This window comes from Homo sapiens, chromosome 1 (genome assembly GCF_000001405.40).
Source record: "Homo sapiens chromosome 1, GRCh38.p14 Primary Assembly".
Classification (NCBI taxonomy): domain Eukaryota; kingdom Metazoa; phylum Chordata; class Mammalia; order Primates; family Hominidae; genus Homo; species Homo sapiens.
In genome coordinates, this window is record NC_000001.11 from 165,606,513 (window position 1) to 165,893,522 (window position 287,010).

General features: G+C 41.3%; 4 protein-coding genes, 1 long non-coding RNA gene and 4 pseudogenes across 12 annotated transcripts in view, besides 27 other annotated features; 7 read left to right on the top strand and 2 right to left on the bottom strand.

Annotated features, from left to right (window-relative positions):
- Window positions 23,643–24,173: an enhancer, noted in NCBI's record as "NANOG-H3K27ac-H3K4me1 hESC enhancer chr1:165599392-165599922 (GRCh37/hg19 assembly coordinates)". NCBI's record gives its function as "activates a minimal SCP1, AML or CMV promoter by ChIP-STARR-seq in naive H9 embryonic stem cells {active_cell/tissue: H9 hESC(naive)}" and the evidence as "EXISTENCE:reporter gene assay evidence [ECO:0000049][PMID:30033119]".
- Window positions 24,557–24,796: a silencer, noted in NCBI's record as "silent region_1500". NCBI's record gives its function as "represses an Ori minimal core promoter by ATAC-STARR-seq in GM12878 lymphoblastoid cells {active_cell/tissue: GM12878}" and the evidence as "EXISTENCE:reporter gene assay evidence [ECO:0000049][PMID:35858748]".
- On the top strand, window positions 24,722–49,624 carry MGST3 (microsomal glutathione S-transferase 3). Of its 2 annotated transcripts, XM_047421030.1 has the most exons (7): window positions 24,722–24,781; window positions 25,719–25,762; window positions 43,329–43,452; window positions 44,502–44,575; window positions 45,466–45,523; window positions 47,767–47,839; window positions 48,856–49,624. In XM_047421030.1, exons 2-7 carry the CDS (start codon window positions 25,728–25,730, stop codon window positions 48,990–48,992), a joined length of 501 nt encoding a protein of 166 aa, XP_047276986.1. In that variant the 5' UTR covers window positions 24,722–24,781; window positions 25,719–25,727; the 3' UTR covers window positions 48,993–49,624. The 2 variants fall into 2 exon arrangements, with proteins under 2 accessions (XP_047276986.1, NP_004519.1); NM_004528.4 differs by lacking the exon at window positions 25,719–25,762.
- Window positions 25,227–25,396: an enhancer, noted in NCBI's record as "active region_2016". NCBI's record gives its function as "activates an Ori minimal core promoter by ATAC-STARR-seq in GM12878 lymphoblastoid cells {active_cell/tissue: GM12878}" and the evidence as "EXISTENCE:reporter gene assay evidence [ECO:0000049][PMID:35858748]".
- Window positions 29,060–29,109: an enhancer, noted in NCBI's record as "active region_2017". NCBI's record gives its function as "activates an Ori minimal core promoter by ATAC-STARR-seq in GM12878 lymphoblastoid cells {active_cell/tissue: GM12878}" and the evidence as "EXISTENCE:reporter gene assay evidence [ECO:0000049][PMID:35858748]".
- Window positions 29,690–29,779: an enhancer, noted in NCBI's record as "active region_2018". NCBI's record gives its function as "activates an Ori minimal core promoter by ATAC-STARR-seq in GM12878 lymphoblastoid cells {active_cell/tissue: GM12878}" and the evidence as "EXISTENCE:reporter gene assay evidence [ECO:0000049][PMID:35858748]".
- Window positions 43,902–45,101: an enhancer, noted in NCBI's record as "MED14-independent group 3 enhancer chr1:165619651-165620850 (GRCh37/hg19 assembly coordinates)". NCBI's record gives its function as "activates an origin of replication core promoter dependent on BRD2, BRD4, P300/CBP and CDK7 cofactors, and independent of MED14, by STARR-seq in HCT116 cells {active_cell/tissue: HCT116}" and the evidence as "EXISTENCE:reporter gene assay evidence [ECO:0000049][PMID:35650434]".
- Window positions 50,554–50,720: a silencer, noted in NCBI's record as "fragment chr1:165626303-165626469 (GRCh37/hg19 assembly coordinates)". NCBI's record gives its function as "represses an EF-1alpha promoter that drives an FKBP-Casp9 reporter gene in an ReSE screen in phorbol 12-myristate 13-acetate-treated (for megakaryocytic differentiation) K562 erythroleukemia cells {active_cell/tissue: K562(+PMA)}" and the evidence as "EXISTENCE:reporter gene assay evidence [ECO:0000049][PMID:32094911]".
- Window positions 55,704–92,050, bottom strand: ALDH9A1 (aldehyde dehydrogenase 9 family member A1). 2 transcript variants are annotated; one of them, NM_000696.4, is made up of 11 exons: window positions 91,866–92,050; window positions 88,740–88,885; window positions 76,469–76,598; window positions 75,595–75,729; window positions 73,975–74,171; window positions 72,930–73,070; window positions 62,750–62,938; window positions 62,414–62,501; window positions 60,797–60,938; window positions 58,506–58,618; window positions 55,704–56,632 (listed from the first exon to the last, which is right to left on the bottom strand). In NM_000696.4, exons 1-11 carry the CDS (start codon window positions 92,044–92,046, stop codon window positions 56,538–56,540), a joined length of 1,557 nt encoding a protein of 518 aa, NP_000687.3. In that variant the 5' UTR covers window positions 92,047–92,050; the 3' UTR covers window positions 55,704–56,537. The 2 variants fall into 2 exon arrangements, with proteins under 2 accessions (NP_000687.3, NP_001352703.1); NM_001365774.2 differs by having other exon boundaries at window positions 91,738–92,050.
- On the top strand, window positions 64,744–65,219 carry RPS13P1 (ribosomal protein S13 pseudogene 1; annotated as a pseudogene).
- Window positions 69,760–70,304, top strand: RPL21P27 (ribosomal protein L21 pseudogene 27; annotated as a pseudogene).
- Window positions 91,786–92,015: an enhancer, noted in NCBI's record as "active region_2019". NCBI's record gives its function as "activates an Ori minimal core promoter by ATAC-STARR-seq in GM12878 lymphoblastoid cells {active_cell/tissue: GM12878}" and the evidence as "EXISTENCE:reporter gene assay evidence [ECO:0000049][PMID:35858748]".
- Window positions 91,786–92,485: a biological region, named in NCBI's record as "H3K27ac hESC enhancer GRCh37_chr1:165667608-165668190".
- Window positions 91,859–92,441: an enhancer, noted in NCBI's record as "H3K27ac hESC enhancer chr1:165667608-165668190 (GRCh37/hg19 assembly coordinates)". NCBI's record gives its function as "activates a minimal SCP1, AML or CMV promoter by ChIP-STARR-seq in naive and primed H9 embryonic stem cells {active_cell/tissue: H9 hESC(naive and primed)}" and the evidence as "EXISTENCE:reporter gene assay evidence [ECO:0000049][PMID:30033119]".
- Window positions 92,046–92,235: a silencer, noted in NCBI's record as "silent region_1501". NCBI's record gives its function as "represses an Ori minimal core promoter by ATAC-STARR-seq in GM12878 lymphoblastoid cells {active_cell/tissue: GM12878}" and the evidence as "EXISTENCE:reporter gene assay evidence [ECO:0000049][PMID:35858748]".
- Window positions 92,238–103,456, top strand: CA14P1 (CA14 pseudogene 1; annotated as a pseudogene). The gene is made up of 4 exons (NR_036683.1): window positions 92,238–92,333; window positions 95,169–95,479; window positions 102,063–102,267; window positions 102,853–103,456. The product of NR_036683.1 is annotated as a CA14 pseudogene 1 (transcript).
- Window positions 92,306–92,485: an enhancer, noted in NCBI's record as "active region_2020". NCBI's record gives its function as "activates an Ori minimal core promoter by ATAC-STARR-seq in GM12878 lymphoblastoid cells {active_cell/tissue: GM12878}" and the evidence as "EXISTENCE:reporter gene assay evidence [ECO:0000049][PMID:35858748]".
- Window positions 108,506–108,706: a silencer, noted in NCBI's record as "peak437 fragment used in MPRA reporter construct". NCBI's record gives its function as "represses an SCP1 promoter by STARR-seq MPRAs in K562 erythroleukemia cells {active_cell/tissue: K562}" and the evidence as "EXISTENCE:reporter gene assay evidence [ECO:0000049][PMID:32103011]".
- Window positions 111,597–111,646: an enhancer, noted in NCBI's record as "active region_2021". NCBI's record gives its function as "activates an Ori minimal core promoter by ATAC-STARR-seq in GM12878 lymphoblastoid cells {active_cell/tissue: GM12878}" and the evidence as "EXISTENCE:reporter gene assay evidence [ECO:0000049][PMID:35858748]".
- Window positions 117,779–162,410, bottom strand: TMCO1 (transmembrane and coiled-coil domains 1). 4 transcript variants are annotated; one of them, NR_045818.1, is made up of 7 exons: window positions 162,247–162,410; window positions 161,680–161,757; window positions 153,013–153,072; window positions 147,716–147,762; window positions 145,590–145,657; window positions 136,655–136,799; window positions 117,779–121,609 (listed from the first exon to the last, which is right to left on the bottom strand). NR_045818.1 is itself a non-coding variant. In NM_001256164.1 (7 exons), exons 1-7 carry the CDS (start codon window positions 162,390–162,392, stop codon window positions 121,511–121,513), a joined length of 618 nt encoding a protein of 205 aa, NP_001243093.1. In that variant the 5' UTR covers window positions 162,393–162,410; the 3' UTR covers window positions 117,779–121,510. The 4 variants fall into 4 exon arrangements, 3 of the variants coding, with proteins under 3 accessions (NP_001243093.1, NP_001243094.1, NP_061899.3); NM_001256164.1 differs by having other exon boundaries at window positions 161,680–161,732; NM_001256165.1 differs by having other exon boundaries at window positions 161,970–162,410.
- Window positions 161,967–162,643: an enhancer, noted in NCBI's record as "H3K27ac hESC enhancer chr1:165737716-165738392 (GRCh37/hg19 assembly coordinates)". NCBI's record gives its function as "activates a minimal SCP1, AML or CMV promoter by ChIP-STARR-seq in primed H9 embryonic stem cells {active_cell/tissue: H9 hESC(primed)}" and the evidence as "EXISTENCE:reporter gene assay evidence [ECO:0000049][PMID:30033119]".
- On the top strand, window positions 162,417–168,937 carry TMCO1-AS1 (TMCO1 antisense RNA 1). The gene is made up of 3 exons (NR_125374.1): window positions 162,417–162,863; window positions 166,962–167,921; window positions 168,197–168,937. It is a non-coding gene; the product is annotated as a TMCO1 antisense RNA 1 (long non-coding RNA).
- Window positions 162,644–163,319: an enhancer, noted in NCBI's record as "H3K27ac hESC enhancer chr1:165738393-165739068 (GRCh37/hg19 assembly coordinates)". NCBI's record gives its function as "activates a minimal SCP1, AML or CMV promoter by ChIP-STARR-seq in primed H9 embryonic stem cells {active_cell/tissue: H9 hESC(primed)}" and the evidence as "EXISTENCE:reporter gene assay evidence [ECO:0000049][PMID:30033119]".
- Window positions 212,830–213,319, top strand: RPL26P12 (ribosomal protein L26 pseudogene 12; annotated as a pseudogene).
- Window positions 220,891–221,140: a silencer, noted in NCBI's record as "silent region_1502". NCBI's record gives its function as "represses an Ori minimal core promoter by ATAC-STARR-seq in GM12878 lymphoblastoid cells {active_cell/tissue: GM12878}" and the evidence as "EXISTENCE:reporter gene assay evidence [ECO:0000049][PMID:35858748]".
- Window positions 221,102–287,010, top strand: part of UCK2 (uridine-cytidine kinase 2) — an 84,005-nt gene continuing 18,096 nt past the window's right edge. Inside the window, exons 1-4 of one of the 2 annotated variants that reach the window (NM_001363568.2) lie at window positions 221,102–221,420; window positions 278,630–278,867; window positions 283,692–283,851; window positions 284,714–284,810. In NM_001363568.2, coding sequence (NP_001350497.1) covers window positions 278,832–278,867; window positions 283,692–283,851; window positions 284,714–284,810 — 293 coding nt within the window. In that variant the 5' untranslated portion in view covers window positions 221,102–221,420; window positions 278,630–278,831. The remainder of the gene's footprint in view (window positions 221,421–278,629; window positions 278,868–283,691; window positions 283,852–284,713; window positions 284,811–287,010) is intronic. The other variant, NM_012474.5, reaches the window with a different exon arrangement.
- Window positions 221,221–221,700: a silencer, noted in NCBI's record as "silent region_1503". NCBI's record gives its function as "represses an Ori minimal core promoter by ATAC-STARR-seq in GM12878 lymphoblastoid cells {active_cell/tissue: GM12878}" and the evidence as "EXISTENCE:reporter gene assay evidence [ECO:0000049][PMID:35858748]".
- Window positions 221,221–222,009: a biological region, named in NCBI's record as "H3K27ac hESC enhancer GRCh37_chr1:165797205-165797758".
- Window positions 221,456–222,009: an enhancer, noted in NCBI's record as "H3K27ac hESC enhancer chr1:165797205-165797758 (GRCh37/hg19 assembly coordinates)". NCBI's record gives its function as "activates a minimal SCP1, AML or CMV promoter by ChIP-STARR-seq in primed H9 embryonic stem cells {active_cell/tissue: H9 hESC(primed)}" and the evidence as "EXISTENCE:reporter gene assay evidence [ECO:0000049][PMID:30033119]".
- Window positions 221,761–221,990: a silencer, noted in NCBI's record as "silent region_1504". NCBI's record gives its function as "represses an Ori minimal core promoter by ATAC-STARR-seq in GM12878 lymphoblastoid cells {active_cell/tissue: GM12878}" and the evidence as "EXISTENCE:reporter gene assay evidence [ECO:0000049][PMID:35858748]".
- Window positions 236,357–236,543: a silencer, noted in NCBI's record as "fragment chr1:165812106-165812292 (GRCh37/hg19 assembly coordinates)". NCBI's record gives its function as "represses an EF-1alpha promoter that drives an FKBP-Casp9 reporter gene in an ReSE screen in K562 erythroleukemia cells {active_cell/tissue: K562}" and the evidence as "EXISTENCE:reporter gene assay evidence [ECO:0000049][PMID:32094911]".
- Window positions 244,086–244,300: a silencer, noted in NCBI's record as "fragment chr1:165819835-165820049 (GRCh37/hg19 assembly coordinates)". NCBI's record gives its function as "represses an EF-1alpha promoter that drives an FKBP-Casp9 reporter gene in an ReSE screen in K562 erythroleukemia cells {active_cell/tissue: K562}" and the evidence as "EXISTENCE:reporter gene assay evidence [ECO:0000049][PMID:32094911]".
- Window positions 250,500–250,794: a silencer, noted in NCBI's record as "tiled region #1747; K562 Repressive non-DNase unmatched - State 8:EnhW". NCBI's record gives its function as "represses a minimal TATA promoter and a strong SV40 promoter by Sharpr-MPRA in K562 cells {active_cell/tissue: K562}" and the evidence as "EXISTENCE:reporter gene assay evidence [ECO:0000049][PMID:27701403]".
- Window positions 254,401–254,901: an enhancer, noted in NCBI's record as "H3K4me1 hESC enhancer chr1:165830150-165830650 (GRCh37/hg19 assembly coordinates)". NCBI's record gives its function as "activates a minimal SCP1, AML or CMV promoter by ChIP-STARR-seq in naive H9 embryonic stem cells {active_cell/tissue: H9 hESC(naive)}" and the evidence as "EXISTENCE:reporter gene assay evidence [ECO:0000049][PMID:30033119]".
- Window positions 254,902–255,402: an enhancer, noted in NCBI's record as "H3K4me1 hESC enhancer chr1:165830651-165831151 (GRCh37/hg19 assembly coordinates)". NCBI's record gives its function as "activates a minimal SCP1, AML or CMV promoter by ChIP-STARR-seq in naive H9 embryonic stem cells {active_cell/tissue: H9 hESC(naive)}" and the evidence as "EXISTENCE:reporter gene assay evidence [ECO:0000049][PMID:30033119]".
- Window positions 275,810–275,909: an enhancer, noted in NCBI's record as "active region_2022". NCBI's record gives its function as "activates an Ori minimal core promoter by ATAC-STARR-seq in GM12878 lymphoblastoid cells {active_cell/tissue: GM12878}" and the evidence as "EXISTENCE:reporter gene assay evidence [ECO:0000049][PMID:35858748]".

Genomic DNA, 287,010 nt, shown 5'->3' on the forward strand with positions numbered 1-287,010 from the left:
AGATAAAGAGAAAACAGCTGGGCCCGGGGGACCACTACCACCAAGACACAGAGACCGGTAGTGGCCCTTCCCTTTTAGGTAGCCGAAGCAAAGAGGGAAGGCAGTATATGTCAGCGTTTTCTTCCATGCACTTATAAGAAAGATCAAAGACTTTAAGACTTTCACTATTTCTTCTACCGCTATCTACTATGAACTTCAAAGAGGAACCAGGAGTATGGGAGGAACATGAAAGCGGACAAGAAGCGTGACCATTGAAGCACAGCACCACAGGGAGGGGTTTAGTCCTCCGGATGACTGTGGGCAGGCCTGGATAATATCCAGCCTCCCACAAGAAGCTGGTGGAGCAGAGTGTTCCCTGACTCCTCCAAGGAAAGGGAGATTCCCTTTCGCGGTCTGCTAAGTAACGGGCGCCTTCCCAGGCACTGGCATTACCGCTTGACCAAGGAGCCCTCAAGCAGCCCTTATGCGGGCGTGACAGAGGGCTCACCTCTTGCCTTCTAGGTCACTTCTCACAATGTCCCTTCAGTACCTGACCCTATACCTGCCGGTTATTCCTAGGTTATATTAGTAATGCAACAAAGAGTAATATTAAAAGCTAATGATTAATAACATTTATACCAATGATTGATAATTGTCCACGATCATCTCTATATCTAATTTGTATTTTTTTATTCCAACTATTTTCTTTATTATACTGCTACAGCTTGTGCCTTTGGTCTCCTGCCTCGGCACCTGGGTAATCCTTCACCCACAATTAGGGCCATGTTAAAGGAATTCAGGAGTCACTTATTAGCAAAGACAGAATAATTGGAGCACAAGCATCAAGAAGAATAAAAACTGAAATCATTTGAAATGCACCAAATTATGTTTGAATCCATGGGTTTAAAATGTTACCTTTTTAAAAAACTCTATTTGATCACCTGTGGAGTATGATTAGGAAGCAACTTAACTATTTTGAGAACTTTTAAATAAAGGGAAAGAATCAGACACTTGTTCTGCCTTTCGTATATGAACTGAATTATTAGGTAGCCAAATAGTCAGGGGAGGGGTCTTTTAATAGACATTAAAGCTAATAAATTAAGAAACAGTGATTGAATTCAAATATCATTTGAAACCCTTAATATGTTAATAGAACTAGGCAATTAGCATCAATGGCTGCTAACATACACACACACACACACACACATACCCACACACACACATCACACACACATACATGACATTATGTGCTATTTGGTAAAAGGACACAACACAGTATCATCTCCAAAGTAGTCTTGCCAAAAAAAATCAAACCTATCTAATCAAATCTCTAAATCCAACTACTAATTTACAGAAAATACAAGTGAGAGGGAACATGCTAAACTACACCATACAATGTAATTAACAAAATTCATACTGTAGGAATCTATTAATGAAGCAATTTAGTTTATTCAACAAATAAAGTGCAAGGTGAAAGAAGAATATGGCGAATTATAGATTAAAAGAGATTTAAAAGACATCATTTTTTAAACTGATAAAACTTAACTATAGTGTTTAGGGATGCACCCTGGAGTGATAAAGCATTTTTAAAAAGCAAAGAAGCCTAGTGCATTACAAGAATTACTAAAGGACTGGAAGAGTCTGGGTTTTTATTTTGTAATATTTCTAAAACTGAGTCCCTTGAATGCAAATCCCCCCCAAAAAAAATAGAAGGGATTTTTTTTTTTTTTTTTTAGAAGGAGTTTTGCTCTTGTTGCCCAGGCTGGAGTCCAATGGCACGATCTTAACTCACTGCAACCTCTGCCTCCCGGGTTCAAGTGATTCTCTTGCCTCAGCCTCCCAAGTAGCTGGGATTACAGGCACCTGCCACCATCCCAGACTAATTTTTTATATTTTTAGTAGAGTAGCTGGGATTACAGGCACCCGCCACCACACCCAGCTAATTTATATTTTTAGTAGAGATGGGGCTTCATCATGTTGGCCAGGCTGGTCTCGAACTCCTGACCTTCAGGTGATCCACCCATCTAGGCCTCCCAAAGTGCTGAGATTACAGGCATGAGCCACTATGCCCAGCCAGAAGAGATCTTGACAGAAGAGATTTTAACAATGACAACACAAGCAAATTTCAACGTTTATAATATGGCCTAGTAATTTGTTTTTCAAATTTAATTTAAAGTGATCATTGTAAAATATGCCTCTTATATCATGACTCAGTATACATGTTTGTAGTCTAGCTCAGGATTTTCCAAACTATGGGTCTAAAATAAATTTGGTGGGTTGTTATCAGCATTAAAAAATATCAAATAGGCAGCTTAGGAGGCTGAGGTGGACAGATCGCTTTGAGTTCAGGAGTTCAAGACCAGCCTGGGCAACATAGCAAAACCCCATCTCTACAAAAAATATAAAAATTATCCAGGCCTAGTGGTTTATGCCTATACTCCTAGCTACTCGAGAGGCTGAGGCTGGAAGATTGGTTGAGCCCAGGAAGGAGAGGTTGTAGTGAGAGGTTGCACGCCTGCCTGTGTGACAGAGTGAGATCCTGTTTCAAAAAATAAAATCAAATACGATGAATAAGTACTGGAGACTCAATGAATAGCGTAGTGACTATAGTTAATAACAATGTATTGCATACTTGAACTGTGCTAGGTGAGTATATCTCAAGTGTCCTCACCACAAAAAAGAAATGGTAACTGTGTGAGGAGAGGGATATGTTAATCGGCTTGATTGTGGGAGTCATTTCACAATACATACATACATACAACATCACATCATACAGCCTAAATATATGCAATTTTAAATTGTCAATCCGACCCTTCCAGTTCATAAAGCTGAAAAAAAATCAAGTCAGAAAGAACTGAAGAGAAAATTGAGAGCCAGGCAGGCATTGTGGCCCAAGCCAGCACTTCAGGACGCTGAGTTGGGAGGATCGCTTGAGCCCAGGAGTTTGAGACCACCCTGGGCAACATAATGAGACCTCCTCTCTATAAAAAAGTAAATAAAACAAAATTAGCTGGGTGTGGTGGTGCACACCTGTAGTCCCACCTACTCAGGAGGCTGAGGTGGGAGGATCACCTGAGTCCAAGGAGGTCGAGTCTGCAGTGAGCCAAGAATGCACCACTGCACTCCAGTCTGGGCAACAGAGCAAGACCCTGTCTCAAAAAATAAAAAATAATCACGCCTGTAGTTCCAGCTACTAGGGAGGCTGAGGTGGGAGGATTGCTTGAGCCCAAGAGGTCAAGGCTGCAGTGAGCCGTGTTTGCACCATTGCACTCCAACCTGGACAAGATTGAGATCCTGTCTCAAAAAATAAAAATAAACATAAAAATATAAAAATATGGCCAGGTTTATGCCTGTAATCCCAGCACTTTGGGAGGCCGAGAGAGGCAGATCCCTGGCACCCAGAAGTTTGAGACCCCATATCAAAATTAGCAAGGCGTGATGGTGCCTTTCTGTAGTCCCAGCTATTTGGGAAGCTGAGGTGGGAGGATTCCTTGATCCTGGGAGGTCGAGGTTACAGTGAACCAAGATCACACCACTGCATTCCAGCCTGGGTGATGGCATGAGACCCTGTCTCAAAAAAAAAAAAAAAGAAAAGGAAAAAAAATATATATATATATATATAATAACAGTAAAAAATAAAGAAAATTGAGTCCATCTCATGTGATTAAAGAAAGTATTATTTTTTGGAAAAATGGAAGTATTATTATTTTAAGTAATTATTATTTAAAGGAAGTATTATTTCCAATGTATATATGAATGTGTGAGTTTTTATGAATGTATATACTGGCTTGCAACGTGAAATCAATTTCTTACTGTGATACAATGCCCGCCCTCCATTTGGAAAACATAGCCCTCACTGATTTCACGAATTGAGCTTCATTAGTCTTGATTACATATATGACTGCGAAGTTGGGACCTGGAGCAAGAAACAGCCTGGATTGCCTTCAGAGCAGGGTGGACCTGCCACACTGCAGACCGCTCTTCTTGAAACACAGCCAGTTGTACCTTTCCCAGCTTGTCTACATTGCAACCTCTGGTGTAAAAAATGTTAGTTATGAAAACTAGATACTGTCGCTGGGTGAGAAGAGTTTCAAATTTTAAAGTCTGTTCTTAGAAGGGGCGTCCCGTGGACCTTCAATATACACGTGAAAATAGTGTGAGCTCCTTTCATCTAGCTGGCTTTTCACCTCAGGACGTGTTTGTACCGGAAGATGCGTGTTTTCCTCGGGAGTCCTGCAAGGCACCCAGACTCTTTTTTAATTCAGCTCTCCCTTGGTGCTGTCGTTCTGAAGTCCTCAAACTGACATGTCAGAAAATGTTTTTGGTAATTCTTGGCTATATTTTTAAATTTATATTTATGGGAGGTAATAGAGGCTTAGAATTCAAGACATACAAAAGTGGGAAGCTTCCTCTTTCACTCCTGTCTTTGCACCACTCAGTTTCCTCTCCAGAGACAATAAACATTACTAGTTTTTTGTTTGGTTGGTTTTTGTTTTGTTTTGTTCAGATGACAAATTCTAAGTGCCAACCACCACCGTAATTTGAAGCAGAGCCTGGAAACAAGGTTCCTGAAAACTGGTTTTGCAACCTTTGCACTTTCACCACCTGAAGGATGAAAATTTTAGAGAGAGAGTTGGAGATGCATAGATTAGGAGGGAGCTGCTAGAGTGCTTGGAGTCCCACTGCACTCTAAAAGCATCTTTATAGAACATTTAATACTTGTATTGCCCTTATTTGTTTTGTGTATGTGGTTTTCTTGGTTTGCTTGTTTTTTGTTTTTGAGACAGGGTCTTGCTCTGTTGCCCAGGCTAGAGTGCAGTGGTCCAATCTTGGCTCATTGCATCCTCGACCTTCTGGGCTCAGATGATTCTCCTGCCTCAGCCTCCCTCCCGGGTAACTGGGACTATGCCCGTCACACCACCCAACTAATTTTTTTTATTTTTTATTATCATTATTATTTTATTTTTTTTGTAGAGAGGGGGTTTCACCATGTTACTCAGGCTGGTCTCGAACCCCTGGGCTCAAACAATCCTCCCGCCTCAGCCTCCCAAAGTGCTGGGACTACAGGCATGAGCCATGGCACCCAGCCTGTTATTTGTTTACATGTCTTTCTCCTCTCCTAAACTGTAAGCCCCTTGAAGGCGGTGTGGGTGCTACCTCTGGCCCTATGACAGCATCACCTTCTTCTGACCCTCATAACTGAACAAATCTTTGGAGTGTTAACTGTGTTCTTAGAACAGAGAACAGATGTTATCAACCTTGATAATGTAAAAGTAAAAACATAGTTGAAAAATGTAGAGAAATGGAAAGGAGAAGAAAGGGGAGAATGAGCTGTAAGCACAAAGGACAAAAATGGGAGAGTCAAGGGATGGTGCCTTGAGCCCATGGAAAAAGCAATAGAGGGCCGGGCGCAGTGGCTCTACCCTGTAATCTCAGCACTTTGGGAGGCAGAGGCGGGTGGATCGCCTGAGGTCAGGAGTTCAAGACCAGCCTGGTCAATATGGCGAAACCTCGTTTCTACTAAAAATACAAAAAATTAGCCAGGCATGGTGGCAGGCACCTGTAATCCCAGCTGTTCAGGAGGCTGAGGCAGGAGAATCGCTTGAACCCTGGAGGCAGAGGTTGCGGTGAGCCAAGATCATGCCATTGCACTCCAGCCTGGGCAACAAGAGTGAAACCCCATCTCAAATAAAAAAAAAAAGAAAAGAAAAAGCAATAGAGGCATGAGTAATTGACATGCATGGGCAATCATGAAAGAAGAGAGGAAGGTGATGTAACTGCATAGGCTGGGGTAGGTGTGGGTACAGGGCAGCAAACACCAACTATCATAGCATACAGGCAAAATAGAATGTCTAAAGATGACATATCAAGAAGTAGTATGCAGAAGACATATAGAAGTAAGGAGGAAACCACCAGAAAAATCAAATGTAGAAAGAGATAAAACGTAGTTGCTCCAGTATACCAGGAGTATGTAAGACTGAGGAGTGTTGCGTTTCTGTGCTACCTGATTTATTCACAACTGTGCCTGATCTATATTAACAAAAATTTTAGAAATATGAGAGGGATGGTTGTGATGCATCTGAGAAACTTACCCATTCAAAATAGTAAATATAAAGTATATTGTATTATTTAAAGGCGTTTGTCTTTTTAGAAAACTGAGCCATTTCTTGGGGATATAAGACAGCCAGAAATTTACTATACTGGTTCTCCTTCCTCTCTGAAGTAGACCACTTTTCATCTCCTGTCTATAGCCACTAAACACCAGCTTGATTGCACTGTAACTCCTTAAATAAAGAACTAGTTACTTAAATAATCAACTAGTTACTAGGTACACTACTATTTTGAATGAAACTAGAATTTGCCCCAAGATATTGGCCCTAATATATATTGCTTGCCTAACTTTCCATTGCTATGTTTATACAGATCATTTCTTCCCATCAAGAATCCACAAGAATATTATACCTATGTACCCCTGGCCCCAACAACCCATTATCGTGTGTACCAGATGGCCACACATTAATCCATCTCCCACAGTCCCTTGCTAAGGTGTGCTTCCGGTGCTTGCATTCTTTGTGCCTATGTGTGGCTTTGACTTTATGATTAAGGAAAAAAGATGTTTTTGCTTTTTTAAGTCCAAGCAGTGAGCAAAATGTAAAACAGTTCCTATAGAAAAAAATAGACATCAGTAAAACAAAGTGGAGAGTCCAAAATTAAACCAAATGCCTAGAGCATTTTAGTTCATGGTAAAGGCTACATTTTAAACAAAGAGGATAAACATGAATTCATTGACAAATTGTTAAGGGGAAAGGCTAGATTCCTCCTGCATTCTGTCCTTTTGGTGCCTCAAAAACTAAACATATGCCAGGTGTGGGAGCTCAGGCTTTGTAATCCCAGCTCTTTGGGAGGCTAAGGATTGCTTGAGCCCAGGAGCAACATAGCAAGACCCCATCCCTAAAAAAATTGCTTTTAATTAGTCAAGTGTGGTGGTGTGCACCTGTAGTCCCAGCTACTCTGGAGGCTAAGGCAGGAGGATCACTTGAGCCCAGGAATTTGAGGCTGCAGTGAGTGAGCTATAATACCATCACTGCATTCCAGCTTGGGCAACAGAGTGAGACCCTGTGTCTAAAAAGACCCAAAGATTTAAACTTAAATTATCAAAGATTTAACATATATTAAGGAGTTGAACATAAAATAAACCATAAAATTTCAAAAAGAAAGCATGAGTGAAGATGAAAACCTTACCAAGAAGGATATAAAATCTAAAGATCATAAAGTAAAAAACTGGTAAATGTGAATACATAAAATTTTTTAAGTATGAAATAAAAGTAGCCTAAACAAAGTCTAAAAACCAGTGTCAAATTAAAAAAAGATATTTGCAATATATATGATAGCAAAAGCCTAATTTCTTTAATTTATAAAAAGTCTATATAAGTTAATAAGAAAAAATGACAACCCAATATAAAAATGGGCAAAAGATAAGAACTGGCAGTTTTCAAAAAAAGTTACAGTCATGAAAAACAAATAAATAAACTTAGATAAGTACAAATCAAGACAAAAAGTGAAATATCTGTGAGATTAGCAAACATTTTTAAGTTTGATTATAGCCAATGTTGTTGATGACATGAGGAAGCAGGCTTTTGGGAAATAAACTGATGGAATCTTGGGGAAGAATATTTGGCAGCAGCTATCATATTTACAGCCCCTTTGGTCCAGCTTTCCCACTAAAAGAGAGATATACTATGGATAGATTCACAGAAGTTTGCCAAGCAGCCATAAAAAAGAACAAGATTATGTCCTTTGCAGCAACATGGATGGAGCTGAAGGTCATTATCCTAAGTGAACTAATAATGCAGGAATAGAAAATAAAATACCACATGTTCTCACTTGTAAGCAGGAACTAAACAATGGGTACACATGGACAAAAAGATGGAAATAATAGACACTGAGGATTCCAAAAGAGGGAAGGGGGAGCGGGGGAGAGGGTTGAGAAATTTCCTATTGGATACGATGTTCCCTATTTGGGTCATGGGTACACTAGAAGCCCACCAGTATGCAGTATATTCATGTAATAAACATGCACATGTACTCCACGAATCTAAAATAAAATGTTTAAAAAAATTTAAGTTTGCCAAGATAATCTATGAGGTTAGTTTCATTACAGTTTTTGTAATTGCAAAAAAATTTTAAGAAAGACAGAAAAAACTCTAAACTGACCATTAGCAGGAAACTTATAAAATATATATTTTTTATTTCAATAGGTTTTGGGAGAACAGGTGGTGTTTGGTTACCTGAATGTGTACTTCAGTGATGATTTCTGGGATTTTAGTGCACCCATCACCTGAGCAGTGTACACTGTACCCAATGTGTAATCTTTTATCCCTCACCCCCCTCCTATGCTTCCCCTCAAGTCCCCAAAGTCCATTGTATTACATTATTCTTATGCGTTTTTGGCCTACTAGCTTAGTTCCTGCTTATAAGTGAGAACATACGATGTTTGGTTTTCCATTTCTGAGTTACTTCACTTAGAATTAACAGTCTGCAACTCCATCCAGGTTGCTGCGAATGCCATTATTTTTTTCCTTTTTATGGCTGAGTAGTATTCCATGGTATATATATACCACATTTTCTTTATTCACTTGTTGATTGATGGGCATTTGGGCTGGTTTCATATTTTTGCAATTGTGAATTGTGCTGCTATAAACATGCATGTTCAAGTGTCTTTTTCATAATATGACTTCTATTCCTCTTGGTAGATACTCAGTAGTGGGATTGCTGGATCAAACAATAGATCTACTTTTAATTCTTTAAAAAAACTCCACACTGTTTTCCATAGTGGTTGTACTAGTTTACATTCCCACCAGTAGCGTAAAAGTGTTGCCTTTTCACTACATCCACACTAACATCTATTTTTTTTTATTTTTTAAATTATGGCCATTCTTGCAGGAGTAAGATAATATCGCATTGTGGCTTTGATTTGCATTTTTCTGATAATTAATGATGGTGAGCATTTTTTCATGTTTTTGGCCATTTGTATATAAAATAAATTTGTATATAACTATTTTGAGAATTATCTATTCATGTCTTTTAGCCCACTTTTGGAAGAAATTTTTTTTTCTTGCTAATTTGTTTGAATTTCTTGTAGATTCTAGATATTAGTCCTCTGTCAGATGAATAAATCGTGAAAATTTTCTCCTACTCTTGGGTTGTCTGTTTACTCTGCTGATTTTTTTTTTCTATGCAGAAGCTTTTTCGTTTAATTAAGTTCCATCTATTTATCTTTGTTTTAGTTGCATTGCTTTTGGGTTCTTGGTCATGAAGTCTTTGCCTAAGCCAATGTCTAGAAGGGTTTTTCAGATGTTATCTCCTAGAATCTTTATGGTTTCAGGTCTTAGATTTTAAGTCTTTGATCCATCTTGAGTTGGTTTTTATATAAGGTTAGAGGTGAGGATCCAGGCTAAAGCACAAGAATCACTTGAACCCGGGAGTCAGAGGTTGCAGTGAGCCAAGATTGTGCCACTGCACTCCAGCCTGGGGGACAGAGTGATACTCTGTCTAAAAAAAAAAAAAGGTGAAAAGATATATCTCTTAAATTAGAATATAAATAAAGCACAGCCATACTTGACTTAGAAAAATAATAGAGCACAGGCAGTCATTGTTCTCTTTTAATTTACAACTTTTAACCTGAAGTGCTTAAACAGGGAGGTCCTAGAGAGCTTTTTATCTGAAAAGCTGTGTGAAGTGTTTGGCCCTGCCATACCATTCCCTTGCCCTCCATGTCTTTTGCTCAGGGACCAGGGAATTTGACAGGAGAATGTCAGTGAATGGGCAGAGTCAGAGCTGAGGCGAGCAGATCTTTGCTGAGGAGACATTGGACATAAGGTGTGCTCATAACACTACCTGAGCAAACAGCTCAGCTGTTGCAAAACAGCTCAGCATCAGAGGAGGCAGAAGTGATGCTAAGACTCCACTCATTCACAAAGGAGAAGCCAAATCAAACAGCTTGGCAAATCACAGCAGCTTGCTCAGATACTTGTTCTTTCCTTTATTAAACAAATATTTATTTGACACTTATCAGATGTTAAATTTGCCATAGGCCCTGGGAAAATAAAGGTGAAGTTTTTTTCCTGGAGGGATATTACTTTATAATGGAGGAGTGACACAGTAAGTGAATACATTATAACAAAAGATTAGATAGTAAGTGGTCTGAAGAGAAATAAAGCAAGGGAAGGAGATAGTGACCAATTGCTTGCCTATTTTAGAAGGACTGATCAGGAAAGGCCTTTCTGAGATGGTGGCATTTGGGCAGAGACTTGCATGGAGAGAGGCAACAGAGATGCAAGGTAGAAAAAGCAATCATGAAGACCCTGAGGTCAGAGCAAGTTTGGTGTGTTCAAGGATCAGCCTGAGATCCACTGTGGCCAGAGCAAAATAATAAAGGGAAGATGAAGTTAGAGAGGCCAGCAGTGGTCAAATCCAGTAGGATCTTGTGAGCTATGGATTTTATTCTCTGTGTGCCACTGGAGTGTCAGCCAGGCTCTAACTTGCTTAATAATGTTGAGAACTGTTGTCAGCTCTCTGGGCTTTCCAGGTATTTGATGCAGACTCATTCTCTGCTGAAGTACTTCGAGAAGTTCTTTCGAGGCACCCCGCTATGCACCACACCTTCCCCCAACTGGAGACACCTTTGCCTGTGTCTCCCTTGGTGTAGGTTAGTACTCCTGACTGCTCCCTTCTGCCAGAGCTTCCCTCCAGTCTCTTTCACCTGAGCTCACCTCTCCATGCAGTGCTCCCTCAATCTCTCTCTGTTCTTTCTCTTTCTCTCTCTTTCTCACGCGTGCGCGCGTCTGCACACACACACACACACACACACACTCTCTCACTCACCAACCTTATCTGGGCCACAGCAATTGTTCAGCATCCTCTATCAGGAGATGGAGATGACTCCCCATTCAGCACTTTTGCCTCTCCCCTCCACTAGCACAGAGAGCCAGCCCCAGCCTCTAAACATGGGTCCCCTGCATCCACCAACTGCAAAAGACATTTAACCAGTTCACAGAGGGACTAAAGAAGCCCCTTTCCTTAGGCCAGTGTTTCTCAGCCTCAATGATATTGACATTTGGGGCATGTATTTTGTTATTGCAGGGGACTATCATATGCATTTGAGGATGTTTAGCAGCACTGTGTTCTGAATGTTGGTGTCCTCCCAAAATTCGTATGTTGGAACCTAATACCCAAGGTATAGTACTAAGAGGTGGGGTTTTTGGGAAGTGATTAGGTCATGAGGGCTCTACCCTTGTGAATGGGATTCATGCCCTTATAAAAGAGGCTTGAGGGAGCATGCTTGTCCCTTCCACCACATAAGAATGCAGCAGCAAGGCATCAACTCTGAAGCACAGAGGAGTCCTCAACAGACAGCAAACCTGCCAGCACCTTGATCTTGGACTTTCCAGCCTCCAGAACTGTGAGCAGTAAATTTCTGGTTTTTAGAAATTACCCATTTCAAGATATTTTGTTGCAGCAGCCTAAACAGACTAAGACAAGCAGGATTTCTGGCCACTAGCCAATAGATGCCAGCAGCAGCCCCCGAGCTGGGACAACCCAAAATGTCTCCAGACATTGCCAAATGTCCCCTGTGAGGCAAAATCACCTTAATGGACAAGCCACTTCAGCCCTGGGCTGAAAGTGAGGGAAATCCTGCTTCCCTGTGGGTATGGGGTATGGAGCTCAAAGTTCAAGTCAACAGCTTCCTCCTCATCAATCTCTAATTCCACCTTGGGCTTTCCAACCTCTTTTATATCCTCACGTGGCAAAGGCTCAAGGGTTGCAATACCCGTTTTCAAAAACCCTTTTTCCAAGTACTACAACACACACCTGCCATCTCCTTGGGAAACATGAGAGTATTTGGAACCTGGAATTCTGGCACCTCAGTCAAAACTGAGACATAAATCTTCCCATTCTCACATCCTATTATGCTATAATTTTTTATGAAAGAAAAACAGGGGCATACACACACATCACATATGTATTTGCTAGTACAGTCTCTGCATAGAGCATCTTTGGGAAGACTCACAAGAGTCTTGAACGATAATATTTGTTTTTTTCCAAGGTATTTTTTTCTAGGTGGCTGGACAAGCAAAGATAGAGACTTTTCACTTTTATAATTTTTGAATTTGAAACCATTTCACCTATAAAATTACCTTTAAAAGACAAAAAGATACAAGAAAAAAACAAACAACCCCATCAAAAAGTGGGCGAAGGATATGAACAGACACTTCTGAAAAGAAGACATTTATGCAGCCAAAAGACACATGAAAAAATGCTTATCATCACCGGCCATCAGAGAAATGCAAATCAAAACCACAACGAGATACCATCTCACACCAGTTAGAATGGCGATCATTAAAAAGTCAGGAAACAACTGGTGCTGGAGAGGATGTGGAGAAATAGGAACACTTTTACACTGTTGGTGGGACTGTAAACTAGTTCAACCATTGTGGAAGTCAGTGTGGCGATTCCTCAGGGATCTAGAACTAGAAATACCATTTGACCCAGCCATCTCATTACTGGGTATATACCCAAAGGATTATAAAGCATGCTGCTATAAAGACACATGCACACGTATGTTTATTGCGGCACTATTCACAATAGTAAAGACTTGGAACCAACCTAAATGCCCAACAATGATAGACTGGATTAAGAAAATGTGGCACATATACACCATGGAATACTATGCAGCCATAACAAATGATGAGTTCATGTCCTTTGTAGGGACATGGATGAAGCTGGAAACCATCATTCTCAGCAAACTATCGCAAGGTTAAAAAACCAAACACCACATGTTCTCACTCACAGGTGGGAATTGAACAATGAGAACACATGGACACAGGAAGGGGAACATCACACACCGGGGCCTGTTGTGGGGTGGGGGGAGGGGGGAAGGATAGCATTAGGAGATATACCTAATGTTAAATGACGAGTTAATGGGTGCAGCACACCAACATGGCACATGTATACATATGTAACAAACCTGCATGTTGTGCACATGTACCCTAAAACTTAAAGTATAATAAAAAAAAAAGATAAAAAGAGCCAATAATTCAAAAAAATAAAAGAAAGAAAGAAACCCCCAGTTTTAGGACCTAATAAGGAGAGGCAGGATTGCATAAGAAAAGCCCATATGGAGAGACTGTATTTATTATTAGAAGGCAAGAAGGTCCAGCTGCTCTGTGGCCCAAGTGTGTCCTGGGGTAAAAACTGAAGCAGATAAAAGAATTCGTGTAATTTTTATACAGATACTTCAGGTCTGTGAGACTCTGCCTCTGAAGAATGGATTTAAAAATTGATTATTCCTACCTGACAGCTAAAAAATCAATGTATTCTCTTTCCTTTCTTCCTTTTTTCCTTCCTTCCTTCCTTCCTTCCCTTCCTCCCTCCTTCCCTCTTTCCCTCTCTCCCTGCCTCTGTCTCTCTCTTTCCCTCCCTCCTTCCCTCCCTTCATTCCTTCCTTCCTTTCTCTCTCTCTCTCTCTGTCTCTCTCTCTCTTTATTTCTTCAAGTATTCAAGTGCTCACTATGTGCCAAGCAGTGTCCCAGGAGCTGAAGATACAGCAGTGACCAAAACAAAACCCCTGGCCTTCATATATCCTAATGCAGGGAGAGGACAGAAAATGTGGAATAAGTAAGTTAAACAGTGAGTTAAGAGAGTGAGAAATGCTAAATAGAAAAAGAAAATAAGAAGAAGAATAAAAAATAAGAAGTTGACTGTTGAACAAACTCCTGAAGGTGCTGAGGACTTTCGGACTTGCATACAGGGCCTCATACTCAGAAGAGACCTACACTTGGTTTGATTCTCTGCTGTCACCACCTTGACATTCCTAATGGTTTTTTAACAAGAAGCTCCACATTTTCACTATACACTGGGCCCAAATATTCTGTAGCTGGTCCTGATTTCAGATAACTCGGGGATGAGCGTTTCAGACAAAAGGAACAGCAATGAACATACCTGGAGTTTTCAAGGAGCAAGGAGGTCAGAGGGACTGTTGGAGGGGTTAGGGCAGTAAGGGGGGTGATGTGCACACAGCATGAGGCCATCCTCAGGCTGGGCTTCCCTGGGTGAGATGGAAAACAAGCTGTGAAAACAGGAGTGACCCTACATATGTTTTAAAAGGACCACTCTGGATTTTTCTTGAGAATAGGCTCTAGGTGGGGAAGAATGAAATCAAGGAAATCAATTAAGAGGCTGATGAAATAATCCAAATGAGACCTGGCTCAGCCCCAGGTGTTGTTTGAGTGAAGGCAATGAGAGGTGGTCAAATTCTGGATGCAATCCAAAGGCATAGTTGACAGGATTTGCCAGACTTTTCTATAGGCTGAGAGAGTAAAAGAAGAGTCAAGGATGGCTCTAATGTTGGCCTGAACAACTGATAGGATGGAGTTGCTATTCTGAAATGCAGAAGACTGTGAGAGAAGGAAGTTTCTCAGGGAAGATGAGAAATTTATTTTTGAATATTTTAAGTTTAAGATAAACTATTTCACCTCTAAGAGGAGATATCCAATAAGTAATTGAGTATCTGTGTCATAAGTTTGTGGGGGATGTCTGTATTGACAATATGTATTTAGGGGTCATTAGCTCACACAGATGATATCTAAAGTCATGGCAGTAAATAAATCATCATGCAAGTATGCAGACAGAAAAGAAGTTCAAGGTCTGAGTTCTGAGATACACCATAGTAGAGGATGAATATGGGGGGCACCAGCAAGGGAAGGCTCCAAAGGTATGCTTTGTATAGAAAAGTTACCATCCTAATATAGACTAATTGAGAAGAACATTTTTTGATATATTGAAAAATAAGAGACATACAGCACTACAAACGCATACAGTTTTGACATCAGCCCAGGCTTTGGTTAGAGCTCCCAATTCAAATAATTCATTAGCAAATCTTGTAACTGGCTAGCAGACGAGCAATGAAGCCCAAGCCATGAAAATTGTGATGATGATGATGATGATGATTAATTTTTTTTAAACAGAGAGAAAGGCTAGACTTACAGGGTGACCAATAATGCTGGTTTATCCAAGAAGGGGATTCCCAAGACACAGGGCTGTCAGTGCTAAACCAGGTAAGTCATAGGCAAACTGGAATGAGTTGGTCAATCCAACTTAGTGTCAGTCCTTCACTCAAATCTAGCCCTCTCAGTTAATTAACTTGTATTTTCTCATCTGTAAAAGTAGGAGTGACAAAGCGTTGTTATTAAAATAAAATAAAATAAAATAAGAAAATTGCCCATCAGATTGCCTGACACTTACCTAGTAGGTGCTCAATAAATTATGGCTATTATTAGTAGAAGAAAAGCACTCTGTGTACCCCAGTACACCCTATTGACACCATTGGATTATGGCAAGCAAAATATTGGCCTGGCACAGTGGCTCACGCCTGTAATCCCAGCATAGGCTAGGAGGCCAAGGCAGGCAGATCATTGGAGGTCAGGAGTTCGACACCAGCCTGGCCAACATGGCGAAACCCCATCTCCACTAAAAATACAAAAATTAGCCAGGCATGGTAGCACGCGCCTGTAGTTCCAGCTACTCAGGAGCCTGAGGCAGGAGAATTGCTTGAACCCAGGAGGCAGAGGTTGCAGTAAGCCTAGATGATGGCGCCACTGCACTCCAGTTTGGGCAACAGAGTGAGACTCCATCTCAAAAAAAAAAAAATTAGCGTTCACAATTATGATCCTGAGTTACTAAAGAACATTAAACTATGATCATTATATTCCTGTATAGCAACATTATCCATTAAGATGTGTGGGGGTCATGATATTAGGCATGAAATAAGGAGAGGAAGCTCAACACAATATTTGGTCCTACTGTAGATAGTATTTACACTGCTGTAATAATATCTACACTAGTTATTGAATTACAACTTATAGAATTGAATTATAGACAAATTATGGAGAAATTAACGATAGTTTCAGATCATAGTGTAAATATTATTAATCTGTGTATTGTCAAAGTACAGCTATAGTTGACAGAGGTAGCAAAGTGGTAATGGGTTAAAGAGGGACAAAAACAGCAGGAGCATCAAGACCCAACATGGGGAATTAAGAAATGCAGTCTCTTGTTTGTGGAATAAGAAGTTGAAGTTGAATTGTGTTGCTTAAAGATGCCTTAATTCCAAATGGAAAAACTGAGAAGGATAATAGAACCATTCTGGAGGGTGGGAAAATCAGATGAGAGAGACAGAGAGAGAGAGAGAGAGAGAGAGAAAGGGGAGAAAGGGAGGGAGTGGGAGGGATGGAGACACATCACATCTTCTCCCTCCCTTTCTCCCTCCTTCTCTCTCTCTCATCTGATTTTAAACATATGCATTAATTCTATTTATGAAATTTTAAAAATAAAAACAGAAAGGATGTGAAAATGACTTCCAATCCAAAATAACTTAAAGAAAGAATATTTGGATGCATAAAGGCATTCGGCTTTTTCGAAAACGGAGCTATTACATACCCATTCCTTGAGTATGTAAGAATACCAAGATCTTAATCCACCCAGTTCCCCTTTCACTCTGAAGCTGAACCAGTCTTTATAGACACTGAAAATTGGATTCCTGTACCTCAGTTGCACTTTATTTAGATAAAGAGTAGGTACACAATCAACCCCTAAGTACACCACCATTTTTTATGAAATCAGGCCTCCACCTTGGATAATAGCTCTAAAATATTCATTGCCTAACTTTCAAAGCTGTGCATTATTCTATACACAGGGTGTTCCTGTCCAACTTGGCTTCCATAAGAACTTCAATCAAATTCACAGACCACATTCAAATTTGTCAATTGTCCTAATAATAGCTATTATAGGTTCAGGATCATACATAATGTGTAGTTGTCATCTCTCTTTAGTTTTCTTCAACCTGGACCAGTTCCTGAGTCTTACCTTATTTTTATGATCTTGACATTTTTAAAAAGAGCAGGTTACTCACTTTGTAGAAAGTCCATCAATTTGGGTTTGTTTAGTATTTCTTCATAATTACATGTAAGTTATACAATTTTTGGCCGAATTGTATAAAAAGTGATGCTATGTTCTAATGGCATCCTATCAGGACATATACAATATCCATTTATCCTATGCTGTTTTAACTTTTATAAGATAATGTCTGACTCCTCTATTGTAAAATTAACTATTAAATATTTGGTATTAATATGTAGTCTGTGGAGATAACTTTGGAATTATGTAAATATTCTATTCCTTATCAAATGTTCACTTACTAGTTTTAGGATCCAGTGATGAGTCTTCCTTGAATCAGTTTTTATGATAATGATTGCACAATGATCCTAACTCTATCATTTCTTCTATGCTTATTAGTTGGCATCTTACTACAAGGTAGAGTTTTCCATTCTGCCCCAGTTATTTATTTATTCATGCATTTATTCATGCATTTATTCATATCAGCACAGACTTGTGAATTTCTATTTTATTCAGTGGATTATATCTGTTATTAGCATTATTTGTTTTGATGCTTAAATTATCCCAGATTTGGTCAGTGGAAACTTTATTAAGTTGGTTTCTGTGTTCTTATGAATAAAAGGAATAATAATACTGCTTATTATTCTTCAAGCAAATTTTACTTTCTGGCACTAAAAATATCCTTCAGTCTCATCTTGTACTTGTTTGTTCCATATTTGGAATCAGCAATTTATTCAAGGAGCTTGACTCCTTTTAGTGGAAAATAGTATTTAGAAACCAAGATCTGGGCACTACACATACTCATTGCTACTGAGATATTATTGTTTCTAGGCCTTCACAAGAGACGGAGCTAGAAATATATGAACACACACACACACACACACACACACACACACACACAGCCTAGATATTTTTTTATGCCAGTCTGTAAAAGCCATACTCAAAACCATGAGTTCACACCAATATTTCCAATCCTTAACTAACACTCCAGAGTTTTTTCCAACCTTTGCTTTTCCATGTTCGTAATCCCTTTCTCAGACAGTGAGAAACCTGGATTCCATTTAGTCTCAATATATCTACTTTTTCAGTCAATCCTCTAGTATGTAACTAACCTCTTGGCCTCTCAGCGTGTCCCCTTGGCCAACCCCAATCACACTGGCTGAACCATCAGCCCCAATCCCACCAAACACGCTAACTCAGCAGTTCAATCCTCAGCCCAGCCGTCCTGGCCACACTGGCTGATTCTGTGGCACTGGAGCCACCAATCATGCCAGCTGAAGCCTCAGCCCCAACTCTGCTGACCATGTTGACTGCACCAATCCAAAAACTAAGTTTTTAAAACCCAAATAGTCTTGCCATAATTAAAATAATCTATTACAGAAGAAGAAAAAGACATCAGTGGAACAGAATCCAGAATCCAGAAATAGACCTAAATACGCATGGCATTTTAGTTCATAATAAAGGCACCATTTCCAACCAGTGGATTTATATGTAACCTAGTTGGTGGGGTAAATAAAATAGTGTGGGGTTACCTGTAAGATTGTTAGGAAAAGAAAAGATGAATTTGTAGCACTATTTACACTGAAATTAATTATAATTGTATCAAAGATTTTGCATTAAATAAATCCATACAATTTCTGAATAAAGCATGAATTAATTTAGTTAAGATTCTGGAACGAAAAAGGCCTTTCGAAGGAGAACACCAAGACAGAAATTTGATAAATTGAATCACACAAAATTTATTTTCTCTTTGACCAAAAATAAATCAATAAAGCCAAAAAATAATTGACAAATTGGAGAAAGACATTTTCAGTACAGGAAAGCAAACAACTAATGTCCTTAATTTACACAAAGTTTTATACAGGTAAACAAAGTAACAAATGATAAACTCAAATAACAAATGCAAAATGCCAATAAACTTCTGTTCCTTATAAATTACACAGTCTGGTTGGGCGCGGTGGCTCATGCCTGTAATCCCAGCACTTTGGGAGGCCGAGGCAGGCAGATCACTTGAGGCCAGGAGTTTGAGACCAGCCTGGCCAACATAGTGAAATCCCGTCTCTACTAAAAACACAAAAATTAGCCAGGTGTGGTGGCTCATGCCTGTAGTCCCAGCTACTCAGGAGGCTGAGGCAGGAGACTCGCTTAAGCCCAGGAGGCAGAGGTTGCAGTAAGCCAAGATCGCACCACTGAACTCCAGCCTGGGTGATGGAGTGAGGCTGTCTCAACAATAACAAAAATAAATAAAATTTAAAAATAAATTAAACAGTCTAAGGTATTCCATTATAGCAGCACAAAACAGGCTGAAAGAGTCATAATCTGTGATAATCTTATTGTTTTTATTGACAGGCTCTCTTATTAAAATACAAGTTATATTAGTACCTGGCACCCAACAGGCATTAACAAATGTTTATTAAATTAAGTTAAATGAGAGGATTCTGGAAAAGTAGTTTGAGGCTAAACTAGTAAGGATCTTGAAATGCCATATTTGAGAGTTTGGACTTCATGCTAAAGGCATTGGTCACAGTCATCAAAGAAGATATCTGCTCTAGAAAAATAACTGTAATGGTGGTTGGTGATGAATTTTAAAGGGAGAGCCAGTTAAAAGGTTACTGTGGCCAGGCATGGTGGCTCATGTCTGTTGTCCCAGCACTTTGGGAGGCTGAGGCAAGCGGATTGCTTGAGCCCCGGAGTTAAGAGACCAGCCTGCCCAACATGGTAAGACCCAATCTCTACAAAAATTAAAATTTAAAAAAATTAGCCAAATGTGGTGGCACACAACTATAGTCCCAGCTACTCAGGAAGCTGATGCAGGAGGATTGCTTCAGCCTAGGAGGTCAAAGCTTCAGTGAGCCATGATCACATCACTGCACTCCAACTTGGGCAACAGAGCAAGACCCTGTCTCAAAAAAAAAGAGTTCTGGTAATTGCTCAGGTCAGAGGAGACTGAAGCCTGAACTAGGGCAAAGGGACTAGAAGAGAAACTGTTTTGAGGTGCCATCAACACAAATTGGTAATAACTAAAACCTCTATTTATTAAGTGACTATAGTAGGCCCAAACTCTGTACTATCTTCACAACAGCCAAGTAAGATTGGTGTTAGTATACCAATTTTGCAAATAAAAAGGCAAAACAAGTTGCAGAGAACTTAGATAATTTCCCCCAAAGTCACACAGCTAAATAAGGGGCTCTTCTGGATTCTGCTGCAGGGCTATCTCATTCCCACCTCCAAGGAATGAAGGAAAAGGAGCGATGCTAAGTTTCCAGCTGATGTAATTACTCAGATTATTTCCTTTGCTGAAATATGTAAAGGTTTTATTGGAATGGTAATGAATGTGGCTTTGGACATGCTGTGTATGAGAATCCTGTAATATAGTAGGTGATTCTGCATGAAACAGAAACTGACTCTGGCTACCTTGCTGAATAGGATAATTCTTGGAAGGCTATCAGGGCTCACACAGTCACAGTTAGGCTGGAGGTACAGGCTTCATAAAAAGGCCAAGAAGTCAGAGAGTTCCAGATGGCTAGGCAACGGAAAGAAGTCACATATGTATTCATTTCACAAATAGCTACCGAGTGTCTGTGATGGTTAATACTGAGTGTCAACTTGACTGGATTGAAGGATGCAATATTGATCCTGGGTGTGCCTGTGAGGGTGTTGCCAAAGGAGATTAACATTTGAGTCAGTGGGCTGGGGAACGCAGACCCACCCTTAATTGGGTGGGCACCATCTAACCAGCTGCCAGTGAATATGAAGCAGGCAGAAAAATGTGAAGAGACGAGACAGGCCTAGCCGCCCAGTCTACATCTTTCTCCCCTGCTGGATGTTTCCTGCCCTTGAACATCGGACTCCAAGTTCTTCAGTTTTGGGACTCAGACTGGGTCTCCTCTCCTTGCTCCTCAGCTTGCAGCCAGCCTATTGTTGGACCTTGTGATCGTGTAAGTTAATACTTAATAAACTCCCCTAGTTCTGTCCCTCTAAGAGAACCCTGACTAATACAGTGTCTACTGTATGCCAGGCATTTAAGAGCAATAGGGATACAGCAATAAACAGACTATATCTCCATTTTCATGTAACTTACTACTGAGTAGGAAAGCCAGATAATAAAACAAATGTTAATTAAATCAAAAATACAAAAGGGTAGTAAATTTTACTTATTACCAAAAATGGTAGTAAATAAAACAAGGAAGGGGAATAAGGAGTTCCTTGAGAAGAGGGAGGCTGTAATTTTTAACGGAGTAATCAGAAAAGACTGAGAGAGATCTGGTCTTCCCACTGCTGCCACCATAATGAATGGAGATCTCCAAATGTCCCCATGTTGTTGTTAATTTCCTCAAGAATCGGAGGCCTGGGAGCAAGCATCTGATTGGCAAAGCTGAAGGCACATGCCCACCCCCTTAGTTCCTCTGAAGTGAGGGAGAGGGAGAATTGGCCTTTTAACTTTTTTACAGTAGGTACCTACTTTCAAACAACATATTTTAAAATAAGGGATTTTCCTTAAAAAAAGAAGGGCATTTTGACTCTAGACAACCAAAATATTCACAGAAACGGGGGAAATTGTTAAGGGAGAGTCAAAGAAACGACTCATAGAAGAATGAGGGGGAAAAATAGAGGCTAGCACTCTGGAGAGCCTTGAACACATTTTAAGAGGTAGGGAGACAAAAAGGGACCAGGAAAGGAGGCAACAAAGAAAACAATCATGACATAGCAATGTCTGAGAATCCAAGGATAGAGAGCGTTTACAAGGCAAATGGTGACCTTTGAGAGAGCAGTGTGAGATGACGTTTGGAAGCAGAAGCCAGATTGTAAATGGAGAAGGAATTAATGGTGACTGAAGTTAAGTACAGACTAACTTCTGAGCAAGTGTTACATATCCATAATTTATATTGTTGTAATAGTGTTGTGGAATCAGGAGGACCAGAGAGAGGCCTTGGGGTATATACATAAGGATATCTTTATTGAGTGCACTCAGACCCAGCAGACTTAACATCCAAAGACCGGGCCCAGAACAAAGACAGCACTTGACTTTTATACACACCTCAAAAAGGGGTGTGGACCAGCCTGAAGCCGGCTTACAGTGGCATGAAAGCAGGGATACAGAGGCAGGACAAAGACAGTTAATTAAACTGTAACAGGTTCATAACTCAGGATTACACATGACCATTGCTATGCAACCCAGATGTCCATTATCTAGGTTTGCCTAGTGCCTAGCACGGCTTATTCCATGACCTTCACTATAGCGTCCAGGTGGCCTGCTCAGACAGTTTATGACCTTCACTCTACTGCTTAGATAAAACAGAATACCTGAAGTCACCAGTTACAGAGAACAGGAATTTTCATAAACTCATACCATAAAACAAAGGAAAATTTGTTTTTCTTCTCCCTATGTGGAGGGAGTGCTGGGAGAGTCTCCAGAGCACATTCCTTTGTGTCCTGGCTCCTTAGATAGTATTATCAAGACTTTCCCTGGGTCTGGGCTGTGCCCATTGCTGCCTCTGGAACAAGTCAGCCTAATACAGGAAAACTTACTTCTCTTTTTAATTTTTTCTTTAACTTCCCACCTCAATAGGACTTGCAAAATATATTATCCTGAGACAAAAGGGCAGGACTTTTGTGTAGCACTTTGTCCTCACTTCACTTGAACTTCACAATAACTTTGTGAGAAAGGTCTTATTCCCCTTTAGAGAGATGGAAGAAAATGATATCCAATATCCAGTGTGGGAGAGGACTGTAACTCTCTTCCTGGAGTGCATCTTATTGACAGAGATCAAAACCTAGAAATTCCTCTGCAAAGGAATTCAGTGAAAAAAAGAAATCATAAGCACGTACACAGATTTATCTACAAGATTGTACACTGCAATAGGAAAGAAGTGAAAGCAAGCTAACTCCAGCAAGAGGATTGGTACATCCATGCTATGAAAAGACATGCACTGATTGCCAAATAATGTTGCAGCATGAACCGTTCAAGAAATGAAAAGCGTCCTACATGAAAAAAATACACTGAGTGCATGACAGGAGTTTTCTAGTCCACAACATACTTAGGTTCCCAGTTGCAAATCAATAAAGTGACACTCTGGTTTATGTATCAAAAGAAAAGAAAAAGAAATGAAAAGCAAAAAAAGGGTTTACATTTTATGAAGTGAACAGAGCAGACCACAAAACAGAATATACAGTATGATTCTATTGTGTGTGTATGTAATTTTTTTGTGGGCTTTTCTGTATCTCCGAAAATTCTAATATAAAGGAATACTGCTTTTGTAATAAGATTTTTAAAAGAAGGTCCTCAGTGGTTAAGTACTTGTCTGTGGTCAGAGATAACTGGCAAAGAAGAGGCCAAATTTTTTTTGAGACTGCAGTCTCCGGTGTAAAATGAGGGTGCAAGGTGCATCCCCGCTCCTGATTTTTGAATCATCCCTTCCACCACCTTGGAATGACTTCTTACGTAGAACAGCCAGCAAGTGGAGAAACTTGCCTCAATAATGCAAAACTGTCTCCCTAACTTACTTCCTTTCAATGTTCAAGCAAAACAAAGCCCTCTCTACATCCAACATGACAGAAACCCAACATGACAGAAAGTATGAGAATGGTTGGAAATTGCTGAAACAGCAACAGTAAAGATTTAATGAGCTCTCAAAGTACCTCTAGATGTGCAAATATGACAACCCAATAAAAAGAAACACACACATAACCTAGAGCCTTCAAAAATCTAGATTTCTGCCTTTCCACACCTTAACTTGGAATCATTCAGGTGGGTTCCTAAGCATTCTCTCGGAGGTGAGGAATCCTCCAAAGAGGAGACTCTAGGAGGGGCCCAGGTGTGGCAATCTTCAAAAGGATGAGGGATGTCCAGAGGAGAGGTGGCGGGAGGGTGCACTTAAAACACGCGAAAATTGGAAACGTGCCTTCTGCAGTCAGTTCCTTCGGATTTTCCGGCATTTAGAAGCCAGTTCTACTCCTTCAGCCCGACCGTATCTGCAGGTCTCACCCAAGACCAAGACCCCCGCCCCCACCCCTCCTCCACCCGGCCTCGAGCCCCGCCCCGGACGCTGGACCCGAGCGTAACGGGAGCAGGTGTTCACATCAAAGGTCTGGGTCGCGAAGGCAGAGACTCCATGTGCCGCAAAAAAAACTCCACGGACAATTGGGAGACTCCTTTCAAAAAAACAAAACTCCGGAGCCACGCGACTCCGCGCTCAGGGGGCGTGGGTACGGCCCACCACGAGGGCAGGGCTCGGCGCCAGCTCTCGGCAAAACTAACAATATTTGTTAGGCCCTAAACAAAAAGGCCCTAACAGCGATAAATCCATTCACTTCGGGAGTGTAGCAACCTGGGACACCAAGCGCCGCCCACGCCCCAGCTACGCGCCTCAGGGACACATCGATTGAGGCGCGGCTACTTTCGCGCACGCGCCTTGCATGCCCGTGCTTCGCCCTTACAGCAGAGCGCCTAAAACCGCTACGGTGGCTCTGCTGGGGACAAATTATTCACGTCCCACTGTTCTGCAAACCCAATCCGGGAGGTATGACCTGGCTGGGACAGTTTAGGAAGATGGCCACGAAGGCACCTGGGGGAGTAGATATATGTTTTTGAGAATGAGAGGAGTAAATCGCTGGACGACCATGAGCAGGAAGAAAATTAGGCCTCCACCTCCCAACCAGTGGCCCTGAGTTGGCAACTTAGACAGCGCGCGCCAGCGCCAGGAGCCCCGCCTTGGGGGCGTGGCCGCGCGCTGGTCGGCTGGGGCGGGGCCTGCTTCTGGCCTCATCTAGCCCCGCCCCAGGCGAGGGCGCCGCACCCACACCGCGCTGCGCAGTTTTGTTCTGCTCCAGCTGTTCGAAGGTGATCCAGGTGAGTGCTAGCACCTGCGGGCAGCCACGAGCACCGGGCCGCCGGGGGCACTTCAGCCTTTGCGCAGGGCACTCCCATATTTCAGCCTATGCGAGCTGAATAGAGACCCGCTGTCTCTAACCTCCCCCCACCCTTATCAGTAAATTAGCGATCTGAATTTCCACCCTCTCTGCTCTCCCCTTGCCTTGCATCTTTTCCCTGGTGGAGTGGGTTGGGAGCGTCTAAGCGAGGCCCGACCTATTTATGTGTAACTCAGGAAAATTCTCAAGGTCAACCCTTCCTCCATTCCTTCCTTTCCTCTCCTGCTGTCCCCGGGCTCTGCAGTCTGGGGGCACCTTTCTGCCTTCCGGAGACCACCCGACCTTGCCCTCTGCTGTTCCGGCGCAGAGGATGGCGAGCCGGACACTGCCGGGGGAGTGGTTGTGCAGGCCTGATCAGTAACACTGGTTTCAGAAGTGGCCTGTGAGCAATGCACCCGCTGCGGTGGGGATGTGTTGCTAGGGACGGTCGGGAGAGCCTCTGAAGGAATTGTGTTTGTTTTCCTCCTGCCTCTTAGAATCGTTTGTCCATTTGTACTGGGAAGGTGGTCATTTCCTACCGCTGACTTAGAGCAAGAGACGCCTCTAGGCGGGTGGGGGACTCTTCAGGTTCTTCCTTGGATTTCAGAAAATGCCCCTTCTTTATGTGGGGTGGCAGCACGGAGCCGTAGGGCTACAGTAGTGGGGCAGTTGCAGGGCGGTGGAAGGCGCTGGAGACTCCTTAGTGAGTCATTCCCCGAAGTTGTGGCTTCTGCTGATACTTTCCTTGAGAGTCACGAGTTTACAAGCTACATAATAGCGTCGGGGGCAAGTAAGTGTGGAAGACGAGGTAAAGGAAAAGCAGATACTAGGATGGGTAGAAGGAGAGGCAGGGGTTAGAACTTTAATTCCTTCCCTGGGGACAGGAGATGCCCTGGAGGGGAAGGCGCTTCCGGCTCTGCAGGTATGTGCTGTTGGGCCTAGGTGTGGTCCTGCGGAATTGCTGCAGATTTTAGATTGCTGGTGGGTAGGAGCTGCAGCGCTTCTCTTGGGAAATCTGTAGATCACCTGGAGCCAGCAGTTCTGGGAGGCACCCCAGGTTATTGGTCAGAGTTACAGGCTATATTTTATTTCAGTGAATTCAGAGAGCACATTGAGTCAGATCAAGAATGTTTATTCTCATAGGAGATGAATTTAAGGAGTTAAAACTAACATATAAAATAGAAACAAATACTTTCATCCCTGGGAAGACTTTCCGTTAAGCTTCCCTCCTGACACAATGTTACGGAAATAGAAAACTTTGTCAAGTGATTTTTTTTAACCAATGTTACTATATATAAATCTGCAGGGAGACTGTCGCCAACTATAGAAACTGCGCTACAGGGGCCTCCTTAGATTAAGGAACAAAACTGGAGAAGGGCAGCCTTCCGCTTTATTTAGATTTCTTCCTGTTGGCTTAGAGTTCTGAAAAGACACAATCCTGGAAGAGATCCTCCTCGCCTGGAGATTAGCACCGAGAAGGAACATACAGGAAAGAAGGGCTTTACCCACTATTCAGAGAAATGCTAAAAAGCCCCTGGAGCAGTCTGGAATGAGGTGGATGTCAAATCAATCTGTCAAAAGCAATTCAGTGCCTACTGCACATCTATCTGTATTTAAACATATTGTGCCCTATGTTTATACTTAAATCTTCTGAATCTATATTTAGAACACCATTACCGACCACAATTGACCATGAACCATCTAGCATTTTAAAGCAATATTTGTTTCGAAGAATATACTGCTACGGTTTTTGCAGCTCAATTTATTAATGCTACTGTAAGCTTACCATCTTCCTGAACAAAAAATTTAGCAGTTAGCAGCAAGTAGATTATCGCTATGTAAAATAAAATTCCTGAGTTTCTGTCACTCGCTCTTACAGTACCTACCTGCCTACCTGCCTCTGAGGAGAAACGCTGTAATTAGGCAACAGGAAAATTGTACTATCTTTCAAATGCATTTGCAAATGCCTTTAAGGATTTTATCCTTTAGAATCATAGATCTTGCTGTTACCTTCTGAGTTATTTCTAGAGTTGATCTGTTCATTAACTGGAACTTGCGTTCTACGATTTAGTTGCCTTATTTCCACCCTTCATTTTTTTTTATTTTTTTAAAGCAAAAATTAATTTTTTTATTTTTTTATTCCACCCTTTAAAAATAAGTAAGTGATATTTTATTTTATAAATAAATGAGCAAGCAATGGGAGCGGTTGTACCACAGCTTCATTCTAAGTGTAGACAGGCATGAAAAGGTCGAACCCCTGTTTCAGGCAAAAGCCAGCAGCCTAGGTGGTTCCTTCCTTTGGGGTGGTTGGTACCCTAACGGGCATTCAGCAGCTGCTACAAATTAACTACAGTCTGCCTGCATTTCTTGTAATAGAAAATTACCAAGTGGTGTCAATGTGACTCATTCGAGATTTTTTTTTTTCCTTCTGGAAGTCATAGCTTAGTTTCTCAATGACTCTTGGTTCCTATGTAATGCCAGTTAAGGGACAGCTATATGACATGATATATAAATGAAGTGCCAGTTTCTGTGTTACTTTGCTCCTTGCAAACCTATATGCCTGAAAGATTGGAGGAAGTTTTTTCCTTCTCGTAATCTCTACTTCTTTTGTCATACTGCAGTGCTGACACTCATTAAAAAGAAAACATTCCTTGTTTGGAACTTTCCCAAAGTTTTTTTTTTTTTTTTTTCTCCTTCCAATTTGAAACATCTCAGGCTTTAGTCAGTGGCAAAATTGAAGTTAATTGTTTGCTCTCTCTTCTTGTTAATGTATTTTGTACTCAGGAGAGGGTCTGGGGACATAGAAATGTTTCAAAAGATGTCAGGTGTGGTCAAACTTGCTTTTCAACCTCATTGAGAGACAATATAGCAAAAGGCTGAGAGCACAAACTGGAGCCAGACTGCTTGGGGGTGTGGGGATCTGGCTGTGCTCTGTGATCGCTGTGTGACCTTGGGCAGGTCACTTAACCTTTCTGGTACTGCGTTTCTTCATCTGCAAAATGGGAGTAATATCATAGGGATGCTGTGAGGATCTAAATGAGTTAATACTGATGAACTAACTGCTTAGAACAAGGTTTGCCCCTTACTAAATACTGTGCACGGTGGTAATAAGTAATAATAATTGATTTCTCCTACTTTTCTTCCTCTAGTCTATATCACTACCCTTCAGACACACTGGACTCTTTTCTCTCCTTCATACAAGTCAAGCCTTTTTCTGTCTCCAAGTCTCTGCTCTTGCTGTTTTCTTTACCTGTGTTCTCTCTCACATATCACTTTATGCTCTTCAGATCCTTTGTCGCAATGTCACCCTTATGTTTTATGGTATGGTCCTGCTGTGTTTTTGTCTTCCCTGACTGCATGCTCACTCGTGCTCTCTCTCAATCATGCGCTCTCTCTCTCTCTCCCTCCCTCCCTCTCTCTCCCTCCCTCTCCCTCCCTCCCTCCCCCCCACTCTCAACTGTGTATTCTAGAGAGTCAGGACCTTCCTTCTCATTCTTGATCATTCTCATAGTAGCCCTGCCCCTTGAGTGGAACATGGCATTTAGTAAAGGATGAATAAGGGAAGGAATCATTCTGAGAAAATACTGAAGATGATAGCTATGGACTTGAGGCAAGCATCCCATTTAGGTAAAATGCTTTGTCCGACATTGAATTTATCATATCAGCTTCATTTAATGCATTATGAGATGTTGTCTTTATTTTTCCTTCTGTATCCCATGGCTTCTCACCATTCCCCTCCCCCTCCACCCCGCCCTCTGAGGTTGCTGCCTGCAGACCATGGGAAACATCCAGTGGGTTGTCCCTGGGATCACATCTCTTGGGAAGCTCAGCTCCAAAGGGTCTAGCAAAGCCCAGGGCTTCTAGGTTAGGTATCTCCCACAGAACCTTCTGTGTCAAGAATCTGGGAAAGTTTGTCCTTATACCTGCAGGGGAACCTGGAATTTATTCTGTCTTGTTATAAATCTAGTATTCTTAGATTCCTGAAGAACAGAATTACCAGTTTTTTCTCAGAGGAGATTTCATCAGGCATGTGTGTTTAGTGCCTTATTACACAGAAGGCACACTCCAGAGAAGAAGAAAGCAGGTAATTTGCTTATTTGGCTTTAACAGAGTTTCAACAGAGTTCGTGTGAGTGCAAGCTTGTGCTCTATAACCAAGAACCATTCACTGGAACTTGAGCATCCTGCTGATCTTCCCTCCCCCACTCCCAGCCAGTGCAGCCATGTATTAAGCAATTGTTTTCAGTACCAACAGTTTACCAAAGTGTTGGAATAAAAACGACATCTAAAACTTGAATATTTTATATGGCCAAACTATGGCTATTTAACTATACAGTTGAATATATTTGGATTATAACATATTTATCTCTTAAAGGGACAGATCTTCCATCCTCCTAACATATAGTTAGCTTCCACTCTCCAAATATTCCACCAGCAACATTGATGAATATTGAAGACTATGGACTGTGAGGTACTGTGAAAGACCCACTCTAGGACCTGCTTGCTGCTATTTGCCTTACTTGAACCAGTAATCAAGTGCTGGATAAATAATATGATTTCTATTCAACTTTTTGTTTTTAGCCCTTAGGGAACAATCTACTGAATATGCAATGCAATTGTCGGGGGATAGTTACTTTTCATTACCTAGGTTTCTGTTCCTTCTTTTAAGTGTAATTTAAATCTGGCTGTCATGAAGGTTTGGCGCTCAAACAGATTTTAGCATCTGTTTAATGTAGAAGTGGACTGGAACTAGCATTCTGAAAATGTAGTCTGAACCCAAAGAAATCCCATGACTCTCCTTTTCTGTCCTATCATAGAAACAGATAATTACATTTTTAAAGTTTTTGTGTGTGGGTGTGTGTGTTGTCATTTTGAGGTGGGGTTTCACCATGTTGCCCAGGCTAGACTCAAACTCCTAGGCTGAAGCAGTCCTCCCACCTCAGCCTCCCAAGTAGCAGGGATTACAGGTGTGCACTACTGCACCCAGCTTAAGTTTTACTTTGTTTCTAATAGATATATAATATTGGATATATTTATGAGATACAGTGTGATGTTTTAGTACGTATATACATTGTGTAATGAGCAAGAGGATTGCGTTTATGGGCCAGGCACGGTGGCTCATGCCTGTAACCCCAGCACTTTGGGAAGCCAAGGTGGGTGGATCACCTGAGGTCAGGAGTTCGAGACCAGTCTGATCAACATGGTAAAAACCCATCTCTACTAAAAATACAAAAATTAACCGGGGCGTGGTAGCACACACCTGTAGTCCCAGCTACTTAGGAGGCTGAGGCAGAAGAATCACTTGAACCTGGGAGGCAGAGGTTGCAGTGAGCTGAGATGGCACCACTGCACTCCACCCTGGCAACACAGTGAGACTCCGTCTCAAAAAAAAAAAAAATTGTTTTTATGTTACTTCCCTCTAGGCTCTTTAATTTCTCCATTGAGCATTGTGTGAGCTCCGCTGAGCATTGTATGGAGGGTCAGCTGCCCTGGCTGGAGATGGTTTTGAGGCTTGTTCCTTCGTGGAAACATCTGGATGCAGAAGTTAGGCTGTACAACTATCCAGGGGAGCTTTAAGTGAGCCAAGTGGACCCTCAGCACCACCTCAGAGTGTTCTAAGCTACCGTCTGGTGTTTGGGACTCAGGGAAGTCCTTTTGGTATGATCAGACTAGCCCTTTATGTGACTATCCTTGTGTGTTACTCTCATTAAAATATTGATTTTTGCCATGTAAGGAAGATTGGAATAGCACAGGCAGCCGAATAAGGATTTTAATGAAACATTGGAGAATGGCTTCAAGTTAATCTGTGAATGCTTTGTCATTGTCCCATCCCTGGACACATTAAAAAGAAAAAAAAGAGCAGTTGAGAAATTGCAGTACAATTTGAGGAGAGCAATATCATACACAGAAGTAGGGACTACTTTTGTCAAAGCTGGATTTTATTTATTTGGGAGCAAAGAGAGAGAGCTGAAAGACATAATCTTCTCTCCCTTAAGAATCTCATTGTCATTTAGTAAAATAAAAGGTAGTGTCACTTCATGGCTCAGAAGTGGTAAATTATTTGAGGCAGGTACCCAAATCCATAAAGCCTGCCTTTTGCTTTGTTTGTGGAATGCTGATTGTGTGCTGGGGAATTTCTGATGGGCAGCCAAGAGGAATTTGGGAAGTAGTGAAGGAGACCTTTACCCCAGGAGTGTTCTATTGGATGTAGTTCAGGAAGCTTTCTGGGTAAGCCTTGCAACCAAAGGAACCCTGCCCCAGTAAGATACGTCAAATGGTGGCAGAAGCAAGAATTAGAGGAAAGGTTGAGCAACATTTTGGTATTTGAATAGCTGTGTTCCCAGGAAACTCTGTCAGTAAAATTTCTAGAGGTTAAGTACCTTAGCCAGATGTCATAATGAACCCCTGTGTTGCTAACTCAAATGCTGGAATGGAGCATGTGTTTTAGGAGTTAGACCAACACTGCCTCATCTTAAGCCCAAGTCTGATCACTCCTAAACTGAAACTTTGCAAATGTGTGTGTTGTAGCTTACTTAAAACCCATTGGGTGTCTGCTAACTCTGGCTACACTGAAAAGTTTTTGCTATTCTACCACCCACGGACGTCAGAGCCCTGCTGCTTACCAGGGCATGTTAGTCTCCTAATCTACCCCTGAAAACCTACCATGGCCCGGGGCTTTTCTGCTACCCCCCACGTCCTATACCCTGCTTGCTTCAAAATACTGTTCCTAGTTTTCTTCCCCTAACTTGATAATGTACTCCAAAACAATCATGTTTGGCAAGTAATACACTGATAAATGTAAAAGTTACAAATAGAAGTGCTGCTGTGTTTTTAAAACATTATAGGGCCAGGAGCAGTGGTTCATGCCTCTTATCCCAGCACTTTGGGAGGCTGAGAGAGGCAAATTGCTTGAGCTCAGGAGTTCGAGACCAGCCTGGCCAACATAGCGAAACCCCGTCTGTACTAAAAATACAAAAAATTAGCTGGGCATGGTGGCACACACCTGTAATATCAGCTACTTTGAGGCAGAAGGATTGCTTGAGTCCAGAGGTCAAGCCTGCAGTGAGCCCTGATTGTGCCACTTCCACTCCAGCCCGGATGACAGAGGGGGACCCTGTCTCAAAACAAAAACAAAACAAAACAAAAACCCAGCCAGGTACGGTGGCTCACACCTGTAATCCCAGCACTTTCGGAGGCCAAGGAGGGTGGATCACTTGAGGTCAGGAGTTCAAGACCAGCCTGGCCAACATGGCGAAACCCTGTCTCTACTAAAATACAACAATTAGCTGGGCATGGTGGTGCATGTCTGTAATCTCAGCTACTTAGGAGGCTGAGGCAGGAGAATCACTTGAACCCAGGAGGTGGAGGTTGCAGTGAGCCAAGATCGTGCCACTGCACTCTGCCACTCACTCTAGCCTGTGGGACAGAGAGAGACTCCGTCTTAAAAAAAAAAAAAAACCCACATTCTAGAAATAATTAGGTTTCTAAAGTATTCTTAAAAGGGGCATCTGTGGAAACCAGCCACTAATAACATATTTAAAGGAGAGAGACTGAATGCTTCCCCCTAAGATGAGGAAAGAGGCAAGGATGTCGGCACTTGCCACTGGTATTCAACATTGCATTGCCCCTAACCAGGACAATCAGTCAAGAAAAAAAAATAAATAAAAGACATCCACATTGGAAAGGAAGAAGTAAAACTGTCTCTCTTTGCAGATGGTATGATCCTCTATGTAAAGTATTCCAACGATCGTGGATCTGTCTCTCCCTCCCCTATGCTCTTGGGCCCTGGCTCTGTTTCTCTCCTGGAGTAGAAGCCTGTGGTGCAGCAGGATTCAATTGCCTTCAATTGAACGTTGCAGAGGACTTTCCCCTCGGTGCTTCCCGTACTGGGGGAAGAGGTGATTTAACTTCTGAGTAAGGGACAAACCCAGTAGTGTGTTAGTAGCAAAAAGCATGGACACTGGCATCAGTCTGCCTGTATTCAGACACCAGCTGTGCACTCATCAGCTGTGGGACCTTAGGCAAATTGTTGAATTTCTCTTTGCCTCCATTTCCTCATCCATAGAATGGGGATAATAATAGTAACTATCATATGGGATTGTTGTAAGGATGGAAAGTGTTAAAATATCTAAACTCTGTTACAGTGCCTGCCATAAAAGAAGCACTCTAGGCCTGGCGCGGTGGCCCATGCTTGTAATCCCAGCACTTTGGGAGGCTGAGGCAGGTGGACTGCTTGAGGTCAGGAGTTCGAGACCAGCCTGGCCAACATGGCGAAACCCCATCTCTACTAAAAATACAAAAATTAGCTGGGTGTAGTGACATGTGCCTGTGATCCCAGCTACTCTGGAGGTTGAGGCATGAGAATTGCTTGAACCCGGGAGGCAGAGGCTGCAGTGAGCTGAGATAGCACCCCTACACTCCAGCCTTGGTGACAGAGCAAGACCCTGTCTCAAAACAAAACAAAACAAAAGAAGCACTCTATGGGACCAGGTCTTATAGTTAGGTATTATATATGTAGTAGTGATATTTTCAGTTTTGCTGTTTCTGCCAGATGGGATGAAAAATTCCATGAGAAGTTGGCTGGAAGTCCTACTGATTCATTAAATAGGCCTTTCATTTGAAGTCATGTTTCTAATCATTCAGAAGTTGAGGTATGCCTGATCCATGGTATTAGAAGGGATGATCCCAGAGAGGTCATTCTGTAGCATAATGAGCATTACTTTTGAAGGATGGAGAACCTAGAACTCTGACTCATTTGACTATGGGAAAATCTGATCTGGTGAGTGACCATGACCATGAAGTGAGATCTGGTAACCCAATGGTGGTCACAGGATAGAGACTCTGAAGATACTGAGCTGGCTTACACACTTGCTTTGTTGTCTCGAACCTCTGTTAAAGCTGAAAGAAGAAGTCAGTCTTCTGCTGGGCACACTGTTAGTGTGTAATTGTGAAGAGCTTAGCTGGAGCTTGCTCTTCACAACAGTCTCTGATCTCATCAGCCCCATTCTGTTTTCAGGGGTGGTACAGAAGGAGCACCTCAGGAGCCTCCAAAGATAGTAGTAGAATATAACCACCAAGACAAGACTGTGACTGTGGTTTTGAATCAGATAGAATCACCACCTCCTGCAAATTTTGTTTTTGCTCAGAACAGTGGTTCTTAAAATGTGGTCCTTGACCAACATCATCAGCATTACCTAGGAACTAGTTAGATATGATAATACTCAGGCCCCACCTAACATGACTGAACCAGAAACTCTGGGACTGAGGTATGTTTTAACAAACTCTCCAGGTGATTTTAATGCCACCAAAGTTTGAGAACCACTGATCTAGGATATAGAACAGCAGCATTCTACTGAGTTTCTGTCTTCATGCAAGTTGCTATAAAAAATATAAGCAAGGAGACACGCTCTCTGTCCTCAAAGAGCACATAGTCCATCTAGAGAGGTATACTATATTCAATGCCACACAAAGGAGGCCTTCCCAGCCGGGATCCTGATGCAACAGCCCTGCCCAGTCTCTATGCCATTGCCGTGTGTTTTCCCCAGAAGAGTTCCCATTCTTGGCCAGGTGCCTGTAATCCTAGCACTCTGGGAGGCTGAGGCAGGTGGATCACCTGAGGTCAGGAGTTCGAGACCAGCCTGGCCTACGTGGTGAAACCCCGTCTCTACTAAAAATACAAAAATGAGCCTGGTGTGATGGTGGGCACCTATAATCCCTGCTACTCGGGAGGCTGAGGAAGGAGAATCACTTGAACCCAGGGGGCGGAGGTTGCAGTGAGCCTAGATCGTGCCACTTCACTCTAGCCTGGGGGGAAGAGCAAAACTTTGTCTCAAAACAAAAAAAGAGTTCCCACTCCCTGAAGCTGTTTTTTGTTTGCATGTTTGTTGTCAGTCTCCTGTCATCATTCGAAGGTCAGGGCCTTGAGGGCAGGACCCTTTCTTGTTCACTGCTGCATCCCCACCCCTCAGCAGTTCCTGGCATAGACAGCAAGTGCTTTATATATTCTGGTTGAATAAATGAATTAAGTGTTCTTTGATTCATTATGCTGTCTACGGTAGGAAACTCTATTTTGCAATCTAATTAGACCAGCCTTTTGCCAAATTTGAATTATTTTAAACAAAATCAGAACTATTGTGTAAGAGCATACAACTGATTTGTAGAAAAACCAGTATATCCTCATTTAGGAACTGTTGCATATGTGGACAGACATGTACAGTTACCAGTATTTATTTCTTCATATTTGGACCAACATTTATTGTTTATACCAGGTACATATCTAGTTTATCTAATTTAATTCTTCAAACCACACTGTGATATAAATGGGTAGTATTTTCCCTGTTTTGTAGAGAAATTAGATACATCCTAAAGCTTGCAGGGGCTATGTATGAATACAGGTCTGTCTGACTCCTCAATTCCTGCTATCTCTAGTCTTGTAGATTTCCCACAGGAAAAGATGAATCATAAAACAGTATTGAAGTCCACTAGGAGTAAAAACATTTAGGATCTCTACCCTTAAATAAGTGACAAAAACTTTCTAATTTAAAAAAATAGATAATTCAAATTTCTTTTAAACCTTTAATGTTCTCTTGACTGATCTATTTTGACTTAAGACTGCCAACAAACAGTTAACTAGGAGCAGCTACCTCTGCAATTGCTAATAAGGAAAGTAAGAATAGAAACTCTTTCATCCTATTTCTGTCTTTCCCTACCCATTTATTTTGTTTTTGTTTTATTGTGTTATACCTAGTTTGTGATTATTGCTAGGAAGGGAAAAATCTGGAATTGGGTACTTGTTTACTTATTTGCCTGTGTCCCCTGCTAGAAAATGAGTTTCATAAAGAACCAACCTCTGGCTGTTCCCTGTTCGTCTCCAGCACTAGCCCAGTGAGTGGCACATAGTGGGCACTCAGTAAGCCTGAATAAGTAAATGAATGCACGATCACCCTCATGCAGTGCTGAGCAGTGTCTGGCTGCAGCAAGAGTTTGAATGACTGCAGCTTCCGGATGTCCATAGTCAGTGCTAAAATCCTGCTTCCTTCTGGCTGCTTCTGCCTTTCACATGATAGCATATATTTTAACATGGCTGGCTGCTGAGAGTTCAGAAAAGGAAGAGGATATATGTGGTTCTAAACTTTGCTATTTTAAAATGGCAGTTATAAATTCTAAAATGTATATTCATTATCATTTAGCCAAACATCCCCGTTGAGTCAGGTCAAGGACAGTTAACCAAACATTAGCATATGTAACGTAACATAATATATAACATTTACTGAGTCCTTCCTATGTGTCAGGCATCATGATGAATGTTTATAGACAGTATGTCCATCTAATCCTCTCAACAACCTTCCAAGGTTATATTAGTATCTCCATTTAACAAGTGAGGAAACTGAGGTGCTGAAAGGTGTTAAGTAATATTCCCAAGGACACTCAACTAGGAAATATGAGAACCAGGTTCTGAATGCAGACAATTTGATTCCAAAACTGCATTCAACTGCAAAGCTGTCTCGTGAACTGCACTTAGCAGATAAGTGGTGGTACTCAAGCCAGAAGTCAGGTCTGATCTTTCGGTTCCATCATTCCATACTGCCTGTTCCTCTGTCTTCTCAATGAATAATGATTGTCAAGCCACTCTAAGTTTTTTTAGATATGTATTTGCTCATTTTGGAAATTACAGAAAATTACAAAGAAAAATCTATAATCTAGCCATCTAGAAATAACTATGCTTATGATTTTAATACTTTCTTAATTTTTTTCTATTATTAAGAAAACCAAGATTATTCTACATATACTTTTATTTTCTTTTTTCCCCACTCAACCTGCTGTATATTGAGCCTGTTTTAACCTCTTTAATATTTGTACACACCATTTTTAACAGTTGTATAATGTTCTATTTAACGGGTATATTATTTATTTAACTGGCCCTCTATTATTGGACATATGTAGTATTTCTGGTTTTGCCATCATAAATATTGCTGAAGTAAATATCTTTGAACCAAATTTGTTTGCATTTCTGATTGTTACCTCAGGATAGATTTCTAGTAGGATTAATGAGCCAAAGAATATTAATATTAAAAAGAATATTACTGGCCAGGTGCTGTGGCTCATGCTTGTATTCCCAGCATTTTGGGAGGCTGAGATGGGAGGATCACTAGAGCCCAGGAGTTCGAGACCAGCCTAAGAAACATAGGAAGATCCTATCTCTTAAAAAAAAAAAAAAGAAAAAATATACATAGGCTGGGCGTGATGGCTAACACCTGTAATCCCAGTACTTTGAGAGGCTGAGGCAGCCGTATCAGTTGAGGCCAGGAGTTTGAGACCAGCCTGGCCAACATGGCAAAACCCCCATCTCTACTAAAAAATAAAAAAATTAGCCGGGTGTTGTGGCGGGCGCCTGTGATCCCAGCTATTTGGGAGGATGAGGCATGAGAATTGATTGAATCTGGGAGGCAGAGGTTGCAGTTAGCTGAGATTGTGCCACTGCAGTCCAGCCTGGGCGACAGAGCGAGACTGTCTCAAAATAAATAAAATAAAATAAAAAAATTTTAAAAATACAGAAATTAGCTGGGCATGTCAATGTGTGCCTGCAGCCCCAGCTACTTGGGAGGCTGAGTTGGGAGGATCACCTGAGCCCAGAAGGTCAAGGCTGCAGTGAGCTGTGATAGCACCACCATACTCCAGCCTTGGCAACAGAGACCCTGTGTTAAAAAAAAAAAAAAAAAATTACCTATTGCCAGGCTGTCCTCTAGATGGTTCTATCTTATACTTCCCTCAACAGTGTAGAAGAGGGAAAACTAGGTACTTTTAACTACAGTTATGTGTTCACTCATGATGGAGATATGTTCTGAGAAATGTGTTAGGTGATTTTGTCATTGTGAGAATATCGTACAGTGTACTTACACAAACCTAGACAGTATAACCTACTACACACCCAGGCTATATAGTCTAGCCTATTGCTTCTAGGCTGCAAACATGTACAGCATGTTACTGTACTGAATACCATAGGCAATTGTAACATAGTGGTATGTATTTGTGTGTCTAAAGATATCTAAAAACTTAGAAAAGATCCAGTAACAATATGGTATAAAAGACAAAAAATGGTACACCTGTAGAAGGCACTTACCATGAATGGAGCCTGCAGGACTGGAAGTTGCTCTGGATGAGTCAGTGAGTGAGTGGTGAGTGTGAAGGCCTAGGGCATTTCTGTACACTGCTGCAGACCTTACGTACACTGTATACTTAGGCTACACTACATTCATTTTTTAATATTTTATCTTCAATAATAAGTTAAACTAGATTACTGAAGCTTTTTTACTATAATTTTTAAACTTTTGAATCTTTTGTGACAATACTTAGCTTAAAACACTAATACATTGTAACTGCATAAAAATTGTTTCTTTGTTTTTTGTTTTCTTTTGTTTTTTTCTTGAGACAGAGTCTTGCTGGGTCTCCCAGCCTGGAGTGCAGTGGTGCAATCTCGGCTCACTGCAACCTCCACCTCCCGGATTCAAGCAGTTCTCCTGCCTCAGCCTCCCGAGCAGCTGGGATTACAGGCACTCATCACCTCGCCCAGCTAATTTTTTTATATTTTTAGTAGAAACAGGGTTTCACCATGTTGGCCAGGCTGGTTTTGAACTCCTGACCTCAAGTGATCTGCTTGCCCTGGCGTCCCAAAGTGCTGGGATTACAGGTGTGAGCCACCATGCCCGGCCAAAAATTGTTTCTTCATATCCTTATTCTATAAGATTTTTTTTTCTATGTTTTAAATACTTTTTTTATTTTTAAAGAAGCAACACCATTCAGTTCAGAACACCCATACTGACTTTGAGCTGATGGCCTTTGTAGGTTTCTAACTGGAAGTGAAATTTTTTCTATTTTTAAAACTTTCTTTTTATTTCATAGTTACTTTTTAAGCTTTTTTTGTTAAAAATTAAGACACAAACACACACCTTATCCTAGGCCTATACAGGGTCAGGATCATCAGTATCCGTCTTCTGCCTCCACATCTTGCCCCAGTGGAAGGTCACATGGACACACCTGCCATGTGTGGAGCTGTCCTCTCCTATGGTAACAAGGCCTTCTGGAATACCTCAGGGAGGACCTGCTTGCACCTGTTTTACAGTTAACATTTTTTTTTAATAAGTAGAAGGAATACACTATAATGCTAAAAAGTATAGTATAGTAACTACATAAACCAGTAACTGTCACTTATGATCATTATCAAGTGTTATGTGCTGTACATAATTATACATGCTATACTTTTATATGACTGGCAGCGCAGTAGGTTTGTTTACACCAGCATCACCACAAACATGTGGATGATACAGTGTACTACGATGTTACAATGGCACAGTGGCTATGATGTCACTAAGCAATAGGAATGTTTCAGCTCCATTACAGTCTTATGGGGCCATTGTTAAATATGCAGTCCATCACTGAAACGCATGGCTGCATGTGGTAGAAGGTTTCAATTCATAAATATTAATTTATACTGCTGGTTTATGACTAACCCAGGAAACTGCATAATGATTAACAAATGCTACGATATAACCAAGTGAATTGCAAAGTCATCTACACCTGTATTAAAGTTCAGCTCAGAAAGGACTGTTTGGACTGTGTGTATCTAGCACTACGTAGAAGAGAAAGTCAAGGGCAAAGTTCCCACTCTCAAGAACTTTATCTTGTTGGGTTCATGAAAGGGTTTCTGGTGACACAGAGTAGGTATATAATCAGCAAAATGTGGTCTGCGGTTCAAATGAGTGCTCATGCCAGAGATTGGTTGGGTGCCAGCTATCAGTTCTTCCACCCTGTCCCTGGAAGCTATCTGCTACCTCTGGGGCTGGCACAACCCAGGGTGTGGCTGCGACTGCCTAGGGTGTGGCCACTGTGAACTGAGCTGCATCCCCTTCCTGGTGCACACCCGCACACACAAAAGTCACTCTCTAAGGAGTGGGAATATCTATCTCTTCGCCTTGGAATCTTCAGAAAATAATGATGTAGCAAATGATAGTTTTTTTGAATGTTGATTTAATTAAGCTGATTCTTTCTTTGAAAGAGAAGATTTAATGATTTTTCACTCCCTATTGCATTTATGTTTTCCACAACTACGACAAGAGTTTTCTCTGTGTTCTGAATTCTTCTTTCTTAAGATTTCTCTTTCTGGATTAGTCATAAACCAGTCTTTCTTAAATACATTCAGTTTCTTCCCTGGTTTCAATAGATATTGAGGGAAGAAACGGAAACCTGAATTGGTTAGATGCATACTTTATACCAGACACTGTGCCAGATGATAGAGATTATTTCAGGTGTGTATTCAGGGGACGGGGTGCGTGGTGGTGGTCATTCTGAAAGACACCTGCAGTTGCAGCTCAAATCATTTATTCCGTAAGTATCTATGAGCGTGCACACTGTGCTTGACATGGAAGATGCCAGACAAACGTGGTCCTGCTCTGTTTTAAGTGAAGGTTGTTATGGTGTATAAAGCAGGACACCTCACTTGGTAGGAGTGCAAGGAGGTATCAGGGAGGGCTGTTCTGCTGCCCTTCTCGCAGGCAGCTTTTCAGGCATTGCTCCTGCACCTATGCAGACGTGTCCATGGCTCGTGCGGGGGACCCTCAGGGAGAACAGTCACGCTGCTGCCCCAGGCACTTGCACTGTCCCTATGACTGAGTATGCATCCTCTGCAAACCACTGCTGTAGCATCAGACTCTGGGTACCCTTACTGTGAATTCACTGCCTTTCCAAGGTCCTAACTGTTGCTGGCTCTGCTTGTCATCATCCAGATTCATAACGCCATACATACCTTAACAAAGTGTGAGGAGAGTAACTTTCACTAGGGTGCAAATGCCCATCAAGTTTAACCTCACAGATTGCATTTATACTTTAAAAGAGGAGCTCAGTAGTAAATATTAATTTGTAATTATAGATTCTAACTGTGGATTGTAGAGCAGTTGCTTTGCTGTGACAGGCATCTATGCAAGAGGCACTTCTCTTATCTTGCCATCTACCTACCCTAGCCTCTTAAAATTAAGAAAAATAGAAGTCAGTGACTAAGCCACCAAATTTGAATGTGTTACCTGGGCTAGCTGGAGTGTTTTGGGGGAGAATTCTAAAACCTGCTCTGGTCTTAGCTCTGCCCTCATTTACTGAGCCTCTATTTCCTTTTCTATAAAGTGGAGCTAATAGGAGTTTTGTGAAGAGTAAAAGTGAGCTGAAAAGTGCTGGGCTGACACAAGGTAGCCCTGCACATAGCCAGGGAGCCCAGCATCCTGTCCAAAGATTAGAGTCTGAAAGCTCACTCTACTGATTTGCAAACTTTAACCTAAAGCAAATATGCTTAATTTTATTGTCCTTACATTTATTGCTTCTGAGAGACACCTTTTTTTTTTTTTAAGGCAAGGTCTTGCTCTGTTGCCCCATGCTGCAGTGAGGTGGTGCAATCATAGCTCACTACAGCCTCAGCCTCCTGGGCTCAGGTGATCCTCCCACTTCAGCCTCCTGAGTAGACATGAGAGTCTCCCTGTGTGGCCCAGGCTGCCTGGCCTCAAGTGTTCCTTCCACCTTGGCCTCCCAAATTGTTGGGACTGTAGGTGTGAGCCACCATGCTTAGGTGGCAGCTTTATTTTAAATGACCTGTTTGCCCCAGATGTGTTGAATTTAAGGATAGGCTGGAGGTTCAGTCATTTTTATTTATTTTCAAAGAGGTGTTCAGAATTCACACTCTGTTTTTCTTTTAATAACTACTGTGGCTTCCTCCTCATGCTGACTTTCTACACTTGGGAAGAGAATGTGGGCAAGGAAGCTTGGAGGGAAGCCAGAGACTCCTTGCTCTCTGCAGCTGCACAGACAGGCCAGGATCTGCTGACCTGTGGAACCAGCCCGCTGCAGTGTGTGCCCCCCAGCCCCCGGAGGGGCAGCGGGCATGCCTCAGAGAGCAGCTCAGAGTGAAGACGGTAGAAGGGGAAAACTGATGAGAATTATTGTGAATCATGGTGGGGAGGAGGGGTTTTAAGAAGTTAGGCCTGTTAGGCTGGGTGCGGTGGCTCACACCTGTAATCCCAGCACTTTGGGAGGCCGAGGTGGGTGGATCATCTGAGCTCAGGAGTTCAAGAATAGCCTGGCCAACATGGCAAAACCTCGTTTCTACTAAAAATACAAAAATTAGCTGGGTGTGGTGGTGCGCATCTGTAATCCCAGCTACTTGGGAGGCTGAGGCAGGAGAATCACTTGAACCCGGGAGATGGAGGTTGCAGTGAGCCGAGATCGTGCCACTGCACTCCAGCCCGGGCGACAAGAGTGAAACTCCATCTCAAAAAAAAAAAAGCAGTTAGGCCTATTTTGCTGTGCTAAGAGAAACTTACTTTTAATGAACTGAGCTGCATGCCTATCCCAAATTCTGTTTTAAGGAAGATGCTCTGACCACAGTGTCAGTTTGGCTCTAAAGTTTCAAGGGATACTGAAAGGGAATATTGGAACCAAATGAATCTGAATGGGAATCCCAGGTCTGTCACTGTCTGTTTTAGACCTTGGAAACATTACTTAACCTCTTTTGAAAATAAGGATTTACCATCTTGTTGGTTGGTTTGTTAGGATGATTAGATACATTCCAGATCAGGGTAACTCTCCTAGGTTAAAAGCAGGGACTGAAGCCAGGCAATTACCAGGGATGGAAATTTTAAAGCTGACGGCAGAACACACACCAGAGCTGCTGGCTCGTGGAAGCCTTTGAAGTGATGATTTGATGGGCAATCTGAGTTCCTCAGGAGCTGCCCAAAGCCTCATAGGCTCAGGAGCCATGCTCTGCTTTCAGAGTACTCAACCTGGGCCTTCCCCTACCTGTGTGAGATGTCTGCTGCTGCACCCGCACGTGCCCCAGGATCGAAGGGAGGCCTCAGAGTCCTGCCCTCACAGTGTCCCCCATGTCTGAAGGCAAAAAACTTGGAATCACTGTGCATATACTATTTTGGATGCTCGCTTTCTTGCTTTCTCACTTTCTTGCTTTCTCTCTCTCTCTCTCTCCCTCTCCTCCCTCCCCACTCCCTCTCTCTCCCTCTCCATCCCTCTCCCCACCATGTCCTGCTCCTCTCACTCCCTCCCTCCCCCTCCCTATGTAATGTATACTTTAGCATTTTACCATGTTAAATATTTTTTCAATAATGTGATTTTTGTTGGCTATATTATTCTACAGCAACGACTACTGCAGTGGTGTAGATAAATCTCATAATGTTGATCAGAATCTCCCAGGCACAAAAGAGAAAAAAAGATACATGACTGTATACTTTTCTGTGTATAGACTGCATAGTTGAGTAATTTTTAAATTATTTTATATGGTACTGTCTTTGATGACTTCTCAGAAACATCAGATTGATTCATACCTTTTTTTGGTCTCTATTTACTCATTTGCCAGTAATAAAGCATCTTGCTCCCTAAGGCTTCACACCATGAAATAGCCACAGTGCTGGGGGCCGTCCCAACGTGTTCTTTCTTCCACAGACGCAAGATGGCTGTCCTCTCTAAGGAATATGGTTTTGTGCTTCTAACTGGTGCTGCCAGCTTTATAATGGTGGCCCACCTAGCCATCAATGTTTCCAAGGCCCGCAAGAAGTACAAAGTGGAGGTAAGTGGGAACACAAGCTGGTGCCCTTGTAGGCTTGTCTGGGGGCCACAGGCTTAGCCAAGAACTTATTTTCAGCCATGGAGGGAGAGGCAAGGAGCTAGTTGTGAGAAGTGGCAGTTTCAGGACTGTGTTAGCGATTCTGCTTCTTCATGGTAGGAAAGAGGCAAGAAATACAGGGCCCTGCTAGGGAGTAGTTTCCATCTTGTTTGACTTTGTCTCTTCGGTAGAAAGACCAGGAATGCTGGGATTCCAATAGTACACTTCTGCTTGGAGCTATTTGCTAGGAAGAGAGTTACTGTATTTTCCACAGAGGGTTAAATAGCAATATTGTTTCATGGTGTGCCACTTTAAAAATGATGTCTTATGGTGATTTTCCTGTTTTCCAAGTAGAAAAGAGGTATGTGGTGTTGAGATTAGCCTGGACTTAGACATAGGAAGGTGGTCTATTAAACACTTCCTTTAGTTTTAGGTGATCTAGAAGGGATAATTACCAAAGTTGTCCCTGGTGAGTGGTTTTAAATGTCTGTTTCTGTTTAGCAACTTAATAATTAAACTCCCTTACTAGAGCTTCTTTTAAGTTTTTATATTTAGTTTCTTCTTTTTTTTCCCTTCCAGTGGACACTTCCATTAAGATTCTCACACACTCAATTTCTGTTCTTCTATTAAGGGAAATCTTAAAAGGATGTGGTATTTGATGACTCTTAGGAAGGCTCTATTTCCCTACAGTATCTTTGTAATGCATCTGAAATCCACCATTGATGCTTAACGTCAATGAAAAGCACGGAGTTTGGCGCAAAGCTGCCTCTTTCCCTTGTGCAACTACAGCGCAGACATACATTCTTATTCCTGGATATTTAATAGAAACATTGACTCTGCTTCTGAGAATTGAGACCCTTGTCACCATAAATATTTAAGCAGAAATTGAATGGTCATCTATCAAGGGTGTGAAAGAAGATACTTTGGAATATATTGTTTTTAAGGTTCATTTTAACTTTCAACACTGAATGCTCCTCTTGACCATCTGATCAGTATGTGCTTTGTTGTGACAGTATCCTATCATGTACAGCACGGACCCTGAAAATGGGCACATCTTCAACTGCATTCAGCGAGCCCACCAGAACACGTGAGTGTCGGCCCTGCCGGGCACCAAAGACATCTGCAGAGTGGGTGTTTTCTGTCTAACACCTCAGCCCTTAGTGCGCTGTATTTGCTGAGTCATAGTGATGGTGACAATCATGGGCACCTCATTAAAAGTATTCAAAAATTATGTATGTGAACACATTGACTATTAAGCAAACTTAAGAGTGGTTGGAATGGTGGGATTTCGGGATATTCTTTTCAAAAAATGTCTTCATGGTTGCATTACCTACTACAGTTTTGCAGCATGACCCATCTAAACCGATGTTGACTCTCCCAGGCCTAGGGAGTGAAGAGGTTTTGAATGCTGTAAGGAAACCCACTCTGACTCACCAGGACCTTCCACTTCCATTTGTTAGATGTGAGGTCCTTTTACTCAGCATGTTCCAAGTGACCTCTAATCCCATGCAGAGCAAAGGAGGGTGGATGATAGTGACCAGGTCTTCTCCCTGCGGTGAATGTTTATTTTTACCCCCAAGCTTCTAACTTGGCAAGGAAGATGTAAAGATTCATAGTGCTGGCTGGGTGAGGTGGGCTCACACCTGTAATCCCAGCACTTTGGGAGGCCGAGGTGGGTGGATCACTTGAGGTCAGGAGTTGGAGACAAGCTTGGTCAACATGGCAAAACCCCATCTCTACAAAACTTAGCCAGGCATGGTGGCACGCACCTGTAATCCCAGCTACTCAGGAAGCTGAGGCATGAGAATTACTTGAACCCGGGAGGCGGAGGTTGCAGTGAGCTGAGATCATGCCACTGCATTCCAGCCTGGGTGACAGAGACACTCCGTCTCAAAAAAAAAAAAAAAAAAATTCATAATTCTACACAGGCATACTTAAAAAGGGCACTTTTTAAAAGTTTCTTTCTGTCAATTCCAGGTTGGAAGTGTATCCTCCCTTCTTATTTTTTCTAGCTGTTGGAGGTGTTTACCACCCGGTAAGTTTTCCAGGAGGTGTTCATCTATTTGGATAGTAGTTCACTGAGCTATTATCAGGGACAGAAGAAGGAAATAAACATTTAATGAATATCTTCAGTGTCTAGGCACTGCATATTTAAAAGGATTTTATTCAATTATTTCTTACAGAGTTCTTTAAAGGAGATGGGATTTTCCTCATATTTTACAGATAAGGAAAAGCCTCTCATATACTATTTAAACTTCACAAGGTCAAATAGCTACAGAGTAGAAGGATTAGAATTTGAACTCAGGTCTGTCTGGTTCTAAGTTTCATGTCTATAAGAGTTCATTTGTTATAGTAATTCATTCACACAACAAACTTTCACTCACCACCTGGGGTAAAGCAGTGATCAAAGCAGACAAAGACCCCTGGTTTCATAGAGCTTGCCTTTTTGTTGTGGGGTGTGGGGTGGTCACAGAGAAGAAGCAACCTAAGTAAATTACATCATGTGTTAGGAGGTGGTGAGTGCAGAGAAGAAAACAAAGTGGGGAAGGTGGAAAGGGGATGTGGAGTGGGATAATTTTGAATAGGGTGGTCAGGGAGGGGGGCTTTGCTGAGATGATAGTTAAGCAAGTATAAAAGGAGGTGAGGGAGCAGGTGCTGCACGAGTTTCCCCAACCTCCAGCCAGAAGACAAGCAAGGCCTGAGGCAGGCACCTGTCTGGTTTGTTTGGTGAGCAGTGAGAAGCCAATGGAGCCAGGAGAGGGGCAGCAACAGAGGGCAGAGGGGTGATGAGGCAGGTCACTGGGGACTTGCAGGCCTCTGCAGTATAGATAGCCCTGTGGGATGGAGATTTAGTCTGCACTTAAACATATCTAAATAAAGCAAGTTTATCAGCCTCTAATTAATTGCCATTTGGGTCTTGTCTTAGACAGAAGTGTTCCCCTTTTCTGAGGACAGATTATCTCCTGAAACCAAGTTCTGACCAGAGTGGCCCTTCAGACTTCTGGTTCTAAGCCTTTCCTAACCATCTGGTTCATCCTGAATGCCTTGTACTTTTGTTAAAAAGCTGCCAGAATGGCATATCTACTGCTTATGACCTTGAAGGCCTGCATTTTTTTCAAAGAAACATCTACTGCTCTTGTATCTCTTAGAAAATGTATCTTTCTGGTGCCTCTAAAGATCCCCATTCCTAGCAAGTGACTAGACTAGCTGATCTGAATAGCTCAGGTCTCTAGATTAGTCCTCATTTGGTGTCCCCACTCCATCCCCATTCCTATCACACATCCCTGGATCCCATTCCTTATGGGTAGTTCTGAAAAATAAGAGCTAGTTTGGGGACAAGCACCTAACAATTGTTCCTAGGTTGCCAGTCATTAGGCAACATTATAGTAAAGAAGGGCCTGGCAGAGACTAGAGCTGCTATATCGTGACTTGAGGGACTGGTGTTATTTTCATTTGTTTCACCCTCCTGTTGACATTTAATGTTACCCAAAATCAACTCAAACAAACAAAAACCCTGATGCAGTAACCTTATCCCTAACAGTAGCACTGCTGAGTGGGAAAGACACTGGGGAAGGCGGCCTTCTCACATGCTGTCTTCTGTGTTCTCTCCTTGCTTATTTTAACCAAGGAAGTCACCCCAGCATGACAGCCAAAGGGATGGATTTTTCATCTAAGTTTTTATTCTCTCTTCTCAAGGACATTGGGAACAGGGAGACTTTTCCCTCGAAGACCATGTATTCTGGGAGAAGCGCTCCCCTTCTTTCTAGTGGAGCTACACCCCCAGTGTAGCCTGCAGAACCACCTGAGCCCAGCCCTGCCAGTGACTGACTTCACATAGAACAGCAGCTGAGTCTTCAGTCAATCTCATGCTCAGAGGCCCATTTGAGAAAACGGCATTTCCCCTAGTCCTGACTTTGGGGCAGTTCTCTTTTCTGGCCTGCCCTGAGACCGGCTGGCCCACATGTCCTTCTCTTGAGCTCTGACACAAGTTCCCCAAGATGCCCAGGGCAAGTGGGGGGATTCCTTCTATCCCACCTGTCTAGGAGAAGGCCAATACTCATCTCCCAGGTCCACAAGCCAAGCCATTCATAGAAGAATCACAGATATTTTATTTTCCCGCTGAAACTAACTTAATTCTACCTAATTTGCGTGGGGAGTAGTTGGCCAAATCATCAAATTGTTAACTTTTTGCTAACATATTGTGTAATCAACCCTAGGTGTTAAAAAAGGTTTGCTTGTTTCTTTCATGCAAATACTAATGTAGCCCTTTTTTCTTAGCGTATAGCTTCTGGCCTGGGCTTGGCCTGGATTGTTGGACGAGTTCTTTATGCTTATGGCTATTACACGGGAGGTTAGTATATATTGACATTTGCCAAGGAAACAACTTTAAAATTTTAAATCCTATGCTGGCCAGGCACAGTGGCTTACACCTGTAATCCCAGCACTTTGGGAGGCGAAGGCAGGCAGATTGCTTGAGCTCAGGAGTTGGATACCAGCCTGGGCAACATGGTGAAACCCTGTCTCTACAAAAAATACAAAAATTAGCCGGATGTGGTGGTGCACACCTGTAGTCCCAGCTACTTGGGAGGCTGAGGCGGGAGGATTGCTTCAGCCCAGAAGTTTCAGGCTGCTGTGAACCATGATTACACTACTACACTCCAGCCTGGGAGACAGAGCAAGATCCTATCTCAAAAAAAAATAAAATCTTATGCTACTATATTTTTTTTCTTGGGAATTTGAGAAAAGGGGAAGTCACCTGATATTTAGGTGAAAGGTCTGTTTTCTTTTTATTAATCTTTCAATTGTAACGAAACTTATTTTTATTGAGCATTTTCTATGTGCCAACCACTACTCTAAGAACTTTGCATATGTTATTTAACCTTACAACAATTCTGTAATACAGATATTATTGCATTTTACAAATTAGGAAACTGGGACTCAGCATGATTAAAGCTGTAGGTCACAGAGCTACTAAGCGTAAACTAGTAAACTAGGAATCAAACCCATGCAGTCCGACTCCAGAGCCTCACCATTACTATACCTCCTATATCTGAGTAAGGAGGAGGAAAAGCCATTTTTAGCTGTACTTCTTTGAAACAGAGGGAACTCCTTCCAAAGGTCCTAGAGCAAAGTTGCTGTAATTATTATCCCATAATTTTCTAAGATCCAAGCAATACTACTGTGGCACGTTACTTGGCATGTGGTATCTGACTTGCCAACAGCTTCAGGCTAAAGAGTTAGTTAACCTCCTAAGGCCAGTTTGTCTAATGTACAACCTCAGATGCGATGATAGAATGGCTTGCGAATGTTGAAAGCATCATAATTCTGGAGCACTCCTGGTAACTTCTGTTCTTTCTTCTTTTTCAGAACCCAGCAAGCGTAGTCGAGGAGCCCTGGGGTCCATCGCCCTCCTGGGCTTGGTGGGCACAACTGTGTGCTCTGCTTTCCAGCATCTTGGTTGGGTTAAAAGTGGCTTGGGCAGTGGACCCAAATGCTGCCATTAAAGAATTATAGGGGTTTAAAAACTCTCATTCATTTTAAATGACTTACCTTTATTTCCAGTTACATTTTTTTTCTAAATATAATAAAAACTTACCTGGCATCAGCCTCATACCTAAAACTCCTGACTCTTACCACTCATTTCCGTTTGAGTCTGTATCTGAAATCAGTAGCCTAGTCCTACTAGATGAGAAAGGAGCCACAAGTATTGTGCCCTCTCCTCACCCTTCCAGCAGATGCTTCTGTAGTATGTGAGGTTGAGAAAAAGTCTGATTGTGGTGATGTAGGTATAGTCATGCCACAGTGATGAAAAATTAAAGAAAAATCTTCTAGCTCTCAGGATATGCATTATCACTTGCTACAGATACTCCAAGGCCAAAGGAATGCTTGAGCCTAAAAGTTCAAGACCAGCCTGGGCAACATAGCAAAACCCCATCTCTACAAAAAAATATACAACAGTTAGCCAGGCATGATGGCACATGTCTGCAGTCCCAGCTACTTGGGAGGCTAAGGTGGGAGGATCACTTGAGCCCAGGGTGTCAAGGCTGCAGTGAGTTATGATCACACTGCTGCACTCCAGCGTGGGTGACAGAGCAAGACCCTGTCTCAAATAAATAAAAATTAAGTTTCTATTAAAGATTGTTTCTGTTGCTTAAAAACTGAAGCAATAGACTAAATGTAAGATGAAGGTTAACAGAGATGAATGTAACTTGCTACATTTAGAAACAAAGATCTGATTGCCTACGTACAAATGAGGAAGACTTAGAAGATTTCAGTTGGTTTAGAGAACACTGCCAAGTTGGCAGAATGAGATAGTTACTCCAAAACACTGATGTGGCCATAAACTACCTTAATAGGAAATATAGTGTCTAGACCTGCGCTGCCCAATTGGCCACATGTGGCCATCTAAATTTAAATTAATTTAAATAAAAAAGCAGTTCTTCAGTTGCACTACCCATTTTTCAAATGCTCAATAGCCTGTGAGGATGAGAGACAGTATTTGAACCCAGTCCTGACTCTAAAATCCATGCATTTTCCATTGTACCAGTTTATTGCTTAAGCTCCGAAGATGAAGCATTTAAGGATAGAATGCCATGGCCAGCCATTGAAGATGGTCAGCCTTGGCCAAATGGCCACCTGGAGCCCTTGGGGCATTTGATGAGGAGGCTGGACCAGTTTAGCACACACTCCAGTGTTAGTTCATGAGAAAGTTTCACCAGTGGAGAGCAAAATAAGGAAAATGAGGGACTGTTTTTCATAAAGCTTTGACTTGTACTTTTTACATTAAAATGTTCTTTATGAAATGATGGTGACGATGAATGGTAGGGATTTTTGGTCCTGGCTTGAAAAAATGATATAATTGAGAATTTACAATAAGACAGGGTTTTGGTTTTTGCTTCATAAGAAACACATCTAGAGAGGCCAGAGAACTTGCCGAGGTTTCCTTTCTCACTGCAGAGAACAGCAGGCATCAGTGAAGCAGGGCAGGGAAGACCTGGAGATGAAGCTGGCTTTTCACCTTTAAAAGTCTTAACAGGGTGTACTTTTCAAACTACAGATGGTCCCCAACTTATGACAGTTCAACTTAACAATTTTTCAACATTACGATGGTGCAAAAGCAAGACTCAGGCTGAGCATGGTGGCTCATGGCTGTAATCCCAGCTCTTTGGGAGGCTGAGGCGGGCAGATCACCTGAGGTCAGGAGTTCGAGACTAACCTGGCCAAAATGATGAAACCCCATCTCTACTAAAGATACAAAAATTAGCTGGGTATGGTGGTGCATGCCTGTAATCCCAGCTACTTGGGAGGCTGAGTCAGGGGAATCGCTTGAACCCAGGAGGCGGAACATGTAGTGAGCCGAGATCACACCACTGCACTCCAGTGTGAGTGACAGAGCAAGACTGTCTCAAAAAAAAAAAAAAAAAAAAGCAATATTCATTCAGTAGAAATCGTACTTTGAGTACCAATACAATCATTCTGTTTTTGACTTTCAGTATTCAATAAGTCATATGAGATATTCAACACTTCATTATAAAAGAGGCTTTGTGTCAGATGGTTTTGCTCAACTGTCGGCTAATGTAAGTGTTCGGAGCATGTTTAAGGTCACTAGGCTAAGCTATGATGTTCAGTAGGTTAGGTGTATGAAATGCAATTTCAACTTACAATATTTTCAACGTGTGCTGGGTTTCTCAGGATGTAGCCCCATCATAAGTTGAGCATCCGTAATGTGATCCCAGTTTGTCATTTTGCTATTGCGCACTGGGTTCAGATGGAGTTTTGTAAGGAAGCTCGGTACATAAAGGGCGCTGTGGTTGAAGTGCAGAACCGAGAGCTCTGCCTTTCAGTGCCCTACTTCCCCACTCACTGCACTTCCAGGGAACCCTAGGGCTTGGCAGAATCCAGTTGGTAAAGACTGCTTAGAGAATAACTCTTACAAGCTAGTCCCTTGTCTTGTGGAGAAAAACTTGGCATAAGTATTTCTACCATTAACTATTTAATACTAATCTGTTGGCAGTGTACATTCCAAAGAGTCCATTTATTTGTATAAGGGAAACACATTCTGAATTTTGCTAGATGAAAATCAGACAGCCATACCAGCCTATAAATGCCTAATTGATCCATAGTGAACCTTAAGTATTCCCACCTTCAGGTGCCTGTGTGCCCTTGGGCAAGCTTATTAGCCTCCCTAAGCCTCAGCTTACACAGCTGTAAGTTGGGAATATGAAAATACTTTTATCATATAAAGTTCATGAGGATCAAACAATAATGCATGCACAGTGCCTACCAGGGGTCTTGTAGCCACACAAATTGTGGTAGGAAGCACGAGAGCCAACTGCTGATGTAGCTTGTTCAGCAAAAGTCAGCAACCGGGTTATCTTCTTTATGTTCTAAGGACCCACAGAGTTTGCCCAGCTTTCTATTTCATCCCTAATAGCACTCGCCTCCAAAGGTGCTCTCCTAACTTAATAAAAAACTGAGTAGTCTCAGTTCCTTCCCTCTTAAGCAGCACTATCCAACAGAACCTTCTGACATGATGGAAATATTCTGTCTGCACTGTCCAATAAAGTATAACCCCTACCCATGTGTGGCTGAGCTGAATGTGGCTACAGCAACTGATGAGTTGAATTTTTAATTAATTTAAATGTAAGTATATACATATGGCTAAGGCTACTATACTTGGATAGCACAGCTCTTAAAGCAGCAGTTTTCAACCTTGGCTGTCTGTTAAGCTCATCTGGGTGCCTTTTAGGAGTCCAGGCCGGGTGCGGTGGTTCATGCCTGTAATCTCAGCACTTTGGGAGGCTGAGGCAGGTGGATCACCTGAGGTCAGGAGTTCCAGACCAGCCTGACGAACATAGAAAAACCTTGTCTCTACTAAAAATACAAAATATACAAAATTAGCTGGGTGTGGGGGCGCATGCCTGTAATCCCAGCTACTCGGGAGGCTGAGACAGGAAAATCGCTTGAATCCAGGAGGCGGAGGTTGCAGTGAGCCGCCAATGTGCCATTGCACTCCAGCCTGGGCAACAAGAGGGAAAAGAGAGAAACTCCATCTCAAAAAAAAAAAAAAAAAAAAAAAATCCAGATGCCCAGATCAATTAAATGAGAATCTTGGTATTTTTAAAGCTCTCACTGGGCAATTCTAATGTGCAGTGAAAGTGGAGAACCATTGCTGTAAAAGCAGTGCTTGAGAGACTCTTGTGCTTATGAGTCACCTGAGGATCTTATTAAAATGCAGATTCAGATTCATAGGTCTGAGGAGGGAATTGAGAGTCTTCATTTCTGTTTTTGGAGACAAGGTCTCACCCTGTTGCCCAAGCTGAGTGCAGTGGCATGATCCTAGCTCACTACAACTCAAACTCCTGGGCTCAAGTGTTCCTCCTGCCTCAGCCTCCCGAGTAGCTGGGACTACACATGGGCCGCCACACTCCTTTTTTTTTATTTGTAGAGATGGGGTCTTACTATGTTGCCCAGGCTGGTCTCAAACTCCTAGCCTCAAGCAATTCTCCCACCTTGGCCTCCCAAACTGCTGAGATTATAGGTGTGGGCCCTAAATGTCCTTTAAGTGTTCTTCTAAGAGGGAGGCAAAGGGAAGTTTGACTACACAGAGAAGAAGGCAGCAGGGCAGGGAGAGATTCTGAAGATGCTAAGCTGCTGGCATCTAAGAGGAAGGGGACACGAGCGAAAGAATGCAAGGAATGCCGCTCTAGAAGCTGGAAAAGGATTCTCTCCTACAGCCTCTTCAAGGAGTGTGGCCCTGACAACTTCTTGGTTTTGGCCAAGTGAAACCATTTTGGGACTTCTGACTTCCAGAACTGTAAGATAATAAGTTTGTGTTGTTTTAAGCTGCTAAGTTGGTGGTAATTTGTTACAGCAAGCATAGGAAACTAATATACTGGGTTCAGTTCTAGGAAACAGAGAGGGTAGCAGAAAGCACAGGAATTGGAGACTCACACCTGGCTTGAAGTTGCCAGTCAACTTATAGACTTGCTGATGTGGAAGACAAACTGTTTTTCCTCTGCTCTCATACAACAATCAACACAGAAGACTTCTGTGACCAAATGTTGGAGTTTTCTGTTCACACACCAAGCAGGCAAATCAGTTCTGCAGTGGACACCAGCTGGGCATCCTCCAGTTCAATTCTGACACTATCTACCTGGAGATAGCATCAGATCCCACAGGTTGAGGGCTCAGTCCCACAAGACTGCCCGTGACCCCAACCAACTGCAAGTCCAGGCTTCTGGAACTTGATCAACTGGCTTCAAGTTGAGGGTCGGTTAATTCGCTACAGTGACTCACAGAACTGAGACATGCATTTACTAGTTTATTAAAAAGAATATCCTAGGCCAGGTGCAGTGGCTCATGCCTGTAATCCCAGTGCTTTGGGAGGCTGAGGTTGGAGGATCACTTGAGCCCAGGAGTTCAAGACTAGCCTGGGCAAAATGGTGAAACCCTTTCTCTACAGAAAACACAAAAATTAGCTAGGCCTGGTGGCACATGCCTGTAGTCCCAGCTACTGGGGAGGCTGAGAGGTGGGAGGTTCACTCGAACCCAGGAAGGTCGAGGCTGCAGTGAGCTATGATCACACCACTCTACTTTAGTTCAGTGACATGACAGAGCGAGACCCCAGATGATGGAGTGAGACCCTGTTTCTGGGGAAAAAAAAAAAGAGTATTTTAAAGGACACAAATAAACAACTAAATGAAGGGATACATACGGCCAGGTCTGCAAGGGTCCCAAGCACAGGAGCCTCTGTTCCCGTGGAGTTGGGGTGCACCACCTTCCTGGCACATGCACATGTTCTTATTCACCCTCCTATAAACCTCCACATGTTCAGCTCTCCAGGAGCTCCCTGAAGCCCGTCCTCTTGGGCCTCTTAGACTTCATTAGAGAGGCATGACTGAAGCACAGACACCATGTAGAAATGTGACTGGACTAAAGGGGTATGATCTAATACAAAGGAGGCTGAGCGGGGAAACCCAGCAAGGGTCTTCAGATTCCTGGCTTGTGCAGCATTTTTCCTGCAGGGCAGCAGGCAGGACCCCTTCTGAAATGAAGGTCTTATGACCCATAATCAGAAAAGTGGTGGAAGATTAGAGCCCAGCCTTGGGCAGGTAAAAAGGAGGGCAGAAGGTCAGAGAGGGACATTCTGTTTTCTGAGGCCTAAAGTGCCCCAACATTGTAACAAAAAACCGTACCAAGGGACTTATGAGCCAGGAACCATGGATGAAAAGATACATAATTTTATATATAGGCATAAAATATCACACTTGCCTGGGACCAAGATGTCTCCAAATCTGTTTCTTCATTTGAAAATCAGAGATAATCCCTTTCTTAGGCTTAGTGTATTAAATGAGAAGGAATGTAGCAGTAGGAACAGTGAGTACTTAAATGTTGCTTCCCTTTCCCCTGCTGTTTTCTCTTGCAGAGGTGTCCAATCGTTTGGCTTCCCTGGGCCACACTGGAAGAAGAAGAATTGTCTTGGGCCACACATAAAATACACTAACATTAACGACAGTCGATGAGCTAAAAGAAAAAAATATTGCCAAAAAAAAAAAAAACCCACGTTTTAAGAAAGTTTACAAATTTGTGTTTGGCTGCATTCAAAGCTGTCCTGGGCTGCATATGGACTGTGGGCTGCGGATTGGACAAGCTTGCTTTAGAGGGACTATCAGAAACTTATCTTCTCCCAGGCAGCTCCTACTGCTTAAGGTGCATAGGATCCCCTTGGACACAGGGTAACGCTATTGGCTTTGTCCAGTATCACATATGTGTCCTCTGTGCAAAGAAATACCAAGAAAGGCTGATTTGGTTGTTCTTATGCTCTAAAACTACAGTACTTGCTCATCATAATACATAATTAGATCCAGGCCCAGTGACAACAAACATCCCTTATCTCTGACTACTAAATTAGCTATGATTTATAAACTCTTCTCCTGAAAGGAAGAGAAGGAGGCAGAGTGAGGCATGACTGCAATAGTCTGAAAAGCCACAGTGACCTGACAACTCTTCAGGGACAGGCACTGCTTATCCGGGTGAGAATGAACATGGAGCCTAAATGCTTACCTGGACCATAAAGTTCATCACTGCAACCAAACCTGTTCTTTTGTTCTTACTACAAGATCAAATCCCCCTGCTTTGTGCTTCTAACATCAGCCCTATCCTCTGTCCTCCCATAACCTCAAGATACGTTTAGTTTCAAAACACGATAGGAAAACAATTAACAGTGTGATTTATTTTAATTTCACCATATTACATTAGCATACAAATAATTTGTACATTTAAAGGGTAGCTCCACTGGTGTAAGACAGCAGGCTGTAGTTCAAGGACCCAAGATAGGGAGATAGATTTCCTCTATCGCAGTAGTGAACAGAGACAAAGTGCTTACTAGGCAAGTTCACATTCACACAGAATTTGACCCCATCTATTATCTAATCCCCTCCCTATCCCAGTTGTCAGCTTTCTCAATGGAATGACAAGGGGATATAGCTTAAAAAAATGTCAATGAGCTGAAATCATCTCTACTGATTCTACCAGGAACCTATAAAGGAACAAGGTTTTTTTTTGTTTTTTGTTTTTTTTCTTCAAGACTAGGCAAGTGAAGCAGTGGGAATGGAGAAGGAACAAAGAAATCTACAAACTGGTTGTGATCAATTAGTTGTAAATACCACTGCACTTGGATCAGCCAGGAACAAGTTCTTTGAAATACGCCAGAGAATTAACATTATCAGTGGGCCAAATGTGTGGAAGATGTATTATCCTAGTCTCTTTTCCTGTTCTCTAGAAGTATGTTACTGGCTCTTAAAAGATTTCACAAAAATACGCTTTGAGGAGAATCACAGCTTTCTTGATTAGTATCTACAAGGCACTTAATGCACATTTTCAGTGAGGAAGCTGATGGAGAGAGAAAGAGTAACATGAACCATTCTCTTATACTGAACGCCAAAATTCTGGATGTAAAATAACATTCAGTTGTACTGCCTCTGTAAACAGGGCCAATTCACATCATTCCACAGCGTGGCCATGTCAATAGGTTTCACTGCAGGTTTTCAAAAAGCAGATTCCACATCACCCATCTCCACACACACAGTCTTCAGCTGTGAATAATATTCGATTGTCACACGGCCGTTCTCTCTGCCAAATCCTGAAAGGAGGAGAAGGGGTCAGGTTGAGCCATCACTACAATAGTCTGAAAAGTCACAATGATCTTCAAAGATGAGCACTGCTAATCAGGGCTAGGGAAGAATATAGAACCTAAATGTTTTGGAATAAAGCCTCAATCCACATATTAGCTGTGAATGGAGCTAGGCATGGGGAAAATGACCCACTGGCATTTGGGGATAGGGATAGGGAAATATACAGATCTTGTTTCTCACCAATAGGAATCTTAATTTCAGGTATCTACTATTCTGGGTTGAGGTCTGAAAAATGCTTGGATTTTATATCAAGTGTTAAAGGCAATCTCTACAATAATCAACCTGACACCCTTGAAAGCTGATGCTAATTTAAAACTTTACACAATAGGCTTATTCACCATTTCTTAAACACCTATAAGAGCAACCTAGTAACTTAACCTACCCACTCATGTTGGTGAGGGGTCACTGAAGGTCCCTCTGATTACTCAGAGTTCAAGACACTGCCCAATTACTAGTGGGTGAGGTTACTGTGCTAAAAGGGTAGTATCCCACCCTTGGCCCTGCCTGTACACCCTGTGCTAGACTTAGGTAGGCTCTGCCTTCCAAGGGCAAGGCCGAGGTCCCAAATATGTGCATTTCCAGGGAGCACCACTCAAATGGTATCACACACAAAGGTCCTGGGAAAACCTCACTCTGTCTTTTGTTCCTTTCCAAATCCCCTAAGCACACAGCTGGTCAGGCCTGTTAGGCCAGGTGTTGCTCTGCACGTCTGGCCATCTTTCTCGCTCTCTCATTCCACATAGCATGGTCTGGTCCAAAGGAAAGGGAAAGTTAGGAGGCCCTCCAAAGGCCTAAGCTGCTGATTCCAAACAAATAATTCCCTGCACTGAGGGACTATCAGAAACTTAACATGTAATGTTATATGTTACATGTTAATAAGATGGCACCTTGGTTCCCACCTGCACTTGTGTCTGTGTGTACGACTCCTCTGAGTACCCCACCGGGACAAATAAGACTGTCAAATTAACACCCACCATCTCATCAGTGTTCATCAGAGTTTATATATTTGCCAACACTGTGATGGCTGTAAATATTTGCCACAGAAACTAGAGGTCAGACTCTTAGAATGGTGCCTCGACAAAGTCCAAACCAATTTTCACTCTAGAAGAACAGCATGAGAAATATGTAAATGAATATTTACAGGCAACAAACTCCAAAGAAAGAACCTCAAGGTTCTGGCTATACTCCTGATGCCTCAAACCTTCTCCTGATATACCAGACTTACAAATTTATATGTTGTGGTAACATATGTCTGACTATAAAATGAATGAAATGAATGAGCAGTGGCTAAGGAAACACACTCCTATATGCCATCAAGGGTAATGAAAACGATTATAATTGATTGCTTAATGATAAATTTAAAGATTTTGTTAATTTGACATAACAGAGGAAACAAAGTTACTGAGCTATTACTTGAAAGACACTTTACCTAAATGGAATCTAAAAACTCCACAGTGGATGATGATGGACATCCCTGATACAGAACCCCTAAGGGAGTGATTTTATGCTTACAGAAGTCACAGGCTGTGAAGAAAAAGTATTCTACCCACAAGATAAACCTTTTTGAGATATCTATCAGCAGTTCACAAGCCAGGCTATACATCAGAACCCTCCAGAAAGATTTAGGGAGTGTTGGGTAGGGGAAGATGCTTGACTTCCATTCCCAGAGACTGCTACAGTGGATCTGGGGAAGGACCAGGAACCTGTATTTCCCCAGGTAATTCAGATATGCAGACAGGTTTAGGAATACTGGTTTATAAGGTCTGAATTACGACCTAGCTCTAGAGACCTAGTTTGCATTCACACCTCCCAGCTCCTCACCTGACTTCTTATATCCACCAAAGGGCAACTCCACTGGGCTGACGTTATAGTTGTTAATGAAGCACGTCCCAGCCTGAAGCTCAGCTACCACTCTATGAGCCCGTTGGATGTCCCTATGAAGAAAAAAAAAATGTGTGCATTATTGAGAGTTTCTTAGGCTACTACTTTAACAGGAAAAGTTACACTGCCAGTTCTAGGGTTCTCAAATCTTACTAAATTCTCATTTCTTCAAAATGTTTTAAAATCTTTTATCATCCAGGCAAAACAGATATGGATTGGGTTTTATAGTCCCATGCACATGGTATCTTTAAAATAAGTAACAGCAATAAGGGTACCAAAATTCAATGGAGGAAAAACAGTCTTTTTAACAAATGGTGCTGAAACAAGTGGATATCTACATGCAAAAAATAAAGGTGGAGCCCTTTCTTACACCATACACAAAAATTAACTTAAACGCATCACAGACCTAAAAATGTCAGACTGAGAACTATAAAACTCTTTGAAGAAAACAGAGGAATAAATCTTCATGACCGTGGGTCAGGGAAAGATTTCTTAGACTATGACACCAAAAGTAACAGATAAAAAAAACAGAATTAGAATTGGTCAAAATTTAAAATTTTGTGCTACAAATAAGACTATCAAGAAAGTGAAAAGAAAACCCACAGAAATGCAAATAAAAACCACAATGAGATACTACTTCACACCCACAAGGATGGCTAAAACCAGAAGGACAGACAATAACAAGGGCTGGTGAGGATGTGGACAAATTAGAACCTTCATACGTTGTTCGGAGGAATGTAAAATGGTGCTGCGAATTTGGAAGAGTTTAGCAGTTCCTCAAAAAGTTAAACATAAAGTTACCATGTTACCCAGCAATTCACTACTAGATATACACCCAACAGAAACGAAAATATATGTCCACACAAAGGCCTGTACACATATGTTCATAGCATCATTATTCATAATAGCCAAAAATGAAAACAACCCAAATGCCTGTAACAGATGAATGGACGAACAAAAAGTGGTACATATCCATACCACGGAATATTATTTGGGAATAAAGTACTGATAAATGCCACAACACAAATGAACCTTGAAAACATTATGCTAAGTGAAAGAAGCCAGTCACAAAAGAATATATACTGTATGATTCCATTTATATAAAATGTTCAGAATGGGCAAATCCATGGAGATAGAAAGTAGTTTAGTGGATGCCAGGGGCTGGGGGTGGGGAGTGGGAATGAAGAGCAACAGTTAATGGGCACAAGGTTTCTTCTTGAGATGATGAAAGTGTCCTAAAAATAGATTATGGTGATGGTTGCACAACTCCATGAATAAACTAAAACCACTGAATTGTACACTTTAAGTGGGTGAATTGTACAGTATGTGCATTATCCCAGTAAAGCTGGTAAGAAAAAAAGAATAGCACATTGGAGTTACCCGCCTTTGTAACCGGACTTTGTCTGTACGAGGGTGGCAAAGTAAAGTAAGAGCACTTAACCTGCTCACTCCCCAAATCAAAAGAGCAGCTCCTCAATCTTTTCTTCGGAGCTCAAAGAGAAGCAATTACATCAGGTCCTCAAGTGAGACTTGGGCTTTCTTCCCAAGCTCTTGACCATGAAGTTATAAAAAAAAAAATGTGAACTTTATGTATCACCAAAGAAACAGCATAATCCCAAGTGTAAAGCCGCTTTAGCAAACTGCCTTCCACTGCCAAAGACTAATCAAAGTTTGTATAAAACCAAGCAATCTGCAATTGGTTTCAAAGAAATTGTACTCCCAAATCATTTTTACTTGTAATAGTAAAGTTTATGCACAAAGATATTAATCATATTACTATAATATTTAAAATAGAAACAATATCCCAAATATCCAACCACAGAAAAAATGGCTACATGAGTTATAATGCATTCCAATTAGGAACTACTATAATGCCACTAAAAATCATGTTTTTGAAGAATACTGCCCACAATTTATATACTTACAGGTTTCTAAATTCCTTGACATGTGTGTTTTCAAAAGACATCTAACCCAATGCTTTACATAGATCAGAATCTTAAGTGTTTATTAAACGAGCTCAATTTAAAACTCAATAGCAGGGTTCTCTGGCCATTTACAGCAAACTGCAAAATGCTGCTTTGGTGTCTTCTGACTTAACCTGAAGCAAACAGAAAGTGCTGATGGCTCCTATGAGGGCAAACTAAAGTGAGAGAATAGGATCAATTAAATATCTAAGCAGATACTGCAGCCCCGCTCCTTCAAAACTGCTCTCAGTGTCCCACTCCACATACCTGGTAAAGACGCCAGCTGCTAGTCCAAAAGTGGTATCATTGGCTCTTTCTAGAACCTCAGCTTCAGTGTCAAATGATAAAATGGACATAACAGGCCCAAAGATCTCTTCCTTCACACAGGTCATGTCGTCTCTGCAATTAGCTGCAAACATTAAAATAAAACCTCCTGAGCAGCTGGGACCACAGTGTGCACCACCACCCCCAGCTAATTTTTTGAAGATCGGGTCTCACTATGTTGCCCAGTCTGGTCTCAAACACCTGGGCTCCAGCGATCCTCCTGCCTCAGCCTCCCAAAGTGCTGGGGGTGTTCCACTGCACCTAGCCCCAATATTTTTAATTTAACAATGTATTGTAAGCTTTTCCTATTTATTAAATATTCATGTAATAACTGCAACCTAATTCATGGGGGATGGACATTAGGTTTTCAGCTTTTAAATGTCAATGGTTCTTTCTAGTGAGGATTAAAGGTTATATACTGCATCAAATATGAAGTTGTTAAAAACTGACACCACTATTAACCTTAGGGGCAAAAACCAGCTTAATTTATCTCCAAATAAGATGTAAGGAATTATACAACATGGTTCAACCTACATATAATTGTTTAAAGCCTACAAAACTATCAACATTTTTGTAGGGGATACTAACATACACTATAAAATGATAGAGAAAAGCATAAGAATGATAAAAACAACACTGAGAATAGTAGTTACCTCTGAAGTAGGAGGGAAGTAGATGGGTGGGAGTAGGATGCCCATATACACCTTGACTGTCAAAACTAGATTTTTAAGACTGAATGGAGGTGCTAAAAATTATTAAATTATGTAATTTCTAAAAAGATTAGTATATTATCTGACATACTGGTTTTATTATATTGATGACTGATATGGTCTGGATGCCTTTCTCCTCCAAATCTCATGTTGAAGTATGATCCCCATTGTTGGAGGTAGAGCCTAGTGGGAGGTGTTTGGGTCACGGGGCAAATCCCTCATGAACGGTTTGATGTCCTCCCCATGGTAATGAGTGCATTCTCACTCTGTGAGTTCACACAGAGCTGGCTGTTTAAAAGAGCCTGGTGCCTCTCTTGCTCTCTCTTTCACCATGTGACTCGTCTGCTCCCCTTTCACCTTCCACCATGACTGAAATCTTCCTGAGGCCTCAACAGGAGGAGATGATGGTGCCATGCTTCCTGTACAGTCTGCAGAACCATGAGCCAAATAAACATCTTTTCTACTTACCCAGTCTTAGATATTCCTTCATAGCAATGCAAAATGTCTAATACAATGATCTACAGGTCACATGAAAAACATTCTTTATTTTCTCAAGGAATTAAATTTATTAATTTTTTTAATCAAATATGCACTTTCATATTTTTGAGCTCCTTGCTTCCAGAACAATAGTTGTGGTCCTGGATAAACTAATACATATGGGTGCCCTAAAGGAGGGGCACACAGAAGGCTTCAAAGATAATGGAGCAGTTCTACTTCTTAAACTTGGGTAGTAGGACCACATAATTTGCCAGCCCTTGCTTTATATCATGTACATATTTTATAAATATTCATCTCTATCTATTCAGTATTTAATTCAAATCATCTAAAAGCAAACAAAAAGAGGACATACTTAATACACAAGGTCTCATGTAATATCCATCCTTTAATTTGGGATCTTCAGGTACATATATATCTCCACCACATAACACTTTAGCACCCTGCCGAAAAGGAAAAAAGATATGTTGTATTAAAAATATAACCCCAAAATGCATTCCTGAAATGTTAATTGTATCCCGAACAAACACATAGTCTTCCCAGTGCAGGTACAAAGCAGAACACAGCCAGGGATGCTAATAGTCCAATGAATAATAGTCATACGAATATTAACATGAAAAGGGCACAAAGCATGTGATTTAGGAGTAGTATAATCTTCCCCAACCCCACCCTACTGCCAATTATTTCTTACCTGCTCCTTTGCCACTTTGACAAACCCAAGGACTCGCTCCAGGTGTGGTCGGTTGATGAGTGGACCCATCCTTGTATCTTCCAGAAGGGGATCTCCAATTTTAATCCTTTGGGTCTGTTTCACCACTTCCTCTGTAAATTTATCAAGAATTTCTTTCTGCACAAATACTCTTGTGCCATTACAGCAAACCTAAAGGACAAACACAAGACATCAATTTCTATGTGTGTAAGGAGAAAAAAGGGAAAAGGAAAAATGAACACAATCTAAAAACTTTAAACTGAAAAGAGACACTATACATTTTTTAAAAGGATATTTCCATTTCTAAAAATTGTCTCCATACTGAATAAGAAGGATCACACACGTAATTGTGGACATACCACTCCACAAGCAAAATCTGCCCTTTGAGGTAAAAGTTAGTTCTTATTTTGCTTGTTTAAATTTTTTAAAGGCCATTACTAGATCCATATAACCCACAGCACCTCTCCTACTTCCTCATATCAGGGCTCAATCTGGCTGTATATTTTAAGAATGGAAGGGAACTTAACAGTAAACCTATATCAAGAACTGTGGTCTTAAATCTAATTGTTAAAAAATTTGTCTCTGAAATCACTAATAATCACTATTTAGACCCTCCTATAGAAAGGAACATAAAAACTGTTCAAATGCTGTAAGAACACAGAACAGAAAAGTCCAAAAACACAGCCAAGTGCTCATGGAAATCTAGTCTATGATAAAAGTGAAAGCTAAACTATTAGGACAGAGATGAACTAAATAAATGGTGCTAGAACAAATCATCAGTAATGTGGAAAACATAAAATAAGATACATATCTTACATCACATATAAAAATAAACTCCAAATGTATCAGGAATCAAAATATAAAATAAGAAATCAGGGCGCAGTGGCTCACATCTGTAATCCCAGCACTTTGGGAGGACAAGGTGGGCGGATCACTTGAGCTCAGGAGTCCAAAATCAGCTGGGGCAACATGATGAAACCCCATCTCTACAAAAAACATAAAAATTAGTTGGGTGTGGTGACACGCACCTGTAGTCCCAGCTACTTGGGAGGCTAAGGTGGGAGGGTCACTTGAGCCTAAGAGGTCAAGGATACACACAGTGAACCCTGACTGCGTCACTGCACTCCAGCCTGCATGAGAGAGCGAGACTTTTTTTTTTTTAAAAAAAGAGACAATACTGGTAATTCCTCTAAAACCTAGGTGTAGAAAAAGGTTTTCTATTACCCAAAATCTAGACACAATTAAAGAAAAAAAATTGATAAATTTGACTATAGAAAAATAAAAATTTTATGCATGGCAAATACCTTAAACTAAGCCAAGACCATTAAAAAATTGGAATAAAATTATTTGCAACATTTACCTCAGATAAAAGGCTATCATCACTAATTTTAAAAAACTCTTAACAATTAATGGAAAATCATATCTCATAATATAACATACCAAAAATGTGAATTTTATTATATGTGAGTTTTGAAAAAGACGTTCAATGTCATTCATAATTGTAAAACAAGGTTGGGCATAGTGGCTCAGGCCTGTAATCCCAGCACCTTGGGAGGCTGAGGCAGGTGGATCACTAGAGGTCAGTAGTTCAAAACCAACCTGGCCAACATGGCAAGACGTCATCTCTACTAAAAATACAAAAAATTGGCTGGGTGTGGTGGTGCACACCTATAGTCCCAGCTATAGGAGGCTAAGGTGGGAGAACTAGTTCAACGTGGGAGATGGAGGTTGCAGTGAGCCGAGATCGTCCCATTGCACCCCAGCCTGGGCGACAGAGCGAGACTCCGTCTCAAAGATAATAAATAAATAAACAAACAAACAAACTGAAATTAAAACTATACTGAAATACCACTTCTCATCTATCTGATAAAAATTTAAAATTGTGACTATATATGCTGTTAAGAAAGGCTATGAAGAAATAGGTACTCATGCATCGTTAGTAAGAATGTTCCTTTTGCTGCCTGACAGCTGCCATCATGGGTCACATGCACGCTTCTGGGAAGGGTCTGTCTCAGTCAGCTTTGCTCTATCGCTGCAGCATCCCCACTGAAGTGGGGTTGCTGAAGTAGGGGCTGAAGTTGACATCTGACGACATGAAGGAGCAGATTTAAAAACTGGCCAAGAAGGGCCTGACTCCTTCACAAATCGGTGGGATCCTGAGAGATTCACATGATGCTGCACAAGTACGATTTGTGACAGGCAATAAAATCTTAAGAATTCTTAAGTCTAAGGGACCGCTCCTAATCTCCCTGAAGATCTCTACCATTTAATTAAGGCAGCAGTTGCTGTTCAAAAGCTTCTTGAGAGGAAGAGAAAGGATGAGGATGCTAAATTCTGTCTGATTCTGATAGAGAGCCGGATTCACTGTTTGGCTCGATATTATAAGACCAAGTGAGTCCTCTCTCCCAACTGGAAATATGAATCATATACAGCCTCTGCCCTGGTTGCATAAATTTGTCTATGTACTTGAGCAATAAAATAATTGCTTAACTAACAAACAAAAAAAAAAGAATGCAACATTTCCTTTTAGAGAGGGATTTGGCAATATCTTATAAAATTACATATGCAGTCAATATCACTAATAATCAGGGAAATGCAAATCAAAACCACAATGAGATACCACTTCATACCCAATAGGATGACTATTATCAAAAACAGAGAAAGCAAGAAAATAAGAAAATAACATGTGTTGGCAAGGATGTAGAGAAATTGGAAACTTTGTGCATTGCTTGTAGAAATGTAAAATGGTGCTGCCATTGTAGGGCACAGTACAGTGGTTCCTCAAAAAATTAAACACTGAATTATCATATGATCCACTTATTCCACTTCTGGATATATACCCAAAAGAACTGAAAGCAGATACTTCTACTATAGATATCTGTACATCAATGTTCATAGCAACATTATTCACAACAGCCAAAAGTGGAAACCACCTAAGTGTTCACAAATAAAAAAATGGATAAACAAAATGTGGTATGTGTGTGCTGTGTGTGTGTGTATGTGTGCTGTGTGTGTATACATACATACAATGGAATATTATTTAGCCTTAAAAAGGAAAGAAATTTTGACACATGCTACAACATGGATGAACCTGAAGATATTATACTAAGTGAAACGAGCCAGACATAAAATAATAAATATTGTATGATTGCATTTATAAAAGGTACGTAGAATAGTCAAATTCATAGAGACGGGAATTAGACTAGTGGTTACCAGAGGCTGAGGGGAGAGAGAAACAGAGTTATTATTTAATGGGGTACACAGTTTTCAATGTGGGGTGATGAAAAAGTTCTAGAGATGAATAATGATGATAGTTGTACACAACGTGAATGTATTAAATGTCACTGAACTCTACACTTAAAAATGGTTCAAAAAGGCCAGGTGTGGTGGCTCACGCCTGTAGTTCCAGCACCTTGGGAGGCTGAAGCAGGAGAATTGCTTGAGCTCAGGAGTTCAAGACCAGCATGGGCAACATGGCGAAATCTCATCTCTACAAAAAATACAAAAATTAGCCAGGCATGGTGCCACATGCCTATAGTCCCAGCTACCCAGGAGGCTGAAGTGGGAATATCACTTGAGCTTGGGAGGTTGAGGCTGCAGTGAGCTGGGATGATGTCACTGTACTCCAGCCTGAGCAACAGAGTAAGATCCTGTCTCCAAAAAATAAAAAAATAAAAAATAAAAAAAATACAAACACACACACACACACACACACACACACACACACACACACACGGTTAAATTGGTAAATTTTACATTAGGCTTTACCATACACACAAAAAAATCATCACAATATATAAGGAACTCACACTATTCAATTGCAAAAAAAAAAAAAAAAAACCTCTGATTACGAATGGGCAAAAGACCTGGATAGACATATTTCCAGAAACATACAAATGGCCAACAAGTTTATGAAAAGATGCTCCACATCACTAATCATCAGGAAAATGCAAATCAAAATCACAATGAGGTATCACTTCATATCTGTTAGCATGGTTATTATCAAAAAGATAAAAGATAACAAGTGTTGGTGAGGATGCGGAGAAAAGGAAATCTTGGTATACTGCTGGTGAGAATATAAATTAGTATAGGCTGCTCTGCCTATGGAGTAGCCATTCTTTATTCCTTTACTTTCTTAATAAACTTACTTTCACTTTATGGACTTGTCCTGAATTCTTTCTTGCACAAGATCCAAGAACCCTCTCTTGGGGTCTGGATCAGGGCCCCTTTGCAGTAACATCTTTCTGGCAAACCATGGAAGGGACAATACTGAGGAGATCCTCCCGACCCAAAAGAAATAGACTGCAGCACTGATTGGCCAACTCTGGATATCACCTTTTGTCGGAACTCAGAGTTATAAGCGACCCTCACCCTGACGCTTTCTGACTGAGCTCCTCTCTATCCTGAATACAAGAGACCCTAATAATTAGACAGGAATATCATTGCCCCTATTCAGCATGAAAAAGTTTACAGAAGATGGATCTTTGTCCCTCTGCAACCCTTAGGATTAAGGGTTCTTTTATAAAAGGGAGAGGGGAAATGTCACAGGTGTTTGAACTAGAGCAACTTCATCTTAAGTAGGGGCTGGGTAAAATAAGGCTGGGACGTACTGGACTGCATTCCCAAGAAGTTAGACATTCTAAGTCACAGGATAAGATAGGAGATCAGCACAAGATACAGGTCATAAAGACCTTGCTGATAAAACAAGCTGTGGTAAAGAAGCCAGCTAAGACCCACCAAAACCAAGATGGTGATGAGTGACCGCTGGTCGTCATTGCTGCTCATTATATGCTAATTATAATGCATCAACATGCTAAAAGACATACCCATCAGCACCATGACAGTTTACAAATGCCATGGCAACGTCATTTTACCCTATATGGTCTAAAATGAGGAGGCATGAATAACCCACCCCTTGTTTAGCATACGATCAAGAAATAACCACAAAAAGGGGCAACCAGCAGCCCCTGGGGCAGCTCTGCCTATGGAGTAGGCATTCTTTATTCCTTTACTTTCTTAATAAACTTCCTTTCACTAAAAAAAAAAAAAAAAAAAAAAAAAAGAATGTAAGTTAGTATAGCCATGAAGGAAAACAGGATAGGGGCTCTTTAAAAAATTAAAAATTGGCAGGGAACAGCGGCTCATGCCTGCAATCCCAGCACTTTGGGAGGCCGAGGTGGGCAGATCACCTGAGGTCAGGAGTTCGAGACCAGCCTGGCCAACATGGAGAAACCCCGTCTCTACTAAAAATACAAAATTAGTCAGGCGTGGTGGCACATGCCTGTAATCCCAGCTACTCAGGAGGCTAAGGCAGGAAAATCACTTGAACCCAGGAGGCGGAAGTTGCAGTGAGCTGAGATCGTGCCATTGCACTCCAGCCTGGGCAACTAAGTGAGACTCCGAATCAAAAAAAAAAAAAAAAAAAATTAAAAATAGAACCATCCTATGATTCAGCAATTCCTCTTCTGGGTATATACCAAAGGAAATGAAATCAGTAGCTTAAAGACATATCTGCACTCCCATGCTCAGTGCAGCATTATTCACAATAACCAAGATAAGGAAATAACCCCATTGCCAGATGAACGGATAAATTGTGATACATATTTAAAATCACACTGGGCATGGTGGCTCATGCCAGGCGTGGTGGCTCACGCCTATAATCCCACACTTTGGAAGGCTGAGGCGGGTGGATCGCCTGAGCTCAGGAGTTCAAGACCAGCCTGGCCAACATGGTGAAACCCTGTCTCTACTAAAAATACAAAAAAATTAACTGGGTGTGGTAGCGCATGCCTCTAGTCCCAGCTACTTGGGAGGGTGAGGCAGGAGAATCGCTTGAGCTCCAGGGGCGAAGGTTGCAGTGAACCAAGATCGTGTCACTGCACTCCAACTTGGGCTACAGAGTGAGACTCCATCTCGAAAAAATAATAATAATAAAATAAATTCACATTACGTCACAATTATTTTTAGTGCTCTCTCTCTCTCTCTATATATATATAAAGTATACATAGTACAGATTATGTAGAATATTCTATATATTTATTCTATATATTCTATACTATATGTATTCTTTGTGTGTGTATATTCATCCACACACACACATAGCAAAGAAAGCAAAGTACAAAAGAGTACCTCTAATGTGCTACCTTTTGTGTATGAAAGAAGAATAAGAAATATACAAGTACCTATTCATTTGTGGAAAAAGAAACACAGGAAGCAAAAACCAGAAACAAATCAGACTGGCTACCCACAGGAGATGGACAAAACTGGGTGGGAAGGAGGCACTGGAAACAGAGTACACAGGATGGGGAGCAGTAACACTTCTGAGTATCTGTTTTTGTAAAATTCTGATGTTTAGAACCATGTTTGTGTTTTGCCTAATCAAAATAAAATTTTAAAATCAGCAAGGATGGGGGAAATAAAACCCAAATGAATACAAACACAAACAAATGAATCTGTTATTTTAAATGAGTATCATAACCACACTGAAGGAGGGTGAAGGAAAGGTAGAACTGACCCAAGTAACTTTTGAACACAGTATTCTGACTATACTCTCACGCTGAATATAAAAACAACTGTAAAAAAATTCTGAGCTCTAATTAGAAGGTTTATTTTCCACAGAGGTATGGATTTACAAATCTGAAACTACTATTATTAGAATACTAAGTGTATTCTATGATGAGCAATTAGATAAACATTGTGGATAATGGGAGTCAAATTTCTTACTGTCAGAGAACAAATACAAATATGGAAAGGGAGAAGGCAGAAATGAACCCTGTGGTATTAGACTATAATTAAAGTATCTGGATGAACTTATTATTATGTAGACAGACAGATACAGAACTAGATATGTGCACAGACATATATACAAACATGTATTTCCCAGCACTGGCCTCTGAGAGGGCCTAGAAGCAATGATACACCAGTAGCAACAAGCACACCTGGCACTCAGATCTTGGTTTCTAAATACCATTTACCACTAAATGGAACCAGGGCTTTTGGTTGGTACTGCCGTCTTCCAGTAATTCACCAAAACGACAAACACAGGGAAAGAGAAGAATTACCCAATATATGTTCTCTAGGCCTTTTAGAAAACATGGAGTTGTTCCTTGGGCCACGTGCATGCAAATCTATAAGAAAGGCAATACTGTAGACATCAAGCGAACGGGTACTATTCAAAAAGGAATGCCCAAAAGCATTACCTGGGAAAAACTGGAAGAGTCTACAATGTTACCCAGCATGTTGTTGGCACTGCTGTAAACAAATTAAGGGCAAAATTCTTGCCAAGAGAATTAACGTGCACATTGAGCACATTAAGCGCTCTAAGACCCAAGATAGCTTCTGAAATGCATGAAAGAAGATGATCAGAAAAAGAAGGAAGCCAAAGAGAAAGGTACCTGGTTTCAGCTGAAGCACCAGCCTACTCCACCCAGGGAATCCCACTGTGTGAGAACCAACGGGAAGGAGCCTGAGCTGCTGGAACCTATTCCCTATGAATTCATGGCATGATAGGTATAAAAAAATAAAAGACCTCTGGACTGCAAAATTGTTTCTCTTTATTTAGTAGAGAAGTGTGGTGTCCTCTCCCCCAAAAAAATATTTAAAGCAGATTTTAATTGTGTCCTAACTCATTGTGTAATGTCTTTACTGTTCAGACTTAGTATTTTTCTTGCTGAAAGATGTGAGGTGGCTTATCGTGCAACAAATTACTCAACTGGTTAGAAAACAATCAGATATTATTTATGAAATACTTGTACTGGTTTGAAGATAGTCCTTCTAAATCATAAAAAAAAGTTTACAAAAAATAAAAAACAGGCCGGGCACGGTGGCACATGCCTGCAATCCCAGCACTTTGGGAGGCCGAGGCATTTGGATCACTTGAGCCCAGGAGTTCAAGACCAGCCTGGCCAACACAGTGAAACCCCGTCTCTACAAAAAATACAAAAATTAGCTGAATGTGGTGGTGTGCTACACTGGAGACTGAGGTGGGAGGATTGTTTGACCTTGGAGGGGCCGAGATTGCAGTGAGCCAAGAAAGCACCACTGCACTCCGGCCTGGGCAACAGAGCAGGACCCTGTCTCAAAAATTAATAATAAACAGATAAACAATAATGGAACCAGGCCTCCTTCAGAGAAATGGCTGGTTCCAGAGCACAGCCAGGGGAAGTATGAGTCTGGAACACTTTGCTATGCCAGAAAGTAATGAAGTATTCAAAGAATAATGAGGGCATATCAAAAGGTCACGGAAAGGGATTCCCACCAGCCATCTGCAATTATTTTAGCATCAAAATAAATAATGAGGCTGGGTACAATGGCTCATGCCTGTAATCCCAGCACTTTGGGAGGCCAAGGCAGGTGTATCATGAGGTCAGGAGATCCAGACCATCCTGGCTAACATGGTAAAACCTCATCTCTACTAAAAACACAAAAAATTAGCCAGGCGTGGTGGCGGGTGCCTGTAGTCTCAGCTACTTGGGAGGCTGAGGCAGAAGAATGGCATGAACCCAGGAGACAGAGCTTGCAGTGAGCCGAGATCGCACCACTGTACTCCAGCCTGGGCGACAGAGCAAGACTCTGTCTCAAAAAAAAAAAAAAAAAAAAAATTAGCCAGCCGTGGTGGCACACACCTGTAGTCCCAGCTATTTGGGAGGCTGAAACAGGAGAATCACTTGAACCCGAACCCAGGTGGTGGAGGTTGCAGTGAGCTGAGATCGTGCCACTGCACTCCAGCCTGGGTGACAGAGTGAGACTCCGTCTCAATAAAAAAATAAAATAAAGGCCGGGTACAGTGGCTCACACTTGTAATCCCAGCACTTTGGGAGGCCAACGTGGGTGGATTGTGAAGTCAGGAGTTTGAGACCAGCCTGGCCAACACAGTGAAACTCTGTCTCTACTAAAAATACAAAAATTAGCTGGGCATGGTGGCGGGCACCTGTAATCCCAGCTACTCAGGAGGCTGAGGCGGGGGAATCGCTTAAACCTGGGAGGCAGAGGATGCAGTGAGCCGAGATCGTGCCACTGCACTACCGTCTGGGGGACAGAGCTAGACTCCGTCTCAAAAAATAAGTAAGTAAATAAATAAAAATAAAAAATAAATAAATAATGATAGTATTGGATTATAACACATAGAATGAAATAAGAATCCATGGGTCCATACTGATATAAATAAATGAATGGAAAACAAACAGGGGTGAAGGGCAAGTTCTTTCTTACAGTAGAAGGTGAACAAATATAGAAGAAATGATGGAATTGGAAAATCACCATTTGCAACCCCATAATAAAAATTGTTTTCAGCAAGAATCGTCAGTGGTGATAGAAGTATTTACTGCATGAAAGTTTGATGAGGAACAGGATAGTCTCAAAATACCTCCTACAAGATCTTATTAACCACAAAGTAAAAAACAGTAACTTTACAGTGAGGACTTACCTTAAAGCAAGTGATCAAAGTTAAATCACCACTGAGTAGGATATGACATCATGTTTGTGGTATTTTTGCCAAAAATTCATAATATGAATCTAACAGAAAACATCAGACAGACCCAAACTAAGGAACATTCTACAAAATGAATGGCCTGTTCTCCCAAAATGTCAACGTCCTGAAAGACAAGAATAACTGAAGAACTGTTCTCAGCTAAAGGAGATTAAAGACAAGACAACTAAAGGCAATGCATCATCCTTGACTGGATCCTAGACCGGAAAAAAAACCATTTTTGTTCTATTTTACTATGAGGACATTAGTCAAACAAGTGGCAAAATTTGAATAAGGGCTATAGATTGAGTAAGGGCTATAGATTCAGTAACAGTACTATATCAATGTTAATTTTTTAATTTTACTAAGTGTACCGTGCTTATGTAAAAGAATGCACTTGTTTTTAGGAACTTTATATTTAGAGGTTAGGGGCCTTATGTCTACAATTTACTCTCAAGGTTCAGAAAAACTTAATATGCCTACGTATGTACAGGCAGATAAAGAAGATGATAAAGTGAATCTGTTAAAATGTTAATATTTGAGAAATCTGGTTCAAAGGTACATGGGAATTCTTTGTACTATTTGTGCAACTTTTCTGTAAGTCTGAAAGTATTGTAAAACAAAAAGCTTTAAAACACACTGTTGGATGAGGGGGTAGAGATTCCTTTTACACCTCTTCCAGGGACAGGTACATACCTGGCCTTGTGTGAGGAAGTTGGCCATCAGCGCCCCCTTTACAGCATTGTTCATATCACAGTCTGAGAAGATGATGAGTGGAGATTTGCCTCCAAGTTCCAAGGTAACAGGTTTGATTCCTTTAGCTGACATCTCCATGATCTTGCAGAACAAGGACAAGGTATTCAGAACTTTAACACAAATTATATTGCATGCTAAGTCAACTAGGCCCTGAACCTACAAAATCATCTTGAACTGTTTGTGACCTGTAGCCTTATTCTTGTCAATATCCTTTGCCTTTTGGCTATTAAAATATTCTATTCCAGAAAACTGAAGAGAATCCACAGAGTTGCACTGACATTAGAAGAGGGAGTTCATTTAAAAAATATTGTCCCAGCCTGGGCAACATAGCAAGACCCTATCTCTACAGAAAAATAAGAAACTTAGCCAGGCACAGTGGCACATGACTGTAGTCTCAGCTTCTTAGGAGGCTGAAGCAGGAGGACTGCCTGAGCCCAGGAGTTGAAGGCTGCAGTAAGCTGTGACTACACCACTATAATCCAGCCTGGGCAACAGGGTGAGACCCTGTCTCAAAAAAATAAAAATAAAAAATATTGTCAATTCACAGGATTGTCATAGCCAGAAATTCTTTTGTGTTATTGTTACTGTGTTTAAGGCTGACAGAGTTCAGAACACAAATTAATGTCAAAATAATGGATCTGAAATAGCCTGAGTAAAAATCCTTTCTTCTATACAAGAAATTAAGTCACTAAACAATACAAGTGGCAGCCCAGGCCCCTGTCCACTAAGACACATCCTCTCCTTAGGCTGGGGCTGTTAATTTCCACCCCTACCTGGCCTAACACAAATCACCCCATGTGTACTCCCTTTCCCCCTTCATACTTTTACAGGAAATTTCACACCTCTGCCTAATAAAATCTCCTTCCCATTCCCAATTCAGGCTAGGTAAAATCAAAAGAGAAGCCTCCAAAATATACTCTGGGTAGGACCGGATTTGCCACATCCAAATGCCATGTGTGTTGACCAATACTGGTTTTGTCCTCACCTTCATGCCAGTGGGCACACTTCCAGTGAAGGAGACTTTGGCCACATCGGGATGCTGACACAGAAACTGGCCTGTGGCAGCCCCTCCCTGCACCACATTGAAGAGCCCAGGAGGTACACCAGCCTCACTGTAGATTTCAGCCAGTAGCAATGCAGAAACAGGTGTAAAGGGAGAAGGTTTAAAGACCATGGCATTACCTGCATAAACCCAAGACACAAACATAAAAAGACTTTCTAAGACCAGTGATCCCCTGAAAACAGGACTAGAGGACAATTCAAAAATGATTCCAATTGTTTCCTCTTCCCCAACCAAATCCTACATCAAAAATGTTATTAATAACCATATTAGTTTGTTTTCATGCTGCTGATAAAGACATACCCGAAACTGGGAACAGAAAGAGGCTTAATTGGATTTACAGTTCCACATGGCTAGGGAGGCCTCAGAATCATGGCGGGAGGTGAAAGTCACTTCTTACATTGGCGGCAGGAGAAAAATGAAGCAGCAGCAAAAGCGGAAACCCCTGATAAACCCATCAGATCTCATGAGACTTATTCACTATCAGGAGAATAGCATGAGAAAGACCAGCCCCCATGATTCAATTACCTCCCCCTGGGTCCCTCCCACAACACATGGGAATTCTGGGTGATACAATTCAAGTTGAGATTTGGGTGGGGACACAGCCAAACCATATCAATAAGTAAACAACTCTTGTCCTTTTCATCTTGGTTTCTCTCATTAAACAGATCCCAAACCCTACAGTTGCCCAGTCTCACATTTGCATATCTAGGCCTTTTCACATATATTATCTCATTTAACACTTTCAACAGCAGTATGAAGTAGGTATCATTAGCTCCATTTTATAAAAGTTGACATTGAAGACCAGAATGGTTCACTTGATGAGAGTCCCCAAAGCTAGTGACTTAATTCTGGTGACTATTAAAGCTAGTGACTATTTTTCCTCTTTCACAGCTGTATCTCAAAGAGAAATAGGCTAAAACAAGAACATGCAATGGCAACAGGACAAAAGCTGCATTTCAATATAATGTCCTAACAGTAATGCTTTCTAACATTACAATTTTTTCTAAGATAAAATTAGTCTTCTTTCCTCAAAGATTCTTCTCTTTAAATACTGTAAGAAAACTATTTTATGTCAATCAGCCAAAGCTCCTCTTTGATAAGAAGCTTATCAAAGCCTTGCTTATCATTTCTCTTAAGACCCAAATGAAGAAAGGAGTTTATCTTCTGCTTCGTAAATGAAGTCAAACTCCTAAGTGCTAACTCCTACCTTAAAATTCTTGTCCAGAAAGGAAGAGAACTTATAAGTAGCACAAATCTAATTCAATTTAATAAGAAAAAATTAAATTTCTTTTCATATACAAAATTAAATAAATAAAACCTGAGAATATCTAGACATGATTGTGTACAACCTTAACTATAAGCTCCTTGAGGGGCAAGACAGGGCAGGAACGAGCCATGTCCTCTGAGGCTTTGAATATCCCAGAGCAGGCCCCTTCCGATTTAAAGTGTGTGTTTATAGAGAGGTGAAAGGTAGAGAATGGGGAGAGAACGAACGAGAGAATGAACGAATGGCTCTCAAATGGAGGGATAATTCATTCTTACCACAGGCTAATGCTGGAGCCGACTTCCAAGAGGCAATCTGAAAGGGGTAGTTCCATGCTCCTATTCCCACACATACCCCAAGTGGTTCTCTTCTGGTATAACCAAACGATCCACCTGGGAGCTGGATGTGTTCACCTATGGGGAAAACAGGAGTAAAGGAGGATGCAGGTCTGTGCTCCCCAAGATTTCACCAACATCTGTACCAGTCTGACTTGTACTCCAGTCAACGCAGCCTCCCCACTTCTCCCAATACACCAGGCTCACCCTGTCTCCATTCTTCTATTTGTTCCAGGCAGTCTTCCACTGGCTTCCACGTATTCTCTCCACATAGAGAACCCTGCCTATCCTTCAAACACATGTTCATCTAACTTGATTTTACAACTCTCTAAGAATTTACTGAGCCTCTATTAGATAGCTTAGATGAAACAAAATGGAAATGAGAGGAACACTCAACAGCAGGGGAAGCATGTAAGTTCCTTGCAACCTTCCTAGGCCCTACCAACCTTCCAATATCAATTGTTGAAAACTTTATACACTGTCAAAAAAAAGTTTGCTAAATAGATAAAACTGGTAAATATGACAAACCGATTCTTATGAAAACTGGTTTTTCAGCAATTTGGTCTAAAGCTCAGGTATCATGCTAGGTGCTTTACATGCACTATCTCATTTAATCCTTAACCCAAGAAGGTAGGAATTATTATCTCCAGTTTAGATTAGGAAAGATAAAGTAATTCCCAGGCCACCCAGGTAGAAAGTGACAAACCCAAGACTTTCACCCAGGTTTGTCTTAATTCCAAAATCTTTGCCCTTCACCACTAGGCCCTGCTCTTCTGCCTCATTATCAGCTGGTCACAGACACCAGGTGAGGACTTACCAGCCATGGATGCAGCCAAGCCCGCATAATACTCCAGGCACTGCCAGGAAATGTCAATGTCCAAGCGGGCCTCAAAGATGGACTTGCCATTGTTGATGCACTCCATAGTAGCAATTTCATCCTCCCGTTCCTTTGGGTAAAGCAGAAGACTAGATTTAAGACATATTCCAATATGTCTTGATGTAATTAATGCTTAAATAGAACACACTGCTCAATTTTTAAAACTAAAAATAGCTTTCACTTTAAATGAAAAGAAATGGCAGTGTTACATTTAGAAGAGAGATAAAGGCTTATAGCTGAACAGCAGCCCTGTTCTTCCCTCGTTAATTAATCGACAAAGATTTAAGACCACTACTTTATTTCAAGATCAGTTAGTAAAAGAAGGGGCAAGACCGGGCAGGAATGAACCCATGCCCTCTGAGGCTCTGAAAGTCACAGGGCAGGCCCATTCTGATTTGAAGTGTATATTTATTGAAGAGGTGAGGGGTAGAGAATGGAGAGAAAATGGATGGCTCACAAGTGGAAGAATAATTCATTTTGGAAAATGAATGTAATACGTACATGTACGTAAATATGTATGTTTGCTCATATATGGTAAGAGAAAACAGTTCTTAGGGAAATTATACAAAATATTCTAACACACAATTGCATTTAAGAGGTTGTAATATGCGTCACTTTAAGTCACCCAAAGAATTGCAGCATATTCTCTTCTAATATTTTCTAATACTTAGCATTCAATCAATACTATTTTCAAATACTGTTTCTAGTTCTGGGCTCCACAACTTACTAAGGATAAAGAAATTCAATAGATGGTCCAATGATGAGCTTAAAGGTTTAGGAAATTAGACCTAAGAAAGAAAGCTAAATAATGCCTTTCTTTGGTCTAAAGGACATAAAAGAATTGAATATGTAAGAAGTAGGCAGTTGCTATTATGGGTCCAATTTAAAATAAATAATAGGGTGACTATCAGAACATACATAAAAGATTAAGCAACTGACAAGAAGGAACATTCTGTTTATAAAACTGATAAGCAGTAAGGCTGGCCAGAAGCAAAATGGAGTGCAACAGAAACTAACTCAAGCATCTATCCACAGTACAAAGCTCAGAAAAGATGAAAGTAGGAATATGAAAACCAATATGAAATACAAGAAAGGACAGTTGGATAGTGAGATTTGGACACGCTGTATTTCTTATAAAGGCCAGAGGTATAAAGTGCTTTGACTCATTCATTCTACATTCATTACTAGGGAAAAGAGTATCAGTCCTGTCTACCCCTTTAAGAGCTTACTTCTAAAAGGGCAAGTCAGCACATTTTAAATCAATATTGCAATTTTTGAATAGACATTTTCCTTCAGAAAGGATAATCTGTTCACATTCAAACCTGGTCTAAATTAAACTCTCTTTTAAACCAACAATTTACCTTCTCCCTTCCTGACTCTACACTCAACAAAACAACCTTTTGACAATTAACTTGTTTCCCAGTATGCTGACCCTAGAAAGAGGGTACCCTAAGAGGAAAACATACATCAATTCTTACACCAAGCATAAATTATTCCCCATTCTTAAGTTTGTTGAGTATAATTAACACAAAATAGTTTTCCAAAGGTATAATCAACCATAAGTAGCTTAAATTTTGTTTCTTGAATTCAAGAGGAAACTAGGCCCTAGAGAGGCTAGTGCATTAATCGGTTGAATAAAGTGATGAATCAGTACAGAACATTTCAAATACAGGGAAGAGATATTACACTGGCAATAGTGAAACACGGTTCTGCTTACACTTTAGTGTAAGAGTGAACAAATAGGAAGTAATCTGTGATTCTATCGCTGCTAAGCCCTGGAACATTTACTAAGAGAATAGAAACTTTTACTCTGGAGATTTTTTTCTCTTTTAAAATAATGGATAGGCAAGTGGTTTTGGGGGCTGTTTTGGGGTTTCAACTCTCAGAGAAAATTCAGTTAATTAGATGGCCTTGGGAAATTTTTTCTGTGTTATTCTATTATTCTCCATCCTTACAAAAAAAAAGTTATCTACTAAGAGCATTAGGAGATCTTCTGATATAGTACGTAAGGATCATCAAAGATGTCTCTGACAAAAATTTCTGCCTGCTACTATTGCAAGAGTAACCATAAGATAAAATTGTTCACCATAACAACATACTGCTACAAGTATTTCTTAGGAAATACATGTGTTGTTCCCAACCCTGTTCCTCCTCTATATCACCCTGCTTTACAATATGACTTGACCAGGTGTTCACTGGGATGAAAGATTAGAAGCCAAGAGTAGGTCCCTCACTTCTCCCTTTCACTTCGAACCCCTCAGCAGGGCTTAATGTCTAGCTTTGAAGCCCAACAGACTAGCTCTTATACTTACTAGTTATATGATCTAAGACAAGCTATTTAACCTTTTTGAGCATTTTCTCATTTCTCAAATAGGTAAAATAGCTATATACATCTCAAGATGCTTTTGCTAATACAATTATGTACAACAATCACCTTGTCCAGAAGGAAAAAATGGAGGGAGGGAGGGATAAATTACAGTACAGACCACTAAATGCTAAACATGTAAGCACAAGAGGCAAGAAAAACAAAAGAACAGCACCAAACTCAGCGTCATGGCATTGTAAAAGCATGAGGTGTGACAGTATACACATGGTAAACGAGGAAGGACCAGTAGTGCAGGAGAGCTGGGTCTTATGGTGTGTGAAGAGAAAAGACGAGGCTGGAGAAACAGGGCCTGAGGGCCATGTTAAGGAGGGGGACCATGGCCAGTTTTACCCAAGGATGTACCATGATCAAATGTGCTTCTGTAGGAGGACCACTCTGGTGGCACTGTACAAGACAAACCAACCTGGGCCAGGGCTGGAGGCAAGAAGATAACCTACATACACAATCTCTTCTTTATTTAGATAGTTTTGTCATTGTTTTAAGTAACATTCTCCCTCCCCTTTTAATCCAAATGATAGCTACTTCACAAGGGGTCTCCAACTGAAAAATGACTGGGTCTCACAGACAAGATCTATACAATCTGGTATAAGTACCAAAGGATTCAAAGTAAAAATGAGAAAATATGGAAAAAAATGTTCATTTCCACTAGGAATCAATGAGCTTCTAGCCAAGATGGATTAACAGGGACCAGATTCATTCTCCCACCTTAAACAACTAAAAACACCAGATAAAATACATGAACCATTTTCAGACATCAGACATTAAGCAACTCAAGGCAGTGGTCCCTGGAGGAGGGAACCAATGAGGTGAGCCCTACAATTGCTGGAGTCTACTGCCTAGAGAAAGTTTTCAGGCCACAGAGCAGGGAGGAGGAAGCTAGGTGGCGCCCAGCAGACACATGAGTTGAGAAGATAGGGTGGGAGTTTAGGGAACTTTGAGTGGCTACAGTTCTTCAAGACTGAGTGTGGAAGGGAAAAGAGCTGCACAGATAGAGAACCCCAGAAATCTGCAGATTCCCCTTTGAGTACCAGTGTGAGAAAACTACCCAAGACTGGGAAAAGGACTACCCAAGAAGAAAATGTTTTTTTTTTTAAAAAAAAAAGCCCCAGAACTCACACAGGGCCAGGTATAGTTCATGTTCCCACCAGCCATGGTGAGAAAACCTCATTAACACCCGGATCACAGGGTTAAGCAGTCAGAAGGGTATTGAATAACATGGCGAAATTTGCTGATCTAAAAGCAAATCTTCCAAGGATCAAACTGATTCCAAGTAACTTCACTGTGTCCCAGAACAAAGCTTAAGAATATTTTTTAAAGTACAAGACTATCCAGCACCCAGCAATATAATGTGCCCTAGTGATTCACTAGAGATCATATGTCTAGTGATCAAAAACTACCAGGCATGCAAAAAGTAGAAAACCGTAACATTTAACCAGGAAGCGAAACTAACCAATAAAAACACATTCAGAAATAACACAACAGAACTAGTAGACAAGAACATTAAGTTATGATAGCTATACTCCGTATGTTCAAGAAGGCACAGAAAAACATAAGCATGTTAAGGAGAGCCACAGAACACATATATAAAAGACCCAAATTAATCTAGAGATGAAAATACACTAGATGAGATTAACAGCAGATAAAACACTATAGAAGACCGATGAACTTGAGTCATAACAATAGAAATTACCTGAAAACAAAACACACACACACAGGGGGTGGGAGGGAAGGCTCAGAAGGAGAAAAAAACCCATAAACACACCCAAAAACTGGAAAATGAACTGAGCATCAGTGACGTGGGATAGCTTCAGGCAGCCCAATATATGTGTAATTGGAGGCCCTGAAGGAGAAGTGATGGAAGAGGGGGCAAAAAAAAAAACTAAAGAAATCATGGCCAAATTTTTTTTCCAAATGAAACAAATTTACAGATCCAAGAAGATCAATAAACCTCAGGAAAAATACATATGAAGAAAACTGCACCAAAAGACATCATAATCAAATTGCTTAAAACCAGTGATAAGGAGAAAAATATTAAAACAGCCAGGGGTGGGGGGTAGAGGGAGTACATTACATACAAAGATACAAAAATAAAAATGACAGTAAATTTCTCTTCTGAAACAATACAAATCAGAAGACAGTGGAGCAACATCTTTAAAGTACTGAAAGAAAAAACTATTTACCTACAATTCATTCAAAAATTAATGCAAAAGAAAGACTTTTTTAGACATACAGAATCTGAAAGAGTACCAACAGACCTGCACTATAAGAAATGCTAGCCTGGCGGGGTGCAGTGGCTCACACCTGTAATCCCAGCACTTTGGGAAGCCGAGGTGGGCGGATCACTGGAGGTCAGCAGTTTGAGACCAGCCTGGCCAACATGGTGAAACCCCATCTCTACTAAAAATACAAAAATTAGCCAGGCATGGTGGCACACATTTGTAATCCCAGCTACTCGGGAGGCTGAGGCAGGAGAATCACTTGAACCCGGGAGGCGGAGGTTGCAGTGAGCCGAGATCATGCCACTGTACTCCAGCCTGGGTGAGAGAGAGAGACTCCTCTCAAAAAAAAAAGAGAAAGAAAAGAAAAGAAAAGAAATTAATTAATTCTAGGCTGGGTACAGTGGCACACACGTACAGTCCCAGCACTTTGGGAAGCTGAGGCAGGAGGATGACTTGAGCCCAGGAGATCAAGACCATCCTGGGCAACATGAATAAACCCGCTCTCTACAAAAAATACAAAAATTAGCCAAGTGTGGTGACATGAGTCTGTAGTCCCAGCTACTCAGGACGCTGAGGTGGGAGGATCGTTTGAGCCCAGAAGGTCAAGGCCATAGTGAGCTATGATTCCACTACTGTGCTTCAGCTGGGGAGACAGAGCGAGACCTTGTCTCAAAAAACAAAACAAAACAGAAAAGAAATGCTGAAGAAATTCCTTCTAGCAGAAGAGAAAATGACAGCAGACAGATATCTGGGTCTACACAAATGACTTATGAGCACCAGAAATGGTAAATATGTGGACAAATGTGAAATATTTTACCTTATTCTTAAAATATTTTAAAAAATAATTGTTTACAGCAATACTTTTTTTTAAATTCCAGCCTGGGAAACATGGCGTAACCCCATCTCTACAAAAAATACAAACAAAAATTAGCCAGGTATGGTGGTGCACATATACGGGAAGCTGAGGCAAGAGGATCCCTTGAGCCCAGGAGGTTGAGGCTGTAGTGAGCCATGATTGTGCCACTGCACTCCAGCCTGGGTGACAGAGCAAGACCCTGTCAAAAAAGAACAAAGAACTGCAGATCTTGATTAACTAGAAAAATCACTTAAAAGAAAACTGAGGGCTAATATGATTGTAGGTGTGGTCACAGAGTGGGATCTATTCAGTTATGGAATAAATTGGGGTGAAGGCAGGTTCAGAGCACGATCATCAGACAAGTGTTTTTGATTAATAAACACTTAATAATAAGCAGTGGGTTTTTGATTAATAAAACACCACACAGGTATCAAAGGAAAAGTAAAGGGGAGGGTAAAGTAAAAAGAAATGAAATTTAGTATCAGACAACAGATTTCAGAGCAAAAAATATTATTAGATATTACCCAGGATCAATAAAAGTCATTTCCTAACAATAAAGGAGCCAATTCTTAACAGCCCTACAATGCTGCTCATTCACAGGAAAAAAAATGGGCAAATGAAAATAATAAATTATCTGCTTTGAGTTATCTTTGGTTTATCGAATTAAAAATAAATTTTTAATAACGGGGAAAATACTTCGTTGGGAGAAAATTCTATATGAATATTTTGATATTTCTGCATGGTCAGGGCTTTCCAAGCAAAGGACACTGACGAGTTGATTGAATAGCAAAGGCCTTGAAAGGCAGAGACAGTATCTCCCTAAAGATAAAGAAATCTGGAGAAATTTAGAAATGTAAACCTCTTTACTTCCTGTTCCTGAAACATGTGCTTATACTCCAGGATAATAAACTTAGTGATACCTTCCCTCTCAACCCTGGAGATTTGCTTAATAAGTAATCTCAATCTCTCTCACTCTCTCCCCAGAGAAGAGGATGGGCAGATGTGCCAGTAATTTCTATTTAAATGAATCTCAGAAGTTTAGGGTTCTTCTCCTTTGGTGCAACTTCCTGCATGCACAGGGATCTCACCTGGTTCTCATCCCATCCCCTCACTCACCGTGGTGACCGGTGCTTTGAAAACAAAAAAACTAGGCCGGATGCAGTGGCTCATGCCTGTAATCCCAGCACTTTGGAAGGCCAAGGCAGGCGGATCACCTAAGGTCAGGAGTTTGAGACGAGCCTGGCCAACATGGGGAAACTCTGTCTCTACTAAAAATACAAAAAATAGCCAGGCGTGGTGTCATGTGCCTGTAATCCCAGCTATTCAGGAGTCTGAGGCAGGAGAATCGCTTGAACCCAGGAGGCGGAGGTTGCAGTGAGCCAAGATTGTGCCATTGCACTCCAGCCTGGGTGACAGAGTGAGACTCCATCACAAAAAAAAAATAATAATAAATAAACAGAAATTAGTGCTAAGGTATTGCTATGGCTGCTGCATTTTGCTGTAATAAACCATCCTTCTCTGTGATCCAAAAAGCCTCATGTCTCTTGCTAGAATATATATATGTATAAAATATACATATATTACACATAATTGTGTAATTTACAACTATAATATAGAATATATGTATATTATATAGATTATATATTATTCTATGTGTATAACATAGCTTATATGTGTATAATTATGTATATGTATATTATATGTGTTTTATATGTATATGTATGTAATATATACACATATACACACACACTCTTGAAAGCAGGGAAACTCTCAGACCCGTCACAGTTTCTGACGTAACATACTTATGACAAAAAGTCACCACAGACCTACCACTCAGCTATCCATGATTCTTATTTTGATGTATTCTCTTCTGAATTTTCTTTCTATAATGAACATCTGGTACTTCTGATCTTTAAGACTATAAAAAGTTTAACTATCAGAGTCCAGAATCAAGATGGCCGAATAGGAGCAGCTCCGATCTGCATCTCCCAGCGTGATCAATGCAGAAGACGGTGATTTCTGCATTTCCAACAGAGGTACTGGGTTCATCTCATTAGGACTGGTTCACCTGGGAAGCACAAGGGGTCAGGGAATTCCCTTTCCTAGCCAAGGGAAGCCGTGACAGATGGTACCTGGGAAATCGGGACACTCCCACCCTAATACTGCGCTTTTCCAACAGTCTTAGCAAACGGCACACCAGGAGATTATATCCTGCAGCTGGCTCGGCGGGTCCCCCACCCATGGAGCTTTGCTCACTGCTATAACAGCAGTCCAAGATGGAACTGCGAAGGTGGCAGTGAAGCTGGGGGAGGGGCGTCTGCCATTCCTGAGGCTTGACTAGGTAAACAAAGCAGCCAGGAAGCTCGAACCGAGTGGAGCCCACCACAGCTCAAGGAGGCCTGCCTGCCTCTGTAAACTGCACCTCTGGCGGCAGGGCATAGCTGAACAAAAGGCAGCGGAAACTTCTGCAGACTTAAACGTCCCTGTCTGACAGCTTTGAAAAGAGTAGTGGTTCTTCCAGCATGGAGTTTGAGATCTGAGAATGGACAGACTGCCTCCTCAAGTGGGTCCCTGACCCCCAAGTAGCCTAACTGGGAGACACCTCCCAGTCGAGGCCGACTGACACCTCATACAGGTGGGTGCCCTTCTGGGACAAAGCTTCTAGAGGAAGGATCAGGCAGCAACATTTGCTGTTCTGCAATATTTGCTGTTCTACAGCCTCCGCTGGTGATACCCAGGCAAACAGGGTCTGGAGTGGACCTCCAGCAAACTCCAACAGACCTGCAGCTGAGGGTCCTGACTATTAGAAGGAAAACTAACAGAAAGGAATAGCATCAACATCAACAAAAAGGACATCCACACCAAAACCCCATATGTAGGTCAGCATCATCAAAAACCAAAGGTAGATAAAACCACAAAGATGGGGAGAAACCAGAACAGAAAAGCTGAAAATTCTCAAAACCAGAGTGCCTCTTCTCCTCCAAAGGATCGCAGCTCCTCACCAGCAATGGAACAAAGCTGCACGGAGAATGACTTAGACAAGTGACAGAAGTAAGCTTCAGAAGATCGGTAATAACAAACTTCTCTGAGGTAAAGGATGATGTTTGAACCCATCACAAAGAAGCTAAAAACCCTGAATTCTACCAGAGATACAAAGATGAGCTGGTACTATTCCTTCTGAAACTATTCCAATCATTAGAAAAAGAGGGAACCTCCCTAACTCATTTTATGAGGCCAGCATCAGCCTGATACCAAGACATAACAAAAAAAGAGAATTTTAGACCAATATCCCTGATGAACATCGATGCAAAAATCCTCAATAAAATACTGGCAAACAGAATCCAGTAGCACATCAAAAAGCTTATCCACCATGATCAAGTTGGCTTCATCCCTGGGATGCAAGGCTGGTTCAACATACACAAATCAATAAACGTAATCCATCATATAAACAGAACCAAAGACAAAAACCACGACTATCTCAACAGACGCAGAAAAGGCCTTCGACAAATTTCAACAGCCCTTCATGCTAAAAACTCTCAATATACTAGGTATTGATGGGACATATCTCAAAATAATAAGAGCTATTTATGACAAACCCACAGCCAATATCATACTGAATGGGCAAAAACTGGAAGCATTCCCTTTGAAAACTGGCACAAGACATGAATGCCCTCTCTCACCACTCCTATTCAACATAGTGTTGGAAGTTCTGGCCAAGGCAATCAGGCAGGAGAAAAAAATAAAGTGTATTCAATTAGGAGGAAGTCAAATTGTCCCTGTTTGCAGATGACATGATTGTATATTTAGAAAACCCCATTGTCTCAGCCCAAAATCTCCTTAAGGTGATAAGCTACTTCAGCAAAGTCTCAAGATACAAAATCAATGTGCAAAAATCACAAGCATTCCTATACACCAATAACAGACAAACACAGAGCCAAATCATGAGTGAACTCCCATTCACAATTGCTTCAAAGAGAATAAAATACCCAGGAATCCAACTTACAAGGGATGTGAAGGACCTCTTCAAGGAGAACTACAAACCACTGCTCAATGAAATAAAAGAGGACACAAACAAATGAAAGAACATTCCATGCTCATGGATAGGAAGAATCAATATCGCAAAAATGGCCATACTGCCCAAGGTAATTTATAGATTTAATGCCATCCCCATCAAGCTACCAATGACTTTCTTCACAGAATTGGAAAAAACTATTTTAAAGTTCATATGGAACCAAAAAAGAGCCTGCATTGCCAAGACAATCCTAAGCCAAAAGAACACAGCTGGAGGCATCATGCTACCTGACTTCAAACTATACTACAAGGCTACAGTAACCAAAACAGCATGGTACTGGTACCAAAACAGAGATATAGAACAATGGAACAGAACGGAGCCCTCAGAAATAATACCACACATCTACAACCATCTGATCTTTGACAAACCTGAGAAAAACAAGAAATGAGGAAAGGATTCCCTATTTAATAAATGGTGCTGGGAAAACTGGCTAGCCATATGTAGAAAGCTGAAACTGGATCCCTTCCTTACACCTTATACAAAAATTAATTCAAGATGGATTAAAGACTTAAATGTTAGACCTAAAACCATAAAAACCCTAGAAGAAAACCTAGGCAATACCATTCAGGACACAGGCATGGGCAAGGACTTCATGACTAAAACACCAAAAGCAATGGCAACAAAAGCCAAAATAGACAAATGGGATCTAAGTAAACTAAAGAGCTTCTGCACAGCAAAAGAAACTACCATCAGAGTGAACAGGCAACCTACAGAATGGGAGAAAATTTTTGTAATCTACCCATCTGACAGAGGGTTAATATCCAGAATCTACAATGAACTTAAACAAATTTACAAGAAAAAACAAACAACCCCATCAACAAGTGGGCAAAGGATATGAACAGACACTTCTCAAAAAAAGACATTTATGCAGCCAAAAGACACATGAAAAAATGCTCATCATCACTGGCCATCAGAGAAATGCAAATCAAACCCACAATGAGATACCATCTCACACCAGTTAGAATGGCAATCATTAAAAAGTCAGGAAACAACAGGTGCTGGAGATGATGTGGAGAAATAGGAACACTTTTACACTGTTGGTGGGACTGTAAACTAGTTCAACCATTGTGGAAGACAGTGTGGCGATTCCTCAAATATCTAGAACTAGAAATACCATTTGACCCAGCCATCCCATTACTGGGTATATACTCAAAGGATTATAAATCATGCTACTATAAAGACACATGCACACGTATGTTTATTGCAGCACTATTCACAAGAGCAAAGACTTGGAACCAACCCAAATGCCCATCAATGATAGACTGGATTAAGAAAATGTGGCACATATATACCATGGAATACTATGCAGCCATTAAAAAGGATGAGTTCATGTCCTTTGCAGGGACATGGATGAAGCTGGAAACCATCATTCTGAGCAAACTATCACAAGGACAGAAAACCAAACACTGCATGTTCTCATTCATAGGTGGGAATTGAACAATGAGATCACTTGGACACAGGGTGGGGAACATCACACACCGGGGCCGTAGGGGGTGGGGGGCTGGGGGAGGGATAGCATTAGGAGAAATACCTAATGTAAATGGTGAGTTGATGGGTGCAGCAAACCAACATGGCACTTGTATACCTATGTATCAAACCTGCACATTGTGTACATGTACCCTAGAACTTAAGTATAAAAAAAAAAAAAAAAGGAGGCAGGATTATCACTTGTTCCTCGCAGCTCTGGACTCCCAGGAAGAGGCAGCCTGGTCAGATTCTGGGAAACAAAAGAAACCTTTTGTTTCCGTCAAGTTTCAAACAGAGGACCTTCCGTGTGTTAGGCCAGCGTGGTAACTACTACACCACAGAAACCCTTTGCATTGCAGGCTTTTTATGTTTTGCGATGAGTATTAAATACTTGTTTTTACAATTTTTTTTAGTTGACAAATAAAAATTGTATATATTTATGATGTAAAAAAAAAGTTTAACTCTCTTTTTTTTAAAGGGAACATCTACAAATCTATGAAATCTTCCCAATTAAAGTAACGATACTTAAAACCCTATCTGAAAACAAATCTGAAAAAGAAAGGTAGACTTGAGAATCATCAAAATAAAGAATAAAAAGGAAACAAGTAAACCACATGGTTTAAAAAGAAAGAAAGGCTGGGCACAGTGGCTCACGCCTGTAATCCCAGCATTTTGTGAGGCCGATGTGGGTGGATCACTTGAGGTCAGGAGTTCAAGACCAGCCTGGCCAACATGGTGAAATCCATCTCTACGAAAAATACAAAAATTAGCCAGGCATGGTGGCACACACCTGTAGTCCCAGCTACTTGGGAAGCTGAGGCAGGAGAATTGCTTGAGCCCGGGAGGCGAAGGTTGCAGTGAGCCGAGATCACTCCACTGCACTCCAGCCTGGGCGACAGAGCAAGATTCCGTCTCAAAAAAAAAAAAAAATAAAAATAAAAAAAGGACGATGAGCTATAAAGAGTGCATTATAATTCAAAACAAAGCTTTACAAACATGAAAACCTGCCAAAGGAGATGTCCAAGAGCCAACATCCAGATGGGAAGTATTGAACAAAAACTTGTTTTATATACTAAGGTGAGCATGTGGAAATGTTTTTCCATTTTATAAAAACGTTACGGCCTAATGTTGCAACAAAGTCGAACTGCAAACATCACAAAGAAACCTCAGAGCAATGTCTGAGTTCTGGAAGGAAATAAATTGGAACATACCCTTATTATCCTGGCAGCCTCCAAAAGGATTCGGCAACGCTCCATGCCAGATTTTTGACTCCATATTTTAAAAGCAGCCTTTGCATTTTGAACAGCCAAATTTACTTCCTTTTCTCCTGAACATGTGAAAGTAGCTATCACTCGGCCTATAAAGAGCGGAAACATCAGTTTTAACTCAAATTGTTGCCACATATTTAAATAAAATATTATCTATCAATATTCTCTTAGTAGTAGTCTTTTTTTTTTTTTTTTTTTTTTTCTTGAGATGGAGTCTTGCTCTGTCACCCAGGCTGGAGTGCAGTGGCGCGATCTCGGCTCACTGCAACCTCTGCCTCCTGAGTTCAAGCGATTCCCCTGCCTCAGCCTCCTGAGTAGCTGGGACTACCAGTGCACGCCACTACGCCCAGCTAATTTTTTGTATTTTTTAGTAGAGACCGGGTTTCACCATGTTGACCAGGATGGTCTTGATCTCCTGACCTTGTGACCCACCCGCCTCAGCCTCCCGAAGTGCCGGAATTACAGGCGTGGGCTACCGTAACTTCTTGTTTTTATGTATGGTTTGATTTAGTGACCATCTCTATACTAGCAGGTTTTTTTGTTTTGTTTTTTTGTTTTTTAAGACGGAGTCTCGCTCTTGTTACCCAGGCTGGAGTGCAATGGCACGATCTTGACTCACTGCAACTTTTGCCTCCTGGGTTCCAGCAATTCTCCTGCCTCAGCCTCCCGAGTAGCTGGGATTACAGGCGCCTGCCACCACACACAGCTAATTTTTGTATTTTTAGTAGAGACGGGATTTCATCATGTTGGCCAGGCTGGTCTTACATTCCTGACCTCAAGTGATTCACCCACCTCTGCCTCCCCAAGTGCTGGGATTACAGCCATGAGCCACCACACCCGGCCTAGCAGTTCTTAACTGTATTTTGCGGTCATTGACATTAGGAGTCTGATAAAAGTTGCAGACCTCTCTCCAGAAAAATCTACTTAAACATATAACAGAATTACAGGAATGTCATGTCCCCTGCCCTAAACTCATCAAGGATTTAGAGTTAAGAACCCCTGCCCTCTACTATTTTACAGTTGAGTTTACTAACATTAACTTCTGATTAAGTTTTGCAACACTCCTAAACATTATCTCAGAATCTCAGGGGTCTTGTAAAATGAAAGTCAAAAGTAATCAGTCTATTGGGTTATAAACTCTGACTGTAAATCCCTTGTCTATATTCTATGTAGGTTATATCATACTACTTGATACTTGATAAATATAGTTAATAAGCAGTAATATCAGGATAAGGCAACCCTAAAGGAACATTTTTTTTTTCTCAAAAATTCCCAGATTTCCTTTTCTTATTCCACCTTTATTCCCTCTCCCTATTCTGGTGCAAATTATGAAACAATCAGTTTTTCTAGGCCCATAGCCCAAGGACTGTACTGCCTCTACCAACAAGAATTCTTTAAGTTTGCCAACTCAGCAAATCCTCTTCACAAGAACTCCTGGGACTCTTTCCAGGGAGATTTCACAAATCTGCAATTTCTGTTACAAACTTGAATAGCCAGCTGGTAAAGGCGGTGGCTGAGGATCACACACACTGTAGGCAATTAAAGCAAAGAGCAATTTTTCTTTCTTTTGTATCAGGATTAAGTCGGGGTAGAGAAGCTGTTTCCTCCTATATAAAGAAGAGATGTGATAATGCCTTCTGGCTCTGCCAAGTCACTGCTCTGTGGTTTAGTGTGGATGGTCAAATACTAAATTCTCCAGTCCCCTGCAAATCAGTTTTATTGCTCTGGCTACATTTTACACAAAATATTTACATTTTTCTCCCCACATATATTCCATAAAACCCAGCAAAATAAACACAACACAAAACCAAAACAAAAAGCCCCTTCTTCCTTATCTCTGTGACCTTCAGAGTTCCCAGAGTAAATCCAGTGCCTAGCACAGTGCTTAGCACACATTAAGCACTGGATTAAAAAGTTTTATTTCAGCAAGATGAATAAATTGTGGAGAGCTCACGTAGACCATGGTGACTATGGTTACCAATACTGCATCATATACTTGAAATTTGCTAAAAGAATAGATCTTAAATATTTCACTATCCAAAAAAAGCCATTAACTATGCAGAAGCAATGGATAATTAGATTGACCGTGGTAACCATTTTGCAAGGTATACATACATTACAACACGTTTTACACCTTAAGTATATACAATTTTTATTTGTTAATTATACTTCAATAAAGCTGGGGAAGAAAGTACTGAATAAAGGTGGGGTTTTTTCCTTTCCCAATTCTGATTAATGTGCAGAAATATTTTAATATTAGAATGTGGAGACAAAGTCCTCATTCGTAGTCATTAGAAACTATCTGTGAGCGTTCCTTCATTCCCAGCACAAATGATTATCTTCCCCACAACCCCGCCCCGTTCTTTTAGAATTCCTCTCCTATGCACACATTTGAAGACAATAATACATCAGTCCTGGTTTTAAAAGGGGGAACAGTTGGCTGGGCTTGGTGGCTCACGGCTGTAATCCCAGCACTTTGGGAGGCTGAGGCGGGAGGATCACCTAAGCTCAGGAGTTCGAGACCAGCCTGAGTAACATGCTGAAAACCCGTCTCTACTAAAAATACAAAAATTAGCCGGACATGGTGGTGGGAGCCTGTAATCCCAGCTACCAGGGAGGCTGAGGCGGGAGAAGCACTTGAGCCCGTAAGGTAGAGGGCGCAGTGAGCTCTGAGATGGTGCCCCTGCACTCCAGCCTGGGCGACAGAGTGAGACCCTGTCTCAAAACAAACAAAAAACAAACAAACAAACAAAACAAACAAAAAAGGAAGTTAACAGAGGCACGACTTCCCCCACCAGTACTTTGCGAACTCTGTTCTGGCCCGGGTAAAACAACTCACGATCCTACCACGCAACTCATCAGCTTTGCTTTTCCTCCCTACCCATCCCTGCCCGGAGGCACTCGCGTTGCCCCAGAATCGCTAGTTGCCTACACACACAACCTTAGACTCTCCACTGTCACTGTCTTGTGCTCAAGTCAACGCTGCAGAACACAGGAAACGGGGGCTGGCCGGGAAATCCGCGCATCCGGCCCCAGGGCGCCCCAGCCTCCCCGGCTCGTTGCAGTTACCGGTTGCTGGCTCGAAAGCTTTCTCGGTACCGGAGGCGTCCGCCGGCTCCACGCGGGCCCCGCCGCGGTAATTGAGCGGCTGCGACACGACGAAGGTGCCAGTGCTCATGGCGGCGACAGGAGAGGGCCGAAGACTGCGAAGAAGCGGGGAGAGCGCGGCCAGGCCTGCTCGGAGAAACATGAGTGGCGGACGCAGCTCCGCGGCAGAGGCTGACGGGCCGCGGGAGGGGCGGGGCCGCGGGAGGGGCGGGGCCGCGGGATCGGTTCTAGGAGATTTTAGGGGCAGTCACTCGATTCCTCTGCGGTCCAGGCCAGGCCCTCCCCTCGCCAGGAGGGTGGAGCAAGACACCACATTCTCCCCACCACCCCGCCATACCCCACACAGTCTCCAGGCGGGAAGAGGACTTCCTTCTTCGTGATCAATATTTGCGTAGCACTTTGCAAGTGTTTTCGGGTTCATCATTGCATGTAAGCATCCTAGGATCCCATTCTTAATCCTATCGCCTGAAGAAGGCAGAGGATTGGAGTGCCAAGAGTCTTTGGTGGTTACTTCACTGCTAAACCACCGTTTCTGTAATTGTATAATGCTTTTTAAAGGGTGACAGTAAAAAGCAAGGGGACTGTGAACGAGATAGATGATATTGTGATCTGAAACTGCTTTTTAAATTCTTAAAGAGAGACTGGGCGCTGTGGCTCTCACCAAGGCTGGAGGATCGCTTGAGCCCAGGAGTTTGCGGGCAACAGAGAGAGATCCCGTGTCTATAAAAAAATAAAATAAAAATAATAAAAATTGGGCCGGGCGCGGTGGCTCACGCCTGTAATCCTAGCACTTTGGGAGGCCAAGGCGGGCAGATCACCTGAGGTCAGGAGTTCGAGACCAGCCTGACCAAAATGGTAAAACCCCGTCTCTACTAAAAATACAAAAATTAGCTGGGTGTGGTGGCGGGCGCCTGTAATCCCAGCTACTTGGGAGGCTGAGGTGGGAAAATCGCTTGAACCCGGGAGACGGGTTGCAGTGAGCCGAGACTATGCCATTGCACTCCAGTCTGGGTGACAAGAGTGAAACTCAGAAAAAAAAAAAATTATCCAGGTGTGGTGGCACACGCCTGTGGCCCCAGGTACTTGGGCGGCTAAGGTGGGAGGATCCCCTGAGCCCCGGGGGTCCAAGCTTGCAGTGAGCTATAATCGTGCCACTGCACTCAGGCCTGGGCAACAGAGCGAGACCCTGTCTCAAAATAAATAAATTCTGAAGGAGCAATGTAAATGCTATTAATGACAAATATTGATAGAAACAGAAGCCTAACATACAGAATACGAAGAGCAAAGGCCACAGGAAAAAGTGTCAGGAAACAAAATGCCTTCTGTAAGACAAAGCAGCCACCCAGAGGCACTCACAGGTCTGTCAGCTGAGGGATCTTGCACAAAGGTTCATTCTTCTCACCAAACTTCCATGCACCTCCAGTAGAGACTTTGACAAACAGAAAGTAATTGGCAATTTGGACATTTCTTTTAGGATTGTTTCTCTTCTGGGGGCTGCTGTCTTTCTCAATGTTTTTTCCTTTACCTGCCAGCTCACCAGCGCAATATTAGGGAGTGTGGTTTTCAGGTTTAGAGTATATATAATGTATTCTGATCAAGTTTTCTGGCACTCTATACCAGTTTGTTCACTTTTTCAGTGCTACTGAGATGTGTAGGTCTTGGTCCTCAGATGGAAACAGCAGTGCCCAAACTCAGAATACCTGAGGCCACACTCACATATTATTTTATTATTGTCCATTGCAAACAGAATTGAAACATATCAGGAGTTGGTGACGAGCAGCACTATAGATTTCCAAGATCACTGAATGGTCATTTAGGTACAGAAACTATACGTCTCAAATTTTATGGGACAATTTCTATTTAAAAGATTCTGTCCCCAACCAATGCATTTTGACTTGTCACATCATAATTCCTGATGTTTGTTTTGGAAATGTGGTCGTGATGTCTATTGAATTAATTCATAGATGATAAGACTGACAAACCTCTGGCCAGGCACAGGACTCACACCTGTAATCTCAACACTTTGGGAGACCGTGGCAGGAGGATCGCTTGAGGCCAGGAGTTCAAGACCAGCCTGGGCAACATAGTGAGACTCTGTCTCTACAAAATATTTTTAAAAATTAGCCGAGCATGGTGGCACAAGCGTGTAGTCCTGACTACTCAAGAGACTGAGGTGGAGGATTGCTTGAGGCCAGGAGTTCAAGACTGGAGTGAGCGATCATGGCACCACTGCTCCAGCCTGGGCAACAGAGTAAGACCCTTCCCCAAAGAAAACAGATCTCCTCCAAAATATCTACCTTTTAAATATCTAGCTGTTCCTCTTACCTATCTGTGCTTTTATTATTAAATTATTATTTTTAACTTTTAGGTTCAGGGGTACATGTAAAGATTTGTTACATAGGTAAACTTGTGTCATGGGGGTGTGTTGTATAGATTATTTCATTACCCAGGTATTAAGCCTAGTACCCATGAGTTATTTTTCCTGATCCTCTCCCTCCTTCCACCCTTATTATTAGATTATTAATGTATTATTTTTCATTAGCAAAATCCAACATGTAGAAAGAGCTTTATAGGTTACAGAGCCCTTTCACATTTACTTTCTCACATGAAGCTCATAATAACCCTACAAAAGAAAAGGAAACTAACAGAGATTGAGCTAGGAGGTAGTATGTGGCACTTTGTCAAATATCTCAGTGACAATCATGCAAGATAGGTTTTATCATCCCCATTGTACAGATGAGGAAACTAATAGAAAGGTCGTAGAGCTTCCCCATAAAGGAGCTAAGGCTGGAGTCCAGCTCTGTGCAAGTCCAAAGTAAATTTCTTCTTACTACACCAGGTCGAGATGTTGACCCCATGAAGGTTGCTATCAAAATTCACTCTTATGTTGGTGGATATTTATCAGAAACCCAGAAATCTGGTTCTAGGGAGATTTAAAGGACATGTAAACTTCTTAGGATATTTGTCAGCACTACCCAGTAAGCAGCCCAGAAGTCACAGAGGATGCTGGCCAGTTTACAAGTTCAGGGTGAAATTCAAAGGGACAAAGATGCCACAAGGAGCAGAAGGAATGCCAAAAGAGAAACACCTCTTAGATGGGTGTGTGTTGGAGGGCAGATTTGGGGGTAAAAAGAGATAGAAAAGGAGTGGAATCATTGCTAAAGGGGTAGAAGATCCAAGGAGAAACTGCCTGCCTCACAACTTGCTTAAAGCCAAACTTGGGTGCCACTAAAGCCCCCTCCTTTTCCACATTTCCTTCCCCAGACAACCAGAGGAGGAAAAGAAAAGCAACTGGATCCCCTTCTGCCACCTCCAGGTCTCCTAAAGGAAGAAGTCCTTGGGAACCCATACTGTGTGATCCAGGGTCCTTCACTGGCCTCTCCCTCAGGTCATCCAGTTGTCAATTTGTTGCTTTGGCTTAGTTTCACCATTAGCAGTACTCTTCTTGGACACAACCTCCAGAGTAAAAGCAAATGCCGGATGCGGTGGCTCACACCTGTAATCCCAGCACTTTGGGAGGCGGAGGTGGGTGGATTGCCTGAGCTCAGGAGTTCCAGACCAGCCTGGACAACATGGTGAGACCCCTGTCTCTACTAAAAATACAAAAAAAAAAAAAAAAAAAAGCCAAGTGTGGTGGCGCACACCTCTAGTCCCAGCTGCTGGGGGGTTGAAGCGCGAGGATCGCTTGAACCTGGAGGCAGAGGCTGCAGTGAGCCAAGATTGCAACATTGCACTCCAGCCTGGGCGACAGAGCAAGACTCGCTCTCCAAAAACAAAAAAAAAAAAAAAAAAAGAAAGAAAAGATCTTTAGGGAGTACTAGCTCTTAGTCTGTCCTCTAGAACTATTAATACATCAAACACACACACACCACATTTATTTTTATTTCCTGAACAATAGTATGTTTACTACTGTTGCAACTCCTTCAGTGGGGAGCCAGAAAACCATCCACACAAAAAGAAAGGAAAAAATTACTCAGAATCCTGTTCCTGCCCATTTTAACAGGGCCTTTCACTTAACAATAATTTACAGATTGAATTTTATTTTAAGCCTGAGTGTCCTCACATTCTTCATATACAGAATGTAATTTTCTCACTGAAGACCTAACAGGTTTCCTAATCTAGGCAGCCTGACACTAGGATTAGGTCCTTAATGAATATTTGTTGAATGAACACATCAGTCAGGTGTTACAAACCAGGACTTTGAAATCACTGCGCTGATGAGGATGTCCCCTAATGCTACTTAGGCATCTCTGCTTGGATAATCTAGTCTTTTTCATTTTTAACAGCTTTTTAGGCTATAATACTCATATTTTCAAAAATAGGTTTAATTTATAAACCTGAGGTAATATGAAACAGTATGTGAAAGTGGTCTAAAAATTAGAAAGCACTATACAATTGCTATTATAATAACAATGTTCATAGTTTGCAGTGCCTTCGTGTTTTTCTCAAATGAAATTCAGGGTCATTGACTTTGGAATTTGTTCTTGGAGTTGATAATCAGCTAGAGGCTAAAGGCTACTGAGCTTACAGAAAAATTTAGAATCTGTCTGTTATCTAAGACAGTAGCATTATATAGAAATTATTCCAACTCTTCCAAATGTATAAGATATAAAAATGAGAGATTCAGAAGGTTTTTTTAAAAAAAGGATATGATTTTTGTTTTCTGGGAAAGGATCTCACTCTGTCATCCAGGCTGGAGTGCAGTGGTGTGATAACTTCTCACTGCAGCCTCAATATCCTGGGATCAATCAATCCTCCCGCTTCAGCCTCCTGAGTACCTGGGAAGACAGGTATGTACCAGGATGCCTAATTTTTCTTATTTTATTTTATTTTTTTAGAGACAGGGTCTCATCATCTTGCCCAGGTTGGTCTCGAACTTCTGAGCTTAAGCAATCCTCCTGCTTCAGCCTCCCAAAGTGTTGAGATTACAGGTGTGAGCCATCACCTGTATATACTGATATGTATATCAGTGGTTTTTTCTGGGCACACACCTGTCAGTGTTTTTTCTGGGCACACACCTGTAGTCCCAGCTACTCAGGAGGCTGAGGTGAGAGGATCTGAGGGGGAAGGATTGCTTGAGCTTAGGAATTTGAGACCAGCCTGGGCAACACAATGAGACCCCAATTCTAAAAAAAAACCCAAAACTTTAAAAACTCAAACAAAGAGGCCAGGTGCAGTGGCTTACACCCGTAATCCCAGCACTTTGGGAGGCCAAGGCGGGAGGCTCACTTGAGGCCAGGAGTTTGAAATCAGCCTGGGCAAAATAACAAAACTCTGTCTCTACACAAAGTAAACAATAAAAAATTACCCAGGTGTGGTGGTACATAACTGGGGTTCCAGCTACTCAGGAGGCTGAGATGGAAGGATGGTTTGAGCCTGGGAGGTCAAGGCTGCAGTGAGTCATGATCACACCACTGTACTCCAGCTTGGATGACAGAGCAAGACACTGGCTCAAAAACAAACAAACGAAAAACCAAGCCATTCTGGCATACCATTTAAGTTAAAGGCATTTGAAAAATAGCAGGGATGCTGAGGTGAGAGTATCACTTGAGCTCAGGAGGTTGAGGCTACAGTGAGCCATGATCGTGCCACTGCACTCCAGCCTGAGCAATAGAGTGAGGCCCTGACTCAAAAAAAAAAGAAAAAAAAGAAAAACAGCAGGTGCAAAAAGATCACTGTAACCTTTGTGCTGTTTCTTCTTCTTTTTTTTTTTTTTTTTTTTTTTTTTGAGACAGGATCTTACTCTTTTGCCCAGGCTGGAGTGCAGTGGCACTGTCATGGCTCACTGCAGCCTCAACCTTCTGGACTCAAGCGATCCTCCCACCTCAGCCTCCCAAGTAGCTGGGACTACAGGCATGTGCCATCACACCCAGCTAATTTTTGTATTTTTTGTAGAGACAGGATCTTGCCATGTTGCCTAGGCTGGTCTTGAACACCTGGGCTCAAATCATCTGCCCACATCGGCCTCCCAAAGTGCTGGGATTACAGGCATGAGCCATTGTGCCCGGCCTTGTGCTGTTCCTTTAAAGCTAAAGATGAAATTCCCATGTGAAAGAAGCAATATCCTTATCTTTAAGGACAAGAAATCAAGACCAAGAGAATTCTGTACAGACCTTGTTAAAATAACTCTTACCTTTTAAGTCCTTCCACATAATTTAGTTGCTTCATCATAACTTACCACTCTTTGTCCAATTCAGTATATAAGGAACTGACTCAAACTGCTTCTTTTCTTGTGTGCCACCTAAAACCTGCATTAAATATATTCGTGCTGGGCACGGTGGCTCATGCCTGTAATCCCAGAACTTTGGGAGGCCCAGGCTGGTGGATCACCTGAGGTCAGGTGTTCAAGACCAGCCTGGTCAACATGGTGAAATCCCGTCTCTACTAAAAATACAAAAATTAGCCAGGCGTGGTGGTGTGCACCTGTAATTGCAGCTACTTGGGAGGCTGAGGCAGGAGAATCGCTTGAACCCAGGAGGCAGAGGTTGCAGTGAGCCGAGATCGAGCCACTGCACTCCAGCCTGGGTGACAGAGTAAGACTCTGTACCAAAAAAAAAAAAAAGAAAAAAGAAAAGAAAAGAAACAGCACACACAGACACACACAAAATTTGGATGCTTTCTCCTGTTAATCTGTTTTATGTCATTTTAATTCTCCAGCCCAATCAGGAGTCTAAGAGAACAGAGGTGGAGTTTTGCCGCCCCTACAAGCTGCATTTGCCCATATGGCTTGTTTTCTTAGGACAGAATCCTAGAAGTGGAATTGCTAGGTCTAAAGACATAATTGTTTTTAAACTTTTTGATACCAATTTGCAAGTAGCCTTAAAAAAAAAAAAAAGACCGGGTGCGGTGGCTCATGCCTGTAATCCCAGCACACTGGGAAGCCGAAGCGGGTGGATCACCTGAGATTGGGAGTTGGAGACAAGCCTGGCCAATATGGTAAAACCCCGTCTCTACTAAAAATACAATAAATTAGCCGAGCGTGGTGGTGGGCGCCTGTAATCCCAGCTTCTTGGGAGGCTGAGGCAGGAGAATTGCTTGAACCCGGGAGGTGGAGTTTGCAGTGAGCTGAAGTCGCGCCACTGCATTCCAGCCTGGGCACGACAGAGTGAGAGACTCTATCTCTAAAAAAAAAAAAAAAAAAAAAAAAGTCTTGTCCAACAGAGCAGGCAGCCTTTTTTTGGCTAGAGGTCTTGAGGTATAGTTTACAATTAATAAAATGCACTCATATCAAGGGGACAGTACAACAAATTTTGACAGAGGTATGTAATTACTTCATTCATGATATGCAGGGAGTTTTTTTATTATATGACTGTAAATATTAATCACCATTAAGCCAAGTAGTCTATTTTAATTATATTTTCTTTTTTGCATAATTTTTTATTTTTCCAGTTCACAATTGCTTCTAATTTTCTTATGAATACTTGACTAAGTCTTTCCACACCCTCTGACAGCTCTGTAAAACAAAGTCAATATATAATTTCTATATGGTCAAACCTATGAGATAATTTGTGTGGCTTTTTGTTTTGTTTTCCTTGGAGATACCTGTACGGGAGTTTTCCAACCTCCTCATCTACTCTGGATTGCTTGTTCTCTCCACCTGCTCCCCCACTCTTGCCCTGGGACTTGTCTTTGCTGTCATCCCAAGCATTCCCTTTGCCCCTGCCTGCCAATATCCTCTGTTTCCATGTCTTCCTCTTTCTTCGTATACTCCCTTATTTTAACAGAGACATCTTCTAGTAGTAGCTTCTTGAGAAAGGGCACAAGGAAGGTAAATCATTTGAGACTGCCCAAATGAAAAATATTCATTCTCTCACATATGATTGATGATCTAGCTGTGCATAGATAAGTATAGTATTCAAGTTGAAAACAACATTCTTTTAGAATTTTAAATGTAAATTCCATTATCTTCTAGTTTAGAATTGCTATTGAGAAATCTAATTTGTAGGCAGTTTTTCATCTGCCTTTCCAATGTTTTTTGAGAACCCATTCTGCACCAGGCACTGAATTAGATGTTAGGAGTATACAAACCTGAATACACAGGCACATGGTAAGAACTTAATAAGTAGCTGTTGTATTATGTAGCCAGTTTCCTTAGGTTCCTTATTTTTTCTTTACCTTGAGTCATAGAAAAACACAATAGAGAAATCAGAAGTTTAATGAAAGTGCTTTGGACAATTTCTAACATAAATTACAATTCAGAACGTTTAAAAAATCCCAACCTATCCAATCTCTAAATGCCACATATCCAATCCATTATCAAGTGTTAACATTTTTGCCTTTAAAATATATCTTGATTCAGCTAAGCTATGAGGATGCAAAGACATACAGAGTGATATAATGGACTTTGAGGACCCAGAGGGAAGGTTGGGAGAGGGATGAGGGATAAAAGACTACATATTGGGTACAGTGTACACTGCTTGGGTAATGGGTACACTAAAATCTCAGAATTCACTGCTACAGACCTCATCCATGTAACCAAAAACCACTTGTACCTCAAAAGATATTGAAATTTAAAAAGAGAAAAAAAGAAGAAAGACCTTATCTTTTTACCTTAAATAGGAAGACATCACAACAGAGAAATCCATGCTTTTTAATAAAGAACAGAACAGAGACTATTCACCATGATTAGTCAGAACGTACGTTCTCTTTTTATCTCTGAATTAATTAGTTTTCAGATCAGCTGCATTATCGAAGGCAAAAATAGCAATGGCAAATACAGGAAATAAATTTATTTCTCTATTATATAACGGTCCATGCTAAGCAGTCCAGGGATAATATGGTGGCCCCCAAAGTATTAGGGACCAAGGGACCCTCTGTGTTCTTGTTCTGACATCCTCACGTTAACTTCTCCATGTTCCTTGAAAGGCTATTCTCTTTCAGCTTCTGGTAGAAGAGCTTCTGACATAACAAGACGTGGCGATGATTTTTTGTATCAATAATCAGCATCCACAGTGATTCTGATGCAAGCGTCCTTGGACCACATTCAAAACAATTAAGCATTGTTTCCCATGTTATGACTCTCAGAACACTAATTTTGCAAGATGCTCCATATAAAAAGGATTCTGTTGATAAATAAGTTTGGAAAACTGTACTTAACACATTCCCATTTTGGAAATCACAATGATTATTACCATATTTTGAACTTAAATAAGTGCTGCAGTAAAGAAATCTGCTCAATGTTATACAATCTGATGTTTCTCAATCTTATTTGAGCTCAGCATTGTTTTTTCAGGTGACTTACTAAACTCTGTAGGAAATGCTGTTTAAGAATCAGATTGGGTAAAATGGGGAAGAGATCATTAAAGTTAGCAAGTAAGGGATCTTTAGTATCTTTAAATAGAGCAATTTCAGTTGAAGGGCGAGAAGAAGCCAGGCTATAATAAGTTATGGAATGAACCAGAGGTGCAATGTGTACATTGAACATACAACTACATTTTCCAAAAGGATAGTGAAAGAAAGAAAGGTGCAATACAGTTTCAGGAAGAAAAAAGGAGTCAGGAAGAGGGAGAACTTGCAAATCCAAGAGGAATAAGAAATAACTGGGTCATCAAGTGGAATGGAGACTGCCGAGGAGGTGAAGAGAGAGGGCTGAGAGAAGCAGCAAGAGATTTGTTCTGGGGACCCAGAAACCCACGGTACCCTACTGAAAATCAAATCCCTTGGAAACCCACAGAGACAGCAGCAAAAAAAGGGATAAAGACACTCAACACCAGGAACTCACCTCTCTCTCTGCCTCTCTCCCCGTCTCTCTCTCTCTGCCTCTCTCCCCGTCTCTCTCTCTCTGCCTCTCTCCCCGTCTCTCTCTCTGCCTGCCCTAGTCATCTAGTCTCCAAACTCCCAGTCCCCTGTGCCCCTTCCTGGGATACCATGTTGTTCTTCATCCTCCTGCTAGAGGTGATTTGGATCCTGGCTGCAGACGAGGGTCAACACTGGACATATGAGTGCCCACATAGTCAGGACCACTGTGGCCAGCCTTTTACCCTGAGTGTGGAAACAATACACAGTCCCCCTTCGATATCCGGACAGACAGTGTGACAATTGACCCTTAGATGACTGCTCTACAGCCCCATGGATATGACCGGCCTGGCACTGAGCCTTTAGACCTGCACAAGAATAGCTACACAGTACAACTGTCTCTGCCCTCTACCCTGTATCTAGGTGGACTTTCCAGAAAATATGTAGCTACCCAGCTACACCTGCACTGGGGTCAGGATGATCCCCAGGGGGCTCAGAACACCAGATCAACAGTGAAGCCACAGTTGCCGAGCTCCACATCATACGTTATGGCTGTGATTCCTGTGATAGCTTGAGTGAGGCCGCTCAGAGGCCTCAGGGCCTGACTGTCCTGGGCATCCTAATTGAGGTGAGTGAGACTAAGAATATAGCTTATGCCAGCCTGGCCAACATGGTGAAACCCCGTCTCTATTAAAAATACAAAAATTAGCTGGGTGTGGTAGTGGGCACCTGTAATCCCAGCTTACCCGGGAGACTGAGGTAGGAGAAGAATCACTTGAACCTGGGAGGTGGAGGTTGCAGTGAGCTGAGATTGCACCACTGTACTCCAGCCTGGGCAACAGAGCGAGACTTAAAAAAAAAAAAAAAAAAAAAAAAAGAATGTAGCTTATGAACACATTCTGGGTCACTTGCATGAAATCAAGCATAAAGATCAGAAGACCTCAGTGAGAGAGCTGCTCCCCCGACAGCTAGGGCAGTTCTTCCTTTACAATAGCTCGCTCACAACTTCCCCTTGTTAGTAGAGGGTGCCCTGGACAGTTTTCAGTCCAAGGGCCCAGATTTCAATGGAACGGCTGGAAAAGCTTCAGGAGACATTGTTCTCCACAGAAGAGGGGCCCTCCAAGTCCTGATACAGAACTACTGATCCCCTCAGCCTCTCAACCAGCAATGACCTTTGCTTTTTTCATCCAGATGGGATCCTTGTATCCTACAGGTGAAATGCTGAGCCTTGGTGTAGGAATCTTGGTTGGCTCTCTCTGACTTCTGCTGGCCATTTTCTTCATGGCTAGAAGGCTTCAGAACAAGAGGCTGGAAAATCAGAAGAGCGTGGTCATCACCTCAGCATGAGCCACCACTGAGGCATAAACTCCCTCTTAGATACCTTGGATATGGATGCCTTCCCCTCGTGCCTCCAGAGGTGCTTTCCCCTCATGTCTCACCACCCCTCAGGGAACCTCTAAAATGGGGTGCAGGGACTGGCCGGAATTACTGTAGGAGTAGTAGGCGCTTCTCCTCTGGACATCCCCTGCAGAGAGGTATGGACCCAGGCTCTCATTCAAGGAAGAACAGCAGAGCCTTCAGCCCCTCAAAACATGTAGGAGGAGATCAGGGCATCCCTGTGTTGTTAGTGCAGAGGACAAACTGTGTTTAGTTTTAGGGGAAGTTTGGGATGTACCCCAAAGTCCTCCACCATCTCACCTTTATGTCCCTTTCCCTAGATATATTGCAGGATCTCCCCTTAGGAGAAAGAGTTGCTGTTGGGGTTATATATTTTTGCTCAACATATTTGGAAACTAAAGTTTCTGGAGGAAAAAAAAGGAAATAAGAAATAATTGATGCAAAGTCCCAAAGGCAGCAAGAAAGAGTGGAGCCAAGAGGACAAGTAAAAATGTAAAGAGAAGAAATACTGTTTTTCTTTCCTCAAAAAAGAGAAAAGGTGAAAAGATGAGTACAGATATATGTTTGGAAGTGAAGGAGCATGGCTGGAAGAGAGCTGGTTTTCTCTGTGAAGTAGGAAGAAAAATCACCTGCTGAAAATAAGGAGAAAAGAAAAAGGAAGATAAAGTTTTGGAACAGCACTTCTGGGAGATAACAAACTTCGCTAACTAAGAATTAGTAAAACGGTTGTTGAGCAGTACTCAGTGCTGAGTTGAATATTGAATAGATTTTTTTTCCATCCTCACTCAGTGGTCCAGGAGGAGAACAAGCAGGTGCTCGGATTCATCTAGGGTTGAGGATTAATGGGGTAATGCGGCAGAAAAAGAGGAACAAAGGACCTGAAGGCCCTTGTGACAATGAATGATAACTTCTTTTTCAATAAAAGAAAAAAAGGCCGGGGGCGGTGCCTCATGCATGTAATCCCAGCACTTTGGGAGGCCCAGGTGGGTGGATCACCTGAGGTCAGGAGTTCGAGACCAGTGTGACCAACGTGGTGAAATCCTGTCTCTACTAAATACAAAAAATTAGCCAGATGTGGTGGCACATGCCTGTAATCCCAGCTACTTGGGAGGCTGAGGCAGGAGAATCATTTGAACCCGGGAGGTGGAGGTTGCAGTGAGCCGAGATTGTGCCACTGCACGCCAGCCTGGGCAACAAGAGCAAAACTCCATCTCAAAAAGAAAGAAAAAGAGAAGAATGGGGAAAAGTTAAGGTTGTGGAAGCATCTAAGATATGTGTGTTCAAAGAGATTTCTCTGTTCAGTATTTCAGAGCTTTAGGTGGTGATTACATTAATTCATGGGAATGAATTGTTGGAGTGAAGTGGAGGGGAAGTCTGCTGCAGTAAAGGATGTCTAGGAATTGCAAAGCTAGTTAACAAGGTATATGATGAGCAATGGCTACTTTTAAATCTTGGCTCTGTCCCTTAACAACAAATGAATTTGAACAAGTTGCTTAACCTTCTCAGTGTCTGTTTTCTTATTTTTTTTTTTAAAAGGAGAAAATTATAACTAACGGTAGGAGCAATGTAAGAAGACAACATATGTAGGCCGGGCATGGTGGCTCATGCTTGTTATCCAAGCACTTTGGGAGGCTGAGGCAGATGGATCACTTGAGGTCAGGAGTTTGAGACCAGCCTGGCCAACATGGTGAAACCCTGGCTCTACTAAAAATACAAAAATTAGCTGGGGGTGGTGGCGGGTGCCTGTAATCCCAGCTACCCCAGAGGCCGAGGCAGGAGAATTGATTGAACCTGGAAGGTGGTGGTTGCAGTGAGCCAAGATTGCCTCACTGTACTCCAGCCCAGGTGACAGAGCAAGACTCCATCTCAAAAAAAAAAAAAAAAAAAAAAAAGACAACATAAGTAAAATATCTGCCACAGTGGGCTCAATAAGTAGAAGCTGCTACTACTGGATTGGTCAACTATAAGGATGTCATAGACACCTGGAATTATGGCAGAAAAGAGAATAGAAAGGAGCTGGGCATGGTTACATGCACCAGTAATCCCAGCTGCTCAGGGGGCTAAGGCAGGAGGATCACCAGAGCCCAGGAGTTTGATGCCAGCCTTGGCAACATAGTGAGGCCCTGTCTCAAAAAAAAATAAATAATTTTTTTAAAAGAAAAAAGGATATAAAGGAAAAGATTAAGCTGTGTGTTTAAGTCCTCAACAAATCTGAGGGTGTGACTTGTAAGTTGCTAAAGGAGAGTATCGAGATTTGAGAAAACCCAGATGATGTTAAGTCCCTGGCAGTGCCTTCTGGGAGGTATTCTCTTCTCTGTCCTCCATATGCTCATCTTAAGTGGATATTGAAACTTCTGCTTCCAACCATGATGAAATAACTGGAACCAGACTTTCCTTCCTGCCTTAAACAACTAGAAAACTGGACAAAATATAGGAAACAATGATTTATAAACATTGGACAACAGGTAGCATAGGCGGTCATCTCTGAGAGAAGGGAAACAAAGTCAGCTCTTCCAAGTTTCCCAGCTCTCCACCTAAAAACAGGAAAAACAAATAGAACACAGGTGTTTCCCTAAACTGAGAATTCAGAGTTTAGGAAGATAAAAGCAGCTAGAATTTGTGGGGCAGTGCCAGAAAGAAGGGAACTATTAAAAAGAGAATTATGGATATTTGAAGAGATTCCTCCCTCTATTTCCCCCCAGCTTTATTGAAGTATAACTGACAAGTAAAAACTGTATGTATGTAAGGTGTACATTGTGATGTTTTGATATACATATATATAATGTAAAATGATTACCATGATCAAGCTAATTAACATATCGATTACCTCACATGGTTACCATTTTCTTGTGTGTGTGGTAAGAACATTTAAGATCTACTCTCCTAGCAAATGTCAAGTATACAATACTGTATTATTAACTATGGGAACCATACTATACAATTAGATCTCCAGAATTTATTCATCCTGCATAACTGGAACTTTGTTCTTTATGACCAACATCTCCCCATTTCTCTCCCTCTCAGCTCCTGGAAACATCATTCTACTTGCAGAGTCCCCTTGATTTGAAGGCTGAGTACTGATCTGCAGTATTCAGCAATGAGGAAACTACCCAGGGCCAGGGGAAAAACCACCAGAAAGGAGGAGGCAGGAAAAATCCCTTGACCTCATATAGGACTGGGAATAGTTTGGGTTCCCAGCAGCCAGCGTGGAAAGATCTTATAGGGCATTGTGTAGGGTCCTCAGAAGGCTATTGCCTCAATAATGGGCTCAAATTAGCCCTAGGCTAGTGGCTGTTCTGGGCCTGCCATAACAAAGCTTAAAAGGAAGCCTCTCACGCCTCTGCGCTCCAGCCTGGGCGACAGAGGGGAACTCCGTCTCAAAATAAATAAATAAATAAATAAATAAATAAATAAATAAATAAATAAATAAATAAAAGCCTCGGAAGAATCAAACCAATTCCAAATAACTTATCTTGTCCCAGAATAAAACTCTTGAAATATTCAAAGTAATACAAGAAAGTCTATCACCTAATAAAGTAAAATCCACAATGTCCAGGAGCCAATAAAAAATTATCAGGCATGCAAAGAAGCAGGAAGAGATAACTCATGATCAGGAGGAAAACCAGTCAAAAGAAACAGACCCAGAAAACACACAGATGATGGAATTATTAGACAAAGATGTTAAAACAGTTATTACACATATACTTCCTATGCTTAAAAAGTAAAGTATAAACATGATGAATAGGAAAATGGAAGATATATAAAAGACCCATATCGAGATGGGTCTAGAGATGAAAAATTCAGTACTGGAAATTAAAAATAAACTGAATGACATGAACAGGTAGATACTACAGAAGAAAATATCAGTGGATTTGAAGGCACAGCAATCATTTTTTAGAAACTACGAATGAAACACAGAGAAAAAGAGACTGAGAAAAAGTGAATTAGTGAGCTGTGGGGTAATATCTAGTGACTGAACATGTATGTAATTAGAGTCTCAAAAGATACAGCAATTGGGAGGTAGAAAGAAAAAATGCTGGAAGAAATAATGATCAAAAATTTTTCCACATTCGGCCAGGCATTGTGGCTGATGACTATAATTCCAGCACTTTGTGAGGCCGAGGCAAGAAGATCGCTTGAACCCAGGAGTTTGTTACCAGCCTGGGTAACATAGTGAGAACTCCTGTCTCTAAAAATAAAAACAAATTAAAAAATTTAAAATAAATTTTCCAAATTTGATTGAAACTACAAGCTTACTGGCCCAAGAAGTTCAATGAACTTCAAGCAAAAGAAATGTTAAGGAAATGACACTGGGCCGGGCACAGTGGCTCACGCCTGTAATCCCAGCACTTTGAGAAGCCAAGGCAGGCTGATCACCAGAGGTCAGGGGTTCGAGACCAGCCTGGCCAACATGTTGAAACCCCATCTCTACCAAAAAGACAAAAATTAGTCAAGTGTGGTGGCACGTGCTTGTAATCCCAGATACTACTCGGGAGCCTGAGACAGGAGAATCGCTTGAACCTGGGAGGCGGAGGTTGCAGTGAGCCAAAACTGTGCCACTGCACTCCAGCTTGGGTGACAGAGTGAGACTACATCTAAAAAAAAAAAAAAAAAAAAAAGAACACATCCTAATCAAAAGACCCAAAAGCTGTGCAAATAAAAAATTCTAAAGGAGGTGGTGAGGAATATGCCTTCTTCAAGGATTATTCAACTTTTGCAGCCTGATTTCTGCAAGTTTGGGAGCACAAGACTTGCTTTATTTTAACAAAAACTTTTTAGGCCAGGCTTCCTGAGGTTTCTCCAGCAATAGTTATGCTTCAAAGGCTTACAAGATGGCTGGGCGCCATGGCTCACGCCTGTAATCCCAGCACTTTGGAAGGCCGAGGTGGGTGGATCACAAGGTCAGGAGTTTGAGACCAGCCTGGCCAATATAGTGAAACCCCGTCTCCACTAAAAATACAAAAAGTAGCCGAGCCTGATGGCAGGCGCCTGTAATTCCAGCTACTTGGGAGGCTGAGACAGGAGAATTGCTTGAACCCAGGAGGCGGAGATTGCAGTGAGCTGAGACTGTGCCACTGCACTCCAGCCTGGGCAACAGAGTGAAATTCTGTCTCAAAAAAAAAAAGCTTACAAGACAGGCTGGGTGCGGTGGCTCACGCCTATAATCCCAGCACTTTGGGAGGCTGAGGTGGGTGGATCACCTGAGGTCAGGAGTTTGAGACCAGCCTGGCCAAAATGGCAAAACCCTGTCTCTACTAAAAATACGAAAAAATAGCCGGGTGTGGTGGCGGGCACCCGTAGTCCCAGTCACTTGGGAGGCTGAGGCTGGAGAATGGCTTGAACCTGGGAGGCGGACGTTGCAGTGAGCTGAGATAGCCCCACTGCACTCCAGCTTGGGTGACAGAGCAAGAATACATCTTAAAAAAACAAAAGCTTACAAGACATTTAATCTGTTTGCTTCTTCTATTCAGTACCATGTGCCAATAGCCACAGCCAGGATTCTTTTCTAGACAGAGTCCTTAAGCCTATTTTATCTCTTTTCTTCCCTACCCCAAACCCTCTTTTCTCAATTTAGTGTCAGTTGTCTTGAAACTATCTGAAACAATTGGGCAAGATTGAAAGAAGATCTTTGTCTGACTGAAATGTCTCAATGACAGTCCTCTGAGCTACAAGTCTTGTCTCGGCTATTACGGTATTGAAGCAGTTGGCTTTTAGAAATCTTTAAGTCCTCAAGCTTCTGGACTCTATTCCCTTCTTTCACTTGCAAACCAGTAGATTCTAGTCTGAGCTCATCTCTTTTTTGAACATACCTAGCCAAAAACAGCCAGCAGCAGCCAACTCACAGTTACATTCTGGCTCATTCCATCTACCTTCCCTAGAAGTACCAGTACCATAAGAGTTGTGTCTGCCTGTCAAGTTATCACAGCAACAGTTTTACCAAATATTTTGCCATGGCATAGGAAGAGGCTCCGTCTTTCAGTCAGTGATATCAGTTCCTAACCTCCTGCTGTGCATCTACTAAGCCAATCCCTCTGTTTTAGGTGTTGGATTTCTAAATTAGGGTATGTTAAGCTAGTTTATTAAACAGATCCAAAATGTAATAGTTTACACCCAATATAAATTTTTTTGCAATTTACCTAACAGTCCAGAGGCATCTAAGTAAAATGTTCAAAATCTGTAGGAGCAGGGTTGGAGAAGAGGTGACTCAGCTCCACATGGTAACTGAAGGACTCAGGATGCCATCTTCAACACATGGTTTCCAAGGACACTCTCAGCATGAACCTCCCAGTCATCCAGAGAAGAAAACAGCAAGAAGTCTTCACTGGTAAGGCATGAAGTGGTTCACATCACTTCTTTTCCCATGCAAGTGGAGAGAACTTAGTTGAATGACCACAATGAACTGCAAGGGAAACTAACTATGAGAGTGAAGAATGGATTTGGCGAGACAGAGGTCCATCTCCATCATTAATACAAGCACTGTATCAGTCAGAGTTCTCCAGAGAAAAAGAAATAATAGGATAAAAAGACAGGGAGAGAGATTTTAAGGATCTGGCTCATGTGACTGTGGGGGCTGGCAAGTCTGAAATTAGTAGGGCAGGCTAGCAGGCTGGAGATTCAGGATAAGAGTTAAGTTGCAGTCTTGAGTTGAATTCCACAGGGCAGCAATTTGGAAACTAAGTTACGGTTTCTACATTGCAACCTTGAGAATTTCTTCTTCTTTAGGAGACCTCAGTCTTTGCTTGTGAGGCCTTCAGTTGATTGGATGAGGCCTATACATGTTATGGAATGTAATATGTGTTACTCAAAGTCTACTGATTGTTAAGTGTTTATCACATCTAAAAAATAACAGCACAGCAACATCTGGGCTGGTGTTTGACCAAATAACTAGGTCCCATAGCCTAGCCAAGTTGACACAAAGTTGACCATCACAGATAACCAAATATTGACAATGGTTACCTTTTGGAATCTGAAGTAAGGGAAGGTGCATGAGGACGGCATAGGGAAGAGAGGCACAGATTTTTGCTTTTCATTTTATACCTTCACAGATATTTGTATTTGTACCAAATGTGTATATTGCTTTTTTACAATTGTTATTTTTAATAAGAAAGACAGAACTTTGTGGATTGAACATGTGAGCCTGAAAAGAAAAAAGGCCCTTTTTTTTCTTTTTTCTTTTTTTTGTGACAGAGTCTCACTCTGTTGCTCAGGCTGGAGTGCAGTGGTGCAATCTCAGCTCACTGCAACCTCCGCCTCCTGGGTTCAAGCGATTCTCCTGTCTCAGCCTCCCAAGTAGCTGGGATTACAGGCGCACGCCACCACACCCAGCTGATTTTTATATTTTTAGTAGAGATAGGGTTTCGCCATGTTGGCCAGGCTAGTCTCAAACTCCTGACCTCAGGTGATCTACCCGCCTTGGCTTCTCAAAGTGCTGAGATTATAGGCATGAGCCACCGCACCCAGCCAAAAAAAGGCTTTTTGAAAAAGAGGATGAGGCAGTGGGTAGCTAGGAGCACATCGACCCTGCCTCTTGGTCCTCAGACAAGAGAAGAGAAACAGCAGCGTCTGCTCAAAAGGGTTGTGAATTATCATGGATTATCAGATATATTTGTGTAATTACATTGACATTTCCCTCATAAGAAAGTTAGGTTTTTAGTTCAAGTGGTAGGAGTATTCTATGATAAAATTGAGAATCTAGCAAAGTCTCAGCAAAGAACAGGGGCTGCAGAGGACACATTGAAAATTAAATACAGAGCAAAGGTGAGCCAGGATGGAGGAAGGCCTCGGCAGACTGGAGACATGCGATAAGAAAGACAATGGTCCCAGGAGAAGAGGGACAAGGGGGTCAAAAGGCATGCCAGAGAGACCCTCCCAGATCTACCTGCTCTCTTTCTCTCCTATTTTTAAGATTTCTCACCTTGTCGAGGGGGAAACAAAGCCTTTTATTGTTTTTTGTTGTTTTGTTTTTACATGGAAGTTTATTGAGAAGCTTGAGGAGTGGCAGGAGAGTCCAGGAATAAAAAAATGTAATAATACTTGCTGTGCATTTACCAGGTCTATGTCTTCATGTTCAACCACAGGGAGCCTCTCGTTGGCCCCATTAGAGGACCCATTCTTATTTATTTATTTTTGAGACAGGTTCTCATTCTGTCTACCAGGCTGGAGTGTAGTGGCGTGGTCTTGGCTCACTGCAGCCTCGACCTCCCTGGGCTCAGGTGATCCTCCCACCTCAGCCTCCTGAGTAGGTGGAACTATAGGCACCTACCACCATACCCGGCTAATTGTTGTATTTTTTTATAGAGACGGGGTTTCACCATATTGCCCAGGCTGGTCTCAAACTCCTGGGCTCAAGCAATCTGCCCACCTCAGCCTCCCAAAGTTCTAGGATTATAGGTGTGAGCTACCGCACTTAGCCCAGGGGACCCATTCTAAAGTTTCCTCAGTGTGTAATCTACTCTACCTGTCTCCCTTCCCCTAAACAGTGGATACAAAACACTTCATCTCCCTAAAAAGCAGGCAGGGCCAATTTTTGTCACTAGGTGGCATGCACATATAAGCAGTGAGTTGAGTTGCAGAAAAGATGAAGGAAAACTAGAAAAAGCAAACCCATTCAACAACAAAGAAGGAACTTCAAGAATGAGGTAAACATATTTAAATTGCCTTTTTGAAATCGTTATCACCAACTTGCTTTTTTTCGTGCCCCACAACTTCAGGCTGAGTACTTGGTAGTGATAGAAAGAACTATCCCTGAACCAGGTGGCAGCAAAAAGCAAAACATGGACTAAGAGAAGCCAACAAGCCAAAGGAACTAAGGGCTTAATCACCCTTTTGGGCAGCCCACTTCTATCTCGAATGGCCTCTCTAAATCATTGTGCATATTATTTAGTATTTTTATATTATCCAAAAGTCATTCCCCCCCACCCCACAGTTTTTTTTTTTCTTTTTGAGACAGAGTTTTGCTCTGTCACCCAGGCTGAAGTGCCAGGATCACCTTAAATTATCCAGTGGGATCACCTTAAATTATCCAGTGAACATGAAGCACAGCCAAGACTAGAGGAAAATGAAATGTGTTCATCCACAAGTCTAGTGCTTAATCAGCAAGATTTTACTTGATAAAGTTAAAGCTTTCAGACAAATGAAAATAATCTTAAGAAAAATAATCTAACTCCAATCTAGAGTCATTATAAATTAATGATTACAGGGGAAAAGAGAAAAACAAATTGTCAAATGATTTCTTAGTGTATATAGAAACAATATGAATCTAAATTTTTTGAACACTTCACTATTCAACTGCTTTTAGTAATGTTCCCTTATAATTTACAAAGGAACTTTACATATATTATTCTCATTTCATTTTTGTAACAATTTTATGAGTATGCAGGCCATTGCAGGAATTATTGTCCTCTTTTTTTAGACAAGGAAACTGACGCTTACAGTAGCTACCAGTTGTAAGATTTCTGAGCAGATTTCTACTCAACTCACCTTTGTGTCCACAATGCCCGTAGCACAGGGTCTTGCACAGAGGTCGTGCTTTAAATGTGCTTGGTAAATGGGTGAACGAATGTATGCAATTATAGCATGATACAAATGTCAGGTTCTTGCCCTTTCTGATCCTCCAGAAAGTATATCTGAGAAAAGAAGTCACACTCTTGGCTAATGTCTTTCTGGAAAATTGGTTGTTCTTGATTATTTTCACCGAGTTATTCATTGCTATAATATAGTCAAAATCTTAGATAAGTCCACCACATCTAATTTAAAGTGGTCTTTAGTGTTCCAAACTTGACTTCACTCAAATTTCCTTATTCTTCAAGTTCCAGAGAGAACTTTATTTATTTTTTTCCAATGGCTTGCTGCCTGATGCAACCCATTAGTCAGTGGTAAAATTAATGGATTATGACCACATTTTTCGAAGAATGAAATAAAATACCAAAGTGCATAAAAGAGGTATTGTTTCATGGGACTTCTATAACTGGGATGCAATAATAAAAATGTGTTTCTTACTGTGGGGTTGTGGTCAAAAAAGTTTGAAGACCACTGCACTAAAGTATTGCCCCAGTTTGATTAAAAATGTAAAATGTTCTCTAGAATGGAAAAATCTGTCACCAGATCAAGCTTTCAGACTTTTTCTACTTTCTTGATATGTATGACCTCTGTTTAAGATCCAATTGACTGTTCAGCAAATGGCTGAAATAGCTATAAACCCCAAAATCACTTTTGTATTAACAAAAATTATATTGGCTGGGCGCGGTGGCTAACGCCTGTAATCTCAGCACATTGGGAGGCCAAAGCAGGCGGATCACGAGGTCAGGAGATCAAGACCATCCTGGCTAACACGGTGAAACCCTGTCTCTACTAAAAATACAAAAAATTAGCCGGGTTTTGTGGCAGGCGCCTGTAGTCCCAGCTACTCAGGAGGCTGAGGCAGGAGAATGGCATGAACCTAGGAGGCGGAGCTTGCAGTGAGCCGAGATCGCGCCACTGCACTCCAGCCTGGGTGACAGAGCAAGACTCCGTCTCAAAAAAAAAAAAAAAAAAAGGAAAGAAAAAAAATTATATTGAAGGATTCCTGAGCAGCCAGATGAATTCTGGAGCCAAATATAAGTTTCTGGGTTTTAAAATGTGCTTAGCCTCCAACTGCAGAAGGCCATTTGAAACTTGAAATATCATCTCTTAGTAGGCTTAAGTAGACTTAGGTTTATCCTCTTCCTCACTCATCTGGTGATGGTGGAATAATTTTTAAATTTCTTCTAATATTCAAAAAGTCTTGTTAAAATATACTATTTAGACAATGAGAGTAATGTGGGAAAGCTTTGTAAAAAAATGGAATAGAGACAGTGATAATCATCTAAATGATACTCTGAAGACCCCAACTTGTCTTATGTAAAGACATTTTGAAGATCTTTTGCATGTAGGGTAACAGGTCCAGATGGGATTCAAGTTAAGCAGTTTTATATTGTAGCCCCAATGGAGACAGCCCTACTGGGTGCTGCAGTAGAAAGAGCGTGGACCCTGAAAACTAAGGATCTGGGTTCTTCCTGGTTCTGTTACTTACTCGTGTAGGATCTTGGATAAATCATGATTTGTCACCTGTAAAATGGAAATAATAAAAAGATACCCTATCTCCCTCATAGGATTCCTGTGTTTGAAAAACAAATGCCTTTAATATGCCAGGCATAGTATCAATTGCTTTACAGAATCCATCAAGAACACTATGAGGTAAAAACCTATTTATCTGATATGACTAGAACCAGTAATTTATAGGTTAATCTAAAAATTTAATTACAGTTATGAAAAAATACATATATACATACTTTAGACATGTTTAACTTAAAACATACAAATATATACTTGTTCACTTTTTATGTAGGGCCAAGGCCTTTTCCTTGAGTATGAGTCTACTGATTGCAATACCGTTTTTTTTTCTGCATAAACCAAACCCATCACCTCTGATTTCCAGTTTTGGTTTCTTTAAAGTGGAGCATGAATTAAAACACTAAGAAATAATGCTGAATCTTTCTAAATTTTTTGTTACTTTTTTAGTCTTTGTTATTTCACCAACAGCAATTATTTTTAGCAACTTTTTTTATTGTTATTCCAAGTCATTCAGTTTAATTTTCACAGAAGTAATCCTTCTTTTGTATTCATATTTCATAATTTAACATATTTAGTCCATGCATTTAATTACAATAACAAGTAAGATAAATTATGTTACACAATTGACTGGCAAGAGTTGTGCACAAGCATGGTTGAGAGCATTCAGCGTGATGTGGATGCTGGTCATCAAGCTTTTCACAGGGAACTGGGAGGATCCATCTGAAGACTCAGGTAAGTGGAAATCAGATAAGGGAGCTTTGACTGAGTTATTAACTCCATTTTCCAGACGAGGCTATTGAAGCTTAGAAAGTTAATTGTCCATTTTTAAATGAATGACTCATATAAGAAAGGCTCTAACAGAAATACAGGAAAGAGAAATCTAACTCAACCATGTAAAAGGTGATGCTAAGTAGGAAAAGTAAGAGAAGAAAAATCAGGCAAATAAGACAAAGAACATTCTAGGCCGAGAAAACAAAGGTAGTAAAGTCCAAAAAGAACATGAAAGGCTGAGCACTGTAGCTCATGCCTGTAATCCTAGCACTTTGGGAGGCTGAGGTGGGAGGATCACTTCAGCCCAGGAGTTCAAGACCAACCTGGGCAACATAGTGAGACCTCATCTCTAGCTTAATAAAAATAAAAAAGAACATGAAAAATGCAGAATTTGTTTAAGAAATCTGCTTAGCTAGAGGACAAGATATAGTGGGGTAGGTGGGCGTGGTGGCTTACACCTGTAATCCCAGAACTTTGGGAGGCTGAGGCAGGCAGATCATGAGGTCAGGAGATCGAGACCATCCTGGCCATCATGATGAAACCCCGTCTCTACTAAAAATACAAAAATTAGCTGCGCGTGGTGGTGGGCACCTGTAGTCTCAGCTACTCGGGAGGCTGAGGCAGGAGAATCACTTGAACCAAGGAGGCGGAGGTTGCAGTGAGCCGAAATCACGCCACTGTACTCCAGCCTGAGCGACAGAGCAAGACTCTGTCTCAAAAAAAAAAAAAAAAAAAAAAGATATGGTGGGATATAGAGATAAGAAAAGGCTGGAGATCCAGGTTGGGATGGTTTTGTGTGCTAACTAGTTTAAATTTACTTAAAAGCTACTGGGAGCCATTGAACAACTTTCCTTTGAGGAGCAACACAATCAGATTTATTATTATTTTTTTTTTATTTTTGAGATGGAGTTTCGCTCTTGTTGCCCAGGCTGGAGTGCAATGGCATGATTTCGGCTCACTGCAACCTCTGCTGCCCGGGTTCAGGTGATTCTCCTGCCTCAGCCTCTCTAGTAGCTGGGATCACAGGCATGTGCCACCACGCCGAGCTTATTTTTTGTATTTTTGGTAGAGATGGGGTTTCACTATGTTGGCCAGGCTTGTCTTGAACCCCTGACCTCCAGTGATCCACCTGCCTCAGCCTCCCAAAGTGCTGGGATTACAGGCGTGAGCCACTGTGCCCGGCTTCAGATTTATATTATATTTTACGAAGATCATTGCCAGGCCGGGCGCAGTGGCTCACGCCTGTAATCCCAGCAATTTGGAAGGCCGAGGCAGGTGGATCACCTGTGGTCAGGAGTTTGAGACCAGCCTGGCCAACATGGTGAAACCCTGTATGTACTAAAATACAAAAATTAGCCAGGCGTGGTGGTGCATGCCTGTAATCCCAGCTACTCGGGAGGCTGAGGCAGGAGAATCACTTGAACCTGGGAGGCGGAGGTTGCAGTGAGTCGAGATAATGCCACACTGCACTCCAGCCTGGGCGACAGGGTAAGACTCCATCTCAAAAAAAAAAAAAAAAAAAAAATCATCCCACAGCAAGATGGAGGGTGAACTGGAGTCAGGGAAACTAGAATAAAGGAAACTACCTGGTAGGCTATTGCAGAAAAATTAAGGGGACAGTGATAAGGATCTGAGTCAGTGTTGGTGACATCCCCACATGGTATTCTCTTCACAATAGGTCTCCTCCCTTTAGTCAACAAGTGTGAAGTGTTAAGGGGGCAATGTCACTGCAGAGAGTGTCCCTGCCAGCCCCACTATTAGGTAAAAATTAAATTGTTTCTGGTAAGAATTTTACCTGCCCATCTTTTCACACATTATGGGGCTTATGAGTGGGCTTAAACCCATAAGAGAAGTGTGATAATGGGTACCCATCTCTATGTAGCTTAAATATGCTTTTTTGTGCAAACCCCTCAAAACACTATATAAAGTAAAATTAAAGAGAAATCTCTAAAGTTGGAAACAAAATCAAACAAATGTAAATTGTATTCTGTTGGCAATAACCTTAAAGAAATAATTCCAGATAACTTGAAATCTCAGTATTTGGACTGTGAACTCATAGTGTGATATACCTTACACAATCCTCCCTGTCCTTTACTCCACAAAAAACAAAACTTGAACTATTTTCATTAACTATATTGTTGGTAATGTTTATGTTAATATCTGAGACTTCTGAGTGTATATTCTTAGCTTGTACTAATGAATAATTATGTAATATTCTAATTATATCAGCCGGCTGCTGCAAATTGGAATTCTTAGTATGGTTTGATAAACGAGACACAGACCAAAGAAATTAAGTAAAAATTCTGTAGCCCTGAGTATCAGTATAACTTCATGTTGTATTTTGTATTAAAACAACAACAAATAATACCAATGTTAGTCCACAGAAAGGCCTAGAAACCTAAAAACCCAGTCTCACCATTCCTAGTGCTCTGATCACAATCTCCAAATGCCATTTTCCAGTAAAGATGAAACAAGCCTCTTTGGAGAAATTGTTGTTTTCAAGTCATGCAGGAAATACACAAGATGAGCCTTAGAACATCTTGTTATATCACTTAGCAAGGATGCTACCAATGACAACGAGGGTCATGCAAATAGACTCAGGAGCCAAATGAAAGAGGCTCTCGCTGGCCAAAAATGGGACAATTTGAGCATTCATAAGAGAAATAGCTTCAGTGGACTGAAGTACATCAAATATGTTTAAATGCATGAATTGCTAATGACATACACATTAATTATTCACTATTGGAGGATGTTAATAAACAGCTCATTATTTTGAAGACCAAGGAGTTAGGCATTTATTCTTAACTTCCCCCAAAAAGTAGATGAGAGGAAGTTCCTATTTAGAGGTATTTTAGATCATAAATGAAGGAATACTACAATTAGAATACCATCACTTTTAATATCTCATTAATTAATAGATCAAAAGCTGCTCGCATTACAGAGACAACCAATAGTATGAAAAAACCAGCATGCTATCACCAAAATCCAAACTAAGAAAAACTCTACAAGGTAAACAACACAACTTCTTCAACAAATATATTGTAAGAGGGCAGAGAGATGCTGATGAACCAATAGGTGAGTGAACCCCAAACCTGCAGCTTCAGCATCACCTGGGAATTTGTTAGAGATGCAAATTCCCAGACTCCACAGCAGACTTACAGATCACCAGCTCTGGGGTGGGGCCCAGCAGTTTGTGTTCTAACAAGGCTCTAGTGATTCTGATACACTCTAGTTTGAGGACCACAACAATTGAAGAAATTTAGGATGTGTATCAGCTAACTGCAATATTCAGTACCTTACTTGGTTCCTGATTCCAAAAAACTGCAAAAATTTTTGACATCTATAGACAACACATTATATTAAGGAATTGTCCATTTTCTTAGGTGTAAAAATGGTATTCAGATTACACATATTTTTTAAAGTCCTGAAATATTTACAGATAAATGATAAGATTTGCTTCAAAATAATACAGAAAGGGCAGAAGCAGGTGGGGTTACAGATGACACAAATTAGCTAGGAGCTGATAATTGTCGAAGGTGGAGGATGGGTTACCTAGGTGTTCTTTATTCTCTCTTTCTCTCTCTCTCTCTCTCTCTCTCTCTCTCTCTCTCTCTATATATATATATATATATATATAAAATAGTGTATATACATAATAGTATATTTTTGAGATTTTTCATTCTAAAATTTTTTAAAAACTCAAACTAGAATAAATTAAAAGACTGACTTAAGCAGAATTAATCTAAAAAAAGAGAAAGTATATAGTACTTTTACTTAAAGGGCAGTATTGAAATACATAAAATAAGTATAAATAGTCTGAAAAAAACCTACTCCATCCTAGTTTGTGGCAAAATGCTTTTGTTTTAGAAGGGGGATCTAGAAGCTCTATCAATTGTCTGATGTAATTTTAAGTAACTGGCCCCATTGGAGAGAATGACTTACCTGGGAAGAGAAAGGCCCAGTCTGGTCAAGGACATATGAATATCTACACACATTTGCTTTCCAATTTCCAAACTAGCTTAGCTTTTAGAATGTAACCTGTTAATAAACTCAGGTTTACTGTCATTTTTAAAAGTTTACTACTTTAGCATATTATGATTGCAACCTGAGTAGACTAATGCAGATATTAGTAATGGCTGTTTTTCTTCCCTAGACAGGAGACAATCCATCTTACATAGGGAAAATAACCAAATTATGTGTTATGAGAGATGTTCAGAGGCCTGTCTTGAAATGTCATCTCCAATGATCTGGTGATGCTGTGGACCTAGAGTGTCATCCAAATAACTAGTCTTGAAATTTCTTCAGGACAAGAAATTTTAAAAAACTAATTGTGAGGCTGCAGTAGCCCTTAATAACTCCTTGAATTTAATTCTTGTGATAGTTTTATTTCCTCTGTAATATATCTTTGTTATTGTGCTTTTAAGAATAGAGTGAATATACATAAGCAGAACATATTTGGAAAAAAATTTAAAAAAATTTTAATGAATAGGGTGAATAGATGTAATCTCTCCTTTTTAACTTCTCCCTCTTATTTATTCCTTACCATGGAAACATAATTTGTATATGAAAACCTGGTCCATAAGAAGTCTGATTAGAAAGCACCAACTTCAAAGCCTCAGGGTATGAGTGATAGAGTGTGCTATATATTCTCACTTTAAAAAGGTGATGGCAGAATTTTGAGGATGGTTTCATGTTTTATTTTAGCCATTTCATATTTGTCATTATTGTTATCATGGGCATCATTTTCTTCATTATCATTCGAATTATTATTTTGCTTAGAGTGGTCAATGATATGGAGAAAAGACCATTAAAAGTCATTACCATCCATTATCAGACATCCTTCTGATAAAACTAGTCTCAGAATAGGGACTTCTGTTCCCTTTCATCTGCTTTTATTGAGCTCCTGCTGTGTTTCCACCCACGTTGACTACTTTGTAATAAGGAGAACAAAAAAAAAGACAAAGTCCAACTTTAGAGAGCTCACACACTCTAGTTGAGGAGATGGGATGAGAAGAGAATCACCACATACCCATGAGGAGGCTGTAATATAGAGCTTGACAGCCTGGACTATTAGGCTTTACACTGGTTGAATTCAAATCCTGACTGCCACTCAATAGCTCTGTGATGCAGAGCAAGTTACTAACCTCCCCTGCCCCAGTTTCCTCATCTGTTAAATGAAGGTAAGAACAGTAATTACCTTGTAGGGCTGTCTTGGGATAATCCTTAAATTAGATAATCCATAAAACACTCAAATTTATCCATATATTCATCCATATATTTTATTTCTCTGTTGACCATTGTTTCTTGTATGCCATACCTTCACCTTGGGCAGATCCTCTTTTTTGTCCTTGGAATATAACCTTTAATAATTCAACTCTCTTAGTTTTGTATGTCTAAACATGTCTTTATTTTGCCTCCAATATTGTACATAAAATTCTAAGTTGATACTTATTTTCCTCAGCACTTTGAAGATACTTTTCTACTGTCTTCTGGACTTTATGGTGCTGATAAGAAAGAAGTTTGCTGTTGGTTTAACAATGATTACCTTGAAAATTATGTGTTTTTTCTCACTGGTAGAATACTCACATTTAAGTAGACATTTGATGAATGTGCATATTTATTGATAAGACTCCACACAGGACTCCTAATTCCATAGATTATGCGGGGAGGATCATGGTACAAACATCCTTCTCCCTTATGAAGGGGCATGGCAGAAAATGAAGGCTATTGTGACTAAAAGGAAGCTCTGCGAGATTAACAACATATAACTATAACCTTGTCTCCAAGGGAGATCTAAGAGTGCCCCCACAAGAATCTGAGAGACTGTAATAGGATATGAAGAGAACAGCTGAGGACCCTCATTTTTATTTATTTATTTATATTTAATTTTTTTTCAGACATCAGTGTTACTTGCCAAGACCCTCATTTTTAAACTCCAACGAGTTATTACGTTCCTTTCCACTCTTGCTTTCCAATTCCTACACCAAGACAACTCTGTATTTTGAGTATATGAGTCAAGTATGGCAAAAAGTACAGTACCTTAAAAACTTTTATTTTAGTCCTTCCTGGCCCATGCTAAAACTTATATCTAGAAATACGGCAAAACAAAATGAAACAGATCTCTCCTTGTACATAAAACAGCTAAAAATTTGGCCTCTTTATTGATCTTATGTCATGTATTTGGCTTGAAAAAAAAACAACAACAAAACAAACAGTTACAAGGGTTAAACAAACTAAATTTTTCTTCTAAATCTCTAAATGCTCATAGACAGCCAACTTGCAGGGCATACACAGTGCCTTGAGAGTCGGTCCCACAGAAAATACTTATGTAAATGAAACAAGAAGGATGCTATTTGTTTTTCATTACATAAACATTACCTGAACTTAACTAATCAATCCACTTATTTGATAAAAATCATCTAGGACCAAAAGCACTATCAAGTTTGCTGGCTGCCATTTTCACTCTAATCATACCCAAAAGGCTTAGAAATAATTCAAAACTAGAAAGAGGCCCAAGTAGTAAGGCTACCTATGGCTCTTGCTACAAAACAGTTGCCAGTCTGATGTGTGTGTGTCTAGAAAGAATGATAGAAAATAAAGAGTTCTTGAGTTCAAGAGAACTTCCCAGAAGGAGGTGGTGGGCCAAGAAATCCACCTGCCTGCTTGGTGGCGGCTCGTGAAGGGGCAAGGCCGAGAATCTTCTGAATGTTCTGTGAAGAAAGCACAGTAAGGATTGGGTTTTAATATCAAATATACAGAAGATGTGTTTTATGTAGCTCTCAGGCAAAGGGAACTCATACTCATATAGATTAAAGGAACCATTATGACCTGCAATAGGATGATTATCACTTTTTTTTTTTTTTGAGATGGAGTCTCGCTCTGTCACCCAGGCTGGAGTGCAGTGGAGCAATCTTGGCTCACTGCAAGCTCTGCCTCCCAGGTTCACGTCATTCTCCTGCCTCAGCCTCCCGAGTAGCTGGGACTACAGGTGCCCGCCACCACACCCGGCTAATTTTCTGTATATTTAGTAGAGACAGGGTTTCATCATGTTAGCCAGGATGGTCTCGATCTCCTGACCTCATGATCTGCCCACCTCGGCCTCCCAAAGTGCTGGGATTACAGGAGGGAGTCACCGCACCTGGCAATCACTATGTTATTTTTTAAAAAGGCCTACAATGTAATGAAAATCATAGAACAGTAAAAGCCTTCCTTACCTGATGAGACCTTGGTCTACTAATGAAAGTGGTTGATTTTTTTCGAGTAGAGAATCATAAAAGGAGATAATTTTTTTAACAAGAAGCATATGAAGAATATTCATTAGCTATTTCTTATGGGCATTTTCTTTGAGTACGGGTCTGCTGGCTGGATTTGTCATTACTGCACTGTCTATAATTTTCAGTTTCGGCCGGGTGTGGTGGCTCACGCCTGTAATCCCAGCACTTTGGGAGGCTGAGGTGGGTAGATCACTTGAGGCTAGGAGTTCAAGACGAGCTTGGACAACATGGTAAAACCCCATCTCTACTTTTTAGTAGAAAAATACAAAAATTAGCTGGGCATTGTGGCATACACCTGTAGTCCTAGCTACTCGGGAGGGTGAGGCATGAGAGTCCCTTGAACCTAGGAGGCAGAGGCTGCGTGAGCCAAGACTGCACCACTGCATTCCAGCCTGGGCAACAGAGTGAGATTCTGTCTAAAAAAAAAAAAAAAAAAAAAAAACCAGTTTCAATTTCTTTACAGTGTTGAAAGTACTCAGAAACCTGCAAAGCACTCTGAGTTCAGAATTCTCCTAAATTTTCAGGACCCTGTCATCTTTTTCCATTGTTTCACCTACATCTAATGCAATTTTTTAAGAAACTCACTTTTATACTTTTATTCAGTTTTTAAAAACATACTTTGTTCTCATAATTCTTTTTTTTTTTTTTTGAGATGGAGTCTCACTCTGTCATCCAAGCTAGAGTACAGTGGCACGATGTCGGCTCACAGTAACCTCTGCCTCCTGGGTCAAGCGATTCTGCCTGCCTCAGCCTCCTAAGTAGCTGAGATTACAGGTGCCTGCTATCACACCCAGCTAATTTTTGTATTTTTTTTAGTAGAGAAGGGGTTTCACCATGTTGGCCAGGCTGGTCTTGAACTCCTGACCTCAGGTGATCCGCCTGCCTCAGCCTCCCAAAGTGCTGGGATTACAGGCATGAGCCACTGCGCCCAGCCAATGTAGCATTTTATAAGAGGAAAAAAACCTTAGAGATCCTGATTATTCTTGCCCAGTTCCTTCATTTTATATTTGAAGAAACTAAAACTCAGAAAGGTATGATGGATGGCTTATCCAGAATTACAAAGCTAAATTAAGAGCACAGTTAGAATTTAAACCTGTTGTGTTTCGACCCTTAATCTAATGGATTCTCTTACACAGTAGTTTCTGTGTTAAAGTTCTGCTCTTCAGAACAAACTCCATTCTGTGGTAGGCAGGTTTGCATGCATTAAACTATTCATCCAGTAGTTACTGAGTACCTACTAGATATAAGATACTGTGAGAATATCCATAACCAGGCTTCTCTACAAGCATACACACCCTCAATCCTTCATCATGAAGAATGATGACTACTATGGATAAGAATGTGTATTGAGGACGGCCGGGCGCGGTGGCTCACGCCTGTAATCCCAGCACTTTGGGAGGCCGAGGCGGGCGGATCACGAGGTCAGGAGATCGAGATCATCCTGGCTAACACGGTGAAACCCCGTCTGTACTAAAAATACACACACACAAAAAAAAAAAAATTAGCCGGGAGAGGTGGCGGGCGCCTGTAGTCCCAGCTACTCAGGAGGCTGAGGCAGGAGAATGGCACGAACCCCAGGGGGCGGAGCCTGCAGTGAGCCGAGATCGCGCCACTGCACTCCAGCCTGGGCGACGGCGAGACTCCGTCTCAAAACAAAAACAAAACAAAACAAAAAAAAAAAAAGAATGTGTATTGAGGTAACACTGTTAGAATACAACAGAATGTTTAAATATGGAGGACATAACTTTAAGGACTCATCTAAATTATATTTACCATAAAATATTTCAGTACATACATTCAACAATACTATAGCTCATTCTTTAAGAAGACATCTGAAATGAGTGAAGAAAAAAATCAATCGTTAGTACATTAGGATACCTCTCCTTAGTAAAGATGGAGAATGATCAGACTTTGTATTTCTTTTTCTGAGACGTGGTCTTGCTCTGTCACTGAGGCTGGAGTGCAGTGGTGTGATCACAGCTCACTGCAACCTCCACTTCCCGGGCTCAAGCATTCTTCCCACCTCAGCCTCCCGAGGAGCTGGGACTAACAGGCATGCCACCATGCCCAGCTAATTTTTGCATTTTTAATAGAGTTGGGGTTTTGCCATGTTGGCCACGCTGGTCTCAAACTCTTGGGCTCCAGTGATCTGCTCACCTCAGCCTCCCAGGTGCTGGCATTATAGGGGTGAGCCACTATGCCCGGCCTACTTTGCAATACTTTTTTTTTTTTTGAGACAGAGTCTCGCTCTGTCGCCAGGCTGGAGTGCAGTGGTGCGATCTTGGCTCACTGCAACCTCCGCCTCCCAGGTTCAAGCGATCCTCCTGCCTCAACCTCCCGAGTAGCAGGGAATACAGGGGCACATCATCATGCCCAGCTAATTTTTTGTATTTTTAGTAGAGACGGGGTATCACCATGTTGGCCAGGATGGTCTCGATCTCTTGACTTCGTGATCCGCCTGTCTCAGCCTCCCAAAGTGCTGGAATTACAGGCATGAGCCACCGTACCTGGCCTGCATTACTTTTATAATAAAAATAGCTCCTTAAAGCTCACCTCTAAAAAACCCATTACACAAAGCAGTAAAAAGACCAAATGATGTCACTAGTTTGCAATTTCTTTATTTAATTAATATTTCCTGAGCACCTACAATGTATTTAGCACTAAGCTAGGCATTAAGGGAAATTGCTTTAAAGATAAAATTTGAAACAGTAAGACATACAGAATTAGCTGCTGATAAACATATTTGTCTAGTTAACAAATACAGTAATATAGCCTAGACAAAATACACAAGGGATTCTTGCTCAGTTATTCTGAAGGGTCAAATAGATGAGTCCTTATCATTTTAGAGATTAAAAACCAATGTAAAAATGTTGGATGCCCTTTATAGGTTTACCGTGATTTAAAGAAGATGATTGAAAAAATAAAAAATAATATTTTGAAGAAACAAGAAACTGAACTGGTAGTCTGTTGAATTTCATTTACTAACTCAAAATATTTAAATGACTACTGAGGGTAAGCCACTGCTCTAGACGGGAATATCTCAAATAGCAATAGCAGCAACAAAAAAGTGTTAAAAATGAGACACTTCAGTAGCCACAGCCAAAGTACATGGAAATCCAGGCAACTCTATACTTTCCTTTACTCTATACTTTCCTTTCCTTGTGGCTCTTGCCACAGACCCGTTTTGGGAACACTAAATTAAATGTATCGGTGTTACATTACACAGGTATTTGTATTTTAACACAAACATTCTGCATTTACTGCATGCAATTTTATCCTTTCGTGAAATTCTAAACTAATCTGTTTAAATTCCTATAGTCTCACAGGTGAAACCTAGGTCTTCCATTTTTCTCAGACAGATTTCCCCTGCTTTTCCATCAGTGAAATCTTTTCCCCTAAAACCCATGTAGGAACTAAGTGATGGTCTCAAGATGCAAGAGCCACAGGTAAAAGGACCAGACGTCACTAATATCTCTACAGTAGTAACATCCTACATTTCTACACACTTTAAAGTTTGCAAACAGTTCTAAGGACTAGATAGTAGTCCTTAGTTATCCCTGCTGTTGAGATGAGAAAGTTGATGTAGGGAGAGGTTACAAGTCAGAAAGTGAACTGATATAACTCAAAGTGCAGTTTTCCTTTATTAAGCCACCTCTCTGTAACAGACTGTTATCTTAGGAATAAAAAAATCACATAAAGAAGCAAAAAAAAAAAAAAAAAGGAATAAAAAATCGTGTAACAGGCCTATTTTTTTAAAAAATCACAATTATGCTGTTAAATGAGCAAATGGTTTCTCTCTCTCTCTCTCTCTCTCTCTCTCTATATATATATATATAAACATACACATATAAAATATAGTTGCTATGCAAAAAACCCATAGAATGTACAATGCAAAGAATGGACCCTAACATAAACTATGGATTTGGGGGTAATAATTATATGTCAGTGTAGATTAATCAATTGTAACAAATGTACCACTCTGGTGGAGAAAGTTGATAGAGGGGTGTGCTATGCATATGTGGGGGCAAGGCATATATATGAAATCTCTGTACCTTCCACTCAATTTTGCTGTGAACCTAAAACTGTTCTAAAAAATAAGGTCTATAAAAGGGAATATAAAGTATTTAAGAATATATAGTAAGATAACAGTTGTATTAATAATAGTTGTATACTTTTTCTCATATCTTGCCTTCCCCAACTTTTTGAAATACTGCTAAATGGAATACTTTTAAAATAAAGAAAAATATTCCTGTGGGTGCTATTTTAAAGTGAAGGTCATAGTATGAAGCTAAAAAAAAGAATAACAACAATAATAATGGTTAACAGTTACTGAGTACTTACACTCTGCAAGGCATTGTTCTAAGACCTTTATATGTATGTCCTCATTTAAATCCTCACAACTTAATGAGGTGGACATCATTATCCTTGCATGTAGATAAGAAAAATAAGATACCAATGGTCAGGCTGTAATTCAATAAATACTCACTGAATACCACACTGTACAGCAGGCACTTTTGTATATATTATCTCATTACATCTTTCAACAATCTCATCCATTAAACTTAACCTGACTGCTTTCCTATAATCTCTCAATTTTTCTTTCTTCTTGAGGTCAAGTTTTCAGGCCTTGTTAATTAGCAAGATTTAGTTTAGAAATATGCATTTAGGCCAGGAGTGGTGGCTCACACCTGTAATCCCAGCACCTTGGGAGGCCGAGGTGGGTGGATCATCTGAGATCAGGAGTTTGAGACCAGCCTGGCCAACATGGTGAAACCCGTCTCCACATGCGCCTGTAATCCTAGCTACTTGGGAGGCTGAGGCAGGAGAATCATTTGAAACCCGGGAGGCAGAGGTTGTAGGAGATCGTGCAGCTGCACTCCAACCTGGGTGACAGAGCAAGACTCCATCTCAAAAAAAACAAAAAAAAAGAAAGAAATATGCATTTAGCTAAAAGATAGGAGTTTTAATATATAATAAAGATGCTATGAAAGAAAATAGAAATGCAAAATATAGTAAGATGCAATCAAGTTTTGGAAAAATGTAAAACAATTATTTTGAATTCCTGTCCAGTCCTGTATAACAGGGTAACAAATGAAGAATGTATACCCAGAAGAGAAAAACAAAGGAAAAACATTTTCCCATAATTGTGTCTTCTACTGGCAGGAAAACCTGAAAAATACAAACACAGGATTTGTGTTCTTTCCTCTTTACCATGATTAAGAACCAGTGATCAAGAAACGGAAGTTGTTGGTTGCTAACTGGATATTTTGGGAAGACCCAGGTCAATGGCAATAAACACATTCTGCTGAATTTTATTCCTTAGTCATTTAGCTAAAATAACACACCTATGGCAATCCTCAGTTCACTCTGTTAGTTTCTCTGACATCTGGCAACCAGTCTTCACTTCCAATTAATCGCAATATCTCATTAATTCCCACAATGTAATCTTTACTCTATCAACAAAGCTGTATATAAAATCTAATCACTTCAAAACGACCCTTTCCAATATTACCAGGGCTCTCACATTATATCTGACTAGACTATTTGGGAAAAATAATGTAGAGATTAAATATTTACTAAAAAAACCTTATCGTACAAGCTTGATATCGCTGAAATATTATTGGGTTAGCAATCAGAAAACTTGGGTTACAGTGCTGACAAACTAGACAATAAAACAATAGGAGTATCTTTTCATTTTACCAAATCTCAATGTCCTTACTGTTAGAAAAAAGAGGGTTGACTAGATCAATCATTTTCAGACCCTTAAAGCCTTTAATAACTCTTTTATTTTTTAATTTTTAAAATAAATTTCTATTCTTTTTTATTTTTATTTTTTGAGACGGAGTCTTACTCTGTCGTCCAGGCTGGAGTGCAGTGGTGTGATCTCAGCTCACTGCAACCTCCACCACCTCCTGAGTTCAAGCAATTCTCTTCCTTAGCCTCCCAAGTAGCTGGGATTACAGGCGCCTGCCACCATGCCCGGCTAATTTTGTATTTTTAGTAGAGACAGGGTTTCACCATCTTGGCCAGGCTGGTCTTGAACTTCTGACCTCGTGATCCACCTGCCTTGGCCTCCCAAAGTGCTAGGATTACAGGTGTGAGCCACCGCGCTCGGCCCATCGTTTTTTGTTTTGTTTTGTTTTGTTTTGTTTTTTTGCACACAATTCACAGAGATTAACAGAAGCCTTTTGAAAAATAAAATGTGATGTATAAAAGCCCAATACAGAAAACAAATAAAATAGGGTAGAAAACGGAAGCTCCCTTCTGGGACCTTCTTAACACATATCTTATAAAGTGGAAATAAAAATTCTGAAAGATAAGCACATCAAATCTGCACTAGAGTAATGTCACTTCCTTTGTAATGATGAATGAATATTTTCTGTCTTAGGTTGATCAAAGGCCCTCTTTGTAATAAAGGTCTTTTCTGCTGCGGTCAGGAGATTAAGTGACAATCTCTTTCTCTCCCTCTCACTTCCTCCTTCCTTTCCTCTTTCTCCCGTATCTTTCCAATGAAAATGTCCCTAGATCTCTTTTAGCTCCTTCTTTGAGGATCAGTCAAGGAGAATATTCTGAATTTTAGCTTAGTGCAGAAAGACAAAATGTTTTATTTTTTGAAAATCTCATAATGGAGGGCATAACCCCAGTTGGCACTGTGAAGAGTGTCTAAAACTCAGAATAAACTATAATCTTACTGGTTTGAAGAATCAAAAAGCTACTGGAAAACCACAGCTACTGGAAATAGAGAAAGAATCCTGGAAAACAGAGAGACAACAAAAAAGGAGCCTCAAATTTTGCATATAAACTCTGCCCCCAAATCTCTGCTTAATTTTTTTTTTTTTTTTTTTTGGAGACAGAATCTTGCCCTGTCACCCAGGCTGGAATGCGGTGGCGCAGTCTCAGCTCACTGCAACCTCTGCCTCCCAGGTTCAAGCGATTCTCATGCCTCAGCCTCCTGAGTATCTGGGATTACAGACATGCACCACCATGCCTGGCTAATTTTTGTATTTTTAGTAGAGACGGGGTTTCAACATGTTGGCAAGGTTGGTCTGGAACTCCTGACCTCAAGTGATCTACCCGCCCTGGCCTCCCAAAATGCTGGGATTACAGGCATGAGCCACCACGCCTGGGTCTGCTTAATTCTTAAACTATGTACAAGGCAGCCAATAAGCAGCCCAGTTAAGACTAAAATAACTGACCTGAGACTTCAGCTGCCATCTACCACAAAGGAGAGTTTGGAGTTTGAGTGCTGCTATGGTCTGAATGTTTGTTTCCCTTACAAATTCATATGTTGAATCCAAACTACCAAGGTGTTAGAAGGTGGGAACTTTTGGAGGTGATTAGGTTATGAGGGCTCTGCCCTCTTTAATGGGATTGTCCTTTCAAAAAAAAGGTCCCGAAGAGCTGCCCTGTGCCTTCCACCATGTGAGGATGCAGACAGAAGGCACTCTCTATGAACCAGGCAGGAAACAGGACCTCACCAGACACCGAATTTGCCTTGATTTTGGACTTCTCAGCCTCTAGAAGAGTAAGAAATAAATTTCTATTGTATATGGTATTTTGTTATAGTAGCCCTAATGGACTAAGACAAATGCCAGGTTAACTGCCTGCCTATACAAAAATATCAACACTTCTTCCAAAGAATAAAAGAATCCAGAATATCTTCAACCTATCGTTTACATTATCCAGGATATGATCCAAAATTACTAGATATATCAAGAAACTGGAAAATATACTGTTACTTAAGAGAACAGGCCGGGCGCGGGGGCTCACGCCTGTAATCCCAACACTTTGGGAGGCCGAGGCAGGTGGATCACCCGAGGTCAGGTGTTTGAGACTAGCCAGCCTGACCAACATGGTGAAACCCGCTCTCTCCTAAAAATACAAAATTAGCCGGGCATGGTAGCGGGTGCCTGTAATCTCAGCTACTCAGGAGGCTGAGACAGGAGAATCACTTGAACTGGGAGATGGAGGTTGCAGTGAACCGAGATCATGCCACTGCACTACAGCTTGGGCAATAAGAGCAAGACTCCATCTCAAAAAAAAAAAAAACAAAAAACAAAAAAAAGAGAACAGGGAATGGAGTCCAAATTCCAAATGTTGGAATTAGCACACAAGGTTTTTTTGTTTTGTTTTTGAGACAGAGTCTTGCTCTGCCGCCCAGGCATGAATGCAAAGGCGCGATCACAGCTTACCACAAACCCGATCTCCAGGGCTAAAGCAATCCTCCCACTTAAGTCCCCATAACCCAGCAGCTGGGATTACAGGTACATGCCACTGTGCCCAGCTAATTTTTGTATTTTTTGTAGAGATGAGATTTTGCTCTGTTATCCAGGCTGGTCTTGAACTCTTGGGCTCTTGGTCTTGAACTCCTGCCTCAGCTTCCTAAATGCTGAACAGGCATGAGCCACCACACCAGCCCAGCAGACAAGGTTTTTAAAGCAGCTAAATAATTATGGACATAAAATATGGCTCATAATATATTAACAAACAAGAAATCTCAGGAAGGATGCCAAATAAAGCAAAAATTCTGAAACTGAAAAATATTACCTAAAATTCAAAAATCATTGGGTAGGCTTAGGGTTAACACAGATTAGAGGAGTCTGTGAACTTGAAGACAGATCAACAGAAATTATCCCATCTGAAGAACAGAAAAAAAAAAAGATTTAAAAAAATTCAACATAGCTTCAGTGTCCTGTTGGACAATACCCAAAATGACTAATATATAAGCAACTGGTGTTCCAGAAGAAGAAGAGAGAGAGAATGAGGCAGAAAACAGTTAAAGAAATAATGATTGAAATTTCCCTACATTTAATGAAAACCATAAGTCCTAGCAGGAAAAACTTTAAATAAAAATACTCTAGGCACATCACAGTCAAATTTCTGAGAACCAATCTCAAAGAGAAAATCTGAAAGTAGCTAGAGAAAAGTGACATTACTTACGAGGACACAAAGACATGAAGAACTTTTCAGAAACAATGGAGGCCAGAAAACAGTGGAAAGGCATTTAAAATGCTTAAAGGTTAAAACGAACAAAAAAGCCAAACCAGAATTCTATGTCCAATGAAAATATCCTTCAAGAATGAAGATAAAATAAAGATATTTTCAGATAAATGAAGATTAAGAGAATTTGTCACCAGCAGACTTGCACTATAAGAAGCACAAGAAAGAAAAATGAAATTCCTTAATGCTATACCATGAGGTGAAGATTCAGGCAATCCTTCTCAGTGACAAGCTTCACTTCCTGTTACAGCCCACCAACAGCTCTAGATTCAGTAGTCCCTATATCCATTACAAACGTTCATGCCTCCATGTTTCCTATGCCAAGAACACTTAAGATTGGAAAGCTGCCAGGCGTTCAGCACTTTGGGAGGCCACAGCAGGCAGATCACTTAAGGCCAGGAGTTTGAGACAAGCCTGGCCGACATGGTGAAACCCTGTCTCTACTAAAAATACAAAAATTAGCTGGGTGTGGTGGCATGCACCTGTAATCCCAGCTACTCAGGAAACTGAGATGGGAGAATTGCTTGAACCTGGGAGGTGAAGGTTGCAGTGAGCTGTGATTGCGTCACTGCACTCTAGCCGGAGCAACAGAACGAGACTCTGTCTCCAAAACAAACAAACAACAACAAAACAACCGAAAAACCAGGCCTATTTCTTTGCCAATGGCATTCATGGGAAAATCACGGTACAGTCTACAATTTGAGTTTCTGAAATCCTCATATTCTGACTATTCATTTCGCAGGCAACCATAGAGTCAATTCTTATGTAACCTAAGATCTTAAAAAGCAAATAAAACAACAACATGTAACCTAAGATCTTAAAAAGCAAATAAAACATGTGGAAATAGCAGGCTAATAAGGATTTTAGTTCAAAGGAAGAAGCATATATTCCATGATAACACTTCAAATGCTGTTAAGGCATTTCAGACTGGATATATTAATATGTTCATAATTCTCTTGTGCATAAGCTAACAGTGAGTAATAGGTAGAGAAACAATTTATAATTAATAAAACAAAAAGTATAAAGGTAGGTGACTTCTGTGATTTTTCCAAGCTTTAAGTATTTCAGACTATTTTTGTTTTTAGAATTTAAGTAATAAAATTATCTGCAAGATGACTATCACTGAGGATGCTGCAATAAGTAGTTAGAATTCAGCTGGGATCTTGGGGAAGACAACTATATACCAAAAGAACAGATCCTTCAAATACAACAGTTTTACATTAGCTATGCAATACTATAGTCCTTATAGACTTTTTTTCTCATGCGTGTCATGCAGAGAGAAGGCACTCTCTATGAACCAGGCAGGAAACAGGCCCTCACTAGACACTGAATTTGCATACACCTGGACAAGTGGAAATAAAAAGTGTTAGTATATATCCTCCTTAACTGAAAACAAACATATGAAAATTTTTTGTGTTTTTTGCTGCCCACCTCCCCCTCTTTTTTGTATTCAGCAAGCATGTTTCAGTAGGCTGTACCAGTCTAGGATCTGCAGATTTTCTTATTTTAACTTAATAGCATATACCGTACACTTCAGTTCTCCACAAAGCCTAAAATATTTGCTATCTAGACCTTTACAGAAACAGTTTGCCGATCCGCACTGAAAATGAGCTTTGCATTCCTGATAAAATAACTGACACACAACTCATCACATTTTTAGAAATAATTAAAAGGAGTGTAAAGACCAGCTTGAGTTGAACTTCCTAAATAATTTTTTTTTGAGACAGGGTCTGGCTCTGTTGCCCAGGCTGGAGTGCAGTGATGCAATCTCGGCTCACTGCAACCTCCACCTCCCGGGCTCAAGCAATCTTCCCACCTCAGACTCCCAAGTAGCTGGGAGTAGAGGCATGCACCACTATACCCAGTTAAATTTTTGCATTTTTTGTAGAGATGGGGTCTCACCATGTTTCCCAGGCTGGTCTTGAACTCCTGGGCTCAAGCTACCTGCTCGCCTTGGCCTCCCAAAGTGCTGGGATTACAGGTGTGAGCCACTGTGCCTGGCTCTAAATGATAATTCTTAACAACATTTATTTCATTTTGAAAACTCTACAGTTTTAGATGGTGACTTTTTGGTGCATCTAAGATTACTATTGATCCATCACAAGTAAAGTAACAAAATCTGCCTGAAATTAAAACAGAATGGGGCCGGGCACAGTGGCTCACGCCTGTAATCCCAGAAATTTGGGAGGCCCAGGTGGGTGGATCACCTGAGGTCAGGAATTCGAGACCAGCCTGGCCAACATGGCGAAACCCTGTCTCTACTAAAAATATAAAGGGTTAGCCAGGCATGGTGGTGGGTGCCTATAATCCCAGCTTCTTGGGAGGCTGAGGCAGGAGAATCACTTGAACCAGGGAGGCGGAGGTTGCAGTGAGCCGAGATCGAGCTATTGCACTCCAGCCTGGGTGATGGAGTGAGATTCTGTCTCAAAATAATAACAACAACAACAACAACAAACTCAGAATTGCTCTTTGTTGCTTAAAGTGAAATATATACATCGTGTGTTTTTATGTTTTACTTATTTATTTATTTTTTTGAGACAGAGTCTTGCTCTGTTGCCCAGGCTGGAGTGCAGTGGCGTGATCTTGGCTCCCTGCAATCTCCGCCTCCAGGTTCACACCATTCTCCTGCCTCAGTCGCCCGAGTAGCTGGGACTACGGGTGACCACCACCACGCCCAGCTAATTTTCTTTGTATTTTTTTTAGTAGAGATGGAGTTTCACTGTGTTAGCCAGGATGGTCTCGATCTCCTGACCTCATGATCCGCCCGCCTCGACCTCCCAAAGTGCTGGGATTACAGGCGTGAGCCACCGCGCCTGGCCCATCATATTGTGTTTTATTAAGATGTCAACCCAAGCCACAATTTTAAAATTTCAGACTTAACAAATTAAAGACCAATATTCCACAGAGATCAAAGGATCTGTGCTAAACCAAAAGAGATCTGTGTTGTCATTACCTTAGCTTTCACAATAAACTCCTGCTATGGTTTGAATGTGTCCCCGAAAAGTTCATGTGGTGGAAATGTAATCCCTCTGCCCTCATGAATAGATTAATGTCATTATCACTGGAGTGGGTTCCTTATCACGAGTGGCTTTGCTATAAAAGTGAGTTCTCTCTGGTTCTCGCTCTTGCCTTCTCACCATGTGATGTCCTCCACCATCTTATGATGTAGCAGGAAGGCCCTCAGTAGATGCCAGCACCATGCTCTTGGCCTTCCTGCAGAACTGTGAGCTAAATTGTCTTTATAAATTAGCCAGGCTGTGGTATACTGTTACAGCAACAGAAAATGGGCTAGGGCAGCTCTATTACAGAGACCATTTCAAAAATTTAAGTATATACCTCAGCTAAGCAAGAGTACAACTTATTGGTGGACATAATCATTTAGCTATTCAACAAACACCTCAAACTCAGCGTGTCTTCTAACCAACATACTCTTCTTTCTTCTATTCCCAGTCTCTTAGTGAAACTAGTCCCCATTTGGTCACCAAAATAAAAAACCTGAAAGTCCTCTTAGTTTTTCCTTTCTCCTTCACATTAAATCAATAACTAAGTTCAGCTGGTTTCCCCTTCTATTTATTTCTCAATCTTTTCCCATTCTTTTCATCCCTCTTTTCACTGTTATAGTTTATAACATAATGATTTTTTGCTACACTATTATAATAGTCTTTTGATATTTCTGTATTTTAGTCATGCTCCTCTTATAGCTAACCTTCACAATGCAGTAAGTGCCAGAAAATATGTGCCAGAAAAGGAAGCCTTAAAACTTGATTGTGTTTAAAAGGAAGAAGAGGGAGGCATTCAGAAATAAGGAAAAACAGAAGCAAAAAGTACATCTGAGTGAGTGTAACATGAAAACTATTAAGCAAGCCAGAATGGGCAAAGTGCTGTATTTGTGGGGATGTGATGGGATATGAATTGGGAAAAAATATTAAGCAATACAATGACAAAGATCTTGGTGAGCCATGAACTATAATTTGATTTCCCATTGATTCTCACATTCCAGGGTGATAATGGTTTGAATCTGTGTCCCCATCCAAATCTCATGTCAAATTGTGTGGTTTAGCACCATCCCCCTTGGTACTGTTCTTGTGATAGTGAGTGAGTTCTCACGAGATCTGGTTGTTTAAAAGTGTGTAATACCTCCCACCTCTCTCTCTTGTTCCTACTCTTGCCATGTGACATGCCTGCTTCCCTTCTGCATTCCGCCATGATTCTAAGTTTCCTGAGGACTTCCCAGAAGTTGAGCAGATGCTAGCATCATGCTTCCTGTACAATCTACAGAGCCATAAGCCAATTAAACCTCTTTTCTTTATAAATTACCCAGTCTCAGGTATTTCTTTATAGCAATGCAAGAACAAACTAATACACAGGGCAACCAAAAATCTTCTGCCACAGACAGTATTCAGAAGGAGGGGAGAAAAAGAGAATCACTTGTGTAAGTGTAAGGAAAATTTTATGTTCCTATTTACTGCATGTGCAAACCTTTCCACTACAAAGCCTGCCGAACGGCAATATGTTCAGAAACTGAATAATGCCCTAAAATAAAGAATTGTTCAGCCAGAGACCTTAATTATCGGCTCCCCCCCTTTTCTTTTTTTGAGACAGGGTCCCGCTCTGCTGCCCAGGCTAAAGTCCAGTGATGTAATCAAGTCTCACTTCAAGCTCAAATTCCCAGGCTTTTGTGACCTTCCGACCTCGGCCTCTAGGGTAGCTGGGACTACAGGCACATGCCACCATACCCAGCTAATTTTTAAATTTTTTGTAGAGATGGAATCTCACAATGTTGCCTAGGCTGGTCTCAAATTCCCGAGCTCAGGTGATTCTCACGCCTCAGCCTACCAAATTGCTGGAATTACAGGCATGAGCCACGGCACCTGGCCACCTTTTCACTTCCATAGGCCCATCTCGAAAGCCACTTCATTCTCTAAACCTTTCTGCCTGAACCTTTCCCCACTAATCGAATGTTATAGCTCTCTTCCGGGCCTTCATAACCCTTTTACTCCTTAGTTCTCACTCTTTTTCACTACGAATGTCAAATCACCAAGTTGGCCAAATGTAAATTCTATAACCTAAACTTTATCTCAACTGTGAATAACCTAAAATTACCACATTGTTAAACTTACTTGTGCTCCTGAGCCGCTAAATGGTGCTGGTATATAATGAAGAAATGGTACTGGGAAGACCAAACCCACTCTCTACTTTTGCAGCTTTAGGCAGTTGTAATAAAGAAGGAGCCTGAGAGCTCTAAGAATGGGATGTGGAATCCATGTTTGGTTTTATCACTACTTCTCATCCCTAAGGATCAGTCATCTAGACCTACAGCCATTTAAAATGGCTTTTGGAAGATACACTGAAATTCTAAAATGAGCAACTGAAAGAACTCAGGAACAATGGGTAAACATTTCTAGTATTATAAAAGTAAAAGCTAATTGGTATGACAGCAAGGAAAAATATACATATTAAATGGTAGATGTGATCACTCACCTGTCGAATCGACATAGTACAGAGAATATACAGGAAAATGAAGGAACAGTCTGTGGTGTCATCTCCCAGCAGATTTCGATGAGACAGTCCTTGGATGTAAGAAAGAGGGGTAAAAGGAAGCTTTGCCACCACTCTACCATCAAATCTAAAAGAAAAAAAAAAAAAAAGAATTGTTATCTTTGGAAGACTGACAACTTTCTTACTTCCAAAGAAGAATCTGGGACAGAAATAGAGCTTTAAGTCTCTGATCTCTGAAAAACAAAGAGAGGGTGACATGCTAAAAATACACATGAACCTGATGTACGGTGATGTAAAGAAGAGCCTAGATTATTCTCATCAATCTTTTCCTAAATTAGTCATTCTCAATTCTTTTGGTATCAAGACCCCTTTATATACTGACAAATTATTTAGGACCCTAAAAACTTTGTGTTTCTGTAGCTTATAGTTATTAATATTTACTGTATTAGAAATTAAAAATGAGAAATGTTTAATATTTATTTTTTTTGAGACGGAGTCTTGCCGTGTCGGTCAGGCTGGAGTGCAGTGGCACAATCTCGGCTCATTGCAACCTTCGCCTCCCGGGTTCAAGCGATATAAAATCTTTTATATCTTTATATATAAGTTATTTAATTATATGAAGTTGAACATGCATGAGACTTTAAACCAGCAACAAATCTGAAAAATCTTCTGATAATTCCTTTTTTTTTTTTTTGAGATGGAGTCTCGCTCTGTCACTCAGGCCAGAGTGCAGTGTCGCCGTCTCAGCTCACTGCAACCTCCACCTCCTGCTTCAAGCGATTCTCCTGCCTCAGCCTCCCGAGTAGCTGGGATTACAGATGTGCACCACCACACCCAGCTAATTTTTGTATTTTTAGTAGAGACAGGGTTTCACGATGTTGGCCTTGATGGTCTCGATCTCTTGACCTCATGATCCGCCTGCCTCAGCCTCTCAAAGTCCTACAGGAATAGAAGCTTGTTATAAGGAACAGAAATTGGTGTCTAGCACAATAAAGAAAAAAACTGGGAAGAGAAGAAGGAAGGTGCAAAGAGAGAGATGATTTACAATAGGTGGATTATTTCTTTAAGTGCACTTACTCTATGACTCCAGAGGGCAGGATCACTGCTCACAAGTACAGATATAGGGAGGCATATTTTGGCCCAGTAAAACGAATTATTTTCAAACTCTAAAAACTACTCAATAAAAGTACTAGTTATCTCAGAAACCACTAAGCTCCTCATTGTTGGAAATAAAGGATGACAAATTATCTGTTAGAGACATTAGTGATGAGCTTTCTGTATTAGGAGAGAAGTTATGTGTTAAATGACTTTTAAGATCTCTTTCAGGCTGGGCACGGTGGCTCACACCTGTAATTCCAGCACTTTGGGAGGCCAAGGCAGGCGGATCACCTGAGGTTGGGAGTTCGAGACCAGCTGACCAACATGGAGAAACCCCGTGTCTACTAAAAATACAAAATTAGCCGGGCATGGTGGCGCATGCCTGTAATCCCAGCTACTCAGGAGGCTGAGGCAGGAGAATCACTTGAACCCGCGAGGCAGAGGTTGTGGTGAGCCGAGATCATGCCATTGCATTCTATCCTGGGCAACAAGAGCAAAACTCCATCTCAAAAAAAAAAAAAAAAAAAAAATTTCAATTCTAAAATCCTGTTATTTCAACTTTATGTAAATGATTCAGGAAGAGATGCCAAAAAGTAGATACAGCTACTAAATAAGTAGCTATATCTAGTCCTTTTTCTGGCAGTCTGGGAGTTCAAGTCCTTCCCTTCTTAGTCTAACCATAGATTTTTTTCCTTAAAGCATCTGCCAGCTGTTAACAAATTTTAAGAGTGTAAGGGATATTATTTTTGTTTGCTTCACACAGGGTCTCGCTCTGTCATTCAGGCTGGAATGCAGTGGTGCAATCATGGCTCACTGCAGCCTTGACCTCCTGGGCTCAAAGAATCCTCCTGCCTCAGCCTCCCAGGAAGGTGAGATTACAGAGGTATAGCACCATGTCTGGCTAATTTTTTTTTTTTTTTTGTAGAGCTGTGGTCTTCCTATGTTGCTCAGGCTGGTCTCAAACTCCTGGCTTCAAGTGATCCTCCTGCCTCAGCCTCCCAAATTGCTGGGATTATAGGAATGAGCCACCACTCTTGGCTTACATAATCTTTTAGTATCCCTTATAGTCTTGGCCAGGCGTGGTGGCTCATGTCTCATAATCCCAGCACTTTGAGAGGCCGAGGCAGGAGGATCACTTGAAGCCATGAGTTCGAGACCAGCCCGGGCAACATGGCGAAACCCTATCTCTACCAAAAAAAAAAAAAAAAAAAAAAATTAGCCACGTGTCATGGTGCATGTCTGTAGTCCCAGCTACTCAGGAGGCTAAGGTAGGGGGATCACTTGAGCCCAGCAGGTTGAGGCTGCAGTGAATAGTGATCACACCACTGCACTCCAGCCTGGGTGACAGAGCAAGATCTGGTCTCAAAAACAGATGATCAAAGTTAAACTTGGAGAAATTATGTTAAAGACTGAATAACTTTTGTCCAATATAATCAAAACATGTATTAGACTTTTAATTTCATATGCCAGTTTATAAAAATAGATGTACAGCCTTTAACTTCTAGGTGCTGACAATCTAAGACACAATATTTTTTTTAAATGTACAGGGTACAAAGACCAGAACAAAAACATGAATACAGCACTAATATTGGTAAAATATATTATGCGAACCTCCACTAGTTTGGGAAAACAAAACAAGCAAATAAAAAGCTATTGTTTGCCAGTGTTCTGAATAAGAAAGTTGCTGAAAATAATATACATAAAAACAAAAAAAGAAGGCCAGGAGCGGTGGCTCACGCCTGTAATCCCAGCACTTTGGGAGGCTGAGGCGGGTGGATCACGAGGTCAGGAGTTTGAGACCAGCCTGGCCAATATGGTGGAACCCCCTCTGTACTAACAATACAAAACAGAGTAGGTAGTAGGCAATGATAAGAAAATTAGCCAGGCATGGTGGTGCATGCCTGTAGTCCCAGCTACTTGGGAGGCTGAGGCAGAAGAATTGCTTGAATGCAGGAGGCGGAGGTCGTAGTGAGCCGAGATTGTGCCACTGCACTCCAGCCTGGGCGACAGAGCTAGACTCCATCTCAAAAAAAAAAAAAAAAAATAGCCTTCTTTCCTGCCAACATATCCTTTTATAAGAAACCTGATTATAATGAAGCTTTCATATAATTTTCCTCCTTGAAGATACTCTACTTGACTTCTTTGACTTCTATAGCTTGGAAGACCTATATCACACACACACACACACACACACACACACACACACAGCATCTAGTATTTTATATTGATGAACTGCAAAAATAATCTGGCATTTCAATACTGGTCCAAGGTCTAATAACTTAATCACCAAATATTTGATAAGTGCTTATTATATTATTAACTCTATTAAGGATAACATATCACATATGCTTGCATATAGCTTTGAAAACCTCCATTCTTTAAAAATTTCATAAATATCATAGCAGTGATATGGGCATTCTCTTCATCTTGTTCCCATCTTTACTGCAGTATCGTTGGTATTTTACCTTTGAGTATTTAACCCTCTTCTGGTTGTTCTAATTCATTGCACAATAGAACTAGAGAACAGTGATGGAGAGAAAGGAAGGGATGGAGGGAAAAGAGAATTTGGAAAAGATGACAATATTATTTGTCTGATCATATGATTATCTATCTAGAAAACTAGAGAATCAAATTAAAAGCTAGGAGAGTTCAGGAAGATGTCCAATTAGAAAATAAAATCACAAAAATTGATAACCTGCTGGGCATGGTGGCTCACGCCTGTAATCCCAGCATTTTGGGAGGCTGAGGCAGGTGGATCACTTGAGGTCAGGAGCTCAAGACTAGCCTGGCCAACATGGTGAAACCCCATCTCTACTAAAAATACAAAAATAAGCCAGGCGTAGTGATGCCTGCCTGTAATCCCACCTACTCGGGAGGATGAGGCAGGAGAATCACTTGAACCCGGGAGGTAGAGGCTGCAATGAGCCAAGATCGTGCCACTGCACTCTAGCCTGGGCAACAGAGAACAGTGTGAGGCTCTGTCTCAAAAAAAAAAAAAAAAAAAAAAAAAATTGATAAGCTACTTATAGACAGTAGTAGCAAACTAGAAAATATGAAATATTACTTATACTTATTTGGAAAGAAACTACAGAAAGTATATAAAATAGACTTGGCAGAAATACCATGTTTCTGGATGGGAATACTAAAAATTATAAAGGTATTTAATACCTCAAAATTAATGTACAAATTTAATAAAATTTCAGACAAAACTCAGAAGGGATTATTTTAGAGGAAGCTGACACTTGATTGATTCTAAAATTCATTTGAAAGAATAAGTGCCCCAGGAACAGTGAACAATACAGTTAAAACAGAGTACGTAGTAGGCAATGATAAGAAAATAGTTTGAAAAACAGGCTGGGGCCAAAGCATGGAATGTCATGAGAGCCAGGGTAAGGAGTCTGACTAAAATCAATAGTCAGGGTTGCATGGTGATAAGTGTGGACTTTAGAGTCTGAGAGACAGGGTTAAACCCCAGCTCAACATTTACTAGCTTGGAGACCTTGAGCAAGTTAAGTGACTTAGAGTCTCACGTCCTCATCTGTAAAATAAAGATTAGAATTCTTATCTTAGAAGACTGTTAAAAGTAAAAGGGAAGGCAGGGCGTGGTGGCTCACACCTGTAATACCAGCACTCTGGGAGGCCGAGGCAGGCAGATCACCTGAGGTCAGGAATTCAAGACCAGCCTTGCCAACATGGTGAAACCCCATGTCTACTAAAAATACAAAAATTAGCTTGGTGTGGGGGCGAGTCCCTGTAATCTCAGCTACTCAGGAAGCTGAGGCAGGAGAATCGCTTGAACCCGGGAGGTGGAGGTTACGGTGAGCCCAGATCACGCCACTGCACTTCAGCCTGGGTGACACAGCAAGACTCCATTTCAAAAAAAAAAAAACCAGTAAAAGGGTAACATATATAAAAAGTTCACTACAGTCCCCAACATGGGTTACTATTTAATCAGTAGCAGATAATGTTATTAGGCAATGAGTAACAGGCTTCTGAGGATGGCTAACTTAACAATGTTGGATAGAGAGGAGACACCTGAGGGAGCGAAAGCAGGCTATTGTGATACCAAGCAAAAAGTAATAGCAAAGGAGAAAAAAGGAAATAATCATTGAAACTAGGATGGGAGCTGGTGCTAGGATGAATGAGAAGAGAGGGAGGGATGAATGAATGACTACACAGACAGAAAACAGGGGCTGTTAACTGAGAGGAAGAGAAAGTTGAAAGGGTCAGATTTAATCCAGTACATATCATTAAATTTGGGACAGGACAGATATGGAGTAATGTCTAATGAAAAGAAGAGGGAGAGGAAGGGAAACAAAAAAGGTTTGAATTCCTGGTGATGAGAATTGAGTACCACTAAAACATATGGATGAGAATGCTGCTTTCACAGGGAACACAATTGGTTCCAAGTGAGTTTCAAAGTCCATGGTTGACATTAGGGTTCATTCTTGGTGTTGTACATTCTATGGGTTTGGACAAATATATAATAACATGTTATCTACCATTATAGTATCATAAAGAATAATCTCATTGCCCTAAAGAATCCTCTGTGCTCTGCCTAGTCATCCTTCCCTTCCTCCTAACTCCTGGCAACCATTGATCTTTTTACTGTCTCCATAGTTTTGCCTTTTTCATACAGCAGGAATCGTACAGTATACAGCCTTTTTGGAAGAGCTTATTCACTTAAAATTATGCATTTAAGATTTCTCCATGTCTTTTCATGGCTTACCAGCTCACTTCTTTTTAGCACTGAATAATATTTCATTGTCTAGTTGTACCACAGTTTGTTTATCCTTTCACCTACCGAAAGACATCTTGATTCCTTCCAACTTCTGGCAATTATGAATAAACCTGCTATAAACATCTGTGTACAGGTTTTTGTGTGGATCTAAGTTTTCAATCTATTTGGGTTCACTTTCACTTTTTATTCTATATAAGTGTTTGAATTTTTTAGAAATAAGTTTTATATATTACTCATATAAGAAAATTATTTTATAAAACTCCATATATGATTTTTTCCCCCGTATATGATTCTGATGCACATTCCTGGTTAAGATCCACTGCCTAAGTTTTGGGAAGCTACTGATACGTAATAAACAAGTCATTTCAAATCATCAGGGAAAAGATGATTTATTCAACTACGTGATATTGACAATGGTTAAAAACTTAGTAAAGTTGGAAACCAAATACCAAAATAAATTGTAGACGAAACAAATATTTAAATATAACAAGTAGGCTAGGTGCAGTGGCTCATGCCTGTAACCCCAACACTCTGGGAGGCCAGAGGTAGGGATCACTGGGGCCCAGGAGTTCAAGGATGCAGTGGGCAATGACTGCACCACTGCACTCCGGCCTGGGTAATGGAGTGAAAACCTGTCTTTAAATAAATAAATAAGAAAATAGAAAAAAACAGGAAAAAAATTTTTCTATAATCTGATATGACGAATGGCATTACTTACCTAATGGAAAAGAGTAACAGCTTTAACAACAAAAAATATTTTCCAAAAAAAGAGTTTAATAGCCTCTATATGTAAAAAACTCTTGTAAATAAAAACATAAAAAATAAACGTCAAAAAAAAGAAGGCAGGGAGCAAGTGGAGGGAATGAACTAGGAACTTAAAACTGGAAAAACATAGTAAGTATATGAAAAGATGTTAAATCTCACACAAATTATCAAAAAAATGAAAAAATTTGAAAGAAATATTATTTTTCAACTATTCAATTGGCAAATTTTAAGCAGATACATCATAATTTCCAGTGATGATAAGTATAAGGAGAAAGATCCATTCACAAGTACTGATGGCAATAATCTAAAGATATAAATTAATAAAATCTAAGGAACAATATATACCAAAGTTTAACTCACGAAATACTAGGATATACCCTAAGGGAATAATAAGTATACATTGGTATACATACTATCTAAAAATTCTTTATGATGATTAATAAAAAATTAGTTAAACAGAGTACATCCTGGCCAGGCGCAATGGCTCACACCTGTAATCCCAGCACTTTGGGAGGCCAAGGTGAGCAAATCACCTGAGGTCATGAGTTCGAGACCAGCCTGGCCAACATGGTGAAAACCCATCTCTACTAAAAATACAAAAAATTAGCTGGGTGTGGTGGTTCGCACCTGTAATCCCAGCTACTCGGGAGGCTGAGGCAGGAGAATGGCTTCAACCCAAGAGGCGGAGATAGCAGTGTGTTGAGACCAGGCCATTGCACTCCAGCCTGGGCATAAAGAGCAAAACTCCGTCTCAAAAAAAAAAAGAAAAAAAAAAAAAAGTACATCCATTCAATGGAACATTATAAAGACATTTCAAAAAAGAGTAAGTTACAGAAATTAATACATATATCATGTTTTAAAAATTGCCCACAGACTTTTGTGTGGACAAAAATTATAGCAGGTTACAAAACAACCATTCTTCTGTATTAAAGTTTATATTCAGCCTGGGCAACACAGTGACACCTTGTCTGTACAAAAAACTTTTTAAAAATTAGCCTGGGCCAGGCGTGGTGGCTCACGCCTGTAATCCCAGCACTTTGGGAGGCCTGGGTGGGAGGATCACTTGAGGTCAGGAATTTGAGACCAGCCTGGCCAACATGGTGAAACCCCGTCTCTACCAAAAATACAAAAAGTAGCCAGGCATGGTGGCACACACCTGTAGTCCCAGCTACTCGGGAGGCTGAGGCAGGAGAATCACTTGAACCCAGGAGGCAGAAGTTGCAGTGAGCTGAGATCGCGCCACTGCACTCCCGCCTGGTGACAGAGAGAGACTCTGTCCCGAACAACAACAACAAAAAGATAATAAATTACTATCATCGTTGGATATTTTCTGTCAAACTCAGTTCCATAATTACTCTGGTCTGCTATATGCTGGTTTAGACAACAGTAATTTACCTTATCATTAAACAAGATTATAGTTATTAAGACTCTATTTTAAGAAGCAAAAGATCTTTTTATGACTACCTTCATTTTGAAGCAGCATGTTAGTAAGCAACTGAAAAAGAGGGAACATATTAAATTCTCTATAGAGAACCCATAATGCCTACGCCTTATGTCTTATACATAAAACACCCTCAATATTAAAAGGGTAAAAAAGTTATTGTGTAATTGTATTTTATAAAAATTAAATTCTGGCTGGGCGTGGTGGCTCACGCCTGTAATCCCAGCACTTTGGGAGGCCGAGGCAGGTGAATCACCTGAGGTTAGGAGTTTGAGACCAGCCTGACCAACATGGCAAAACCCCGTCTCTACTAAAAATACAAAAATTAGCTGGGCATGGTGGTGCATGCCTGTAGTACCAGCTACTCGGGAGGCTGAGATAGGAGAATCGCTTGAACGCAGGAAGACAGAGGTTGCAGTGAGCCAAGATTGCGCCACTGCACTCCAGCCTGGGTGACAGAGCAAGACTCCGTCTCAAAAAAAAAAAAGACCCAAAAAACAAAAATTCCCTTGATTTTGATAATTGTTTTGAAGTTATATAAGAAAATGTCCTTAGGAAATATACAGAGAAGTAGTTATGGGAAACGGGGCATACAGCCTACAACATACTCTCAAATGATTAAGAAAAATACATAAATAATGTATGGATGAGCACACATATAATAGAGAAAGAAAAGAGAGAAAAAGAAAAAAAAGAAGTGAAGCAAAACATTAACAACTGTGAATGTAGGTAATGGATATACTATTCTTGCAACTTTTCTTTAAGTTTGAAATTACATCAAAATAAAATATTTTACCCAAAAAGTTCATGCTAACATACATACAAATATAGAGTAATAGTTATTAGTCAAAAGCATATAAAAGGACACTCACATGGAATTGAACATTCCCATTAGGGCAGTAAAACAAAAGCCAATAGCAAACATGGATTTCATTCGAACCTGTAATGAGACGAACAAATTGTCATTTTACACTAAAAAAAAACACATCTAAAGCATATCTCAAAAGTTTTGGTTTCATGTCATTTTTTTTTTTTTTTTTTTTGAGGCAGAGTCTTGCTCTGTCTCCCAGGCTGGAGTACAGTGGCGCAATCTCGGCTCACTGCAAGCTCCGTCCCCCCGGGTTCACGCCATTCCCTTGCCTCAGCCTCCCGAGTAGCTGGGACTACAGGGGCCCGCCACCACGCTTGGCTGATTTTTTGTATTTTTAGTAGACATGGAGTTTCACCGTGTTAGCCAGGATGGTCTCAATCCCCTGACCTTGTGACCCCCCCGCCTCGGCCTCCCAAAGTGCTGGGATTACAGGCGTGAGCCATTGCGCCCAGCCTCACGTCATTTTTTTTTTAAATCTCCGTAGCAGTTCAAGACCAGCCTGGCCAACATGGTGAAACCCCATCTCTACTAAAAATACAAAAAATTAGCCAGGCGTACTGGCGGGTGCCTGTAATCCCAGCTACTCGGGAGGCTGAGGCAGGAGAATCACTTGAACCTGAGAGGCGGAGGTTGCAGTGAGCCGAGATTGTGCCATTGCACTCCTGCCCCAGGCGACAGAGTGAGACTCCGTCTCAAAAAAAAAAAATAGTACTCCTTAGCAAAAAGCTATAGCTGTATGTTGGGTAACCCACCCTTCACCTCCAATTCCTCTTCTTGCCACCCGGTGAGGAAGAATATTGGGGTGACTTTGTGGCCCAATTCTGGCCAATGAGTTAATAAGTACTGGCAAAAGGTCTCTCAGTAAGTAAAAGAGAACTATTGCACAGTTCAGGTGTCCTGTGTTAAATATATAGAAGTTAAGTGAAAAATTAATCAAGCTATATAATTAGCCTATCTATGCTTTAGGAAGATATGCTCAAATAAAGCCTACTCTTAATAAATAATGAGGAAATTGGTAGTGAAATCAGTTTTCCTTATACTTCATGGTATGCCAGATACTGAGAACAAAAGGTCTCTTAAAGAACAAAAGAGCCAGGCACGGTAGCTCACACCTGTAATCCCAGCACTTTGGGAGGCCGAGGCAGGTGGATGGCTTGAGCTCAGGAGTTCAAGACCAGCCTGGGCAACATAGCAAGACCCTGTCTGTACAAAAAATACAAAAATAAGCCAGGCATGGTGGCACACGCCTGTAATCCCAGCTACTTGCAAGGCTGAGGTAGGAGGAGCGCACAAGCCCAGGTGGCAGAGTTTGCAGTCAGTCGAGGTAGAGCCACTGCACTCCAACCTTGGTAATAGAGCAAGACTCTGTCTCAAAAAAAAAAAAAAAAAAAAAAAAAGACTTGGCAGGGTGCAGTGGCTCACGCCTATAATCCCAACACTCTGGGTGGCTGGGGCTGGAGGATCCATCACTTGAGCCCAGGAATTCAAGATCAGTGTGCCCAGGAATTCAAGATCAGTGTAGCCAAGATAGCAAGACCTCATCTCTACAAAAAAAAATTAAAAATTAGCCGGGCGTGGTGTACTCCTGTAGTCCCAGCTACTTGGGAGGCTGAGACAAGAGGGTCCCTAGAGCCCAAGAATTCACAGTGGCAGTGAGCTCTGATCGTGCTACTGCATTCCAGCATGGTTGACAAAGCAAGATCCTGTCTCTAAAAAAGAAAAAAGAAAAAAGAACACAAGACAGTAATAAAAGCCATTTATAATGTTCCAACTTCTATACTGGAATTACACACATCACCATAAAACCAAAGATTCAGCATTAACGTAAAGAAGAAAAAGAAAATAAACTACTTCATTTGAAAACATAAGAGGGAACTAAGAACTGTGTGAAGAGGACAAATTATGACCTCTGAGACAGTCTAAAAAAGCTATTTATAGTATTAAAATGAAGTTTAAGAGCAGGAGCATATTTTCACTTCCATTTGGTCCAGGAACACCCATGATATTATTTATAGCCTTCACAGGTGATAAATTTCTGAAAAGGTGAGTGCAATGCACTTGATGTAAATCAGTCTTTTGCTAAAAATATTATGTGGTTAACCATGAAGTTATAGTTAGGTCTCTTACCATTGATAGATCTCTGTTGTTATTCTTCAGTTTCTCTTCTTGTCTCTCTGCAAAGAATTAATGAGATGGTTAATACATACAATGCTGAGCACAAAGCAGCTGTTAAATAAACTGTCACTGATTGGTGATTACAAAAGCACTCTATCTCAATATCATTTAATAAGATGATGAAAACACCTGGGATAGTATACGTTTTGTACTCAGAAGATTCAAATGCAGCAGAGCACCAAAATATTTCAATTTAAATAAATAAATCTTTAGTGTTTTTTTGAAATTACCTCTGGTATTAAATGTCTTAACTCTGTACATTAATATATATGCTTATGTTACACCAAAGGGAATTGCCAATCAGTTAATTTGTAAGTATAACATAATGATTGTACTTAGATGTCTCAAATTAGTTATCCTTCTCTTAAATTTTCTATTTTTTCAATTTCTCTAAAATGGCATATAGTCTAAAATTATAAGCCAGTTGATAGGATGAACTTAAAATTCAGGTTCTAGCTGGGCAATCCCAGCTCTTTGGGAGGCTGAGGTGAGAAGATCACTTGAGGCCAGGAGTTCAAGACCATCCTGGGCAACATAGCAAGACCCTGTCTCTGCAAAAAATTTACAAATTAGCCAACCGTGATGGTGTGCCCCTGTAGTCCCAGCTACTTGGGAGGCTACAGTGGGAGGATTACTTGAGCCCAGGAGTTTGAGGCTGCAGTGGGCCATGAACGCGTCACTGTGCTCCAGCCTGGGCGATAGGGTGAGACTCTGTCTGAAAACAAAAACAAAAACAAAAACAAAAAACTACGCATTCTCTAAGTAGTGAACCTTTAGAATACAACATCTATGAAATTTGACAAAATTTCATGGAGAGAATAATCTGGAAATATGCAAAAGATACATTTATATTTAGAATGATTTCTTTTCCAAGGTGACTAGCAAAAGGGAAAATTAAAATTCAGAAAAGGAATACTCCAAAAATGGAGGCTACATTTCTTGTGGCTATTGGAATAAACTAGTAGCAATGATGACATCCATTCTGACCACAGAGTCAGTAGACCTTCAGCCAATCCAAATAACATAGAAAAAGGCCTAGAATGAGTGTATAAATTCAGGGCCCCAAATATATTAAATTTCAAAAATTTCCTCTCATATTTAAATCCAAGTCATGAAGAAAAGAGGCCATGTGTGGTAGCCCACACCTGTAATCCCAGCTCTTTGGGAGGCTGAGGTAGGAGGATTGCTTGAGTCCAGGAGTTCAAGGGCAACACAGAGAGACCCCATCTCTACAAAAAACTTAAAATTAGCCAGGCATGGTGGTATATGCCTGTAGTCTGAGCTATTCAAGGAGGCTGAGGCAAGAGGAGTTGGGGTTGTGGTGAGCCATGAACATGCCACTATACTTCAGCCTGGGCTGACAGAGGGTAACCTTGCTTCAAAAACAAAAACAAAAGCAAAACAAAACAAAAAAAGAAAAGAGATACTTATCCCACTCAGACAAGCTTCAGAATGTCTGCTCTCCCTTTCCCATCCACCTTCTGGGGACATCTGCCTGGCACCATACCTTGTTGAAGGGTTAGCCTCATGAAGATTTATAACACCCTCTGTCCTACTACTGCTGACCCAAGAGGCAGCCAAACCATAGGCTCTCCCATGACCTATGACATAAAAAGATCAGCTGGGCCAATTAGATTCCTCTCTCAGGAATTTATGCTAGAAAATTTTGGGAAAATAAATCAATTAACTATGGGAACAGAAATAGAAAAGTTATAATATGGTACTGGCTCTGAAACTTTAATTTGCCTAAGAATTATATGGGCAGCTTGTTTAAAAAAAAAAAAAAAGAAAAAAGTAGACTCCTGGGTCCCACATCCAGAGATCCTGATTCAGTAAAGTCTGGGAGTAATACTTAGAACCCTTCATTTTTCACAAGTATCTCAAGCAATATTGATGTAGGTAATCTATGGATCACATTATGAAAATACTGAGATAGAACCCAAGGACACAAGCATCTGGAGCAGATATTCCTAAGGGGTTGGGAGTGGGGAAGGACACAGGGAAGGTTAGGTGAAGACAAAAGCTGAATGCCAAAAAAATTAGTGAAGTCTTACAGTGAAGATCCCTGTCCAGCTTTTTCTCAAGACTTGCTCTGCTTGCAGGACTTGCTTTACCACGGTTCCTGCCTTCCTGTAACCACTTAGTTCAGCTTTGCCTGAGTTTCTCATCACGTATATCCTTCAAATAAACCCCTTATGACTTCTTTATTTGGAATACAACAAAACAAACTATATAAAATTCATATACCAAAAGTAAATTCATTTTTCTTCTTATAAGAGGGAAATGCAAAATAGTCAAAACATTTGCTCCTGAAATTAAGAATTGGGAACATCAAATCTTCAGTTAAAAAGCAAAGGACGCTTCCACTGCAGATTAATGGTTCTCTCAAGGATTGTTATCAAAGAGCTTCACCTAGTGAAATCAATGACATTTTGCTTCTCCGGAACACTGAATATTGCTGGCTGCTTCCCTCTTACTGAAAACTCCCTTCTTTCAGTGCAGTGGCTTTACTCTTTATACTCCCTTTTCCCCAGATACTATATATATATTTACAAATATATACTATATATACAAATATAGTATATATTTGTAAATAAGCTCAAGTGAGGAATCTGGGCTAAGAAAAAGTAAGGGTTAGATAATAATGAAACTATATAGGATCAGTACATAAAAATACATTTAATTGGTCCTATAAAGTTGCTGGAGATGAACACCAAATGAGCAAATCTCATGATTTTCTTGCATGAGAATGAGCAAGTCTCATTCCAGGCTTATCAGCAGCCGATTCAAAGGAAAACAAAAATCAGTTCGAGCACAGTGTCCGTAAGATAAAATAAATCAATTACTTATGAGAACTGCTACTTTTCCTGATATTGAAAACTAATAGAAACAGTTTCCACAATTTCTTATCAAAAGACAATTGTGTAATGTTGTGGATGTTTTTGAATATATTCCATAGTAGTACTATAACAAATTGTATTATACCTGGCTGAATTTTTCATAATAAGCCTAACAATGCAAATGCCAAGGCGAAATACAGTAAAAGCGTTTTATGAAGTCCAAAATAATCCAGTTTAGGTTTACAGATTTCTGATAGTCTGGCTTAATCTAAGATTAAAATGTACAAATCTAGAGAATGGATAGATCATCTTTCAAGCAATTCTTCATAAATATTACATCTCATAATTTCTAATAAGATTTTGATAAGCAACTCTTCATAAATACTACTTCCTTTTTTGCGACAAAGTTTTGCTCTTGTTGCCCAGTCTGGAGTACAATGGCGCGATCTCGGCGCACTACAACCTCCACCTCCCAGATTCAAGTGGATTCTCCTGCCTCAGCCTCCCAAGTAGCTGGGATTATAGGCATGCACCACCACGCCTGGTTAATTTTTGTATTTTTAGTAGAGACGGGGTTTCGCCATGTTGGTCAGGCTAGTCTTGAACTCCTGACCTCAGGTGACCCACCCGTCTTGGTTTCCCAAAGTGCTGGGATTACAAGCGTGAGCCACCATGCCTGGCAATAAATATTATTTCTTATAACTTCTGATGAGTTTTTCTGGGGTGAGCAAACAATTCAAGGTTACACTCCATGTTAAGATCATTTGAATTCAGATACACCGTGTTGCCAATTTAAGGACAGAGGATAATCTGCCTTCCATTTTTATATCCTTCCTATTCTTTATAGCAAAGGTACTTGAAAGAGTTGTCCATGTTGAATGTCTTCATTTTCTCACTGTCTGCATTCTCAATGTCTGCATTCTCTTCTTCATCTATATGATCTGGCTTCTGTCCCCCATCATGCCACTGAAACCATTTTTGCTAGAAGCACTAATAACCTCCATTTCTTAGACATTTACCATCATCATCAGGCCCTTCCTCCTCCCTGACACTCTCCTCTCAACTTCTGTGACACTACTACTTTCCAACTTATCTGGCAATACTTTTTCAGAACTTTACTTCTTCTGTTGTTCCTTAAATTTCTGTTCCTCAAGACTCTTGGCCGGCATAGTGGCTCATGTCTACAAGCCCAGCACTTGGAGAGGTTGAGGCGGCGGATCACCTGAGGTCAGGAGTTCGAGACCAGCCTGGCTAACATGGCAAAATCCCGTCTCTACTAAAAATACAAAAATTAGCCAGGTGTGGTGGTGCATGCCTATAGTCCCACCTACTCGTGAGGCTGAGGCAGGAAAATCGCTTGAACCCGGGAGGCAGAGGTTGCAGTGAGCCGAGATCACACCACTGCACTACAGCCTAGGAAACAAGAGTGAAACTCTGTCTCAAAAAAAAACAAAAACAAAAACAGAAAAAAACAAGCAAACAAACAAAAAAGTACTTATCATCCTGCATAGTAATCATTTATTTTCTGGTCTATTTTCCCTCTCTAAATAGAGCTCATAAAAATAGAATCTTTTTCTACTTTGTTTCTCCAATGCTGTTAGGAGTAACTGACACATACAGCGTAAATGTTCAATAGCATTTTCTCATAGAATTAAGTGAACAGACCACTTAAAAAACATCCAGGATCGCTATACTAACTGAAAAACTTTAATCAGAACAGGAATTGACATAGTCTAATCGCATGGAATTCTCCCCTGGGTTGTAACAGCAGTGACCTAGGGATACAGACACAGTTTCTAAAACAAATACACAATCTCATAATAATTTTTTTCCTAATTTCAGAATCAAGAAATGTCATAATGTATAAAAACAAATCATATACAATCCTTTACGAATTGTCTTTTGGAAACAGAATTACTTAAATTCTAAGTTATACTAAAAAACTAAAAACACATGATATGGTCATTATTTCTCCAAGTATATCAAAATTACTCAGAAAATTTCCTACCCCTTGGTGGATTTCCATCACTAGTCAATACTCAGTAAGGAAGCCATGGAAACAATGAATACAAGTAAGACTTAAGTGGAAATAATCATCTCAGATATAAAAAACAACATGCTTTTACAAACTATGCCAAAAACCCTCAGCCAAGTTCAAAAGCCACAACTGTCATTTTACAAAACTCAAATTCCAAAGCTAAGAGCAAAAATAGAGGAACTGCTTAAATTTGTCCTGTACACCTCACAAAATGGGTAAGAATCAAGTGAGATAAAGTATGCATGTGCTTTATAAACCATAAAATCATAGAAATGTGAGTTATCACTATTAATAATTTTATATTTTCATTATCTAAGAATTAATTTTTTTAAGAAAACCCAAATTTCATTTTGACTAATATCTCATCTTACCTATTTTCTTTTTCTGTTGTCGACCAGCTGACTCTGTTATTGTTTCCTTCTTCTTTTCCACTGTAAACAACATAGTAACACAGTAAAAATTAACTGGATTATACTAAAGAAACAAAGGATGCTTTATCACAGCTGAACCAATGAAAGAAGCTTGCAAGAAAGTTACACACTGACTGATTATGGTCATGATTAAGTTAACTGGTCCACTCTCATAGCTACTGATGGTAAAAGGTAGATACAATATTCTAAGAATGAAACAACAATTATAAGCATCATTAATCAAATACCCATAAAGAATTGTATTGATATAATCATAATGAAAACAGACCATCAGCTGAGGATGATTACCTTAGCTAGTTTCAAAGCACAATTTTCAAATTTCTATTCTCTCAGATAACTAGGGTTAATTGTAATTCCATTCTCTTATGACAGAAGGTAGAAATTTATTCACTCAGTTATTGGCTGCCTAAATAACTCTAAGCAGATGAAAAAAAAATGATCCCTACCTTCTAAAGAATAATCTAGTCAGGGGAAATAATCAAATGACAATTACAGTAATGTGACAAGATAGTTATACGCACACTGCAGGAAAATCAGGAGAGCCAAAAAAGCTAAGACCAGACAGACGCAGTGGCTCACACCTATAACCCCAGCACTTTGGGAGGCCTAGGCGGGCAGATCACCTGAGGTCAGGAGTTTGAGACCAGCCTGGCCAACATATAGTGAAACCCCGTCTCTACTAAAAAACATACAAAAATTAGCTGGGCGTAGTGGCATATGCCTATAATTCCAGCTACTTGGGAAGCTGAGGCAGGAGAATCACTTGAATCCAGGCGGTGGAGGTTGCAGTGAGTTTAGATCACACCACTCTACTCCAGTCTGGGCAATAGAGCGAGACTCTGTTTCTCAAAAAAAAAAAAAAAAATACCAATTTTTCTGATGCATTTCAATTACTATCATGATTACATAACAATAAGCTTTTGAAAAAGAAATAGTGGGCCGGGTGCAGCGGCTCACACCTGTAATTCCAGCACTTTGGAAGGCCGAGGTGGGCAGATCATGAGGTCAAGAGATTGAGATCATCCTGGCCAACATGGTGAAAACCCATCTCTACTAAAAATACAAAATTTAGCTGGGCATGTGGCGCGTGCCTGTAGTCCCAGCTACTTGGGAGGCAGAGGCAAGAGAATCGCTTGAACCCGGAAGGCAGAAGTTGCAGTGAGCCAAGATCTCGCCACTGAACTCCAGCCTGGCGACAGAGCGAGACCCCATCTCAAAAAATAAAAAAAAGAAAGAAAAAGAAATAGTGTAATGTATTTATATTATATTTACCATCTTTAATCACCTGTAAATGGACTAGGGATATGTCAAAAATTACCTTTACTTAGTTTATTTATATTATCTGTTACCCATATTATCTTAGTATACTAATAGCAAACAGTACGGTATAGGTACCATTTCTAAAACCTACATTAAAGAGAATTAGCGGGTAGAACTCTTTCCCTTAGTACATGAAGTTTGTCCCTGAATTCTAAAAGCAAAATTGGTATCACTGCTTTATCCAAGAATTGTAAAATTCAACTTGACTCCAATATTGCAAATGAAATTTAAAAGGCTGGCCAAAATAAAATATGTGTTTTGTGTATTTGTGTGTGTGTGTGTGTGTGTGTTTGTTCTGGAAGACTAAGTAACAGATACTGTTCTAGGTAAATAGAAAGGTAAGATACAGGCCAGGCATGGTGGCTCAAACCTGTAATCCCAGCACTCTGGTAGGTTGAAGTGGGAAGACTGCTTGAGCCCAGGAGTTTGGGATCAGCCTGGGCAACATGGCAAGACTCTGTCTCTATAAAAAATTGAAAAATTAGCCGAGTGTGGTGGCACATGCCTATAGTCCCAGCTACTCAGGAGGCTGAGGCAGGAGGAGCTCCTGAGCCCAGGAGCTTGAGGCTGCAGTGAGCTGTGTTCACTTCACTGCACTCCAGCCTATGCGAGAGCGAGACCCTGTCGCCAAAATAAAATAAAACAAAACATCATGTACATGGAAAGAGAGAGAGAAAGATTTTGAATGAACATACTAGTGAGAGATCATAAAAGAAAAATGTCAAATTTCACATTTTAAAATGTTATAAAAATAACATTTTATGTCGGGTGCAGTGGCTCAGTTCTGTAAGCCCAGCACTCTGAGAGGCCAAGATGGGAAGATCATTTCAGTTCAGGAGTTCGAGATCAGCATGGGCAACACGGTGAAACCTCGTCTCTACCAAAACTACAAAAATCAGCCGGCCATGGTGGTGCACTCCTGTGGTCCCAGCTACTCAGGAGGCTGAGATGAGAGGATCATGGAAGCCCAGGAAGTCAAGACTGCAGTGAGCCATGATTGGGCCACTGCACTCCAACCTGGGTGACAGAGTGAAACCCTGTCTCAAAAAAATAAATAAATAAATAATAAACATTTTTATTAAAATGTTATAAGGATAACATTTTTATTAAAATGTTATAAGGATAACATTTTTATTAAAATGTTATAAGGATAACATTTTTATTAAAATGTTATAAGGATAACATTTTTATTAAAATGTTATAAGGATAACATTTTTATTAAAATGTTATAAGGATAACATTTTTATTAAAATGTTATAAGGATAACATTTTTATTAAAATGTTATAAGGATAACATTTTTATTAAAATGTTATAAGGATAACATTTTTATTAAAATGTTATAAGGATAACATTTTTATTAAAATGTTATAAGGATAACATTTTAAAAGACAAAATGGACAGAAAACACTTAATGTTTTGTTCTTTATCATTGTTATTAAACAAAGAAACAAAAATATTTCTTTCCCACCCCAGAAGGACTATAACACAACTACTTGGCATTTAACCATGACTGCATAGAAAACAGGGCAATAAAAAGACAGAAGGCTAGAGAATAGAAACATAAGACAATTCCATAAACATTAGTCTGGTCTTCTAGAAGACCAGATTGAGACTAGATAAATTGTTTTTAGGGATAAATTAATCTAATGTTTTTCAAACTTCATGAGGTTGTGATGAAACCTTGGTGTGTGGATATTTATTCATCAGAATCTCACCTGACAACAAGAAGTAGAAATGTCAGAGTTGACAAAAATAAAAGATGTCTACTATGAAACACATTTCTGTCCATGATCTGTATTCCTGCATTCTAAATTCCAGAGTTCTGCCAAACAGTTTATAAATTATTCTAAAAGATTTATCCTATTTTACCGTAAACAACAGAAATACCTCATACTTCACAGCAATTTATACTTAGTAAGTGCTCTCAAATAAACAACTGTGTTACAAGAATCAAGTTATATATACTGTATTTTAATCTTTTTCATTTATTGAAGTATCCTTTCATTAGTATATATTATAATAGTAACACAATAAAAGAAGACCTACTGATATTTAGAATACATCTATAAGCCCAGTGACCACCTGAGTCAACCAACTCACTACCTTTAAGAAAGCATTTCCTTTTGTTAAAAGCAGCTCAGTAGGACTGCTTTTTGGACAACAGTATTCTTCTAAAAATGCCAAGGACCAGATCAGCACAAGCAAAGTAACCTGTATCAAATTCTGATTCAAACCTCTTTATATTTTTGATATTCTTCAAAAACCCTACAAACTTCCCTTGCTTAAATTCATACTACGTTCTGAATACAAAGTATCAGAAGGAATTCTGTATTTGCAATTAAGACATTTGTTCAAAGAGGAAATTTACCTTATATTTTTCCTTTTTAATATTCCTCATGCTAAATATAATAGTTGTGCATTTGATTATACATTCCAGAAGACAGAATTTGTGGCCGCTCATTTCATATTGTACTTACTACAGTAAACTAAACACATAGCAAGCAATCAAATAAGTCGACTGATCACATAAATAAAAATAATACACGTTTACTGAGTTTTGGTAGATTATCCAGAGTAGAGGACCTAAGACCACAAGAAATGCCATGAGTCATTCCAATCATCAACCTACCTCATACTTACCTTCAAAGGAAGCATATGAAGAAATTATAGTAAAATTGCAACTACAGATGTGTAAACTGGCAAATGTATTACTTTGTTTCATTTTTGTTAGAGATTGGGTCTCAACTCTGTCACCTAGGCTGGAATGCAGTGGCCCAATCTCCCCTCTCTGCTCACTGCAAACCCCGCCTCCTGAGCTCAAGCAATCCTCCCACCTCAGCCTCCCAAGTAGTTGGGACCACACACACATGCCACCATGTCAGGCTAATTTTTTGTACATTTTGTAGAGATGGGGTTTTGCCATGTTGCCCAGGCTGGTCTTGAACTCCTGAGCTCAAACAATCTACCTGCCTCAGCCTCCCAAAGTGTTGGGATTACAGGCGTAAGCCACTGCACCTGGCCTCAACTGTATTACTTTGAATTGCAGTGTACAGTAAAGGAGACTTTTCATTTATTTCTATAAAGTAAATAATTAAAGACAAGGCAATATTGTAGATACCAGTGAAGCTCAAAATCTATAAGGCAAATCCATATTATATAAATATTTAAGGTATAAGAATATTCAAACCAATTTGAAGCTAAATTTGTTTTGTATTTCATAAAACTACTCAATGATATAAATGACATGAAGAAATGTATACAGGGATGCCATTGCATGCTGCCAACTAGCATAGGATCATAGCAGAACAATTTTTCACAAAGAATATATGTGATGTTATGCTACACAGATAATTTATTAAATACACATTTATCAAGTATCTAATATGTGCCAGGCACTGCATTAGGTACTGTGGATACAATGGCCTTTGTCCTCATAGCAATTACAGTTTTGTTGAGGAGAGAGACATTACCCTGATGACCATAATCATATATAGGTAAAACTGCAGTTGTGACAACCACTCTAAGGAGAGGTATGTGGATAAATCATAAACTATGATAGGAAGATTTGGCCCTGTCTGGGAGACTGGATAAGGCTTTGAGATCTGAAGAATGAGTAGGAGTTTACTAAACAAAATGAGAAGGGAAACTTATCGCAGGTAGGAGGAACAACAGATACAAAGTGCCTGTAGTAGGAAACCATAAGACTAGCCCAGAGGACAGAAAAAAGGCATGAATGAATAGAGAATAGGGAGCAAGAGAGAATATGATACAAGATGTAGCCAGGAGAAGGGAGGGTGGTACTGTGCTGTGCTGGACCTTACAGGCCACATGTTTATCCTAAAGCAATGTGAAGAAATTGAAAGGTTTTAAGAAAGACAAGTAACATAATCAGATTTGTGTTTTAAAAAATTACCCTAGATGCATTATAGGGGGCAAATTTGAGTGGCTGCAGATGGACCAGAGAGGAGGTTACTGCAGCAGATTAAATGAAATATAATAGAAGTTTAGACTAGGTGGTGATGGGAGAAATGAAGAGATGTGAAATGATCTGAAAACTATTCAGGAAAACAACAATAGGGCTTGGTAATGGACTGCATATATGGGGCAAAAGAAGAAAGCATTCAAGTCAACAAATGTTTGTTAAACATTTACTATGTGCCAGTCAGTGTTCTAGGTAAACAGGATACATAGGTAAACAACAACAAAGAACCGTGCCCTAGTGGAGTTTTCATTCTAGCAGGTAGAAATACACAATAAGCAATAACATGATAAATAAGTAAATCATACAGTATATTAGAAAGTAATAAAAGCAACAGAAAAAATAGAACAGGGTAAGGAATATTAGGAGTAGGGGAGATGGGCAGGTTGCAGTTTTATTTTATTTTTATTTTTTTTGAGACAAGAGTCTTGCACTGTTGGCCAAGCTGGAGTGCAGTGATGCAATCTCGGCTCACTGCAACTTCCGCCTCCCAGGTTGAAGCAATTCTCCTGCCTCAGCCTCCCAGGTAGCTGGGATTACAGGCATGTGCCACCACGCCCAGCTAATTTTTGTATTTTTAGTGGAGACGGGGTTTCACTATGTTGGTCAGGCTGGTCTCGAAGGCCTGACCTCGTGATCCACCCACCTCAGCCTCCCAAAGTGCTGGGATTACAGGCCTGAGCCACCGCGCCCTGCCTTGCAGTTTTAAATAGAGTGGTCAACTTAAGAGTCAGAGGTGATGTTGGAACAAAGATTTGAAGAAGGTAATAGGATTAGCCCAGCACATATTGTAGGGAAGAACATTTCTAAGCAGAAGGAATCACCACTAGAAAGGTCCCAGCACAAGAGTATGGCTAGTATGTGTAAAGAACAGCAAGCTGGACAGTGTGGGTGAAGCAGGGTAAGTGAGAAGAAAGAATATCAGAATGGTAAAAAGGAAGCATCTGTAGGATGCTGGCTTTTCTGCTGAGTGAAAGGGACATGATCAAATAGGCTTTTAAAAAGATTATTCTGGCTGTCATCTTGAGAACAGACTTCAGGGAGACAGGAACACTTGTTGGAAACTACTGCAATAATCCATGCAAAAGATCATGGTGCTTAGACCACAGTGGTTAACACTGGAGCTAATGAAAAGTGGTCAGATTCTGGATATCGGAAGCTTTCTGAACCTTTACTGGTTTGGGGTGTTTCTTCAAAAAGGAAACCCAACAGTATCTGCAGACAGACTAGATGTGGGTTGTAAGAAGAGTAAAAGATAACTACACAAGAATTATGGCCTGAGCAAGTGGAAGGACAGAAATGCCATTGACCAAGATAAAGAAGGCTACAAATGACACAGGCTTAGACATGAGGAACAAGTATTCAATTTGGGACGTGTTGGGACTGAGCTGTCCACCAAACATTCTAGCTGACATAACAAATTGATGCGTGGATATATGAATCTTGTATTAAGAAGAGAGGGCCACAGACATAAATTTGGGAGTCACTGGCCAATACAGCCAAAAGATAAGTTCACCAAGGAAGTGAATGTAGAGAAAAAAACTAAATTTTGTGTCACTCCCAACAACGGGAGGTCAAGAAATGAAACCATCAAGTAAATTGCAGAAGAATGATCAGTAAGGGCTGGGCACTGTGGTTCATGCCTGTAATCCCAGCACTTTGGGAGGCCTAGCCGGGAGGATCGCTTGAGCCCAGGAGTTTGAGATCAGCCCTGGCAACAGAACAAGACCTCATCTCTCCAAAATATCAGCCAGTCATGGTGGTGTGCATCTGTAGTCCCAGCTACTCAGAAGTCTGAGGCAGGAGGATCGCTTAAGCCTGGGAGGTCCAGGCTGCAATGAGCTCTGAGGGGTGACAGAGTGAGACCCTGTCTCAAAAAATAAATAAATAAATAAAAAATAAAAAAAGGATGACTAGTAAGATGGAGAGCAGCAAAACCGAAAGTATGGTGTCCTGGAGCCAAATTAATAAAGCATATCAAGGTTTCTGGCTTACACTACTGGAAGCATGGAGGTACCCATCACCAAGATAGGGAAATCCTGGAAGAATATCACGTTTGTGAAGGTAAAGATAACGAGTTTGGCCCAGATATGCTGAGGTACATAATCAACACTGAGTAAATTAAGGAACAGTAAGCTGTAATTTTAAAAGCCTGAGTCTGGTCTCTAATTCTTTGTTTGCTCTGTGACGTAAGTTGTCATTATCATCCTGAGGCTCAATTTTCTTTCCTATGACATGGAGGTAATATTTATACGAGTAACCACAAATGGTTGCTGTGTAGATCAAATATGGTAATTTAAGAAAAAAAACTTCAAACCCCTATGAAGATATAAGAAAAAGTCACAGAATACAGAAAGTTGTAGGAATTCTAAGAAACAAAAGTTATATTTAATCCTTATAAGGAAAAAAAGAAGAGAGAAAACTAAATCAGGCCTATAAGGAACCATTCACCCTGTACCTTTAGCTGAGTCCTGTGGAATTCCTGCTTTATTTCAAAGGTAACAAACCCTTCTTGTTTTTAATCTTTTCCTTAAACACCTCTTCAACTTTCTAACCCAACTGAAACTCGGCTTATCTCTGAAGACACCACTTACCTTGACACCAGTCATAATGACATATCATCCTCCAAACATGCCTTAAATGTTAAGATTTCCATATTTTTGCTCATATGTTATTTCTTTACCTGGAATTTCCTTTCCCCATTTCATTCTCTATCCAAATTCTAACTATCCACAAGGAACTGCAAGGCCATCAGCATCATGAAGGCTACCATGGTTCCTCACAACTGAATGAAGCCTCTTCTTCTTTTTTTTTTAAAGACAAGTCTCACTATTGCCCAGGAGGCAGTGTAGTGACACCATCGTGGCCCACTGTAGCCTCAATCTCCTGGGCTCAAGGGATCCTCATGCCTCAGTCTCCCAAATAGCTGGGACTATAGGTGTGTACCACCATACCCAGCTAATTTTTTCTGTAGGGACGAGGTCTCCCTATGTTGCCCAGGCTGGTGTCAAACCCCTAAGTTCAGTCCTGCCTCAGCCTTCCAAAGTGCTGGGATTAACAGGAGTAAGCCACTGCGCCAGATTGAACCTCTTCTTTAGAACCACCACAGCACATAACATGTATCTGCTACGCCCCTCACTTCCCTCTAGTTGGTATTACACATTTTGCATAAAAGTCTTCTATTTCTAAATAGGCTTCAAGTCAGGTTCATCTTTGTATCAGCTGGTGCTCTTAAAATATTTATTGTGAACATGGACTTAATGAGCTTGACGTGTTGAAATTATTTCTAATGTGTTGCCATACTCACATTTTTTACTCTGTTTTTCCACTTCTGCCTTCAGTCTCTTGTACTTGTCTGTCCTGTAAACCAGGACCCAGGTTATGCCTAAAACATTAAAAGCAACATGTTAATAGAGAAATGACTGGAATGATCACAACAAACAAAGTGGTTACTGTTGGAGAAGGAGGAATTCCAACTTTTCGCTTTGTATTTACCCATAGTTAACTTTTTTCAAAGGCTAATACAACTGACTCTTCAGCCAAAACAACAGTAACATGATGTGAAGGTGTCTCCACAAATACCCAAGTGAAATCTACCTGAGACCAAAGAAAACTCGGCAATCGACTCCATACTCCCCTCCTGCTCCTGTTCACGAGTTGCCCAGAGATTCCCTGAAGTGGAGTAGATGAGCCTCTCAAGCAAGTAAGGCTCGCGATCTTTCCCCTGGTGGCACAGGGGACCCCGGGGCCCTTCCTCCCGGGGACTGATCAAACGTCTGAGAAATACCCGCTCTCACCCTCTGCGAGCAGAGCCGTGCACACAGAGATAAAAACGATGAGGAGAGTGTCCGCGAACATAGTGCTCATCTCGCACCTTCGTCTCTGCACTCTCACCCGCCAGGGGGAAAGCGCTCTACAGCCAGGAAAAGTGAAGCGAAAACGGCTTCCGTAGACTCCGCCACCACCGAGTAACAGACCAACTCTGACAGCCCGAAGATCGCACTTCCGCTTCCGGGGCATAGCACCGGAAAGGCTCGTATCGGAGAACGGTGTGGCCACGAGAGTCTAGAGGAAACCAACCCGCAACTCACTGGAGCTGAAGGGCTGGTAGTCAGGCCGAATCTCGCGAGAATTGGAACTATTTCAGAGCCAGAGGAGGATAGTGGCGGCGGCGAACTTTGCCCGGTAGATTTTACTGACTGGGGTGCTGGCGCGCGCCTTTTTCTCGGCCAGAATCCAGTTATTGGGATAGTCTTGACTTCTACCTCAGCCCAACTTCTGTGGTCGTAATATTAGTTTAGCTTGGGTTTGCCGTGAAGTAAGAAGACTGACTTCCGCAAAGGTACTGAACGACTGGGTGTAGGTGCCAGGGCATGGACGTGAAGCTGGAACCGCGAAATGAGTTAGTTGTGGGCCGCTGGCCTCAAGGAGCGAACGTCAGCGCGAAGAGGAGAAGCTTGTGCATACGCTCTGATAAGGGTTTTAATAGAGGTATTACCACAGTGCTGCGTGACACGGTTGAGAGAGTGGTCAGAAGAAGCTAATGAAAGGAATTGAAGCAGTGCCTTAGGGGAGTAGGAGTACTTTTGGAGATAGCAAAGGACTTTCTAGGCAAAGTGGAAGTCAAAGCACGGATGCCTGAAAATTCATAGTGTGATAGTGCAGTGAGTAATGTATCTAGAGAAGGGGTCTTAAACCCAGATGCCTAGACTGGCGAGAGAAAATAAATTATCTTATGCAAGCTGAGCCTAAACAAATGGTGGAAGTTACTACGATGGATAAGTGAGCATTAAGTTCATCTGAAAGGAGAATTTGATACCCAAATCCAACCCATTTCTCTAGGAGAATGAGCACCCAGTTTCTGAGATGTCTTCGTTTCTCAGGAAAATCCAGAAATCCTGGGTTTTATGTGAAACTTAATTTATAAGTGTTGCTAACTAATTAAAATTCAAAAATGTCTCAGCAGCGTGGTTTCAGCCATTGTAGACGGTTTCAGCTTTTTCACACTGGGGTGTGTGTGTGTATGGGTGAAAACCTGGAAGCTGGCTGAGCTGTATCCTCTTGTACTTCCTCCTATCATTGGTGTTTTTTTGTTTGTTTGAGATGGAGTTTCACTCTTGTTGCCCAGGTGGAGTGCAATGGCACAATCTCGGCTCACTGCAACCTCTGCCTCCGGGTTCAAGCCATTCTCCTGCCTCAGCCTCCCAAGTAGCTGGGACTACAGGTGCCCGTCCCCACGCCCAGCTAATTTTTTGTATTTTTAGTAGAGACGGGGTTTTGCCATGTTGGCCAGGCTGGTCTTGAACTCCTGACCTCAGATCCACCCACTTCGGCCTCCCAAAGTGCTGGGAATACAGGCGTGAGCCACCGTGGCCGGCCCTCATTGGTTCTTTTAAACTGTACTGCACTTAAATATATAATTCTCCTAAACACTACTTTTGACTTTTTTTTAGCTTTATGTGCATTTCTTGTCTCCCAGACTTAGCAACAGAGACCCTGTCTCCTTTTTAAGAAACATTATTGAGCTTCTACTATATGTCAAGAACTGTGGTAGGCACTGTAGGGTCAAAAGGATGGTTAAGAGAATATTCCTGACTTCTAAGGGCCCAGGGAGATTATATAATATAATAAGATTATAGGTATTATAGAGGTATTCTTAAAATGTTGAGGGGGTACAGATGAAAACAAGATGTATTCTTCCTGGGGAGTTGGAAAGGTTTCAGAAAGATCATATTTGAGCTAGACCTTTATTTGAGCAGTTCAGACAAGGATAGGTTTTTATTCACCTTTGTATCACCCAAGGTAAGTGCTGAGATAACAATAAGAGCATGATCTTGGAAATCAGACCTGATTTTAAATTCTTGCTCTGCCACTTACTTGACAGCAGTCCTAGAACCTATTGTTTAGCATCTTTGAGCCTTCAAAATGGTGGTAACATCAGCTATGAAGACTGGATGAGGAAAAGTATATTATAAAGCATTTCAAGCAGTGCTTGGCACACACAATTCATCAAATTCAACATGCTATTCATTGTAAGACGCATCATTATTTTATCTACTACTAAAGAGGAAAAAATAACTAATTAAACCATGACACACCATTGATTGTAAGAAGAATCCCATTCAGAGATGTTAAAATATGAAAAAATGAGAAAATATGAAATATATTAATAAGCAGTTAAGTTATTCCTGTGTAAATGTTTACAACCATGGACTGCTAGGATACACTTCCTTTTCTAGGGTAATGATGTCATGACACTATGCCCCTTGTTTAAGAACAGTGCTAGAAGTCAGGCGCGGTGGCTCACGCCTGCAATCCCAGCACTTTGGGAGGCTGAGGCGGGCGGATCACGAGGTCAGGAGATTGAGACCATCCTGGTTAACACGGTGAAACCCCGTCTCTACTAAAAATACAAAAAAATTAGCTGGTCGTGGTGGTGGGCGCCTGTAGTCCCAGCTACTCGGGAGGCTGAGGCAGGAGAATGGCGCGAACCTGGGAGGCGGAGTTTGCAGTGAGCCGAGATGGCGCCACTGCACTCCAGCCTGGGCGACAGAGCAAGACTCGGTCTCAAAAAAAAAAAAAAAAAAAAAAAAGGAACAGTGCTAGAGACAAGTTCAGATAACATCTTTTCTAGATTCTACTAGTTTTCTTTGTTATATTCCCAAATTCTCTAAGCTCTTAGTTGTACTATCTAATTTTTAGATTTCAAAGCTTTCCCCATGAGGACTGCTCTCCCAAAGCTCACTGACCTCCTCCAATCTCTAGTACAATAGGAAGACTTTTGTCCTGGGACTTAATTTTACTATTCTCTTGAAACCACATTTTTGTTTCTAGTTTATACTTGATGTTGTGGTACATCTTCAAGTAACTTTCTGTGAAAGGTGAATGGGAGCTAAGCCTGTTCTTACATTATTAGTAGAATTAGTAATAATAATACTGTTGTTGCTTTGGGGTTGTGTTTTGTTTTCTAGAGACAGGGTCTCACTTTGTTGCCCAGGCTCGGTCTCGAACTCCAGGGCTCAAAGCAGTCCTCCTGCTTCAGCCTCCCAAAGTGTTGGGATTACAGGCATGAGCCACCATGCCCAGCCAATACTGTGCTTCATTTTTATTTATTTATTTAATTTATTTTTGAGATGGAATCTCACTCTGTCGCCCACGCTGGAGTGCAGTGGCACAATTTTAGTTCACTGCAACCTCTGCCTCCCGGGTTCAAGCGATTCTCCTGCCTTAGCCTCCGGAGTACCTGGGTTTACAGGCATGCACCACCATGCCCAGCTAATTTTTGTATTTTTAGTAGAGACAGCGTTTCACCTTTTTGGCCAGGCTGGTCTTGATCTCCTGACCTCAAGTGATCCACCCACCTCGGTCTCCCAAAGTGCTGGGATTACAGGCATGAGCCACCGCGCCCAGCCCAATACTGTTCTTTAAATACACATTTAATACTAAGCTAGGCATTGTAAAAGATTATAAGAGAATTATAAATACCTGCTTACACTCTGACATTTGAAACAATATGAACTTTACGTTTCAATTTTAGCCCCACTGCATGTAAGCTACCTTATTTTAGCAAGTTACTTAATTTATCTGAGCCTCATTGTTTTAAATCTGTAAAGTATAAGTAAAAATATCTACCTTCAGGAATTACCGTGAGGTTTGTATAGGGTTGGGAACAAAGTTCTGGAGTCAGACTACTTGTATTCAAATCCTGGCTTCTCCATTTAACTAGATGTGCAGTTTTAGGCAAATTACTTCACCATACCATGCCTTGGTTTTTCTGGAATGTAAAATGTCATAATAGTATGTAAATTTAAAGGATTTTATTTTTAAAAAAATATGTAAGGAAAGTGTTTAGAAGGTACATGGTCTGTCTGTGGATATACCAGAATCAATCTATTGTGTTCTTTTCCCCAAACTCCAATATTCCCTTGTTCTCTTAATGAGTAGCACCACCATCTAACTGGTTTTCAAGCCAAAAATAAGGGAACTATCTTCAGTAACTCCCTCTTTATCTCGCGTTTACTTTGCAAGTTCCATGGATTTCCCCCTTTTCATATCTTTTTACACATCTTTCAGTCCCCTCTACTACACTTCAATTCAGTTCATCATTATCTCCACTCGTATTACAGCTTTCTAACTGGTCTCCAATTGTATACCCAATTTTGTCCCCTTCAGGCCATTCTTCTCATTTAGGCAGTAGTGATCTTTGTCAAATACAAAGATGACTGGGTGTGGAAGATTGGGAAGAAGAAGGAATTGGGGGGCAGCTCGCAGATTTTTTTCTTAGATACCTGAATGAATTCATATCAGAGAAAACAGGAGAGGAATCCGGTTTTTAGGAGAAGATTTTTTTTTTTTCCTACTGGGCTAGCAGGACTAGATGAAGACCTTCAGAAACCCTGGGCACTGAGAAGATCATAAGGTCTCTTCCCAAATATAATTAAAAATAAAATACTAAGGTGAAATATATTTTAATTATTATTTTTGAACTTATTTTTTCCAAATGTTTTCCCTCGAGTCTGTGCATGTGTGCCCTAAATACATGTTTCATCGGCTAGTTGGATAATCCTGTACTGTTGTGTTTTCTTTTAGAGATGGAATCTCGCTGTGTCACCCAGGCTGGAATGCAGTGACTCGATCATAACTCACTATGACCTCGAACTCCCAGGCTAAAGCAGTCCTCAAGCAATCCTTCCACCTCAGCCTTCTGAGTAGCTGGGAGTAGCTGATTAACTAATGCGTGTCACCACGCCCAGCTAATTTGTGTATGTGTGTGCACAGGTGTAGAGCTAGGGGTCTTGCTATGTTGCTCAGGCTAGTCTTGAACTCCTGGCCTCAAGCAGTCTTGTCTTGACCTCTCAAACCAGTGGGACTGTAGGTGTGAGCCATTGCTCCTGGCTGAGCACTGTTTTTTTTAGGACAGACTGTATTCATTGTTGCAATCTTCAGCTTTTGGAACATCGTCTAGGACAGAGAAGCTGCACAATATGTATTTATCGAATGAGTGAATGATACTTTTGGGAGAGAAGACAGTGGGTTGGAGAAATATCTTGGAAGAATTGGAAATTTTAGGTGGACCTTGAAGAAAGGGTAAAATTCAATTAGGACACAAGCAGTGATCAAAAGCATTGAGTTGGGAACAAAGTGGTAGGATGTGGGAGTTAGTATATAGTAAAAACAACTAAAATATAGAAAGAGATTATGTGTTTAATAGAAATAGGATTGACTAAAGTGAATCCACGTTGTATCTGTAAGAGGTCCATCGTTGAACTTTATTTTTTTTTGTTTTGTTTTTGAGACAGGGTCTCACTCTGTTATCTAGGCTGGAGTGCGGTGGCACAATCTCAGCTCACTGCAGCCTCAGCCTCCCAGGTTCAAGTGATTCTCCTGCTTCAGCCTCCCATATAGGGATTACAGGCCTGCACCACCACACCTGGCTAATTTTTGTATTTTTAGTACAGACGGGATTTCACCATGTTGGCCAGGCTGGTCTCGAACTCCTGACTTCAAGTGATCCACCCGCCTCGGCCTTCCAGAGTGCTGGGATTACAGGCCTGAGCCACTGCACCCAGCCACCTGTATTTATTTTTGAGACAGGGTCTTGTTCTGTCGCCTTGGCTGGAGTGCAGTGGTGCAATCATGGCTCACTGCAGCCTTGACTTCCCAGGCTCAATGAATAGCTGGGACTACAGGTGTGCACCACCATACCCGGCTAATTTTTGTATTTTTTGTAGAGATGGTGTTTCGCCATCTTGCCCAAGCTGGTCTCAAACTCCTGGCCTCAAGTGATCCACCCGTCTAGGCCTCCTACAGTGCTGGGATTACAGGGTTGAGCCACCACACCCAGCCTCATGGTTGAATTTTAGGAGAGCCGTACATCTCCTCCTGATAATACATGCAAAACTTCATGTGTCCATTTTTTTCTGAGTTGAAGTTTCATAGTTTTCATCCAATTCTCAAAGGTGTTTATAAACCAATAAAGGTTAAGAATCATGTTGTGCATTTGAAAGACTAATAGAAAGGCTTAAGCTTAATGCTGTAGCAAATTAGTCTTCAAAAGTTTTCTACCATAGCATTCATTAGGAACAGAAGAGGGGGAATGAGACCCTAAGATTTAGAGATGAAGTCTGAAACTTAGGACTTTATATTTATCTGAACATCATATGTAAATTTTACTATTATGGGACTGGTATTAATGCTTCCTTATAAAAATATATTTAGCCTCATCAGTGATCAGGGAACCATATTTGGGACCAGTCTGTTCAGTTGGCAAAAATTAAAAAGGCCATCATATCAGAAAGGAGAAGGTAAAATGATTTGTTCACAGACAGCATGATCTTTTATGTACAAAACCCTAAAGATTCCACCCAAAAAACCCTGTTAGAACTAAAAAACAAAGTTGCAGGATGCAAAACCACACAAAATTTAGTTGCATTTCGATGTAAAATTTAAAAAGGAAATCTTAAAAATTCCATTTGCAACAGCATCAGAACTAAAATACTTGTGAATAAATTTAACCAAAGAGGCAAGACTTGTACACTGACAACTACAAACATTGCTGAAGCAAATTAAAGAATATAGAAATAAGTGGAATGACGCACTGTGTTCATAGATTGAAACAGTTAATATTAAGATGTTGATACTACTCAAAGTGATCTACAGATTCATTAGGTAATCCCTGTCAAAATCCCAGTGACTTTTTTTCAGAAATAGAAAAATTCATCCTAAAATGTATATGAAAACTCAGAGTACCCCAAATAGCCAAACAATTTTGCAAGAGAACAAAGTTGAAGGTCTCATGCTTCCTGATTTCAAAATTTAACTATAAAGCTACAGTAATCAAAACACTGTAGTCCTAGCATAAAGACAGACATATAGAATAAAGAACCCAGAACTAAACCCTCACATATATGGTCAATTGATTTTTGACAAGGTTGTCAAGACCAGTCAATCAATGGAGAAAGGATATCCAGTTTTCTCCATTTTTACATGTGGATATCCAGTTTTCCCAACACCATGTATTTAAAAGATAAATAACCTAAATGATAAATCTAAATGTCTAAAAAATAAATAATCTAAAAATATCCAGTTTTTTTGGGGTCAGGTGCAGTGGCTTACGCCTGTAATCCCAACACTTCGGGAGGCCGAGGTGGGCAGATCACTTGAGGTCAGGAGTTCGAGACTAGCCTGGCCAACATGGTGAAACCCCATCTCTACTATAAATGCAAAAATTATCTGGGTGTGGTAGCGGGCACCTGTAATCCCAGCTACTTGAGAGCCAGAGGCTCGAGAATCGCTTGAACCCGAGAGGCTGAGGTTGCAGTGAGCCAAGATCGTGCCACTGCATTCCAGTTGGGGTGACAGAGCGAGACTGAGTCAAAAAAAAAAAAAATCCAGTTTTCCCAACAGCATTTATCTTTTCAATAAATGGTGTATTTTGCATGTGGATAATCCAGTTTTCCCAACACGATTTATCTTTAAGATAGCCACATGCAAAATTAACTCAAAATGGATCAAAGACTTAAATGAAAGTGCTAAAACTCTTAGATGAAAACAGGAAAACCTTCATGACATTGGATTTGGCAATGATTTATTGAATATAACACCAGAAGCAAAGGCAACAAAAAATAAATTGGACTTTATCAAAATTAAAAATGTTTATTCATCAAAGGACACAACAGAGTGAAAAGGAAACTCATGGAATGGGAGAAATATTTACAAAGCATATATCTGGTAAGGGATTAAAATCCATTATAAATACATTTTAAAATCCTTCAACTCACCAAATAAAATCCCAATTCAAAAATGGGCAAAGGACTTAAACAAAGGTTTCTCCAAAGAAGATAAGCAAATGGCTGATAAGCCCATGAAAAGATGGTCAACATAACTAACTAGGGAATTGCAAAACAAACCACTTCACACTCATTAGGATGGCAGTTATTTAAAAAAAAACAAAACAGGGCCAGGTGCAGTGGCTCATGCCTGTAATCCCAGCACTTTGGGAGGCCGAGGCGGGTGTATCACGAGGTTGGGAGTTCAAGACCAGCATGAACAACATGGTGAAACCCTGTCTGTACTAAAAATACAAAAATTAGGTGTGGTGGCGTATGCCTGTAATCCCAGCTTCTCAGGAAGCTGAAGCAGGAGAATCACTTGAACACAGGAGGTGGAGGTTGCAGTGAGCCGAGATCATGCCACTGCACTCTAGCCTGGGCGACAGACCGAGACTCCATCTCAAAAAAAAAAAAAAAAGTATTAGTGAGGAAGTGAAGAAAGTCAACCCCTTATGCATTGCTGGGATGAATATAAAATGATACAGTCGGGATGGGAAATCAGTATGGTTGTTCCTCAAAAAATTAAACCTAAGGTTGGGCACAGTGGCTCACGCTTGTAATCCCTGCACTTCGGGAGGCTGAGGCAGGTGGATCTTGTGAGCCCAAAAGTTTGAGATCATCCTGGGCAACATGGCAAAACCCTGTCTCTAGAAAAAGTACAAAAATTAGCCAGGTGTAATAGTACATGCCTGTAGTTCCAGCTACTCAGGAGGCTGAGGTGGGAGGATCACCTGTGCCCAGGAGGTTGAGGCTGCAGTGAGCCATGAGCATGCCACTGCACTAAATAAAGAATTACCATAGGATCCAGCAATTCCACTTCTAGTATCTACCAAAAGAATTGAAAGCAGGGACTTCAAAAGATATTTATATATCCATGTTCATGGCAGCATTATTCACAGTAGCCAAAAGGTGGAAGTATCCCAAGGGTCCATCAATGGATGAATGGATAAAATAATATGGTATATACATACAATGGGATATCATTCTGCCTTGAGAAATTCTGACATGTGTTATAACATGGATGAACTTTGAAGATACACTAAGTGAGATAAGCTAGCCACAAAAGAACAAATAGTGTATGATTTCTCTAATACCAGAAGTAAACCAAAAGTATCCAAGACAGGTCTCAATCCATTTAGGAAGTTTATTTTGACAGGGTTAAGGATGTACCTGTAATACAGCCTCAAGTGGTCCCAAGGTGGTCGGGGTACAGCTTGCTTTTATACGTTTTAGAGAGTCATGAGACATCAATCAATACATGTAAGATGTACATTGGTTTAATCTGGAAAGGCAGGAACACTTGAAACTGGGGCTTCCAGGTCATAGGTAGATTAAAAAAATTTTTTTATTATACTTTTAGGGTACATGTGCACAACATGCAGGTTTGTTACATATGTATACATGTGCCATGTTGGTGTGCTGCACCCATTAACTCGTCATTTAACATTAGGTATATCTCCCAATGCTATCCCTCCCCCTCCCCCCACCCCACAACAGGCCCCAGTGTGTGATGTTCCCCTTCCCCTGTCCATGTGTTCTCATTGTTCAATTCCCACCTATGAGTGAGAACATGTGGTGTTTGGTTTTTTATCCTTGCGATAGTTTGCTGAGAATGATGGTTTCCAGCTTCATCCATGTCCCTACAAAGGACATGAACTCATCATTTTTTATGGCTGCATAGTATTCCATGGTGTATATGTGCCACATTTTCTTAATCCAGTCTATCATTGTTGGACATTTGGATTGGTTCCAAGTCTTTGCTATTGTGAATAGTGCCACAATAAACATACGTGTGCACGTGTCTTTATAGCAGCATGTTTTATAATCCTTTGGGTATATACCCAGTAATAGGATGGCTGGGTCAAATGGTATTTCTAGTTCTAGATCCCTGAAGAATCACCACACTGACTTCCACAATGGTTGAACTAGAGTCCCACCAACGTGTAAAAGTGTTCCTATTTCTCCACATCCTCTCCAGCACCAGTTGTTTCCTGACTTTTTAATGATCGCCATTCTAACTGGTGTGAGATGGTATTTCATTGTGGGTTTGATTTGCATTTCTCTGATGGCCAGTGATGATGAGCATTTTTTCATGTGTCTATTGGTTGCATAAATGTCTTCTTTTGAGAAGTGTCTGTTCATATCCTTCTCCCACTTTTTGATGGGGTTGTTTGTTTTTTTCTTGTAAACTTGTTGGAGTTCATTGTAGATTCTGGATATTAGCCCTTTGTCAGATAAGTAGATTGCAAAAATCTTCTCCCATTCTGTAGGTTGCCTGTTCACTCTGATGGTAGTTTCTTTTGCTGTGCAGAAGCTCTTTAGTTTAATTAGATCCCATTTATCTAGTTTGGCTTTTGTTGCCATTGCTTTTGGTGTTTTAGACATGAAGTCCTTGCCCATGCCTATGTCCTGAATGGTATTGCCTAGGTTTTCTTCTAGGGTTTTTATGGTTTCAGGTCTAACATTTAAGTCTTTAGTCCATCTTGAATTAATTTTTGTGTAAGGTGTAAGGAAGGGATCCAGTTTCAGCTTTCTACATATGGCTAGCCAGTTTTCCCAGCACCATTTATAAAATAGGGAATCCTTTCCCCATTTCTTATTTTTGTCAGGTTTGTCAAAGATCAGATGGTTGTAGATATGTGGCATTATTTCTGAGGGCTCTGTTCTGTTCCATTGGTCTACATCTCTGTTTTGGTACCAGTACCATGCTGTTTTCGTTACTGTAGCCTTGTAGTATAGTTTGAAGTCAGGTAGCGTGATGCCTCCAGCTTTGTTCTTTTGGCTTAGGATTGTCTTGGCAATGCAGGCTCTTTTTTGGTTGCATATGAACTTTAAAGTAGTTTTTTCCAATTCTGTGAAGAAAGTCATTGGTAGCTTGATGGGGATGGCATTGAATCTATAAATTACCTTGGGCAGTATGGCCATTTTCACGATATTGATTCTTCCTACCCATGAGCATGGAATGTTCTTCATTTGTTTGTATCCTCTTTTATTTCATCGAGCAGTGATTTGTAGTTCTCCTTGAAGAGGTCCTTCACATCACTTGTAAGTTGGATTCCTGGGTATTTTATTCTCTTTGAAGCAATTGTGAATGGGAGTTCACTCATGATTTGGCTCTGTGTTTGTCTGTTATTGGTGTATAAGAATGCTTGTGATTTTTGCACATTGATTTTGTATCCTGAGACTTTGCTGAAGTCGCCTATCAGCTTAAGGAGATTTTGGGCTGAGACAATGGGGTTTTCTAGATATACAATCATGTCATCTGCAAACAGGGACAATTTGACTTCCTCTTTTCCTAATTGAATACCCTTTATTTCCTTCTCCTGCCTGATTGCCCTGGCCAGAACTTCCAACACTATGTTGAATAGGAGTGGTGAGAGAGGACATCCCTGTCTTGTGCCAGTTTTCAAAGGGAATGCTTCCAGTTTTTGCCCATTCAGTATGATATTGGCTGTGGGTTTATCATAGATAGCTCTTATTATTTTGAGATATGTCCCATCAATACCTAATTTATTGAGAGTTTTTAGCATGAAGAGTTGTTGAATTTTGTCAAAGGCCTTTTCTGCATCTATTGAGATAATCATGTGGTTTTTGTCATTGGTTCTCTTTATATTATGGATTACGTTTATTGATTTGTGTACATTGAACCAGTCTTGCATCCCAGGGATGAAGCCCACTTGATCATGGTGGATAAGCTTTTTGATGTGCTGCTGGATTCGGTTTGCCAGTATTTTATCGAGGACATTTGCATCGATGTTCATCAGGGATATTGGTCTAAAATTCTCTTTTTTCATTGTGTCTCTGCCAGGCTTTGGTATCAGGATGATGCTGGCATCATACAATGAGTTAGGGAGGTTTCCCTCTTTTTCTATTGATTGGAATAGTTTCGGAAGGAATGGTACCAACTCCTCCTTGTACCTCTGGTAGAATTCGGCTGTGAATCCATCTGGTCCTGGACTTTTTTTGGTTGGTAAGCTATTAATTATTGCATCAATTTCAGAGCCTGTTATTGGTGTATTCAGAGATTCAACTTCTTCCTGGTTTAGTCTTGGGAGGGTGTATATGTCGAGGAATTTATCCATTTCTTCTAGATTTTCTAGTTGATTTGTGTAGAGGTGTTTATAATATTCTCTGATGGTAGTTTCTATTTCTGTGGGATCGGTGGTGATATCCCCTTTATCATTTTTTTATTGCGTCTATTTGATTCTTCTCTCTTTTCTTCTTTATTAGTCTTGCTGGTAGTCTATCAATTTTGTTGATCTTTTCAAAAAACCAGCTCCTGGATTGATTGATTTTTTGAAGGGTTTTTTGTGTCTCTATTTCCTTCAGTTCTGCTCTGATCTTAGTTATTTCTTGCCTTCTGGTAGCTTTTGAATGTGTTTGCTCTTGCTTCTCTAGTTCTTTTAATTGTGATGTTAGGGTGTCAATTTTAGCTCTTTCCTGCTTTCTCTTGTGGGCATTTAGTGCTATAAATTTCCCTCTACACACTGCTTTGAATGTGTCCCAGAGATTCTAGTATGTTGTGTCTTTGTTCTTGTTGGTTTCAAAGAATATCTTTATTTCTGCCTTCATTTTGTTATGTACCCAGTAGTCATTCAGGAGCAGGTTGTTCAGTTTCCATGTAGTTGAGTGGTTTTGAGTGAGTTTCTTAATCCTGAGTTCTAGTTTGATTGCACTGTGGTCTGAGAGACAGTTTTTTATAATTTCTGTTCTTTTACATTTGCTGAGGAATAAGTATGGTGTGATGCTGAAAAGAATGTATATTCTGTTGATTTGGGGTGGAGAGTTCTGTAGATGTCTATTAGGTCTGCTTGGTGCAGAGCTGAGTTCAATTGCTGGATATCCTTGTTAACTTTCTGTCTCGTTGATCTGTCTAATGTTGACAGTGGGGTGTTAAAGTCTCCCATTATTATTGTGTAGGAGTCTAAGTCTCTTTGTAGGTCTCTAAGGACTTGCTTTATGAATCTGGGTGATCCTGTATTGGTTGCATATATATTTAGGATAGTTAGCTCTTCTCGTTGAATTGATCCCTTTACCATTATGTAATGGCCTTCTTTGTCTCTTTTGATCTTTGTTGGTTTAAAGTCTGTTTTATCAGAGACTAGGATTGCAACCACTGCCTTTTTTTGTTTTCCATTTGCTTGGTAGATCTTCCTCCATCCCTTTATTTTGAGCCTATATGTGTCTCTGCAGATGAGATGGGTTTCCTGAATACAGCACACTGATGGGTCTTGACTCTTTATCCAATTTGCCAGTCTGTGTTTTTTAATTGGAGCATTTAGCCCATTTACATTTAAGGTTAATATTGTTATGTGTGAATTTGATCCTGTCATGATGATGTTAGCTGGTTATTTTGCTCGTTAGTTGATGCAGTTTCTTCCTAGCCTCGATGGTCTTTACAATTTGACATGATTTTGCAGTGGCTGGTACTGGTTGTTCCTTTCCATGTTTAGTGCTTCCTTCAGGAGCTCTTTTAGAGCAGGCCTTGTGGTGACAAAATCTCTCAGCATTTGCTTGTCTGTAAAGGATTTTATTTCTCCTTCACTTATGAAGCTGAGTTTGGCTGGATATGAAATTCTGGGTTGAAAATTCTTTTCTTTAAGAATGTTGAATATTGGCCCCCACTCCCTTCTGGCTTGTAGAGTTTCTGCCAAGAGATCAGTTATTAGTCTGATGGGCTTCCCTTTGTGGGTAACCTGACCTTTCTCTCTGGCTGCCCTTAACATTTTTTCCTTTATTTCAACTTTGGTGAATCTGACAATTATGTGTCTGGGAGTTGCTCTTCTCAAGGAGTATCTCTGTGGCGTTCTCCGTATTTCCTGAATCTGAATGTTGGCCTGCCTTGCTAGATTGGGGAAGTTCTCCTGGATAATATCCTGCAGTGTTTTCCAACTTGGTTCCATTCTCCCCGTCACTTTCAGGTACACCAATCAGACGTAGATTTGGTCTTTTCACATAGTCCCATATTTCTTGGAGGCTTTGTTCGTTTCTTTTTATTCTTTTTTCTCTAAACTTCCCTTCTTGCTTCATTTCATTCATTTCATCTTCCATCACTGATACCCTTTCTTCCAGTTGATCGAATCGGCTACTGAGGCTTGTACATTCATCACGTAGTTTTCTTGCCTTGGTTTTCAGCTCCATCAGGGCCTTTAAGGACTTCTCTGCATTGGTTATTCTAGTTAGCCATTCGTCTAATTTTTTTTTTCAAGGTTTTTAACTTCTTTGCCGTGGGTTCGAACTTCCTCCTTTAGCTCAGAGTAGTTCAATTGTCCGAAGCCTTCTTCTCTCAACTCGTCAAAGTCATTCTCCGTCCAGCTTAGTTCCGTTGCTGGTGAGGAGCTGCATTCCTTTGGAGGAGGAGAGGTGCTCTGATTTTTAGAGTTTCCAGTTTTTCTGCTGTTTTTTCCCCATCTTTGTGGTTTTATCGAGCTTTGGTCTTTGATGATGGTGACGTACAGATGGGGTTTTGGTGTGGATGTCCTTTCTGTTTGTTAGTTTTCCTTCTAAAAGTCAGGACCCTCAGCTGCAGGTATGTTGCAGTTTGCTGGAGGTCCATTCCAGACCCTGTTTGCCTGGGTATCAGTAGCAGGGGCTGCAGAACAGCAGATATTGGTGAACAGCAAATGTTGCTGCCTGATCGTTCCTCTGGAAGTTTTGTCTCAGAGGAGTACCCGGCCATGTGAGGTGTCAGTCTGCCTCTACTGGGGGATGCCTCCCAGTTAGGCTACTCGGCGGTCAGGGACTCACTTGAGGAGTCAGTCTGTCCATTCTCAGATCTTCAGCTGCATGCTGGGAGAACCACTACTCTCTTCAAAGCTGTCAGACAGGGACATTTAAGTCTGCAGAGGATTCTGCTGCCTTTTGTTTGGCTATGCCCTGCCCCCAGAGGTGGAGTCTACAGATGCAGGCAAGCCTCTTTGAGCTGCGGTGGGCTCCACCCAGTTCGAGCTTCCTGGCCGCTTTATTTACCTACTCAAGCCTCGGCAATGGCGGGCACCCCTCCCCCAGCCTCGCTGCTGCCTTGCAGTTTGATCTTAGACTGCTGTGCTAGCAATGAGCAAGGCTCCACGGGCGTAGGACCCTCCGAGCCATGCACGGGATATAATCTCCTGGTGTGCCGTTTGCTAAGACCATTGGAAAAGTGCAGTATTAGGGTGGGAGTGACCTGATTTTCCAGGTGCTGTCTATCATCCCTTTCTTTGACTAGGAAAGGGAATTCCCTGACCCCTTGCGCTTCCTGGGTGAGGCGATGCCTTGCCCTGCTTTGGCTCACGCTTGGTGCGCTGCACCCACTGTCCTGCACCCACTGTCTGACACTCCTCAGTGAGATGAACCCGGCACCTCAGTTGGAAATGCAGAAATCACCCATCTTCTGCGTTGCTCACGCTGGGAGCTGTAGACTGGAGCTGTTCCTATTTGGCCATCTTGGCTCCTCCTCATTTTAAAATGTTCTGATCAGCAGTTGGTTGAAAGAGTTATCAATGAGTGTCTGGGTTACAGTAAGAAGTTGTAGAGACCAAGGTTTTATCATGCAGATGAAGCCTCCAGGTGGCAGGCTTCACAGAGAATAGACTGTAAATATTTCTTATCAGACTTTAAGAGTCTGTTCTGTCAGTAATTCCAAAAGAGAGGAGGGTATAATTAGGCATATCCAGCTCCCTGCTTCCATAATGACCTGAGCTAGTTTTTCAAGTTCACTTTGGAATGCCCTTGGCCGAGAGAAGGCTTCCATTCTGATAGTGTGGGTTGGGGGGAAGAGGGGATGGTGCTTATAATTTTATTTTTGGTTTAAACAGGTATCTAGAGTAGTCATATCCATCAGGACAAAAAATAGAATGATGGTTTCCTAGGCTGGAGGAGGGGAGAATTGAGAGATATTTTTAGATACAGATTTATTTTATTTTATTTTATTTTATTTTTTTGAGATGGTATCTCACTCTGTTGCCCAGGTTGGAGTGCAGTGGTGTAATCTCAGCTCACTGCAACCTCCACTTCCTAGGTTCAAACTATTGTCCCACCTCAGCTTCCCGAGTAGCTGGGATTACAGGCATGCGCCACCATATCCAGCTAGTTTTTGTATTTTTAGTGGAGATGGGGTTTCACCATGTTGGCCAGGCTGGTCATGAACTGCCGACCTCTGATGATCTGCCCACCTCGGCCTCCCAAAATGTTGGGATTACAGGTGTGAGCCACTGCGCCCAGCCTAGATACAGAATTTCAGTTGAAGAAGATAAGTTCTAGAGATGGATGGTGGTAATGGTTGTACAGCAGTGTGCATGTACTGAATGTCTCTGAACTATATACTTAAAAATGTTTAAAATGGTAAACCTGATATATATATGTTAAAGAAATGTTTAAAGTTGGCCCATATCTGGAGGATACAGATCATCAGAATATCTTAATCATTGCTGGTGGGAGTGTAAATTGGTATAGCGCTTTTGGAACAATTTGGCGTTATCCTGTAAAGATAAACATTTCCATGCCCTTTGACCTGCCATTTTGCTCCTAGGCATATACATAAAAGAAACTTTGTTTTTTTTTTTGAGACAGAGTTTGCTCTGTTGTCCAGGCTCAAGTAAAGTGGCACAATCACAGCTCACTGCATCCTTGATCTTCTGGCCTCCAGCTATCCTCCCACTTCACCCTGCTAGTAGCTGGGACTACAGGTGCATGCCACCATGCCCAGCAAATTTTTTTTTGTTTTTTTTTGGTAGAGGCAGGGTTTCACTATTGTATTAGTTCATTTTTACGCTGCTGATAAAAACATAACCGAAACTAAAACCAAAAAGAGGTTTAATTGGACTTACAGTTCCACGTGGCTGGGGAGGCCTCAGAATCTTGGTGGGAGGCAAAAAGCACTTCTTTTTTTTTTTTTTTTTTTTTTTTTTGAGACGGAGTCTCACTCTGTCACCAGGCTGGAGTGCAGTGGCGTGATCTCGGCTCACTGCAACCTCTGCCTCCTGGGTTCAAGTGATTCTTCTGCCTCAACCTTCCAAGTAGCTGGGACAACAGGCGCACGCCATCATGCCCAACTAATTTTTGTATTTTTAGTAGAGATGGGGTTTCATCATGATGGCCAGGCTGGTCTCCATCTCCTGACCTTGTGATCTGCCCACCTTGGCCTCCCAAAGTGCTGGGATTACAGGCCTGAGCCACCAGGCCTGGTCAAAGGCATTTCTTAATGGCAGTGGCAAGAGATAAATGAGGAAGAAGTAAAAGCGGAAACACCTGATAAAACCATCAGATCTCGTGAGATTTACTATCACGAGAATAGCACAGAAAAGACCAGCCCCCATGATTCAGTTACCTCCCCTTGGGTCCCTCCCACGACACGGGGGAATTCTGGGAGATACAATTCAAGTTGAGATTTGGGTGGGGACACAGCCAAACCATATCAACTATCTTGTCCAAGCTGGTCTTGAACTCCTGGGCTCAAGCGATCATCCTGCCTCAGCCTCCCAAAGTGCTGGGATTATAGGAATAAGCCACTGCCCCCAGTTCAAAAAAACTTTTTAACGAGTATCAGGTCATGCATACAAGAGTGTTCATGTGAGCACTCTTTTTAATACCAAAACCTGAAAACAACCCAAATGCCCATTAACAGGCAAGGGAATAGACAAATTAATTAGAAGCTCCTGGAGGACAGGGACCACCTCTACAAAAAATAAAAAATCAGTACCTTCCCCATCTCACACAGTGTCCCAGGACCCTGCAGGGCAGTGGAGGTGCACCCATAAATAAATAAGGATATATTTATATCCACTCCAAGTGAATGTACCATAATTATATGCCATAATGTGGATTAATCCTAGCAATATAGTATTAAGTGAAAAGCATATGTCCTTAAAGATTACATATAAAGTTAATAACATCTAAACACTCCCTCCCCCCAAAAAAACCCCACTCTTTTTGAATATATTTACATGTGACATTAAAAGGGAAAACAGAATGATTTCAGTAGTGTTACCTTGGAATGGGGAAGAGGCTGGGTGATACAACTGAAGATCAAACAGGTGAATATGAATGGAAATTCATTTCCTAGTTTTCATGTTGGTGATAATGTCAAGTGTATTTGTTGTATTATTTTAAATGAATGAATGAATGAATGAAGGATTGAGGGTCTTGAATGCACCAACAATGAGAATGTGTCATGAGTCGAGAATAATGATGTATCTAATTCTATGCATCTGTGCATCTGAAGGGGCCTTAGAAAATGCATTCTGTATCTGTTTGATATAAATAAGGGGAAGATGGTGGGGGGGGGAGTGATGTTTTAAATTACTCAGCATCAAATAAAATGGATACTCTGGAAAAATGTGTCACATTTCTCCTGTGGTTTCTAGTACCCTCTGACCAATTGCCACTTTTGCCTGGGCATTTAAGCATCCCAATTTTAGGAGACTGGTGATAGTGGAAAGTCAGTGAAACATCTTAAGCTTGCATAAGAATTTTGCAAAACAAGCAGTGTTTCTTTTTTAAAAAAAAAATTAGTCTGGAAGCCTTATATCAGATAGATTCATTTGGGAGAGAGATCACATTCAGGGAAACCAACTATTAGGCTGTCACTATAACACAATTTTTAGTGAGGAATCCCTTGACCAAGTAAGTAGTATCAGCAGAAATTAAGAAGAAAGAGCAAATCCAAGAGCATTGGTGGTTCATAGAATTAAAGATATTGTGGTTCTTAGAATTAAACAAGATGTGCCAGTTATAAACAAACAAAATAATTAAAAGATGAGGTGAATAAGAGAATACATCAACAATTCTAAGGTTTCTATTCGGGCATTTCAAGATCTTATATGGCCTTATACAATTCTCTTTAGAAAAAGAATACATAATTATGACTCAAAATTAGGTACAAAAGTGAATATTTATTTAGAAGGGGCCAATGCAAATGAGCAGCCCACTCATTTGTTTAATTTTAACAAATGTCTGAAGTTTAATGTTATTAACTTCATGGTAAATTTGTCTCTGGATTTTAACCTGATATTGTGACAAGCCTGCCATAGAGTGGTTGGGAAGACCTCCTTCATTGGGAAAGGAAAATATAAAAACTTCAGTTTGACTAAACTTTTATGATCTTAGAGTCAGAAGGGGGCCTTAGAAAATGCATAAATACCTAAACAAATCCACATTCCTTTTCTCATGCATGAGTTGAGGCAGTCTTAATAGAAGCCTAAAATCTGAGGTGACCTTGCGCATTACAAATACACACTGTCATGCTTACTCAATATTCCCATGATACATTGTTGGCCAATAATCCATTTTTGCTCACTGTTTAAACTCTTACCCTTCACCTTAGTGATTTACTCTGCTACCAAAAAAGACACTGATTTTATTCACACAGAAACATAAATATCATAAGCAATACTGTTGAATGTTCAGAGCTTCAGGTCCCTGACTCTAGGCCTTTTCAGGAGCTCCATCTCAAATTGACTTACACTTCTATCACAGGGCCTGTTCTATAATGGATACTCAAAAATAACTGTGAAAGAGATGAAATGCATACTCTGTTTACAAAAGCACAGGAGATCAAGAGCGGTGGCTCACGCCTGCAATCCCAACACTTCGGGAGGCTGAGGCAGGTGGATTACTTGAGGCCAGGAGTTTGAAACCAGCTTGAACAACAAGGTGAATCCTCGCCTCTACTAAAAATACAAAAATTAGTGGGCGTGGTGGTGGGCAACTGTAATCCCAGCTGCTTGGGAGGCTGAGAAACAAGAATCGCTTGAACCCGGGAGGCAGAGGCTGCAGCGAACCAAGATCACACCACTGCACTCCAGCCTGGGCAACAGAGCAAGACTGTCTTGTAAAAAAGAAGAAGAAAAAAAAAAGCAAAAGGAATTTTTTACTTTCTCTTAGTGTGGTACAGATAACATGCTTTCCCAGTTAGAGGGAAATGACTCTAAAAGGCTAGCCAGACTTCTTTCATTCACTTCAACATGATTCTCTCATTTTTGTGTGGTCTGTTCTCAGTGTTCTCTCTTGAACCCTGTGGGAATCATTTCTTTCATGTGTTCTGAACATGGGAAAGGTCAATTGGCTAATTCAGATAAAACCTCCTGAAGTGACTATACCGTGATGATCTTACCTCTATGTGAGGCCTGATCTTCAACTTTGAAAGTTTAGAAAATTGATTATATGGGTTCATACAATAGTGATCAGCCTCCAAGAAATTTAATTGAAAGAAAGTGACTTTATCAATGGCATTTAGACTAATGCTTACCACATAGTAGGTGCTCAGTAACTGTTGGTTAAGTTAATGACTGAAAGAAGAGACAACTAAATGAAAGTTGGTTGGAGATAACAGATACTTTAGTATACATAGAGGACTTTTGAAAAGCTGGAAAAATAGGTCAAACTTTGAATTGCAGATAAACACAAATCCAAACTTGATTCAGAAGACAGTAGGAATGGGGCCTTTGAAGATTTTAGAGCCAAAAGAAGTGACACGATCAAAGTGGTGCCTTAGGAAAATTAATTTGGCAGTACAATTCAGGATGGATGGCAGGTTAGCAGACTATTATTGAAGTATAGGCATACAGAAAACAAGAGCCAGAACTGGGGTGTTATTGAAAAAAAAAAAGACGAATACAAGGAACTAGAAAAGTAATTCACAGGACTAATTTGACATGGTTTGGAGGATAGGAAAAGAAGAGAAATGATGAAAATTATTCGGTATTTCTAGAGTAGCAGATGGAAGAATGGATCTGTAACAACAACAAAAATATAAGCTCAGCTTGGTCTTGTATGCTCTTTGTCAATCTTTTTATTTATCCCCTTCGTTAAATCCCTGTCCAATTCCCTTTTTGGAATCTTTCCTACCTCTCTCACATCACTTACCACATTGGAGGTCATCTCATTTTTATTCAATAACCACACTTCTTTCTTCTCAGAAATGTAATTTGTGGTAAATTCTCTCTTGCGCCTGTGTTTCATTTTGGACCTTTTCTGGTGTTTTCACTAATATATTGTTACTTTTATCCAGTGTATTTTTCACCTAAGAAATTGTAGTTTTCATTTCTAGGAGTTCAGTTTGGGCCTTTTTAATATCTTTCCTGTCTTTACTTAACCATATTTAGTCTTTCCTCTAGCTTTTTCACAATATGGAATGCAGTTATAATACTGTTTTATACTGTTTTTAACTACCTTCCTTTATCCAAAAATCTCAACTAACTCCAAGTAGGATATATATAATAAGAAAGCCATGTAAAGGCACATTATAATCAGATTGCTGACCACTGCTAATGAAAAGAAAACTGAACAACAGTTAGAAGTAAAGATTAGCCAATCATGGTGGCTCATACTGTAATCCCAGCACTTTGGGAGGCTGAGGCAGGAGAATGGCTTGACCCCAGGAGTTCAAAACCAGCCTGGCAACATAGTGAGACCCTGTCTCTACAAAAAATTTAAAATTTTAATAATTAGCCAGGTGTGGTAGTCTCGGCTATTCAGGAGGCTGTGGCAGGAGGCTTGCTTGAGCCCAAGATTTTGAGGCCGCAGTGAGCTATGATCACACCACTGCACTCCAGCCTAGGTGACAGCAAGATACAGACTCTAAAAAAATTAAAATTATAAATAAGACAAAAACATGTATATGCATTTGATTCAGAGCTTCAAAATATATTAAGGAAAAACTGACAGATCTGAAGGAAAAAATAGATAAATCCATATTTATACCTAGATTACAAGTAGACAGAAAATCAGTAAGGATATAAAAGACTTGAAAAATGTTATTAGCAAAATAGATTTTAGATCTAAATGTAAAAAAATGAAACCATATAAGCCCTAGGAAAAAACAGGATGAATTCCTTTAGAACTGGGAGAAGGGAAAATCTTTTCTTAATTATTACTCAAAATCAGAAGAAATCATAATAAAGGCTGACAATTTTAAAAACATAAGGATTAAAGTAAAAAACATTTGCATGGGTATAGAAAGACCATAAGCATAGCAAAAGACAAATGAAAAACAGAAGATAATTGCAGCTTGTACCACAGACAAAAGGCTGATTTGCCTTAAAAACTGAGAAGATTACTCTAAAAGTATGATAGGACAATGGATAAAATTCACAAATAGTTCACAAAAAAAGATAGCAAATGCTCCTTAAATATATGAAAAGATAATTGAGCTCACTCGTAGTAAGAGAAAGTTCATTGAAAGCAACACTAATACATTATTCCTTAGCTATCATTTTATCTCAACTATCAAATTGTCAGAAATCCAGAAATGTGACAGCACATTCTGTTAGCATGGCTGTGAATTATCAGACACTCTCATACATTACCAATGGCAATGCAAAATTATACAACCCCATAAAAGAGAATTAGCATTATCTAATTACATATGCCAATCAACTTTCAGGAAACTACCTTGAAGAGACATTTCCATATATAAAAGTATATTTCAAAGATGTTTCATTGTAACGTAATTTGTAATAGCAATGGATTAGAAACAACCTAAATGTCCATCAGTATGGGATTATTGAATAAGCTCTAGTATTCACTATTTAACTCAGAGCTTGAATTTAGCATCACTAAACCTGACATTATGTGCCTTCTGGTAAGATGTATTATGAAATATATAGCATTACCTATAAATAATTCTTGTCAAGCTCATTTTCATCTGAATTTAATCAAGATTTTAGGCTTAACTCCTAGTTTTCAGGAAATACAGAGGGTACAGGGATTAGATAGTAACACCATGAAGAAATAATTAGACAAATCCAGAATGTGGTGCATGCCACAAGAAAATAGGTCTACTCTCTCCAAAAAAAAAAAAAAAAAAAAAAAAAAATCAATGTTATGGAGAAAAAAATGTGAGGATATGCTCTAGATTTTACAAGTCTGAGAAGACAAAAAAGTGCTATGAGAGAAACTTCATTAGTTCTTGTTCATATTAAGCAGGTATAAGAGATATTTTGGGGACAGTTGGGGAAACTGGAATACAGATTGAAAGATTATTTTAGGGAATTCATATTGTGGTTACATAGGGGTATGTCCTTATCCTTACAACAGGCATATTATAGCATTTAGGGTGAAGTTTGATGTCTGCTGTTTATTTTAAAATGATTCCAAAAAAGTAAGAAAAAGCAGATATTGCAAAAAATGCTAGTAATTGTTGGATCTACATGATATACACTTGTTCATTGTATTGCTCTCTCAACATTTCTGTTTGAATGTTTTTATTAAAATATTGAAATTTTTCACTATAATTAGTCTAAGTGGAGGTTTTTTCTTCTCTATATTGCAGGCACTTTGTGAAGCCTTTCAATCTGAGGACTTTCACCTTTCTTTAGTTCTAGGATATTCTTGTCATTTCTCCAGATATTCTCTCCCCTCCATTTTTTTCTGTCTTGGATTCATGTTGCATATATTGGTTTCAACATTACCATTTCCTGACTCCATATGGTTTTTCTTTCATATTTTACCTTAAAAATTTTTTTTTAAAGATTCTTCTTAGCGTTTCCGACCTTATTTCCTAGCTCACAAGTTTGTTCTTTGGATTTACTCATTTTTCACATTACTCCTTTCATTGAGTGCTTTTCTTTCAGTCATTATATGTTTGAGTCCCAGCATAATTTTCTTGTTCTTTTTTCCTTTTCCCAATATCCTCTCTTAACTCTTTAAGGATATTTAATATGTTTGTTTTAAATTCTTGTTCTGTTTGGTCTATTAATTCTCTGTTAGAATGTTTCATTTTGTTTTTCCTGTACAATGCCTGTTCTCCTCAGATATTTGGACTGGACAATCTCCTATCATCTGCCCATCACCCCCACTTAACTTCTGTCGGGGAACTCTGTCCCTCATGGAGCTTGCTTCTCTGCTCTGCTCTCTCCTAAGAGCTGCCTTCTTGCATTCACTTGAGGTGAGGGGAGGTGGGGAAGGATCCAGAGGAAAAAAATGGAGCCAACTAGTCTGCCTGCACCTATAATTACCTCCTCCAGTTTTTTCTTCTTCTTCTTCTTCTTCTTTTTTTTTTTTTGAGATGGAGTTTTGCTCTTGTTGCCCAGGGTGGAGTGCAATGGCACAATCTCGGCTGACTGCAACCTTTGCCTCCCGGGTTCAAGTGATTCTCCTGCCTCAGCCTCCTGAGTAGCTGGGATTACAGGCATGCATCACCATGCCTGGCTAATTTTGTATTTTTAGTAGAGATGATATTTCTCCATGTTGGTCAGGCTGGTCTCGAACGCCTGACCTCAGGTGATCTGCCCATTTCGGCCTCCCAAAGTGCTGGGATCACAGGCGTGAGCCACCGTGCCCAGCCCTCCTCCTCCAGGTTCTAACACTGCCCCAATATTGCCTTGACACTAGCCTGATGGTGGTATTAGTGATATTTTTCTTCCACACAGTAGAGAAAGAGTAAGCAATGATGTGCCCAGTTCAATGTAGGGGAGAAAGAAAAAGAAAAACCCAAGTAAATTCTCATCTGGAATATCTATTTTCATGACACTGGTGCTCTTAGTTGTTCAGACTGCTATTTCCTTCCATTCAGAAACTGACAGACTCTTTTTACTCCCAACGGTTTCTTACAGTAAGCATCCTCACAGTTGGGTTGAAGGAGGAAGACATGGTAATTTTCCGTCTTGTTCCCAAAGGGTCATTTTTGAAAGACATTTTACTTTTTTTTTTTCCTCTCAGAGACAGAGCCTCACTCTGTTGCCCAGGCTGAAGTGTAGTGGTGCAATCATGGCTTACTGCAGCCTTGAATTCCTGAGCTCAAGCTATCCTCCCACCTCAGCCTCCTCAGTAGCTGGGAATACAGGCACACACCACCACCCCTGGCTAATTTTTAAATTTTTCTGTAGACACGAGGTCTCGCTATGTTGCCCTGGCTGGTCTCAAACTCCTGGGCTCAAGCAATCCTTCTGCCTTTGCCTCCCAAAGTGCTGGGATTACAGGCATGAGCCAGAGTGCCCAGCCTGGGAATCATAACAAACTGTACAGCCACTGCACTTGGCCTGATATTTTACTTTTGAATCCTTTTCCTTTCAAATCATTTTCTTGTGAAGTGTCAGTTTATGCCACCACTGTTGTTGATTTTCTCTTCTACAATTATTGTCTAGTTCCACAACATCCTTATTTTTGTCAGCAGCTTTGCTTATGATTTGAGCAGCTCTCAATTACTGTTTTCTCTGACTTTCTGAAAAATCCTACATCTTTTGCAAGAGATTTTCAATTTGACTTTTCAAAGAGTTTGGAATAAATTTGCAAATAGATGAATGGGGACAGAAAGATATATAAGGAGGGATGCTTAAGAACTAATTTTACAAATGATTGGGTCGTTGGCAAATATATATTAGTTAACTTTTGCTTCTTAGTGCAATCTCTTAACTGTGGGGACTTTTCTAATGAGACCTTGACTATAAAGTACCCCCTACAGGCATTTAATAGGGCGATGGTGAGTCTTATATGAGCTAATGTCCATGAATCACTTAGCATTTGTTCCTGGCACAAGTAGAGTTGGTTACTTAATGCTTTGTGTTGCTGCTGTGTACTGTAATACCACATCACACAGTATTATAATTGCTTAATTATTTATACACCTATATTTCCTAAGAATCTGTAATTCCTAAAAGGTAAAAATGATTTCTAATCAATCTTTGTACTCCTAATACCCAATAAAGTGCACTTCATATATGGTAGACATTCAAAACATATTGAGTCAGTAAATGAAGGAAGGAATGAATAGCTATTTCCCTCATCTACTTACCCTCCCCCACTCAAAAGCTATTTCTTCTAGGCCCTGAAACAATTTTATTTTTTGCTTTTAATTTAAAAGGTTTTTGTTTGTTTGCTTGTTTGATTTGAGGCAGATTTGATTTTTTTGAGACAGGGTCTCACTCTGTCACCCAGGCTGGAGTGCAGTGGCCCAAGCATGGCTTACTACAGTCTTAACCTTCCAGGCTCAAGTGATCCTCTCATCTCAGCCTCCTGAGTAGCTGGGACCCCAGGTGTGTGCCATCACTCCTAGCTAATTTTTATTTATTATTTGTAGAGACGCAATCTCCCTGTGTTGCTCAGGCTGATCTCGAACTCCTGGACTCAAATGGTTCTCTCGCCTCAACCTCCCAAAATGCTGAGAGAGTATAGGCAGGAGCCGCCATGCCCAGCTTTTTTTTTTTTTAATGAGGCAAATATCTGTATACTAATATGAAATATCCTCCAAGATATAGTAATTGTTTTTATTATTTATTTATTTATTTATTTTTTGAGACTGAGTGTCGCTCTATCACCCAGGCTGGAGTGCAGTGGCAGGATCTGCATTCACTGCAACCTCTGCCTCCCTGGGTCAAGTGATTCTCATGCCTCAGCTGCCTGAGTAACTGGGATTACAGGCACCCGCCACCATGCCCAGATAATTTTGGTATTTTTAGTAGAGACGGTTTCGCCATGTTGGCCAGGCTGGTCTTGAACTCCTGACTCAAGTGATCCACCCGCCTTGACCTCCCAAAGTGCTGTGATTACAGGCATGAGCCACTGCGCCTAGCAGTAATTGTTTTTAAATGCAGAATAGTCTGTGGCATATGCTACTATTGTGTGTGTGTGTGTGTGATATGCATAGACTATCTTAAGAAAACATGAGAAACCAGTAAGAGTGACTGCCTTTGGGGAGGAACAATGGAAGCCACATGGGAAAGATTTACTTTTTTCCTGTATACTCTTTAGTATTTTTTTTTTACCTTGTGCACATATTACCTATTCTGTCTATATGTATTTTTTAATTTTACTTTACAATTTTTCTTTACCATTTCTGAGACCTAAAATAACTGGTAAATGGGAGGAGTGGGAAGATGTTGGAAGATGATAAATTTAGGTTAGAGAAGTATTTAAATATGGGTTTGTTACTTGCATATATAGAAACATATAAGAGTTTAAAAATGTTTGTTCTAGTCTTCATTTACCTAAAGGCTTACATGTTGCATATTTAAAATTGGCCTAACGATTACAGAGAACTAAAAATTAGATTGGACCTAACAGTTACGCTTTTTGTGTTTCTAAATGATTTCATACTTTTCATCACATAATCTGCCTTTTCTATGAACTTTGCACCTCTGGCCACACCAGGTTTTGTTTCTGTGACTTTTCATTCCAACCATAGGTGTTGCTGTTACTCTTGCATATATAACCTATAAACATGCTGAAATATCCCAAATTTTAAAAACTATATATAATTTAAGATTTCTTCCTGAAACATGGTAGACCTTGTCAGTCCCCTGCCCGCCTTTGGGTCTATTGTATTTATGCTAGCAACTTCCAGGTGCTGAAGATCTTCTGGCAACAGAAGCCTCTGCCCCTTTAGGGAGGCCAATCAGCAACTGAAGAGAATTAAGGTCTCTTGGGAACAGCCCTGAACCAATGACTGGCAGAGTTGGTTTATAAACACCCCAGCACCCTTCCCAGGTGGGATAACTCAGAAATACTTATCTTCACTGACTCCCAGAGTTCCATTTAACCACAGTGACAACCGGCTTCATAACTTGGTGGCCATCCCTTCCCTTTTTCAGTTTCCCACATTCTTCTACTGGTATTTTCTGGAATCTCCTCCAAAATAAACTATTTACATTCAAATCCTTATCTCAAGGTCTGTTTGTGGGGAATCTGAATTAACACATAAGGGCTGAAATCAGGTGAGATATACTATCCTAGATGCTTTTAGAGCTATCAAATACCAGAAGTGAAGGAGGCCTTAAGGATTATTTATTCTTTTTTCTTCTGTTTGTAAATGATTTCATTACTTTAAACCCTGAGAAGCTAAGGAAGGGATTGTCTATTCTAATCAAACCACATTGCTCAATATGGGATGTCTGTAGGCCTGGCATGGTGGCTCATGCCAGTAATCCCAACACTTTGGGAAGCTGAAGCTTGAGGATCCCTTGAGGCTAAGAGTTTTGAGACCAGCCTGGGCAACATAGGGAGCCCTCTCTTTACAAAAATTAATTAATTAATTAATTAAAATAAATAATGGGAGGTTTGTAAAGTGATTTTCTATAAACAGATGCTTATTTTTAGTGCACTTGCATTGTAGTAGGAGAACTAACGTTTTGCCTATTAATTCAACAAGTATGTATGGGTATGGGACTACTATACGTAGGGTGTCCTGTTAGGCTCTAGAATGGATACAAAGATTAAGAAAGTGACCTTGCCAGGCACGGTGGCTCACGCTTGTAATTCCAACACTGGGAGGCCAAGATGGGCAGATTGCTTGAGCCCAGGAGTTCAAGACCAGCCTAGGCAACATGGCAAAACCCTGTCTCTATGAAATATACAAAAAGTAGTTGGGCATCATGGCGTGTGCTTGTGGTCCCAGCTACTTGGGAGGCTGAGGCAGGAGGATGATTTGAGCCCCAGAGTCAGATGTTGTAGTGAGCCAAGATCATGCCACTACACTTTAGCCTGGGCAACAGAGCCAGACCCTGTTCCCCCCATCCCCCTCACCCAAAAAAATGACCTCTTATCCTAAAGGCATTCATAGGCTAGTACTAGGGAAAAAATTCTGCAAGGCAGAATATTCAGAGGTGCATGCAAAATGCTGTAGGTGTTTTAAGGAAGAAAAAAATTCTACGCAGCTAGAGAGAATCACGAATAAGGTGGCATATACATTTTAATTTCAATAGGTGTGATGAGAAGAAGGCCCTTTTGATGAGGGAAAACATTGGGTGTATTTAGGAAATGGTAAGCGTAGCCTCATTACTGGAGTGTTGGTATGTATAAGGAAAAAGGGAAAAATAAAACTGGAAAGGCTTGAATACCAGACTAAGGAATTTGGTCTTAATTTGCTAGGTTTTGAAGGCCATCAGAGTTTACCTTTAAAACAGGCATTAGAGGCCGGGTGTGGCAGCTCACACCTGTAATCCCAGCACTTTGGGAGGCCAAAGCGGGTGGATCAGTTGAGGCCAGGAGCTTGAGACCAGCCTGGCCAACATGGTGAAAACCCATCTCTACTAAAAATACAAAAATTAGCCAGGCGTGGTGGTGCATACCTGTAATCCCAGCTACTCAGGAGGCTGAGGCACAAGAATCGCTTGAAACCGGGAGGTGGAGGTTGTAGTGAGCCAAGATTGCGCCACTGCATTCCAGCCTGGTGACAAAGCAAGACTCTGTTTCAAAAAAAAAAAATAAATAAATAAAAAAGAAGAAGAAGAAGAAGAAGGAGAAGGAGAAGAGAAGCATTAGAGGGCCTGGCAGAATAGAAGAGAAAGGAAACTTGTAGAAACCAGTTAGAAGTTTCAAAAATAATAGAAGAAAAAGTGAGTATCAATGGAAAGCTTGAAATTCTCTATTCTTTCCTAATTGAAAGAACTCAGTCAACCCTCCTTAATTTGAATAGATATCTTCTGATATATTCTTCAGTGTCAATATGGATTTTGGGATCTGTAACGAAGTTTGCTTAAAGTAGAGCACTGAACAATAATCAAGGCAATGATTTAAGAAATAAACTGGGCACAGTGTGTATGCCTATAGTCCTAGCTACTCAGGAAGCTGCCGCAGGAGGATCACTTAAGCCCAGGAACTCGAGTCCTGCCTGGGCAACATAGCAAGACCCTGTCTCTAAAAATAAATAATAATACATTTTAAAAATAAACAAATAAGTAAGATTTAAAAAACAGTTTAACATTACAAGGAAAGAAAAAGGACCTTAAACACTTACACACTTCTGGTGAGAGCTGAAATTGGGTTAAACATTTAAAAGCAATTTAGCAGGATGTAGCAGAGGCTTTAAAAACATGTATACCCTTTGGGATGGGTGCAGTGGCTCACACCTGTAATCTCAGCACTTTGGGTGGCTGACGTGGGAGGATCACTTCAGTGCAGAACTTAGAGACCAGCTTGAGTAACATAGGGAGACCCTGTCTGCACAAATAATCAAAAATTAGCCAGGCGTGTTGGTGCACACCTGTAGTCCCAGCTACTTGGGAGGCTGAGGCAGGAGAACTGCTTGAGCCCAGGAAGTTGAGGCTTCAGTGTGCTGTGATCACGCCACAGCACTCAGCTTGAGCAACAGAGACCCTGTCTGAAATAAACATGCATACCCTTTGATTCAATAAAAGAAAACAATCATGCAGATGGTCCAAGAAGCATGTTTAAGGGTGTTTTCACATCCTTACCTAATTAAAAAGGAAGAATATCTAAATTTTTTTTAAAAAAGCACTGGCCAGCCGGGCGCGGTGGCTCATGCCTGTAATCCCAGCACTTTGGGAGGCCAAGGCAGGCAGATCATGAGGTCAGGAATTCAAGACCAGCCTGACCAACATGGTGAACTCTCATCTCTACTAAAAATACAAAAATTAGCTGGGCATGGTTGCACACGCCTGTAATCCCAGTTACTCAGGAGGCTGAGGCAGGAGACTTGCTTGAACCCGGGATGTGGAGGTTGCAGTGAGCCGAGATCACGCTGCTGCACTTCAGCCTGGGTGACAGAGTAAGGCTCCATCTCAAAAAAAAAAAAAGCACTGGCTAAATATAGTAAATTTACACAAGGGAATACTTTTCAGTATTAGTAATGATATACATGCATATTAATTGCATTGAAAGTTCACCATACATTGTATAATCTTTGTTCATTGGTAAATATCTGTTAGGACAGATTTTGCTTCTTAGTGCAATCTTGTAATTATGGGGACTAGGTTAATGAAACTTTGGCTTGAAAAGACCTTTTAACTCAAAACGATCTACATATGAAACAATCCCTATCAAAATTCCAATGGCATTTATTTTGCAGAAATAAAATAATTCATACAAAATCTCAAGGAATCTCAAATAGCCAAAACAATTTAAAAAAAAAGAAGAGCAAGTTTAAAAGATTCAAACTTCAAAATCTTCAAAAGATTTCAAAGCATGTTTCAAAGCTACAGTAATTAAAACAGTGTGGTACTGACATAAGCATGTCAAGTAGACCAATGGAATAAGACAACCAAGAAATAAACCCTCCCATAGGTGGCCAAATAATCTTAAACAAGGGTGCCAAGAACACTCAATGGGGCAAAGACTCTCTTCAAATAGTGTTGGGAAAACTGAATCTTCACATGTCAAGGAATTATGTTGGGGTCAGGTGCTGTGTTTCATGCCTGTAATCCTAGCTCTTCATATGGCCAAGGTAGGAGGATTGCTTGAAGCCAGGAATTCAAGACCAGCTTGAGCAACATAGGGAAACCCCATCTCTCCCAAAATAAAAAAAAATTAGCTGGGCATGGTGGCACACACCTGTAGTCTCAGCTACTCGAAAGGCTGAAGTGGGAGGATTGCTTGAGACTGGGAGGTCAAAGCGTCAGTAAGTGGTGATCATGCTACTGCATTCCAGCCTATTGGATAGAGTGAGACCCTGAAAAAAAAGACAGACAAAGAGAGAGAAGAGAATAGAGGAGAAAAAGGACCTTATATTTAGGTCCTTACATTTAAGGACCTTACATTAAGGATCTAAATATAAGACCTAAAATTAATAAACTCCTAGAAGAAAATGTGGGGGGAAAGCTTCATAACATTGGACTTGGCAATGATTTCTAGGATATAACACCAAAAGCACAGACAACAAAAGCAAAAATAGACAAATGGGACTACATCAAACTTAAAAACTTTTGTGTATCAAAGGACACAATTAACAGAGTGAAAAAGGCAACCTACAGAATGGGAGAAAAAAATTTGCAAATCATATATTTGATAAGGTGTGTTAAAGCAAACTAAATATGGCCTGAGAAGGACTCCGTATTTCTATATTTGGGTCCTGGTAACCTAACTTAATAGGTGGACAAGATTGAAAACCTAACTTAGGAGTATGCACCTGTAACAATAGCTGAGTCTTGGCCAATCCCAGAAGCCATACTTCCACCACTCATACACTGCTGAATGTTCAAACTGTATTCAAATAAGGCAAATGCTGAGGTGTAACCAATCCAGTTGTTTCTGTACCTCACTTCTGATTTCTGTATGTCACTTCCCTTTCTTTGTCTATAAATTTGTTCTGACCACAAGGTATCCCTGAAGTCTTTCTGAATCTGCTGTGATTCTGGGGACTTCCCGATTTGCAAATTATTAATTGCTCAATTAAACTCCTTTAAATTTAATTTGGCTGAAGTTTTTATTTTAATAGGTGTTAATTTCCAAAATATATAAAGTACTCCTATAATTCAACAACAAAAAGTAATATAACCCCATTAGAGAATGGGCAAAGCAGTTTGGAGATTTCCCAAAGAACTGAGAACTACCATCTGACTCAGCAATCTCATTACTGGGTATATACCCAAAGGAATATAAATCATTCTACCATAAAGACACATGCACGTGTGTGTTCATTGTAGCACTATTCACAATAGCAAAGACATGGAATCAACCTAAGTGTCCATCAGTGGTGGACTGGATAAAGAAATGTGGTACACATATACCGTGGAATACTATGGAGCCATAAAAAAGAATGAGATTGGTGTGGCTGGCAAGATGGCCGAATAAGAACAGCTCTGGTCTGCAGCTCCCAGTGAGATCAACGCAGAAGGCGGGTGATTTCTGCATTTCCAACTGAGGTACCCGGCTCATCTCATAGGGATTGGTTAGATGTGGGCACAGCCCACGGATGGCTAGCCAAAGCAGGGTGGGGAATCACCTTACCCAGGAAGCGCAAGGGGTCAGGGAACTCCCTCCCTTAGCCAAGGGAAGTTGTGAGGGACTGTGCCTTAAGGAATGGTGCATTCTGGCCCAGATACTACACTTCCCCATGGTCTTCACACCCCGCAGACCAGGAGATTCCCTCGGGTGCCTAAACCACCAGGGCCCTGGTCTCAAGCAAAAAACTGGGCGGCCATTTGGGCAGACACCGAGCTAGCTACAGGAGTTTTTTTTTTTTTTTTTTCATACCCCAGTGGCGCCTGCAAAGCCAGTGAGACAGAACCATTCGCTCCCCTGGAAAGGGGGCTGAAGCCTAGCAAGCTAAGATCTGCTGGCTTGAAATTCTGGCTGCCAGCCTAGCAATCTGAAGTTGACCTGGGATGCTTAAGCTTGGTAGGGGAAGGGGCGTCCGCCATTACTGAGGCTTGAGTAGGCCGTTTTCCCTTCACAGTGTAAACAAAGCCACTGGGAAGTTTGAAATGTTCATCGCAGCTAGCCCGACTAATAAAGAACTAATAAAGACTAATAAAGAAGAAAAGAGAGAAGAATCAAATAGACACAATGAAAAATGATAAAGAGGACTTCATCACTGATCCCACAGAAATACAAACTACCATCAGAGAATACTATAAACACCTCTATGCAAATAAACTAGAAAATCTAGAAGAAATGGCTAAATTCCTGGACACATACATCCTCCCAAGGTTAAACCAGGAAGAAGTTGAATCCCTGAAGAGACCAATAACAAGTTCTGAAATTGAGGCAGTAATTAATAGCCTATCAACCAAAAAAAGCCCAGGACCAGATGGATTCATAGCCAAATTCTACCACAGGTACAAAGAGGAGCTGGTACCATTCCTTCTGAAACTATTCCAAACAATAGAAAAAGAGGGACTCCTTCCTAACTCATTTTATGAGGCCAGCATCATCCTCATACCAAAACCTGGCAAAGACACAACAAAAAAAGAAAATTTCAGGCCAATATCCCTGATGAACATTGACACGAAAATCCTCAATAAAATACAGGCAAACCGAATCCAGCAGCACATCAAAAAGCTTATCCACCATGATCAAGTTGGCTTCATCACTGAGATGCAAGGCTGGTTCAACATATGCAAATCAATAAACATACTCCATCACATAAACAAAACCAAAGATAAAAACCATACAATTATCTCAATAGATGCAGAAAAGGCCTTCAATAAAATTCAACACCCCTTCATACTAAAAACTCTCAATAAACAAGGTATTGATGGAACATATCTCAAAATAATAAGAGTTATTTATGACAAACCCACAGCCAATATCATACTGAATGGGCAAAAGCTGGAAGCATTTCCTTTGAAAATTGGCACCAGACAAGGATGCTGTCTCTCAACACTGCCATTCAACATAGTATTGGAAGTTCTGGCCAGGGTAATCAGGCAAGAGAAAGAAATAAAGGGTATTCAAATAGGAAAAGAGGAACTCAAATTGTCTCTCTTTGCAGATGACATGATTGTATATTTAGAAAACCCTGTCTCAGCCCCAAATCTCCTTAAGCTGATAAGCAACTTCAGCAAAGTCTCGGGATACAAAATCAATGTGCAAGCATTCCTATACACCAATAATAGACAAACAGAGAGCCAAATCATGAGTGAACTCTCATTCACAATTGCTACAAAGAGAATAAGATACCTAGGAATCCAACTTACAAGGGACATGAAGGACCTCTTCAAGGAGAACTACAAACCACTGCTTAAGGAAATAAGAGAGGACACAAACAAATGGAAAAACATCCCATGCTCATGGATAGGAAGAATCAATATCGTGAAAATGGCCATACTGCCCAAAGTAATTTATAGATTCAATGCTATCCCCATCAAGCTACCATTGACTTTCTTCACAGAATTAGAAAAAACTACCTTAAAGTTCATATGGAACCAAAAAAGAGCCCGCATTGCCAAGACAATCCTAAGCCAAAAGAACAAAGCTGGAGGCATCACACTACCTGACTTCAAACTACACTACAAGGCTACAGTAACCAAAACAGCATGGTACTGGTACCAAAACAGAGAGAGAGACCAATGGAACAGAACAGAAGCCTCAGAAATAACACCACACATCTACAACCATCTGATCTTTGACAAACCTGACAAAAATAAGCAATGGGGAAAGTATTCCCTGTTTAATAAATGGTGTTGGGAAAACTGGCTAGCCATATGCAGAAAACTGAAATTGGACCCCTTCCTTACACCTTATACAAAAATTAATTCAAGATGGATTAAAGACTTAAACAAAAGACCTGAAACCATAAAAGCCCTAGAAGAAAACCTAGGCAATACCATTCAGGACATAAGCATTGGCAAAGACTTCATGACTAAAACACCAAAAGCAATGACAACAAAAGCCAAAATTGACAAATGGGATCTAATTAAAGAGCTTCTGCACAGCAAAAGAAACTATCATCAGACTGAACAGACAACCTACAGAATGGGAGAAAATTTTTGTAATCTATCCATCTGACAAAGGGCTAATATCCAAAATCTACAAGGAACTTAAACAAATTTACAAGAAAAAACAAACAAACAAAAAAACCCCATCAAAAAGTGGGTGAAGCATACAGACACTTCTCAAAAGAAGACATTTATGTGGCCAACAAACATATGGAAAAAAGCTCATTGTCATTGGTCATTAGAGAAATGCAAATCAAAACCACAATGAAATACCATCTCACAGCAGTTAGAATGGTGATCATTAAAAAGTCAGGAAACAGGCCCGGCACGGTGGCTCATGCCTGTAATCCCAGCACTTTGGGAGGCTGAGGCGGGTGGATTACGAGGTGAAGAGTTTGAGACCAGCCTGATCAACATGGTGAAACCCCGTCTCTACTAAAAATACAAAAATTAGCCAGGCGTGGTGATGCACACCTGTAATTCCAGCTACTCAAGAGGCTGAGGCAGGAGAATTGCTTGAACCAGGGAGGTGGAGGTTGCAGTGAGCCAAGATCACACCACTGCACTCCAGTCTGGGCGACAGAGCGAGACTCTGTCTCAAAAAAAAAAAAAAAAAAAAAAGAAACAAAAAGTCAGGAAACAACAGGTGCTGGGAAGGATGTGGAGAAATAGGAATGCTTTTACACTGTTGGTGGGAGTGTAAATTAGTTCAACAATTGTGGAAGACAGTGTGGTGATTCCTTGAGGATCTAGAACTAGAAATACCATTTGACCCTGCAATCCATTACTGGGTATATACCCAAAGGATTATAAATCATTCTACTACAAAGACACATGCACATGTATGTTTACTGCAGCATTATTCACAATAGCAAAGACTTGGAACCAACCCAAATGCCCATCAGTGATAGACTGGATAAAGAAAATGTGGCACACATAAAACCATGGAATACTATGCAGCCATAAAAAAGAATGAGTTCATGTCCTTTGCAGGGACATGGTTGAAGCTGGAAACCATCATTCCCAGAAGACTAACACTGGAACAGAAAACCAAACACTGCATGTTCTCACTCTTAAGTGGGAGTTGAACAATGAGAACACATGGATATAGGCAGGGGAACATCACACACTGGGGCCTGTCTGGCGGTGGGGGACTGGGCAGGGGGATAGAATTAGGAGAAATACCTAATATAGATGATGGGTTGATGGGTGCAGCAAACCACCATGGCATGTGTATATCTATGTAACAAACCTGCACATTCTGCACATGTATCCCAGAACTTAAAGTATAATAATAATAATAAAAAAAGAATGAGATCATTTCTTTTGCTAGAACATGGATGGAGCTGAAGGCCATTATCCTAGTCAAACTAGCATAGAAAACCAAATACCACATGTTATCACTTATAAGTGGGAGCTAAACATTGAGTACACATGGACACAAAGAAAGGAACAATAAATACGAGGGCCTACTTGAGGGTGAAAGGTGGCAAGAAGGTGAGGGTCTAAAAAACTACCTACTGAGTACTATGCTTATTACCTGGGTGAGGAAATAATCTATACACCAAACCCCTGCAACATGCAATTTATCCATGTAACAAACCTGCACATGTATGCCCGAACCTAAAATAAAAGTTGGAAAGAAAAAATAATAAATAAATAAAATCAGTGATAGGGAAACAGAAAAAAAAAGAATAGGCAGAAGACTTGAATAGACATTTCTCTGACGATGCTATACAAATGGCCAATAAGTATATGAAAAAATGCACAACATCACTAAATCAACAGAGAAATGCAAAACAACAACAACAACAAAACAAAACAAAATAAACCACAATGAAGGCTGGGCACAGTGGCTCACGCCTGTAACCCCAGCACTTTGGAGGGCTGAGGTGGGCGGATCACAAGGTCAGGAGATCGACCATCCTGGCTAACACGGTGAAACCCCATCTCTACTAAAAATACAAAAAATTAGTCGGGCGTGGTGGCGGGCACCTGTAGTCCCAGCTACTCGGGAGGCTGAGGCAGGAGAATGGCGTGAACCCGGGAGGCAGAGCTTGCAGTGAGTGGAGATCATGCCACTGCACTCCAGCCTGGGCGACAGAGTGAGACTCTGTCTCAAAAAACAAACAAGCAAACAAACAAAAAAAACCCACAATGAGATATCACCTTACATCCATTAGTATGGCTATCAAGAAACAAAAAATAACAAGTGTTAGTGAGGATGTGGAGAAATTTGAACCCTCCTTCACTGTTAGTGGTTTTGTAAAATGGTGCATCTGCTATGGGAAACAGATGGAAGTTCCTTAAAAAATTAAAAATAGAATGATCCAGCAATTGCACTACTGGGTATATATTCAAAAAGATTGAGGGAGAGGTCTTGAAGAGATATTTACACACCCATGTTTATAGCAGCACTCTACACTATTCCAGGAAGTGGAAGCAACCCAAATGTTCATTGATGTTGAGCAGAGGAACAAAATGTGGTACACACACACACACACACACACACACAGAAATATTATTCAGCTTTAAAAAGGAAGACAATCTTACCACATGCTACAACATGGATGAACCTTGAGGACATCATACTAAGTGAAATAAGCCAGTAACAAAAACACAAATACTGTATGATTCCACTTATATATCTAAAGTAGTCAAATTTATAGAAACAGTAGAATGGTGGCTACCAGGGGCCGGGAAAAGGGTGAAAAAGTGAGTTGTTGTTTAATGGGCACAGAGTTTCCGAATTGCAAGATGAAAAAGTTTTGCAGATCTGTTTTTCTGTTTTACAACAATGTAAAAAAACCAACAGAACAGTACTGAATTGTAAAGTTAAAAAATGGTTACACTGGTAGATTTAATGTTTTATATATATAATATATAATAATATATATAAACATGGTGAAATCCTATCTCTACTAAAAAAATACAAATATATATATATATAATATATATAAATTTTACCACAATAAAAAAGAAAAAAATCAATTGACCATATATGTGAGGGTCTAATTCTCATCTCTCAAAAAGAAGACTTTGTTAAAAACAGTGTATACATGGCCGGGAGTGGTGGCTCACGCCTGTAATCCCAGCACTTTGGGAGGCTGAGGCGGGCAGATCACCTGAAGTCAGGAGTTGGAGACCAGCCAGGCCAACATGGTGAAACCCCGTCTCTACTAAAAAAATACAAAAATTAGCCAGGCATGGTGGCAGGCGCCTGTAGTCCCAGCTACTCGGGAGGCTGACGCAGGAGAATTGCTTGAAGCTGGGAGGTAGAGGTTGCAGTAAGCGGAGAGGAGAGAGCACCATTGCACTCCAGCCTGGGGGACAAGAGCGAGACTCTGTCTCAAAACAAAAACAAAAACAAAACAGTGTATACATTAAACGTAGAAAGACATCTAGAATACTGACAGTAACTTGTAATTTATTGCCAATATTCTGGATCTTACATAGGATGGCAGATGTTTATTAATTAAATAAATAATAAGAGGGTCAATGATGACAATGAGTTACAAAATAAGGGTTACGTTTAGTTCAAAATCTGTGTGATTGAAGTCCATTAAAAGACTTTTAAAAAGAGGACTGGGCACAGTGGCTCACACCTGTAATTCCAGCACTTTGGGAGGGTGAGGTGGGAGAATCACTTGAGGTCAGGAGTTGAAGACCAGCCTGGGCAACATAGAAAGACCCTGTCAAGAAAAGAATAGAAAAGAAGCATAGAAAGAAAAGAAAAGAAAGCAAGGAAATGGAAAAACATATAGGTGGTTATACACTGAAGTGTTAACTGTAGTTATCTCTAACTGGAGCCTTAAGATGATTGTATCTCTTTATTATATTTTAAATCAGATTTTCTAATTTGTCTTCAATTGTATATTATATAATGAGGAAAAAATGAAAGTCAATATCATAAAATTTAAGATTAAAAAATACTCAACAATAACAACAGGAAAGCCTTACTCTCTTAAATAAACAAAAGACTTGCTGGCCAATTATGGTCCTTTGTAGTGCATTACACTGAGTCCATGTAGAATACAGCCAAAACATTTCTATGAACAATGGATAAATTATATTAGGTTTGACTCATTTCACCTATGCCAGGCCACTTTTGCACAATACTTAGAGAAAATGCCAAGTTGTTTCTCAAATATTTTCAAAAGGAAGGAAGCAGTTCCCCCAACTACTAGGAAATAAGTATTAAGCCATTTGGCAAATCTTTTTCTTGGTTGTAAGGTGTTATTTATATATAGAGGTATTTGAATGTACCTACTTTTTTAGGGAAAGAAGAATTTCTAACTGTTATTACCTTATTTTAAATAAAGGAGAGCTGTGGACATAACCATAATAATTTAAAATTTCCAAATTTTTTTTTTTTTTTTTTTTTTTTTTTTTTTTTGAGACGGAGTCTCGCTCTGTCGCCCAGGCTGGAGTGCAGTGGCGGGATCTCGGCTCACTGCAAGCTCCGCCTCCCGGGTTCACGCCATTCTCCTGCCTCAGCCTCCCAAGTAGCTGGGACTACAGGCGCCCGCCACTACGCCCGGCTAATTTTTTGTATTTTTAGTAGAGACGGGGTTTCACCGTTTTAGCCGGGATGTTCTCGATCTCCTGACCTCGTGATCCGCCCGCCTCGGCCTCCCAAAGTGCTGGGATTACAGGCGTGAGCCACCGCGCCCGGCCAAAATTTCCAAATTTTGAATAACCAAGCTGAAAGCTTATTTTAAAACACTGAAATTGCTCTGACACTTGTCTGTATTATCTCGAATTCCCTAGTATTTTCCCGAGCATTATATTTCCATGTCATTGCTTGCATCAATGGCTGTCCTTCTTTCCAGATTGTAAGCTCAGTAAGAGTACAGATGATATTCTTCTTACTGGCAAATAATAGGAAATTAATATTTAATGTCATAATGTATAAATAGAGCATAGCGAGACTCTGTCTGTACAAACAAATAAAAAAAATAGATGGAGGCTAGACGTGGTGGCTCATGCCTGTAATCCCAGCACTTTGGGAGGCCAAGGCAGGTGGATCACTTGAGTCCAGGAGTTTGAGATCAGCCTGGGCAACATGGCAAAACACCATCTCAACAAAAAATACAAAAATTAACCAACCATGGTGGCACAGGCCTGTAGTCCCAGCTACTTCCAGAGCTGAGGTGGGAGGATCACTTGAGCCCAGGAGGCAGAGGTTGCAGTGAACCAAGATCACACCACTGCATTCCAGTCTGGGCAATAGAGCGAGAGCACATCTCTTAAAAAAAAAAAGTGTATAAATGAATTAATGGATAGAGATCTCATTAAAGCTAGGAAATAAAGGGTAGGAGTCTTACATTTAAGACTGGAGGTTTAGAGTGAAATGTTTAAGTTTGCATTTGACACTAATCAGTTCCAGTAAATGAAATGCCAATCTAAGGATATACTACTAAAAGTTCCTATCAGATGCAAGAATGTCAAGAAAAGTGGCAGATAAGCTACAATGTTATAATCATAAAAATTCAGAGCTGGGAAGGATCTTAAAACATTGAAAAGTCAAATCCTTCATTTTGTAGATGAATAAATTGAAGGCAATATAATTTAAATAACTTATGAGATCACACAGTTGTTGGCAGAACTAGACCCTGAGCCAGGTCTCCCAACTTGCTGGTCAAGTTCTCTTTCCTCTAGACTAAAAAAAAAAGATTGGCTATTACTTACATCCATACAAAGAGGATCAGCATATTCTTTGAACATGTTGGTCCAGATTGCTTCCTCAGCCACAAAGACCAACAAAAATTTAGGATTATGAAGGGCATTTTAACACAAAAGGAAATAAGAGCCACATCTGGAACACTGTATATAGTTCTGTGTCCTTACCTGAGGAAAGATGCACTATAGCTAGAGGAGGGCTACAGGAGGAAAAGAAACTGATCTGAGAGTTGGAAGGATCCAGAATAGAATGAAAGCATTCTGCTGTTTCAGTCAGAGATGTTCAAAGAAAATGCAGTTGTTGGGTCTGCACCCAAACCTTTTGAAGTTGTCACCTAGAAGAACATCAGACCCTTCCACAAAATAGCCCTGGATGCCATTGTCAGATGTCCTACCATGAACCCATGACTCTTATAACTCACATGGCCTTATTTACAAATATCTTTGTCTTAACATTACAAACTACTGTGTCCGCAGAAGTACCACTAAAAGAGAGGGGGAAATGAAGTTGTTTTCACTGGTGACCATTAATGGTGCTGCAGGTGTCAACAGGATGACAATCGTCTGGAGACACTCTGTGTTGATCATTTCATTCCAAATCTTGGATTGGTAAGATGAGACACATCTCCCCCTCAATCATAACTATCAACTAATGATGCCTTTTATTCATTTTCTCCTTTTGGCATACATGACAGTTTTATGCCTATGAATATTTTCCTGTTTAAGTATATCTTGATTTATAATAGCAATAGGGGAAACTTTTTCTTATAGTAGTGTTAGAGTATTCAAAGGATGTTTTGTGCATGCCAAAATAAAAAAATGAATTATGCCCTTGTTTCACATCTTTATTACATCCTAGCTCTTATTTGAAGTTATCAGATTTCAATCTTCAGCTTTCTTTTCCCTAGGTTTATTTCTTCTTTAATCTTCTCTTTTGTGTTTAGCTTTTTATATTCTTTTTCCAAAATTTTTTACATGCTAATATTTATTTTCACATTTATCTGCAAGCTTAAATGTTTTTACATGATTAATATGTACACTTTTTGTTAGATAGTGAAAACTGACTCAACTCTTCTAGTAGTGAGCAGTTATTCTAAAACAACTCTGCAAATATGAAATGTTAAAAGCTAAGCTAACACTAACCTGCTCATAATGATGATCTCTAAGGGAGGGTATTAAAGGGAACTTTCTCATTCAATACAAAATGTTCTGGCCAGGCAGTAGCTCATGCCTGTAATCCCAGCACTTTGGGAGGCCCAGGTGGGAGGATAGCTTGAAGCCAGGAGTTCGAGACCAGGCTGTTCAACATAGTGAGACCCCCATACCCCACAAAAAAAGTTTAGCTGGGCACGACAGTGGGTACCTGTAGTCCCAACTACTTGGGAGGCTGAGGCAGGAGAATTGCCTGAGCCCAGGAGTTTGAAGTTGCAGTGAGGTATGATTATGCCGCTGCACTCCAACCTGGATAATAAAGTGAGACCCTGTCTCAAAACAAGCTATGCATTATTTAGTTTTTTTTTTTTTAATACAGAACATCTATAACTTTTTATGCTAAAAAATTATGATAAATTATTAGGGGTCTGTGTTTAACTTGGACTAGTGTAACTCCTTCATGCAATAAACTGAAAAAAAATTATTAACTTAACATTAAACATGAGATGTTTATCAATAGAAAGCTAACATCAATAAATATGCTTCTCAATGTAAACAGGTCTCTTAGGATCTCTCCCAAGACAGCAGAATACCGTTTGTTTCCTTGTAAGAGATAATTTGCTAGACGAACACTAAGTTACTATAGGGAAGCATTTCTTAGGGTGATATCCACAGAACATTAATTTTGCTGCTTGGCACTGGACATACCAGAAAAAAAGATTTTGTGGTTTGGTAAATTTGGTAAAACATGGTCTAAACAAAGATAAATATGCTTATTATTACTAACATTTGTAGTCTATTTAATGCACTAATACACATTGTGACTCTGAGAAGTTAAAGTGGGAATGGAGTGCAGTATGTAGGTTTTTCCAAACTCATTTGTTCCTAGTATCCTAGTATCCCTTTTCCTCCCAGGACCACTGTTCCAAGGAGCACATTTTGGGAAGCATTGCTTTAGGGAGTTCAGGAGAGAGTTCTTTGCATATTGAGGGGTATGCTTACTTATTACAGGATACTGCATACTGAGGGGTATTCTTTATTTAAGACTTTTTTTTTTTTTTTTTTTTTCGGAGACAGGGTCTCACTCTGTCGCCCAGGCTGGAGTACAGTGGGCAATCTCGAAATCTCGGCCCACTGCAACCTCCACTTCCTGGGCTCAAGTGATTCTCCTGCCTCAGCCTCCTGAGTAGCTGGGATTACAGGCACACGTTACCAAGCCCGGCTAATTTTTGTATTTTTAGTAGAGATGGGGTTTCACCATGTTGGCCAGGCTGGTCTGGAACTTCTGACCTCAGGTGATCCACCCGCCTCGGCCTCCCAAAGTGCTGGGATTACAGGTGTGAGCCACCGTGCCTGGCTGGGTATTCTTACTTATTACAGGATTTATCCATATCTGGTCATTGCACATAGTTTTTGAGCCAGATCTAAATTAATTACAGTATGGATTTTTCAAATATTAAACCTTACATTTTTTGAATAAACAAAATTTGATAGTGATGATTTATCCTTTTTATGTATTGTGAGATTTGGTTTGTTAAAATTGTGTTCAGAATTTTTACATTTTGGCTGGGTGCAGTGGCTCACACCGGTAACCTTAGCACTTTGGGAGGCTAAGGTGGGAGGAATGCTTGAGTCCAGGAGTTTGAGATCAGCCTGGGCAACATAATGAGACCCTTGTCTCTGAAAACTAAAATGAAATAAAACAAAAAGGGACCGGGCCATGGTGGCTCATGCCTGTAATCCCACCATTTTGGAAGGCCAAGGCAGGCGGATCACCTGAAGTCAGGAGTTCAAGACCAGCAGGGCCAACATGGTGAAACCCCGTCTCTACTAAAAATACAAAAATTAGCTGGGCATGGTGGCAGGTGCCTGCAATCTCAGCTACTCAGGAGGCTGAGGCAGAAGAACTGTTTGAACCCAGGAGGTGGAGGTTGCAGTGAGCCGAGATGGCATCACTGCACTCCAGCCTGGGTGACAGAGCAAGACTCTGTCTCAAAAAAATAAAAATAAAAATAAATAAATAAAACAAGAATTTTTACATTTTATACTCATAGGAGAGATTGGCCTTTAATTTTCTATTCTTGTAATATGTTGTCAGGTTTTGGCATTAAAGTTATACTGGTCTCATAACTTGAGTTGTGAAATGTTTCATCTTCTCTCTGGTAGAGTCTGTATAATCTTGGCATTAACTCTCCTTTGAATGTTTGGTCGAATTCACTGGCAAAAGTATTAGGGCCTGGAATTTTATTTTGTTGTATTTTATTTCATTGGAAACTTTTCCATTTTGGAGTTCATTTCTGTGAAAGGAGTAAGACTCCATTCAGTATGAGGGGCAAAACCTCATAGTCTTGCCAGCAATAAATGGTGCACTTAGTTGGGTACAAATAGGAAAAATGCATAGCTCTGCCAGCTTGAGAATGAGGTTTCGTTCAAAGCAAGTGGTGGAGCATACCACTGTAGGGACACCAGCGGGTGCACACCAGAGATACAGATTCTGCCATTTAAATCTGGTTACGTTATTAGCGGGGGAAAAACCCACCAACCATTAAAAATAGAAAACAGAATTCAGAGTTGCTGCAATATATCAGCTAAAATGTTGTTTTTTACCAGAAATTACTAGACACGCAAAAAGCAGGAAAGTATCATCCATATACAGGGGGGAAAAAGCACTTAGTAAAACTGACTCTGAGTGGGCCCAGATTTTAGTTTTTACAGGCAAACACTTCAAAGGAGCTATTATAAATATGTTCAAAAAATTTTTTTTTTTTTGAGACAGAGTCTCGCTCTGTCACCCAGGCTGGAGTTCAGTGGCGTGATCTCGGCTCACTGCAACATCTGCCTCCTGGGTTCTGGCAATTCTCTTGCCTCAGCCTCCCAAGTAGCTGGATTACAGGCACGTGCCACCATGCCTGGCTAATGTTTGTATTTTTAGTAGAGACGGGGTTTTGCCATGTTAGCCAGGCTGGTCTCGAACTCCTGACCTCAAGTGATTCACCCACCTCGGCCTCCCAAAGAGCTGGGATTATAGGCATGAGCCACGGTACCTGGCTGTTCAAATAATTTTAAAAATGCTAACAATAAATCAACAAAAAGGAAATCCAAATAGTGACATAGTATTAAAAAAAAAAACACCAAAAAACGGAGGCCAGGCGTGGTGGCTCACGCCTGTAATCCCAGCACTTTGGGAGGCCGAGGCAGGCAGATCACAAGGTCAGGAGTTCAAGACCAGCCTGACCAACATGGTGAAACCCCATCTCTACCAAAAATACAAAAATTAGCTGGGCATGCTGGTGAGCAACTGTAATCCCAGCTACTCAGGAAACTGAGGCAGGAGAATCACTTGAGCCTGGGAGGTGGAGGTTGCAGTGAGCCAAGATCATGCCACTGCACTCCAGCCTGGGTGACAGAGCGACTCTGTCTCAAAAAACAAAAAAACAAAAAAAAACAAAAAAAACCCACAAACCAAATGGAAATTCTATAGTTGAAAAGTACAATAACTCACATGACAAATTCATACAATGAGGTCAACAGCAAATTTGAGTTGACAGAAGAAATAATTACTGAATTTGAAGATAGACTAATAGAAATTATCCAATCCAAGGAGAGACCAAAAAAAATTGAAGGAAAAATACAGCCTGGAAGACCATGGAGTCAAGCATTTCAGCTTATGTAAAATAATAATCTCAGAAGAAGAGACAGAAAGGAGTAGAAAAAATATTTGAAGAAACAATGGCTGAAAACTTCTCAATTTAATGAAAAACCTTAATTTACATATACAAAAAGCTTGATGAAACTTGAGTAGAATAAACAAAAAAGAACCACACCTAGACATATCATAGTCAAATTTCTGAAAGCCAGAGACAAAGAGAAAAATCTCTCTCTCTCTCTCTCTTTTTTTTTTTCCTCAAGACAGAGTCTTGCTCTGTTGCCCAGGCTGGAATGCAGTGGTGCAGTCTTGGCTCACTGCAACCTCCACCTCCCAGGTTCAAGTGATTTTCCTGCCTCAGCCTCCTGAGTAGCTGGGACTACAGGTGCATGCCACCATGCTGGGCTAATTTTTGTATTTTTAGTAGAGACAGGGTTTTGGCATGTTGGCCAGACTGGTCTTAAACTCCTGGCCTCAGGTGATCCACCTGCCTCAGCCTCCCAAAGTGCTGGGATTACAGGTGTGAGCCACCGCACCCAGCCAAAGAGAAAAATCTCTTAAAAGCAGCAAGAGAAAAATGACTCATCACATTTAGGGAAATGATACAGTTAACAGCCAACTTCTCATTAGAAGCAATGGAGGCCCGAAAGACATAGTCAAAGTGCTGGAAAAACAAAACAAAACAAAACAGTCTTTCAACCAAGAATTATATATCCAACAAAACCATTTTTTTAAAAAAGGAAGTTAAAATAAAGACATTACCAGATAAGCAAAAACTGAGAGAATATGTTGCTAGCAGACAAATATACTGCTAACCGATCAATCACAGATTGTGAAACTATATCAAAAAGCAAGATGGCTGGGCACTGTTCTAAACCATAGCATCAGTAAGATTTTAAGAACCTTCTTTTCAGTCTGGGAAAGGTGGCTCGCGCCTGTAATCCCAGCACTTTGGGAGGCCAAGGCGGGTGGATCACCTGAGGTCAGGAGTGCGAGACCAGCCTGGCCAACATGGTGAAACCCTGTCTTTACTAAAAATACAAAATTAGCCGGGTGTGGTGGCACATTCCTATATCCCAGCTACTTGGGAGGCTAAGGCGGGAGAATCACTTGAACTTGGGAGGCGGAGGTTACAGTGAGCTGAGATCACGCCACTGCACTCCAGCCTGGGCAACAAGAGCGAAACTCTGTCTTAAAAAAAAAAGCAAGATTCAATTATATACTGTCCACCAAAAGACATACTTTAGAGTTGTAGGCATAAATAGGTTAAAATTAAAAGACAGAAAATAATATACTATGCACACAGTAATCATAAGAGACCTGCAGTGGCTATTTTAATATCAGACAAAACAGGCTTTAGGTCATATTAGAGACAAATAAGGACATTTCATTGTTAGAGACAAATAGAGACATTTCATAATGAAAAAGGATCAACATATAAAAATAACAATTATAAATATATATGTACCTAACAAGCCCCAAAATACATGAAGCAAAAAACCTGACATAATTCAAAAGAAAAACAGACAATCCACTTCACCCTCAGTATCTGGTGGCCAGGAGACGTGCCTCAAAGACCTTCACTTACAAGGAACAACATAACTGACCAAGACCCCAACTTGTGTACTCTGAGATCAACTGCTTCATTTGCTTCCTGGCCATGCTTCCCCTAGGCTACTATCAGCCAATGACTGCATGTAGCTGGAATGCTAAGGCAGCCTCATTCCCGGGAGATATGGGGCTCTTCAGATTATCAAGAACTTTGACTCGAGGACAACAGCTTTGCTGAAACTTTCTTATTCTGCATAGTAGTCTAGGGTGCTTCTACCCAACCTTGCTTCTCTCTCTCCTTCATTCAGATTTAGGCTTGTATTGTAGTCTGATGACTTCTCCAGTTCCTTCTCCAATTTTTCTCATGGTCATCTCCCCTAATAAAATCTTTGTATACTTAATGCCGTCTTGGTGTCTGCTTCTTAAAAGGTCCAGACTAACACAAATGGTTCCAGGAGTGATCTAAGAAAATAGGCAGTAAGATGGGGACGTGGCTCACTTAGGACTAGCTCACCTACTGCCCAGCAAATGAAAAGGATGCTGTTGTGGTTGTGAAGTGGGGCATGGCACAAGGTGGAGGCTCGGAGGCTGAAGATGTCACTAGTGGTAATGTGGGAAAATGCATCCCTAGAGGGGAATGCTGATGGAAGAGAATGCTGTAGCAGGTGCAATATCTCAAGCCTTTCAAAAATATGGAGAAACAATGCTTTCAAGGACAGTAGAGCTGGAGTTGGCTGGTTGCTGCTAAGTCATAGTGATACAACTACATAAGGATAATGAGAGACTGAGGACACTTAATAATCAGCCAACATAGTGGCTCACCCCTGTAATCCCAGCACTTTGGGAGGCTGAAGCAGGCAGATCACTTGAGATCAGGAGTTTGAGACCAGCCTGGCCAACATGGTGAAACCCTGTCTCTACTGAAAGCACACACACAAAAAATTAGCCAGGCATCATGGCACGTGCCTATAATCCCAGCTACTCAGAAGGCTGAGGCAGGAGAATGTCTTGAACCCAGGATGTGGAGAATGCAGTAAGCTGAGATCATGCTATTGCACTCCAGCCTGGGAGACACAGGGAGACTCCATCTCAAACAAACAAACAAACAAACAACCAATCAGTTAATGGTTAAGTGTGAGATTCAGAACCCGTGTGGTAGCTTACAAAGAGGCCCTTATCTCTTCTAGTAGAAGAACAGGCACATTTGAGCAGCAGGCTGAAGACTTAATATGTAGAGTCTTAGAGCTCCATAGTTTTTGCATTGCTCAGTCAAAGCAGTAGTGAAGATCAGGGCTCGGTGATAAAAACCTGAGATCCTAAGATGTGGCTGAGAAGGCTTTGAAGAGTCTGGCCTCTGCAACCACTGTGCCCCTGGACCCTCTGGGTTTACAGAGGTACCTTATCTTTCTTAATAAGAGCTAGCGCTTTGGCTGTGCTGGAAATAGGTGCCCTCCTCTGATGCTGCCCTTACCCCCACCTCCTCTCCTGGCTACTAGGCTGATAACTGGGGCTGTGCTGGGCCTGATAAAGGAGAAAAGAGACTATGTACTTAAAAAAATGGCAAGGGCTGGGTGTGGTGGCTCAAGCCTGTAATCCTAGCACTTTAGGAGATCGAGGCGGGCGGATAACAAGGTCAGGAGATCGAGACGATCCTGGCTAACACAGTGAAACCCCGTCTGTACTAAAAATACAAAAAATTAGCCAGGCGGCCGGGCGCGGTGGCTCACGCCTGTAATCCCAGCACTTTGGGAGGCCGAGGCGGGTGGATCATGAGGTCAGGAGATCGAGACCATCCTGGCTAACAAGGTGAAACCCCGTCTCTACTAAAAATACAAAAAATTAGCTGGGCGCGGTGGCGGGCGCCTGTAGTCCCAGCTACTCGGGAGGCTGAGGCAGGAGAATGGCGTGAACCCGGGAAGCGGAGCTTGCAGTGAGCCGAGATTGCGCCACTGCAGTTCGCAGTCCGGCCTGGGCGACAGAGCGAGACTCCGTCTCAAAAAAAAAAAAAAAAAAAAAATTAGCCAGGCGTGGTGGCATGCGCCTGTAGTCCCAGCTACTCGGGAGGCTGAGGCAGGAGAATAGCTTGAACCCAGGAGGTGGAGGTTGCAGTGAGCCAAGATTGCACCACTGCACTCCAGCCTGGGAGACAGAGGGTGACTCCATCTAAAAAAAAAAAAAAAAAAAAAAAAGGCAAGACTTAGCAGGAGTCAGGGGATTATTTCTGGGATTAGCATTTGAGGATGTTTAATCAAGGATGTCAGAATGGAAGACTGGATAAGCAAGAATTCACTGATGTGGGGGTACTTTCTCAGGACAAAAGATTTAATATTCTACTAGGAACTCCAGGAGATGGGACAAAGTTGCTGCAAGGATTTAAGAAGCCTGGAAAAAATAATGGCCAAATCTCAGAGAAGTGGAAATACCTGCCTTGCCCTGACAAACTGCAGAGGAAGGTGGGCATGCCGAAACTGATATGTAAGGCAAGAAGACCAGCTAGATAATTATGTTCCATTGGAAGGCCTAGAGGACACACTGCTAAAGCCATCAGGAATGAGCTGAAAGAGAGGTACCACTGATCCTAAGAAATTTGGTGGTGGCTCTCCTCTGCAGGCCAGGGCTAATCTAAGAGAAGAGGTCACAGTGTTGGGTTTATTAACACCCATTGAAATGATGGTGCCCCAAAGTAGTAGAAGTATGTGTCTTAAGGAATGGAATGGCAAAATAAGACTTTTTGTTGTTGTTGATTATGATAATTTCATTAAGTCAGGTAATTTGTTACACATTCCAAAAGTTGAATTAAAAATGAAATCTGGAGAGAAAAATAGGAATAATCTCTACAGGAGGTGTTTAACTTTTGACTAGAGCTGATTAACTTTTTATTATTTATTTAAAAATAAGGGGTTCTTTCATCCTATTGTATTCTTATTATAATTTAATGTCATATTGAATTTATATTTTCTTGTATTCGACTTTATAAACTTCCAGCCTGGGACTAGGAAAAATGCTGCTGAATGATGTCCTAGAGCTTTTATTTAGAAGTTAATCAAGATGATTATGTTCTCTTGGCTAACATTGGTTAATAGCTTAACATTTAAAATGCTATATCCCTTTAAAAATTTTTTATCCCTTTAACCTCTTTTCTATCTTAAGATACAAAATATATATGTGTATATTTACAGATATAGATACACACCTATATACACATTTACATGTATACAAAATATGTATGTATGCGTGTGTGTGTATATATATAGCACATTTGGGAGGATACACACACACACACACACACACACATATACACACACAGTACATAGGCCAGGCATGGTGGCTCACACCTGTGATCCCAGAGCTTTGGGAGGATCACTTGAGGCCAGGAGTTCAAAACCAGCCTGGGCAACATAGTGAAACCCTGTCTGTACAAAAAAAAAAAAAAAATTACCAAGCATGGTGGTGCATGCCTGTAGTCCTAGCTACTCAGGAGTCTGAGGCAGGAGGATTGCTTGGGGCCAGGAGTTTGAGGTTACCGTGAGCTATGATCACACCACTACACTTCAGTCTGGGTGACAGAGCGGCCAAAATGAAGTTCAATCCCTTTGTGACTTCCAACCAAATCAAAAATAGCAAAAGGCATTTCAATGCACCTTCCCACATTCACAGGAAGATTATGTCTTCCCCTGTTTCCAAAGAGCTGAGACAGAAGTACAATGTGCAATCCATGCCCATCCGAAAGGATGATGAAGTTCAGGTTGTACGAGGGCACTATAAAGGTCAGCAAATTGGTAAAGTAGTCCAGGTTTACAGGAAGAAATATGTCATCTACATTGAATGGGTGCAGCGGGAAAAGACTAATGGCACAACTGTCCACACAGGCATTCACCCCAGAAAGGTGGCTATCACTAGGCTAAAACTGGACAAAGACAGCAAAAAGATCCTTGAATGGAAAGCCAAATCTCGCCAAGTAGGAAAGGAAAAGGGCAAATACTAGGAAGAAACAATTGAGAAGATGCAAAAATAAAGTAATCTTATGTACAAGCTTTGATTAAAACTTGAAACAAACAACAAAAAAGAAAAGATACAGGCTGGGTACAGTGGCTAACATCTGTAATCTCTGCACTCTGGGAGGCTGAGGTGGACAGATTGCTAGAGTCTAGGGGTTCGAAGTCAGCTGGGCAACATGGCAAAACGCTGTCTCTATAAAAAATACAAAAATCAGCCCCGTGTGACGGCACTCAAATGTAGTCCCAGCCACTTGCGACACTGAGACGGGAGGATCGCTTGAGCCCAGGAGGCAGAGGTTGCAGTGAGCTGACATTGCACTACTGCACTACTGCACCCCTGCCTGAGTGACATAGCAAGACCCTGTCTCAAAAATAAAAGTATATATATATAAAATATATATATAATACATATAAAATATATATAATATATATGCTATATATTATATATAGTATATATAGTGTATATATCTCTACATTATATACATATCTACATTATATATAATATACATAGTATATATAGTATACTATATAGTATACATATAGTATATATAGTATATATAGTATACTATATATACTAAATATACTATATATATACTATAGTATAGTATATATATAGTATACTATATATACTATACTATAGTATATACTATACATACTATACATACTATACATACTATATATACTATACATACTATACATACTATACATACTATATACTATATATACTATAGTATATATAGTATGTATACATATATAGTCTGAGGCAGGAGGATTGCTTGGGGCCAGGAGTTTGAGGTTACCGTAAGCTATGATCACACCACTACACTTCAGTCTGGGTGACAGAGCAGCCAAAAAAAGTATATATTATATATACTATATATATATATATACACTCTATATATAGTATGTATATTATATATATACTATATATAGTATGTATATTATATATAATGTGTATATATATAATGTAGATATATACATAGATGTAGATACAGATACACACATAATTTTTAAATCTTATTTTTCTAGTTCTGATGACCTAACCAGCTGAAGATCTTGCAAACTCTCTCAGGAGAGGTACCCAAGGATCAAACCAGTCTCCTCCACCACCCTGAAAGGAGAACTTGCTTAACTGACTTTCTCTCTTCAGTTCAAGGCCTTTCCAGTTACACCAGGGTTTCTTAATCAAGGATCTTTGGAGTTCTTCATGAATGGGTTTCTTGAGCTGTCTGAACCCTTTTGAGTTATCCTCAACATTCTATTTGTGTGTGTGCATACACAGTGTTTTCCTGGGGAGTCTGTTGCTTTTGTTTGTTTCTCAGCGTCTCTGACTAAAAATATTTCTGAAACACTAGCATTCATCACTTGAAGCCTTAGGCCTCCTTGCCTAAGAACAGCTATAATTTCATTCTGAAGGAAAACCAAACTAATCTTCTCTCCTAATGACCTGGGGAGAGTTCACTTCAAGACACCAAAGTAACTTTTAGTAACATACCATGAATACTGAGCAAAAACTAATCTATCTAACCTCATTTGGCTTCCAACATCACTTGGCACCTCAGCCCATCATCTTGAGGAAAGTCAAACCTGCCATCCTTGGCCACCAGTTCAAATACAAGCCACTAGACTAAATGTAACTACTTCTCTGACATTGATGCCATCAGCAGTACCATCCTCTGCTTCTCCTCTTGACAATCACCAGAGCTCTGAGACGAGGGTGAGGCAAAGTGGGTGCCTAGGGTATGAAGGAGCTGCTCCTTTCCCACCCTGCACTTGCGTTTGCTCAACCCAAGAGTCAGTGCCTCCTCACTTTTTGCACTCAAGGCACATCCCTTGTCTCACCCTAATCCCAGCTCTATATCACCAACTATAATGCATCCATTATGACCTGATGGAAAGAGCGTCAGCCACAGGAGGAGGGAAGGGGTAGTAGTAGATTATCTGCAGAGACAGTAACCTAAGAACTAATTAGGGAAAATGAAAGAAGTCATTGCATAAAAGTGGGATAGCAACGATTAAGACTGGTGACAGGAAAAGAAGTAAAGGATCAGATATGGGTCTAGGTAAACAGGATGAAGCCAAACAGCTTAGAACATGGTGAATAAAACACGGATTCTGGGGCCTGCTCTTAACAGGTGCTGGTAGCTGGCTGGGCAAGACAATAGAACTCTTGACTTTATCTCAGCCTATTTTCAAAGAATCACATTAGAAAGTGTCCTGGTATGGGGAAGGGAGAGAAAAATCAGAAAATCTCTATAACATACAGAAATCTGTATATTAATTTTTTCAATTCTGTGAAGGCTTCTTCTTACGAGATTTCTGAAGTTGGGCCAACTAAAATTTAAGGACCCTTGAATGACTATTATCTTTGCTGAGAGAGGGTGTATGTCAAATTCAACAAAATTAATAACCTACATTTGTGTAATGTCTTACAGGTTATGACGTTCTCTGATGCCGTCTTTTTAAATCTCAGTCATTTCTCTTTGCTTTTGCCCATTTCTGTTCCCATTTCCTAAAACTCTTTCTTCTAGCCTTCTGGTTGACACCAATTTTTTTAAAACAGCTGTATTAAGATATAATTCACATACCATGAAATTCACCAATTTAAATTGTACAATTCAATGGCTTTTAGTATATTCAAAGTTGTGCAACCATCACGACAATTTTAAAACATTTCCTTCACCCCGAAAGAAATCCTGGACCCATTAGCAGTCTCTCTCCATTTCCCACACTAACCTCCCTAGCCATAGGCAACCACAAATCTACATCGGACGGGGCCCATTCTGGACATTAATTTTTAATTTTTATTTGAAAGTGCCCCTGTAATCCCAGCACTCTTGGAGGCCAAGGCGGGAAGATCACTTGAGCCCAGGAGTTAGGGACCAGCCTGGGCAACATGGCAAAACCCCGTCTCTACAAAAAATACAAAAATTAGCCGGGCGTGGTGGTGTGCACCTGTAGTCCCAGCTCCTTGGGAGGCTGAGGTGGGAGGATCACTTGGGCCTGGGGAGGTCAAGGTTGCAAGTGAGCTATGATCATGCCACTGCATTCCAGTCTGGGTAACAGAGTGAGACCCTATTTCAAAATGAAAAAAAAAAAATACAGAAAGAAAGAAAGTGCCCTTGGGGATTAGGAATTCTTACTTTTGGAACTCCTGACCCCTAAATGGTGGATATCTGTGATAAATCAGAGAGCTGTGACAGAAATGGGGGGGGAAGGGGAAACAGTATTTATTTAACAACTACTGTGTACTAATGTGTATCATTACTTTCATAACCATCCTGTGAGTGAGTTATCATTTAGCAGTTGAATAAACTGAGGTTTATAGAAATTATGTAAGCTGGCTTGGTGTGATGGCTCTTGCCTATAATCCCAGCACTTTGGGAAGCTGAGGTGGGCAGACAGCTTGAGCTCAGGAGTTTGAGACCAGCCCGGGCAACATGGTGAAACCCCACCTCTACCAAAAGTACAAAAATTAGCCGGGCGTGGTGGCTGGCGCCTGTAGTCCCAGCTACTTTGGGAGCTGAGGCAGGAGGACTGCTTGAGCCCAGGAGGCAGAGGTTGCAGTGAGCCAAAATAGCACCATTGCACTATAGCCTGGGCAACAGAGTAAGACACTGTCTCAAAAAAAAAAAAAAAAAAGAAAAAAAAAAGAAAAGAAAAATTATGTAACCTGTCAAAGGTTATAAAGTTAGTAACAAAGTAAGATTATAAATCTTTGTTTTCTGACTAGAGCTTATTCATCTTCTTTGCACGAGAACAGTGGTTCTCGAACTTTGGTGGGCATGAGAATCACCTGGAAGCCTTATAAAACACAGACTGTGGAGCTCCACACACAGAGTTTCTGATTTACTAGTTCTGGGGTGGTGCTTAAGCATTTGCATTCCCAGATGCTGCTGCTGCCAGTCTGAGACTGCACTATGTTGTGCTGCCTAACAGTACCTGAGAATGTAATTGATTAAGGTCACAGAGCTGGATGTGACTGATTAAGGTCAGAGAGCTTTAACGTCATCCAGCCATCTTTTCAGAACAGTACTTATGATCTGACAAAGCAACTGCTGATTGATAAAAGGTGGAAAGTAATTAGAAAGGTAATACAGAGAACGATAATACTTTGGATACATGATGAAGTGTGATAACATCTATTTTTCTGGCTGGGGAATGAGATAAACAAATAGAGAACTGATCATGGTGCATGAAGCACCTAGAGAAAGAACATTTCAGTTGGGTGCAAAATGTAACGTTCCTTGTCTAGTTCAGAACTATGGCTACTCAAGGGGAGAAGGCAGGCAGACAAAGGACTGTCAACAGCAATGTCTCTTATTGTTCTTTGGCTACAGCTGCACTTGCATACTCATGCTGACTTCGTGCCCAAATGTTAACTAGGCCAGAACTTGATCAGACTGAAATCTGTAAAAGAAAAAAAAATCATCACAGATACCAAGAAAATGTATTTCCTTGAATCTGTTCTAACTCTGAATTTTGTTAAAAAATTAGATTTTTTTTTTTTTTTAGTGGGAGGAAAAGGAGGACAGCTCAAAACCACTTAATTCAGAATCTGCAGTGTAATTGTTATGGTAGGCTCAAATGTGATTTGAACATCCCTAGCTATGGGATTTGGTGACCAAGCTCCCAAGAGAGGATGACACAGCACAGGGAATAGCACAGGCAGCTTGCCTTGCTTTGTAGGGGGCAGAGATGTGAAAGTCCTTGTTGAGGTCAGTGGAGCTGAGAGTACTCTTCATAATTTAAATGGACACGGGTAATTTCCTTACATGTAGGCAAGCCAGCCCTAGGGATAGGAAGGAGAAAGAAAAACAGGGAGTACAGAATGCAGATGGCTGCCCTCTGCTAATTAGGCCTTACCTTTATATAGAATGCTTTTGATTTTTTCAGACACTTTCAGGTATATTAACTCATGCACAGAGGTCAAATATTATTATTATTAAACAAAGTGCAGAGAAGTATTGAGAATTAGCTCAGTTAATGAATTAGCTCAACTAGGTAATAGATGCATTAAGATTAGATGGGGACAGTCACTCTGGAATGCCAGGAAAACAAAACATTCAGAAATAAGTATAGTAACCACATTAATACAATCAAGGGAACAAGCCTTTCCTTCCAAAGTGACGGAAATTAAGTTTACTTGTTGGTGTCCTTACTTCCATATTCATTCATTTGTTCATTCATTTATCATGTATTAAATGCTTCCTACTTGCTTATCATTCTGCTCAGTGGGCCTGGGGGATGTAGAAATGAGACATTATCTCTTTTCATTTGTTGAGGCCCTACAAGGTGCCAGAACCGTTCCAGGCGTTGGGGATATAGTAATTAAAAACAAAACAAAACAAACCAAACAAGAAATGTATAAGCCAGTGTGGAGTAAGTCAATTAAAATTAACAAAGCAAAAGGAAGTAAGTCCTATAATAAAAATGCCTTGATGGATAGAGGGATGGGTAGATGACCAGTTATGTTTTAAAGCAAGTATATATATAGTACGATGTTAGTGATAGAGTCTAGGTGGTGGGTATACTGGTGTTTGCTGTAAAATCTTTCAACTGTGCTCGAAAATTTTTATGATAAAATATTATGGAATAAACACTATAGGAATGACAAGGAAGATGCAGATTTGAGAAAAGTTTATGAAAGACATGGCATTCTTTTTTTTTTTTTAAGAGACAAGTCGATAGAGGAGTGCAATGGCATGATCACAGCTGCAACCTCGAACTCCTGGGCTCAAGTGATCCTCCTGCCTCAGCCTCTGGTGTAGCTGGGACTACAGGTGTGCACTACCATGCCCAGTTAATTTTTGTACTTTTTGTGGAGATGGGGGTCTCATTATGTTGCCCAGGCTGGTCTCAAACTCCTAGCCTCAAGTGATCCTCACTCTTCTGCCTCCCAAAATGTTGGGATTACAGGCATGAGCCACCCCACTGGCCTTTGGCATTCCTTTATCCTCCTCCTCTTCTCCTTAACTACCTAATATCCCCATGCTAACCCTTAGCTGTAGGTTCAACTTCCAAATTCCAATGGGCTATAAAGAGTTCTACAAAAGTCCATGATGACTAATAAATCTATCTAGTAGAGAAAAGACCTTTTGGAGAAGAGGCTAACTCTAGGACCACCTAAAACTCACCCACTCCATAGCTATTTGGTAAGGCACCCCTTTAGGAAACTTCACCCAAATGCCTGCTTCTGGGTACCAGGTAGTGGCCACTCTCCCCATCTTTGTCTCCTGTCTGAGCTGCTACCGAGTTTGATGTTAGATGGTGACATAAAATACAGTAATTCCTAGATATATGCGGAGGGACTGGTCCCAGGACAGCCTACATGTAACCAAATCCACACATGAAGTCCCACAGTCAGTCCTGAGGAAACTGCACAAATATTGTGTTTTCCATCTGCCCTTGGTTTAAAAAAAAAGCTGCATAAAAGTGAACCTCACAGTTTGAACCAGTGTTGTTCAAGTGTCAACTTTAATTTAAAAGTGAAAAAAGTTTGTTTTCTCTGGTATCCTTTTTTTTGTTTTGTTTTGTTTTTGTTTTTGTTTTTTGACACAGGCTCTGGCTCTGCTGACCAGGCTGGAGTGCAGTGGGGAGATCATGGCTCACTGCAGCCTCGATTTCCCTGGCTTGAGAGAAAATTATTTTTTTCAAAATAATCTTCAATTTAAGGTAATTTACTAAGTTTCAAAAGATAATGCTATTGACGTAAATTCTGTTTTAGATTGTAGGCCCCATCAGCTCATTGATACTAGTCCCAAGTTCACAGGAGAAGAGACTGGAAGTTACTAGGCTAGTCCTGCCTCTCTCAGGTGTGTCCCAGCAAAACTTTTCTTTCCAGTTTCAGCGCTTTAGAAACCTTTTCTCTTCAAACACTAATACAGGGCCTAGACTGTACCAGCACTGTTCTGAGAACTTTACATACACTAATTCATTTAATTCTCACAAAAATCCTGGGATGTAATTGCCATTATTATTCCCATTTAACAGATAAGAACACTGAAGCACAGAGAGATTAAGTAACTTGCTCAGGGACCTGGATGTGAATGCAGAAATCTGGCTCCAGAGGTGGAGTCTGAAACTGCCTTTCTAAGTGACTGATTGCCAATCTCTGGAAAACCGTTCAATTGAAGATATTAATGGATCAAAATGTCAGTATGTTTTCAGATACCCTAACTCCATAGGAAGCTCAGTGTATGGGATGAGATACTGTGGTTTAGAAGGGAATTGCTTTTCCAACGGAGGGCACCCTTCAGATAAGCCCCTCAAATTGCCCTTCACTAGAGAGTCGCACGAGGACAGGCCTGCTAAAAAGGATGGCGCTGGGGGGTTTCCAAGACAGGAAATATCTAAAGCCAGCGGCTGACATATTATCTTGGCGAACGGGAGAAGGGAAAAAGAACCCTCATTTTTTGGAAACACAAGTTTTTAGCCTGGATAATGGGTAAATGACATTAACTCTTCGTTCCACACTAATCTTTCAAGCTTGTTCAAATTTTGCTTCTCAAACCTGGGCCATTCCTTCTTATCTAATCTGCCTATTATTTCCTTCAAGCTTTTTATCCCTTCTGAAAATAGGTGGTAGCATACCAAATTAAAATACAGAACAGCCTGTTTCTTTCCCCCAGGGTCCACTAGGGCGCGTCGGAGAAAGGGTTAACCGGGCGGGTGGGAGGGAAGGTCGGGCTCACACCTTTCGCAGAGACCTCGGGCGGCGGCGGGGCCCGGGAGGGGCGGAGGCTGGGGCCAGACGCCTCGCCGCCTCCGCCTCGGCGAATAGCAGCGCGCTGCCCGCCCGGATTGGAGCAGCAGCATCACGCTGACCTCTGCCTGGGATGTAAACCGGACCAGCCGCTGCGGGCAAAGGAAGGCTCTTGGCTCCTTCGGGAAACCCAGCCCCGTCACCGGGCTCCGAGCGGCTCGCAGGCGAGCGACAGCGGCCTCAGCCCCGGCAGCGCCCAGCGGCGGCTGCGGAAAGCGGAGGGAGTCCGACGCGGGCGCGGGCGGGGAGCGTGCGTCCGTTCGCACAGGCAGCGGGAGGAGGGGCGGCGCGAACCATGGCCGGGGACAGCGAGCAGACCCTGCAGAACCACCAGCAGCCCAACGGCGGCGAGCCCTTCCTTATAGGCGTCAGCGGGGGAACAGCTAGCGGCAAGGTACGGCGGGGCCCGGAGCCGCGCTCCCTTCCCGGCTTCTGTCCCTGGGCGGCGCATGTGGCCGGCGGCCGCGGGCCGTGTCAGTTGCGGCAGCCACCGCGTGGCCCGCGCGCCTCCGCTCCCGGCCGCGCTCCAGCGCCGAGTGCGCCCCGCGCGGCCTGGGGGCGCTGCGGCGGGGGCAGGCGAAGACTCGGGCCTTGGGGGTTCCGGGGGTACGCGGCCACGATCGCAGGGCGGGAGTGCTCCTCCGGCTTTTCTCCCCCCGCGTTAATAACTCGTGGCCGGGGTCCTATGGGGGAAGGGCAGGGAAGCGGATGCTTATTGTTTTGCAACTCCAGTGTCGGGGGAGAGGGCTTTCCGCAGGATCCCCCACTAACCCCCGATGGACTCCCTCAAGCCCCGGTCTGGCACAGACGTGCTCGCCCCGCGGCGCAGCCTGGTGCCGAGGGCGGAGCGAGCCGGGAAGCGCGGCCGAGAGGGCGAGGGTGGCGGGAACGCGCGAGGCGGCATCCCGGGGAAGGGGAGCCCAGTGTGGGGCTGCACGCAAGGGCTGGGGATTACAGGGGTTTCCGGGTAAAAGTCTGAGAGCCAAATAGGTGCCGTGACATCAATGAAACGATAATAGTAGGGGCTTCTGTTTTTTAAGGTTATAAGAGGAAACGTGGTCGGCTTCAATGAGAAAGTTGTACTGGCTCCAAGCTCTTCGGTGTCCAGGACGTACGCGTCTTGGATCCACGGAAGGGGGTCATCGTATGGGTGTCTGACCCTCTTAGGAGCCTGTTTCCTTTGTTTTATCCGCAAGGCAAGGAGAGACAAGGGAAATGACTTCCTAGCTTTACCCGGGGTTTTTTCTGCAGGTGGAGAAGGGTGGAGTCCTCCCAGATGGTTCTTTCTTTGCTCCCCTAACAGCCTTTAAGATGTGGCTACTTGTTTTTCCCACCGTTTAACACCCTCCAACTTCATTTGGAGCACGGGTTCCTCAAGGGATCCTGAGAGCTGGGTGCTGGGTGCTGGTTTGGAGAGGCAGGATGATGCTTCTCCCGGCTGGGGAGAGCAGAGCAGGAAGGCTGGTTGGCGCCATGAGGAAAGAGCCACGAGGTTTTAGCTCCCGAACCGACTCGTCAGTAGCCCCTCCTCCATGTTGGTTTTACATTTTTCCCTCCTGGTCTGGACTACTTTAGCGCAAGGAGCCCAGCCAGACACGGCGGCTGGCGCTGCTGGACTTCTTTATTGATGAAGTTGATCTCGTCCGTAGCTCCCGGGGTTAGGAATCGGCCTGCTTTAGGTCCTGAAGTTTCTGTTCTGTGTGCTCCCTGGTTGAAGGCTTTTAAAAAAATTTGTAATTTTTGAGTATGTTCTTTACTATGACTTATACTAGTAATTCAAAGCAAAACCAGAATGCTAGCCCTTCAGGAAGCTTTACCTGTTCTTTTAGAATTATTCTTGCTCTTCTGGCATATTCCTGTTGGATTGGGAGCATTTTTTGTTGTTGTTGTTCATGGCTGTTTTCCCAGCCCTCCTAGCACAATGCCTGCCTGGCATGTAGTGGGGTCCAAATTTTAAGCTGAAGTCCAGTCCTCCTAAAGTGGGGAGGAGGCTTAAACTTGCATATGAGCTTTTAGAAACAAAATGATCTTGGTAATCATCTGAATAATTTAGTTACCACGAGGGTGAAAACTGCGACCCTAAAAGGTGAATAACTCTGTTATTGTTCTTCTTGTGTGTTTCTCAGTCGTCACCTGTTCTAACTTGATAATCAAGCTTTTGGTGTTACTTGGGTAAAGTGAGGGATGGGATAGTGGTGAGCCAATGTGGGAGTAGCTAATTCTCTGCTATTTTTATCCAGGAGGAAGAGTGTAGAAACTCTCAAGAAAGGAAGGGTCCGTTTTTCTGCAGTTTTCAAAGCATGTTGTACATTTTTATTTATTAATTTAATTTTTGAGACAAGGTCTCGCATTTCCACCTAGCCCAGAGTAAGTGGCACTGTCACAGCTCACTGCAGCCTCAGCCTCAACCTGGAGTAACTGGGAGTACAGGCTGGCACTATCATGACTGGCTAATTTTTTTGTTTGTTTGATTTGTTTTGTTTTTGAGACAGGGTCTCACTCTTTTGCCCAGGCTGGAGTGCCGTGGTGAGATCTTGGCTTACTGTACCCTCCACCTGTTGGGCTCAAGTGATCCTCCCACTTCAGCCTCCAGAGTAGCTGAGACTACAGGCTTGCACCATCATGCCCGACTAATTTTTTTTTTTTTGTAGAGAAGGGGTTTTGCCATGTTGCCAGGCTGATCTCAAATGCCTAGACTTAAGTGATCCGCCCGCCTCTGCCTCCCAAAGTGCTGGGATTACAGGTGTGAGCCACTACCTGGGCTGGCTTTTTAATCTTTATTTTTTTTATTATTTTTTTTTTTTGAGACAGAGTCTTGCTCTGTTGCCCAGGCTGGAGTGCAGTGGCATGATCTCGGCTCACTGCAAGCTCCGCCTCCCGGGTTCATGCCATTCTTCTGCCTCAGCCTCCCAAGTAGCTGGGACTACAGGTGCCCGCCACCACGCCTGGCCAATGTTTTTGTATTTTCAGTAAACACGGAGTTTCACTGTGTTAGCCAGGATGGTCTCAATCTCCTGACCTTGTGATCCGCCCGCCTCGGCCTCCCAAAGTGCTGGGATTACAGGTGTGCGCCACCACGCCGGCAATCTTTATTTTTTGTAGAGACTAGGTCACCATGTTGCCCAAGCTTGTTTGTACATTTTTGACATACGAATGATTGATAGTTTGTCATCCTTTAAGATTATTGATATTTTTGTTATTAAAAAAGTCCAAGACTGGGCCTGGTGGCTCACACCTGTAATCCTAGCATTTTGGGAGGCAGAGACAGGAGGATTGCTTGAGCCCGGGAGTTTGAGGCCAGCCTGGGCAACATAGTGAGACCCCATCTGTATAAAATGAAAATTGTGGTGGGTCGAGAAAGTTATTTTGACCTATGTTTAAAACCAGATTCTCAGCTTGGGCAACATGGTGAGACTTGTTCTCTACAAATAATAAAATTATCCAGGTGCAGTGCTGCAGGTCTAGAGGCTGAGGTGGGAGGAATGCTTGAGTATGGGAGGTCGAGGCTGCAGTGAGCTGTGATTGTGCCACTACACTCCAGCCTGGGTGACAGAGCAAGACCTGTCTCGAACAAAAACCAAAAAAGGTTATGGCTGAGTACGGTGGCTCACACCTCTAGTCCCAGCACTTTGGGAGGCCAAGGAAGGAGGATGCCTTCAAAACCAGCCTGGGCAACAGAGAGAGACCCCGTCTCTACGAAAAATTAAAAATTAGCCATGTATGTGCCACCAGCTTCTCAGGAGGCTGAGGCAGGAGGATGGCTTGAGCCTAGGACTTGGAGGCTGCAGTGAGCTTTGATGGTGCCACTGTACTCCAGACTGGGCAACGTAGCAAGACCCCATCTCAAAAGCAAACCAAACCAGATTTTCATATTTCCCCCTAAAGGACAGGTGTAATAACACTAAAAGGTGGAAAAAAACCCAGGCTAAACTTCTTTGCCTGCATACATATCTGTGACTTTTAGGTGTCATTCTGTTTCCTTTTCATCTTTGCCTGTTCCTTGTTCTGTAACCTCTTCATTGGACAACTAAAATAGCCTCTGAAACGAGAAAAATCTGCTCCATTACACTGCCATCAGAGTGGTCTTCCTTAGGAATAGCTCTGGATGTGCCATTTTCCTTTTTGGAAACCTTGGGTAACTCCCCACTGCTCAGTACAGGTCAAACACTTCAGTACAGTACAAATCCCCTTGGCCCCTAATATGGTCCCAGGCTATTATTTTTATTTTTTATTTTATTTTTTATTGAGATGGAATCTCACTCTGTCACTCAGGCTGGAATGCAGTGGTGCCATCTTGGTTTACTGCAACCTCCACCTCCTGGGTTCAAGCAATTCTCCTGCCTCAGCCTCCTGAGTAGCTGGGATTATAGGCATGTGCCACCAGGCCTGGCTAGTTTTTTTGTATTTTTAATAGAGGTGGGGGTTTCACCATGTTGGCCGGGCTGGTCTCGAACTCCTGACCTCAGGTGATCTGCCTGCCTTGGCCTCCCGAAGCGTTGGGATTACATGCATGAGCCACCGTGCCCGGCCTTATTTTTCTACACAGCCAAATGCACACAGACCATCTTACTGAACTGTCTTCACTTACATTTTTGCTCAGTGGTCTTCTTTTTGTAATGGCCTTTAGTCTTTTTAAGGCTCAGCTCTGTTAATACTTTCTTGAGGGAGCTTTGTTACCCATTTCCTTAATGAGAATTATTTTTTCTGTCTTCTGCTTCCATAGACTTACCATATCTTTCTTGTCTTATGCTTATTTGTTGACTGCTTCTTCCCGTAGAGTATGTGTTCTGTGAGAGAATACTTTTTCTTACTTAACCTGTTTAAGTGCTTGGGATTGAGGGGAAATAAGGATTTAAGAAACCATGAAAGAAGGTCTCTGTCCTTAGCAGTTTACTGTTTATAAATTTCTTCCACTGTGTTTATTACCAAGTCACTTTATCATTAAAGCATTTGATTATCTATTCCCTTTGAAGTCAGGCATGTGTCTTCCCTACTGGTAGATGACAATGGAAGATGAGGTTAGGGGAACTTTTGACTTAGTGGTAGGACTGGGATTAGGATCTAGGGTTTTATTTTTTATTTATTTTTGGGACAGAGCCTTGCTCTGTCACCCAGGCTGGAGTGCAGGGGTGCGAACTCGGCTCACTACAACTCCTGCGATTCTCCTGCCTCAGCCTCCCAAGTAGCTGGGATTACAGGTGCCCACCACAATGTCCGGCTAATTTTTGTATTTTTAGTGGAGACGGGGTTTCACTGTGTTGGCCAGGCTGGTCTCATCTTCTGACCTCATGATCCGCCTCAGCCTCCCAAAGTGCTGAGATTACAGGCATGAGCCTCTGTGCCCGGCCGGTTTTTTTTCTTAAAATCTGTACCTGTTTTGAACTTTCTCCACAAGCAGTGGCCTCTTCGTGTAAATATTTTTAGGGAGGTTGGCCTGTGTGTGACCATTATAGGATAAGAGAGGAGATGCTGTCCCCTCTGAGGTGTGGACTGCCACCTCAGTGCAGCTTGGCCGTGAGTCAGCATCTGCTTTTGGAATGCTTCAGAATGTGCTCTGGACCCGTGTCGGCGCCCACTGCTCTGTTCTGGAACCTTGGTCGCCATCCCCATCCAGCCAGATCACGTATTCCACACCTTCCTGTCAGGTGTTCCCAGGACTGTGGGGCTGGTTTGGTCCTTTTGCTGCTTTTCTCAGAGATGGCATTGTGTGTTTTCCGTCACCTCAAACTGCTGCCATGATCTGGCCCTTCGGACCTTCTTCCCTTTCCCCCTTACTCTAGCTAGTCCAGCCAGACCCACTCTTGGCATGGCAGGCTTTCCCCCAGCCAAGGATGTCCGCATTTGCTGTCTGCTCTGCCTGAATCTCTCCTGCTTGTTCACTGAGCCATGCCTAGCACGATGTCTGGTAGAATGAAGAAGAAACCCTGGGTCCTGCTGCCTCCAGTAGTTCCTATCCTGCTGCCTTTCCTCAGGCTGTATTTCTTCTTTGTTCCTTGAGTGTCTTTGAAGTATGGTTTCTGATGCTCACTCTGTTTGTGGTCACCTACCAGTTCACTACATAGCATTTGCTTTCATGTCATTTCTTTGTCAAATCTTGCTTTTATGAGGTTCTGTGATGGAGACAGATTGTCTTTGGGAATTTCACTGCTGAAGACCTGACCTTTTTTGCTAGTGGGCTCTGTGATGGTGCTGTTGGAACTACTTAAGGTCTCTAAATCTTAGACTTGTATTTCAGTATTTTAAAATCAATAAAAAGGGGTTGAGAGTATACTTTTATATGTGAGTGTGTATGCATGTCTGTATGCTTTCGTGTCCATTAAACCATTTCAGTCATTAAGCTGATTTGTCATGAAAGCATTCGATCTTTTCATCATATATATAAAATATATAAGTATAACCCATATATAATTATGACATACAAAATAGGAATAAAAAATGAGAAAAAGGAAACATTTAGAAACATAATTTCTTTAATGGTATAAAATCTTTTGATACTAAAATATTTTTTATTTGTGACTGAAGATTGAAAGACGTTTTATTTTTAAAAATCTTGTTTAATACTTGGTGAGTCTTGGATGACCTTGGTGGTGTTAGTTTTGGTGGTCATTCAAGACTGAAGGTTTTGTTCTAAGTTTAGTCTTCTGAATTTTTATTTAATGATTATCATATTTGAAAAAGTTACCTCTAAAAAGATCCAAGTAGAGGAAAGTCATCATTTTGTAGTACTTACTAAATCATGATATTCCCATCCTCCAGTTATGCTATGGCTTTTCCTTAAAACGAGCTAGAAAATTTTCATCCTGTAGTCCCAGCTACTTGGGAGACTCAAGTGGGAGGATTGCCTGAGCCTTGGGAGGTTGAGGCTGGAGTGAGCCTTAGTCCCACCATTGCAATCCAACCTGGGCAACAGAGCAAGACCCTATATCAGAAAAAACAAAAAAAGTGCAATTAGTAGACAATTTAATAGAATAACCTGAAAAATATAAAGAACCATATAAAGCCCTCCAGCATTAGGCTTTCAGGCCTCATAAGCCATAATTTGATTGGATGAGGGGGCAGTGGTTCTAAATGTATGCCTGAGAATTTTGAACAATGACAGAAGGTGACAACTCTGAAAAATTCAGTTTGCTTTGCCAACTCGCTATTGGCAATACTCTTTCCATAACATGGGTTTCTTTCTTTCTTTTTTTGTTTTTTTTAAAGCAGTTGTTTTTACTTGGTTTCTCCCTGTGAAACTACAGGAAAAGTGTCAGTATTTCTGTGAATGCCTACACTTAACCTTCAGTACCCTATGGGACAGGTGACCAGCAGGCAGTACTTTTTCTTCCTGTCCCATGTAGTGTTTGGTAAGAATTTTGCCTGGTACGTACATGGCAGAAACATAACAATTTTGTGTGGGTTGTAGAGTTGTGCTTCTTTATTTCTTTATTCAGCCCATAAGTATGCTATTTGGTCTGACATTTTTACCTTTTTTTTGGCTGACTAGCAGGGAGCAAGGGCTGTTTTGTCATCTCAGCTAGCATGCTCTGCTTTCCCTTGCCTGTCCTCTAGAAGTCCAAAGTTCTGTGTTTCTGGGATTGCTTTTCCCTGGGAGTGGAGATGAGCACTGTCTTTGCCCTTCGCAGGCTTCTAGTCTCCTAGGCTGTCTAGAGAAAGCTTGTGATAGAATGGGCTGATAACAGTGCTGATTTTGGACTATGGTCTAAAAGACATTTTTGTATTCATAACCGCTAAGAGAATTCTGGAGAATTCTTCATCCCATTTTGCACATATAATATATATATTTTTATATGTTGTAAAAATATGTATTTTTAAAATTAGTTATTATTATTATTATTATTATTTCAGAGACTGTGTCTCACTATGTTGCCCAGGCTGGCATGAACTCCTGGCCTCAAGCGGTCGTCCTGTCTTGGGCTCCCAAGGTGCTGGGACTACAGGCAAGAGCCACTGTACTGGGCCCCATCACATATTTTTGACATCAGTTTTTTTCATTATAAATAAAGAGTTGAAAAGGAAGTGATTTCTGATATATTGTAAATATACACTTAAAAACAACAATTGTTTCATTATTCTTTTAAATGTATCTGATGGGCTCTAAATCTATAATAATTTGACCTATTGTCATACATTTTAAAACATGTAGATGAACAAGCTCTTATTTGAGTCAGAAATGTTTATTTTTCTTTTTTCCTCAATCATATTTCAGTTCCACTTCCCCTGCAAAATATTAATTTAATTTCATTTATTTTTATGCTTGAAAATATTTTATTGGTCGTTCTATCACACGTGACAGAAGTATACATTAAAATTTTATTTCCTGTTCTCATGAATCTAAGTATTTATTTCTTTTCGATTGCATTACTACTGTACTTATTAGTATAAAATTCATCAAAACAAATGGATACTGCCGGGCGCGGTGGCTCATGCCTGTAATCCTAGCACTTTGAGAGGCCTAGGCAGGCAGATTACCTAAGGTCAGGAGTTCAAGACCAGCCTGGCCAACATGGGGAAACCCCGTCTCTACTAAAATACAAAAATTAGCTGGGCATGGTGGCTGGTGCCTGTAATCCCAGCTACTCCGGAGGCTGAGGCAGGAGAATCACTTGAACCCAGGAAGCAGAGGTTGCAGTGAGCTGAGATTGCACCACTACACTCCAGCCTGGGCGACAAGAGCAAGACTCCGTCTCAAAACAAAAAACAAAACAAAAAAAACAACCAAATGGATATGTTATACATTTTTTTGAAGAAAACATCTTGATGAGATAGAGCCTTCCACCCCCAATTATTTGATGATTCTGTGGATAATTACTATTTAATACTAGAATAAGATTTTTCATTTGTATAGATCTAAGCTTTAAGGAACCCTGTTGACATAAATAAGTAGATGGAAATGGACAGAATATTGTTATATGAAGGTCACTTAGACTCAGTTTTTACCTTTAAAATTATATGTCAAAATACAGTGGATTTTTTGAATCAACTAGCTTGCCATTCATCTCCTCTAATTTTGTAGAAAGCAGGAAAACTGGAAACCTCCAGACTTGTAAAAGGAATTGTTATTCAGTCATTAAGTCATTCATCTTCCAGTATCAGCTCGAGTATTTTAGATCACCTTTTTGCATGGATTCAGAGTGGAGGGGTGATGGGCCTTTATTTTGTAAAGTGGGAGAAGCCTGATTGTGAAAAAGTATGCTTGCTTTCATGTGGCTCAGGAAGTTTTCATGTACCCTAGTTTGAAGACAACTGATTTAGGTAGCTTGGTGTCTTAGTCTGTTTTGTACTGCTATAGCAGAATACCTGATAATGAACAGAAATTTATTTCTTACAGTTCTGGAGGCTAAGAAGTCCAAGATTGAGTGCCTGACACCTGGCCTTTTTGCTGTGTCATGGTCATCCCGTCCTGGAAGGCAGAAGGGCAGGAGGAGAGGAGGGGGAGGGAAGTGCCTGTCCTCGTGCACAAAAGTTTCAAACAAGAGGTTCCTTTTATAAGGAACCCACCCCTGTCATAACGAATCTGCTCCCACGATAATGGCATTAATCCAGTTCATGATGGTGGTGCCTCCAAGATGCAAACACCTCCCATCAGGCCCCACTTCCCAACACTGCCACATTGGGCATCAAGTTTTCAACACGTGAACTTTGGAGGACACTTTCAAACCACAGCCCTTGTGTTCCAGCCCACTGTTGCCACTTACTTATTAAGTATCTGTATATTCATCTACAGAAGAGGGTCCTTACAAGCCCTTACATTTTGACAGTTCTGTAACTAGCCTTGAGTATCCTGTAATTGTTACCACTGGTCACACAAAGTACTTCTTGAATCTGAACCTGTGTAAGTGGTAGTCATTTGTAAGCTTTCTTTGGTGGGGTTCTGAAAGACTGACATCCCCTGCCGTTTGCTAACATTCATCTCAACTGGATACCAGTTAGATTTCCTGAAGGTCCTGGGACCCTTCAGTATGCTTACTGTCACTTTTAAGCCTTTGCAGGTGTTGCTCTTTTGCTCTTTTTGGGGCCTCCTCTTCTATGTTGCCAAAGCATCCTAAACAGACCTCAGTTACAGAATTTTTTTCCCTTGCCCTGTGTGGTCCTTGCTTGTTTAGTCTATCTTCTCTAGACTGAGCTCTCAGGATCAGGGACTTTGTTTTACCTCACTATTGCCTGAAGCTAACAAGTGTCCAAAAACGGGAAGGATGAGGAGGTTCTCAAATGTTTGTAGAATAACCAAATATTAAGTAATTTTTTTTCAAACTCTGTGTATCATAGGAATCTCAACATTTCCAATATTGAACTCCTCATCTCACCCCTTGAACGTGCTCAATCTTTAACCTCACCATCTCAGTTGATGACAGCTTCATCTTTCTAGTTGCTCAGGCCTAAAACCTCGGGGTTATCCTTGACTACTCTTTATTTCTTCTGTAGCCTCTCAGGCTGTCTAGAGAGAGCTTATGAAGAATGGGCTGGTAAGAGTGTTGACGTTGGACTGTAGTCTTCAAACATGTTTGCATTCATAATCGCTAAGTGACTTGGATCCATTCCCTTAGGAAATCCTGTTGGCCCTGCCTTCACAACATATCTGCAGCCTGAGCACTTTTCCACTCCTTTGCTTCTACCCTGGTCCAGGTCATCATCATCTGTCAGTTGCATCATTGCAGTTGTCTCCTGACCCATCTCCCTCTTCTTTCTTTGTGTACACATTCTATTCTCATAACAGCCAGAGTGATCCCGTGAAAATGAAAGTTGGATAATTCCCTGCTCTGATACAACCCTGCAGTGGCTTCCCATTTTACTCCTAGTAAATTAAGTCTACAACAAGATCGGGAGGGCCCTAGAAATGCATCCTTTGCACTGGCTGTTCATTCTGCCAGGGCATCTCTTGATATCAGTATCGTTAACCACCTTCCCTCCTTCAAGTGTTGCTCACGTGTCTCCTTCTCATGATCACTCTATTTAAAATTGTAAACATTAGACACTCAAATATCTGTTGAATGGTTGAAGAATGAGTTACTTTGCTCAGTTACTGCTTCTAATACTAGTTTTAACATTAAACCTGTTGCTGGGGGATGTGGATAGTTGTCCCTTTGCTGTTCACATTTGTATTTCCTCTTGGGGTACCATCACCTGGATAAGATTGCTGGCACATTGTCAGTCACTGAGCTTGGTCTTGTAAGTGTGCATGCTAGATGGCTTAGGTGCCTGTTTAGTGGTGCATTAAAAAAAATCAGGCTGGGTGCAGTGGCTCATGCATGTCATCGCAGCACTTTGGGAGGCCGGGATGGGCAGGTCATCTGAGGTCAGGAGGTCGAGACCAGCCTGACCAATATGGTGAAATCCCATCTCTACTAAAAATACAAAAATTAGCTGGGCATGGTGGCGGGTGCCTGTAATCTCAGCTACTCGGGAGGCTGAGGCAGGAGAATCACTTGAACCAGGGAGGCGGAGATTTCAGTGAGCCGAGATCGTGCCACTGCACTCCAGCCTGGATGACAGAGCAAGACTTCGTCTCAAAAAAAAAAGAAAGAAAAAATCAGAGAGTGACTTTAACTTAAACTTTTAACTTTAAATTCGTATTGTCAAGCTCTTAAAGAACTGTCACCTATTTTGTTTAACTCAATGCTTTTTTTTTGATTGAGGTAAGATATGCTTTTTTTATTAGTCAATGGCTACATTTTTCTCTACCTCCTTTTGTAGAGAAAGTAAACATTTGAGAGCAGAAGGAATAGAATATTGAGTGATACATAGTGTTTGAACAAGAGAGGTAGTGAATACTCTTCAGGAAGGAAATGCAAGCTGAGCGAGCCCTCCTTGTCTGACTACAGAGGGATGACAGAAGCTGAAGTGGGCATCAGATTGGCCATTTGATTTCTGGAGGAAGGGGTCAGGAGACATCCATTGTTAAGGTGGAAAAGCTTGTGTTTTAGACCTGTCTTCTGGGAAGAACTCAGTCCTAGCCTGCCATGAGGCTCTTCTTGCTGGGTCTTGGTGGAGTTTAAGGTGTTTTTTTGGTGTGATAGAATTGAAGCTTTATAATGTGTCCACTTCAAGTTAAGATAGAGAATCCCTGGTTTGTTCAGAAGATGCTTCCTTGTTGAGGTAAGCCCAGGAAGCTTGATGGAGTGGAGAACGTGCGTGGGTTTTGGAGTCAGCCAGGCTTGTGTTAACATCCCTATTTGGCCACTTTTAATCTGTTTCTTCTGAACCTATTCCTACATCTGTGAAAAGGAGATGATGTCTGGTTTGGAGAGGTGTTAGGGTTAAACGATAAAATGTATGCAGAGGTATATACATAGCAATGCTTCTGCAGTGGGCCGGTCACTTGCCGGTACCGTGATTCATGTTCTGTGCAGATGTGCTGTCAGAACAGGCTGGTTGGCCAGCCTTCCCCCACCCCGGCCCCCGCCCCAGACAGAGTCCTGCTGTGCTGCCCAGGCTGGAGTGTGGCGCGATCTCGGCCCACTGCAGCCTCTGCCGGGTTCAAGCAATTCTCCTGCCTCAGCCTCCCAAGTAGCTGGGACTACAGGCGTGTGCCACCATGCCCGGCTACTTGTTGTATTTTTAGTAGAGGCGGGGTTTCACCATGTTGGCCAGGCTGGTCTTGAATTCCCGACCTCAAGTTATCCCCCGGCATTGGCCTCCCAAAGTGCTGGGAGTACAGGCGTGAGCCACTGTGCCCGGCCTGGTCAGCCTTTAAAAATGTTTTTAAATAGTTATTCATTGATTTTAATTGACAAATGAAAATATATTTATGGTGTGCCCATTAATGTTTTAATGTATGTATACATTGTGGAATGGTTAAATCAGGCTAATTAGCATATCTGTTACCTCACTTAGTCATTTTTTTGTGGTGAGAACAATTGAAATCTACTCTCTTGGCAATTTTCAAGTATACAATACATTGCCATTGACCATAGTCAGCATGTGGTGCAATCGATCCCTTGAACTTGTCCCTCCAGTGTATCTTTGGTCAGTCTTGCCGTCCAGTTCTAGCCAGCACTGCTCCCTGGCATCTGTGCCTGACAGGGTCCAGGAATGGAGGCATTGATAGTGATAAGGAGCCTTTATAGTTTAAGTCCCACTGACTAATGTGAGTTATTACTTCTTTGCTGATAAGACCCATAGCTAGTCAGATATTGGGCACCCTCTTCCTGGGTCGACCTTTGAAGTTTCTTATTCTTGTCTTACCAGCTTTCTGTAGGCCTTAGCGATCCTTTCCTGTAGTTAAGTTGTGCCTTTTTCCTAAAGGAGTTAAGGTCTCTTGTTTTGTAGTAGGTAGTTAGGGGGAGAAAAAACAGTTTATTAGCATCTTTTTAAAAAAACCTTTTAATTACTAATAGAACACCTAGCAAAATGTATAAATTCTAAAAGCACGGTTCAATGAATTATCATATGGTGAACATAGATTATTCCCAGCACCACAGAAAGCCCTCCCATTGCTACCTCTCCTATCAACTGTTTCTTGATAACCTGCTAGAGGCAAGGTAGTGTTTGACCAATATCTGTGTGACTCTAGTAACTTAGCCTTGTACAGGAGATATATATTTGTGTGTGCACACGTATGTGTGTGTGTGTGTATATATATATATATATATATAAAATGAATATAAAAATCTCCATGATCCTAGCAAAATCCTACTGCTGCTGCTGCTGCTTTTTTTTTTTGAGATGGAGTTTTGCTCTTGTCACCCAGGCTGGAGTGCAATGGCACGATCTCGGCTCACTGCATCCTCCGCCTCCTAGGTTCAAGCAGTTCTTGTGCCTAAGCCTCCCGAGTAGCTGGGATTACAGGCGCCCACCACCACACCCAGCTAATTTTTGTATTTTTAGTAGAGATGGGGTTTCACCATGTTGGCTAGGCTGTTCTCAAACTCCTGACCTCAGGTGATCCACCCCCAATCAGCCTCCCAAAGTGCTGGGGATTACAGGCGTGAGCCACCGCGCCTGGCCTGTACTACTTCTTTAATCCAGGTCACAAATTGCAGTTTTTGAAGCTTCCACCCCTTCCTGCTCCTGAAAGAAAAGGTCCATGTCTTCGTTCATTCAGCCATTCATTCAGTAAATATGTGTTGATTACTTATAGTGTGTCAGACACTTGTGAGGTGCTGGGAACACAGCAGTGCATTAGAGAAAGGCCCTGACCTCAGGGAGCTTGTATGTTTAGGTCTGACTCATCTGTGCTAACCCAGTGCCCAGTGTCATGGTTGGTGTTTTTAAGCGTCTGCCAAACTGAATTAAGTAGTACTCCCTTTACTGGTTTCCTGTAGCAGTCATTCTCTTGTGTCATGGTTAGCTGTTTACACCTCTAGATTCCAGGATCCTGCAGTGTCAGTTATCCCTCTTGTGTCCCCAGTCTCGTGCACAGGGAGGGCTTCAGTCTGATTGTTGAAAGTATGCTAAATACCAAGTAAATGCTACAGTCATAAAGTGTTGTCGCAGGTGGAGAGGAGTCAGAAAGTGTTAATGACTATGCTAAAGCTTTTCTTGCTAAAGTCACCAGTAATCACCTAGTCTCTAAATCCCGTTGGAGCTGTAGATTCTTTACCTTGACTTTTCTGTAACACTTGACAGTGCCCTTGTCCTCTGGGAAACTTTTCTTGGTTTCACTGCTCTTGGCTGGTTGGCTTTCTTCACTCTCACCATTCTTCTCAGTCATCTCTGGGCCCTTTTCTGCCTATGGCTGTGTCATGCCTCAGAATCCCCTTCTTGATTCCCTGTTTTTTCCCCCTCCATGTTCTGTATTCTCCATTTGTCAGTGCTTCGCAGATTGGGTATTTCCTGCCTTGAGTCCTTTCCTGGGCTTCTTTCTCATTTATTCAGCTGTCACTGGGCATTTCCACATCATGTTCTTCACCAATGATTATCCAGAATGAGACCCCTAACAATACCTGCCTCCTGTTCCTAGCCACAGACCTGCTGCTCTACCTGTATTTTCTCTCCACACAGATGTACAAGACAGAAACCTTACAGTCATCTCTGTCACTCCTGCACTTCCACATTCTCCCACATCCATCCTGTCTCCTGGTGCAGTCAATCTTGCTTTCTGAATTTCTCTTGAAATAATTTCTCCTCCCAATCCACATCCATATTTCTTGCCTGGGTAACTCTCCACTGACTGATTTCCCAGCTGCCAATCTGGACCACCTCCAAAACATTTTCCACATTGCTGCTGGAGTGATCTTTTAAAAATGCAACTCCGATGTTGCCTGTCCGTCGGGTACATTCTTCAATAGCTCTTCTTTGCCTTCAGTCTTGCTGTCATCCTGTTCTCCCAGCTAAGCCACAGGAGGCTTAGTCCCTCCAGCCTTGCTTCCTGTCACTCCCTCTTTGCCTTATCGGTCCTCCCCAACCCTGAGTTGTCAGCACTTCCAGTTCCCAGCTCTTGAGAGCTCACCTCCACACTAGTGCACGTGTGTTGATGCTGCTGCTTCTGATGTGCCTCTTTTGTGTGGTCACTTTTACTCATCCTTCAAAGACCTCTTGAGCTGTCACTTCCCCTAGGAAGTGTTCTGTCAGTTGACTGCAATCTGAATTGAGGTTTGCATCCTGTGTTTTTCTTTCTCTGACACCACCCCATACTGTTCTCTTCTCAGTAGACTGAGTTTCAGGTCACTGTCTTTATCTCTGTCCATTGTGCCTAGAATATTGTAGCTGCTCAAACATACTTGAGTGAATGTATTCAAGTCCTTTTTTTTTTTAAACCATGATTGTGAGATTGGATTACCTGGGAGTTCATCTGGGTCTTTTTTGTTTCTCATTCTCATGTCAGAATTTAAGATTTGAAAACTGAATTTCACATGTATAGTTTTGGGAAAAGTCATCTTTAAATGAACCCTACATTTATGGCAAAAATTAGGGACAGGACTGAGTTTCAAGAAGTCGTTAGGCCACAGGTTTTTTGAGGGATGGCACAGGCTTTTAACTTACTAAAAAGGACAACTTTTGGCTGGGATTGATGACTCAATGCCTGATGACTCAATGCCTGTAATCCCAGCACTTTGGGAGGTCAAGGCAGGAGGATCACTTGAGGCCAGGAGTTTGATACCAGCCTGTCAACATAGTAGAACCCCCCATCTCTACAAAAAATAAGTAATGAGCCAGGTGCAGTGGCATGCACCTGTAGTAGGAGCTACTCAAGAGGCTGAGGTAGGAGGATCTGTGGAGGCCAGGAGTTTGAGGGTGACAGATGGAGAGACCCTGTCTCTAAAAAACAGGAGAACAACCTTTATCATACTTTGCCACTTTTTATTCTTAATCAGAAGTAACACATGTTCTTGTAAAATGTTGATTTAATACTAATGGAGTGCCTACTGCAACTCTCTTGATTCCACTGCCTTATTTTTTTCTTATATCACTAATACCATTTGAAATAATTTTGCACGTGTTTATTGTTTATCTCTTTTCAATGTATTTCTTTTGGTAATAGCTAATACTTCCCGAGCACTAACTATATACTGAGTGCTATTCTAAGTGTTTTATTTGTATTAATGCCTTTATTTCCTCTCACAGCCCTTTCAGGTAAGGTACTATAATTATCCCCAATTTCAACATGGGAAGACTGTAGCACCAAGGAGTTAAGTACCCACTGTGTATAGAGTGCCAGGTGGGGCTGGCATTTAAACTCTTGGCTTCAGAGTCCAAAAAACCTACTCTGCTCTATTGAGTCTCAGTGCAAGCCTGAAAGGGCACGTATGCCTTCTCCTGCAGTGCCTGCACCTAGAACGGCTCCCTCCTCGTAGTTGACATTCAGTGTGGATGAACACGAGGTATTCCAAGTAAGAAGTAAAAATAAAATCCTTCAGCACCTGTGGTACTGTGATATAATAAGAAATATGTGTTTGGTCTCTGCCCCCTCATTCCTGGCACAGAGCTCCTAAAACCCTGTGGATAGGGGCACTAGGAGAACCTCTTGTTCTAATATGTTCCTGACACAGAGCACCCTCAAACCTTTGTAATTTCCTGGGTGATAACAGAGCTCCTAAATCCCTTAGAATTTCCCAGGTGATAGGAGCATCTTTTGTTCTAACAAGATAACTGTGGTGGGCTCCTGGATAGCCAGGATGGTGGCTGGTTGCTAAGGGAACGAACCGCGTGATTACGGTGTTAGAACTTTCAGCCCCATGCCCCTGACCTCTGGGGAGGTGAGAGGGAGAGGGGGGCTGAAGGTCGAGCTGATCACTAATGACAGCATTGTGATCAATGATGCGTATGTAACGAAGTTTTCATAAAAACCCAAAAGGACAGTGTTTGAATGAGCATCCAGATAGCAGAACAGGTGGGGGTTCCTGGAGGGTGACTGCCTCGAGAGGGTGTGGAAGCTTTGCACCCTTCCCACATGCCTCACCCTTTGCGTCTTTTTAATCTGGCTGTTCCTGTGTTTCCTTTATAATCTTTATAATAAATTGTTCCCTTTATAATAAATGGGTAAACATAAGTAAGTGTTTCTTTGAGCTCAGTGAGCCAAGCTAGCAAATTAATCGAACCTGAGGAGGGGTCATGAGAACCCTGATTTAAAAACCTCTGTCAGAAGCACAGGTCACAACCTGGGACCTGCCATTGGCATCTGAAGTATGGGGCAGTCTTGGGGACTGAGCCCTCAGCCTGTGGGATCTGGCGCTCTCTCCAGGTAGATCGTGTCAGAATTGAATTACAGGACATCCAGCTGGTGTCTGCTGATGAATTGATTGGTTGCTGGTGGGGAGAAATCGCCATACGTTTTGGTGACCAGAGGTGAAATATTCTGTGCACGGTAGAGGGTAGGAAAGGCACTTTGGTTTTTTTCCTACATCTTCTTGGCGCACTCTTCCTCAGAGGTTAGTTGCTGTAATTTGTTTTCCTCATAAAGCTTTTCCTTTTCAATTACAAATATATATTTATGCACAGATGTAGTACTTATAAAATGAATGTTACCTCTCTTGGGAAACAGACTTTTTTTCTTCGCAACTCTTTGGAGAGCATGTCCCTTGAGGTGTGACATTATTTTAGCTGTGTAACAATTAACTGGATCTGAGTTGTTTTACATCAGCTAAATATCAGTCTCCTTGAGATTTGGGAAATATTTAAGTCTCATCAGCAGTATTTTGGGGAAGGGGGTGCTCCTGCAGACAGCAGCTGCTGTTTTCTGTTTGTTTGTTCATTGATTGATTGATTGAGACACAGTCTCGCTCTGTTGCCCAGACTGGAGTGCAGTGGCATGATCACTGCTCACTGCAGCCTCAACTTGCTGGACCCAAACAATCCTCCTGCCTCAGCCTCCTGAGTAGCTGGTACTATAGGAGTGTGCCACCATGCCCAGCTAATTTTAAAATTCTTTTTAGAGATGGAGTCTCACTTTTTTGCCCAGGCTGATATCTAACTCTGTACTCCAGTGATCCTCCTGCCTCGGCCTCCGAAAGTGTTGGGGTTACAGGTATGAGCCACTGTGCCCAGCATTCTGTGCGTTCTCACTGGCTGTCATGCCCTGCAAAGAAAGTTGACCAGGTGCAGTGGCTCATGCTTGTAATTCCAGTGCTTTGGGAGGCCGAGGTGGGATGATCACTTGAGCCCAGGAGTTCCAGACCAGCCTGAGCAACACAGTGAGATCTTGTCTCTACAGAAAATTAAAAAAGAAAGTAAAAAAAATTAGCTGAGTGTGGCACCTGTGGCCTAGCTAGCTACTCTAGAGACTGAGGTGGGAGGATCACTTGAGCCCAGTAGTTTGAGGTTACAGTGAGCTATGATTGTGCCACTGTGCTCCAACATTGGCAGTAGAGTGAGACTTTGTCTCTAAAAAACCACAACATTTTAAAATTTATTTAATGTCCCTGGATTCCTACAGGTATTGAATTCCTATGGGTATGGGATTTTGACTGTGGTCTTTTCCTAGTTTCTATAACTGTGCTGATAAGAAAAAAGAGACTGCCCTTTTTTTTAAACAAAACAAAACAAAACAAAACATCTGGAAGTTGGTCAAGTCTTATCTTTCCTTCTGTTTCTCTCTGGTGGTAGCAGACAGTTTACCTGTAGGTCAAGAGTTTTTAGATTAGCCTGGGATCCATGGATAGGAGTCAGAAGGGCTATCTATCTTCTGAAACCACATGTAGAATTTAGTTAAGTGTGCATTTCACATTTCACTGGGGAGAGTGTTTCATGTCAGATCCCAGGATGAGGATAAGCACGAACACTTTTTGATATAGGTGTATTCTTTGTCAAGTTGGCAACAAGGATCCTGGAAGCTGACTTGATTTAGGGATTAGAACATGTTTTTCCTTTTTATTCCTAGTCCCAGAAAATGATATCAGTGGGAATAAAATGAGAGAGGGCAGTTTGGACTGTTCCTCAGTGAAGAACAGGGGTTTGCACTCATCAGGTGGATGTATGGGCTTAGCCTGTATGCGGGGGCACCTGTTCATATTAAATCTCATGTTGTGGTGTGACAGCAATGTCATGACTGCCTTTGTCCCCTTGTGAGCTTTGTATCATGTAGAGTGGAGATAGCTCACACCCTCATTTAACTGGCCAGTTAATGAGGCTGCTGCTGCTGTGAAGTGTGTGTGTGCTTGTATATTGTTAAAAACTTAACATATAGGTTATTACTTTGGTAAAAGTAAAAAAAAAAAGTATATGGTATAAAAAGACAAATCACACTGTCTCAGTGGTACCACTTCCTAGTGAAATGATCTTGGGCAAAGTTACTCGCTGTGTGTCAATTTTCCTCATCAATAAAATGGGTACCAAAGTAGTGCCTGCCTGTATTGTGAGGATTGTAAAGATTACATAAAACAATAAATAATTCAGAAAAGGCAATTGAAATGTTTTCTGGTATATGGAAAACTGACAATAATTATCTCTTATGATGGTGGTGGTATTGATAACAATAATGACACCTAGAAAGGCCTGTAACCAAAAGTCAGTAGTCCTTCTTTCTTCACCCCAGCCCATTTTTAAGAAACAACCACTTTTAAATCCTCTAGCTATTTCTTTTATCTCCATATTTCAAAAAATTACATTTTCCTAATTTGCATCACTCCCTCAGCCTCGACTATGTTAAGCTTCTTTATTGACTTTCTCTTTTAGAAGATCAGATCAGGTTTTTATTTTTTTCTAGAGATAGGATCTCACTATGTTTCCCAGGCTGGAGTGCAGTGGCTATTCACAGATACCATCATAGCACATTGCATCCTTGAACTCCTGACCTCAAGCGATCCTCCTGCCTCATCCTTCAGAGTAGCTAGGGCTACAGGCATATGCCACCATTCCCAGCTTGAAGATTAGGGTTTTTTCTTTGTTTGTTTTTTGAGACTGAGTCTTGCTCTGTCACCCAGGCTGGAGTGCAGTGGCGTACTCTTGGCTCACTACCTCTGCCTCCTGGGTTCGGGGTTTCACCATGTTGGCCAGGCTGGTCTCGAACTCCTAACCTCAAGTGATCTGCCCACTTTGGCCTCCCAAAGTGCTAGGATTTACAGCCATGAGCCACTGCACCCAGCCGAAGATTAGGTTTTAAGTGACACCTCCTGTTTCCCTACACTTTTCTTCATCTTCTGATGCAATTATATGAAGTTTTGGTTAAATTGGCATTTAGTGTTAACATAATGATCATATGAACATTTTAACTGCTAACCTGAGTTGAAAAAGTTGGGTGAAATATTGTTTATTGACTTTAGTTATGAGTGAAGTTAAAGGTTGTTGTGTGGTTGCAGTTTATTTAGGTTTATTTTATGACTTGCTCATTTTTCTCCTCAGATGCTCAGTTTTACCTTACTGGTTTGTACAAGCAGTCTGGACTCTTAGAAAATATTGGTGGAGGTTGAACTTCTTGAAGAAACGTTGAGCTTTTGTCAGGTGTGGTGGCTTACGCCTGTAATCCCAGCACTTTGGGAGGCCAGTGCAGGAGGACTGCTTGAGGCCAGGAGTTCGACACCAGCCTGGCCAACATGGTGAAAACCCATCTCTACAAAAAATACAAAAATTAGCCGGGTATATTGGCGTGTGTCTGTAATCCCAGCTACTCAGGAGGCTGAGGCAGGAGAATCGCTTGAACCCACCGAGGCGGAGGTTGTAGTGAGCTGAGATCATGCTGCTGCACTCCAGCCTGGATGACAGAGCAAGACTCTTGTCTCCAAACAAAACACACACACACACACACCCACACACACACACACACCCCCAAAAACCCCCTGAGCTTTACATCCATAGATGAGGAGTTTGGAATACAAATAGATGACCTGTTATCTGTGTCAGCTTTTGATACTATCTGCCCTTCACGTCTTTATTCTTAGATTGTCATCTGTGGGTGGAAAACCTTAAGTTTCTACCCATAGAAATAAGCCCACCATATTTCAGAAAACATGGTGGGTCATAGGAAAGCACTCAGATGGGACAACCTAGTTGGATTTGGTACAAAATGAGCCAGATGTGGGAAAAGGCAAATTAATATGATTATGAAAAGTAAGAATGATGGAGCTGGGTGCGGTGGCTCAGGCCTGTAATCCCAGTTTGGGAGGCTGAGGTGGGAGGGTTGCTTGAGGTCTGGAGTTTGAGATCAGCTTGGCCAACAAAGTGAAACGCCATTTCTTAAAAAATATAGTAGGGAAGAGCAGAGGTTTCTTAAGAGTGCACTCAACAAAAGGATTAGGCTGATCTAATAATTGGAATGTCAGTATTGATTTAGTTTTCCTTGGTACAGTCTACCCAGAGTGGGGGAAGGGGCAGAGCATAAGGATAAAGGGGGAGTTGTGGTTTTGTGGATCTCAGGTGTTTACCAATGAACTAGGTGGAGGTGGTCAGGTGGTGGAGAGCTTCTGTTCTGAGAACCTGACCGAGAGGCAAAACATTGTCTCTATGTAGTGCTTGGCACAACCGTGGGCTCCGATCTGGGAAAGAGTGGACTCGGGACCACAGCAGATTTCTCTATGGGGCTGCAGTCAATGAAATTGTCCTGAAGCAAGCCTGGTCTAGGGCGTTCTGGCCTCTAAGATTGAGAGGGATGGTGGACAGGGCAGTGGGCCAGAGGTGAAGTGAGATGAGGAAGGCCAAGCCTTTTTCTCCTGAGGAAGCCAGTGCTAGGGCACTAATTATAGTTTTACACAATGCCAGCTTCCAGCCTGCATAGAGAAACATGAAATTTCTGCTTAAAACAGAGTTCCTTTTTCCATTTTTGGCTCTAAACTTTTTGTGTTGGAAGTTAGGAACCAATTTTGGAGAGTGATTGTAGTGAGGGAATCTGGAAAACCTGCGAAAATGGAGAAGCTCATTTTAGGCAGGAAAAATCTGTCTCTTGGAATGAGTAGCAGAGGGTTTTCTTGCTCAAGGTAGTTTTCTTTTCTGTTCTTGGTGTGGTGCCTGACTCCACATTTTTCACCCAGCTCTTAAACAGGTTTTGCTGAGTAGCTACAGGCAAGTCATCTTCTCTGTAAATTAGGTGTAGTTAATAACACCTGTTACTCAGAGAGTGACTGGATTAACAGGTAAGAGTTTGGACTGGAGTGACCCAGAAATGGTATGAAATAGTGAGAAGAACTTGAGATCGCTACGTGTCCCAGAGAAGACACCTTCCTTAGATCTAAGTTGAGGAGACTGAATTAAACAGCCTTTGTTCATTTAAAAAACTGTTTTTATTTTTATTTATTTATTTTGAGACAGAGTTTTGCTCTTGTTACCCAGGCTGGAGTGCATGTTGTGATCTTGGCTCACCACAGCCTCCACCTCCTGGGTTCAAGCGATTCTCCTGCCTCAGCCTCCCGAGAAGCTGGGATTACAGGCATGCCCAACCACGCCCGGCTAATTTTGTATTTTTAGTAGAGATGGGGTTTCTCCATGTTGGTCAGGCTGGTCTCAAACTCTCGACCTCAAGTGTTCCATCTGCCTTGGCCTCCCAAAGTGCTGGGATTTTAGGCATGAGCCACCGTGCCCGGCCTTATTTTTTAATTTTTAAATTTTTCTTAGAGACAAGGTCTTGCTCTGTTGCCCAGGCTGGAGTGCAGTGGCATGATCACAGCTGTCTGCAGCCTTGAACTCCTGGGCTGAAACCATCTTCCTGCTTCAACCTCCCAAGTAGCTGGGACTACAGGTGCACATGCCACAACATGCGACTAATTTTTAAATTTTTTTTTTTTTTTTTTTTGAGGTGGAGTCTGGTTCTGTTGCCCAGGCTGGAGTGCAGTGGCGAGATCTTGGCCCACTGCAAGCTCCGCCTCCCGTGTTCACGCCATTCTCCTGCCTCAGCCTCCCGAGTAGCTGAGACTACAGGCGCCCGCCACCACACCCAGCTAATTTTTTTTTTGTATTTTTAGTAGAGACGGGGTTTCACCGTGTTAGCCAGGATGGTCTTGATCTCCTGACCTCGTGATCCACCCGCCTCGGCCTCCCAAAGTGCTGGGATTACAGGCGTGAGCCACCACGCCTGGCCTTTAAATTTTTTTTTTTTTTTTTTTTTTTTTTTAATAGAGAATGGGTCTCGCTATGTTGCTTGGACTCCTGGGCTCAAGCAATCCTCCCCCTTTGCCCTCCCAGAGTGCTGGGATTACAGGTGTGAGCCAGTGCACCCAGCTTAATCAGCCTGTGAAGTCCCCTCCAGGTCACACAGGGTGAATCTTGGGAAGGCAGACTGGAGATTCTGCTCCCCCTGTTATCTCTGTCTTGTCTTTAGAGTTGGTCCAGTGCACCTGGGTGTGTCTGAGATCATGTGCCCCCAGGGGCAGCAGTAGTGAGAAAGACGGTTGTGAAAGGCACATTGTCATGATGGTTTTTCTTTCTGTGGTTTATCCTTATTTCCTGGCTTCGCCCACAAGCACAGATTCTCAGCCTCTTGCCTTTGTCTACTTTCTTTTGAACATTTATTTGGAAGCCCTCATTTTGTGCCCATGTTTTTTTTTCCTGGATCTGGATGTGGTTAATAGGAGTGCCCTCAGCCCAACCTGAGTACCTTGTGTAGATAGTCTGGCTAATTTAACATTCTGAAAGACCTCCTTATAGCCTGATGAGAATCAAAGTCAAGCTGGTAAAGCTACTGTTGCTACTCTGTGCATGCCACTCCCCGACCCCTGCAATATTTATTAAAATGTAACCGTTTCAGGGCTCAAGGCTTGAAGCTGCTTATGGATTTTTTTTTTCTTTCTAACACAAAGGAAAAAAATGGGATACATGTGCAGAACGTGCGGGTTTGTTATATAGATATACGTGTGCCATGGTGGTTTGCTGCACCTATTGACTCGTCCTCTAAGTTCCCTCCCCTCATCCCTACCCCCAGCAGGCCCTGGTGTGTGTTTCCCTCTCTGTGTCCATGGGTTCTCGTTGTTCAACTTGCACTTACGAGTGAGAATATGAGGCATTTGGTTTTCTGTTCCTGTGTTAGTTTGCTGAGGATGATGGCTTCCAGCTTCACCCATGTCCCTGCAAAGGACATGATCTTTATGGCTGCATAGTGTTGCATGGAGTATATGTACTACATTTTCTTTATCCATTCTATCATTGATGGGCATCTGGGTTGGTTCTAAGTCTTTGCTATTGTAAATAGTGCTGCAGTAAACATATGTGTACATGTGTCTTTATAGTAGAATGATTTATATTCCTTTGGGTGCATACACGGTAATGGGATTGCTGGGTCAAATGGCATTTCTGGTTCAGCATCCTTGAGGAATCACCATGCTGTCTTCCACAATGGTTGAACTAATTACAACAAAAGCCAAAATTGATAAATTGATAAAGTTGATCTAATTAAACTAAAGAACTTCTGCACAGCAAAAGAAACTATCATCAGAATGAACAGGCAACCTATAGAATGGGAGAAAATTTTTGCAATCTACCCATCTGACAAAGGTCTAATATCCAGAATTTACAAGGAACTTAAACAAATTTACAAGAAGAAAGCAACCCCATCAAAAAGTGGAGAAAGGATATGAACAGACACTTCTCGAAAGAAGACATTTACGTGGCCAACAAACATGAGAAAAAGCTCAACAACACTGATCATCAGAGAAACGCAAATCAAAACCACAATGAGATACCACCACACGCCAGTCAGAATGGCGATTATTAAAAAGTCAGGAGACAGTGGATGCTGACGAGACTGTGGAGAAATGGGAATGCTTATACACTGTTGGTAGGAATGTAAATTAGTGCTTATGGTTTTTAAAAGGCTTCCAGAGCAGGGGACCCATATATTTAGTCCCATAGAACACATCCCTTAACCTGCCTCTTAGCATTTCATCTATCCTTCCTTATATAAGTTCTTTCTTCTGGAGTTGGGACAGGAGGTGTCTTGTTATTTGGGTAGAAAGGAGAAAGAATGGGTGGGTATGTGGACAAACGGTGCAGGGAAATAGATAGCATGGGAAGTGTTGCCACAGCTCTATGGAAACTACTTGGATATTATGATTAATGGATAGTCAAACATCTCTCAAATAAATATCAAAGAGTGATCTTCCCTTAAAGGTTATTGTTCCCAAGTTTATCCCTCTCTTGGTGCCCTGGCTCTGGTTTCTTTTCTTCTAAGTTGCCCCTTTGATTACTTGTCATGTGAATATCAAGGCCTGATCCTTCCTCTGTGTGAGCTCCAAGGGGCCGCCTTCCAGTGGAGCTTTGTAGAATCATATGTGTCATAGAGAACAGGTTTTAATGCTGGGCTGCTGTTAGGCTTTAGCGCTAGTGCTGAGAGGCCCCACAAAGAGCTGAACCTACTGATGAGGCCTCTCCCAAATCTAATCAGAGATGGGGGAAAATTTGGGTGCTGGGAAGAGCAGATCATCTCAGTGATTTTAATGCCCACCTTTATTTGCAAAGTGAAAGGAGAAATATATTTCCCTATTGCATTTCCTACCCTTCACTTGTCAGGCATATTTGATATTTTTTTTTTTGTTTTCATTTAAAAAAAATTCCAAAAACACCATGTCAAATATGTCAAATATTTATTTTTTAAAAAGTAGGCCAAGTATTAATGTCTTTCTGCTAAATCTAGTGGGTTCTCTCTCACCCACCCCCGCTCCAACCAGGTGTTTGCAGAAAGGATCTTTTTTTTTTTTTCCGGAAAGGATCTTTATCCAGAAAGGAATTTTAAACCTCAGAGTTAAGTTCTTCTTCACCTCAGTGCTTCCCTCACTAAACATCATCCTTACCCAGAATGTATTTCATAGAGTGTTCCTCTTTCCATCCTTTGATGCTTTATGACCCATGAAAATAATGAAAAGTATTTGTTTCGGGCCCCTAGTATTACCAGGTTTAGGTACTATTGCTATCCTGCATCTTTTTCATTCTTATCTCTGTGCTGTAATTCTATCTCCCTTCTTGAGTATTTCACAACTGGAGACAAGTGAGTTATCTTCCCTAGAACTCTTAACTTACCCTAAGTGTAAGGCTCTGGATAGACACTCAAGGGCTTTTGGAATGTCCACTCATGGGAGCAGCTGTATTTTGTTGCTAGAATATAAAGACCTCATCTTTCAAAATTTCTTTCTTAACAGTTAACAGTTTTAGATTCTTGGATGCTGAATGTTCACCAGTTCTTTCAACTAGATCTGTGTAGTCAGAAGTCCATGCTCTTTGGGAAGTCTGAGAAACTTTAGGTGCCATTCCTATCTCCTCTCATTTTGGGGTTCAGATTGTGAGGCAGAATGCCTGTTGAGACTTTCTGAGCGCATAGGAAGCATTGGAGCAGTGGGATCTGGAGTGGCTTCACCAGGCACCTCAGAGCACAGTGGCAGGCTGAGAACGTCTGTGTGATCTCACACAAAAAGACTGTCTGGGAGTTGGAAACCACTCCTGCCTGTGTGTTACTTCCTGCTGCTGGACGTATGTGTGGTATTTGGTGTTGCCACACTAGGTGGGGGATGGAGAACAAATTATGTCTGCTCCTTGGATATTAGTTAACCTCATTCAGATGATTCTTGGGTGTCCCATGGGGAAGTAAACCGATTTCCCTGGTTTTGCTGTAGGACCTGATTAGTCACATACTGCAGAGAACCAACATGTAGCATAAGGCGCCATTGCCAGCCTGACCAGTGTAGTAGGGAACTGGGTCCCACTTCCGCAGCCCCCAGCCCTGTCTTCTAGAGTTAGACTGTACATTGCTAACTAGGCTTCCTTTTTTAAAAATAAATAAATAAATAAATAAATAAATAAATAAATAAATAAATAAAGTGAGTGTGTCTTTTGGATCTCTTCAGATTAGAAAAAAATCTGTATTTGACTTTTCCTATGTTTGTTCTGATTTTGTTCAGTCCTTTACGCTGAAGCAGCTCCCCCACTCTTCCCACTTAACTCCTATCTTACTTCACCATATCTTTTCTAGTCCATGAATACTACCTTCCATGCTTTATTCTGGTCCTCTAAATCTTTCCTTTATACTTCTGTTTTTCCTGCCAATCCCCAACTCGTACAGAACCCTACTGTAGGAGAACATAACTGAGAAGAATTTAACTGGGTTTGAATAATTAAATAAATTCCCATACGAAGGTATAATAAATAATTTTCTAGATACTTTGTACACATGACACTGAAAAGAGAGGGACATATTCTGTAAAGTAGCTCACTGGGGGAAAATTACCATTGCTACATTTTCAGCCTTAAATTGTAAGGAGTGCAGATGGTTAGCCAGCCTATGTTTCTCCCACCCACCTTCGTTTTAAACTATCCTACCCTGGAAAGATGGATGCTTATAAAATAAATGAAAAAGACTTTACCTTTAGAATGACATAGATTGTGATTGACAGGTCCAGGTAGCTCTTGTGTATGTGAAGGGGAGTTATATAATGTATTAGGCTTTCTTAATTCATTCCACAAACACCTATTCCTAGTTCTTGTCTGAATCTCCATTTATTTTGCAGCAAAGATGTCCCCAAATAAGGTGCTTATATATAGCAACAGATTCTACTTCCTTACATTTTGTTTCAGGACAGCTCACACAGTTTTTTTAACACATTTCAATGGGCCCAGAATCCATCGTGGTAGGAAGTAAAACTGTTTTTACATATATATTCGGTCACTTCCCAGTTTTTTCTTTTCTTTTTTTTTTTTTTTTTTCTTGCAAGCTCCTTCTGTCTGGGCTGACTGAGACCCACATAACATCTCAGCCAGCTGAGTTGGACATTCCCGGGTTTCTGTTGGTGTCTGAATATGTGCAGAGCAGTAGAATATGTGCTACTTGAATCTTGCTGTGCGTGAGCTGCTGGAAGTCGCTGTGTCTGACTAGTGTGTAGAAGCTGGGGCTACCTGTGATGGGGAACATGAATATTCGAGGAGCACAGGTGGATGTGGGGTGGGGACGTGGGGTGTGCATCGTCACAGAGCCAGCCTGGCCCTCTGGAGAGTTGGAACCCTGTTTCCTTGTCCTGGCCAATGTGAAACCTTGGGAATAGTTGCAGAGTAGAGAAATCAAAATACACAATCTATTCTCTGCTTGGCCTTTTTACGCCCTGGTGCAGATTGACTAACCTGTGGTTTTTGATCATCTCTGGTCCAGCGGTTGGGAATCTGTGCTGTCTATAGCATCTGAGTGTTGTGAGAATAAAATGTGAAAATAGGTATGAAAATATATATAAACCATAAAGAATTTCCCCATGTTAAAATGATGTGTGTCTTCCAGTGTAGAAGGTTTTATCTTTTCTATATCTGTATATATAAAAAACATTTATTACATATTATAAGATACATATGTCTGCATTCAGATGATAAAACTAAGGCCCGGAAATGAAAGTATCTTCCCAAGCTCACACAGCTAATCAGTGGCCTAGCCAGTGCTTGAATCTTCTCTTTGAATTCTGATATCTAGTAAGCTGAGTGGGGCCCATTGAAGCAGTAGCCAAATTATGGTACTAAGTACCGTCTGATACATTAATTTATTCAGCAAACATTACGTGCCTGTTGTATCCCCAGCTCCTGGTATTTTGGGTATTAGGTGATTTTTTTTTTTTTTGTCATTAAAATTTCCTCCCCCCACCCCCACCCCACAAGTAACTTGTAATGAGCTTCAGAGGCATTTAGCTTTAAAACAAAAATCTTCCTCCCTCTTTTTAACCACACTACCCTTGGTTCTTAGTTTAAAAATTTAGTTGACATTCCTGTGTGTTTTTATCTTGCAATTGGCCGGAGGGTTATTTATTAGGAAAAGAGATTTTGAATGATTTCAGTAAGTGAACTAGGAGTTGTGATACACGATTATATTAAATTGCTTATGGTTAGTTTTCCAGGAGGTGATTTAATTGTTCACCTTCCTAAGTCTTCAGTCTTAGGCTTATCCAGTGGGAGCTGGAAAGCTTTAATAGGCAAGTTTATTGGAACACACTTCCAGAGTCAAATGTCACTCTTGGCAGCTGCAGATGTCAACTGGGACAAGTATTCAGAGCCTGAGAATTAAGGATATGTGTTAAATATGGCCCTCATAGGCGGCCCCAGGGTTTTTTTTTTTTTTTTTTTACTTTTGCGAACATGTTGACAGAGATGAGGCTCAGAAGGCAGGTATACATGTGCCTTGTCTTCATTCTCTGCAGAGAGAATGTTTTTAGGGGCTTGGGAAAGTATTTCAACTCGAAGAAAGGACTTATAGTTACTAGAATCTTCACATCTGCTTTCTCGAGTGACCTTGAGTCAACCACAGTCTTGTGGGGTAGATGGTATTATTCACCCCTCTTTTGTTACATATTAACATGACAAAACTAAGACTCAGAGAGGAAGTGCCTTCCCCAAGCACATGCAGCTAGCCAGTGGCACATCCAGTACTTGAACCCTTTTCTCTTTGAATCATGCTTTGTACTAAGCTGATCACGGTCCACTGTAGCAGTAGGTGACTTATGGTACTAAGTACCATCTGATACATTAATTTATTCAGCAAACATTGAGTGTCTGTTGTATCTCTAGTACCTGGCATTGCAAAGATGAGTAAGGCAGTAGACAGATAACTGACATAACCCATGACAGTGCAGTTGCGTAAGTGGCATGATCTGGAGTGCAGAGTACTGTGGGGACACCCATGAGGGAGCCACAATTGCCTGGGGTAGGGAGTTGGAGGAGGCAGATGACAGGAGGTAATGACTGAGCTGGAGCTGGAGGGATGAGCAGGAGTTAGGCAGATTGCAAAGGGGGTGCGGGCATGTGCTGGGTGGCATTTCCAGACAAAATCGGAGGGCTTGGAACAGCAGTGTGTGCTCACACCTGGTACGTAGCAGGAGTGAGAGGCAGGAACAGCAGTTTGAGGCTTGACAGCCCTGTGTGCGAAGCGAAGCATTTGAATGATGTCTCATTACCACTGTATACCACATGTCCTTCCCCTGCAGCTTTGGCTGACATCTGTCATTCTACCCTACTCCTGTTGGCCTTACTTTCTCCCTTTTACCCCTCTCAACGTTTGCTTTAGGCTGTCAGTGTTTACTGCACCCCATAAAAGGTTAGATCCTCCCACCAGGCCTGATCTGACTACTAGGAGAGACTGTCTGTATCTGCTGGAGGGATTGAGAGAATTGGTACAGAAGGAGTTTTGTGGATCATGACATCTAGAATTAGCACTCTGAGAAAGAGGGAGTAAGCATGGTATTAGGATTGGAAAAAGGTTTTTTTCCTTTCAGACCATTACAAAAACTCATGAGTTCAGGATGTATCAGTTGTGTGAATAAGGTGGATGTTTGAAGACCCCACTAGCATGTGTTGAGTTTACAGCCACTGTGCAAGATGCATCTTAAAGATTGATAGTCTGTGCACTTTTATCCCGAGGTGTGAGGTACTGGACCTCTGTCATAGGGGAGAGAGTAGAGGCTCAGAGAGGTTAAGTAACCTGCCTGAAGTTGCTCCACCAGTAAGATATGGAACCAAGGATTCACATGTGGGCTGGCCAACCTCTTCATGCCCTGTGCCTCCTATGTGTGTAGGTGGGTCTGTCACTACTGCCCTGGGTGTCCTGCAGAATGGCTGTGGTTCCCAGTCCACCCCCTTGGGAGCCTTGCCTACATTAGCTCGATTTGCTGACAGGTGAACAAACAAGCAACCAGCTGCTCTGATAGGCCTGGGAACTTGTCCCCGGAGAGAATGCCCAAGTCCAGGAAGGTTATGCCAGGTCATGAAGCAGAAGTGTCTGGACATGTCACACAGTCTGCTGAGCCAGCAGTGCCCACTTCATAGCCCTTTCTGTAGGGCCCCTGTGTTGACTCCCTGCATGGTACTCGTCCCTTAGCCCAGGAGAGGCCCCATGGGAGGAGGGAGAGTTGCAGCAACTTCTGGACCCTGAGCCATAGGAACTTCCCCTTCCCAATCTCTGAGAAGATGTTCACAGTGACCTGGCCAGGGTCACTGCAAGAAAGAAAATGGAATGCTGATGGGGCAAGGGTGACAGGGAAGCCAGGCATTCCAGCTGTGTTCAAAGCAGTGACAATGACTGTGGGAGCGGGTCCTGTTTTATATATTCATCATTCTGAGGCCTTCAGGGACTATTTTGTTAGCTACATAAGTGTTGAAAGGGCTGCGTAAACCAGAAATCAAATTCTGTAGATTGGCATCTGCTGGATAAATCTTCTGCTGGGATTGCTACAACATGTTGAATAACCGTGTGTTTTGAAGAATGAAAAAGATAAGACAGTTCACTGAGTTGCAACGTTTATGACACAGGGAATGGAGGACTGTAATTAAATCTACATAAAAAGGCCATGTTTTCCAAGTGTACTTTGAACTTGGGGCAGGTGTTCTGAGTGGGTGGGTGCATCATCTCATTTCCCCCTGCGGAGGAGGCTGCTGGCAACCTGGGAATGGAGGTTAACACCATTTGTTACCCCTGAAGTTTCTGGATGTCTAGAGGAGGACCCCCTTCCTGCGCCCCGCCCCTCCATGCACCAGTCCAGAGCTGTGGTCTCCTTCCTGTGTTGGAGACTCGCTGCTGGTCCTCCGCTGGTGTCTGAGTTGGTTAACCTTAACTGAACCCCTTAACTGAACTTTTCTTGTTACATGTATTCCAGCTCTCAGTGAAGTGACATTCTGCCCTCTGGGCCCAGATCCCTGAACCCTTCCCTGCATTTCAGACCTAAATAGCACCCTGTCAGAAAGATCAGTGGGGCCGGGAGCTGTGGCTCACGTCTGTAATCCTAGCACTTTGGGAGGCCAGGGTGGGTGGATCACTTTGAGCCCGGGAGTTTGAGAACATCCTAGGCAACATGGTAAAATTCTTGTCTCTACAAAAAAACCCACAAAAAATTAGCAGGGTGTGGTGGTGCATGCCTGTGGTCCTAGCTACTGGGTGGGGAGGAGTAGGGGGAAGCTGAGGTAGGAGAGAATCACTTGAGCCCAGGAGTTCAAGGCTGAACTAAGTCATGAGTGAGACCCTGTCTCAATAAGATCAATGGGTTGGAAGTGAAAGTCCCTTCCCAAACTCAACTCTGGGGAAGAAGCTCTTGCCTTCTCTGGCCCTCCCCTGCCCACCTTGTCCACCCTGCTTTGCCCATCACAGCAGGCCTCCCGTTCCACTGCAATAACCCTCCCCACTAGTCTCCTTGTGCGGGACCAGTCTTTACTCTTCTTTGGGTTGCTGTTTGCGTCAGGGCTCACAGCTTTGAAGGAGGTTCAAGCCACCATCATATTTTGCTATAGTCCAGACTGCTGGACATTGATCAGTCCTCTGTCCCCACCTTAACCCTGTGCACGCAGTTGCACTGCGGGGCAGATTCAAGATGCTCACCCTGTGTCCCACTGCTTGTTTTCAGGCTGTGTTGATCACACCTGCCTGCTGCCTTTCAGGATCACCTTCTTAGTTCTTTGTATCCACCTTTGTCCCCACCCTCCACAGCCTTGTCTTGAAGGCCACATACCACACCTTTGAAGCTGCCCTCTTCCTGTTGAAGCCTTCCTTGCTTTTCCAATTGCTTTTCTACTGTTGACAAAAGTAGAGGGGACTGTGACCTAGGGTTATAATTCATCTCCCTGCAGTTGTGCATGATGTTTGTGCAGAGTGAATTCTTTTTTTTTTGAGACAGGGTCTCACTTTTTGAGACGGGCCTCACTCCAGTTGCCCAGGCGGGAGTGCAGTGGTGCAATTGCAGCTCACTGCAGCTTCGACCTCCCAGGCTCAGGTGATTCTCCCACCTCAGCCTCCCAAGTAGCTGGGACTACAGGTGCACACCACCACACCTGGCTAATGTTTTGTATTTTTAGTAGAGACAGAGTTTCAACATGTTGGTCAGGCTGGTCTGGAACTCCTGAGCTCAAGTGATTCATACGCCTCAGCCTCCCAAAATTCTGGGATTACAGGTGTGAGCCACAGCGCCCCGCCCCAGAGTGAATTCTTAACCTTATCTCATATCTATTCGCTATTCTTGACTCCCTTGTTTCTATTATAATCCTTAGAGCCGTGGTGGTCAACTCCAAGAGAGTAGGAACCAAGTCTGCATGATTTGCCTAAAATACTTGATACTTTACTGGGAGTAAGTATAATACTTGAAACTGCTTTGTTGAGAAAAATAAAAGAAAGCATCTGTCCAGTCTACTATAATAAAATAGCTTAGACTGGGTAATTTATAAACAACAGGAATTTATAGCTCACAATTCTGGAGTCTATGAGGCCCAAGTTCAAGGCACCAGTAGATTCAGTGTCTGGTGGGGGGCCCATTCTCTGCTTCATAGTTAGTGCCTTTTATGGTCTTCACTTGATGGAAAGGGCAAAAGGTATCCCCCAAGTCTCTTTTAAAAGGGCGCTAATTCCATTCATGAGGGCTGAGCCTTCATGACCTAATCACCTCCCAGAGGTCCCACCTCTTAACGCTATTGATACGTGGATTAAGTTTCAACACAGGCATTTTAGGGGGACACAGGCATGCCAACCTTAGCAGCAACTTTTCATATAATTTGTATCCTAAAAACAGTAAAACTCGGCCGGGCGCGGTGGCTCACGCCTGTAATCCCAGCACTTTGGGAGGCCGAGGCGGGCGGATCACGAGGTCCGGACATCGAGACCATCCCGGCTAAAACGGTGAAACCCCGTCTCTACTAAAAATACAAAAAATTAGCCGGGCGTAGTGGCGGGCGCCTGTAGTCCCAGCTACTTGGGAAGCTGAGGCAGGAGAATGGCGTGAACCCAGGAGGCGGAGCTTGCAGTGAGCCGAGATCCCGCCACCGCACTCCAGCCTGGGCGACAGAGCGAGACTCCGTCTCAAAAAAAAAAAAAAAAAAAAAACAAAAAAAAACAACAGTAAAACTCAATAGCTCTGGTTTATTGACTGTTTATTACATGCCTGCTAAGATAGGCATTCCCTACCTGGCCATTTTACAGATGAAGGAACTCAGGTTAAAGGAGGTTAACAACCTTGTCCAAGGTCAGACAGCACATCTGGATTCAGACATCAGCTTGTGTGACTTAAGCTTATTTTTCTCTTCACCATGCCAGTCCTGCCTCTAGCAAAATACACGCAGATTTCATGATACCACTTTTAATTTCAGCAAATTATGTTATCATTTTCAATTAACTGATAATTAGCTGGCAGTCCTTGGAAGGTAGAAGGAGTTCTGATGGAAGCCCTCATCGTTTTTTATTCTTTCATGACTTCCACTTGAAGGTCCTTGCTTACTGAAATGGAAGCCATAAGTCCTCTCGTCACCCTTGGTAGAAGGGTGCTAAATCATCCTTGCTAAATACTTGACGGAAACCATCAGTCATCTCGTTTGGCTCTCATCAATCTCTTTGTTCATATGCACAGGCTCTTAATCTCTGTTTTCCCTTTCTTTAGAGTACCGTAGTCTCAGATGATAAACTTCTCTGAAGCTAATTTCTTCACTGCTGCCCTGGAGTGTCTCTTCATGCTGCATTCTAAACAAGTGAAGAGCAAAGTTGCTCTTGGTAGGGCAGCCAGGTTCAGGACAGTGCTGCTTCCAGATCAGAAAACATCCATAGGGTGTAGTCTGGCCCACGCTTGATGTAGGCACAAGGCAGAGGCGAATGAAGATCATGGGAGGTCCTTTGGTGTAAAAACCCCATCTGCCTGGAGCTTCAGGATTAGCAGTGTTTCACAGCCCGTCTGAAGTGCCAGCACTTGGGAAAACTTACAAGAGAGATGTTTGGGAAGTATTTCAAGCACTGCTTTGTGTCCTTAAGGAACAGTGAGTGAATGGCCCGTTGCAGGCTGAGTCTGATGTCAGTTTTTGACTTCCGTATAGTAGTACATCAGGTGGCAGCTGGCTGCAACCCAGCCTCCACTGACTTTAGAGCCAGCCAAGTGAGTTCTAGTTTCAGCCCACAGGTCTTATGTTGTTGCCGAGGGACCTTTACAAGACACTTAAACCCTTAGTTTCCTCTTGTAAATGAGAATTTTAAAAAGTTCCCGACACAGAGAGAGAGGCCATCAATAAATGTTGGATACCTTCCCTTTCACTTCCCTGTTTATGGTTTTTGAAATTTGGAAAAGAAGCTTGTCAGATCTGTGTGTAGAAATAATAAATAATAGGACTTCCCTGTGTAGAAAAGAAAAACTTTATTTTTTAGGGATTTTGTTAGGCATTTGCCTACTTAGAGATCGTTCTGATGGTCTTGTTCTCAACTGTCCCCAGCCAGATGGGGAACATAGGAAACCTATTATGTGCGAGCCAATGGGTCCAGAGAAAAGAGATAGACAGCTATTGTGATGTCTATCAGAGGACACTGTCTTCTCCCGTGCCAGGTGCCAGGTGTGCTGAAGATCTACTTTGCAGATTGACCCCATAAGGATTTATGCACTTGAGGGCTCATCTCTGGAGACACATGGAAAATTAGCAAGGCAAAAGTTTGGAGTAAAGATGTCTGCACAGAGTGGGCAGCTTGTGTGTTGGAGAACAAGCCATGTTGGCCATTTGTTGTGAATGGCGTGAGGAAAAATGCTTCAGAAACATAGACTTTTCTGGATCTGCAAGCACCAGCATTTTTGGTGTTCTTTTTTACTTCAGTTTTAGATTTGCAGCAGTATTATTGTTTCCTGATTTTGTTAAGCAGATCTTCAGTATTTCATCAGCAGTATGGGTTAAGTTGGCATTAGAAGCTATGCTGGGAACCTAATCCTCACCCGTTTGTCTGGGAAAATGTGTTTCCGTGTTGCACAGTGAGTGAACTTTTTGATGGCAGTGTGTTTGTAAGTTGGGGACTGCCTGTAGGGCATTTTGTAAAGAAGAGAACATTCTTTTCAAACCAAGGGCTTCTGAGAGATAAAGGGAGTTGTCATTGGAACCACATGCTAAAAAAGCATGCTTGAAATTAGTTTTGATTTTACCTTAGTACAGTTGAGCTGAAATAACCTCTAGCAGGGTGCTCTAGCAATACAGAATATTAGTAGTAGACTCATGGAGGTCATCTAGTGGTTTCTGATGGAGAGTTTACAGACTGATTTGGTTTGTGATGAAAATTACATTCTCTGAAATTTATATAGAAAGCATGTATTATATATCACTTATATAACGTATTTGTTAAATATGGCAGTCACCTTATGTGTTTTATAAAAAGTCATGTAGTTTTTTAGTAGTTCCTGCCTTATTTTTTTTCCTTCTTTTCTTTTAAGACGGAGTTTTGCTCTGCCATCTTGGCTCACTGTAACCTCCACCTCCCGTGTTCAAGTGATTCTTCTGCCTCAGCTTTCCAAGTAGCTGGGATTACAGGCACCTACCACCATGCCTGGCTAATTTTTGTATTTTTAGTAGAGACAGGCTTTCACCATGTTGGTCAGGCTGGTCTCGAACTCTTGACCTCAGGTGATCCACCCGCCTTGGCCTCCCAAATTGCTGGGATTACAGGCATGAGCCACCGCGCCCAGCCGGGTCCTGCCTTATTTTTCAATATCCAGGTACATGACTCCACCAGGTCCTAGGTCTGCCACCTCTTTGTGCCTTCTTTGGCTTTTGTGATGGTCACACCCAGGGTGCCAAGTGAGAACAGTTTTTTTTTAAATGATATTTCAGAAACAAATGTTTTATTAATTATTTTTATAGGTATCAGTATATTGTGTATGGGGTTTAGGATTTCACCTCATTATGCTTCAGCCTGATTATTGGGTATACAAAAAGTAATTAGAATAGAATAGTATAAAGAAGAAAAAACTTTCATGACCCAAACCTAACCATTAACTAATAGTTAACACTGTTACATTTCTTTCTAAACTTCTTAAAATGTATGTATGGAACTTACATATATAAGTAAGGTTTTAGACAAAAAGGTTTTGGATAAAATTGAGATTTTAGTTTTATTTATTTTAATTTTTATTTTTTAGAGACACAGTCTTACTCTTTCACTCAGGCTGGAGTTCATTGGCATGATCATAGCTCACTGCAGCCCCGACCTCCTGGACTTAAGTGATCCTCCCACCTTAGCCTCCTGAGTGTCCAGGACTACAGGGGTGAGCCACCATGCCTGGCTAATTTTTATTTTTTCTACTTTTTGTAGAGATGAGGTTCTCAATGTGTTGCCCAGGTTGGTCTTGAACTCCTGGCCTCAATTGAGCCTCCCATCCCAGCTCCCAAAGTATTGGGATTACAGGTGTTAGCCACTGTGTCTGGCCAAAATTGAGATTTTACACACACACACATGCACACACACACTTTTGGTAACTTAATGTATACTGAACATCTCCCATATTACCAAATATTCTTTTCAAATGTCCTTTGGTAGCTGTACACATCACATCATATGTGTAGTGTACTAAAACTTAACAACCCCCATTATTGGTGACCATGTAGTTTGTTAATCCACTTTTGTGCAATGACGGGCATCTTCCTAAGTTAATTTTTTGTTGTTCTTTAATTATTTCCTTAGGATAAATTCCTAGAAGTGGAATTCATTGGTTAAAAGGCTAGACATTTGTTATACTCCTGCCAAACTGGTGTGCAGAATTCTTGGTGCTTGCTGTTGGTAGCACTGTGAGTAGTTTCCCAGATGTAGTGTGTTGCAGGGGTGACAGTACTGAAAGGCCCTCCACCCCCTGCAAAGCATGGCAAGTGCAGCAGCAAGATCTGCGGTGGCAAAAACCAGGAAGACAGTCATTCCCATCATCTTTTGACATTGCTTTTTTCCCCATTTTTTAGGGGGGACAATTGATGTTCTTTGTCAATTCAATCATATTTCTTTCTTTTTTTAATGTACGAAGATAGACTTCCTATATTATATTGCCTTTTTAAACATCTTTCCCACACAAAAAAGAGAGCTACCGACAGACTGTCCATTCCGTTGCACTAGGACGCTCTTCAAACAAAGCCGGTACCTTGAGGAGACAGTAAAGGAGGTCTGAAATGAACATGCCCCGATCACCAGCCAAGCACTCTGATGACAGAGCTTGGAAGCCAGGGTCTGGGGTAAGCTAACTAGGATAACCACAGTCGTAACGACCAATTACAGAAGAACACTCGCACAATGAGACTTTGCTTTCATCAACAGTGACAGAACTCAGGCCAGTTCTTTTGATTCTAAAAAGGTAGGAGATCAAACCCAATGCTTACCACCTGCTAAGCAGAAAGATCTGATCCGCTTTCCCAAACCAGTTATTTGTTGTGTGGCTGGAAACAGAAGAAGGGCTGCCTAAAACTGAGTGGTGGGCTAGGTAGTACGGGGAATAGGGAGAGGAAGAAGGGGAGGAGCAGGGAGCAAAGGTACTTTCAGGGAGCAGTATTTTAAGTCTTCCTGGAAGAGGAAGTTAACTGGGAGACTGGAGTATAGGCTGTGCTCTTAGCATATATACCGGGAAGTAAACACCTCTTAGGAGGCTGGCTTGAAGTTGACAGTTAGTAATGCAAGCTATTGATTTTTTTTGAAAGTATTTGTTAAGAGTGAATTGGTTTCTATAACTGTGAAAATGGCTGTAGGACAACGTTTCCCCTGCCCAATTGTGGTTTCAGATGCTACTTTTCACCACTTTGAACCTGGAGGACATCTTGGTTTTAGAGACTCTACCTGAAAAATGTAACTTAGGTTCATTGTACTTTTATTGAGGGCTTGGCACTGGAATAAGTGTTCACAGATTGATAACATAAGATCCCTGCCCTTGATATATTCAGTTTAGTGGCAGTGAGAGGAATAATAATATAAATAGATAATTTTATTATTCTGGCAAAATATACATAACGTAAAATTTATTTTCAAGTTTACAGTTCTGTGACATGCTCATGTTGTTATACAACCGTCACCACCATTTATTTCCCAAGCTGTTTCATCTTCTCTAACTTAAACTCTGTATCTGTTAAATAATAATTCTTCCTCATCCCCAGGCCCTGGCAACCACCATTCTACTTTCTGACTCAGAATTGGACTATTCTAGGTACTTTAGTTAAGTGGAATCACACAGCATTTGCCTTTTTGTGATTGGCTGATTTTACTTAATATAATTCCTCAAGACTCATCGTACTGTATTGTATGTCAGAATTGTCTTTTTAAGGCTACGTATCATTGTATGTATATATCAATTTATTCATCAATAGGCACTGGGTTACTTTCACCTTTTGACTGTTGTGAATAATGCTGTTATGAACATGAGTGTACAAATATACACATACCTCGGAGATATTGTGGTTTCAGTTGCAGACCACGGCAATAAAGTGAATATCATAGTAAAGTGTCACACAATTTTTTGTTTCTTTTCCAGTGCACGTAAAAGTTATGTTTACACTATACTATAGTCAATTGAATATGCAGTAGCATTATGTCTAAAAAAATTGCAGAGACCTTAATTTTAAAATGCTTTATTACTAAAAATCGTAGATACCTTAAGTTTAAAATGCTTTATTGCTAATGGTCATCTGAGCCTTCAGCAAGTTGTAATCTTTTTGCTGGTGGAGTGTCTTGCCTCGATAGTGATGCCGGAAGGCTAGGGTGGCTATTGCAATTTCTTAAAGTCAACAATGAAGTTTGCCACGTTGATTGACTCTTTCCTTCATGAAAGATTTCTCTGTTTTATGTGATGCTGTTTGATGGCATTTTGCCCATAGTCAAACTTCTTTCAAAGTGGGAGTCAATTTTACCTTTCGACCCAGCAATCAAAAAATAAAAAATTTAAAAAAAATTAAAGTCAGTCCTCTTAAACCTTGCCACTGCTTTATCAACTAAGCTTATGGAATATTCTAAATCCTTTGTTAGCATTTCAACAATGCCCACAGCATTTTCAGCATTAGATTCCATCTCAAGAAACTACTTTCGTAAGAAGAAACTTGTTCATCATAAGAAACTCCTTATTTGTTCACATTTTATTATGAGATTGCAACAATTCAGTCACATCTTCAGGTTCCACTTCTAATTCTAGTTCTCTTGCTGTTTCCACTACATCTGCAGTGACTTACTCCACTGAAGTCTTGAACCCCTCAACATCATGCATGAGGCTTGGAATCTACTTCTTCCAAACTCTTGTTAATGTTGATATTTTCACCTCCTCCAATGAATCACAAATGTTGTTAATGGCATCTAGAATGGTGAATCCTTTCTAGAAGGTTTTCAGTTTACTTTGCCCGGATCCACCAGAAGCATCACTATGGCAGCTGTAGCCTTACGAAATGTATTTCTTAAATAATAACTTGAAAGTCAAAATCACTCTGATCCATGGGCTGCAGAAGGGATGTTGTGTAGGCAGGCATGAGAATAACATTAATCTCCTTGTACATCTCCATCAGAGCTCTTGGGTGACTAGGTGCATTGCTGATGAGCAGTAATATTTTGAAAGGAATCTTTTTTTATGAGCAATAGGTCTCAACAGTGGGATTCAAATATTCAGTAAATCATGCTGTAATGAGATATGCTGCCATACTGGCTTTGTTGTTCCATTTACAGAGCACAGGCAGAGTAGATGGAGCATACAAGGGCCTTAGGATTTTTGGAATGGTAAATGAGCATTGACTTCAATTTAAAGTCACCAGTTGCATTAGCCTCTAACAAGAGAGTCATCCTGTCCTTTGAAGCTTTGAAGTCAGGCATTGACTTCTCTAGCTGCGAAAGTCTTAGATGGCATACTATTTTAATAGAAGGCTGTTTTTTCTACATTGAAAAAATCTTTAGTGTAGCTACCTTCATCAGTTATTTTAGCTAGATCTTCTGGATAACTTGCTACAGCTTCTACATCAGCACTTGCCGCTTCATCTAGCACAATATGTTAGGGATATGGTTTCTTAACTTAAGCCTCATGATCCAGCCTCTGTTAGCTTCAAACTTTTCTTGTGTGGCTTCCTCATCTTTCTCAGCCTTCATAGGATTGAAGAGAGTTAGGGCCTTGCTCTGGATTAGGCTTTGGTTCAAGGGAATGTTATGGCTGGTTTGATATTCTATCCAGACCAAACTTTCTTCGTATCAGTAATAAGGCTGTTTTGCTTTCTTATCATTCATGTGTTCACTGGAGTGGTACTTTTAATTGCCGTCATGAACTTTTCCTTTGCATTCACATCTTGGCTGACTCCTTGGCATAAGAGGCCTAGCTTTTGACCTGTCTTGGCTTTCGACATGCCTTCCTCACTAAGCTTAATTATTTCTATCCATTGATCTACAGTTAGAGACATGTGACTCTTTTACTTGAACACTTAGAGGCCATTGTAGGGTATTAATTGGCCTAACTTCAATATTGTTCTGTCGCAGGAAATCATAGGGAGGCCCAAGAAGAGGGAGAGAGACAGTGGAATGCCCCAGTCAGTGGAACAGTCAGAACATGTACATTAATGGATTCAATTTGCCATTTTATATGGGCGTGGTTGGTGGCACCCCGAAATAATTACAATAGTAATGTCAAAGATCACTGATCACAGATCACCATAACATATAATAAAATAATGAAAATGTTTGAGATATTGTGAGAATTACCAACATGTGACACAGAGATACAAAGTGAACACATGCTATTGGAAAAATGGTATTAACAAGACTTGCTTCACACAGTGTTGCCACAAACCTTCAATTTGTAAAAAAAACGTAGTATCTGTGAAGCACAATAAAATGAAGTATGCCTGTATCTACTTGAGTTTCAACTTTAAGTTCTTTTGGGTACATCCCCACAAATGGTATTGCTGGGTCATACGGTAATTCTATATTTAGTTTTTTGAGGAGTTCCTATACTGTTTTCTACAGTGGCTATACAAGTTCACATTCCTGCCAGCAGTGCACAAGAATTCCTTTTCCTCGCATGCTTGCTAACATTTGTTCTTTCTAGTTTCTTTCTTAAAAAAAAAATTGCCATCCTAATGGGTATGAAAGAGAATCTCATCATGGGCCTTTTTTTTTTTTTTTTTTTTTTTAAAGAGATGGGGGTCTTGCTCTGTCACTCACGCTGGAGTGCAGTGTGTCGTGATCATAGCTCACTGCAGGCTCAAGCGATCCTCTGCTTCAGCCTTCCAAAGTGCTGGGATTATAGGCGTGAGCCACCACCAGCTAATTTTTAAAAACTTTTTTGTGGACGTCTTGCAGTGTTGCCCAGGCTATTCTTGAGCTCTCAGCCTCAAGCAATCTTCCCAAAGCACAGGAATTATATTAATTATATTAATAGGTTGAGCCACTGTGCCTGGCAAAAGTTTTAAATTTTGATGAAGTCCATCTTACTTATTTTTTTCTTTTGTTGCCTGTGCTTTCAGTATTACATGTAAGAAATCATTGCCAAATCCAATGTCAAAGTGCTTTATTTTTATATTTTCTCCTAAGACTTACAGTTTTAGCCCTTAAGTTTAGGTATTTGATCTGTTTTGAGGTGGTGGTTTCTTTTGTTGTTGTTGTTTGTTTCTTTTTTTGTATGGTGTAAAGTAAGGAAAGGTCTAACTTCATTTTTTTTTTTTTTTTTTTGCATATGAATGTCCAGTTTTCCCAATACCATTAGCTGGACGATAATTTTAATATGTGAATGAAGATACTTTTGCTCACAGGAGTTTTTGAGCCTCAGTGTCTGGCTACAGGGTTCTCATTTGAATGTCCAGTTTTCCCAGTACCATTTGCTGGATGACAATTTTAATATGTGAATGAAGATACTTCTGCTCACAGGAGTTTTTGAGCCTCAGTGTCTGGCTACAGGGTTCTCATTTGAATGTCCAGTTTTCCCAGTACCATTTGCTGGATGACAATTTTAATATGTGAATGAAGATACTTCTGCTCACAGGAGTTTTTGAGCCTCAGTGTCTGGCTACAGGGTTCTGCTTTAATATGTAGGAGGAAGAGATTCAAGCCTCTTGCTCCATTATGGGTAGACAGCACACTACAGGGAGCTTCCCTGAGGGAACTTTCTGTGTACTGTTTCCTAGAAATCTGTAGGAACCATTTCAAGTGACGTGGAAGGAGGTTATCAAGGTAGGATTAGAAACATGTATTTATTATGCTGCTTACTATCCAGTCTTCAGTTATATATGTGTTATTATTTTACAGAAGGCTTCATTGGACAAAAATTCCTTGTTAGTCTTTTTTTTCGAGAAGGAGTTTTGCTCTGTTGCCCCGGCTGGGGTGCAGTGGCACGATCTTGGCTCATTGCAACCTCCGCCGTCCAGGTTCAAGCCATTCTCCTGCCTCAGCCTCCCAAGTAGCTGGGATTACAGGCATGTGCCACCATGCTTGGCTAATTTTTGTATTTTTAGTAGAGGAGTTTCACCATGTTGGCCAGGCTGGTCTTGACCTCCTGACCTCAAGTGATCTGCCAGCGTTGCCCCTCCCAAAGTGCTGGGATTACAGGGGTGAGCCACCTCGCCTGGCCCCTGTTAGTGTTTAGTATGGTTTCTTTTTGTGTAGGGGGAGTGAATTTTTTGTGTGTGCGTGTGCGTTTGCTTATTGTACCCATTTCTCATGGTATGGAAAAAAACAGGATTTCATACTCTTAACAGGATACCCTGCACAAGGTGGGAAAATATACCTCGTGTTTTAAAGAAAAATAGTTTAACAAATGGCTTTCATCTGGGTTGTACTCCAGACTTGCTGCTGCTTCATGCTTTTCCAATTGTGCCACAGGCCTGATCCCTTAGCATGTGTGCAGCTGTGGGCTAGAGGGTTGAAAGCAGGTCCTGTGTCTCTTTCCTGGTGAACTCCACAGGGACACAGCTGCAGGTCTTTTGTAACGCTCTGTATATGCACAGGAAGTCCCTTACAACCCACTCTGTTAGATCTCATTTCCTCTTCGGTTATTTGCCCTCTGTGGTCTCTGGGTGTCAGCCTGGCCTGCCTTTTCAGGGTTCAAGGAGCTGCTGGATTGGTGCCCTCTTGTGGTCTGCCTTTGATGTGGTTGGGATCTTGGGAGCTGAAGGCAAAGAAAGGACAAGTGAGCTACCGAGGAGTAAGGAAGACATGAAGTTGAGAAGATAACAGAGGGAAGTTAAAAAAAAAAATCTTTGGTTGAGGAAATTGTTTCTGAATATAACATGATAAAATCAGTTTAGGTTAATCAGTTTAACTGCATCAATAAAGAATTTCTTTGCAAAACACTACTTAAAAAGACAGTTAACTAGAAAGAATTTGTGAGGCAAATGAGAAATGGCCAGTTTCCTTAATATATAAAGAGCTTTTATAAATCAATAAGAAATAAAAGACCAATAAATCAACAGAGAAGTGAGGACAGGATATCAACAAACCAGTTCCAGAAGAACAGAAGCCTTTTAGGCATATACATAGTCTTTTTTTTTTTTCTCTTTTTGCCGGCTGCTCTAGCCAGTTTACTTATTTTTTATTTTTATTTCTTTGAGACAGGGTCTTGCTCTTGTCACACAGGCTGGAGTACAGTGGTGCAATCTCAGCTCACTGCAAACACCACCTTCCAGGTTCAAGCGATTCTCCTGCCTCAGCCTCCGAAGTAGCTGGGATCATAGGTGTGTGCCACTATGCCCAGCTAATTTTTGTATTTTTAGTAGAGACGGGGTTTTGCCATGTTGGCCAGGCTGGTCTTGAACTCCTGATGTCAAGTGATCTGCCCGCCTTGGCCTCTCAAAGTGCTGGGATTACAGGTGTGAGCCACCATGCCTGGCCGTCTTTTAGGCATATAAAAGATGTTTACCCTCACTTAAAATAGGACAGCAAATTAAACAGACCAAAGGTTAAATATCATTAAGAGTGAGGGGGAAATAGTACATTATATATAAATTGTTGATGGTGGGGGCTAGCTGGGCATATATATGGAAATTTTAAAAAATGCAGATTCTTTGCCCTAGCAAATCCACTACTGGAAATCTATTCTACAAATATATATGTATATCCATACATTAAGTTCATTTTAGAAAAAGTTGAGACATAATTTATGTCTGTCAATGGAGGACTAGCTGCAGTTCCTTCATATAGTGGAATACCTTGAAGCCCTTAAAAAGGAGGCAGTCTTAAAAGTATTGACAGTATAATCTTTGAGATATATAAGTGAACGAAGGTGCAGACAGCGTGTATTAGTGTCTGTGTTTGAAAAAAATCATTCACACATGGTTTTATATGTAGGGACTGCCTCTGAAGGGATGTACACGAAACTGAAAACAGTAGCTGCCAGAGAAGTGATCAGCAATCCGGCTGGGAGATAGAGTAGGAAGGAGACAGGCTTTGTGCCTTATACTATTTTGTACCCTGTGAATTTTGCATCACGTTGGAGATGCAAAAAGCAACTACCTTGAAAAGGGCAGTCGAGATCAAGTGGAGTAAGATATTTATTCAGCGCAATGTTAATTATAAAAAGTAAAGTAAGTAGAAAGACCAGGGTAGGAACTACCGAAAAACAAACCAACGAACAGAAAAGAAAACCAAAAAAACCCCCAGAATTTCATGTCTGGTTTTAGGTTGCCACAATTTAATAATGAAGAAGGGACAGATTATAGAATTCTGAGATAGAGAATAGCGAGATACAATAAAATGTAGTTATCTTAAAAGAAGTCAGTATGCAATTGATTGAATAGACTTCACCCCTCACTGGAGGAATATCTTGCCCACATAGGGAGGGAAGAAACTGATGGCCACCGTCTTGGACACAAGCTACCATGCATGCATATAAACACGGAAAAATGCTTGCCAAAATGGTAGCTACATTTATTTCTAGCAGTAGGACTTAGCCAATCATTTCTGTCTTTGTTTTACCTACTTGTACTTTTTAGAAAAAGATTATTACGTTCATTTTTTAATAATGAGAAAAAGTGAAGCTTCCCATTTCTGTGTGATTCTTTATATCTTCCTGACCTTCTCTTTTTTCACTTCTTGCAGTGTGAAAACCCTTTCTCCCGTTGGGCTGTCGTAGTTCATCATCAGTAAAACCTCCATATTCTCAACCCTTTCTTTTGAGTGTCCTTTACCTTTTCTGTCAAAAACTTGCTCTTTCCTGATTTCCCTGTTTTTCCTGCCAAGCCTCAGGAGAAGCTTTTCCCACATGCTGCTTATCTTTGGGCCTTAGTGCCGAGACGTGGGGGGTGGTGCTTCCTTCTTACTTCCTATTTCTTTCAAACCATTCTCCCTCCCTCCCTCCTGCCTAAAACACCAGCTTTGGATCTCACATCACCAGAGCCACTCACTACTCCTGAGCTATTTCTCTGTGATTTTATCTCCTACCTTATTGTCTCTTTCTTTCCAGTATCACTGCTTCCTTTAGTTCTTGGCAATTTCAGTGTAAACATAGGTAATGACTTTAGCCATTGTCTCCCTCTACCTTAGACCTTATCATTACCAGTAATTGCAGTCCTCCATAACCTTAATTTCATGCATCCCATCCTCTGAGGACAACCTTCTATTTTATGAATTTACTTCTCTACTACTTTTATTTTAAAAACAAAAGAGACAGGGGTAGATGGGAACTTGATGCTGCCCTCATAAGCACTGATTCTCTGGGCTCCACAATCACCTGGGCCATTTCCTGGGCCACCCAGCCTGCTTCTTGAGGGAATGCTTTGTGATTTGATTGTTTATAGATGTTATGCTAGACCCCTGTTGACTCCAATAGGGATGACACCATGTTTGAGAGACTGAAGAAAAGACCCGGAGGTATCAAATGAGACATAGGGTTTATTTGGGGGACTCACGTACAGAGCCGTCCAGTGGCAGCGGGCTTGGCAGGAAGCATGCTGCTACCTTTTGTAAAAAACATGTAGCTCATATAGCATTTTCATTTAGCATCCTCCCCCTGGCAGCCTCCCAAAACAAAGGTCTCCATCCCCTGCGTTAAAAGGGATAGGGCAGGGATTTGGATGTCTTTAATAGACAAAGACTGAATCTCCAGGTTGGCCACTCTCAGATTTCTTAGCCTGGAACTCCAAACCAACACTCTTCTCATTCTTAGGATATGCTTCAGTTATGGCTATCAGGTGCCTCTGCCATAAAACAGGAAGATTTTTTTTTTAACGTAAGAATTCCTTTTCTTCCATCTATAGGTTGTTAAAATGGAAGATTTGTTTTACCGAGGACATGAAAGGCATTGCAGTTGCTTGGGCATTCTAGAAGAGGGTGCTGTCCTTTGCCCTGGTGTTTTCTTAGGTGGCTGTGGCAGGAACACTAACTCTTAAGGAAATGGATGCTTTTTCTTTCCTGGTACATAATGTATGAACACTAGTGTGTTGTTTTCATTGTGTAGTGTGGTTTAATAGTATGATAATGTAGTTTTGTGCCGTTTTATAGACGTGAAGAAAATAAAACTAATGGGCATGAATTGATGAAGTTTTCAACTGAGTTACCAAAAAAAAAAAAAAAAAGCTTCCTAATGGACTTTCCTGGAAAGATTTGTCTAAATGAAAATTTGGTGGATCTTAAAGAAGAGAATAATTTTTATTGAACATATAGTTTGTGCTAGCCACTATCTTAGGCATGTAGCTTATTAACACTTATGGCCCATTTGTGGAACAGGTATGGTTACCTGCAGTTTAAAACAAGGATGCCAGTGTTCTAAGAGGTTGAGTTGCCCGAGATATCACTGGTATGTTAGAGTCAGGAATCAAGCCAGGTCCTGTGTGCCCTGCCCAGCCTGACTTTAAAGGACTATGTAGGGAAACTCTCTGAAACCACATTTTTCCTTTACTCTCACACCACAACAGTTAACACGGAAGACTTCTGTGACCGATTGTGGTGAGAGAGGGGGGATTTCCTCACACAGCAAGGCACAGACACCAGTTGAGTGTCCTCCAATTTACTTGCTACACTATTTACCTGGAGATAGTGTCAAATCCCACAGGTTGGAAACTCAAGTCTCTAAAACTGCCCCTGCCCCCTGCAGACATGCAAACCTGAGCCTCTGGAACTTCTGATTGATTGACTTCAAGTCGAGGTTCCCATAACCCCCTCTTAGGGTTTGATTAATTTGCTGGAGTGGCTCACAGAACTCAGGGAAACACTTATGTTTACTGGTTTATTATAAAGGATATTTTGCAAAGGACACAGATGAAGAGACGCACAGGGCAAGGCATGGGGAAAGAGGTGCGGAGTTTCCAACCCCTCCCTTGTGTGCCACCCTCCAGGAACCTCCAGGTGTTCAGCTATCCGGAAACTCCCTGTACCCAGCTTTCTTGGGTTTTTTGGAAACGTTCCTTCCTACAGTGCTTAGCCCTCTCAGGGGAGGGTTTGAGACCCACAATCTGAAAGGTGGGGAAAGATTAGATTCCTGCCTCGGGCCAGGTGAAAGGAAGGCAGGAAAGAGATTCTGTTTCCTGACCCAACATTATCACAAAAGACTGTAACAAGGGCTGTGGGAGTTATGGACCAGGAACCTGGTTGAAAACCATTATAAATCATAACACCACAAGGACCTATATTTTGCTTTTTAGGACATTGTAGTAGGTGGGTAGTTTTCATCCTCTTGCTTTTTAAAATCTATCTTGCCCAGAAGTTTATTGGGCATTTCTATGGAAACACAACACCTCTCTTAAATGGCAGTTTCACACATCTGCAGCCTAGTAATTGCTACTCATTTTGAAGACCCTGAAGCACACCACTGGATCTGGAAGTGACATCTTCGTCACCAAGGAAACAGTAGATTAAGTCCTGTGCTCAGTATAGTTTTACTTCTGAGTATTTAGTAAGTATGATAAATTATTAACCAGGATATTTGATTAGGTAGACATGCCTATATTCCAGATAGCAACAGTTTACCATTAGAGCAAACAGAAAACACCAGGAAAAATTCTGCAGGACAAGTTTGTAAAATGCAATGATACATCTTTATGACATATATCCTCTGTAAGGAGATAAAAACAATGTATGTACAGGAGTGTACATAAATAAAAGTTGAAGAAAGTACATCCTCTGTGATTTAAAAAAAGAAATTCAATATACCCATTAAAAAAGTGACAGGTGTATTAGTTTTCTATGGCTATAGTAACAAATTACTACAATCTTGATGACTTAAAATGACAGATTCATTCTCTTATAGTGCTGGAGGCTGTAAGACTGAAATTTAGGTGTGGGCAGTGTTGGCCTCTTCTGGAAGATCTGAAGGAGACCCATGCCTCCGTCCTGTCTCCCAGCTTCTGCTGCCATTTCTTGTATCACCCCAGTCTCTACTTTCACCTTTATATGGCTTTCCCTCATGTCTCCGTGTCTTCACCTTTTCTGTTTCTTAGAAGGACACATGTCATGGGGTTTAGGGCCCACCCTAATTCAGGATGATCTCATCTCAAGATATTTAACTTAATTACATGTGCAAAGACCTTTTTTCCAAATAAGGTCATATTTTGAGGTTGGGGGAGTTAGAATATGATCGTAGATTTTGGGGGGCAACAATGTAACTCACTTATAAATGGTCCACTGACCCCCCCAAAATTTGTCCTGTGTGCAGAATGCATTCATCTCATCCCAATTAATTATTAACACTGCTTTGTGAGGAAAAATTAAGAATTTTGAAAAGTGAGAAGCTATACCTCTGGGATAAATAAAAAGACAAATGGCAGAAGATGGATAGTCGCTAATCTTTTTTTTAGATAAACATTTTGTTTTGAGATAGTTGTAGGTTCACAAACACATAAGAAATAATACAGAGAGATCCCATATTACAAAAGACACCGGGATGTTGACGTTGATACAGTGAAGATACAGAACACTTCCATCGCTACTGCTGTTTTGCTGTTTATTACCTGCCCCGGATTTCCCGCCCCTCCACTGCTCCCTGTCCCTAACCGTGGTCCACCACTAATCGTTCCACAATTTTATACAAATATAACCATACTGTATGTAACCTTTTGGAATTGCCCTTTTTTACTCAGCACAATTCTCTGGAGATTCGTGCAGGTTGTTGTATCAGCAGTCATTCGTTTTTATTGCTGAGTAATAGTCCATTGTATGGATATACCGTAGTTTAACCATCGGCGTAATGAAGGCCATCTGGGTGGCTTCTAATTTTTGGCTCTAACAAAGCTTCTATGAACATTTGTGTATGTATTTTTGTGTGACTATGTTTTCATTTCTGTGGGATCAGTACAATTGCCTGATCATATGGTAGTTTAGTTGCATGTTTATTATCTTCTTTAATATGCTTTTTTTAAAGAGCAGTTTTAGGTTCCTAGCAAAATTGAGGAAAAGATAGAGATTTCTCTGATTCCCCTTGGCCCAACACATGCACAACCTCCCCTATTATCAACACCCCCCATCAGAGAGGTACGTTGGTCACAGTCATGAACCTACATTGTCACATCCTTATCAACAAGTTAATAGTTGACATTAGGGTTCACTTTTGCTGTTGTACATTGAGTGGGTTTGGACAAATGTATGATAACATGTTATCCACCATTATAGCATCATACAGAATAGTTTCACTTCCCTAAAAAATCCCCTGTGCTCTGCCCATTCATCCCTGCCTTTCCCCTAACCCCTGGCAACCACTGATCTTTTTGTTGTCCTCATAGTTTTGCCTTTTTAAGAATGTCATATACTGTAGTTGAAATCATACATTATGTGACCTTTTCAGATTAGCTTCTTTCACTTAGCAATATGCATTTAAGGTTTCTCAGTGTCTTTTCATGGCTTGCCAGCTCATTTCTTTCTTTCTTTTTTTTTTTTTGAGACAGAGTCTTGCTCTGTCACCCGGGCTGGAGTGCAATGGCGCAATCTCGGCTCACTGTAGTCTCCACCTTCTGGGTTCAAGCGATTCTCCTGCCTTAGCCTCCTGAGTAACTGGGACTACAGGTGCGTGCCACCATGCCCAGCTAATTTTTGTATTTTTAGTGGAGACGGGGTTTGGTGAAACCCCCTCTGGCCATGTTGGCCAGAGTGGTCTTGATCTCCTAAACTCGTCATCTGCCCACCTTGGCCTCCCAAAGTGCTGGGATTACAGGCGTAAGCCACCGTGCCCGGCTGCCAGCTTATTTCTTTTTAGCACTGAATCACATTCCATTGTCTAGCTGTACCACAGTTTATTCATTCACCTACTTTAGTACATCTTGGTTGCTTGCTTCCAAGTTTTGGCAATTATGAATAAAGCTTCTATAAATACCATGCGCAAGTTTTTGTGTGAACATACATTTTAAACTCCTTTGGGTAAATACCAAGGAACATGGGTGCTGGATTGTATGGTAAGACTGTTTAGTTTCACAGGAAACTGCCAAATTGTCTTCCAAAGTGGCTATACCATTTTGCAGCCCTACCAGCAATGAGTGAGAGTTCCTGTTGCTCCACATCCTTGTTAGCACTTGGTGTTGTCAGTGTTCTACATTTTGGCCATTTTAATAGGTATGTAGTGGTACCTTGTTTTAATTTGCATTTCCCTGATGACAATAGATGTGGAACATCTTTCCATATGCTTATATGTCATCTATATGTCTTCTTTGGTGAAGTGTCTGTTAAGGTCTTTAGACCATTTTTTGTTAGGTTTGTTTCTTATTGTCGAATTTTAAGAGTTTTGTGTTTTTATTTTTTGTTATATTTTGGATAACAACCTCTTATCAGGCATGCCTTTTGCAAATGTATTCTCCCAGCCTGTATCTTGTTGTCATTCTCTTGTCAGGATCTTTTGCAGAGCAGACCACCATGCTTGGCTTGAGGTTCATTTTTTTGGTCGATGGATATCCATTCAGTTGCTTCAGCACCACTTCTTGAAAAGGCTGTCCTTCCTCCACTGAATTGCATTTGCATCTTTGTCATATCAGTTATTCATATTTGCGTGGGTCTGAAATAAGAGTTTGGCCCATATCTACTGATAGTTCTGCCAGTTTCACAAATTAATAAAAGAAAATCATTATATTCAAAGGATGTTTGCTTTTTATTATTATTATTATTATTATTATTTTGTCAGTAGTAGATTAGCCCTGAAAATTTATGATGACTTCCAGTGTGATGAACTTACTCCTCCTTATACAGTAACGTGGTCTATGTGGCTTTGGGAGTTCTTTTCTCTTTTCTCTTTTTTGATTCTTGGAGTTTTGGGGCCCTGGAGATGGTAGTGATGAATGACGAATTCAGCAAAACTTAGAAGGGAACAGTCGAGGGAATTGAGACAGCCAATAGAGGACTTGAACCCCTTTCTTCAAATGCTATGAAGAATAAATAATAAGATTAGTTTTCAAAGATGTGAAAGAGACTCTGAAAAAGGAACGGAAGTGGGTGCTTGGCATTGCTTTCTCTTTCCTTCCCCTGTTGCTCTGTATTTGGGCATTAGATGTGGGTGCTGGAGGAGAAATTAAGAAGAAAATGTTAAAAATCTTGATAACTAGACAGTCTGATTTCTGATTTTCCAGTTTAGATAAGGATTACTGGATGGAGGAGTTAACTAAAATATACTTTGTACAACAAAGCACTGTTGTGCTGTTACATCCACATTAAATGTTTACTCATGTGCGGCCTGCAATTTGGAAAGATTCGGCAGAGGATCCAACTGGCACATTGTGCTCTCTTGATCTATTCAGTTTTTTAAGAACGGAGGAAAGTCAGCTTTCGTTTTGTGTCTCATACCCAGAAGGACTTCAGTTCTTTCTTTCAGTCCATAATTTCTGTAATAAGCATATTATCTTTGCTCAGTAAACAGGTCCCTAGCAAGTGGGTGGGTTTTGGTGTGTCACCCAGGACAAGGGGCCCAGTTTGTTGTTTTTCACTATCCCAACTTGCCTCTTAACGCTCAAGTAAAAGGGGAAAGAAATAGACCCAGCCTCACTTGCACCCACAAGTCAGTAATAATTAGTCTTCCAGCAGGTCTCCTCTTTGTTTCTGCTTCTTGGAGAGGGCATCATAAGCAGCAGTTCACCAAAGTTAGCAACAAGCCTAGATCCATTCAGTTTTTTTTGGGGGTGTGTGTGTGTGTGTGTGTGTGTGTGTGTGTGTGTGTGTGTGTGTGTGATGTCTTTTGTGTTTGTCCTGTGGGGACAAATACAAAGTAGGATCCATAGACTCCATATTCAGGCTTAGAATAAAGACTGAAATTAATCACTATTCTATATGGAATAATCTTAATTCAGTTGCGAGGGATACATTGCCCCTTGAATCTCAAGCATAGCCCTGTTTTGTCTTTGCTTGGTGGTAGCTGTTAACCAGGCTCTGGGTGAGCCTAGAACTTGGTCTCACATGAGCAGTGTAGATACCTCTCTGCCTTTTTGTTTAAGATGATGTAGCAGGCTGGGCGTGGTGGCTCATGCCTGTAATCCCAGCACCATGGGAGGCCGAGGCGTGTGGATCACTTTGGGTCAGGAGTTCGAGACCAGCCTGGCCAACATGTTGAAACCCCGTCTCTACTAAAAATACAAAAAATTTGCTGGGTGTGGTGGTGCACACCTATAGTCCCAGCTACTCGTTAAGCTGAGGCAGACGAATTGTTTGAACCTGGGAGGCAGAGGTTGCAGTGAGCTGAGATCACGCCACTGTACTCCAGCCTGGGCGACAGAGTAAGACTCTGTCTCAATAAAACTTAAAAAAAAAAAAAAAAAAAAAAAAGAGATGATGTAGAAGAACCATAGTTCTCATTTTTGGCCAGTTTGCCTTCCAGATTTTCTCTGTCATGTTTACCTATATCTTTTACATGGTTATAGTCAGAGTATTTGTACTATATTCTCCCCTGTCCTCATATGTACTTACTCAGGGTTTTTTTTTGTTTGTTTGTTTGTTTTCTATCTTGATCAATTTCACTGTAAGTTTGTTACTTGGCATGAGGGTAGAAATGTTGATTCTTACTCTACTGCTTACTCTACTGTGTGGTGGCGAAGAGCATGCATCTTGAAGCCAGCCCATCTGACTTTGAAGACAGGCTCAACTGTTTTTCAGACGTTTGACTTTGGTCCGAGTCACTTAATCTGCTTCTCTGACTCAGTTTCTTCTTATGTAAAGTAAAATAGGGGTAATAAGAATACCCACTTCATAGAGTTGATTTGAGGATTAAATATAACCAAGTATATGTAAAGCTTTTAGAATAGTTCCTGACATATAGCATGTTCTGTGTGTTAGCTATTATTATCATCACTCAGTTAATTTTGAACCACTTAATTTCCAAGTGCTGGTGAGTCTAAAGAGCAGAGCCAAACATGTAATTACATAAACCCAGAAGTGAATTTTTCAAATGTCTTTTCTAGTAATAGAGCTTAATGAGATTGGCACTTCAGGGAAAAGTCCTAGGAACTTGTTTATGTTGGTGACTGTTGATCAGCCAGAAGATCTCTCAGACGCAGTCTAACATCTGCATCTTTCTAGGCTGGACTACCTTTGCGGCACCAACAGATGGATCAGGAATTAAAACTGGGAGCTTCTGTTGTGGGGAATCTTTCATCTTCTACTGTTAATAGCCTTGTGGGTTTCCCTCTCCTGGGTACTACTTTCTCTACGGAGAGCTTGGTCTGTGGCACAAACAGGTGCCGAAAGGGGGAAGAAACACCTCTGGGTAAATATCTGGAGGTCGGCAGGTGACAGAGCAGTGGTCTGGGGACACTGGTTCAGGTGTATGTTCATCACCCTACCCTTTAAAACTCACATGGAAATGACTTGGCTGATAAGTTACTTGTGGTTCCTGTGATAATTAAGGCAGCCTGTTGGACCAGGACAAAGGATTTCCTCAGCTTTCAAGAGAACGTTTCTACCAAGAGCCATATACTAAGGTGTGCTGGTTATGTGAGTGTTGACCTCAGTATTAGTATCACTTCTGTTGAAAGTGACAGAAAACCTCTAAAACAGGGTTTAAAGATAGTGTACCTCATTATTTCAGAATGTTTGTGCTGCTGTAACAAAATACCTGACACTGTGTGATTCATGAAGAACAGAAATTTATTTCTCACAATTCCAGAGGCTGGGAAGTTCAACATCAAGGTACTGGCAGGGTTGGTGTCTGGTGAGGGCCGCTGTCTGCTTCCAAGGATGCAACTGGTTGCTGAATCCTCTAGAGGGGACTAATGCAGTGTCCTCTCATGGCAGAAGAGCAGAAGAGAATGAATCCACTCCCTCAAGCCCTTTCATAAGGGCCCTCATCACCTCCTATAGGCCTACCTTCTAGTACAATCACATCAGCAGTTAAGTTTCAGCATTTCAGCGTGTGAATTTTGGGGGGACACATTCAGACCTTAACACTCACTCTTTTGTTTTTTTTTGAGACACAGTCTCGCTCTGTCACGAGGCTGGAGTGCAGTGGCATGATCTCAGCTCACTGTAACCTCTGCCTCCCGGGTTCAAGCGATCCTCCTGCCTCGGCCTCCCAAGTAGCTGGGACTACAGGCGCGTGCCACCACACCCAGCTAATTTTTTGTATTTTTAGTAGAGACCGGGTTTCACCATGTTGGCCAGGATGGTCTTGATCTCTTGACCTCGTGATCTGCCTGACTCGGCCTCTCAAAGTGCTGGGATTACGGGTGTGAAGCACTCACTCTTAATGGCTCTCAGCTCTAATTATTTGAATCTTGGGCTTTTATTTAGCTGCTCTCCCATCCTTAGTTAGAATGATAGCAGTGCTGCAAGGTGGCTGCTTGAGCTTCAGCTATCAGGTCTTCATTTGAGTCAACAGGAAGGAATGTCAAAAGAGGGAACAGTTGCATAGTCATGAGGAACTGCAAAGGTGGCTGAAAAATGCAGTCTGTGTGCCCAGCTAAAATTCAAGGACTGATGGCTTGAGTCCAGGAGTTCGAGGCTGCAGTGAGCTAAGATGTTACGACTTCAAAAAAGACTTCTGATAAATTTTGACATTTCTATTTAACAGACATTTGGGAGACACACCCCCACCCCCCAGTCCAGGTGCCTGAGAATAAAAACTTAGTCACACTATTGGTCCTTGTGCTCCAAAAGCTCTTCAGTTATTTGATTGACCCATGGCTGCTTTTTGGTACTGAAGAACCTTATTAGTAATTTAGTGAGTTTTTAATTTAGATCCTGTATGTGGTGGCATGGGTGGGTGGTGGTGATTGTATTGTAGCTAGGAGCTCCTAGTCAGCAATGCATGGGCTCTGGGGCCATGCATGACTTCAAGAATAGATGGCCTAGGGCAACCCACTTGGGTCCCCTTCCATGCTGTGGAAGCTTTGTTCTTTCGTTCTTCACAATAAATCTTGCTGCTGAAAAAAGAAAAGAATAGATGGCTTTGCAGATATTCCAGGGAAGCATTTGAGTGACACCTCTCTATTGTGCCACTTAATCAGTTGGATTGGAAGTTGAGCCAGCAGGTTTGAACCTTGTTCTTAGTTTTAAACCAGGGCAAATTACTGGTGCTTTGGTTTTCTAATGCCTGTAAATTAGAGCTTCTGAGCCATGTGGGGAGCAACCCCTACCCGCAAAGGAGTGATGTAATGTCTGGGGGCTGCAATGGTTTTTTCCTTTGAGATGGATACCATATAAGCTAGTGGTGATACTTACTTTATGATAGTGACAGGGAAAGCTACTGCCAAGAGTAATTGATGTGACCCACACATAGTCCCAGAGCCAAGGAGCTAGATGGGATCTTCCTGCCTGAGGAGGCCAAGCGTCTGGCCTTCAAGCATTCTTCTCTGCTGTGATGTTGTTTCCCGTCCTGAAAAGCAGGGAGGAAATGATCAATCAGTGTGCCTCAACCTGGAGCCGATTGGCTGTGGTTGCTAAGTTTTCTTCCCTCTGAGCAGCCCTCCCTGTGATTCTGAAGCAGCTCATTCGGAGTGTTACAACAGACATCTTGATGGGATTCAAAAATGTTGGGCAGCATGGTTATCTGGTCTTCTTCTGTAAGGATGACTGTGAGGTGTGCCAGCCCATTCCCGTAGGGACACACCTAACCCGACGCCCTCCCAAGGGCTGAATTGTTCTGAGCTGTCCAGGCTTGGGCTATGTCAGGTTCTGAGCACTGAAGTGTAGTGGAGGGTATATGACAAAGAGGCGACAGAGCTGATTACCCTGCTTGTTTTCTTTTATTTATTCAGTGGTCTTGGAACTGGGCAAGAGGATTTTATGGATTAGCTCCTGGAAGACACACACTAGAACTAACATAGTAAGATTGTGTTTAGGCTGTCAGAGCCACCTCCAGGGTGAGAACGATTTTAGAGAAATATCCTTTGTGTAGCAATACAGGAACCTATGCTGGCTCAACAGCTGCCCTTTTGGAAACTGCCAGCCGAAGGGGCCTGTTGATGAGCTGTTTACTGCCACTGGGGCTTCCCAAATGGGAAGTCTCTGCTAAAGGAGTTCATTGTTCAGCATGTCTAGTGGACCCTGGCTCCTAACAGCTGGATTCTTTTGAACATAATAAACATTTCTAGAACAGGTTTTCTTGGTGAGCTTTTAGCTTCCTTTTAATAGGCACATCACTTGCCTGCCTTTAGTTCTATGAAGTTCAACATAAATGTTGACTTTAGTGATGCAGTGGGACAAAACAGTATTATATTTCTCATCAGTTCCCTCCCTGTCTCCCTTCCCCTGTCATTGTTTTCCAGAGGTAAAGTACATTTATGGAGAACATCGGGGTGAATGCCAAAGCGGCTTATGTTCTAAAATAGTGAAAAGAATTGTGCAGTTGGAGTTAGACCTATGGTTTGAGACTCAGCTTTGGGACTGAGCAAATCATTTCACGTGATCAATTTTCTAAGCTCCAGTTTCCTCATTAGGAAAAAAGAAGACAAAGTAATACTTGTTGTAATGGAATTAAATGAGATAATGTCTTCAGAATGCCATGTAAGTAAAGAAATTGTGAATCACCTTCACTGATTTGTTCCATAGATTTTGTTTTTTCCTTTCTTAAAATACCTTGTATTGACCTTCACCTAACTTTGTATTTGGACAACACCCAACAGTCCTAGCAGACCTTTAACCCTCCCGACTCCAATTTCAGTAATGTGTTAGAAGTGGCAGGGACAGAATATATTCTGGATTCATTCACTAAATATAGAGATATTATACAAAATGAAGCTGAACTCACGCTCCAGTGGGCAGTGTCAGTTTGCCTGTGAGACAGCGCTATGCAGCTGCAGCCACTAAGTGTCTAGGCACTGGAGATGGACGGCTAGAGTGGGAATCCTGGCTCCATTCAACCTCTCTTTGCCTCTATGTTTGCCATCAGTGGTGTGGATATGATAATAATTCCCATCACATAAGCTTGTGGTATGCAAATGAGATCATTTTAAAGTGCTGAGCCCAGTACCTAGCATATAGAAAGAAATGGGGCTTTTATTATAGTGATAATAATTTTTAATTGTGGTAAAATACACATAACATAAAATTTACCATCGTAACCGTCTTTAAGTGTACATCTCAGTGGTGTTGAGTATATTCACATTATTGGATGACCAAATTCCAGAACCCTTTCATTATATAAAATCCATTCAACAACTCTTCATTTTCCCCTCCCCTCAGCCCCTGGCAACCACCATTTAACTTTCCGTTTCTATGAATTTGACTTTGCATAGTGCATTTCACTTTGCATAGTGAAATCCTATGGTATTTGTCTTTTTGTGACTATTAATATAATTGTTAAGTCTTAGCCCACTGTAACAGTTGTACCCTTTCCCATTTTAGATTTCTATAGGCTCAGGATTGCCTGCCTTCTCAAACCCTGGTTATTGGTGGATTATTTCTCTTTCTTTTCTTTTTTTCTCTCTTATTTTTTTAGAGATAGAGTCTTGCTCTGTTGCCCAGGCTGGAGTGCAGTGGCATGATCATGGCTCACTGCAGCCTTGATCTCCTGGGCTCAAGCAGTCCTCCTGCCTTAGCCTGCCACACGTAGCTGGGACTACAGGCACAAACACCATGCCTAGATAATTTCTGAATTTGTGTAGAGGTGGGGTCTCACAGTGTTGCCCACCCTGGGCTTGAACTCCTGGGCTCAAGTGATCCTCCTGCCCTAGCTTCTCAAGTCACTGGGATTATAGGTGCACGCCACTGTGCCCAGCTGAATTATTCTTAAGGAACAAGATGACACCTCAGAGCTCCATTTCATCCTTTTGAAGAGAGGGGCAGGATTAGGCAAAAGGAGAACACAGAGATGATAGTGAAAGAGATACAGAGGTGAGTGTTAAGTAAGCGAAAGAGCATTTATTCAGGGCAGAGTAGAGTCTCTTTGTGGGACTCCTCCTTCCCTCCCTGCCTTCTTCCCTACCAGGTAAAAATTCAAACCTACACAACAATAGAGAGGATGATATAACCAAACCCTATGTACATGTCAGCCAGATTCAACAGTTATCCGGATTTTTTAGGGCCCATTTGTAATATGGCCCAGGAGGAAGAAAATGCCTGAACAATCTAGATTAACCTAGAGGCAGGTGTTTCTTTGCTTATTTGTGCAATTTTATTTATCTCCTTCCTGATAAAGGGCTTCTTCTGCCTTGGGACTTCTTACTATCTAAGGTTGAGGTAAAGAGCCAGGACTCTATGAAACCACATTACTTAACTTGGTTTCCTCATCCATGTAGGAGAGCACATGTGGCTTCTAAAGGTGGTCATAATGGAGTGTTTGGCACAGGGACTGCTGCCTAATAAGTAATCATTTACACTGTTAGCAGTGGTAGTGTGTTTGTGGAAGGGAAGGGTCACCAGCCAGGTCCTTGAAAACACAGGACTGAAACATGCAGCGGGGGATCAACACAATTAGTCATACTGTATCATTGATCAAGGGTTGGGATGAGCGCTGATTTTCTAGAATTGCACCTACTGTATGTTCATTATCCCATTTTACTGGCCATTGTACAGGTTCTGTCCTAGATTGTGCTGGGTTAAGGGAAACAGTAGTTTATCTGCAAAATTAGGTAGTGTAACTTTTTAATATGCTTTTTTGATGGTGATGGGATTGCTATTTACATTAAAAACATTTTATGGGTTTTAAATATAAATAAAAATATCACAATTTGAATAACTAGATAATATACATTTGGCTTCGTGAATCACTTTTTTGTTTTTGTTCTTTGGAATTCTAGGAGGAATTCTATCTACTAATAAAGGCTGCAGACTTTATCTTCCTACAACCTTAGGACGTAAGAAACGTCCTAAGATAGATGCCTGGGAGGAAAAGGAAATTGAGGGCCTACAGGTGTTTAAAAACCTATAGTTTATAATTGCTTAGAGCCTTTGATTTCCCCCCCCACCCATCCATCTGTAGCACCCAGAGAGCCTTGGTTTTGTAACATTTTCACTTTTGAATCTAGTTTATCATATGAAAGTTTTACTGTTCTGTGATATTTTGGGGCATGGGAGGATCTGTGGTCCCAAAGTCCAGAGTAGTTTTAAATGTTTTTCTGTGTTAATATGCAAAAGTATCATGAAGGCGAAATAAATTGTTTGCAAATAATTGAGTCAAAATATTATTGTTCCTCCAAAGATCCTTACTTAGTCGTGTGTCACAGCTTGTATAACAGGACGTATTTTGCAGAGCTGTTTAGTTTGCACTGACTTGTGCAACAGGAATGGCCAGTTTTCCTTACGCTCAGGGCAATCAAACACAACTTTATAAGAATTGTAACTTTAAAAGATTTCATATTTTTGTTGTTGTTGTTGTTAAAATCGTTGATGAAATAAATTCAATAGTAAAACTTCTAAGATTTGAGTCATCAAACCTCTAAATATGCTGTTTTTCTGTTCTGTTCTGTTCTGTTCTTTTCTCTTTTTTCTTTTTTTTTGATGCAGTCTCACTCTGTTGCCCAGGTTGGAGTACATGGCACGATCTCAGCTGACTGCAACCTTTGTGTCTTGGGTTCAGGCGATTTTCCTGGCTCAGCCTCCCGAGTAGCTGGGACTACAGGCATGTGCCACCATGCCTGGCTAATTTTTGTATTTTTAGTAGAGGCAGGGTTTCACCATGTTGGCCAGGCTAGTCTCAAACTGACTTCAGGTGATCCACCCACCTTGGCCTCTTAAACTGTGGGATTATAGGTGTGAGCTACCCTGCCTGGCCTAAATATGCTGTTTTTCCTTTCTATTTATTCGGTTGACCAGTTTCTTTCTTCTTCTTTTTTTTTTTTTTTTTTTTTTTTGAGATGGGGTCTCACTGTGTTGCCCAGGCTGGTCTCGAATTCCTGACCTCAAGCAATCCACCCCCTTCAGCCTCCCAAAGTTATGGGATTACAGGCATGGGCCACCGTGCCCGGCAGGTCAATCAGTTTCATTAGAAGACTTGGGTTATGTCTCCTACAGCTTGTGTAATACAGACATTTTTATTTTTACATTAGTCTTTGTATGAAATGAAAAAAGAAATCAGTTATTTGATAAATACAATCCTTCACTATCTCATTCTATTGAATGCACTTGTTTCATAATGTTCCTTTTACGAAGAGTATATTGAAGGGAAAAAGGGGCAGACACATGTATTACTATCTGTTTTTCTTTTTTTTAAATTTTAGGATACATGTATTACTAACAACAACACACAAAGCATGTAGGTTTGAGTTCATTTGGAGTTGGCTTCTCCACTCTTGTTTGGGATACTCCTAAGTTGTTTTAGATGTTGGTGGTGTTTGTGTTCCTTGTCACCCTGTCTGTGGTGACACACGTTTGTGAAAAGGCCACCTGGTTTACTGTAGATGTGAAGTCATGGCTGTGGACTGGAGCAAAAGTAACCAACAGAAGTAGGATTAACGCTGTGAGCATAGCCTTCTTGCTAACTAGCTGAGCTCTCTGGCCATGGTTTTTGGTTCCGTTGATATAAAGAGATGTGCAGGGGCTGAGTGGCATTCCATGGATGTGCAGTCACCTTGTGATTCCAAGGCCCTGTAGCCCCTCAGCACATCATCACCATGCCTTCATTCTACTTTCTGCTGCCTTTTTTGTCTGTCTATACCAGGGCACAAGCAGACAGGATCAGGTAGCCCTACCTTTATCAGTGGCTCTGGGAAAGGCTCTTCTGGAGGAGGAGGTGGTGTGTGCTGCCCTCCTTCCCCCACCATCACTGCAAGTACCTGACAGTAGTAAGCTGTGTTAAGGGAAGGGAGGAAGGAACTTTGGGGATCCTAAGACTTCTCTGTCACAGGCGTGTAAGGCGGACTCTTCTCCGTTAGCCTTTTTTTTTTTTTTTTTTTAATTTAACTTTTAAGTTCAGGGGTTTGTTACATAGGTAAACTTGTGTCACAGAGGTTTGTTATACAGATTATTTCATCACCCAGGTATTAAGCCTAGTACCCATTAGTTATTTTTCCTTATCCTCTGCTTCCTCCCACCCGCCACCTCCAGCAGGCCCCAGTGTGTGTTGTTCCCCTCCCTGTGTCCATGCATTCTCATCATTTAGCTCCCACTTACAAGTGGGAACATGCAGTATTTGGTTTTCTGTTCCTGTGTTAGTTTGCTAAGGATAGTGTCCTCTAGCTCCATCCATGTTCCCACATGAGACGTGATCTTATTCTTTTTATGGCTGCATCCCTTAGCCCTTTAACTCATCATGCACGATAGCTGCCTTTGGATTCTTCCTTCCAGAGCCCCTTCTTGGAAGGTGTGCATCAGCTTGGTTACTCTCGGGACTTCCTCTGTACCACACGTGCCCTTTCTCTTATTCCTGGGTGCTCTCTTCTCTCCTCACAGTCTTCCGTGTGTGCTAAGATCGTGCAGCTCCTGGGGCAGAATGAGGTGGACTATCGCCAGAAGCAGGTGGTCATCCTGAGCCAGGATAGCTTCTACCGTGTCCTTACCTCGGAGCAGAAGGCCAAAGCCCTGAAGGGCCAGTTCAACTTTGACCACCCGGGTGAGTCGGGCATTGAAGGGGGTATGTATCTGTATTGGTGTGTTGGGGGGAATAGTTTTATTTTGCTCATGAGGAAGTTGCTTAACCTCTCGGAATCTTGTTTCTATCTAGAACGTAGGGACTTGATAACTACCTTGCAGTGTTATTGTGGGGCTTATGTGAAAGAAGGAATTTTCAAATGCTTCAAGTAGTGCTTGGCTCATTAAATACTGATTGAATCTGTATCTGAACAAAGGTGATTTTGTATGAGCCTGGGACTCAAGATGGGCCAGACATGAGGTCGAACATACAGAGCTAGTCCTGCTGCCTCTGATCTGAGGCAGCCCTCGTCAGACCCTCCTCCTCAGGTGTACATGTGTGTTCAACCCACTGTCTGGCAGAGAGGGAGATGGAGGGGCAGGGTGGCTGCCAGAGTGGTTTTTGCCCTACAGCCCTAGATCAGCACACTGCTCCTTTAGCTGGCTTGGGTTTCTTATAATTGTTAGAAGCAAACCTGGGCATGGTGCCTATTGTGTGTACTCCCCCAGTCATGGGTTTGCTTTCCAGGTCAGTTTAGCATGTGCCAATCCTAGGATGATAACAGCTAAACTTGGAGAGGGGAAAGAACTGACTGAAGTCAGGGATGGAATGTCAAAGGAGAGAAAAAAGAAATCTATTTGTCAGAACTCATTTATACACCCTATTTTGAGATACAGGGAGCATCCATTCTGCTTTGGGTAAAAATCCAGCTTTTTAGGGAGCAGTATGATTACCTTTAAAGTGTGATGTGCCCATATACATGTTTATGAGGATGCCTTGTGTATGATTATAGGAGATCCTATTTTAAAATTAAGAAACATTTTAACAATTTGGTATTTTTCAGATGCCTTTGACAATGAACTCATTCTCAAAACACTCAAAGAAATCACTGAAGGGAAAACAGTCCAGATCCCCGTGTATGACTTTGTCTCCCATTCCCGGTAAGTGAGCTGTTCTGGGCCAGGGATGGCACCCACTGCTCCGCAGAGCATCCCTGGTCTGCACTGAGACCTCCTTCCTTACCTCTCGCACTTCAGACCTCTGTCCTACCCCTGCCTAATGCCATTCCAGCTGGTCAGTGGAGTGGGTGGTGGCAGCAGTGTGTGCTGTGGGATTGTAGAGGTTGGGGAGTTCATCTGAGCGCTCCCTGGAACAGTCCTGTTGTCACGATTCCTTAACTCTGAAGGATGGGATAGTGATTTCAGCTTGAGGGACTGCATGTGCATTCTGATCCACATTCCAGTGCTGCTGTTCCTGGAACAAGATGTAAGGGGAGGGGTAGAGGAAGGGCAGGAAGAAGAGCAAAGAAAACTGTTTTTTCTGCTGTCCTGGTTTACTTGGGATTGGACAATGTGGAGAGGCATGAGGTCACCAGATCGTGATCTCAGAATTAACCAAGCCCTCCAGAAAGCTTCTCAGTGGAATCAAACCAGTCCTTTCCAGTGAAGCCTCAATTTTAGTGCTCCTGATTAGGAATAGAGGAGTGGCCACACTTCCACCTCATCCTCCTTCCCTTTGAGTGATGGGAATGGGCTCCTAGAAGATTGCACTCCTGCTGGCCAGACCCCAGGCTCCTTCAGAGCGTCTCAGACCTGAATGTAGAACACACACATCTTCCCATGAGTCTGAACTAGAGAGCATGGTGACGATTTGGTTGCAGGAGGAAGATGAGAGAGAGAGAGAGAGAGAATGAGCATGCATGTGTGTGCGTTGAGGTGTAGAGGGGGCTGTTTTGGTGCTTACCTCCATGCCTCACCAGAATCTTCTGAAACACTTCCTTCTATGGGCCAGGTTCTTCTGTGTAGGAGAGAGGAGAGTGAAAGATCAGGATACCATCCTCACGCCTCCCGTGTCACTCTGTTTTCCTAACCCAACCACTGCAGATCATGGAGGAATGAATGAAGGCATTTCGTATAGGATTTGGAGCTTACACGAACATCAAGGCTGGGAGAGTGAAGGCCTGGAAGTTTATAGTCAGAGAATCAGACAAAATAGTCCCCACTGACTCTAGCCTGAGGCACTGGAGCAGAAGCTGGGGTTCATGGAAAAGTCCAAGAAACCACCATGTCTGGGTTTGCAGCCTCAATCTGGGAGCTTATGGACTGTTTGCAAAGTTTCCCTGTCTCAGTATTATGATCTCCTGAATATTGTGGATTTTGCTTCACTCTCACCTTCGAAGTCTCTTGTTGGCGTAGTAACCTGGAAGCATGTGGGGCAAGGGATTCTGAGAATTGTAGTTCTCCCTTAGGGGGAAGTGGTGGTGGTGTCACGTTGACAAGAGACATTCCAGCCCACCACTTCCCAAGTAAAGAATTAAAATGCAGCATGATGGCTAAGGCAAGGGCCTGCAGAAGAATGTAAAGGAGGGAGGAAGAGCAGGGGATTCAGAGCAGGTTGTATGGAGGAGGTGATATTTAAGCTTTAGATAGGAAAGGATAAGAAGTTGTTTGGGAAAGGGATTTCCAAGGTGCTGGGTAGGGAAGCATTTCAGAGCTAGGCATGGATCAGCTTGGTTGGGGCATGGCAGTGGAGAGGTGTGGAGGAATGGGAGTGGGTGTGTGGGAAGGCAGGCAGACCTCAGGTCATGAAGGGCCATAGGCGGCAGGGCCAGGAGCACAGACATTTTGGCAATAGGGAGCTACAGACGGGTCTATTGTTGTAGTGGAAAGGTCATTGTGGTGGCAGGAGGAGAGAGGATCTGCAATGCCATTTGTGAAGAAGCCTTTGGAACAGCCCCAGTGAGAGTCTGATAAGGGCCTGAAAGAAAGCAGTGGAACTGAGCATGGTTGACAGGAGCCAGGGCCTGACCAGTGCAGTCTAGGAGTGGAGGAGGGAAGTTGAAGACCTCGTGCATCATGAGTTCCATCAAGTTGATATGCCAACAAAAGAAAATCCTGGTAGAATTCCCAGTGCAGACATGTTTCACGTTTCCTCCTGATTTATCTCATACCTTATATTTTAAAACCTTATCCTTTAGTGGCTCAAAGCTCATGTCTTAGAAACTTTCACTGATCACCCTAGACCCATATCCACCCCTTTCCTACCTCCTTGCAAATCTTAAGGGCCACTTAATTGGACATCGAGCCATTCAGGGTTAACTGATTCCATCCCACCCATGGGCGTTTGGTACAAACAAAAATT

What these genes read in the sequence shown, in the direction of transcription:
- ALDH9A1 (NM_000696.4), bottom strand. Translation starts at nt 92,046, where the DNA reads ATGTTTCTCCGAGCAGGCCTGGCCGCGCTCTCCCCGCTTCTTCGCAGT. An exon ending in CATGAGACCTTGTGTATTAA is followed by an intron (nt 60,939 to 62,413) that starts GTATGTCCTCTT and finishes TAATGTTTGCAG; the next exon opens with CTAATTGCAGAGACGACATG. An exon ending in TGGTGGATATAAGAAGTCAG is followed by an intron (nt 56,633 to 58,505) that starts GTGAGGAGCTGG and finishes TCCTCCTTTCAG; the next exon opens with GATTTGGCAGAGAGAACGGC.
- TMCO1 (NM_001256164.1), bottom strand. Translation starts at nt 162,392, where the DNA reads ATGCCCCGGAAGCGGAAGTGCGATCTTCGGGCTGTCAGAGTTGGTCTG. An exon ending in GTGAGAGTGCAGAGACGAAG is followed by an intron (nt 161,733 to 162,246) that starts GTGCGAGATGAG and finishes CCTGGTTTACAG; the next exon opens with GACAGACAAGTACAAGAGAC. An exon ending in ACAACAGAAAAAGAAAATAG is followed by an intron (nt 147,763 to 153,012) that starts GTAAGATGAGAT and finishes AATTCTTTGCAG; the next exon opens with AGAGACAAGAAGAGAAACTG.
- MGST3 (XM_047421030.1), top strand. Translation starts at nt 25,728, where the DNA reads ATGCCCTGGAGGGGAAGGCGCTTCCGGCTCTGCAG. An exon ending in AGGCGCTTCCGGCTCTGCAG is followed by an intron (nt 25,763 to 43,328) that starts GTATGTGCTGTT and finishes TTTCTTCCACAG; the next exon opens with ACGCAAGATGGCTGTCCTCT. An exon ending in CAGCGAGCCCACCAGAACAC is followed by an intron (nt 44,576 to 45,465) that starts GTGAGTGTCGGC and finishes TGTCAATTCCAG; the next exon opens with GTTGGAAGTGTATCCTCCCT.